Source organism: Bubalus kerabau, chromosome 2, assembly GCF_029407905.1.
Source record: "Bubalus kerabau isolate K-KA32 ecotype Philippines breed swamp buffalo chromosome 2, PCC_UOA_SB_1v2, whole genome shotgun sequence".
In the NCBI taxonomy this organism is placed as follows: Eukaryota; Metazoa; Chordata; class Mammalia; order Artiodactyla; family Bovidae; genus Bubalus; species Bubalus kerabau.
In genome coordinates this window covers 194,694,258-194,975,799 of record NC_073625.1, presented here as the reverse complement: position 1 = coordinate 194,975,799, position 281,542 = coordinate 194,694,258, and the positions used below count along the sequence as shown (strand labels likewise).

Here is a 281,542-nt window from a genome sequence, read left to right as displayed (position 1 = left end):
GTTTCCTGGAAGGAAAGGAAACATATATCCTGTGATGCAAAGCCCTGATGAAAGGAAATACAGGTTTATCTGAGGAGCCAACTCGTGCTTTTAAAAAACTTTTTCTTTTCTGGCATTTTTAGGCAAGAGTTATCATGGATTCTTACATAAATGCTGCTGCTGCTGCTAAGTCGCTTCAGTCATGTCCGCCTCTGTGCGACCCCACAGACGGCAGCCCACCAGGCTCCCCCGTCCCTGGGATTCTTCAGGCAAGAATACTGGAGTGGGTTGCCATTTCCCTCTCCAGTACATGAAAGTGAAAAATAAAAGTGAAGTCGCTCAGTCGTGTTCGACTCCTAGCGACCCCATGGACTGCAGCCTACCAGGCTCCTCCATCCATGGGATTTTCCAGGCAAGGGTACTGGAGTGGGGTGCCATTGCCTTCTCTGGATATAAATGCTAGTCAAACGCTTTTAGCCAGTTTTATGAAAGGTATACAAATTGTCTACAAACGATGTCTCATGTTGATGAATACGACTGGATGGTCCTTAAGTCTACAGGAAGCTAGGACAATGTAGTTTTTAGATGTTCTCTTGAGTTATGGCTAGAATTTAGAGAACTTGGGAGTGGGAATGACTAATATGTGTTGTAGATAATCTAGTTGTTTGAAAAGCACAGATAAGAGGAGGGGAAAAAAGGAAGATTCCACTCCTAGGTATGTACCCAAAAGAATTAAAAGCAAAGACACCAATAGATATTTATACAATAGTGTTCATAGCAGCATTATTAATAGCAAAAAGTGGAACCAACTTAAATGTCCACGGATGGATGAATGGATAAAATATGGTACATTCATACAATGGAGTATCATTCAGCCTTAAAAAGGAATGAAACTGATTTTGCAACAATATAGATGAACCTTAAAAATGTTATGCAAAGTGAAATAAGCCAGACACAAAAGATCAAATACGTTATGATTCCACTTAGATATCTAGAATAAGCAAATTTGTAGAGACAGAAAGCACAGGCGACCAGGGGACAGGTGGGAATGGGGAGTTATTGTTTACAGGATATAGTTTATTCGAAATGATGAAAAAGTTCTGGAAATGGATGGTGGAGGTAGTTGCCCAATGATATGAATGTACTTCATGCCTCTGAATCATACACTTAAAAATGGTATATACTTCCACAATAAAAAATTAGTCAATATTTACAATCACACACACAAATTATTACCAGAGGGATGTTAATGGGAATATAGGTAAAACAAGATTGACCATGAGTTGGAAACTGTTGAAGTGAAGTGATGGGTGCACATGAGTTCATTATAACAGTTTTTCTACTTTCCTTTTTATTGGAGTATAGTTAATTTACAATGTTTTTAGTTTCAGGTGTACAGAAAAGTGAATGTTACACATACATCCACTTTTTTAGATTCTTTTCCCCTATAGGCCATTACAGAGTACTGACGAGTTCCCCATGCTATACAGTAAGTCCTTGGTTATCTATTTTATATATAGTGGTGTGTATATATCAATCCCAATCTCACAATTTATCCTTCCCTCTTCCTTTTACCCCCTGGTAACCATAAATTTGTTTTCTACATCTATAAATCTATTTGTTCTGCAGGTAAGTTCATTTGTATCTTTTTTAGGTTCCACATATAACCAATATCATATATTTGTCTTTCTCTTAGTTCGCAATGACACTCTCTAGGTCCCATCCACATTGCTCTACATGGCATTATTTCATTCTTTTTTTATAGCTAAGTAATATCCCATTGGATTTATGTACCACGTCTTCTTTATCCATTCTTCTGTTGATGGACATTTAGGTTGCTTCCATGTCCTCGCTATTGTAAACAGTGCTGCAGCGAACAGTTTCTGTACTTTTGTATACATTTGAAAATTCCCATTATAGAGGGAATTCCCTGGCGGTCCAGTGGTTAGGACCCTGTGCTTCCACTGCTGGGGGCCCTGGTTCCATTGCTGGTTAGGAAACTAAGATCCCATAAGCCACCCAGTATGCACCCCCCCAAAAAAAACCCCAAAATTTCCATTATAGAGCTTAAAATATCTGATACTGAAAAAAAAAATTTAAGAACACAGTAAACTAGTAGAAAATGAGAAACTACCAGTTAAGTGATTACAGTGAATATTATCATATAGTTTACATACTGTTATTATAGATAATATGTAATGATATATACTAAGTTTTTATTATTGCCCTGCTGCTGCTAAGTCGCTTCAGTTGTGTCTGACTCTGTGAGACCCCATAGACGGCAGCCCACCAGGCTCCCCTGTACCTGGGATTCTCCAAGCAAGAACATTGGAGTGGGTTGCCATTTCCTTCTCCAATGCATGAAAGTGAAAAGTGAAAGTGAAGTCGCTCAGTCGTGTCTCTTAGCGACTCCATGGACCCTCAGTTCAGTCAGTTCAGTTCAGTAGCTCAGTCATGTCTGACTCTTTGTGACCCCATGAATCGCAGCACGCCAGGCCTCCCTGTCCATTACCAACTCCTGGAGTTCACTCAAACTCACGTCCATCAAGTCAGTGATGCCATCCAGCCATCTCATCCTCCGTTGTCCCCTTCTCCTCCTGCCCCCAATCCCTCCCAGCATCAGAGTCTTTTCCAATGAATCAACTCTTCTCAGGAGGTGGCCAAAGTATTGGAGTTTCAGCTTTAACATCAGTCCTTACAATGAACACCCAGGACTGATCTCCTTCAGAATGGACTGGTTGGATCTCTTTGCAGTCCAAGGGACTCTCAAGAGTCTCCTCCAACACCACAGTTCAAAAGCATCAATTCTTCTGCACTCAGCTTTCTTCACAGTCCAACTCTCACATCCATACATGACCACTGTAAAAACGAAAGCCTTGACTAGATGGACCTTTGTTGGCAAAGTAATGTCTCTGCTTTTCAATATGCTATCTAAGTTGGTCATAACTTTCCTTCCAAGGAGTAAACGTCTTTTAATTTCATGGCTGCAGTCACCATCTGCAGTGATTTTGGAGCCTAAAAAAATAAAGTCTGACACTGTTTCCACTGGGACCAGATGCCATGATCTTCGTTTTCTGAATGTTGAGCTTTAAGCCAAACTTTTCACTCTCCTCTTTCACTTTCATCAAGAGGCTTTTTAGTTCCTCTTCGCTTTCTGCCATAAGGGTGGTGTCATTTGCATATCTGAGGTTATTGATATTTCCCTCGGCAATCTTGATTCCAGCTTGTGCTTCTTCCAGCCCAGCGTTTCTCATGATGTACTCTGCATAGAAGTTAAATAAGCAGGGTGACAATATACAGCCTTGACGTACTCCTTTTCCTATTTGGAACCAGTCTGTTGTTCCATGTCCAGTTCTAACTGTTGCCTCCTGACCTGCATACAGGTTTCTCAAGAGGCAGGTCAAGTGGTCTGGTATTCCCATCTCTTTCAGAATTTTCCACAGTTTATTGTGATCCACACAGTCAAAGGCTTTGGCATAGTCAATAAAGCAGAAATAGATCTTTTTCTGGAACTCTCTTGCTTTTTCGATGATCCAGAGGATGTTGGCAATTTGATCTCTGGTTCCTCTGCCTTTTCTAAAACCAGCTTGGACATCTGGAAGTTCATGGTTCACGTATTGCTGAAGCCTGGCTTGGAGAATTTTGAGCATTACTTTCCTAGCATGTGAGATGAGTGCAACTGTGCGGTAGTTTGAGCATTCTTTGGCATTGCCTTTCTTTGGGATTGGAATGAAAACTGACCTTTTCCAGTCCTGTGGCCACTGCTGAGTTGGACCCTAGACCCCTCTAATTCTATGCCCAGGAAAAGGTCAGACTGTGAGCTACTCAGACAACTCACAAGTCACACAGCAAGTTGGGAAGAGCCCCCTCTAGTGTCTCAGCTGTCTGCACAGAGAGACACTCCACCAAGGGACTCGCAAAAACATGGGACAACTGTCTATTCAAAAAAAGAAAACAAAAAGCCCAAACTTACTTCCAGTCAGCCCTGCTTCAGATCATAGCAAACACTTTGAAAACCGGCCACAGAGTTGAAAACACAGGCCAAAATTTTCAACAGTATTTAACAAGAAACCCATAGGTAAGACTGTTGACTCATGTACTCAATACTTTGAGAATATAAAGCACCATTACACTGTTATGAGGATACGAGTTCTGGATAACACCTACCTATTGAAGACACTCAACCTAAGGATTAGCCAGGTTGGGGTACAAAGTTCTTTTGAGTCTATGTATCGTTACCATAATACTGAGTCCTGACAGCTTTGCAAGAAATTAACACTGAACCTTCAACTTGTTTTATCTGTTTGAAATAGGTAATTAAATTTACTCAGCCCATTCTTAGTAGAATGCTTGTGCAGGAAATTTAACTTGTGATTCACACATTATAATAGTTAATTCATTCTCTATGATTCCACTCACCTGAAAACTTCACCTACATTTGAATGGCTTGAATTTACCAGGACTGTCTTCTCTGGTCTTGAATTTCTCTCTAGAGGCCAGTATATGTAATTAACTTTGTGATCACAAAATTAATCCTGGAAAACAGTATATATTTTCCTCTATGCCAAATGGAAGGATATTAATGGCATTCTTTGTGAGCTGTGACCAATGTCCGAAAGACAAATACTGTTGACCTTTGAACACAGGCTTGAACTGCCTGGGTTCACTTATATGCGGATTTTTTTCAATATACTGAAAATTTGGGGGGGAGATTACAATTTAAAAATACGGTTGAGCTGCATGACCCAGAAATATCTAAAAATTTGAGAAAAAGTTGGAGGAGAGGGCTGAATTAGTTGGCTGGCATCAATATATACTCATTACTAACCAAAGAGACCTACTGTATAGCACAGGGAACTATACTCAATATTTTGTAATAACCTATAAGAGAAAAGAATCTAAAAATATACATATATAACTGAATCACTGTGCTGTACTCCTGAAATTAACATGTTGTAAATCTATACTTCAGAATTCATATATAACAGTGCATGATTTATTTAATAAGGAAAATTTAGGTATGTCATAAAAGTATAAAATATACATAGATACTATAGGGTGAGTGAAACTTAATATAAAATTAATGTGTTGTTTCCTATAACTTTGCTCTCAAAGAATTATATTACCATACAGTATGGTAGAACTGCGTATCATCACAGGTAAGTTTCAAAAAAAAAAAAAAAAAAAAAAATTGCAACATTTCCAATGCTGTATTAAGAATATGACTATAATACTGTATGCCATAAAAATTTGATAATAATTAGTGTACAGAATAGGCTACCATGAAGCAATTATATCAGTTACACTAGGCTGCCATAAAGCAATCATATTATTGCTTCATTATCGGTGCATGAATCATTATACCTGTAAATAAATATGAATTCTTCACATTACCTTCCCATTTTCAGTATCTATCACACAAGACAATACTAACGTACACACTGAGATGGTCCATCTTTTTGTAAACAAATGACAAGTTTTGTTAGTACAGTACTTTAAACATTTTCCTTATGACTCTGTCTCTAGCTTACTTTAAGAATACAGTAAATGATACACATAACATATGCTACTTGACTCTTCATCAGTAAGTCTTCTGATCAAGTTATTAGTAACTTTGGGTGGGTTAAAAGTATGTGGATTTTTTGACTAAATGGGGGTCAGCACCCATAAGGCCACATGCTATTCAAGGGCCAGAAAAACACGACTCCAGTGAGTTTCTCATTCCATCCCAATGAATCTATGTGACACTGTGCAAAGTAAGATTTAACCAACAGTAGGTTTTCTGAAAGCTTGGGAGCCGTTTGTGGCCACATTAACAGACACTCAGCTTCTTCAAAAAAATAAACCGAAGAATCCAAAAGAGGCGGCAGAGAGTTATGATGGAGAACACAGAAAAAGGAATTAAAGTGGCCAATAAAACATGAAAACATGTTCAACCTGGGACAAAGAAATGCAAGCTGCCATTTTCCAACATATTAGTAAGTTTGATGGAGATAGGAAGAAACACACTCGTACATTTATTTTTCATAGGAGTTTAAGTACAACGATTTCTGGATGGCAACATTTATTAAAATTAACATACCATATACTCTTTGACCAATCAGTATTCATGACAAGGAATTTACATTCTGGATACACTTGAAAAAGTATGTGTGGTGGGTATTTATTTTCACAGTAGTGTTTTTTCCAGAAAGAAAGAAAAGGAGCACTGAGAGCATATTCATGTCATTTTAAAATGCTACTAAAGCTGTTCAAAGAGTAATATGGAAATGTTACCAATTACATGGTATAATACCTGTGTAGATTTGATACAAATATATAATCAAATATAAAGATATAAAATTTAATAGAAACTGAATGCATATATATGAATGTGTGTGTATATGTATGCAGCTAATATTTTCTGGAAGGACATACAAAAAAATACTGGTCACCTTCAGGGAAGCAGTGGGGAAGTCTTTTCACAGTATACCATTCTGTTGTTATTTATGTTTCTAACTTGGGCACCAGCTCTGCTTCCCTTTCCCTGACCTCGTACCCCAGTGAGAGAGTGGCCATGCGGATTCTGGGTTGGTTTCAGGAACCACTTGACTTCAACACTCACACTCATCACTAGAGGGTGTAGATCAATGGCTCTTGGCTCTGATAGTGCACTGGGAGGCCTTAAAAAAAGTCTTGACAATTGGTTCAACCCTCAAAACTCTTATAGTATGGGGAGCATCCTCACATTGGGATTCCTAAGAACTCCACAAGTGATTCTAACACGCAGCCAGTGGAGAACCACCAGTACGTATCACCTTTGATTATTCCTCCATGTCAAATAATGACCTAATGGGTCATGCGATAACACAAGTCAAGTGTCTGAGACTATGGGCAGTCACCAGCGCCTCCTGCTCACAGTAGGAATTGAGGCCAAATAAAGGAAACATCGATATGCCACACTGGCCTTGCTGTGTGAACATTTAGCGTTCACTGAGTTTGTAGTCTCTGTTGAGGTCTTGTTTGTAGGGGCTGTGGACAATTCTAGTTTACGTCCTTATACTGTTTTTGTTTTAAAGCTTTAAACAATTGGTTTAAGCAGCACACTCCTCCCATACTAGCCTTTTAAAAAATTGAACAACAAAAAAAAAAGAGATAGAGGTACCTCAATATATGCGATGTGGGTCCATGTTGTTCTCTTAAATCTGCTAGCCACATTTTCAGTCTTATCTTGGCAATATTTTCTTAAAGAGTGAATATTAGGTTAAATATTTTCAAAGAATCAACTCAGCAAGCAAGTTTCTCTTACTAATTCTATGATTAATTTTCCCATTAAGCCAGTTAACAGCCGTATAATATGGATTTCTGCAAGAATATAGCTGACCAAAAGGAAAGGGAAAATTGCAAATTCCAGAAATAAGTGCTACATAAATATTCACAAACTTAGACATGCTATACACAGCTGCTCTCATTTAGGCAAGGTTTTTTAAAATGATTTATATAAAGAAAGTTTCTTTTTCAGTGTAAAATGCACGCACACACTCTCAAGGTGAGCCCAGTCTTAGAATCTTAATGGAAACAAACAGTATTAGTCTTCTAACTGTAGCTTCTAATGAATATAATGAGCTCAACTTGAGGGTCTTAACAGACACAATCTTAGTTTTCAAAATACAACTTGAATATAGAATTCCTTAAAAGTAATATCTGAAATGTTAGCCATCATATATATTTTTATTTTATTACAAGATTTTTAAATTCTGAGGAGATACAATTGTGACAGAAAACCAGCTTCATACCAAAAATACAGTTTCAATTACCTTATCAAGCAAATAAAATTTCACTTATTTGCTTTTTCTAGAAGTTAATGTACAATAAAAATTTAACATTGTACATGACAGACATGTAATTAAGCATATAAAAGGAACATGTATTCAATGTTCAGAAACAAAAGTAAAAATAAATAGCAATGATAAAACTTTGAAAAAAATAATGCACATTTTAGTTGTGGAAAATACGATTCTTAATTATATACACAGTTATACTTAATAGAAAGCCATCTTTTTATAATTGCACAAAACATGGGGCCAATAAAGCATAATTTTTAGGGCATGTAATACTATAATCCTAGGTTGTTTGCTGCTTAACTCCAGGATACAAAACACTTAGGTTTGCAATATAATAAAAAGTATGCAGTACTGCTGGAGAAAGATTGTCTTCCTCAACTCATATTAACCTGTAGTAATTCTACAAAAGGCTGTACAGGAAATTTCACAAAAAGAAATATTAAACAATTATTGTGCCCACTTCATGCGAACTAAGCAGCCAAAAATGGGCTTCAAGGTAAATGTGGTGGGACGTTTAATATTTTTGATACTTTTATACTAAAAATCGTCACTTTTTTCTGTAAAAAACACTTTGCGTTTGATCATGATTGGCAATCTCAACACACAAAACATCCCGGCAAAAATGGAGTTTCTGCTTTACTTTCTTTTCATGAATAAAATACTTCAGGAAATAAGAATTTATAAAAAAGAAACATTAATGCTCAATTCACTTCAAACTTATCAGGAATGTTATTCCATTTTAAAAAACCCTGTTTTAAACTTCTCTGTAAGAAAATCAAAGGTAACATTTCCATTTGTATTATGGCACAGCCCCCAAGTCAGAGAAAAATACACTTTAGGGAACCAGAAAAGATTGCACAAAGATTAGAGGCAACCTGAAAACCTCTTGGTGAAAAACACTTGAGTCCTTTAGGGTGATAAAAAAATATGTGCAGACTTAATTATAAGTATTTACATTTCAAAGCAGAATCATGAGTTAGCTGTGTAGCTGCTCAATATCAATGATTCACAGGCATTTCAAAAGGTGTGATAATGTGTACACAGTATTTGTGTCCACACTTGAATGCATAGAATACAGCAAAGAATATGGTTCTTCAGTCTGTTACCTATCATACTTATAACAAAATTGTTTACATTTTGAAAGCTGTACAAGCAGAAGACTGAGCAAATATTTTTCATTATCTCAAATACACTTTAAGTACTACTGATTTCACTCATTTGTTCCACAACTTGTCCTAAGATCTCATCAACTACATCAACATCGTAATTCACTTGCTGAAGATCGAGATCAGGTACAATCATGGCCAGGAGCTGTCCTACGTTAACTCGAAGAGATCGAAGTTTGAGGCTGAAAATACAAATATTACACCTATTAGACAAACATTATAATAATACAGCTTAATATTCACGTAGGGCTTAAAATTTAAGAGAAATATTAAAATGGAATCTCTAGAATGGCACACAAACTAAATGAAAAGCAAAACTTCCTCAAGAGAACTGGATTTAATAATTCACTTAATAATTTATAATTTAACAACTAAATATTTATCTGTTGGTAAATAGAATGTTTCATAAAACTAGTGGCTCTGTTTGGTTCCAACTAATACAATTTTAATTCGAGACTGGAAAAAATGTGGACTGGTAAATACATAAATAACAAGATGCTATTTACAACTGAAAATCTTGTTATTACCTGGAAAAAAGTACTGATATACTAGTGAGAACACTGGTCTAAGAATAAGACGTAGCTCTTTGAGTTTCAGCTTCCTTCTGAGGAAAGTAAACACAACTGTTCCCTAAACCATGTTCTGGTTACAGTATGAGATATCTGGTTATGAGATATCCATCGTTGTATAAATGGATTTGTGGTTAACTAAGCTTAATAAACTTTGGGTTAAATAATGTTAAACAAGATCTTTTTTAAATGCAGGATTTCTCTGAACCTATCACATACTAAAGTTCACTATCAATTGTACTATGAATTCATTATAAACACTGGGAAACCCTAGATTAAATGATCATTATCATTCCTTCCTGATTTCCATACATGTAGCTATCTGAATATCAACATTCTGGATTTTAGATACATACCTACAACTATTCAGCAAGTGGTCTTTCCTTGAAGATTGAGTGAAACACATGGATTAAGAGAATGTTACAGTTGTTTCTATTCTGTCCCCTCCAAAACGTAAGAAGCAAAGACTCTGATGCTGGGAGGGATTGGAGGCAGGAGGAGAAGGGGACGACAGAGGAGGAGATGGCTGGATGGCATCACTGACTCGATGGACGTGAGTCTCAGTGAACTCCTGGAGTTGGTGATGGACAGGGAGGCCTGGCGTGCTGCGATTCATGGGGTCGCAAAGAGTCGGACATGACTGAGTGACTGATCTGATCTGATCTTTAGTTTAGATACTGATCTTTCTAGGGTAGAAATCTCTGAAGGAGCAAGATGCTGATCTTTAGGTTGACAACACACAAAAATGAGATTTTACATTTGGTTTGTGAGTGTATCTTAGGATTCCATTGGATCTTGGATAAAATTTTACACCATTCCCATAACAGCTTTCTGTCCAAGCTTACCCACTCATCTTCAATCAGATGCCTAATTTCGATATAAAAAACAAAGTGCCAGGATGACCCTATGGCCATCTCTGACCTTCCTATCCTTTAAGTCTTTGGATTGTCCTGGCTAACTCCCCTTCTCTACAGGACACATCACAAGACCCTATTTCAGTGTATGTAACAGCACTGAGAGAAAGCACTGTGAGCTCCACATGCAATTTTAAAGAATGTAGCCACATTAAAAACTGAAATGAAGCAATAAATTTAAGTTACATATGAAATATCATTTCATCATATAATCAAAATATTGAGGTGTTTCCTTCTCCTTTTTTTGAATATGAGGGCATCAAAATCCAGCATGTATTTCATACTTACAGCACATCTCAACTCAGACTAGCTACATGTCAAGTGCCAGTGGCCGAATGTGGCTATACTGTCTTGGAAAGCACAAATCTAAGTGATCATCAATGACTCAAAGTTCAGTGTGCAAGTGGATCATCTGGAAAACTGTTTATAAGTTTCCAATTCAATAACCCGTACTTTGGCCCAAGGATCTGTATTTTACAAGTACTACAGATGTTTGTGGTTAATGTTTTCCGAAACACCAGTTGGGAGTTTATTTTCTGAACCTTTGGCCCCATAGTTATATGTACTATTCTATTCATTCTATTTCCATAAACAGGTTTAATGAAATCCTTCAAAAACTTAAATGTCAGGTAAGGATGGTAAACTATTTCCCAACAACAGTATGTTTTAGGTACCCAGTCTTATTACATTAGTAGGAAGAGTTATACAATTTTACCCCTTAACGACTTTTTTTTCCTGAATATTTTTGAATAACCACCCCCAATACTGTCAGAACCCCAAGTCCATTTAATACCTTACTGAGAGTAATCATTCATTTATTGTTTTCTTATTTTCACAGAACTTCTTCCTTATTATCACATGTAATGGCAATTTTCAGTAATTATGGATTTCCTAAGTTAAAACTGCAGAAGGCATGTAGTAAAATGAGATAGCAAACCATAAATAAGTATTGCCAAGTAAATACAGAAAGAAATCAAGGCAAAAAACTAAGTTTCATGAAATGGACCCTTATCCTCTAGTCACTGCCTAATTCTTTAACATCTGGGACAATTTTCAGTTTCTCACCCCAAAGTATTCCTAACCACTCTGACCAATCAAAGCTTTATTCCTTTGAAATTCCTATTTCACTTAGGTTCACTAAACTCTTAGTTCCCTGAAGGAAAGGATGATGACAAGTACTTCTTTTTGTATCTATCATAATGCTGGGATCACAGCAGTGAGCAACTTCTTTTGATAGAACAAGCTTTGAGGAGTACTAGGGAGAAGGCAATGGCACCCCATTCCAGTACTCTTGCCTGGAAAATCCCATGGATGGAGGAGCCTGGTAGGCTGCAGTCCATGGGGTCGCTAAGCGTCAGACGCGATTGAGCGACTTCACTTTCACTTTCATGTATTGGAGAAGGAAATGGCACCCCACTCCAGTGTTCTTGCCTGGAGAATCCCAGGGACGGGGGAGCCTGGTGGGCTGCTGCCTGTGGGGTCGCGCAGAGTTGGACACGACTGAAGAGACTTAGCAGCAGCAGCAGCAAGTATCATGCTAACCAGAACTGCAGCCCCAGCCAAACTGCCTCATCTCATATTACCTTTCCCCATCAGTGTAATTTACAGACTCCTCGATGTTACTTGAAGTTGATACATCAGCTCCTACTTGTCCACTTGCAGATTTTAATTGTTCAATTTCAGCTTTCAGTTCTTCACACTGCGAACGGATTTGTGATTTTTCCACTTCCAATAATTCAATCTGACAAAAAATTAATTTTATAACTGTAAAATTTTAAAATACTACTATCAAAGTGCAAATTTAAGCTAAGAAATGTATAAAACCCTGCTTGATGAAAATCTCCATCAAAAAATTAAGACACTACCCTAGTGGCTCAGACAGTAAAGAATCTGCCTGCAATCCAGGAGACCTGGTCTGGAAAGAACCCCTGGAGACAGGAATGGCAACCCACTCCAGTATTCTTGCCTGGAGAATTCTATGGACACAAGAGCCTGGCAAGCTACAGTCTACGGGATCGCAAAGAGTAGGATGCGACTGAGCGATTAACACTTTCACTTTACACTCCAAAAAGAAAACCAAGAAAACGTAGACAAAAAACAGCATGCTATAAATAAAGTTTCACTTGTTTAGTTTCACTTAAAGGAAGACCTACAAGACCTTTTAGAACTATCACCATAAAAGATGTCCTTTTCATCATAGGGCACTGGAATGCAAAAGTAGGAAGTCAAGAGCCTGGAGGAACAGGCCTTGGAGTATAAAATGAAGCAGGGCAAAGGCTAATAGAATCTTGCCAAGAGAATGCACTGGTCATAGCAAACACCCTCTTCCAACAACACAAGAGACAACTCTACACATGGACGTCACCAGATGGTCAACACCGAAATCAGATTGATTATCTTCTTTGCAGCCAAAGATGGAGAAGCTTTATACATTCAACAAAAACAAGACCAAAAGCTAATTGTGGCTCAAATCACGAACTCCTTATTGCAAAATTCAGACCTGAATTGAAGAAAGTAGGGTAAACCACTAAACCATTCAGATACAACCTAAATCAAATCCCTTATGAATATACAATGGAAGTGACAAATAGAGTCAAGGGATTAGATCTGATAGACAGAGTGCCTGAAGAACTATGGATGGAGGTTTGTGACATTCTACAGGAGGTGGTGATGAAAACCATCCCCAAGAAAAAGAAATGCAAGAAAGCAAAATGGCTGTCTGAGGAGGCCTTATAAATAGTTGGGAAAAGAGAAGCTACAGGCAAAGGAGAAAAGGAAAGATATACCCATCTGAATGCAGAGTTCCAAAGAATAGCAAGGAGAGATAAGAAAGCCTTCCTCGGTGAACAATGCAAAGAAACAGAGGAAAACAATAGAATGGGAAAGACTAGAGATCTTTTCAAGAAAATAAGAGATATCAAGGGAATATTTCAAGCAAAGATGGGTACAATAAAAGACAGAAACAGTATGGACCTAACAGAAGCAGAAGATATCATGAAGAGGTGGCAAGAAAACACAGAACCGTACAAAAAAAGATCCTCATGACCCAGATAATCACGATGTGTGATCACTGACCTAGAGCCAGACATCCTGGAATGTGAAGTCACGTGGGCCTCAGGAAGCATCACTACGAACAAAGCTAGTGGAGGTGACAGAATTCCAGTTGAGCTATTCCAAATCCTCAAAGATGATGCTGTGAAAGTGCTGCACTCAATATGCCAGCAAATTTGGAAAACTCAGCAGTGGCCACAGGACTGGAAAAGGTTAATTTTCATTCCGATCCCAAAGAAGGGCAATGCCAAAGAATGTTCAAACTACTGTACAATTGCACTAATTTCACATGCTAGCAAAGTAATGCTCGAAATCCTTCAAGCTAGGCTTCAAAAGTTTGTGAGCCAAGAACTTTCAGATGTACAAGCTGGATTTAGAAAAGGGAGAGGAACCAGAGATCAAATTGCCAACATCCACTGGACCAGAGAAAAAGCAAGAGAATTCCAGAAAAAGATTTACTTCTGCTTCACTGACTATGCTAAAGCCTTTGACTGTGTGAATCACAACAAACTGTGGAAAATTCTTAAAGAGGTGGGAATACCAGACAGACTACCTTACCTACCTCTTGAGAAACCTGTATGCAGGTCAAGAAGCAAAGAGTTAAAAACAGACATGAAACAATAGACTGGTTCAAAACTGGAAAAGAAGTACGTCAAGGGTGTATATTGTCACTCTGCTTATTTAACTTACATGCAGAGTAATGCAAAAATGCCAGGCTGGACGAAGCTCAAGATTGCGGGGAGAAATATCGCTAACCTCAGATATGCAGATGAAACCACCCTAATGGCAGAAAGCTAAACAGCCTCCTGATGACGGTGAAAAAGGAGAGAGAAAAAGCTGGTTTAAAACTCATCATTCAAAAAAAAGAAGATTATGGCATCTGGTCCCACTACTTCATGGCAAATAGATGGGGAAAAAGTGGAAACAGTGACAGATTTTATTTTCCTGGGCTCCAAAATCACCAGGGATGGTGACTGCAGCCATGAAATTAAAACACACTTTCTTCTTGGAAGAAAGTTATGACAAACCTAGACAGCCTATTAAAAAGCAGAGACATCACTTTGCCAACAAAGGTCCAAAGAGTCAGAGCTATGGTTTTTCTAGTAGTCATGTATGGATGTGAGAGTTGGCCCATAATGAAGGCTGAGTGCTAAAGAACTGATGCTTTTGAATTGTGGTGCCGGAGAAATCTCTAGAGAGTCCCTTGGACTGCAAGAAGATCCAACCAGTCCACCCTAAAGGAAATCAGTCCTGAATATTCATTGGAAGGACTGATGCTGAAGCTAAAACTCCAATCCTTTGGCTACCTGAAGCGAAGAACCGACTCGTTTGAAAACACCCTGATGCTGAGAAAGACTGAGGACAGGAGAAGGGGATGACAGAGGATGAGATGGTTGGATAACATCACCAACTTGATGGACATGAGTTTGAGCAAGGTCAGGAGTTGGTGATGGACAGGGAAGCCTGGTGTGCTGCAGTCCACGGGGTCACAAAGAGTCGGACACAACTTAGTGGCTGAACAACAATAACAAACATCTTCATCTACCTCATATGGTTATTTTCAGGCTTACAAATAACATAGAACTCCCAGCGTATTAGTAACTGACTGTCTCAGGGCCAATGAGCAGGATGATCCCTTGTGGTACAGCAGGGTCCTGTGTATACAGGACATTTACCAGACCTGGTCCCCACCCTTTCAATTCCATCACTGCCCATGCCTTCAAGATGCTGAAAGAACCACAATGACCTTATGCATTTCCAGATGCCCACATCAGGACCACTCCCAGTCGAGAACCAGTGGATTAGCAGGTAGTCGAGAAATGGAAATATTATGAAGTGATTTATTGCAATCTAGCAACTGGGGAGTTAAGGCTGGGATGCCCCTGGACACCTACACCTCTCTTTATGCTGAGGGATATAACTCACCTCACTTTTATACTGGTCCCTCTCAACACTGCATTTGTCCAGCTGTCTAAATACGTCATCAAGCTGCACAACCATTTCGTCCACCTCACTTTTACTCTCACTACTGGAACACTGACTGCATTCAGCCTTTACATGTTGCAAAGCACTACACTGCTTTTTCAGCCTTTCGATTTCTTCCAAGGCTTGACGATACTGAGATACCACATGGTCTGGACTTTCAGGTTTACCATTAATACTTTCCAGTAAAAATACAGCATCAGTTTCAGTAGACTGATGGCAAGTTTCCTTCTTCACGTATTTGTTATTCATTTCCAGTATCCTCTGCTGTAACACGTTGATTTGTTCAGTGAACATGTGGCACTGTCTTTTATAATTTTCTTTTTCTTGGGTGACGAGAAGCAGCTCATTTCTTAGTTCATTTAACTGGCGACTAGCGTCACTAGCAGATTTATCAAAGGTTCCCTGAGTTTCATGTGTCTTTCCTTCAGTTTCCACACAGGCTGGCAGTGCGGCTACGTCATTTCTTACATCTATCGCATCTTCAATAGTCTCTTCCTTTTTAACGACTAAACTTGGCACTTCAGTCTGGGTGGCTGTGGTAGTTCCCTGATCACACCGGGATGTCGAGGTACCTGTGGAGCCAGTCTGGCCACAAGGCTCACTGTCACCCACAAGCTCCACTGCCACACCACTCTGCTCCATGGGGCTCTGCTGCAATTTCACTTCAGTATCGTCATCTCCTGCAGGCTTGGGAGTGCTGTTTTCTTCTAAGATGATGACATCTTCATCATCATCATCATCATCTTGATGAGAATTTTCAAATACTTGATTACTCAATCTCCGATTCTTTGCATTCAAAATTGAGGAGCGGGTAGGGAGTCTTCGTTTCAGGCTGGAAAAAATTTCATATATGAAATATAGGATTATAAAATGTAGATATGGAAAAAAATAAGATGACCTTGAAGTAATCTATCTTGAATTCTAAGAAATGCCCACATTCATTTTTTTAAACAATATATTTACAGAATATTTTGAATATCAAAATATCAAAAGAAAAATATCAATGATTTAATAAAGCAGAGATTATTTTCTCCTTTTACAGATGAGGAAACAAGACTATTATGACCTCTTCAAAGTACCACATCCTTATACTGCCAATTTATCTCATTTGATGTCTTCTGGCATTTCAATTTAACATCTTGAAACAGAATACCACCACTCACCCCAGGGGTGCTGTCTGTAACCCAGAGGTCACTGAATGGCACTGCCATTCCCATCTGTCCATCGTAATTCCATCAACATTCAGGGATCAAAGGTGGGTTACAAGGTAAACCAGCATGCCCTACCCTTTCATGGAAAACAATTTCCCCTGCATTAAAAACTGCCTTGTTTTCTTAGTCTGATTAGTTTTCTGTGAATTTATCACCAATTGATCACTTTTTGTCCCACCTAAGAGGGATATTTGTACTGATTTGCCACTTGGGTCTTAGGTGTTAAGACCTCATTTCTCGAGAAAGATCTCCCCTTTCCTTAGGCTTACTCTCTCATATGGCGGGGAGGGGGGAGCATAATCTTCAATAAGAACTTGAGAAAGGGTACACATGACATAAAAAATATAAAATATTGCACAGTGAAAATATTCTTTTCACCTCTCAAGTTCACTAATGGTTTGTTTTTTATACAGACTTCCAGGTTGGGAATTACTTTCTCCAAACTCTAAAAGCATTATCCCATCATTATCTTCCAGTCACTGTTCCTGCCACTCTGATTGCTGATCATTTGAATATAGCCTCCATTCTCTCTTAAACAAAAAATTCTTTTCCCCAAGTGCTTTAAAACTTCATGATGATATTTCTTATCTTTCCCCAGACATTACGCTGTGGAAATTAAGCCTTTCTTCCATTATTTCCTCCCTTCTCTGATGTCCCGTTCTGGAATACCCTTATTCAGAGGTTGGTCCCTCCAGTACCCTGTCTTCTGTTTCCTGTCTTCCGTTTATCTCCTCCTTCTGGGAGAGTTATCTGTTAAACATCTGCCCAGCTCTCAGTTAGTTCCGCATGGTCTCTTCTGCTCCCTTTGTTTGAGCTATGTGCCTCTGGGGACCCTCAGCTATATCTCTATTTCGGACTGGAAGCAGTGAGGGCTGGGTGTGGGATGTGGGAGCCCAAGGATGCCATCACCACCACCTAGGGCCTTCCTCTTGGGAGCCAGGGAGGAGGGGAAGAGAGGTGACAGGCTCCTCACCATTCAGTATTCAAACATTCCCCAACTCCTGCTTCCAAAACAGTGGCAGTGAAAGCTGCTCCAGAGAGTAAGCTCCCTACCTTCTGACAGAGGAAGAGCAGCAGCACTTCTGGCCTTTGCAGGCTATGAAAAAGCCCAGGAAACTACCCTCCCCTGAACTCTCATAGTAGCCTCCTGGTCTTACCCCCAGTTTCCCACCTTCAGAAACGTCCAGTGCTTCCAAGTTCTGAGACAGTCTAGTGATCCAAGCAGTTAAGCATTTAATTAGAAGTTGCCCTGTTCTTTTTCTTACCAGGCTAATTCCTATTTGTTTGTCAAGACTTAGTTTAGGGACCATCTCCCCACAGACTTTGGCTCTATGAATTTAGGAACAGAGGTTTACAAATGAAAAATCTCGCTCTGTTCTCTTCTACCATTTTGGTGGCTACGTGTGTGCACTCAAGTCGCTTCAGTCCTGTCTGACTCTTTGCGACCCCATGGACTGTAGCCTGCCAGGCTCCTCTGTCCACCGGATTCTCCAGGCAAGAATACTGGAGTGGGTTGTCATACCCTCCTCTAGTGATGACAGTCACTTTCAAAGATAAATTCCATTACCTTGTCTGTAAACATTACAAAAAATTTACTTTTTTCTTACTTTGTCTGGAACCAGCTTCATGAAGAAAAGCCAAGAATATCATGGAGACTAGTTTAAAAAAATTCACACATGTTCTCAGTTAAGCAGCAATCCAGCCACAAAACAAGACCTCAAAATGCAGGCTATATATAAACAGCAAACTATTTCAAAACATGCCCTCCATGATGTACATATGCATAAAGGCAGTTATTTTGAATCTTTTCTCAACTTTCAAAAATTCTTTTGAAGGCCTTCCCTGGCAGCTCAGTGGTAAAGAATCCACCTGCGAGTACAGGAGACGTGGGTTCAATTCCTAACCCGGGAGGATCCCACATGTCTTGGGGCAGCAGGGCCCACACATCACAACTGCTGGGTCCACATGCTATGACTACCGAAGCCTGCCAGCCCTGGAGCCTGCTCCACAAGTAGAGGGGCCACTGCACGACGAGAGGCTCGTGCACCATAACTACAGAAAAAGCCCTCGTGGTGGCGAAGACCCAGCACAGACAAAAAGAAATTAACAAATTAAAGAAAAACCTCTCAGAACGTCTGGTCTCACTATTTCAGAGAATCTTGTTTCAGTGTTTCTCTTCAAACAACAAATCCATACGGAGTCTGATGTATTAGTTAACCAGCATCACAGTCTTCACTCTTCACCTGTGTTCCTTCTGTTCACTTTGTAAATGCAACCTGTGCAGAGCATTGCTTTTAGAATTTCAGGAACCCACCTAGCACCGCCTCATCATAAAGCATTCCCTGACCATTCCGGTCAAGAGTGCTAACTGTTCACTGCAGGTTATCATACATCTTTCTCTCCTTCTTCCATCCACTCATCCAAGTATATAACATGTCGCAGGCTATGCTGAGAATGTATGGGTCACAGCTGACATTATACTGTTGCACTGTGAGCTGCCATTGCTTCGTGTTCTTCTTTACTCAGATACTGATAATCTTAAAAGCAGGAATTTCCTCACTATACAGAACTGCAAAGAGGTGACAATACGATCAATTTCCACAATGAAAAAAAAATAGACTTTTAATTGATTTGAACAGTAACGTAAGTAGGGTAGAGATAAGTTTAGACAATAAAAGCAAAATACCTCATCCTTATGGCTTCCCTTGTGGCGCAGCAGTAAAGAATCCGCCTGCCCACTCAGGAGACATGGGTTTGATTCCTGGATCGGGAAGATCCCCTGGTGTAGGAAATGGCAACCCACTCCAGTATCCTTGCCTGAGAAATCCCATGAACAGAAGGAGCCTGGCGTGCTACAGTCCATGGGGTCGCAAAAGAGTCGGACATGACTTAGCAACTGAACAAAAAACAACCCATCCGTTAGACTTGTTTAATATGCGTATAAACTACACTTTCTTAGAAGTGCACTATCGCCATGTAAGTGCCAAGTAAAGGCTGTCTCATACTTGTTTCCCAAGTCGAGAAACACATTTTAGCCACTGACCTGTTATTCTCAGGTTCAGACTGGGGTGAACCCCGATGATGGTTTATAAGCCTTGTTGAGTAAGTATTTGCTACTTCTGAAAGATGTCCTCGTGGAACACTTTCCTTAATGGGAGTAAAGGTTTGACTTGACACAGGGGTTTTTGGAAACAGGAGTTCAGCATGAATCTGTTGGAGGAAAAAAAAATTGATCTTAAGAAGAGATTTTAAAATGTGTCCTGTCCCAAACACAAAGTACTCTTTCCCTGTCCCCTAAACCAGAGGCACTGAGAACTATCCTAACCACGTGAGCTTGTGCTGTGTACCCTGAACCAGGGAGCGACAAAGAGCCAAGTCCAGCCTGCGAGTGAGTCAAGACTGGTTTCGCATTTTTAAACGCATGAACAAAACAAAGAATGAATACGCAACGGGTCTACAGAGCCTAAAATACCACCTGGCCTTTTACAGAAAGATCTGTTGACCTTGGATTATATAGAGAGCTTACACAGATATGTAATAAAAACATTTTTCCAAGAGAAAGAAACATAAATATAAAGGAAGATAAAGTCACAAAGACACTGCCTTTAAAAAACCTAAGCCCACTATTCTTTTTCTTCCAGTTCTGTTCTCACTCTCAAACCCTCAGCCTTTATATAAGAAAACATTTCAATGTATCGATAAGCATACATATACCAATGCAGCAGCCCACAACTTCCTATACAAGAAGTACAACTACCTACTTAACACACCAAAAAAAAGCTCAACACCATTAAGCAAGATAGGGCTATGGGATTAAGAGAGGCAAATTACTATATATAAAAGAGACAAGCAATAAGGATATATTATTGAACAGCACAGAAAATTATAGCCATTGTTTTGTAGTCACTTTTATTGGAGTATTATCTATAAAAATTCTGAATCACATGCTGCACACCCGAAACTAGTATTACAAAATAAACTATACTTTCAATTAAAAAAAGAGAGAGAGAGAACAGGAGGGAGGGTCAATGATGTAGCTTTGGTCTAAGTCAGTACTAGAATGCAGCCCCCTGGGTGTTCCTATTAATTTTTCCTTGACTGTCTATCTAAAGAGAAGATTCTTAAAAGAACATCTGCCTTTCCCCAGATGCCCAACTTAAGAATAAAATTGAACCATCTGAGTGAAGTTGTTGGGTTAGGAAGTCAGGGTTGGGAAAGAGGGTAAAAAGTGGATACAAGAAGAGAGAGAATGTGAACTCAATGAACAAGATTGCTTCAATCTGCTATATAACTCCTAAGTTTAAAGTTGAGTACTAAGTTAATCACCACCCAATCCAGGACACAGCTGTAATATGGAAGGCCTCATTACCCGAGGGACTGTTTCCGGTTGTCTGATCCTGAACTTTTCCCTGTCTCTTAAAAAAAAAAGAGAGAGAGAAAAAAGAAAAAGAAAAATGAACAAATTTAAATGTACTTCATTTTTCAATTGTTTTCCAATGACATACTTGCCACTTCACTACTAAGTCACTAAGACAGGTAGGTACACTGAACTCCGCTTCAGTGTCCTTATAATCAGGGCTGAGCCCTAGGCAGGGAGATGCTTTCTACCTCTTTTCTCAGTAACACCCTAATGTCTTCCAATCTTGCTTCAAACTTTATCTTCAAGAATAGTGCACTATAAATCTTCATGAACTCGACCTTCCATGAGCAGTACATAAGCCTAATGTTCCCCGTGGCTCACTGCTGTTCCCAGCTTCTCTCTGCACCTCTACTCTCCATTAGGCCCATTCACATTATTTACTCTGGTTAAGCTGAACAAACCATTGCTCTCCACCCAACAAATCCCATTGCTCTCCACCCAACAAATTCCACCCATCAGGAATTTTCCTGATCCATGTCCCCAGCCAAAGGAATTTATCCTTATGGGCTTCCTCACAGGACAGAGTCAGGCCTTTTACAGGAGTCGTCAACTTCACACTGGTAACGCACACACGTTTCACCTTCTCTGTTAAAAGGGCTGTATTCACTTCTAACTCATTGGTGTTTAGCCCAAAAAGACAAAACTATACCGCATATGCAAAGTATCTTGTAGACAGGACAGCAATAACCAGCAGGTATCCACAGCATAAACTTAAAAAGCATTTGATGGTATACACTCCACATCTTGGAGTCATCTTTTGTGGCTATACTGCTGTCTCTCAGAGACGCACTGACTGACACTGCAGATGATCTGGGTTTTATCCTCCCACATACATTAATATAATACTCACTTCTTTTTGTAGGTTTTTTCATAAGTGGGATGCACCACATCTTCATCTTCAGGTTCTTCTGGAACGTCACAATTTCTAGTCAGAAAAATCACATGGGAATAACACGTCACCAGTGCCTATTCATACATCTTGAACAGTAGTTTCTGCCTTTCCAAAAAAGGGTGCTACCAACTATATGGTACCTGAACTGTGGGTCAGGGTTATTGGAGCAATACCATTTTTCTGGAAGTTTATCTATCCCATCTGGTAATTTTCGCCACTTTAGACAGGAATCACATTGAACCCATGTCTGATCAGGACGTTTCCTGTAACAAAATAACAACTCAATATTAACATGGAAATACCGACCTAAGTATTAGGGCTTCCTTAGTGGCTCAGACGGTAAAGTATCTGTCTGTAATGCAGGAGACCTGGGTTTGACCCCTGGGTTGGGAAGATCCGCTGGAGAAGGAAATTGCAGCCCACTTCAGTATTCTTGCCTGGAAAATCCCATGGACCAGGAGCCTGGTAGGTTATCGTCCATGGGGTCGCAAAGAGTCGGACACGACTGAGCGACTTCACTTTCACAGACCTAAGTACTTCACTGGACTTTCCACTGGACTTTCACCCACAAAATTCTCCTATTAATTCTGTCCCTGAAAATTCCGTAACATAACTACTTTGGTGGACAATTAGTTTTTAAAAACAATTCTGGCTACTACTGAAGTGACAGACTAATTTAAACAAAGTGATTTAAATGTCTTGTTTAATAGCACATTATTAATTTTTTTCTATAGTAAGAACTCAAAAACCTAAGAAAATACTAAAATGACTTGCTCTGAAATTTATATTAAGTTAGCATCTACACTGTCAAATCCAATATACTTCTTAGCATAATAACAACTCAAGTACAGAAAATAGGCAAGCTGTGTTACTGCAATTTAAGCAATTTTTATAACTGTATTACATTTTACCCTCTACTATAGCATATCTCTGAACAACTTAAATTTGCATATTTCTTTAGTTTATAAAGGCTTTCACATTTTTATCATTCAAAAATTACTATGATCCTGCAAAGAATTTACGTAGACTCATTTAACATACAAAGAATTCACCTTAACGCTAGTAACTTTTAAAATCTAGTTTTAAGAAATACATTTAAATGGTTTTATAGAAACTTCAAACAATCCAAACTTTTATAGAGTAAATATAAACCCCTTGTTTCAGGAGGTTACTATTGCTTACTTCTTTAATCCTGGTAGAAATTTTCTGGAGGTTACTATTGCTTACTTCTTTAATCCTGGTAGAAATTTTCTATGCTTATAAAAGTATGCATATGTATGTGGACAATAAAAAAGCCACACAATGGAAAAATTAAGACACTGAGTTGCATCCTTTTTGTTTTCCGTTATCTATCTTGGACATCCTTCCATCAGTACACAGAATTATTATTCATTCAGAGGGCTTATGTGTTTCACTGAGGAGCACTATTATCTTTTCATTCTTACAACTCTACGAGGTAAAGACTATTACTGTTCCCATTTTACAAATGATAAAATGGAAGCTTATAAGAGGTCAAATAACATGTTCAATGTCACACAGCTACTTAAGCAAGAACTACAATGTAATCTGAAATTTGGCTTTAGGCTCTCGATCCTATTACACAAGACCAGAGATTTTCAACCTATGAGATACAACCCATTAGTGGATCATGAAGTCACTTTAGTGGGTCAAGATGAGCATTTTTAAATAAAATAAGTGTTATCAACACTAATAATACAGGTAAATACTGTTTCAAGAATCTTTTGTGTATAAATGCATATGTTCATCTTACAGTATGCTGATTTGTGCTGTGGGACTTATTTCTTACTATGAATTAGATTCCAAAGTTTATGAACACTGTACAACCGCCAGCCCGCCAATACCATATCCTGATATTAAAGTCAATTATTTTTTAAATGTACTTACTGAATATCTTCAACTGGCAAGTTTAGAGGATATTCTGCATGTTTTTTCACTTTCATTTCATTCCAGTAATCATTCAGCTTATCTCCTAGTGCTGTTATTGTTAGCCTCAAAAAGAAGTCAATTATAAAATCAATTCAAGAAAAAAAAATGATAACGATTAAATCTCTGTCAAACACAAAGATAGCATAAGCAACCTAGTATTTATTGATCGTGTGAACACTAGGGAGTGGGGAGGGCAGGGTGGAAGGTTCTCCAAAATGTTCAGTTAAGTAAGAACACTCAGAGTCATGGCAATCTTCTAAGTATCTTTAAAAGTTCATAGAACAGAGCCAGGGTCACCAGGAATAAGACAGAAAATACTAGTACTTCAGGTCCTCTGCTGAGAAAGTATGCTGCCAACCAACCCACCAACTACTTTCTGAATCTCAACCCGGTGGCCCTTCCAGAGGAGCTCCAGCTGTGTGCTCAGGCCACACTCTTCCCTCCAGCAGCAGAGACTGTTCAGCCTACGCACGCCCCCGGGCAGAGACAGTTTTCCTCTAAGGACAACTCAGCCCTACATCCCCTGCCAACAGCAGGCCATGTCTACAGACGGAGACTGATCAGGCCTTCTGGCAAGCTCCCTGCCACGGCAGGTACTGTGTTCCTGTGTCGGTCACAACCTCTACTGGGATCTGAACCTCTGACTGCTGGGACTGGGAACCCTCTCCTAGTTCCTTTACTGTCTACTCTTTTTCAACCCAGAGGTAACAGTTGTATTTTTGCTCCTGACAGTTCTGGATAAGCTACTGTCCTTTTTAACCCTTTGAGCAATCACCTTCTACTACTGTGGTTAACAGCTCCTTATATTTTCTTTGTTTAAATAACAGAGGTAGCTGTAGTCTCAGGACTGCACTCTGAATGACATAGTTATTGATTTTCTCTATCATGTGTTTCCTAATTTGCTGATTCTGCTATTATTCCTTTCCTTCCACTTTATTTGTTCTTTATTTATAAGAAGTTTGCATTCTATTCTCTAATATATGCTCATTAGGACAGCTGTTGGTGCTTCCTAACTTTACAAGTAAAATTGATGATCATATTTATTTTATGGCTTCTAATCATTCTTAGAAGTATTTCTGTCTAAAGTACAGAGGACTAAACTTTCTTGATGTTCCCATCCAAGATGGAAATTTCTAGATTTTATATTACACAAAAAAATGTTACCAAGAAAGCATGAACTTCCTCTATTTAGTACAAATCTCAGAAATATTTCATTAGTAAAGACAGAGGAGAATATATTTCTATTTGCGATGGAGTAGAATATAATTCCTAGGGTGGAAAACAATGATTACATGTGTTTTCTAGGTAAGCCTCCCACAAAAGAAAAACAAATTCAGCTTAGAAAAAGTTAAGGAAGTATTTCCAAAATAAATTGTAAAAAGTCAGTCATCAATCATTTTAATAGGTAACATACCTGTATTCATTAGTATAATCGAAATCTTGTTTATTATGAGTTGGTTTTAGGAAATAGCAGTCTATAATTCCCACTACTCCAACACCCATGTTGTTTGCCTGAAAAAGAAAATGAAATTGGCATTTTAAACATTAGATATGATACTCCTGCACTGCAGGTGGATTCTTTACCACCTGAGCCACAAGGGAAGCCCTTCATGATGCTCAAAACAATTATTCCTTCACCAAAATTTAAGAACTTTATGAAACATTTTCCTATATTTTATCTCATGATTCTTATGACATTTAGATTGAATAACAGTATCTGGAATGTAACTTACTTCTGGGGGTGATAATTCCTAAAAATGTAATAGCTTTCCTCCAAAACCACTTCCACTGTCAAGCATTCACTTAAGACAAGTATTATCATTCCCAGTTTTCTACAAGGGAAAAAAACCCCTCTCTACTGGGATGCAATATCTTAGCAGGTAGAAACCACAACTAACTCCTTCCTGTATCAGGGCCTAGCAAAGGCTCTGGCACATTAATACTCCATAAGTTTGCTAGATAGAAATTAAAGCCATTTATCCAAAGTTACATATTCAGTTGCTAATTGTGATGAAATAAAAACTTTAAATTCAACTGACCTAATTTATTTTTTAAACCTGCTAGCTAAAATATTGAACAAAACATATCTGAATCATATTCTGATTATCTATATGTGATCAACATGTGTATTTTGTTTGTAATTATAGCTGAGTCTAAGTACAATGATAAAAAGTAAAATACTGACACATAAAAAGAAAATTTCCATAGATACAGCTATAGACAAAACCATAAAAACCTAATTACAATGTGACTCTACTAAAAGCCATCAGTGGTTCCTCATTTCATACAAGTTGTAAATCACAGCACCCTTCACTTACAGTTCTTTTCATGTTGTTTCTGGCCTTACCTTCCTCTCCCCTCATTATTGCATTCCCAATTACCATCTGGTCCAAAGTGAAGTGAAAGTCACTCAGTCGTGTCTGACTCTTTGCGACCCCATGGATTATACAGTCTATGGAATTCTCCAGGCCAGAATACTGGAGTGGGTAGCCGTTCCCTTCTCCAGCGGATCTTTCTAACCCAGGGATCGAACCCAGGTCTCCCACACTGCAGGAGATTCTTTACATTGCTGGGTAGATTCTTTAACAGCTGAACCACCAGGGAAGCCCATCTGGTCCAAATAATCCCTTTAAGGTTGCCATTCTCTCAGAAGCCTCTTTCTTTTCCTTTGCAGACCTTCTTTTCTGGACCTAGAAAACTCTTGTTAGACTTTCCAAAACAGTAAATTAACTCAGTCTCCTCTCAATCACCACTTTCTCCAAGAAGCCCATTCTGATGCTCCAAGTCAAAGTGAAAGTTGCTCAGTCATGTCCAACTCTTTGTGACCCCATGGACTATACAGTCCATGGAATTCTCCAGGCCAGAATACTGGAGTGGATAGCCTATCCCTTCTCCAACGGATCTTCCAGACCCAGGAATCAAACCGGGGTCTCCTGCACTGCAGGCGGATTCTTTACCAACTGAGCTATCAGGGAAGCCTGATGCTCCAAGGAGACACCATATTCCCCTCAGCAAAAAGAGCTCTGGGGGCATGTGTATCTTTTCCTCTTTTTCTGCTGACATCTAGCACAGCAAATCATACCAAATACTTAATAAATTGTTTACTGAATCCAAATACTGGACCAGTTCATCTTCTGGTACAGAAAAACATTAAAAGTTGGCTGTAAAAGCTTATTTTTTTATGAGGTCAAACTTAACCAAAAATAACACACAAATTTAGCTGGGTTGGAAAAATGAGCTACACATCTTACTTATGTCAAATTCATTAAAAGAAAAAAAATGTGTATTTTGTAGCAGACCCTATTGGTTTTTTTGAATCCCAATTTGAAAAACTGAAGTATAGCTGATTTACAATACTATGCTAGTTTCAGGTGTATGACACATCCAATATTTTTAATTATACTCCATTTAAAGTTACTATTAAATATTGGCTACATTTCCTCTGCTGTACAATACATCCTTATAGCTTATTTTATACATAGTAGCCTGTACCTCTTAAACCCCTGCCCCATCTCTCCCCGCCACCCTGTCCCCACTGGTAATCACTAGTTTCTTCTCCATATTTGAGTCTATTTCTGTTTTATTACATTTATTGAGTTGTTTATTTTTTTGATTCCACATGTAAATGATAATATACAGTCTTTTATCTTTTTCTAATATATTTCACTAAGCATAATACTCTTCAGGTCCATCTACACTGTTGCAAAGAATTCAGAGTAAAATAAAATGAGCAGAAAATGAAAATCATGGAACTGGAAAACAAAATATGCCTGGACTTAAAATCTTTTGAACAAAGCTGAATTTTAGAATTTAACACTAAATTCTTAACACACACACATCAAAAAAACCTTTCTGTGGAAACATGTAAAAGATAAACAGACTGACACAGTAGGCAATGTTCATCATCCTAAACTGAACTCTACAAAAATGAAAGTGGTTTAGGAGGAAAACTCTAACATATTTAGGAACTAACTCCAGAGTAAATCACCTATCAGATACTATTTTTTAGGCTACTGCAGCAACAATGAATTAAAATCGATCAATTTTATTCTCACATACAATAATCCGGGATCCTTATCCAAGTGTAGTGACAAGATCTGCATCTGTGTCTGAGAGCCACATTCATCTTTAGATCTAAGGCAAGCTACATATGAGCCCCAATTTCCTCATCTGTAAAACAGAGAAAATGCTCTGTCCTCCTTGTAAGATTATTCAAGACCAAATGAGAAAATAATATACAAGTGCTCTACGGTCAAGCCCCACACCAATGCTGTTAAAAACACTGATATTAGAAGTTGAGGCAAGGGCACGGGGCTTCCATGGTAGTCCAGTGGCTAAGACTCCACACTCTCAATGCATGGGGCCTGGGTTCGATCCCTGTTCAGGGACCTGGATCCCACGTGCTGCAACTAAAGATCCTATATGCCACAACGAAGAAATCCCACATCCCACAACTAAGAAATGGAGCAGCAAAATAAATACATATTTTAAGACAAATAAAAATCATTAGGCAAAAAGCACATTATTTCACGTTTGACCTGAAACATGTTATCCTAACTTTTACAAAAGATTCAGACATTTTCAGATATAAGCTTACCTTTAACTGACATCCAACTTTTTCATAAGCTTTGATGAGTCTATTTCTGTGATACATCATTATTCCGTAATGATCTTTATTTCTGCAATTGAATCCAAAAGTAATTCTCACAGTTTTATTAGTCTTAAATGTTAAGGAAAATTCTGAACACACCATCTCACTTCCTTTAATTCATCCTCTCTATTTCATAGAATTCAACGGTGCATAAAAAAGGGCAAAGTTGGACAGGATTAGAATCTGTTGTCAGGATAAAAAGAGAAATGAGGAAGGGAAATACACTTGCTCTCTCTCTCTCTCTATATATATATATACACACACACAGTATCGTAACAAAGTAAAGGATACTAAAAACTTGGGTCGATAAATATCACGTTCAATGTAGGCAAGACTCTTCGAAACTAGCTGGGTCTTTACTTTCTGTCCACGCAAGATGATCTGCATTCGTGGCTTTAGATATAATATACTGCAGTAAGCCTGCAAAGACACAACAACTGACTGTCGTTTCTGAATAATTACCAATGCATTTGTTCAACATTACTTAATATGTTTTTAAAAAGAAAGCTGCCACAATGCTTTGACAATAAAATACTAACTCTTTAATAAAATACTACAGACTATAAAGGTGCTTTAGTTAGTACTGGATTACTGTATTAAAAACAAGCTCAATATACTGGAGCCAGTAAAAAGGGTTTACAGAAAACAATCAACTGACCCACATAGATGCTGATAAGTTATGTGGAAAAAGGTTTAAAAAGAGCATGTATGGTATAATCTCATTTTACCAGATGACCAGTGCAAGTCCAATGCATGAAGCAGGGCACTCCAAGTCGGTGCTCTGGGACAACCGGGGGGGGATACATGTGCACCCGTGGCTGATTCATGTTGATATATGGCAAAAACCAATTAAAATAAATAAATAAATTTGTAAAAAATGTCTATATATACAAAAAAGGACCTATATTTTCTGACTCTGCTGTCAAAACATATACTGTTATTGTAATTTTAAAGCATCAATAAATTTTACTTGTGCAGAAATAAGCAAAAATCTAATATAAACAAAGGGGACTATTGTAAGTTTGAAAAGAAAAAGAAATGCAGCAGTATTTAACGGGAGTGGACAGACAACACTTTTTCCATATGGAACTGTAACAATCAGCAGTCATCCAAATGTGCTTTCAATTCTTTTATTTTTTAGTACCCTGACCGGGACCGAACCTGAACAATTACAGTTTGAAAGCGCCGAGTCCTAACCACTGCGCTGTGAGGGTACATGTGTTTTTAATTCTTAATGCATCAGAGCTTAGATACTTGAGAATCGTAACCAAACTTAGCATCCTAAAACATGTTAGAATGTGATCTCTTGTGCCTGCCTACAAGCTATCAGAAGTCTCTAAAGGAAATTAAGTGAACAACTCAGTAAGAATATATTAATATGAAAAATTCAATACGAAACTAAAATTTGAACATTTCTCTCACTTTTTTCCTCCTGACTCCTGATTTCAAAAGTAGTGTTTTGTCACTTATAAAATTTATTACCGATATTTTAAGCCATTTTACTTTGTGGTATACTAAAACTATTCCATCTGCTCTGGCTGTTTCTGGATATTCTTGAGCAAGGCTTTCTTAACCATTAAGATACTTCCCTATCACATTGGGGTAAGGCAAGAAATAGGAACATCTGCCATTGTAATTGCTGAAATCTCAGAACAAGTTACATAGTACAGCTGTCAATGCTAAATGTTAGCCTTAGCTTGGGCTGTGAGATAATTATAATGCAAAAAAAGGGAATGGGGCAAGTCTCTGGAGGTCTAGTAGTTAGCACTCTGCACTTCCACTGCAGGGGGCATGGAAGGCCTGTAGTTCCTGGCTGGGGAACTAAGATCTGACATGCCATGATGTGGTTGACCAAAAGGGAAAAAGGAGGGGGGCAGGGAGAGTCAGTATTGCATGTCTCATAGTGACTAAGAAACAGTAGTATTATCATATCAACATTGTTATATTGAGAGATTAATTCTTTCAATCTTAAAAGCATATTTCACTTTAAAGTCAAATCTGAGATATATTTACCACAAAATTATATTAATGCGCATTTTCTGTAGGCTCTTTGTAAAATTGCTTTAGAGTACCAATTAATGCATGTATTCTAGAATATTTTAATTTTTAAAAAGAACAATTTGGTATTTTGATTGAATTAACCAATATGGTCACCAGGGCATCTTGATTCAAGTATTCCCAATTCAAATAATTAATCACACAGTAAAAGAACTTTTACAACCACTGCAGACCTGATGACTTTGCAATTTAAAAACTTTTCTAAGAAAATAAAACAGCCAATGAGCATGACAAATTTAATACACTGTTTCATGTCTGAGACACTTTCATTTAGAGATTTCTGGCGGCATTTATAACACAAGTGGAAAATGTAATTTCCATCATTTGATGGTTTCCTCACTCCCACAGAGAGCAGAATACGCACCCTCAGGGAATAGTCACTCTCAGGGGCAATTTGGTCCATCCTTTCTTGCTTCTTGTACCCTTTCTTCCCTGCTGTCTCATCTAAATCTTCTGGGATTCTGATGTCATATTTATCCTTATCAAAATCAAACTCTGTTGCACTTTTGTAGCTGTAAAAAAACATTTTTAAAGAGCTAAATATTAACTTCACCATAAGAGAAGCAAGCAAGTAACCTTTGGTTAACAAAACAAAGCACAAACAAATACATGGTAAGAGTCAAGACCTGAGGAGTTGGAGGGAGGAAGGAAGACAAGGAGTCCAGGACGGTGCAGAAACTGTATTTACTCACATGTTACCAGTGGGAATGTCAAATGAGAGAGCCACATTCTGATAGCATCTTAAAAAACTAAACAAGCAACTGTCATATCATCCAGCAATTACACTCCTGGGCATTTATCCAATAAAATGACGACCATATTCCCACAAAAACCTCTCTGCACTTATTTCACAGTTTTGTTTGTAGTAACTGAAAATCGTAAACAACTAGACTGGTAAACACACCTTGGACATGCATACAATGCAATACTACTACTCAGCTAGAAAAAGGAAGCAAGCAGACACACATAAGAACCTGAATCTTCAGAAAATTAAGCTGAATGAAAAAAGCCAATCCCAAAAGGTTTCACACTATATGATTCCAGTTATATAGTAATATTCTTTAAAATGACAAAGACATAGAAATGGAAAAACATGTTAGCAGTTGCCAGGGATTAAGGAAGGAGTGGGTGTGGATATAAAAGGGATCTTGAGTTGATGAAAATGTCCTTACTGTATCAATGTCAGTATCAACAGTACTATCTTAGTACAGTGTTCCAAGATGTTACCACTGGGGGGATCCTGGGGAAGGAGTACCTGAGATTTCTTACAACTACACAGGAGTCTGCAAGTACTTCAAAATTAAGTTTAAAAAAAAAAAAAAATGGGGGTGAAGATGGGAGGGGCAGGGAAGAAAGGAAGAAAAAAGAAAAAGGGAATGCAAGAGGTCAGAAAAGCATAAGAATTAAAGGATTTTAAGATTATCACTCTTTCGGCTTAACTCCTATTGTTCAACAGATCAATTAGATCTCTCAATATTATACATTCACCCTAAAGTTCATAGCTTCATTTGGAAAGGATTTTATCCTCAGAAAGATATAGCAACACAGAAGTCTCATCTATATTACTTTTCTCAACAGATGCTGAATCATGCTTAGCTTTATGTAATGAACCAAAAGGATTTTTCTAACTTTACCAAGTTGGGACCTGTTGGCTGGGCTTTATCTTGTCATGTCTTTTTTTTTTGAGGAGAGGGATGGTATAACCAAAAGCAAAAAAAACAGTGCTATGTAGATAGAGTGGCAGGGCCAGGAAATTTATTTATAATAATATAAAATTATCTCAAATTGAAGCCAAAGAAGCCTCAATGAAACACTCCTGGGAAAAGGTAAATCATTAAATATGCCATAAAATGAGGACCTTTCAATACATTTCTACTCTGTGTAACAATGGATGAACATAATGAAATTACTCCATGCACTTTACTTTCCAAATGGTTAACCAGCTGAGGGTTACCGTTTCATTTACCTTCTGAGATTCCAAATGATGATCCTGGTTCCCTTCTTGCCTATGATAGCATCAAGTTCTGCCAGTAACTGCTGTTCCTTAGAAAATAGAGAATGTTCCAGAATTGCAGCAAGGCTTGCTTTTGATTCTGTTGAATTTAATACCTGTCGTATATCGTAAGTTAAAGACTTAGACCAATAACATTTTTCAATTACAATATGGAAATCAACTCAAACTGAAAAACTACTAAATTATCCTCTAAATTTTAAAATCACAGTGTGATTTCAAATGAACAACAAGCAGTATGAACAAGTATATTATGACTCCTAATGAATTTAATGATTTCAAATATTTGAATGTTTATACAGAAGACATTTTCCTAAAGATATCTTGTTTTCCATGGTTGTTGGTGAAAATTTCAAGCCAGACTGTAAGTCTTACTGACCACAGAAAGACTGAAATAAAAAGGTGAGCTCTGGGAAGCTTAATAAAAATGCAATCACCTTATGTTGAGTACTTCCATGGCACAATTCCAACCGAGACCAGAGAGGGACAAATATTTAGCCCAGATGCAGAGTAGAAGCAGTGGATAGGAACAAGAGCTAGAATGGAAGGTATGATTTAAAAACAAGAACCAGGGAGGCCAAAAGGATGGGATGGTCCAGACCACTTCCTCAGTTTCCATTTCAAAATCAAAAGGATATGTTGTTTGTTGAATGCCACGATTGGGACAACAACATGTTCTGCTTTTATGACTTCCAAGTACGTCTGAGACAAGAAACCCACGCTCATGCTTTCTCCATTTTTGGTAAAAACCATTGCATCTTTACCCAAACGCATAGATCCTGACTTGAAGCCATTTCCATACAATCCAACTGGGACATGATCATTCATGGTGACTTTCTCACTGAAGCCAAAGCTAAAAAGAAAAAAGTATAAATTTCATTTATTTTAACTCAAACATTGTTAATATCAAGTAAAATGCCTAAGTTTGAATGTTGGCCCTGTCCTTGCTTGCTGGAAGATCTGTACTGATGTGTTTCCCCATCTCTTAAGTGAAGGAAGCCAAATCCACACTATAGGGATGTAAGGATTGTTGCTGTTTTTAGTTGCTCAGTCGTGTCCCACTCTTTGTTACCCCATCAACTAGCCCACCAGGCTCCTCTGTCCATGGGATTTCCCAGGCAAGGATACTAGAGTGGTTGCCACACATACACTAAAACAGGAGCTCATTGCCTGGCACATCCTAGCTAAATGGATGAACTAATTTAGGCTTCTTGGACCTTGAGATTTCACCTCTTCCTCCTGATGCGGAGAACCTGCCTTTTCTGGTGGCATAAGGAGTGCTGGAGGACAGGAGAAGGGCCTCTGCTCCAAACCCTCCCTCTATCTCAATCCTGTACTACGTATTTTAGCTTCCATGTCAAGTACATCTGGCTTCATCCTGACATCCTATTCTTTGATCCTAGAGCCCAAGGCCTTACGGCTATGCTACTTCCTCATCTTTGAATCACTTTAAATTTACCAGTTCTCATTCCCCAAAGTGTTAAGTTTTATTGGATATGGTAGCTAAAACTATCTTTCTACGAAAGCACAAACAACAGAGGACACTGTGCCACAACTCTAAAGGGACGGTAGAATTTTAGGTAAGTTAAGGCATGGGAGGGATGATGAGAATGGCCGGGATTGCCTAATAACGTGACAGCAGTAAAAGATGATGGAAGACCTAGAGAACAGAGCACGCTATGGGTACAACATTTCATGTTTAAAAAGCAGGAACTACAGGCAGTAAGTATGGCACAGGAAACACTTCAACTAGTCAACAACAATGATTTTAAGGAGTGTGACGCTTTTACATACCTTAGCATTTTATGTAATTTGTCTGAAGTCATACCGTTCCCATTATCAGTGAATGTCAGGCATATACAGTCATTTATTACTGTTTTGTCAATCCATATCTGTTTAGCATTCACATCAGGATCATAAGCATTATCTGGGAAACAAAAGTTTGAAAAATTTTTATTTTGGATTTTAAAGAAGAGCAATCCATTTTGAACAAACCTTTATAACCAGCAACAGAATAATATATTTTAAGGAAAATTTAAAAGCTGAAATGTTTCCAAACTCCTAAGATTTGATGACATGAAACTAACCTGTACCATGCTGTATGCTGCTCACTGACTCTTAAAGAATTAACTCTATCTAAAGCCCTCCATTCGTTACATGAAGAATGGAGACGGGAACCCACTACACTAAAGAAGTGTAAAGCCAAAAGAATCACTGCAATGAAGAGATGATCAAGACAGGAAAGTCTCTGCCCAAAGAACTAGCCTAGCTATCATAAAGGAAACCGAGAGCTGAGTGTCAACAGCACTTCAAGTTGACATGGAAGGTCCACACAGGATTACTGAATGAATGAGAAAGCGGTATGCTAACGTACACACAGATGAAAGTTTACCTGCAACACATTTATTCAAATTTTAGCCCTTTTTAATCTAACATAAGCTTCTGACAACAGGTACATTTTTATCATCTTCGTGAAAGTGACAGTCGCCTAGTGGTATCTACTCTGCAACACCATGAACTGTAGCCCACCAGGCTCCTTTGTACATGGAGTTCTCCAGGCAAGAATACTGGAGTGGGTAGCCATTCCTTTCTCCAGGGAATTTTCCCAACCCAGAACTCAAAGCTGGGTCTCCAGAATTCCAGGCGGGTTCTTTACCATCTGAGCCACCAGGGAAGCCATTTCTGTACACCTCATCATTTAACACCCTTGTCTAGCATACTTGTTTCTATCAGAACACTTATTAAGTATTAAGGAATACAGCAAAGAAAAAGGAAAAAAATTTCAACAGTAGCAGTAATAAAATCAACTTATAAACTATCTAAAATCTATCTGAATATTTCTAACTGACTAAAAATACTTTTGAGGTATATTTTGAAGACTTTATTATAATATAAAAAGTGGCTCTCAAATTCCTGTAAGCCTTCAATTAAAACAAAATAATCTTTTTCATCAACCACTTCAGCATCATTAAAAAAAAACACACACACTTAAAATGTGACACACCACAAAGAGCATAATGGCTTTCAGTTGTCCTATCCCAAAACTAGATAAGTACTATGTACGAATGAACAATCCCAGCTGAGTAGTTCCTCTGGGTTGCCATAAAAAGGAAAAAGAGTGACCGTGAATAGCTGCAATGTTATCTCATTTACACTTCAGAGTTTACATCTCAACAGAATATGTTAGGGACTTTGGAAAATCTAACTACACCAAAGAAAAGAAGGAAGCGAAAGCCACTCAGTCATGTCTGACTCTTTGTGACCCCAGGGCCTATTATAGTCCATGGAATTCTCCAGGCCAGAATACTGGAGTGGGTAGCCTTTCCCTTCTTCAGGGGATTTTCCCAACCCAGGGATCAAACCCAGGTCTCCCACATTGCGGGCAGATTGTTTACCAGCTGAGCCACAGGGAAGCCCAAGAATACTGGAGTGGGTAGCCTATCCCTTCTCCAGAGGACCTTCCCAACCTAGGAATCAAACCTGGGTCTCCTGCATTGCAGACGGATTCTTTACCAACTGAACTATCAGGAATAAAGAAAAGAAGGGTCCTCAAATTTTCTTTCTTTCCTTATTCTTGGTGCATCCACTTTAGAACCTTTCCTTGACAAATAATCTAAAGTGTATCTAAGAATTCCCAAAAATATAGTTTTCCTTTATCTGTTTCTCAAACACGTTTAAATCAAACAATTCATGTGTATGAATTTTACCAAAGAAAAACCATAATGTAAATCCGATCAGGACCTTGCCTCTTTTCTCATGTTCACTAGAACACTTTTAGGACTTCCCTGGAGGTCCAGTGGTTAAGAATCCGCCTTGCAACGCAAGGCACACTGGTTCGATCCCTGGTCAAGGAAGACCCCACATGCCTCAGAGCAGCTAAGCCAGTAGACCACAACTACCGAGCGGATGGAACCTGAGAGCTGCAACTGCTGAGGCCCGTGCACCGAGATCCTGTGCTCTGCAACGAGAGAAGCCCACACACCACAAGGAAGAGTAGCCCCTGCTCGCCGCCTCTAGAGAAAGCCCACGTGCAGCAACAAAGACCCACCACAGCCAAATACATATATATATATAAAACCTAACTACTAATAGCAGAAAAGTACTATAAATAATTTCCAACTTTAAACATAATTCTCGTTTTTTGGCAACAGACCTATTTCTTTATGATGAGACAAAAAATATTTACAACATAAATGCTTCAGGAACTCTGCAAATTAAAATACTTTGCTCTGACAGTAGTATAGGGAAATACTTAAAACAATGGTACACAGGGAAAGCTGGGCAACAACCGATCGGAGACTAGTCTGAATGGTTGTGATGCTAGGTAACCTTTACTAATGTTATCACCGACACACTTGGTTTTTTAACAAAGCACATCTTCATGTTACTCTTCAATGAAAATCCTTCTAGAACTTCAATTGCCAACAACAGATTATATATGAAACATCAATTTACTTACCTATTAATTCAGCGACTGCACTAAATGGCCAAGTGTGACTTGTAGAATTTGTATGTAAAAACTTCGGGCAAAGCTGAAACAAATCAATGATTCATGTAAATTAATTAAGGTCTCACTTTTGCAAATAGAAGCCAAAATAATCTTCCACCACAATATTAACACCAAGATCAAGCAAAAATGACTTAACTGCTTGTGCCAGGAGATACCTGGAAGATAAAACCCAGATTAGATTCCTGGAAATGAGGCTGCAAATCAGCCAGTTTCTCATTAAGATGGGCGACAAACTCCTTGCCTCCTTGCGCCCACCAATCCAGAGTCGTATCAGCAAGGGCCAATTCCAAAGTGCTCCACCCTGCTGGACCTGCCTCAAAATTGAGAGCATTAGTTGCTCAGGTGTGTCCCACTCCCTGAGACCCCATGGGCCCTCCAGGCTCGTCTGTCTATGGGATTCTCAGGCAAGAATACTGGAGTAGATGGCCATGTCCTCCTCCAGGGGATCTTCTGGATCCAGGGATCGAACCTGCATCTCTAATGTCTCCTGCATTGACAGGTGGGTTCTTTACCACTAGAGCCACCTCAAATTTACCATGAGATAAAACTAAGACTTTGTCAAAGGGATATTTTCGCCTTTTGTGCATTAAGCTTAATAAACATATCTATAAAGTCCTCAAACAATGTCAAGTAACAGCTCAAATGCAACAAACATCCTTGACTTCCAGAGATTTTGTCTGATTCATCGTAATAAAGTATGGAAGAGTATGTTAATCATACAGGGCACTCTCTTAATCCTGACTAATGCAGATATCAAATGTGTAAAAATGTACAAATGGTTTAATAAGGCTGAGGCTTGGATATTTCAATATGCAGAGAATTTTCATGAAATGAGGACTTTTCTGTGTTCATTTTGAACAGATTATTTCATATTTAAGGAAGAAAAAAGAGGCAATTTAAGTGTTTCATGTGAAGAGCCTAGAGATATGACTATAACCAAACATTTGTAGTGTTCAGCTGCTGCCACAAGGTGTCAGGAAAAGCTCTGCTTTTCCTCTGTCCACCCTCGATTTTAGACAATCCTCAAGCATGTTTACCATCAGGTTGAAGTATACATGTGAGAAAAGGTATTCTGTACAAGAGTGGTTTGCAAACTGGAGTATATGGAATTCCGACTTTCTACAGCATTTATCTATGTAATAACGGAGTATAAGAATTCCAGAACTTTCTAAAACAAAGAGTATAAAGAAAATCAATTTCCAGACCTTCGTCTTCTACAAGAAACCTCCTGTCAATTAGTCCACCCGAGTCCTATCCCAGGCCTTCCTGTTGTGCAATCATCACTTCTCCATTTATAAAAGAACACTCCTCAGCCATTCTAGATCCTACTATGGGGTATGGTCTTGGGGTGTCGGCTACCAAAGGAGAGAATGACTAATCGACACCAGAACCCTTAGAAGAGTTTGTCTTTGTTCTCTATTTTATGAATTTGTTAGGTGTGAAGTCTGGAGTTAGAAATTGGGTATTCTGCAGCAGATGCAGGTTTGATCCCTAGGTTGGGAGGATCCCTTGGAGTAGGAAATGGCAAAAATTCCAGTACTATTGCCTAGAAAATTCCATGGACAGAGAAGCCCAGCAGGCTACAGTCCACAGGGTTCAGAGAGCCGGACACAACTGGGCACAAATGACACAGGGGTGAAGTCTGGAGTTAGAAACTGGGTATTTAGGTCCCTGTTACTTTGATTTTAGATATCTGGCAGACTGTGTGCAGATTGTCAACTTTCATTTAATGACTTCATTCTATACACCACCTCCAAATGACATGGTACACATTGTTTCCTGGGTAAGAGTCCCAGCGGAACAAAGCAAAGAAGGCATCAGTGAAAAAGGATGAACGCTCAACAGTGGCTTTTGGTGTATTTAAACACAAGCATTATGTATAGCTATTATTAATTCTCATCTCTAAAACAATTAGCTGGAAAGAAAAACTCCCTAGAACAGCCAACACACACACACACACACACAAACTCCCTAGAACAGCCAACACACACACACACACACAGCATTATGTATAGCTATTATTAATTCTCATCTCTAAAACAATTAGCTGGAAAGAAAAACTCCCTAGAACAGCCAACATACACACACACAAACTCCCTAGAACACACACACACACACACACACACAGCATTATGTATAGCTATTATTAATTCTCATCTCTAAAACAATTAGCTGTAAAGAAGAACTCCCTAGAACAGCCAACACACACACACACACACACACACAAGGCATTATGTAGAGCTATTATTAATTCTCATCTCTAAAACAATTAGCTGGAAAGAAAAACTCCCTAGAACAGCCAACACACACACACACACACACACACCAGACAGACTATGGAGTATCTGATCACACACACACACAGATCATACACACTGATCACACACACACAGAGCCCTATGGAGTATCTTTAACTAGACGCGTGATCCTGATCTCACACACACTGATCACACACACAGCCTCTGGAGTATCTTTTAACTAGATGTGTGATCCTGATCCCAGGTAAGCAACTGAACCTTCTGTGCCTCAGGTTTTATCGTCTGTGAAAACGAGGATGATAGTTAACAGCAGCTTACCAAGATGTTAGGAGAATTAAATAACTTAATATTTGTAAATACTCAGAAGAACACCTGGGACATAATAAGCATTTTAAGTGTGTGTTTTTTTTTTTGTTGTTTTTAAGGTAAGCATACCTTTAAAGTCTCAGGTGGCACAGTGGTAAAGAATCCCAATGCCAATGCAGGAGATGCAAGAGACATGGGTTCAATCCCTGGGTCAGGAAGATTCTCCTGGAGAAGGAAATGGCAACCCATTCCAGTACTCTTGCCTGGAAAATTCTATGGACTGAGGAGCCTGGTGGGCTACAGTCCATGGGGTCGCAAAGAGTCGGACATGACTGAGCGACTATGAATGAACTATGAACATACCTTTAAAGCCACAACTGAGCTCACATATAAATAAAGAAAATACTCAAGGGCCTCAAATCAAGAAGAAATTAAAAACAAAAATAAGATTTGAAAATAGGGATACCCTAGGGACTAGAGTGGGGTGCTTAACTGGAATATGAAGGTTTCCATTTTAATGGTGACTGTGGATTGGAAACATGGCAGAGAAGCATGTACTTGAAGGTAGCTGCCCCCTCCTACCTCAATACAAAGGGGGACAGGGGAAATATGCTCAATGAGAAGCTTGTCTGTTTCAGTCTGCAGTCAAGGTTAAAAAAAAAAGTGTACCATGAAGTTCTGTAAAGAGGCACGTCTTCACTCGGGTTAAGTGTTTCAATTTAACCTGCAGAACCACTGTGGAGATAGCCTCAACCAGACTGCACACGATCCTCTGGGGTCATTACTTGGGGAATATTTGAGTACACAATCTAAAATAACGTTTAAGGGAACAATCCACCAGGAGAAAATATTTGCAGACAAGACACAGTAGTCTTAGTGCACCCCCAACTTCAACATTGGGTAAAAGAAATATCAGCCTATAAAACTGCTGCTGCTGCTTGCTTCAGTTGTGTCCGACTCTGTGAGACCCCATGGACTGTAGCCTGCCAGGCTCCTCCGTCCATGGGATTTTCTAGACAGGAGTACTGGAGTGGGTTGCCATGCCCTCCTCCAGGGGATCTTCCCAACCCACGGATCAAACCTGGGTCTCCTGCATTGCAGGCAGATTCTTTACCACTGAGCCACCAGGGAAGCCGTATAAAATAAGAATCCCTTGAAATAGCTAGACCTTTAAAAAGTAAGACTCCCCTCCAAAAAACACACAAAAAGGAGATGCAATGAAGACCATATATTTTAAAGAATGAACAGAATTTTTAGAATCAACAAATGGTCCCAAATTTTAAAAATCCTTTAAATATAAGACTTTAAATGTGGACGCCTGAACACACAGACAGTGTTTACCTCGGCTCCTCTTGGAGCTGCTACCTAACGAAGGAAAAGGGGTGGGGGGCATAAACCCAGGAGAACAAAAAGAACCAAAGCAGTGATTGACAACAGTAGACAAAATGGCAGCTTGGAAACTGGAGAGTACAGAGCAGTGACAACTGCTTCAATATCCTGGAAAGAGCTAAACCCAAAGCCTGCAGGAGACAGGAAAACCAACAAGAAGTAGGTCAGAAGCCTTGGCAATCCCAGGAAGACTTAGGAAATAAGACTTTTGCTCCTTTGAAGTCAAAGATACTAGATGTCATATGAAAAATGGGAAAGGCTGAAAGTATTTAAAGAAGAAAGATTCCCGGATCCTTTTACCCTGAGCAAATCTTTCAACTACACTCAGCAAACCATGAAAAGACAAGAGGTCTGTTCTCTGGAGAAACTGATGGCCATGGACTCAGAGACAACCAAAAACAGGTGGATTAAAAGCAAGCCAGTCAACAGTTCAGAAATAAATAGTCAAATGACTTTCCACAAGGGTGTAAAGACCATTTAATGAGGAAAAGACAGTTTTGCAACAAACAGTGCTGGGAAAACTTGATATCCAGAAAAAGAATCAAGTTGTACCCTTGTTGTTACTCAGCCACTAAGTTGTCTCTGACTCTTTGCAACCCAATGGACTGTAGCACGCAAGGATTCTGATTCCCTATCCTCCACTATTTCCCAGAGTTTGCTCAAGTTCATGTCCCTTGTGCCTATGATGCCATCCAACTATCTCATCCTTTGCCACCCTCTTCTTTTGCCTTCAACCCCCTTCATGGATCATACCCCCGTCGTGGCGAAGGGGCTTACATAACTCAATGAAGCTACGAGTCATGCTGTGGAGGGTCACCCAAAACAGACGGGTCACAGAGGAGAGTTCTGACAAAACACAGTCCACTGGAGGAGGGAATGGCAAACCACTCCAGTATTCTTGCCACAAGAATCCCTTGAACAGTACAAAAAGTCATACCCTTCCCCTACACCATAAACAAAAATCAACTCAAAATGAATCAAAGACCTTACCTTCAGGGCTGAAACTCTAGAATCTTTAGAAGAAAACATAGAGGAAACATTTTATGACACTGGGTTTGGCAATGATTTTGACATGACACCAAAAGCACAAGAAACAAAAGAAAAAATAAATTGAATGGTACTAAAATTTAAAACTTCTCTACATCAAATGACACATTCTACAGAGTGAAAAGGCAACCTACAGAACAGGGGAAAAAACCCCAGCAAATCAAGTAATATGCAAAATATATAAAGAATTCTGACAACTTAATAACAAGAAGACAATAAACAGATTTAAAAATGGGCAAAGGACTCAAAATATTTCTCCAAAGATGCTCAATATCTCTAATCATTAAGGAAATGAAAATCAAAACTACAATGAGATACCACCTCACACTCAAAGGCATGACCATTATTAAAAACAACAACAAAAAACCCCACAACAACAAAAACAGAAAATAACAAGTATTGGAGAGGCTGTAAAGCAACTGGAATTCCTGTGCACCCGACCACAGGACTAGAAAAGGTCGGTTTTCATTCCAGTCCCAAAGAAAGGCAATGCCAGAGAATGTTCAAACTACTGCACAATTGCACTCATTTTACAAGCTAGCAAAGTAATACCCAAAATTCTCCAAGCCAGGTTTCAATAGTACATGAACTGTGAACTTCTAGATACTCAAGCTGGATTTAGAAAAGGCAGAAGAACCAGAGATCAAATGGCCAACATCCACTGGATCACAGAAAAACAAAGGAATTCCAGAAAAACACCTGCTTCATTGACTACGTGAAAGCCTTTGTGTGGGTCACAACAAACTATGGAAAATTCTTAAAGAGATGGGAATATCAGACAGACCATCTTACCTGCCTCCTGAGAAATCTGTATGCAGGTCAAGAAGCAACAGTTAGAACCGGACATAGAACAACAGACTGGTTATTGGGAAAAGAGTATGTCAAGACTGAAAATTGTCACCTTGGCTATTTAACTTATATGTAGAGTACATCATGTGAAATACCAGGCTGGATAACTCACAAGCTGGAATCACGATTGCTAGGAGATACATCAACAAACTCAAACATGCAGATGATACCATTCTAACACAGAAAGTGAGGAGAACTAAAGAGCCTCTTGCTGAGGGTGAAAGAGGAGAGCAAAAAAACTGGCTTAAAACTCAACATTCAAAAAACTAAAATCATGGCATGTAGTCACATCACTTCATGGCAGACAGGGAAACAATGGAAACAGAGACAAACTTTATTTTCTTGGGCTCCAAAATCACTGCAGGCAGTGACTGCAGCCATAAAATTAAAAGATGCTTGCTCCTTGGAAAAAAAGCTATGACAAACCTAGATAGCGTATTAAAAAGCAGAGACATCACTCTGCTGACAAAAGTCCATACAGTCAAAGCTATAGTTTTTCTAGTAGTCGTGTACAGATGTGAAAATTGGACCAAAAAGAAGGCTGAGTGTCAAAGAATTCATGCTTTTGAAGTGTGGTGTTGAGAAGACTCTTGAGAGTCCCTTGGAGAGCAAGGAGATCAAACCAGTCAATCCTAAAGAAAATCAACCCTGAATATTCATTGGAACGACTGAAGCTGAAACACCAACACTCTGGACACCTGATGCGCAGAGCTGACTCACTGGAAAAGACCCTGATGCCAGGAAAGATTGAGGGCAGGAGAAGGGGACGACAGAAGATTTAGATGGTTGGATGGCATTACCAACTCAGTGGACATGAATGTGAACCAACTCCGGGAGATAGTGAAGGACAGGGAAACCTGGTATGCTTCAGTCTATGGAGTCAAAAGGAGTCGGACACGACTTAGCGACTGAACAACAAAAATGGTGAAGCCAGTGTGGAAAACAATATGGAGGGTCCTCAAAAAATTAAATGTAGATTTACCATATGATCTAGGAATTCGACTTCTAGGTATAAACTGAAAAGAACTGGAAGCAGGGTCTTTTCCCCTTGACTGAAATACAGCTGATTTACAATGCTGTGATAGTCTCAGGTGTACAGCAAGGTGATTCCATCTTATATGTATTTCAAAGTGATTCTACATGTATACATATATATACACACACACACACACATATACACTTTTTCAGATTCTTCTCCAGTATAGGTTATTATAAGATATTAAATATAGCTCCGTGCTGCTATACAGTAGGTAGGTCCTTACTGTTTGTTTATTTTGTGTAAAGTAGTGAGAGGAGGGTCCTGAAGAGATATTTGCACACCTGTGATCAGAGCAGCATTATCCTAACAGCCAAAGTGAAAGCAACACAAATACCGATTGATGAACAAATGAACAAATGTGGCACACTTGAATATACAGCGGAATGTTATTCAGCCTTAAAAGGGAAGGAAACTTTAGCACACGCGACAACATGCATGAACCTCGAGGACGTTATGCTGAGTGGAATAAGTTAACCACAAAGAGACAAATAATGTATGATTCCACTTATATGATGTACCCATAGATGTCAAATTCACAAAAGGTAAAATGGTGGCTGCCAGGAGCTGGTGCAAAGTGGAACGAAGAGTTATTTTTTCATGGGTTCAGAGTTTTAGTTGTGCAAGATGAAGGGTTCTGGAGACTGGCTGTACAACAATGTGAATGTACAAAACACTACTGAGCTACATGCTTAAAATGGTTAGGACGGTAAATTTTATGTTATGTGTAGTTTACCACAATAATAAATAAAAACCAAGTGAGCAAACTGAACAACGTGACACTCCTATCTCCTGTCCCCTGCTGAGCTACCAGGAGAGCTAGCAGCCAGGATTATCTATGCCATGGCTGGAGACCAGATGTAGAATTCCCCTCTGGAAAAAAGGAATGATTTCTAAAATTTTTATTTGGTTCTTTTACAATTGTACCATGCTACTCTGAACGGCATTTTCCCCCCTCACTTAAAAAAAAATTATTTTAAAAGTTATTTTATTGTTGTTTAGTTGCTAAGTCGTGTCCGACATTTTTGCAACCCTGTAGACTGTAGCCTGCCAGGGTCCTGGGTCCATGGAATTTTCCATGCAAGACTACTGAAGTAGGTTGCCATTTCCCTCTCCATGGGATCTTCCTGACCCAGGGATCAAACCCAGGTCTCCTGCACTGGTGTGCAACTGCTCAGTCATATCCGAATCTCTGCAATACCATGGACCGTAGCCCACCAGGCTCCTGTGTCCATGGAATTTTCCAGGCAAGAATACTGGAGTGGGTTGCCATTTCCTTCTGCTGGGATCTTCCTGACCCAGGGATAGAACCCGAATCTCCTAAGCCACACAGGAAGACAGATTTGGGGAATGATAATTCCTTGCTTTTTGACTGCTTTTTTCCCCTGCCCCGTTGTCCTATTGAACTCCTGCATTGGTAGGTGGATTCATTATCACTGAGCCACCAGGGAAGCCCCAAAGTTATTCTGCTGCTACTGCTGCTGCTGCTAAGTCGCTTCAGTCGTGTCCGACTCTGTGCGACCCCATAGACAGCAGCCCACCAGGCTTCACCATCCCTGGGATTCTCCAGGCAAGAACACTGGAGTGGGTTGCCATTTCCTTCTCCAATGCATGAATGTGAAAAGTTAAAGTGAACTCTCTCAGTCATGTCTGACTCTTAGCGACCCCATGGACTGCAGCCTACCAGGCTACTCCGTCCATGAGATTTTCCAGGCAAGAGTATTGGAGTGGGGTGCCACTGCCTTCTCCAAAAGTTATTCGAAACATCCTTATTTTCTGGTCTAACATTTTTATTATCTAGGATCAACAGATTCTGACACAGAGTACTCCAACGACAAGCTGGCTCTTCCTACCTGATCACCCAATACCGAAACCCACCAAACGACAAGCTCTATTCAGGTATGAACATCCAGCTTTTAGTGTCTCATCTGGAAACATAAGCACACTTGAGAATGTTAAAATTAGAATAAAAAACAACACACAGTAAAAAACATAAAGAAGACAGAGGCAATGCAGTGAACAAAAGAAAACTTCAAAAATACTATGAATAATACAGCCAGTGACAAGAATAAATATTTTGTTGAGTTTTTTAAAGACATTCGGAGAATAAGACAATGTTTCTAATAATTAAATTCATGGTAAAAGGTAGGAGATCAAATGGAGAAAATGTTTTTAAAGATATTCGGAGAACAAGACAATGTTTCTAATAATTAAATTCATGGTAAAAGGTAGATCAAATGCAGAAAACGTTTTTAAAGATATTCGGAGAACAAGACAATGTTTCTAATAATTAAATTCATGGTAAAAGGTAGATCAAATGCAGAAAACGTTTTTAAAGATATTCGGAGAACAAGACAATGTTTCTAACATACATGGTATAAGGTAGGAAATCAAATGGAGAAAATCTCCCCAAAAGAAAAGAAAAAGCAGTGAGAAGGAAAACAGAATGAACAAAAACAGAAAGAGAGACAGGAAATTGCTGTCAAAAATGTGAGAAAATTTCCCTGGTATTATTACAGGTTTCTAGCCTAAGTACTAGAACAACGTATTGCATGCGTGCTTAGTCACACAGCTGTGTCCGACTCCTTGAGACCCCATGGACTGTAGCCCAGCCAGCTCCTCTGTCCATGGGGATTCTCCAGGCAAGAATACTGGAGTGGGTAGCCATGCCCTTTTCCAGGGGATCTCCCCAGCCCAGGGATAGAACCCAGGTCTCCCTCATTGCAGGTGGATTCTTTACCATCTCAGTCACCAGGGGAAGCCCAGTATAATGCATAGGACTCTATTAAACAATAAAGCATGCCTTGAAAATTCTGACAAGAAATCACTTCTAATCTAGAATTTCAAGCCCAGCCAAATTATATGTAAAGAAAGAGCAAGGGTAGCATAAACGTATTTCCAAGAAAAGACACATAAATGTTCTTCCCATGTACTCTGTTCTCAAGAAGCTACACCTCTTTTTTGAAATACAGATAAGCTTCACTGTTAACAGTAACAAAGACAGCAAATATTTACTGAGTATTTATGGCAATCAGAGGACCGTTATAAGACTTTTACGTGTATTGGCTCAGTTTTTAAAGCAGCCCTTTTAGGTGGTAAGATGATTATTCTCTCTTCAGGTCACATATCCAGTTATCTGTCAGACTTTGAACCCAGGCACGTGGGCTCCAGAACCCATGCTCTCAGTCACTAAGCTACTGGTGGCGGCCAAGAGTAAGCCCCGGAAGAGGAATATGTGATAGGAAGGAGAAACAAAGAAAAGGGGAGGAGATGTCCATAAAAATGATAAAGGGAAGTCCCCAACTCACAACTGAGCCAGCAAAAATGACAAAATGTAGGTGTGCTTGAACACATCTGGAAAAAATTTTCCAGTTGTCTGAAAGTTTGGATGAAAGAGTAATCAGTACAGAGAAAAACTAAGCAAACAAATACAAATCAATGTCTAACTTCAAGGAAAACACAAAGCTATACAGCAAAGAAAAAGCAATCACAGTTTTGGCTGACTCATTTCTGAATAATGCTAAGAGTGATAATAAATCATATGGTAATTCAACCAAAAGAAAAAGTGAACTGAAGAGTGTGCGTATGTGTCACTTAAATCTATAGCAGGATTTCTGGAAAACAACAAAATGGTATCAGCATTTACTTAGAATCATGGAGGCAAAAAGCAAAAATTTAAGTTTCTGTCACTCTGCATTCCATTTCAGAATTTACAGACCTAATGATTTTTTAAAATTTGCACACATTATGGGTGTCACTTTATGTTCTATGATTTTTGACAAACCCATAAACAACATCTGAGAGCTATACCAAAGGGATGATCAAACCTTCAAAAATGAAACTATTTATGGGAACCGAAATATCTATTTCACATAATTTTCATGTTATGAAACATTATTCTTTGATCTTTTTTTCCCCCAACCATTTAAGGATTTTGTAGCCATACAAAAACAGGTGGCAGGCTGGATTTGGCCCATAAACTGCAGTTTGCCAACTCCTGTCCTAAAGCAACAGACCACTTGGAATACAGTCCAGAAGCTGCAGATAGATTTCCAACAGTGAGCTTCAAAACAGTCCGTATTAGCCACAAAACAAAGACGTAGCACGTGGACAGCTGCTACACCCAGAGAACCAGCTAACCGCAGTGCCAGTCTCTCAAGATGGTACTGACCCTTATCTTTGCTCTCTGTCTTCTCAATCCTGAAGAGAGAGAGACAGCAACTTGGGAGGGGCTAGGGAGTGGGGAAGAGAATCAAAGTACAGAAATAGCAAGGGAAAGAAAACAAAAACAAAAACAACCTAGTTCACTTTTCCTCACCAGTTTCCTGGACCAAAATTTGGCCCAATCTGAGGGAAGGAGCGGGCTTTAAACTAAGAAGAGCTTCTCAAGTAATTTAACAATGCTAAAGTGCTTAGTTGCTCAGTCGTGTCCAGCTCTTTACGAACCTATAGACCATAGCCCCTCAGGCTATCTTGTCCACGGGGATTCTCCAGGCAAGAATAACTGGAATGGGTTGCCAAGCCCTCCTCCAGGGGCTCTTCCCAGCCCAGGGATCGAACCCAGGTCTCCAGCATTGCAGGTGGCTTCTTTACCATCTGAGCCACGGGGGAGCCTGGTGATTCAACAGTGAAGTGCAGGAAGCCTCTCAGTCGTGTCCGACTGCTGTCACCCCATGGACTGTAGCCTGCCAGGCTCCTCCGTCCATGCGATTTTCCAGGCAAGAGTACTGGCTGCTGCTGCTGCTGCTGCTAAGTCGCTTCAGAATACTGGAGTGGGTTGCCATTTCCTTCTCCAGGGGATCCTCCAGACCCAGGGATAGAACCCGGGTCTCCCACACTGCAGACAGACTCTTTACTGTCTGAGCCACCAGGGAAGCCCAGATTAAACAGTACCTGAGGCTAACTGGAAAGCAACAGGATGTGCCCAGATTCACTCAGGTGAATTAGCAACAATGTCTAAGGCCATCGGTAAGAAAGAATAAAATTGCTCTCTGTATTCCATCTACTAAATACAAGCTCATTCAATAAACCACTTAGGAACCAAGGAGCCTTTATTAAAGATATGTAAAGAATGCTCATAAACCAATTAAAAGTTCCCCTCAAAAGAAACAGAAAATAGAAAAACGGGCAAGGAATATGCAGGGCTTTTTTTTTTCTTTATACGAAGGTTTCTTTTAACCCAAAATCAAAAGGGTGAATGAAGTGTGACAAACTTTCAGCTTCTCAGTCAAATGTAAAGTAAAATTTCACACTCATCAGGAAAAAATGTTAAAAGTCAGAAGATAGCAGGGGTCTGTTAGGAATCTCGCCAAATGAAAGTCAAAAGGCAAAAATACCATTTTAAAGCAATGGTATTACCATTCGAATAATGAGACTGGCACAGCCATTCTCTGGCCTGAGCAAACACCCTGATGAGAAGAGGTATATTTTTGCATAACAAGGCCAACTTTTTCAGGAGAATCGGGTAGGGGTTCTCTGCCACACTCTTGAGGCAGAGAAATTTTCATTTATTGTGTGGCTGCCCCCTCCGGAAAAAACAAAAACAAAAAACGCACAAGTATAAAACACGCTCAAGGATTTCCAAGAGGCCGAGAAGCTCCGGAACGAGACACCGCCAGGAGACGAGACGGGCAAACCGGGAGAGCTCGGTGACCACCTAGGAGCAATCTGGGTTCTCGATGGATGAAGTGGAGGGAAAAGTGAAGTCGCTCAGTCGTGTCCGACTCTTGGCGACCCCGTGGGCTGTACAGCCTACGAGGCTCCTCCATCCATGGGATTTCCCAGGCGAGAGTACTGGACTGGGTTGCCATTCCCTTTCTCCAGGGGAAGCTTCCCACCCAGGGATCGAACCCGGGCCTCCTGCATTGCGAGCGGACGCTCCGACCGTCTCAGCCACCCAGGGACGCAGGAGGGAAGGCGGCAGGAATTGAAATGAATGAAGAAGACGAGTCCCAGCTCGCAGCACCCCGGGGCCAGCCGCCAGGAGGTCAAGGCCGCGGGGCATTTCTGGCCGCCGACGGCCACTCCCCCCGCAGTCCGGGACGCTCCGAGGGCCCGCAGAGGCCGGGAACGGGTCAGGGGCCCCCGAGGGCCGAGGGGCGGGCTGGCCGCCGAGGCCTCGCCCTCGGACGACAGCTGCGGGGCAAACCGGGGGAGGGAGCCACGGAGGAGGGGCCGCCCCGCCCCGAAGCCGCGGAGGCGAAACAGAAACCCAAAGCCGAGGAAACGAAACGAGACGCGGCCCGGCCCTGCCCCGCCGCCGCCGCCGCCGCCGAGCGTCTCAGCCGTCGGGTGCGAGATGGCCGCCGCCGCCTGCCCCGGCCCCGCCGCGGCCCCAAGCCGCCGCGCCGGGCCGCCGCGCCGCCCCCGCCCACCGCCGGCCTCTCCCCCCCCCGCGCCTCGCTTGCCCGCCTGCCCGCCCTCCTGGGACATGGCCCGCTCCACCCCTCGCGGCTGCTCACCGCGCTGAGGCGGATCCCGCTGGGTGGCTGCGTCGCCATCTTGAGCGAGTTACAAAGCCAGGACCGGCCTCAGCCGCAATCAGACTGGGAGGTGGCTGAGGAGCGCCCGCCTACTTCCGGGGCGGGGCGCGCGTGGCTGACCCCGCCCCCCGACTTCCGCCTCCCGGCGCCTTGTAGTTGGGAGCGTAGGGCAGGTAAATTCCCCCTGGGGTTTAAGGAAGCCGGGACCGCTAGAGAGGTGGGTGGGCTTCAGGCTCCGGGCGGGGTCCCTGCAGAGTAAGGCGCATGCGTAAGGCTCAACCTGGTGACTGTAGTAACTGAACCTACAGGCTTTGCCAAACAGTAATCGGTATTTTGTTGTTCACTCGCTCAGTCGTTATCCGACTCTTTACGACCCCATGGACTGCAGCACACCAGGCGTCCCTGTTCATCACCATCTCCTGGAGTTTGCTCAAACTCATGTCCATTGAGTCAGTGATGCCATCCAGCCATCTCATCCTCTGTCGTCCCCTTCTCCCGCCTTCAATCTTCCCCAACAACAGGGTCTTTTCCAATAAGTCGGCTCTTTGCATCAGGTGGCCAAAGGATTGGAGCTTCAGCTTCAGCATCAGTCCTTCCAATGAGTAGTCAGGATTGATTTTCTTTGGGATTGACCGGTTTGATTTCCTTGCAGTCCAGGGGACTCAAACATCTTCAGCAGCACAGTTCGAAAGCATCAGTTCTTTGGTGCTCAGCCTCTCACATCCGTACCTGACTACTGGAAAAACCGTAGCTTTGACTAGGACCTTTGTAGGCGCAGTAACGTCTCTTTTTTAATATGTTGTCTAGGTTTGTCATAGCTTTTCTTCCAAGGAGCAAGCATCTTTTAATTTCTTGGCTGCAGTCACCATCCACAGTGATTTTAGAGCCCAAGAAAATAAAGTCTGTCACTGTTTCCCCATCTATTTGCCACGAAGTGATGGGATTGGATGCATGATCTTAGTTTTCTGAATGCTGAGTTTTAAGCCAGCTTTCTCACTTTCTTCTTTCACCTTCATCAAGAGGCTCTTTAATTCCTCCTTGCTTTCTGCCATAAGGGTGGTGTCTTCTGCATATCTGAGGTTATTGATATTTCTCCTGATTAATTGATATTAATCAGTATGGAGGCTTTAAATAATAAAGAGCTCTGTCTGGGGTCTTGGGAATTACAGCTGGGGATACACAGGTTCTAGCAAAATAGAATGTTTGGGGAAGAGAAAGAGTCAGGGGGTTATAAAGGCAAAATCCACAAGTTTTGTTAAAGTTGTATTGCAGGAATTATGATTGACTTTGATAGTAAAAGGAAATATTCATCCTTAAGGGATGGATTTGTCACCAGTTATTTAGGGTATGGGCCAGATAAGTGTCTTGAATTTCTGGAACCCTGTGCAAATGTTCTGGATATCTTTGTTAGACGATAAGTGGTCAAAAGGTCAGATGCAGTCTGGGCAGAGACATAAGTCACTTCCTCAATGGCCTCTGGCTCCACTCTGGAGAGTTCTTTTAGCAGTACAAAACTGACTCCTTTTTGATTTTCCTTTTGCAGCTTGAGGTCCCCAAGTTTGAAGACAGGTGCCATGGGTGTTGGTGACCCAAAAAGGTGCACTTGAAGCGCTTGACTGGGCTGGACATGAATCACACTGAAGAAAGCCGTCACATGCCCGCCAGTGTCATCATGTTGTGAAACTTTAATGAGATGAGGTGACTCAGATGGTGAAGAATCTGCCTGCAAGACAGGAGACCTGGGTTCAAACCCTGGGTAGGGAAGATCCCCTGGAGAAGAGAATGGCAACACGCTCCAGTATTCTCGCCTGGAGAATCCCATGGACGGAGAAGCCTGGTGGGCTACAGTCTATGGGGTCGCAAAGAGTTGGATATGACTGAGTGACTAACACTTAATGAGATGAAGACTTGTACTTTGGGGATTTACCTAAAAAATTATCACCCTTCATCCTGATAAACAGAATCCTTTCTCATATGCAGTTTAGTCCTTTTGCTCCTGTACATGTATCTGTATCGACCTTGAGCTGGGTCCTGGGCTAATTAGTAGGATGTCGGACACGACTGAGCGTCTTCACTTTCACTTTTCACTTTGATGCATTGGAGAAGGAAATGGCAACCCACTCCAGTGTTCTTGCTTGGAGAATCCCAGGGACAGGGGAGCCTGGTGGGCTTCCGTCTATGGGGCCGCACAGAGTCGGACACGACTGAAGTTACTTAGCAGCAGAAATGAATAAGTTGGGACTTCCTTGGTGGTCCAGGGGTTAAGCCTCTGAGATTCTGCTGTAGGGGGAGATTCCTCTGTAGGGAGAGATTCCGCTGTAGGGGGCGGGAGTTCCATCCTGGGTGGGAAACTAAGATCCTGCTTGTCAAGCAGCCAAAGAAAAATGAAAGAAATGAATAAGTCAAGGGCTGTCAGATACTGCAGTTAAATAAAGAGTTAAAAGGTTTTTCTTAAAATATTCACTGCGTTTTTTAAAAAATACTTATTTGGCTGTGCCAGGGTCTGTCTTGTGGCATGTGGGATCTTTAGTCGCAGCATGTGGGATCTAGTTCCCTGACTGGGGATGAAACCCAGGCCTCTGCATTGGGATCGCAGGGTCCTAGCCACAGGACCACCAGGGAAGTCCTCATTGCATCTTTATAATTGTAAAGGAAATACATTTGCTTTGTAAAATTCAGATAATATGGAAATATAAAACAACATTTACCCTAATCCCTTTACGGGAACATATGAATTTGGTGTACATTACTCCATATTTACTATATGCTAAATACTATTTACAGTATGGAACTAGACCTTACATACTCCTCTGCAGCTCATGTTTTTGTTTTATTTAATTATTTCAATTTGAGATTTCTAAGTGCCCAAATAGTTTTGAATAAATGAACAAAGGAGGAAATGTTAAAAACAAACAGGACTTTCCCAGTGGTCCAGTGGTTAAGAATCTGCCTGTCAATGCAGGGGACGATCCCTGGTCCTGGAAGATCCCAAATGCCAAGAGACAGCTAGCCCACGTGGTGTCCTAATGCCCATGCTCTGAAATAAGAGAAGCCACTGCAATGAAAAGCCCAAGTACTGCAATTAGAGAGTAGCCCCTGCTCACCACAATGAGAGAAAGCCTGCACACAGCAACCAAGATCCAACACAGCCAAAAATAAATAAATACCGTCAAAAACAACAACCAAAAAACCCATGCTCTGTTGTCACCCTTACTATTGACCACTGGGTTCTCAACTGAAAAAAAAAAAATGCACAATCTAAAAGTTGAGAATTATGTTTTAATTCAGTGGACATACTGAGGACTGAGGCCAAGAAGACAGCCTCTCAGACAGCTCTGAGGGACTGTTCTGAAGATGTAACGGTGGAGCTAGGATAGGGGTTTTCGCAGAACACCTAGGTAGTCAGAGTGTCAAAAGATTACAGTTAATCGACAGAGGATGAGATGGTTGGATGGCATCGCCGACTTGATGGACATGAGTTTGAGCAAGCTCTGGGAATTAGTGATGGACAGGGAAGCCTGGCATGCTGCAGTCCTTGGGGTCGCAAAGAGTCAGACACGACTGAGCGACTGAACTGAAAGAAAACCAATCATCTCAAGTTAGTGAATTTAGTGCTTTTCTTGATATGAGACGAGGCAAGAGTCTGGGCTTATTGAAATCAACCCTTTGATGTGCACCTTAACTATTGAGGGCCAGTATCCTATTTTTCCCCATCCTGAATCCCCTCAAGGTGGGCAGTGGCTGATGATTTGATGGCTGCAACATCCTTCCTTTACTGATACAGCAGGTAACATTCTTTGTCCACAGGATAAACACCACCTAAGTAAGAATGCTAGTTAATACCATTTGCAATGCTCTGGACTGGGGAATTTCTCAGTTCCTTCCAAGTTTAAGATCATATTATTACATAAGAGGCTCTTTCATCCACTGTTTATTGAGAACCTACTTGGTGTCTATCAAAGTGAGGGGGCCTAGAACACAGTAATGAGTGAAACAGAGGTTTCCAATCCTGTGGAATCTACAGTCTCTTGGCTGTTTATTCAGTAAGTTGCAGCCCGTTCGTTGTGAGATCAATTTGGTGAGTCTCAACTAGCACTATGTTTTAAAAAAAAGAAAAACTAGAATAGCATACTACAGCATCTACCTGGGCCCAAATCCAAGTTATTCATTTATTAACCATGTGATGTTCAGCAACATGGATTTTGAAGTGAGATTAGCCTGGATTATCCGGATGTGCCCTAGATGCGATCACAAGTGTCTTTATAAGACAGAGGCAGAGAGAGACTTGGTCACAGAAGGCCACTTACCACTGAAGCATCTCTCTAGAGACTTGAAGATGCTATGTGGCTGGATTGGAAAGTGGAGAAGGGCCATGAACCAAAGAATGCAGGGACTGTAGCTTCAGAAGCTAGAAAGGCAAGGAAACCCCATTCTAGAGTCCCTAGAGTTTACAGAGAGAATGAGTCTCTGCAGACACCTTGGTTTCAGCTCGTTTTGGACCTCTGGCTTCCAGAACTCTAGGTTTTGAATACATTCCTGCAGTTTGAAGACACTAAATTACAGTAATTTGTTAGAACAGCAACAGGAATAGACAGTAGTCTATTCATGTAGAAGCAAATACTTACCTGTACATACAAATTGTTGCCTCCCCCCGCCAAAATTTTTTTAACCCAGTTGCGCATACTGCAGAGTTCTGCATTCTCAAGCCTTACTCATATGAAAGAAATGTGAGGCAGACATGTACGGACTAAACTTAAACAACATTGGTATAAAAGGGGCTTTTTCAGGAAAGTAAATGCTTTTGCTTATGTCAGATGAACTCAGCTGACATTTTAAAAAATGTCAAAGCTGAGGTTGATATGATTTTAATGGTTAAAAACTACCTTCTTTGGGGAGTGCTGAATGTTTGTATCCCCCATCCCCCCCCAAAAAATCCATGTTACCCAGCCCCCTCATGTGATGGCATTTGGAGGTGGGGCCTTTGGGAGGATAATTAGGTCAAGAGGGTGGGTCCCTCATTAATGGGATTGAAAGTGTGAAAGTGTTAGTCACTCAGTCAATCAGTCCAACTGAGTCCAACTCTTTGCAACCCCATAGACTGTAGCCCGCCAGGCTCCTCTGTCCATGGAATTCTCCAGGTGAGAATACTGGAGAGGATTGCCATTCCCTTCTCCAGGGGATCTTCCCGACCTAAGGATTGAACCTAGATCTCCTGCATTGCAGGTAGATTCTTTACCGCTGAGCCACCAGAGAAGCCCATGAATGGAATTAGAGTCTTTGTAAAAGGGACTCTATAGAGATGCCTCAACCAACCCTCTGTTATGTGAAGACACAGCAGGTAGAACCAAGAAAGTGCTGGGGTTTTTTGGCTGCACCACACAGCTTGTGGGATTTTAGTTCTGTGACCAGGGATTGAACCCAGAACCTGGGCAGATGAGTGTCAAGTCCTAACCACTGGACCACCAGGAAATTTCCAAGGTGCTTTGACCTTGGACTTCCCAATTCCAGAGTTGTGAGAAATTAGTTTATTGTTTAAGCCACCCAATCTGTGGTGTCAGCAGCCCAAACTAAGAAAAAATTTTAAATTCCATATAAGAGTAAGAATATCAGAATAGAGTAAAATTTCCCACTGACCTAAATCAAACACAATATGAAAATTGGTTGCTTTCAAAAACCTACACAGCTATGCATCTTGACTTCCATGGACTATCTCTCAGAGATCCTTTAGTGCTGTACATGAAAAATTTCATCACATTATTTTACTGTTTCCTAACATTATATTGTGTTGTCATTCATGTAGCCAATCTCCTACTGGTGGACACTGAGGTTGTTGCCAAACTTCCTGCTATTATCAATATTTACAATGAATAACTTGTACATAAGTCATTTTGCACATATGTACGTATATCGTAAATTCCTGGCAGTAGAATTGTGGAATCAAAAATATACACGTGGCTTGCGTGATCATAGTCCCCTGACCAGGGATTGAACCCGCCCGCTACAGTAGAAGCACAGAGTCTTAACCGCCGGACCGCCAGGGAAGTCTCCATCTGTTTTTATTTTTGGTAGAAATTGCCCCCACTTTCTCCACAGAAGTTGTACCAATCTATATTCTATAGCAGTGGAGGAGAGATGCTGTTCACCTATAATTGATGTTGGCTGCCATGGTCAGTGACTAATATCTCAGAGCAATGTTTTTCTCGTGTTGTAAGTATGGGTATCATTTTACATTTGTAAAAGCCAATTGTGTGTGTGTGTGTATACGTACCCTCTATTTATATCTTCTGCCCCTATTTCTATTCTATTTCTTTTCATTGTTCTTTCAGTACTGAAGAAATCAGTCCTTTGTAATATGTCTCAAATGTTTTTCTGTCTGCTGTCTTTTACATTGCTTCTGATGATTTTGTGTTGTGCAGTTTTAAAAAGGAAATTTACATAGCCAAAACTTACAGAACTTTCTCTTAGGCTCCTAGAATTTATGTTCATCTAAGAAAGATCATCTCCATTGTTGGCTTATTTTTTATAAATACCTTTTCTTCAGTTCTTCTAGCGTCTTCATGTTTTATTCATGGTTTCCAATCTTTGATCTGTTTGGGATTTATTTTGGTGAAAGATGTGAGAGATGAATACAACTTATTTTCCCCCTGTTGGGTACCCAGTTGTCCCAAAACTATTTGTTGAATAAGATACCTTTCTTTCCCACTACAGTTTGAAGTACTACTTTTATTACATGTTAAACTTCTGTATGTGTTTTGGTCCACTGATAGAATTGCTAGTTTAGTCCTATTGATCTCTTGTCCATTTCTGCACTGGTACCAATTATTTTAGCTTTATAATATAAAGATCTGAGGTTAGTTCTCTCAACTCTTCAATAAGTTAACATTTATAACTTGATGATGTTGAATTTTCCTCTCAAAGATCTAGTAAATCTTCCCTTTAGCTCCAAGTCTTCTTGTCTGCTTTCGTAGGGTTGTCTTCAAGGAGCTCTTATAAATTTTTTCCCCCCTGTTTTATTATTGTTGTTATTGGAAGATAGATTTTATCTATCTCATAACAGGTCACATATATATATTACATTGATATCAAAAAACTATATTGATGTGTACATATTAACTTTTTTTTTCTGGCTGTGCCACAGAGCATGTGAGATCTTCATTCTCTGACCAAGGATCGAACCCGTGCTCCCCGTAGTCCAGGTGTGGAGTCTTAACTACTGGACCACCAGGGAAGTCCCCATGTTAACTTTCTGTTGAATTTATCGCGTTTAGGCCATTCATACTGTTCATCTGGCCACAAGCTCTACCGCCGCCCCCCCACAACAGTTTTAAACAACTTGTCTTTTTCCTGATGGAATGTATATTGATAGCCTGGCTTAGCTTCAGAAACAAACAGAAAATAATTGGAAGGAAAATATGGGACAATATGCAATCAAGGGCTTGTCAGTTACAGTGGTGCCTTTACTACAACACAAAGCTCCCCGAGCATGCAGTTAGTGCCCAGTCACGTGCTCCCCCTCCATACGGAATGGAAGCGTTTGGTTGTCAACGGTCCAGAAAGAATTCAGCATGAGCCTGGTGAAGTCGGAGTGCGTGGTCCTCACAGAGATGCTGCAGCTGGGTTGGGCTGACATGTCATCGGGCAGTGCTGGGACCAGCAGGATGCGGTGGGAAATCCTGCCAAGCAGAGCACCCTCCTGTATCCACAGAGGGAAGTCACGGGAATCCCAGCAAGGGGATTCTTAGAGTGGAGAGGCCAAGATCGGGGCAGAAAACCCAGTTTCTGGAGCCCACACTCTCTATAGTCCCACAGGCTGATTCATTCAAACTTAGTTTTACTTCCCGTTCTTCTTCTTCCTTCCAGCAGCACCTTGGGCAGATAAGTCAACCTTTCTGTTCTTCATTTAGCTCTCTGCCGTCTGCCCGTAGATGCCAGACAGCAAAGGAACCGAAGAGACAGGCTCTGTCTTTTCCACAAAAGGGTGCTTGCCTTGGACCAATTATGGGCTCTGCGTTATTGGGTGTTTTCATAGGGTCCCTCTGGGAAGGTGCCTTGCTGAGCCTGAGGAGGTGTAGAAAGAACCAGGCCTGGGGAGTTTGGATTTCAAAGACAGGTTCCTCTATATCCGTTGAATAAACCAATAAATGACTTGAGCTGGTCTTTTCCAGGTGAAAAGAAGAAAACAGTATCGAGTGGATGAAACAACATATGTAAGAAATGCAGCAGATGAGAAATCCCGAGTGGTTGGAGGAGATAGGAGAGAGAGCTAAGGCCTTCAGGAGGCTAGAAACCCCATCAGGCATCAAGAGTCATTACTTTAAAACAAATTTTTTTTTTCAATGATGGCCATTTTTCAACTCATTATTGAATTTGTTACAATATTGCTTCTGTTTTATGTTTTTGTGTTTTTTTGGCCACAAGGCGTGTGGGATATCAGCTTCCCAACAGGGCCTGAACCTCCACGCCCTGTAGTAGAAGGCAAAGTCTTATCTATTAGGCCACCAGAGAAGTCCCAACAATCATTATTACAATTTCAATTTAGGGTAAAACGTGAAGCAACTTCTTTTTCTAAAGCTGAAACACTGAAGGGCAAGTTTGTTCTTATTATTCCCCCTCACACCTGCTTCTGGTTGACTCTGGGTTGGGGAAACTCGGGCTGGTACAAATGCTTGTTCACCAGATAAGGTGGGGCCCGGGCTATCGCCCCTGCTCTCACTTTAAATTCACAGTATTTTAAAATTTTTATTGTGGTATTAGATACAAAGCATAACATTGATCATTTTAGCCCTTGGGTGGACCATCCAGCAACATTAATTACATTCACGTTGTTATGCAACCTTCAATAGCATCTATCTCCAGGACTTTCTCAACCCTAACTGAAATTTTGTGCCCATTGAACACTAACTCCTCAGTCCTTTCTCCTCCAGCCCGTGGCAACCACCATTCTGCTTCCTTTTTCTATGAATTTGACTAGTTCAGGTAGCTCATGTACGTGGAATCATATTTGTCCTTTTGTGACTGGTTTATTTAACTTAGTATCATGGGCTCAAGGTTCATCCATGTTGTAGCTCGTGTCCGAATTTCACTCCTTTTTAAGGCTGAATAATCTTCCACTGTATGTCCATACTACATTTATCCATTCATCCACTGATGGACATGCAGGTTATTTCCACCTCAGCTGTTGTGGATAATGCTGCCACGGATGTGGGTGTACAAGTATCTGTGCGTGATGCTGCTTTCAGTTTTTACTGGAATTGCTGGATCACAGGGTAATTCTATCTTAAATTCTTTAAGGGACTCTCTTCCTAGACCCGATTTTAAAGTCCATTTCCCCCTTGGCTTGAAGGTAGGCATACTGATTTAGATAGAGTACCACTTGGAAAGAGCTACCAGTTTAGGATGAAAAGTAACCAGACAAGCTTCAGCCTTGCGGGCTTCTTCCTTGTTTCCATAACAGCCATCATCTCTGTGAACTCATTGCTCTGCAAACTAGTGTTTCTCCAAGAGTGGTCCAGGAAGCACTGGCATCAAAAATAACTTATAATACAGACTCCCCTGTGGTTCAGTGGATAGGAGTCTGCCTGCCAGTGCAGGGGTCCCTGGTTCAATCACTGGTCTAAGAAGATTCCACATGCTGTGGAGCATCTAAACCCGTGCACCACGACTCCTGAGCCTGTGTGTTGCAAATACTGAAGCCCATGTGCCTAGAGCCCGTGCTCTGCAACGAGAAGCCCCCGCAGTGAGAAGCCCTCACAGCACAACTAGAGAGGAGCCCCCGATGGCCAAGATACCACGGTAGTGATTGTCACAACGTGCAGTTGGCCCTTGGTGTAGAATGGACTCCTTTGCTGGTCCAGGTCCACATGACCAGTCTCTCCTTTGATGGTGCTGCTTGCCATGTTTGTGGGTTCATGTAGTCGAAGCTATGGTTTTTCCAGTAGTCATGTACAGATGTGAGAGTTGGACAATAAAGAAAAGCTGAGCACTGAAGAATTGATGCTTTTGAATTGTGATGCTAGAGAAAACTCTTGGAAGAATCCCTTGGACAGCAAGGAGATCAAGCTAGTCAATCCTAAAGGAAATCAACACTGAATGTTCATTGCAAGGACTGATGCTGAAGCTCCAGTACTTTGGTCACCTGATTCAAAGAGCTGACTCATTGGAAAAGAACTTGGTGCTGGGAAAGACTGAAGGCAGAGGAGGGGCAGGGGACGACAGAGGACGAGATGGTTGGATGGTATCACTGGCTCAATGGACATGAATTTGAGCAAACTCCAGGAGATAGTGAAGGACAGGGAAGCCTGGGATGCTGCAGTCCAGTGGGTCGCAAAGAGTTGGATACGACTTAGTGACTGAACAATTAAACTGCAAATAATACCTAGAAGGCATTGTCTTACATGAGAATTTTATTCTAAGGACCAGATTCTGTCTGGTCTCCCAGGTTGTTGTTCAAAGCTTTTAATTACAGGCTTCATCAACTGTCTGGACCTATCCAGCTCCTTCTAATTTTGCTGGGCATACACACATACTGGGAAATAAGGCTTGTTCTCCTTTAAGACACTCCTCACCACACCTTGGGAGCCACCCGCTGTGCCGTGACCCTAGGGTGGCCAGGTTTGGCAGGAAGCCCACTGGGCAGGGTGCCCTCAGAAGTGCTCTTCCATACCTCGCCACGCAGCAGCAGCCCTCCTGGGGTTTTCCTGTTGAACTCTTCTTGGCACTGGGCTTGAGTACATAGTGCTCTAGACCAAGACGAACATAGGCTCTGTTGACTTTGTAGAATTGGGTAACACTGCTTACCTCCTCCGCAGCTTAGGAAACAACCCAGATGACACGGTGCCACGCCCAGCCCCTGGAAAGCACCCCAGTGGTAACGACCGTGTCATTCCCATACATATGGGCTCTGTTCTCACCACACCCCCTGCAGCTGCGTGTGTTCCAAACCCTGCTTCCTTAGAACAGGGGTTCCAGCTCACTGCTTGCCCCCAGAGCAGTGGCACTTTGGTCCTTGGGCTGGACACCTCGTTTACCTTCTAGGAGGAACTGAGTCAGAACAGTCATCTTCAAAATGGGGTGGAGAAGAGCCTCCATGAGGAAGGAAAAAAAAAAAAAAAACTGGTAGTTTTGTTTTTCCTCATACTTAAACAAAAACAACAAATGCGGGGACTTCCCTGGCTGCCCAGGGATTAAGTTCCTATTCTTCCACTGCAGGGGCCACAGGTTTGATCCTTGGTTGGGGAGCTAAGATCCTACATATCGCATGATGTGGCCAAAAAAAAAAAATCTCCATTTTCTCTTTTATAAAATACACAATCTATGTGGATACTCAGGTCAATTAATGCAACACATAGGCTTGTGGATACTGAGAGTGAGCACAAGCTTTGCTTTCGCTGGTGGGGGCTTCCCAGGTGGCACAGTGGTGAAGAATCCACTTGCCAGTGCAGGAGATGCAAGAGATGTGGGTTCGATCCCTGGGACAAGAAGATCCCTGGAGTAGGAAATGGCAACCCACTCCAGTATTCTTGCCTGGAAAATTCCATGAACAGAGGAGCCTGGAGGGCTACAGTCCATGGAGCTGCAGAGAGTCAGATATGACTGAGCGCACACACACGCATGATTAAAACTATACAGACCACTGAAGCAACATGGGATGAGTCCAGAGATTGTCATACTTAGTGAAGTCAGATAAAGACATCATATGATATTGCTTATATGTGGTATAAAAAAAAAGATACAAAGGAACTTATAAAACAGAAACAGACTCATAGACTTATGAGAACAAACTTATGGTTACAGGTAGGGGCAAGGGTGGGGGTTGGGGGGAGGTATAGTTAGGGAGTTTGGGGTTGACATATACACCCTGGTATATTTAAAATGGATAATCAACAAGGATCTACTGTGTAGCATGTGGAACTCTGCTCAATATTATGCAACAACCTAAATGGGAAAAGAATTGGAGAGAGAATAGATACATGTATAACTGAATCACTTTGCTATACACCTGAAATTAACACAACATTGTTAATAGTATGCTCCAATATAAAATAAAAAGTCAAAAAAATAAGACACAAAAGATCCCCAAAAAAAGTGAAAAAAAAAAAAATATAGATCACCGAGGGAACACAGAGAGGATTAGTTCCTACAACTCTGAGGGGTAATTACCATTGATAATTCCACTTTGTAGTTGAGAAGACTGAGGCACAAAGTATATGGTCAGTCTAGCATGTGGGTAAAACTGAGTCCTCAAACTCATGTCCATCGAGTCAGTGATGCCATCCAACCATCTCATCTTCTGTTGTCCCCTTCTCCTTCTGCCTTCCATCTTTCCCAACATCAGGGTCTTTTCCAATGAGTTGCTTTTCACATCAGGTGGCCAAAGTATTGGAGCTTCAGCCATCCCATTTACAAGACTTCTTTTTTACTGTTTTATGCTAAACAGAGATGTATTATTAAATCCCTTTAAGATTTCTACTTAATAAAAAAGGATTAAATTACATATGGTATTGAGTTGTTTTAGACACTGGAGAGAAAAAAAAAGGAAAAAACAAAATTTGTAAATCTAAGTACAGATACAAGAACTATCTTTCATAGCATAATAGCTACTGGTGATATAAATAAGCTCTTAGATTTGTTGTCAATTTTGGGGGATGCTGTACCATGTGGCATGCGAGATCTTAGTTCCTCCACCAGGAATCCAAACTGGGATTCTTGCATTGGGAACACCGAGTCTTCACTGCTGGACCAACAGGGAAGTCCCTGTATGTAATTTTTAACACATATTTGTATGAATACCCATATATGTGATGGTGCTTTTCGACTCTTTTAGCACCCCACTCCAGTACTCTTGCCTGGAAAATCCCATGGACGGAGGAGCCTGGAAGGCTGCAGTCCATGGGGTTGCTAAGAGTCGGGCACGACAGAGTGACTTCACTTTCACTTTTCACTTTCATGAATTGGAGAAAGAAATGGCAACCCACTCCAGTGTTCTTGCCTGGAGAATCCCAGGGACGGGGGAGCCTGGTGGGCTGCCGTCTATGGGGTCGCACAGAGTCGGACACGACTGAAGTGACTTAGCAGCAGCAGCAGGGAACCAAGTGGTTCTGTGTTCCCCACATCCGCTCTTGGGGCCAGTGACACAAATTGCTTCTGCCCTGCTCACAGACTCATACATGGTAGGGTGTTACAAGAAACGAAACCAATAGTGTTTGTCAAGTCCCCAGACACCCTTGTCTGTAAGAAAGGATGTATCTGAGAGCCCAGATCAGAGCAGTCAGCATTGTCTGACCTGGAAAGTGATGTCATGGAATGCCCTGGTGGCTGAAAAGGGAACATGAGACGGGCAGGTCTGGGAGGCAAGCCCGGAGCACAGGCAGAGAGCGTGCAGGACGGGTGCCAAGTGGACTCTAAATAGGGAAGCTGGTGTAAGACAAAGAGGCTTGAAAAGAGTGAGACGGCATGCTGCCAGCCCCAAGGAGTCTGTGCCGAGGAACCTAGGAATTATTTTCACGAACAGTGATGTCTGCAGAGGTTCAGAGTTCCCAGAGAAGACAGAGGAATAAGAAGAGTCCAGAGTGAATTTCCCGACAGTAGTTTCAGGCATTAAAGCCTCTGTGACCATGATGATTGATTTATGTCAAGTGGAAAGTGCTGGTCAGGCACATTGCAGTGTATAACTGAGGTGACAGCTGTCGGAGGGTTGAAAACGGTGTATTTCTTACCCAGCAGAAGGTGCGAACGCGTGATTTTAATGCGGCAAGAGTTAAAATACACTGAGATTGTCTTCACGCTCACACCTCTGCTGAATAGTCAAAGGTAACGGGCTATTACTATTTTCAGAAAATAATGTATTTTCATTTTAAAATGTGGTACCAAAATAAACATTTAAAGGGACACATGTATGAAAGGTTAAAAATAATATTCAACGAGTTAAAAATGTTTAGAGAGATGTACTGACACATCTGCAACAAAAAAAAACCCAACTTTTCAATCTCTTCATGGTTTACTTTATATTACAAATTTTGTGCCACCATTAGATGATATATTAATTTCACTTCTTTACATACATTGAGGAAGAAACACAAAATCAGACCTAAATATATTACAAGGCATTTCAGGGAGGTGTGTTTTGTTGGCCACCAAAAAAAAAAAAAAAAAAGATCTGAAATTTACTTTCGAAATTGAGATAGACTTGTTTAGAACCACTATCCTGGCTCCTTTTCCGTTTTCAGTATATCCTGGCTTTTCTCAAGGTCTCAGTAAATGGCTTACAGAAATTCTCCAGTCCAAGGTTAACATTCCAGATGTTCCAAAAAGTCATGTTCAACACATTCTTCCAGTTGTTTCAAGACCCTTGGGTTATCTGCGACAGGAAACTCCATGAGTGGAGGAGGGCCTTGGGTGTCAGTGGACAGTCGACTCTGGGTTTTAAAAGCACAGTTTAGAGTCTCAAAGAAGGGCATCAGTTGCCTAATGCTGGAAAGAGAATGCTGGTGCAGCAGAGGGAACTCGCTCTTCAAGGCGATCTCATCTGAGCTGCTGATTTCCTGCAAAAAACCAACGACGACATGCTAAGGATTAGAGAGGCCCATGCAGGCGGTGAAAGCTAAGACATGAGTCCTCTAGGAAAACTCCCTGTCCGCCCTGACGGCTGCCAGTATCAACTCGAATCCCACGTCCCCACTGCCATCTTCCACCAGATTTCGCTGTGAGTCATCCCGCTGGGGCCCCTGCCACCCCTCCTGCAGGCCCTTCCTTTGAGTCACAGAGGGACTCTGCAGGCACGTCTCCTTCTACAGCAGGGGTCCCCAACCTGTGGTCTATTCAGGAACCGGGCTGCAAAGCAGAAGGTGAGTGGTTGAACAAGATGAGATTACAGAGTAGACTGGACATTAGCAACACACTTCGGGTGTCCCTGTCTCCCATGACTCCCAGCTGGGACCATTAGGTTGCAGGAAAACAAGCTCAGGGCTCCCAGTGATGCTGCATTATGGTGAGTTGAATTATTATTTCATTATCACAATGTAATGATAAAAGAAATAAAGTGCACAATAAAGGTAATGAAACCACCCTGAAACCACGCCCCCAACCCATCCCAGCTCCCTGGTCGGTGGAAAAAGTGCCTTCCACAAAACCGCCTCCTGATGCCGAGGAGGTTGGGGACCGCTGTTCTGTAGGACTGTGTCCACCCAGGAGGCTTTGCCTCTTAGCATCCAGGATGAGAAAGTGACATACATACGCTAAGACAAAGATGAAATGTATAACCCTCTCCAAGTCTGAACACTTAAGAGGCAATTTGAACACCGTTCAAAGTCATTGAAATCAAATGGCATATGAAGTACTTCACTCACCCCCTGAGCCCATCCCCCTCCACCACAGATATAAATTTTGTAAAAAGGAAAACAATTACCCCATATTTTAATTTTAGAAGTTCAAGAATCCTGACAGTGTGGGGCTTGCATTCTTGGTGATCCTCCTCTAAATCTGAGGAGAAGGCAGGGCTTTCTGTGTCCACTTCAGGAACAAATGCCCACCTGTAACTGGAGGAAGAGAATCTGAGGTCAGGCACATGGGCTCAGAGCCCACCCAGAGGTTTTCAAATAGCTTCTCTGAGATGTAATTCACGTACTACACAGTTCACTCATTTAAAGTGTACTATTCAGGACTCTCTGGTGGTTCAGTGGCTAAGAGTCCACGCTCTCAGTGTAGGGAATGTGGGTTCAATGCCCGGTCGGGGAACTAGATCCCACATGCCGCAACTTAAGAGTTCACTCGTTGCAACTAAACACTTCGCATGCTGCAACTAAGACCCAAGACAGCCCAAAATACAATAAAAAATAGATTGCACCATTCCATAGCTTTTGGTATATTCACAGAATTGTACGTCCATCACCATCCATCGTGATCAATTTTAGGGTATTTTAAAACCCCAAATAGAATTGCTGCTCCCTTTATGCTCACCCCTCAATCCACTCCAATCATCCCTCAATCTCATCCCTCAATCCACTCCTCAATCAAGGCCACCACTAAACTACTGTCTGTCTGTACAGGTCTTTTTTATTCTGGTCATTTCATATAAATTAGAATCATGGTTGTACATGATTACATTCCAACCATGTACTACATGGCTGTTTGTACCTGGCTTCTCTCAACCTACTATCGTCAAGGCTCGCCCATGCTGTACCACATGCCGACACTTCCATCTCTTTGTGTTGTAGGCTACTGCATTGTCTGGACACACCATATGTTATTTATCTGCTTGTCAATGGATGGACATTTAGGTTTTCTCTACTTTTTGCCTATTATGATTAGTGCTGCTATGCATATTCACGTACATTGGAACTCACTTAAAGAAGAAAAAAAAAACTTTCTTTTTTAGAGCAGTTTTAGGTTCATCCAAAATTGAGCAGCAAGTATGGAGGTTTCCCATTTGCCCCCTGCCCCTTCTCTACTAGGCTGAGCCTCCCTGTCAACACTCCCTCTGGAAGGGTACATGTTACAATCGATGAACCGACACTGGCTCACCACCATCACCCCAAGTCCAGAGTTAAGCTTAGGGTTCACTCTTGGAGCTGCATCTTCCATCGGCTTGGACAAGTGTGTAATGACATGTGTCCACAGTATAGTAGACACACAATCGCACACAGTCATCTCACTGCCCTGAAAATCCTGTGCCCCGCCTCCCTCTCCACTCCTGGGACACACTCATCTGTTTACTGCCTTTACAGTTTTGTCCTTTACAGATCATCATATAGTTGAAAACATATGGTATGTAGCCGTTTCAGACTGGCTTCTTTCATTCTGTGTTTCTAACCACAAACATTTCTACACAATTCCTCTCTTTAGGGCGACAGGACAGAGAGAAGTGGCATCTGGGGCCAGGCATGAAATGAAACATACGAGCGGCCGTGTTAAGCCCACAGGAATGTGAGCCAACAGGGGCAGAGTGAACTGGAGACAGCGTGTTCCATTTAGTTAATTAAAAACAAAGAGACCAAAAAAAGAAAATACGTAAATGCAGTGAGGATCACCAGCGGGGGACTCTGTTTTATAACCACCCAATAGCAAAACCCTCTGAAACACACACACGAACAGAAACCCATCTGTAAATACTACTGTGAGCCAAATTCACCAAACCACAGATGTTGCGAGTAATCTGAAACTCGGTACTCTGAGCAGGCTCCTCGGCCACTGGTAACCCACATGCTGTACAGGAAAGAACAAGTGAAAGTGCTGACAAGTAAAGAAAGTCATCTCCTTCAAAGAGGACACGTGGTCCCCTGTGACTTACATCTGAAATAGTGGCATCTTGTCAGGTGGAAAGGAAAGTGCTGTGTCTAGGAATTTGCAAGCTGATAAATAGAGGACCAGCTCGCTCTGGGGTATCTCCCCCACCAACGGCCCGTTTCCATCAGAGGCTGCAACTTTCATTCTGTTGATTTTGTTGCTGTTTCTATAAATTGGCAAAGAAACTCTTGTTAGAAATTCATTCACATCCACTGTAGTCCTTTTGCCTATGAAATGTCCATAAGAAGGTTTTTTCCTTTTGAAAAATGGTCAGAATAGCTGTAACTACTTCAAGAAAATGGTGTTTAGGATGAGCTAACCCTACATCATAAATTGATGTCCACAGTCTGGATCTAAAAAAAAAAAAAAAAATCAAAACAAAAAAAATACAGGGATGTCCATTAACCTTCACATATGTGCACAGACTCGTACACTACTTACCTCAATGATTCATTGTCCTTTTTCAGCTCTTCTTCAAGCTGTATGAATGCCTGAATCTTAAAAAAAGAAAGTGAATTCAAGTTACTATTTGAGAGAGGTTAAATCTAGCTTAATGTTTAAAACTTCTATGTCCATAAAAATTAGCAAATAAAACAAAAGGAATCAAAAATATGAAAAGACAATCTATGAAATGGGAAAAAAAAATGCAAACCAAATACGATAAGGGATAACATCCAAAATACATAAAGAACTCATACAACTCAATCACGAAAAAGCAAATAATCAAATAAAAAATGGGCAGAGGACTTGAATTGACATTTTCCCAAAGCTATAGGAATGGCCAACAGGCACATGAAAAGATGCTCAACATCACTAATCATCAAGGAAACGCAAATCAAAACCACGATGAGACATCACCTCACACCCATTAGAACCGCTGTCACCCAACGGGCGAGATTACAGATGTCGGTGAGGATGTGGAGAAAAGGGAGCCCTCGTGCACTGCTGGTGGGATTATAAACTGGTATAGTCACTACGGAAAACAGTATAACCGCTCCTCAAAAAGTTAAAAATAGAACTACCGTATGATCCACGAAACCTACTTCTGGGACTATACTCCAAGGAAATGAAAATATTCTCAAAGAGATATGTGCACCCCCATATTCAAGGCAGCATTATTTACTAGGCTGGCCAAAAAGTTTGTTCAGGTTTTTCTGTGACGTGGGAAGAACCTGAATGAACCTTTTGGTCAACCCAATACAGTAGCCAAGACATGGAAACATTCTAAGTGTCTATCAACAAATAAATGGATTAAGAAAGTTTCATATATATATATATGAATATATACATATATATACACACGCACATATATGTGTGTATGTACACACATACATGCATATGTATATGTTTACACACATACACATATGTATATGCATATGTGTGTATACACACATACATGCATATGTATGTATATGAGAATACACACACACAGTAGAATGTTATTCAGCATGAAAAGGAGGAATCTTGCCATTGGCACATCTGTAGTACTTTGGAAGGACTCGGAGGGCATTACAATATGTAAAATAAGTCAGGAGAGAAAAGACAAATACTGTATAATCTCACTTATAAGGGGAACCTAAGAAACAAAACAAAGCAAAACCAAACCAAACTCATAGAAGAGATCAGAGGCAGGGGGTGGGAGGAGGGAAGATTGAATGAAGGTGGTCAAAAGGTACAAACGTTGATTTATAAGACATATGTTATTACTAGGGATAATGCAGGATGTGAAAACTGCAATCAAAGCTGCTGTAAGTCACAGGTGAAAGTAAAGACAGTAAATCCTGAGTTGTCATCACAAGGAAGAAAATTCTTTTCTTTTGGATCTGTATGAGATGATGGGTGTTAACTGAATGTGATAAGAGTCTCATGATATATTTCAGTCAAATCATTATGTGGTGCACTTTAAACTTTTATGCCGCTGCATGACACTTATGTCTCATTAAAAGTGGGAAAAGGCCAGTTTAAAGAATAGCAAACAGGGCGCTCTATGGCGGTCCAGTGGTTAAGACTCAATGCTTTCACTGCTGGCTTCAATCTTTGGCTGGGGAAGTCAGATCCCAAAAGTCACATGGGGTGGCCAAAAAAAAAAAAAGGCAAATAATATTAAATTAATTTAAATAACTACAATTGAGAGGTCAACTATGATTAGAGGATAAAATATCACTACTTAACCAAGAGCTGACCATGCACTACCAACTTGATTGAAAATTTTACAGATCAAATTAGATATACACAAAAGGATACATTATTGCTGAAACCGCATTTTAAAAAGCTCCAATTTTACCTCAAGAATAAAGTACTTGCACTTACCAATTCAGAGACCATTATTGGCCACAGTGAAGTCAAATGTTGGGGAGATATTCTTAGCAGCAAAACTCTGAAAAAAAGAAACATCTGAGCAGCAACTGAGGATGTCTGTCCCACTCTGAGATTGTCTGTCAGGCGTTCTAAGGAAAGAAGATTTTCGAGATGTCACACAAATGAGGAGTTTGGAGCTTTTCACTAGACAAAGAGGAAAAACACAACTGCAATCGCTCTGACATTCGACAACAACTGTACGTGAGCTGGGTGTTGGGAGAATGGTACTGCCCTTCATGTTTGCCCACAGCCCTCTTCTTTGTGAGGCACAGCAGTTCCTGGCCTTTGCTAAAGAAGTGAGCCAAGGGCCTCTTATTCCCCTGCTACAGTTGAGTAGGGAGGAGGGCATCAACTTCCGGCTCAAGCCAGAAATCCACTGCATCATCAATGAGCATGTAAATGATGGTGGGTTTTTTTAATTCTCAATTTTTGGTCATGCTGTCTAGCTTGCAGGATCTTAGTTCCCTGACCCGGGGTCAAACCTGTGCCCCCTGCAGAAGCATGGAGTCCTAACCGCTGGACCTCCAGGGAAGTCCTGTAAATGTTCTTCTAAGAATATCAAGTACAAGACATCAAACTATAAGATCACATAGGTTGGTTGGCAGATGACACTGTATTTTGGGGGTGAGGAGTGACAAGTGAAGTGAGTGAATACAAGAATTATTCAGTTAAGTTTGGATTTGATGACTACGACAAAAACTTCAATTCCTGCAGGAAAAAAAAAGTTGAGTGAAACTCTCTAGCCCCTAAGTCTTCCCCATTTCTCCACTGAAATAATTGCTTATAGAATGTGATTCTTCTCATAATTTAAGGTTTCTGAGGAATATGACAAATTGCCATGGCAAACAGCTGAACTATGGTCATGCTGGTTAAGATTCACTGGAATACATTAGTAATAAACTTCTCTTAAAATCATACAATATTCTTTCTTCCTCAGTAGTTAACCTATGCTGGACAGTAAAAGCAAAAACTTTTATCTCTATCTCTTATGGTTCCAATATGAAAAGGTAGTATTTTCAGACACCTATACCACATGGGAGAACAGAAGAGCATCCCAAATGATGTAAAATGTTGATACAAGTATATACATTCTATGTTCACTGGAATCCCTATAGCCACCACTGCAAAAACTTTAAAAAGAGACACATCCCCAAACCCACTTTAAATAAATCAAAATGTAATGCTGAAAAAATGTTCAAGTAACCTCAGGAAAATAGAAAAAAGGCAAACAAAGGAATTAAAAACAAGGAACAAACAGAAAATAAATAAAAAGGCATAATATATCCTGACATGCCAGTAATTACATTAAAGATAAACTGTCTAAATCCACCAGTTAAAAGAGCGAGATTGGTTGAATGGATTAAAGAAATGATGCACTTGTATGTTGCTGCCGCTGCCAAGCCGCTTCAGTCGTGTCCGACTCTAGCGACCCCATGGACTGCAGCCCACCAGGCTCCTCTGTCCATGGGATTTTCCAGGCAAAAGTACTGGAGTGGGGTGCCATTGCCTTCTCCGGAAAGAAGAAGTATGCTATCTTATACAAAACTTGTATGCTATCTTACACAAAACTCACTTCAAATATAATTATATAAGTAGGTTAAAGGTAAACAGATGGGAAAAGACACACCATGCAAACATTTTAAGAAAGCTGGAGTGGCACTATTAACACGGAATGGATTTCAGAGCAGAGCAGAGCACCAGGGTCAAAGGGGGACACTGCAGAGCGAAAGGTCAGTTCAGCAGGAAGATGTAACATCCTAAATGCCTATGTACCAAACAACAGCGGTCTAAATTACAAGAAGAAAGAACTACCAGAACTCAAAGAAGAATAACTTCTGACAACTGTAGCTGAGGTTCACCATCCCTACCCCATGACGGATAGAAGCCCTAGGAAAAAAACAGTCAAGTAAGGATATACAAGAACCGAGCAATACCACCAGCCTGCAGGATCTAAACAACACTTGCAGAACACTCTGCTCAACACAGCAGAATTCATCTCATTAACTGCTCGTGGAACATTCACCAAGACTGCTTAATGACCCATGACAAAATCTAACTTCAACAAATTTAAATTCTATAAAGAATGTTCTCTGACCACGTGTGTGTGCTTAGTCGCTCAGTCGTGTTTGACTCTTTGTGACCCCATGGACTGTAGCCCACCAGATTCCTCTGTCCATGAGGATTCTCCAGGCAAGATTCTCCAGGGTTGCCATGCCCTCCTCCGGGGGATCTTCCCAACCCAGGGATCAAACCCAGGTCTCCCGCATTGCAGGGGGATTCTTTATCGTCTGAGCCATCAGGGAAGCCCACTCTGACCATAATGGACTCAAACTGGAAATTAATTACAGAAGAACAACTGGAAACACTTGGAAACTAACAAACTTCTATTAATAAATAAGATACGGGCTGAGAGGAAGCATCAAAGCAAATAAAAGATATAAAGCAATGAATGAAAATTAAAAGGTTATCAGATTTTGTGGGATATAGTTAAAGTAACGAGAGGGAAATCTATAGCACTAAGTGCTTACATTATAAAAGAAGAAAGCACTCAATTCTATAAATTAAGCCTCTGTCTTATGAGACTTGGAGAAGGAAATGGCAACCCACTCCAGTATTCTTGCCTGGACAATCCCATGGATAGAGAAGCCTGGCAGGCTACAGTCCATGGGGTTGCAAGAGTTGGACATGACTTAGCGACTAAACCATCACCACCACCACCACCTTACGAGACTAGAAAAAGAACAGACTAAACCCAAAACAAGGATAAAGAAGGGCATGATAAAGAGCAGAAAGAAATGAAATTACAAACAAAACAAAAATACACACAAAAAATCAAACTAAAGTTTGGTAATTTGAAAAGAACAATAAAACCGATAAACTTCTAGTCCCAAAAAAGAGAAGGTAAATTACCAATATCAAGAATGAAACAAAGGTTATCTCTATAGGCATCAAAAAGGATAATGACACTTGAAATTACTGTTTAACTGAGGATGCAAAATGGTACATCCACTCTGAAAAACAGTTTGGCAATTTCATAGAGAGTTTCTTAAGAGTTTCTTAGAGAGTTAGATGACAAAGGTCCGTCTAGTCAAAGCTATGGTTTTTCCAGTAGTCATGTTTGGATGTGAGAGTTGGACCATAAAGAAAGCTGAGCACCGAAGAATCAATGCTTTTGAACTGTGGGGTTGGAGAAGACTCTTGGACTGCAAGGAGATCAAACCAGTCTATCCTAAAGGAAATCAGTCCTGAATATTCATTGGAAGGTCTGACGCTGAAGCTGAAACTCCAATACTTTGGCCACCTGATTCAAAGAACTGACTCATTGGAAAAGACCCTGAAGCTGGGAAAGATTGAAGGTGGGAGGAGAAGGGGACGACAGAGGATGAGATGGTTGGATGGCATCACCAACTTGATGGACATGAGTTTGAGTAAGCTCCAGGAGTTGGTGAGGGACAGGGAAGCCTGGCGTGCTATAGTCCATGGGGTTGTAAAGAGTCAAACATGACTGAGTGACTGAACTGAACTAGAGAGTTAAACACATTTATCACAGGACCCTGTAATCAAACCCTTGTGTAGAGAAATGATAATTTACAACCACACAAAAATGGTACATGCATGCATCATAGAGGCTTTATTTCTAATAACCCCAAACTGGAACAACACAAATGTCCTCCAGTTAAATGGATAAATGAACTGTGAAACATCCATAAAATGGAGTATTATTACTCATTAAAAAAGAGCAAACTCTTGATACACCCATGAACCTACTTGCCTCTGGATGGATCTCAGAGGCATTGTACTGAATGAAAAAGCTATTCTCAAACGGTGACATGCTGCATGATTCCATTTATACAATATTCTCAAAGTGACAAATGAAAGTCATGGAGAACAGGTGAGCGGTTTCCAAGGGTTAGGCCTGGGTAGAGGGTGTGACTCTATAAAGAAGTGAGTGGCTTGATGCTGGGAAAGATTGAAGGCAGGAGGAGAAACGGACCACAGAGGATGAGATGGTTGGATGGCATCACGACTCAGTGGACATGAGTTTGGGTAAACTCCAGGAGTTGGTGAGAGACAGGGAGGCCTGGCATGCTGCAGTTCGTGGGGTTGCAGAGTCAGACATGACTGAGCGACTGAACTGAAATGAGTAGCTTGAGGGCATTGCTTAGTGGTGAGGGAAGAGTTCTATGTCCTGGTTGTGGTGCTGTCCACAGAATTTGTAGGAGATTCATTCACAGAACTGGACACACACACAAACATACACAAGAATGCATTGTAGAAACTGGTGAGCTCTGAACAAGTCTCTAGTTGAGTTGCCGTAACATTCCCATGTCAATTTTCGGTCTTGATGAGGGACTGTGCTTATGTGAGACGTTACCACGGGGAAAGCTGAACAAATGGTACCCAGGAACACTAGGTACTACTGGTGCAACTTCTTGTGAGTCTTAATCTACTTCAAGAAAAAACAGATTTAAAAAAAGTGGTTTGTACACATAGGGCATATTTCGTATTGATACTTCAAATCAAAACTAAACTCATGAGATTATTCTTCAGTCAAGATGATCTATTTTAGAATCTCTAATATGCCTTTCTTAGCTGAGTGATAAACCTCACAGGCTTAAGGAGTCCTTGTGAGCAGACAGAGGAGACAGCCCTGAGCCAGAACCATGCACCACGGCCAAGGTTGCGGAATCTCGTTTTAGGCTGGCCAGGTAATCTCGCCGAGCCGCTTCCTATCTGTGAAACTCACCTGCCTCAAAGGGTGCCGCCTGAAGACCACAGCCTACTGCTGGGAGCCAGAGAGCTCAGGCTTCAGTCCAGGTTTTGCCAGGTAGTGGCAATGCAACTTTACAGAGGTGCTAATCCCTCTGAGCATCGGTATCCTGATGTAAAAAATGGAGCTAACACAGGACAACGAGGCAGACTTAAAAGATGGGAGGGACTTCAGGAGACCAAGAAGGAGCCGCCCTCATCAATTAAAGGGCATGGAGTGTTGCGTCAGGGTTGCCTTTCTGATCCCTTCGTCAGGAGCCTTTGTAGGGGGTGATGACTGTCTTCCTTTAATTCTAGACAAGCAGCATTTGATCATCCTTCCCATTAAAAAATAATAATAATAATTGCTTTGAGCTCATTTATAGATTCTTTTGAGATCAATGTAAAATTTATGTCATGAGGAGCCAAGATATACAGCGTTATTTAGCTCCACACTCCACTCACAATGATCACCCTTCACTCAGGGCTGCTTGATGGTGGTGGTCAGTCAGGGGGAAAGGACCCCAGAGGGGACCCCAGAGGAGAAATACCAGGCCTTCCCTATTCCTACCTCTTCTGATCAGGCCTTGACTATCCACCATGGTGTACAATTATTTAGACCCTTCTGGATTGTCTACTCCCTTGACCTCATGGCTCCAGAGGCCACTCAGTGACCCAAGACTGTCAGAGAACACTCAGAAACCCACCACTCCAGCACCACCAGGGAGTTCCACTCTATTTTTTCAAACAGGTAGAATTAAAAAAACAAAAACAAAACCAAAAACAAACCATCCTTGAGTTATCCAAAGTGGAGGGTATTTATTTGGAGAAATTCCTCTTTCTCCAAGGGCTCCCAAACATTTCCTACTTAAAGTCAGCATGAAGGTGACCTCCATATACATATAAGAAAGTAAAAGTGAAGTCGCTCAGTCGTGTCAGACTTTGCGACCCCATGGACTGCAGCCTACCAGGCTCCTCCATCCATGGGATTTTCCAGGCAAGAGTACCGGAGTGGGTTGCCATTTCCTTCTCCAGGGGCATCTTCCCGACCCAGGGATTGAACTCAGGTCTCCCACATTGCAGGCAGACGCTTTACCCTCTGAGCCACTAGGGAAGCCCCCATATACATATATGCCATATATAAAAGTACCATATATAATGTATATACTATTCTGTGGCCCCCTACTTCCCTTCCCATTTCATGATCTCTCAGAAATTGAATGTTTACATCCTGCCATGGTCAGACCCTCCATGCCGCTGGTTAAGGAAGGCCACTGTCTGTGTTCTTCTTGCTCTGCACACTGAACAGTGTCTCTTCAGCCCTCTGGGGCTCACCCCAGGGTTTAGGAGAGCGTCTGATGGGCGAGAAGGTGGACTGCCCGGTGCACTGGCCACCGCGCTCTGCTTCTGGGACAGGGGGCTTGACGCTGCCCTTTCAGGCCCCTGTCCCGGGGCCAGGTGCGTAAAGCACCGTCCCAGATGCTGCCCAGGAACCACAGGAAATGTGGTTCCTGTCGCTCTTTCTCCCTCCCAAATCCTGTAAGGATGCCACGAAATTCAGCTCTGACTCTGCTCTGAGCTGAAGGCTTTGGGGGGCTGCCGCTGTCTTCATGGGCATTCCTGGTCACCCTCTGATCTCATCAGCCTGTTAATACTTCGAGTAAGGATCTGTCCTATCTGAACATTCGCTTTCACACCTCGTAGGCATTCAGGATGTTATGGCATGAACATCTCCATGATGCGCTTGCCGTTGCGGAAGTTAAGTCAGCTGAAGTATAAAATGGTATTTTTTATTATTGCCAACGTAAAACACTATCATAATTAATACCTGGGAAAGCTGTTAGTGTTTTGGCCTAAAATCATTAAGACCTTTCAATGGTTAATCAAGTAGGGACATGGGCTGAGAACTAGTAGTACCAATATTTAGGAAAAGCATATACTTCATGAACTGACAGATATGTATATGAAAATTTTTAGGAGGGCAGCATTAAGAGATCTATTGCATAATTCTACATGGAATAATCTGAATGCCCTTCCACTGGTGACCGGGCACACAACTCACAGAATGGAACACTGCAGATAAACAAAAAGGAGTAACTCCGGGTAAGTACAAGAGCATGAAGCCAGGCTCAAGGGCTCGACACTGTCTAATCACATTCACATTTATAAGAGATTCTGGAAAAAATGAAACTACGTGAGCAGAAAGCAGATTTAGCGGTTGATGGGGTCAGGGGAGGAGATGACTTCTGAGGGGCAGGAGCGAACCTTCAGGGGTGATGGAAATGTTCTGTATCTTGACTGCAGTGGTGGTTATGTGACTGTGTTTATCAAAACTCGCAGAACTGCACACCAGAAGGCTGCCTGCTACTGTACCTAAGGTGTCAGTCACTCAGCTGTTCTGACTCTGTGCGACCCCATAGACTGGAGCCCACCAGGCTCCCCCGTCCCTGGGATTCTCCAGACAAGAACACTGGAGTGGGTTGCCACTTCCTTCTCCAATGCATGAAAGTGAAAAGTGAAAGTGAAGTCGCTCAGTCGTGTCCGACTCTTAGCGACCCCGTGGACTGCAGCCCACCAGGCTCCTCCGTCCATTGGATTTTCCAGGCAAGAGTACTGGAGTGGGGTGCCGTTGCCTTCTCCGTCTGAGCCACTAGGGGAAGTCATCTTTACTGTATGTAAATTATACCTTAATAAACCTGACCCTCCCCCAAAATGACTGACATCATCATGATTCTAGTATTTATAAAACTGTTTTTATACTAGTACTCATGATATTTAACATGATCTTGAAAGATTTTTTTTTTTACTTCATTATATCTTGTTTAGGCTATGAGTAAAACACATTTCTATTTGAGAATTCTTTCATATCTTGGAGGAGGGTGAATTAGAATGTTCATCTTAACATTTCATGAGGAGGGGAAAAAAACCCTCCAAAGTCATGTGTAATATCCACATTCATTTTTTTAAAAAGGATTTTTGATGTTGACTGTTTTTAAAGTCTTTATTGAATCTCTTGGGCTTCCCAGGTGGCTCAGTAGGTAAAGAACCTGCCTGCAATGCAGGAGACGCCGGAGATGTGGGATTAATTCCTGGGTCAGGAAGATTTCCTGGAGGAGGGCATGGCAACCCACTCCAGTATTCTTGCCTGAAGAATCCCCGTGGACAGAGGAGCATGGTGGGCTGCAGTCCACGGGGTCACAAAGAGTCGGACATGACTGAAGCAATTGAGCATAGCACAGCACTGAATTTGTTACAGTATTGCTTCTGCTTTATGTTTCGTTTTTTTGGCCCAGAGAGAAGTGGGATCTTAGTTCCCCAACCAGGGACTGAACCCCCAACCCCTGCTCACCACTGGACCACAAGGGAAGCCCCAGTCATTCATTTTTGAGGCAGATAAGGGATAATAATAGGGTGAAGGAGAGGAAAAAAACTGCTAAGGAATAAAGGCACTCCTCCAGTCTTGCTCACTAGCCTCCGTTAGGACTGCACCCTCCAAGTATCTGAACTGCAGGAGGGATCTAGCAGGAGACAGTGCTGAAGAAGTATGGCCAGACTTTAAAAAATGACCTAATAGACTGACAGCATTATAGTAATAGATTTTTAAAACAAAGTTCCCGATTTACCAGAGTTCTTCTATGATTGCCCGTGTGGAACGCTCATCTAACACTGGCCCATTTTGCCAGAATGTGCTGTGGGCCCCCCTGGTCTCCAGCCGTTCTGGCCACTCTGGGCCTGTCTGTTCGGGGAGGGGGCTTGGGGGGGAGGGTGGGCCTTCTTACCTTGGATTAGAGGAAGGTAAAGGTGGTACTGATCAAGTTCTCCACTGAAGACAGCAAAAGCCTGGCGCTTTAGCAGCATGGCTTTCTGCTCAAAACTGGAGAACAGTTTTAAAGAACTGCTCTGCATGCCTGGAATAAATACAGCAAATAAGTTTCACTTAGTGAGAAACCTACAATGAGAGGTAAGTGATGAGAAATTCACACAAGTGTTCATTCCTATCTTCCCTGGTGGAATATGGTCTTGATTAAGGGCATGTAGCTATTATCCAAATATTTAAAATTTATGGAAGTATTTATTTCTTGAGTGATGCTTAACTATAGGGTATTTGAAGACGATATGCAGTATAGAAAAGTACTCCTAACAAATTACGGTCACTTTATCATTGCTTTCAAAAGTATTATCTCCATTATAAAAATGCAAAATGGTGGTGAAAGGCATTCTTGTCAACTGACTGGAACTAGAAAGTTTCATTCACGGAGTCCCAGCAAATCCTATGCATCACAGTATAGTTTGTGGCTGAAACTGCACCATAAAAAGTTTGAGCCACGTTCTGAAATATATGGTAAAAGCTCATTATGACCAAAAGGCGTCGGTCCTTTAAAGTATGACTTATGTGCACATTAACACAGAAAAACTTACTCATTAGATCTTTAAACATAGTTTTCTCATGAGTCAGAAGATGGTCAATAATGGACTTCCAACTGGATATTAAAAAAAAAAAAAAGCAAAGTTAAATATGCAAAGGGTGACAGCCCAGTCAAAAATATCAAGGAAAAATAACATGTCCCTTTAAGATTAAAGACTGCTTTCTGAAAAGTTAGTGAAAGGGATGAATAAGGAGAAACTAAGCAGAAGCTCTTTATTTATAACCTTAATATAGGGAATAAATAACAGGGAGTAATGAATAATTCCCAGACCACCATAAAAGAAAGCATTTGTGTCAAAGTCCTTTGGCTTCTGCAAAAAAAAAAAAAAAAAATGTTAGTCACTCCATTGTATCTGACTCTTTGCGACCCCATGGATCGTAGCCCATCAGGCTCCTCTGTCTATGGGATTCTCTAGGCAAGAAAACTGGAGTGGGTTGCCATTCCCTTCTCTGGGGATCTTTCCAACCCAGGGATTGAACCTGGGTCTCCTGCATTGCAGGCGGAATCCTTTACCGTCTGAATCAAAGGGCTTTTGCAAGGGTTGCCCTTAAATGTGTTTGCACAGATGATGTCCATACACTTGTGTCGAGGAAGGGCAGTTGGGGCCCTGAAGACAAATATCACTAGTTTTCATCAGACTCTCCCACGGTGCAACAGGATTACAGGGTGAAAGTGAAGTGAAAGTGAAAGTCGCTCAGTCGTGTCCGACTCTTTGCGACCCCATTAACTATACAGCCCACAGAATTCTCCAGGCCAGAATCCTAGAGTGGGTAGCCTATCCCGTCTGCAGCGGATCTTCCCAACCCAGGACTCAAACTGGGGTCTCCCCCATTGCAGGCAGATCCTTTACCAACTGAGCCACCAGGGAAGCCCAGGAACACTGGAGTGGGTAGCCTGTCCGTTTTCCAATGGATCTGACCAACCCAGGGTGAAAGCTGTGGTCAAAGAAGCTGACCAGTGTCTACCCTCGACCCCTGCTATTAATAAAGACATGTTCAGCCAAGCCACGGGCAGAATTATGAGTGGTTCTGCTGACCTCCGAGTAGAAAGCGCAGTCAGTTCATCCTGATTCTACGCATCTCTGCTGCCCGCGCAGAGGCAGGTGGCTGCACGGTCTCAGAGACGACTCGTGGAGTGTAAGCCCAGAAGTGGGGGGAAGGACCCAGGAGGGCCACCACAGAGCCCTGACGTCTCAGTGCTGGTCCATCATCTTGTGATTACAAGACAGAGCAGCACTAGGTCAAGTACAGCTGGAACCCCTTGTTATGCTCTTTAGGAATAATAACAATTCTCTTGATTATTAAAAAAAAAAAAGGGCACCTGTGTCATTTTCAGAAGACTTCAATTCCTTCCCCGGAAATACACCGTTAACCTGCGAGGGATGTCCTAAGATTTGGGATGATAATACCTAGTTCTGCTCACCATTTCAGGAATGGGAACTAATTATAGAAACCCACACACTTTGCTACTTGACGGTTCCCGGCCTGTTTTTTTAAATCAGGATGACGTTTCTTACTGCACACAAGCCGTGTCCATCTGGAAGAAGGCCGGATCCAAGAATAACTCCAGGGCTTCTTTCTTCCAGGCCCGTTTGGTATAGGCGTAACCGCTCAGGGAACTCAGCAGCTGGGCACCCGCCCGGAAGCTGGGGGCGTTGTAGGCGCTGCAAGGGGGTGGGAAGGGCAAAGGGTCAAGGTCAGAGGCCGTGAGAGGAGCCCTGTTGGATGCGTTTCCCATTAGCCATCTTCCCACACCTGGGCAGGAGTGGGCAGGTTTGGGGGGTTACAGAGAGGCGGCGGCAGCCGTACCTGTGATTGCGTAGGTAAGGGAAAACATAGTGGAGCAAACGTGAGATCAAGGGCACCGCTTTCTCCTTCTCGTCACTTCGGTAAACCATGTCCAGGAGCGACGCCAGGACCTAGGAGAACAGGAGTTGGAACACAGGACTCTCCTAAAGGAAGTGGCAATGTGGGGCACAGACAGCCTAGCAGGGCAACCCCATGAGGCAGCCGGAGGCCCAGGCTGGCTTACCGGCTCAGCCGGGACGGTGCAGCCGGAGCCCCCAGCCTCTAAGAATGGACGCGCCCCCGTGAAGCCTCATTCCCCCGGCGGGGATGACGAGGCAGACATGTACTTACCTCTGCCAGGAGGGACAAGGCCTGCACGCTGTACACTGAGGGTGCAGAGGCGGACACCATCGCTGAGGTGGCAGCGGCAGCATCTGCTGAGAGAGGCATTGGTGTTTTAACCGTGATGGATGGGGGATGTGCCCATTTGCCCAGTGGTTAGGACGCTGCGATCTCACTGCTGGGGCTGGGGGTCACTCCTTAGTTAGGGAGCTAAGATCTCGCAGGCTGAACAGCAAAAAAAAAACAAAAAACAAACTCAAGATGGATTGGTCACCATCCATCCATTTTATGCCCCCAAAGCCTCACGTGAACGTGAGTTCACAAGTCTCCACCTTTCACGCTGATTACGCGTGCAAGTATGTGTCACATATTCTTCTCTTCTCACGTGTTCAGTTTCAGCAACTGAAAACCTTTGCTTAGCACCAGCTCACCATCTTCCTCCCTGCTTCTCTTCCCATCATCATTCTTGCAACTTCAACATCCCCTTGGGTGGTGCCTGTCACCCTGGCCTCTGAGCTGCGCAAGTCTTTTCAGCGATCTTTTTATTTTGCTCCAGCTCAGCCAGCCACTGTCACCGTCACACACGTGGCTGTGCCAGCTTCCTAAATCTCCATCTCTGGCCTCCTGTCGTGACCGTGTCTTATTTCACCTGCTCGTTTATTCCTGGAACGCTGCTATGACAGCTTCCTCCAGCCCCTGCAATTCCCCACCTTAACTAGCCATCAACCCCCCAAGTCTTCGCGTCTCTTCCTCCCCACCCATACCTGTGGTCCATCAGCCACCTTGAGAGCATCCTTCATTCTTTTTCTCCTCTCTCCCTCCTGAAGCACTCACTCAGAGGCATGCAAAGCTTGGCTAAACCCAGCGATTGCCTAGATCCACACAGCAAAATGCTCTGGAGAAATCAAACCACTATGAACTAGATCTCACTCTATTTCATGACCATGAACCTCAAAAGACACGTGATACTACTATATACCTTCCCCGTGAATCTCAGCGCTATGCTGGCTTCCTCACGCTCCAACCTAATCCACCTCCTCCCTCCAGAGCCACCACCGTGTGCACCTTCTCAGCTCGCAGCCTCACTTCATATCTCATTCAGAAAATGAATGTAAACAAATGGGAACTCCCTTGGTTTGGCCCCACGCATTATTAATCTAGAACATTGATATCCGTGTTCTCTGCCTTGTCTGTTTGATAGACATGTTCCTGGCTCTTGTCAAAGAACAGTAATTCCATTTACCATGTTAACCCTGGCCCTTTGGCTGTAAAGAGCTGATGCTGGGAAAGACTGAAGGCGGGAGGAGAAGGGGACGACAGAGGATGAGATGGTTGGATGGCATCACCGACTCGATGGACATGAGTTTGAGTAAACTCCGAGAGTTGGTGATGGACCGGGAGGCCTGGTGTGCTGCGGTTCATGGGGTCTCAAAGAGTCGGACATGACCGAGCGACTGGACGGATGGCCGTGAAAAACGTCGCTTTCTAACTATCCTTTTACCTTCTGGTCTTGATTCCTACCACTCTGCTGCACTGTTCCATCACCATACAAATATGCTTCGACGAACTCCAACTGAAAAATAAGCCAAATAAACGATATTCTTTGGTCCTTAGTACTACTTCATTAGGGCTTCCCTGATGGCTCAAGTGGTACGGAATCTGCCTGCAGTGCAGGGAACGCAGGTTTGATCCCTGGGTCAGGATGATCCCTGGAGGAGGAAATGGCAACCCACTCCAGTATTCTTGCCTGGAGACTCCTGTGGACAGAGGAGCCTCTTGGAGAATTACGTTGGCAAGTGGGGAAGGCAGCATAGCACCAAGGGACATTGGAGGGGGTGGGGGCAGTTCTCTATGGGGCTTCCCTTGTAGCTCAGTTGGTAAAGAATCTGCCTGCTATGCAGGAGACCCGGGTTCGATTCCTGGGTTGGGAAGATCCCCTGGAGAAGGAAATGGCAACCCACTCCAGTATCCTTGCCTGGAGAATCCCCTGGACAGAGGAGCCTGGTGGACTATAGTCCATGGGGTCACAAAGGGTCAGACATGACTTAGCGACTAAACCACCACCACCGCTCTATAGGAGGGTTAGCGTATGGGCTGCAGTCCATAGGGTCTCAAAGAGCCGGACACCACTAAGCATGCATTCACTACTTCATTCCTGTCTCGCTGATGATTAAGCCTCAGTGGATTATTGACACCCACTGCCAGGTCCTTCTCATCTCAGTCCTTTATGCCTCCTGACCCCAGCGTGCCATGACCCCCAGCCTGGTCCAGAGAGCCTGTGTCCTTAGCTCACACTGCTTCTCAGCAGCCTTCTCACCAACCACGCATGCGCCTCCTCCCTCCTTCTGGAAACACTCTCCTTCATAGTTTCCATGACTTGAAGTTTTCTCAGTTTCTCAACCTACCCCAGTGACCTTTCCCGACTGTTTCCCAGACCATCTCAAGATTTAATATGGCCATGCACACCCAGGCTCCATTTCCCGCTCCCCAGATGTTCCTGCAAAACCCGCAGTCGCCCTTGAGTGCCTTTCGGTGACTCCCGCGTCCCAGTCCATCAGCGGGTCCCGGGGACCCCGCCCTCACACCGACCCACTGCATTCTAGCACCCGTGCCTCTGATTCAGTGTCAGCTGCGCCCGAAGCACCATGACAGCCTTCTGTCTGAACCTCTGGTTTCTGTTCTGGGTTGCTGCGGCCCATGTTGCTCCCAGCCGCCACACTGATGTTTTCTGAAATCTCAGTCTGATCCTGTCACTGCTCCAAAGGCTTGAATGGCTTCCTGCAGCAAGCGGGCAGACGGCCAAGCCCTGAGGCGAGCTCAGCCTCGAGCCCCATGGCCCTCCTCCCCCGCGCTCTCTCGGACCTCGCCTGACTGCTCGGTAGGCTCCCAGCGGGCTGGTCTTGAGGTTTCTTGGTCTCAGCCCACTCCCAGCCCAAGGGTTTGCCATCCCTGCCCCCCCACCAGGAAGCGCCTTCTTAGGTCTCTGCATGCTCGCCTTCTTATCTTTTATTTTTGGCTGTGCTGGGTCTTTGCTGCTGTGCACGGATTTTCTCTAGCTGCAGCAACTGGGGGTTCCTCTCTGTTGTGGTGGGCTTCCCTGGTGGCTCACATGATCCAACTGCCTGCCAGGGAGGAGACCTCGGTTCGATCCCTGGGTCGGGAAGATCCCCTGGAGGAGGGCATGGCAACCCACTCCAGTGTTCTTGCCTGGAGAAATCCATGGACAGAGGAGCCTGGCGGGCTACAATCCATGCGGTCACAAAGGGTCAGACGTGACTGAGACATTAACACTTCAGGCTTCGGCCGTTGTGGTGCACAGGCTTAGTTGTCCTGAGGCAGGTGGGCTCTTAAGCTCCCTGACCAGGGATGGAATCCCTGCCCCCTGCACTGGCAGATGGACATGCAACCACTGGACCACCAAGGAAGTCCCCGCCCACCCCCACTTTATCTTTCCTTTCTCCGCACAACTGTCAGTTCCGTGGGGGACATGTTCTGTAACATCTAAAGTGAACCCTGCCCCACTCCCATTAAAAAGAAAAAAAAAAAATATATATATATATATATATATATATATAAATTTGGAATGACTTTGCATTTCCAGAAGAACTTAAAGATACCTTTGTTAATTTACTCTGGACCATCACCTTCCATGTCACCCCCACAACAGCAGAGACCCTGTTCATTCTGTTTGCTGCTGGAGCACCAGCGTCTAGAACACGGTGCGTGGCACACACCAGACTCAAATATAGACCCTGCATGTCTGCTGCATGCATAAAGACTCCAAGCCGAAAAAAGCACATCATTTGAAGCCTCATTCTGTTTCATGCTTGATATGGCCACCATCCTTAGTTTGTTCAAGACTGAAATAAAAAATAGTTATGATCCAGAGACTCTCTTGATACTCTACAGTTTGCTAATTATAATTAGTTCAGTTCAGTCGCTCTGTCGTGTCCAACTCTTTGCGACCCCATGGACTGCAGCATGTCAGGCCTCCCTGTCCATTACCAACTCCCGGAGTTTACCCAAATTGCTCATTAAGAAGCCTCCGAGTCATTTCCCGCTTTGAAATTCTATGATTTTTTTTTTTTTTCTTTTTATGTTGCACTATAGGGTCTTGGTTGCCCAACCAGGCACCAGACCCATGCATCCTGCATTGGGAGCACTGAGTCTTAACCACTGAACCAACGGGAAGTCCTACGATTTCTTTTCTTACATAAAAAAATCAGATAATTATTTTACTACATTACTGTCTTGAGGTTAAATCTAACGACGGCACAAAAGTCAGGCCCAGTAACATTTGACACAGTTCAGCTGAGCTGTTGGTGGCTGTTCAGTCGCTCAGTCATGTCTGACTCTCTGCAGCCCCACGGACTGCAGCACGCCAGGATTAAAGAGGCAGTTTAACCCTTACACCGCAAACTACGGAAGAGTAACTGAGAGCAAAGGAGTCAAGGAGAGGCACAGACTCTCCTTCCCTGGAACCACACCTATAATCAGAGCCACAGCCTGAGAAAACATAATTGTTGGTTTACGTTAGCAAATGATAGTACACTAGCTACAGGATCTTCAATACAGAGTAAAGTGTAATTATTTTTCTTACGTAAACCGCAAAGCTAGCTGTCAAATAAATACGGTGGAAGTGATGGAACAGGGCACCACGGTTTAAATGTCTGTCCAACGCCATCCCTTCTCCTCCTGGGAAGAGATGCCCCTCTTGGGTGGGAGACCGTTTCTCGAGGCTCCAGGGCACGAGCCCTTCCTGCCCACTACTGGGCCAGCCACAGACCAGGAAGAACCAACCAGAATGCCCGCACAAGATTTGATGAACTGCATCTGAACACCTGGTTCCCACTCTGCTCTCAAAACCAGACACGGAGAGCACGTGTGGGCATTTCATGCGTGTGAGCCGGAACTCCCTGTGCTGCTGCGCTTCTGTCCTCCTGGAGTGGGTTTCTGCTACTTGCAAGAGAAAAGAGCTCAGATTTCTTGACACGCCGTCCTTTGTACATTAAAACCCACGGATTCAGTTTTGTTTCTGCTGCTATAACAACTGCTAATGATAATGATCGAGGTCACATCAAAATAGGAGGGAAAGAAAAGGTGAAAGTGAAGTGAAAGGTGCTCAGTCGTGTCCAGCTCTTTGCGACCCCATGACTATTCAGCCCAAGGAATTCTCCAGGCCGGAATACTGGAGTGGGTAGCCTTTCCCTTCTCCAGGGGATCCTCCCAACCCAGGGATCGAACCCAGGTCTCCCACATTGCAGGGGGATTCTTTACCAGCTGAGCCACCAGGGAAGCCCAAGAATACTGGAGTGGGTAGCCTATCCCTCCTCCAGCGGATCTTCCTGACCCAGGAATCGAACTGGGGTCTCCTGCATTGCAGGCGGATTCTTTGCCAGCTGAGCTCTCAGGGGAGCCCAATTTTCTTATCTAGTGCTGAGCAATGTTGGGACTGGGCGTAGTGTCTGTGTGTTAAATAATACTGAGAACTTGCAACAGTACTTATTAATACTTGCTCCAAGATATGCCTAATCCTGAAAGAAAGACTAAACCAACTAAAGCGGCTTACTTATCAAAACAAGCAGCGTGTTCATGAAGATTCACTTATGGGCCCCTGCCTAGCACTGTGCACACCAGTGCAGAGGTATCTGATCACTAACTCCACCCAGTACCCACCTTGAAACATCTGCTACAGACAACTCGACCTAAGACCTACAGCCCCCAACCATCTTCCCCAAGTGTCCCCTGCTGAGACACCCCTCTGACTCAGCCAAGCGTCTCCCTTGCTGCAGCGGATCTAATAACCTGAGATGTGCCTGACTGATAGATTCATCTGGTGGTCTTTAGGGCACCAGCAACTGACAGTCCACACTGTGGCATTTAATTCAGACCCCTCGGGGGTTTCTGGCTGGTCAGTGGTCCTCCAAATAAACAGATGAGTCTCCTTTGAGAGTCTCCCGACCATTTGCCTAGGAAGTTATAACTAATAATAAGGCTGGGGTGTGCCTACTGTGTGTGACTGCCGTGATAAAATCTTAATGACCTGGGCAATGACCAAATACAAGGATTTCTGGAAGGCAGGCCAGAAATGAAATACATCAACTGCTTGACAACGGTGAGCTGGTTTACTAAGTTTTCTTTCCACGGCTCCATAAAACAAAGAAACAACAAAAAAAACCCCACAGGCATTCTCCCTATTCTTTACCTCATAAAGATTTCTACCACTGAGTCCATGCAAATTATCTTGGGAAGTTATCTCCCAGGACCCTCATCTAGGCTCATGGAAGGCTGAACACGGTAGCATGGGTCGCTTGGGATGCTTCCAGTGGAACTCTACTGTTCATTTTACTACAACTTATGTTTATGGTACTACAACTTATTTTGTAAGAAGCAAAGCCAGATGACTTTTAACGCAGAGAGAGACCCGCAACCTGGCAGCAGGCATTACTTTCTGAGCCATATACACCCACCGTGCAAATCTTCCTCAGCGTCGGATTCTTCTAGAGAGATCTGAGGCTGGGCCTTCACTTCCAAGTTCCTGCTCAGCCAGCTGGTTTGTTCTAAGGAAGACCCAGCAATGTTCCCAACAGCTTCCAGAATTTTTTGAGTGACTTCCTGAGAGGAACCGAGAGAAAAGAGGAAAGGAAGTTAAGAGAGTCTTAAGTGCCTAAGGTAGCACCATCCGACAGAAATATAATGCAAATCACGGCTATGAAGCATACAGGTAATGAACTCTTCGAGTAACTACCTTAAAAGAAGAAACAAGTTCACAGTGTGTAACTCGATACATCCAAAGTAGTCTCAACATATAACCGATATAAAATTATTAGTGAGATTCGGCATGCTTCTTTGGTCTAAGTCTTTTAAACCTGATGTGTGTTTTATGCTTACGGCACGTTCAGTTCAGGCAAGCCACATTACAAGGGCTCAGCAGCCATACGTTGAGCTGTGGCTGCCCTACGGTCAGTAGGTAAAACGGATACACAGGAAGTCACGGTGGCACAACGCATTTGGCAGGTTGGATTTCTGGTTTCTTTAGGACCACGGTTCTTACTAGAAATGCACCTTCGACAAACACGGCCAGAAACAAAACTGAGTAAGTTCAAACTGACTTGAGGGTGAAGAGCATAGGAGTGCTCTCAGTACAGAATCTGGTCAAGAAGCCAGGACACAAGTGGAGACGCGGAGCGGGTATTATGGGGTATCGTCAGCTAAGAGGGGCTACACGTCCCTGACACGTGAGCAGTCCTGGCTTCTGCTGTGAGTGCAGCAGGTGTATTCGGGCACGAAGCAAGAGCGGGAGGGACGGGGGCAGCGCACCCGAGGGAACCATCCACAGTGCACCCAGGCAGAGGGGCAGGCATGGACGCTGGCAGCAAGGGAGATCGTGGAAGGAGGGATGGATCTGGGGATGATCGCGCTAAGCAAAGCCAGGCAGAGAAAGACACACGTCAGATGATAACACTGACATGTAGAAGCTATGATACGACACAACGGAACCTACCTAGGAAACAGAAAGCAGACTCACAGACACACAGGACAGACTTGTGGCTGCTAAGGGGGAAGGGGAGCAGGAGGGATAGAGCAGGAGGCTGGGATCAGCAGATGCAAACTATTATATACATAGGATGGAGAGACGACGAGGCTCTACTGTAGAGCAGAGGGGAGCTGTATTCAATATCCTGTGATGAACCATAATGGAAACTAAGAGGAGAAAGAATGCACATACGTGCAAACTGAGTCACTCTGCTGTACAGCAGACGTTAACACGGCACTGCTTACGCTTCAATAAAATAAATACGAAAAAAACATCAAGACAAGGGATTGAGCACTTAAGAGAAGCTGCCATTTCGAGGGCGGTGAGCAGATGGGGAAGTCAGGGTGCCTGGAAGCAGTAGGAAGGGGTCAGTGTCTGGAGGGCTGGGACCCTCTGGGGTGGACGCAAGGGCCCATCAAGCTCCTCCAGCCGCCTTACTGGCCACAGCCAAAGCTCGGCCTGGAGGACTGGAGGGGGCGGGGCCGCGGCAGGCCACTGGCCGCATGAGATGGAGGGCTTTCAGCTTGGCGTAGGAACTGCTGACCGCGGGCTGGGCTGCAGCACATGCGCTGGGATGGAGCTTTCCCCCTCCACCAGGGGAGCCAAAGGAGTCACTGGGCTTTACGCAGAGCTCCAGAGCTTCAGGGTCTCACAAACACCAGGGGTCACAACAGGGAGCGGCAGTATCTCCAAGGCCGTGAGACACACAGCACGGTTTAATGACCTTGACTCAAGGGAAGGAAATGCAGGGGACATATGTAAACGTGCAGCTGAATTCACCATGCTCTACAGCAGAAACTAACTCGATATGGTGAGGCAACCACACTTCAACAACAAAAATACATGAATAAAAGACACTGAAAAAGAAGTTAAGGCCTTGACTCGAAAAGCTCCTCACTCAATGATTATAAAGGTTGTAACATACTGATTTTTCTCACTCCATCCTACTTATTGGCTGGGTTTCTACTCAAAGGAGATTTTCCTTCTCTGGTGGCTGAGCTTTACTTTTGCTTTTCTGTGTTTTTGAAGTTTCCCATGAGTCTGAATTGCTTTAAAAAGAAGGGGGGGGAAGGTTCTAAGGAAGGGAATCTGTGTATAAAGACAGATTTACTGCTGCAGCCATGCTGAAGAGTGAGCCTGCACACATCGGGGTCCAGGAAGAAGCTAGCAGGCGCCTTGAAAATTGCAAGGTGGATGGCTCAAGGCTGACATGAGAACCGTCATCTGGAGACTCTATCAAGTCCTCTGAAGAGAGTGATGCAGGGAGTCAGATGTGGGAACACGTGCAAACCTAAGATCTGGTTCTGCCCCATGTTTACTGTTTATCATCTCCAGTGAGACTGTCTGAAGGCGGGGGCAGGGGGCCATGCTCTCCTGGGAGAGGAACCATCCTACTGGACGCGCACATACAGACCTGCAGGTCTTTTTGGTCCTTCTTGCTCTCCAGGTTTGGAGTTCTTGTCACAAAGTCATTCAGCATGCTGTTGAGAGACAATCAGCTTCAGAATGAGAATGCTAGCAGAAATGAAAACATATATGTTCCTGGAGAAAAAAAAACAACGCGGTAACGTTGAGTGGCTGGGAACACGGTACCTGAGAAGCAGAAAGTAACCAGGGGGAGCCAGATTCAACTGCACGGACTCCTTCAACACACCCAACAGTGAAGGGAAGTTCTCTTGCAAGGCTGTTGCTGGGAGCCTATTAATAAAAACAAACAGACAACAACAAAAAAACATAGGAGGGAAAAAAAACATCCAGCCATGAACAGGTCTAATGAAAATGTTTTCTTATAAGCACATTTTAGGCGCAGGCGGTTAGAAGGCACAGGACGATGCCTTATCTGCCTGACCTGTTTTGTTCTTCTTAAATTAAAATACATGTGCGTTAAATTGTGGTATTTTGGCAAGAACTTGGAGGTTTGGATACCAGCCATCTGTCTATAAAGTGAAAGCCTTGAACTGGATGACGGATCTCTGGGCCTGTCTGGATCCATTTAGCATTTGGCCTCCCTAACATCACTGGAAATGCAGAGTGAGCCATCGGGAGGTCGCAGAGGATGAGGCCAGGGGTCACCCAGCAGGAGGCTGATCTTCAGTAGCTCTCAGGTCAGGCCTCATGGGCAATGAGGACTCGGGGTTGTTGCCGTGGGGTGATGCTGCACTGCACAGGGAGGCAGCTGGGGCGCAGCCAGAGGGTCCCAGGGCCGAGTGCTGGTCCCTGACTCGCGGCATCCTGAGGGTCCTGGGTGGGGCCTCCTCCCTGAAAGGAGGCGGCCTCCCTGCGGCCGCTGGACGATGTCACTCAGGCCACTGCCGCAGGTGCTTGCTGGGATTATGACACGTATGAGTGAGCACTAGGAAGCACATGGGGAAAAGTGGAAGCAGTGATGGACTTTATTTTCTTGGGCTCCAAAATCACTGAGGATGGTGACTGCAGCCATGAAATTAAAAAGATGCCTGCTTCTTGCAAGAAAAGCTATGACCAACCTAGACAATGTATTAAAAAGCTGAGACATTACTTGAACAACAAAGGTCCACAGAGTCAAAGCTATGGTTTTTCTAGTAGTCATGTATGGATGTGAGAGTTGGACCATTAAAGAGGGCTGAGCGCCGAAGGATTGATGCTTTTGAACTGTGGTGTTGGAGAAGACTCTTGAGAGTCCCTTGGACATCACACCAGTCAATCCTAAAGGAGATCAATCCTGAATATTCATTGGAAGGACTGATGCTAAAGCTGAAGCTCCAATACTTTGGTCACCTGATGTGAAGAACTGACTCATTTGAAAAGATCCTGATGCTGGGAAAGATTGAAGGCAGGAGAGAAGGGGACAACGGAGGATGAGATGGCTGGATGGCATCACCGACTCAATGGACATGAGTTTGAGTAAACTCTGGGCGATAGTGAAGGACAGGGAGGCCTGGTGTGCTGCAGTCCATGGGGTCTCAAAGAGTTGGACATGACTGAGCGACAGAACAACAGCAAAGGACCAGCTCATCTTCCCCTCCTGGAGCAAAGCAGAGCAGTGATGCTCGTGTTGGAGGGTGAATGGCTGGCCTGAACTCAATCCTGGGCCAGGGGACTCCTGGGACTAGGACCCTCCATCTACCTTCCTATAACCCTAGGGTGTCATGGGTCAGAATAACCATGGAATGTGAACTTGTTAGCCAGGGAGTTTGGTCAAATTTACTAAAGGTGAATCCCCTGAGACACGTGAGGCTATTGAGGCATCCGTGAGATAGGGCTACACCCCCTTCACTCCCGTTACTGCAGCTCTAACCTCCCCGCACAGTGGACGCATCTGGGAGCTGTAACCAGGACCTGCCGTAAGAGCCGCAGGAGGCCAGCAAAGCGTCCTCTCTCCCTGTAGAGAGCCACCTGGGGAACCACTGCAGCTGAGACCCCTGCAGATGGGTGTTCAGCTCAGTAAACCCACACAGAAACCTCAGTTCAGTTCAGTCGCTCAGTCGTGTCTCTTTGCAACCCCATGGACTGCAGCACGCCAGGCTTCCCTGTCCATCACCAACCCCCGGAGCTTGCTCAAACTCTAGTCCATCGACATGAAGCTGCCCAGCAGAAAACACGGCAAAGCACTGAGGAGAGCATCCAAAACAGTCACTTCTTTTCCTAAAAGAAGTTCTTAAAATTCCCCTCCTTTTTTTTGGTTATCAAGGTAATACAAACTGTTTCTTCTGAAGTTTACCAGGTCTCACACAAAGCTGTGCTGACGAAGTGTTCAAGATACAGCACATAGACTTGAAGATGTCAGATTAGCTCTCTACAGAAGGAAAAAGTAAGACTGTCGGGGTGTTCCGATGGCTTGAGAGGGAATTAGGACACCTCTCAGATCCCCAGGTTGGCAAGATCCCCTGGAGGAGGAAAATGGCAACCCACTCCAGTATTCTTGCCTGGAGAATCCCACGGACAGAGGTGGTTGGCGGGCTACAGTCCATGGGGTCACACAGAGTCGGACACGGCTGGGTTAGTAACACACAGATACTTTCTGAACTAAGGCTCTCCAGTAATCAAGAAACACATGGGTGGAGGCAGGGAGGGATAAATGTGGAGTTGGGATTCACACAGACACACTACTGTATACAAAACAGGTAAACAATAAGGACCTACTGTAAAGCACAGGGAACTATACGCAACATCTTATAACTTGTAATGAAAAAGCATTTGAAAAGGCATACACACACACACAGACACACACACACACACCTATATCAAACTGAGTCACTGTGCCGTACACCTGAAACTAACACGACACTGTAAATCAACAGCACTTCAGTTAAAAGAAAAAAATGAGGACAATCCAGAGTAGTTACTTATAATCACTGCAACAGCATCTATAATTGAGAAATGCCTTTGAGGGGGCTGCGTTACCTTTGGATGAACGCATAGCAAAACTGCAACACGGGGACATCCACCAGGGGCGATTTCTGAAAATTAAAGCACAGCTAATTACTCCCAAGTGGGAGGAAATAAGGCTAAGACAAGAATTCAAATACAGAAACGAAACAGGTTCTATCTGCTAACAAAGCAAAGGTTTCCAGCTCCGGGAGTCTTCTGAATATAATAATATAAAGGATCTCAGTGAAATAAAAGCAAACGTACCCTGTGACGGCCCACATCCTTAGGTCCCTGTTCATCAGACTCCCAGTCCTTTCCCACATTTACCTACTTTCCACCCCAGACTTTTAGCAAGTATTTAAGCAATAGTTGGCATAACGACTGAACCTCCTCAGACATGAAGCTGGTGGCCTCAGGAGCCCGTGTCGAGCTACAGACAATGCCAAATGCGAATTCTTAGCTCCGGGAATTTCCCCCAGACAGCTCAGACAACTTCCCTACGTCCCAAATGGCTGGAATTACTTGGAAATAGGTTTTCAAAACACATATTTTTCCCCCTTCTATTTGTCAGTTATAGAAGTTAAGCCAATTAAACTAACCACAAAAGCAACTTTGTTATTCGAAAAGTCAAAAGCCGGTTGGCCAGATGACGTCTTTTGGATTTTTATTTTTAAGTCCAGGATTTGCAGACGCTTGTAGATCAAGTACTGAAGGAACAAAGCGGGAAACCACCTGCACCCTGCACGAAGCTGTCTGTCGCAGGGCCAGCTCCCTCATGGCTGTAGCCGGGATATCATTCGGGGGGACTGACCAGCCGTGGGGAAGGCCAGTCTCCGGCCACCTCAACCTGCTTGGAGTTATAAATGCCAATCCAAGGTCTGTTATGTGAACATTCACGTTCAAGAGTAAAAGGCAGGACCTTCCTGCCAGCCATGCAATGGTTAGGAACCCGCCTTCTAAGGCAAGGGACGCGGGTTCCGTCCCTGCTCAGGGAACCAAGATCCCACGTGCTGCAGGGTGCCAACGCCTCAGTGCTGCACCCAAGGTGCCTGTGTGCTGCAACGAAAGATCCCGCGTGCCGCAACTGAGACCCGATGCCCACAGGAAATAAATAAATAAATACTTTTTAGAAAAGGGTAAGAGGCAACCAGTGCTGTGTGTGCTAAGTCGCTTTGGTCGTGTCCGACTCTTTGCGACCCCGTGGACTGTAGCCCGCCTGGCTCCTCTGTCACAGGGATTTTCCAGGCAAGAATACTGGAGTGGGTTGCCGTGCCCTCCTCCAGGGGAATCTTTCCGAACCAGGGACCGAACCTGGGTCTCCTGTCTCTTGCATCGGCAGGCAGGCTCTTTACCACTAGCACCACCTGGGAAGCCCTAAGGCAACAAGAGTCCTAGGCCATGAAGAGATCTGAGGGCAGATGCCATGAAGCCTCCCGTGGCCATTTTACATCTGATTCCTTAAGCCGGTTCCATGATCTGGCCTCACGGGGTTAAGCTGTAGGCTGCCTCATCTTCTTCCCCCAACTAGAATACAGGCTGACTGTGGGCGGGGGCGGTGTCACTCTTCAGGGTTCCCCACTGTGGACGCACATACTTGATGTTCAATGAACACATGGAATGAAGGAAGGCGACCAGGGCCGAGAGTGTAACTGACTGGTTAGAGGCCCCTGGAGGCCTTCCTCCCAGCGCGGACATTCCTGCAGAGGGCGACCCTGAGCCACGGGTCCTTTCAGAGGAGGCGCCCCGAGTGGAGGGGTCTCCTGCAAGGCAGGCGGAGCTGTAAACACTGCTAAAGGTATTCCTGGTCAGTTTTCTCACTCTGCGGGGAAAATGGGTGAACGCTTCTCTGATTTCAAGGTTTAGCTTTTGTTCACCACCCTTTGTGCTATGACCTTAATATCCAAGAGCAAGATTTATTTGTTATAAAATTTTGGTAAAATGTATTTGACAAAATTTACCGTGTAAAACATGTTTAAGGGTACAGGACAAGGGCATTCAGGACATTCACAGCTACTGTTGGGCAACTATGATCACCATTCATCAGCACTATTTCATCTTCACAGAGTGAAACTCAGTCCCCATTACACACCAAGCCCATTCCCTCCTCCCCCAGCTTCTAGTAACTATCTCTTTTCTATCTCTGTGGACTGGACCACTCCTGGGTACCCCATATAAGTGGAATCATGCAATACTGTCCTTTTGGACTGACTTATTCCCCTTAGCATAATGCTGTTAAGGTTCATCCATGGTATAGCGTGTGTCAGAATTTCCTTCCTTTTCAAGGCTGAGTCATAATCCACTGCATGTGTATAGACCTCACTGTGCTTATCCATTCATCTGCTGACAGGTTAGTTCTACTTTTTGGCTGCTGCTGCTGCTAAGTCACTTCGGTTGTGTCCAACTCTGTGCGACTCCAGAGATGGCAGCCCACCAGGCTCCCCCGTCCCTGGGATTCTCCAGGCAAGAACACTCGAGTGGGTTGCCATTTCCTTCTCCAATGCATGAAAATGAAAAGTGAAAGTGAAGTCGCTCAGTCATGTCTGACTCTTAGTGACCCCATGGACGGAGGAGCCTGGTAGGCTGCAGTCCATGGGGTCTGATACAAACTGATACAAATATCAGTTTGAATTAAAACTATTTTTTAGTGATCGCTTGGCCCACTCCATTAATTTTCATTTAGGGAATTATTCTTAAGAGTGTTTCTGACGATATCATCTGAAATTACCTGAGAGAGGACAATTATTTCAAGGTCAGAACAAACCCCTGGTTTCTATCAAATTAATTCAGAACAACATAGCTCCAACACTTTCAATGAAGAGGTCTGCTTTGGTGGAATCAAAGACCTCTCAGGCGTAAAACCATAGAGTCTGTTCTATTGCAAAACCACTGTGCGTAAATGAAAAGGTGTCCGAGCAGTAGAAAAGCTCCCTCAACTGCTATGCAGAAATTGGGCAGAAAAACTATAGGAGCTTTGTGGTTCAATCACGTCACCCTTCAAAGACCACTGACCTCCCTGCAGCCAGGTGAGAGCTCTGCTTTCTCAGAATCTCCAGCATGACTTAAGTCCTCTGGTGTGAATTTTGTACTTTGACAAAAATTATGCAAACTTTTAACTTGCCCATGGACAAAGATGCTCTCCTTGACCTAGTCTAGTCGGGTCCCTCTGCTTTTTGTATTTTTAAAATATTTGTTTGTTTGGCTGCTCCAGGTCTTAGTTCTGACATGGGGAAGCTTTCATTGCATCCTACGGGATCTAGTTCCCTGTTACTGCTGTTGTTCAGTGGCTAAGTCACGTCTAACTCTTGGTGACCCCAAGGACTACAGCACGCCAGCTTTCCCTATCTCCTGGAGTTTGCCCAGGCTCATGTTGAATTCAGCTCCCTGACTAGGTATCAAACTTGGGTGCCCTGCATTGGACAGCAGGGAGTCTTAAGCTGGAGAAGTCTCTGGGTTTGTTTTTTTTTCAGCCACACAGCACAGCTTGTGAGATCTTAGTTCCCCAACCAGGCACTGAACTGGGACCCTCAGCAGTGAAAGTGGAGTCCTAAGCACTGGACTGCCAGGGAAGTCCTTAGCCAGGATCCTCTGGGCCCTCATCTTGACCAAGCCTCAACCTTCATCTACAAGGTTGTACCTTCGGCACAAACGATTCCATCCACACCACACGCTAAGACTTGAGCAAACACGGCTACGGTTCCCAGCAGCTCAAGGCTGTGTCCTCGGGAGATGACCTCGACCTCCTTAAAATGAGAAAGCTCGCGGCCTCAGAAGGAATCTGCTGTGTGTTCGGCCAAGTCCTGATACGTTCCTGAAGACCCCTCCTTCGAGCATTTATTAGGAAAAGCTTATGGTTACAAATCCTTCCTCTGTCCCTCTGGGATGTGAATGCCTCTTCTCCAACACAGGAATGTCTTTCCCAAGGACCTGGTAGCCATCCCTTTAAAATATCATCAAGAAAGATGGGGCCCCTATCTCCCAGTCTCCTGGGGAGCATAGGAACCAACCTTTCACAACACGGTCTGTAACTATGGTCTAATTACACTCACCAAGCCCTTTCCCGCTTGTTTGTAGCTTTCCACTCCCCTGACTCTGCTGAAGCCCTGCTCCTTCACCCTTTCTATTCATCCTCCCCATAAAATACCTACTCACCTCTGCACAAGCTGGAACTGATCACACCTCTTCCCCCTGCTGCTGGAGCTACTGAATGAAGTCGGTCTTTTCCACCTTTAACCAGCGTCCGGCTTTGCTTATCTTTGATGCTTTTTAGGCTGCAAGTTCCTGCAAGCCAAGTGCCATTTCCTCTTTCTAGATTTATTTGATTTGGTGCACAGCAGGCCCTTGATAAGAACCACTACCAGGGATTTCACTGGTGGTCCAGTAGTTGAGAATGCAAGAGACGTGGGTTCAATCCCTGGTCTGGGGAACTAAGATCCCACCTGCCTCGGAGCAACTAAGCCTGTGTGCTGCAACTGCTGAGCCCAAGTGCCACAACCAGAGGGCCCGTGTGCCTGCAATGAAAGATCCTGCAAGACGCAGCTAAGACCCAGTGCAGTCAAATAAACAAAATATGTTTCAGAAAACAGAACCACTACTGGGCAGAGTGCTCTGCGGTGGGCTGTAAGGATGGAAGTCCGTCCCCTCGGGTGGTTCGCACCTCAAGACGGGAGTCTGTGGAACACGTCTCGTGCATCACCACAAAGTCCGGCGAGAACACCTCCCTTTTACGGCCCCTTGAATCCCCAGGTGCTCCTGCAACCTCTGTTTCCCTCCCAGACGCCATCTATACGATGTGGACTGGAAGAGTCCTGCATTCATCCGAGGGCCCCCCAGGCTCCTGACCTCATCCCCGCGGATCTGCGGCGGGTGCTTCACCACCTCCTTCACCAGGTGCAGCACTGAGTCTGTCTGCAGGGTGCTCAGCGCACAGATCAGATCCACGAGGGTCAGCTGGGACGTGCTGGCCACCGGAACGATCTGCCAAGAAGAGGACTGTTTCTTGAGAGAGACAACAAAAATAAGCAGGACTTCCAGCAACCCTCTGTGATACTTGCTCCCGGAGGAAGAGACGTGTTTTCATCTTTGAAACAAATATTTAAAGGAATATTAGGTAAAGGACTGTATTGGTACGAAGAAGAGTGAGGTTAAAAAAAAAAAAAAGCTTTTAATCACAGGAATGTAATCAGTATATGATACAGATGAGGAATACTTTTAAAGGCATAGCCAGTGACAGGCAATTGCTCTGGTCTTTATGAGTTCAAGCTGAGAAAGAGTGTTGGAAACATAGTATTAACTTGAAGGAAACAGGCTGATTATCCAGAGCCAGCCCCCAGAGTAGGAGGACAGCAAGCGAAACAGGAAAACCAGGTTCACAGGAGCTGGCCAAGGAAGGAAAGTCCCGGCATGGGAGGTGGGTTTTGATGATCGACATGGGGGTGGGAGCCTGCCCTTGGAAGTACAAGGGTCCTCGCCAGGGAAGACTCCACAGGTGCTAAGCTGGGTGGCCTGGACCACCAGCCTATCCTGCCTCGTTGGGTAATGGGGTCCACACTGGGCGCCGAGCCAGTGCCCGGGGGTGGGGCAGACGCTCTGATGAGGTACCAGGCAGGAACCTACACGGACCACGGACGGAACCGAGGGTGAAGCCCGTGCTGGGTTTACAGAAACAGGAGACCAAGCTCCTGGCAGGACCTTGTGATGGACCAGTCGGTGGAGAACACTTAGGCAAAATGTAAACCAAAGTCTTGGCAGAGGAATGCGATGATTTCTTTACCATCACAAATGAGTATTATTCTCATAAATTAAAAAAAGCCAAATGTCAACTGTGACTGTGTCAGTGGAGGCTCAGCAACTGTGACAAGCATACCTCTCTGGGAGGGGGGTGGGGGGAATGTTGATGGGGGTGGGGAGGTGCATGTGTGGGGGCAGGGGACTAGGGAAACTCTCTATACCCTTCTCTCATTCTGCTGGGAACTTAAAACTGCCCTAGAAAGAGAAAGTCTTTAAAAAGATTGGTTTGGGAAAAAAAAAAAAAGAAAGCTTTTAGAAGGTACTATAACCAGGGAGGGGCCCCCAGGGGTCCTCACGGGTAGAATGAGGAACCACTTCTTAGGCTGGGGGGCAGGTCCCGCAGTGGTGTTGTTCTCTGAAATGTACATGTTAGACACATTCTTGGAGGTACACTCCTAGACAGTAGATTAAAATGTTAAATGAAAAGTACGATATACCCATCGTACAGTAGGAAGAGAAGAAAACAGAGGTTGGGTGGGCTCTACTCCCTCCCCCCAGCTCGCTGTAACAGGCACAGCTAGACGATGACGTCACGAGTTTAACACAGTGGGGGGGCCCTCCGCGGTCTCCCCTGGCGGCCTCTGGGTCACCTCTAGATCGCACGGGCCGTCCGCACGTGGCTTCGGTTTCGGGCTTTACCTTTGTCTTACTGTGGCGTTTCCCCTTCTTCCTGCTCCACACGGCTGCAACTGCGGCTGTCAGCTGAGCTCCAAGAGGCGCTGTCAAGGGGTTCAAGAAGTCTAAAATTTTTTGTCGTATGGTCTTAAAAAACAAAACAAAACAGAAAAACGATGAGTGAGAGCACAGTCAGGGCTCCAGTGGACTGTGCACTTCACCACTAGCACCTGTGACCTTGGGAGCTTTCATCTTAGCGTCGTGGGCACTATGCTGGGGTCTGGGGGCGGCGGGGTCGGGGGGTTGGGGAGATGGTGGTGGTGCAGAGCACCGCCTGGAGGAGCTGGACAGGACACATGGGGGGCGGTCCAGGTGCACCAACAGCAGAGCAGAGACTCCTGGGAAGTGATGGATACCACCTTCGAGCAGATAGGAGCGGGGCAGGGCTCGGAGCAAGTCACCTGAGGCTTTGCAGACCCAGCGAGAAAGCGGGGACCCTGCAGGGAAGCCCCCAGCCGTGCTGGCCTCAACCAGCTCAGGGAGGGCTTGTAAGTACCAGGAAGGATGTGCCTCAGTTTCCAGAAATATGTGCCATTTACCTAATTTTATTATGCAGCCAACAAAAACGGACCCACACCATGGCTGAGACGTCACTCGCCACCCTCCCCTTTGCTGTGCCTGGATTTCTCTGCATTCCCGAAACCTCTGTGTTCCCTCCTTCATGGATGCTGCGGGTCTCCCAGCCTCTAACACACACCTGGGAAGGCACATCCTCTCATCCTGGGTCTTGGCTCAGCCCCTCTGCCTCAGGAAGGCCTCCTTGACCCTCAGAGCAGGGGTCACAGGCTGGCAGAGTGCCCTGCGTTTCTTGGCAGCGCTTCTCATCATTATTTTAAAGTGGATGGTTAATGTCTGTGCCTGCCAGGAGAACAAGGACTTCCCTCTGTCTTGTCCACTCGTGGACAGGCAGGGCCAGGTACAGAGCAGCAGGCACACATGTGCCTGTGGAATGAATGGATTTACCTTGGGCTTCCCTTGCTCCTTGCAAGAAAAGCCATGACCAACCTAGACAGCATATTAAAAAGCAGAGACATTACTTTGCCAACAGAGGACCATCTAGTCAAAGCTATGGTTTTTCCAGGAGTCATATATGGATGTGAGAGTTGGACCATAAAGAAAGCTGAGCGTGGAAGAATTGATGCTTTTGAACTGTGGTGTTGGAGAAGACTCTTGAGAGTCCCTTGGACTGCAAGGAGATCCAACCAGTCCATCCTAAAGGAAATCAGTCCTGAATATTCATGGGAAGAATTGACGCTGAAGCTGAAGCTCCAATCCTTTGGCCACCTGATGAGAAGAGCCGACTCATTGGAAAAGGTCCTGATGCTGGGAAAGATTGAAGGTGGGAGGAGAAGGGGACCACAGAGGATGAGATGGTTGGATGGCATCACCGACTCAATGGACATGAGTTTGAGCAAGCTTTGGGAGTTGGTGATGGACAGGGAGGCCTGGCATGCTGCAGTCCATGGGGTCACAAAGAGTCGGAGACAACTGAGGGACTGAACTGAACGTCCCTATCCCCACTGCCTTTGTCTAGCATCACTTTAGATACAACTGAGCCGGGGATGGGGACTTCTTCTCCCTCCTACCATGGTTTCTGCTTGAGAGAGGTCACGCGGGCCCCGGCTCAGGACCTTGGGTCCTTCAGGGAGGGCTTGGGTTAAGTGCTCAGTAAATGCTGCATTGTCGTTGTTCAATCATGTCCAACTCGTCCGATCCCGTGGACTGTAGCCCGCCAGGCTCCTCTGCTATGGAATTCTCCAGGAAAGAATACTGGAGTGGGTTGCCATTCCCTTTGCCAGGGGATCTTCCGAACCCAGGGACTGAACCCATGTCTCCTGCACTGCAGGCATGTTTGTTTGTTTCTTTTTTTAACCACTGAGCCACCTGGGAAGCCCCTGGAAAGCCCCCAACAAATGTCAGCCATCACCACAATGAATTCTTCCATCAGTCCAGGGGGTAGACTACTAGTAACAGACTCATTTCACAGAGGAGGCAACGGAGGCTCAGGCTGAGTGAACCTTCTGAACCTTTTTAGAGATTAATTTTTAGGCCAAATTTAAGCAGGTTCCTGTGGCAGATTTCCCTTGAAGGTCATCCCTGGAACTGACAGAAAATTTCTGGAGGCCACCTGTGCCTCCCAGAACCTAAAAGCCCACTGGTCTGGGAGTCAGACTGCCAGACTGACCACAGAAAGAATCACATGCTCTCTCTACACCCCTCGCCTGTCACCTGGGAATAATAATAGCACCTGCCTTGCAGGTGAGGACTGAATAACGCCAGTAAATAGCGTGCTCAGATGACGCCCGGCACCCTGTTTGCAGCGGAGCAAACGACAGCACACAGAGGTTGGATGCACGTGCTCAGGTCCCGCAAAGCAGCTGAGCAGGGAGCCAAATCCAGGCGACCTGCGTCCCGGGCCCTGACCTGTGCCGCTGAACCCAGGCTGCCCGAGGCCGGCGTTAAGCCCTGAGGGCACGCGCCAGCGGTGCTCAGCGGACGGGAGACACGGCCAGACAACTGGGAGCCACGGGACATGGCGATCACACACTGAGTTACGTGCCTGGGTGCCTCCCAGGGAGAGTCAAGGGTTTAACGCAGCACGGGACCTTCTGGGGACTTCCTGGGACAGATCCCTCCCCGCTTGTCCTCTGCCGGCCTCTTGTTTGTGGAAAGCTTTCGCCTTTCAGGCCTCCCCTGAGTCACCAACGCCTGGCTCAAGAATTAATGACTGCGGGGCTTTCCTGATGGTTCAGCGGTCAGGCATCCAATGCAGGAGACACGGTTCCAAGCCCTGATCTGGGAAGATCCCATATGCAGTCAAGCAACTCATTCATTCCTTCTGCCACAACCACTGAGCCTGTGCTCCAGATCCCGGGAGCTGCACTGACTGAAGCCTGCGAGCCCAAGATTCCATGCTCCATGACAAGAGAAGCCACCGCAACGGGAGGCCCACACACTGTGATGAAGCATAGACTTTGCTCCCCGCAACTAGAGAATGCCCTTGCTGCAACGAACACCCAGCATGGCCAAAAACAATTTTTCTAAATAGCCAAAGGGAAAAAAAACTGAAAAGTACTCACAAAAGCCTTCTTCCCATGAATATAAGGCTTACTCATAAACAAACTGGAGATTTCTACTTCCAGTTTACTTATAACAGTACTTCTAACGTGGGTTTCTCTGGGCACGTTCTCTTTGACTATGTATGTATACATCCCTATGTATTTTTATTTCTGGCAGGACAATACAAGACAAAGGAAATCATAAGCCTGCAGAGGAAGCTCTCTCACTTTGGTGGTTTTAAAGTAAACAGAAGAGGATCCCTTCGTGGCTCCGAGGAGATCGACGGGTCTCTTCTGAGTCTCCTCCTTCCTGAGGACGTTCCAGAGAAGGGCCATGGTGTTAACAATTCGAGGGAGCTCTTCCAGAATAGCATTCTTGGCATTCTTCAGATTGGTAGGGTCAGTCACAGCAGCGGTCTGAAAAACAGAGACGAACACTTGAGACCCGGCTGTGTTTCCCTTTCCATGAGGACGCTGGGGCTGGTGAGATGGAGTCTGGGTTGGAGCACTCCCCAGGGCAAGGCCTACATGTGGTCTAGAAATAAGATGCCTCCCTGAGCATTTAAACCCATGACTTCCCTTCAGAGAGAGATGTCTGTGAGTCTGAGGCTCATTACAAACTCGTTACAAACTTTGCAAATCCCTCAAAGTACTAGCTCCGTTCTAAAATTTAATACCAGATAGGGTAGAGTGGGCTTCCCTGGTGGCTTAGGTCGTAAAGAAACTGCCTGCAATGTGGGAGACCAGGGTTTGATCCCTGGGTTGGGAAGAGGCCCTGGAGAAGGGAATGGCAACCCACTCCAGTATTCTGGCCTGGAGAATCCCATGGACAGAGGACCCTGGTGGGCTACAGTCCTTGATGTCGAAAAGTGTCAGACGTGACTGAGTTATTTTCACTTTCTAGGGCAGAGTAATCAAAACATAAAATGCCTTCAAACTCCATAAAGTCAAGTAAAAAAAAATACATGGAAAAAAGATCACATTCTATGCCACACTGGGCAAGGGCTGACGCTGTCCACAGAGTGGCCAATGAGAACAAAACCACATTGGCATTACTTACGTACGTACATTTGCACATAAACTTGCACACAGGCTTGTGTGTGTTATTTGCATGTGTGCCACTTGGCATTAATACTGGCACACATGTCTGTATTACATACATACATTTCTTATTTGAAACAGACATAATCCCAAAGAAGACAAAACAATATATGAAAACTGCCTCAAACTTGGGAAAAAAAAGCAATTTACCTTTTTGCTTTGGTTGGGTTGTTCCAAAAGACAGAAATGACTAATGGTTGTTAGGCCTTCCAACAGAGTGAGTGGATAATCCGGGGAGATGTTTTCCCTCTTGGAGGTTATGCTTTGGTGAAGAAACGAGAAACTGGTTTTGAAAATCTTTAAGAATGAGGCCAGAAAAGTTTTTAATCCTAAACATAGAAACCACAGACATATCACCATCTTAAAACAAACTGGGGCTCTCATAATGAAATACTGCTACAAAAATGACAAGCCTCTTTTGAGCTGTTTTACATTTATCTGGTCGCTTTGGAAAAATGTTTCCAGATGTTTTAGGATTTCTGTGCAGAGGATTCACACTTTTATTTCTGTTTTGCAAAAATAATGGAGACAGATTGACTTGTCCTACAACCCAGATCTGGCCTGGGTGGTCAGATGGAATTAAAAATAAAGGAATCCACATTCAGTTCCTTGTTACCCTCTCTTGACAATTCTAGCTAGGCTTCTGACTAGGTTGAAATGACCCTCCAACTGACGAAGGCCAATAAGCCATTCGTGACAAAAAGCTGTCATTAAACCAATAGGAATATGCCTCTTCCCAGGTGGCGCTAGTGGTAAAGAACCCGCCTGCCAAGGCAAGAGACATAGGAGACGCGGGTTCCATCTCTGGGTCGGGAAGATCTCCTGGAGGAGGAAATGGTAACCCACTCCAGAATCTTTGCCTGGAGGATCCCATGGACAGAGGAACCTGGCGGGCTACAGTCCACAGGGTCTCAGGAGAGTCGGACACGACTGAAGGGACTTAGCACCCAAGCACCAGTTGCCTCAAGGCTCACTGTACCTAATGGACAGCTTCGCTGACTCGCTCTCATACTGCTTGACCAGCTCATCCAAGTTTTTGCAGATCTGGACAAGGAAGGGTGTTACAGTCCAGCCCAGGGACCTTCCGAAGTACGGCAAGGAATGCGTGACCAGGCTGACCCAGGCCGGGTGCATGCCGTAGCCATAAGCTGGCTGCAGGCCCTTGACCACGGCGGCCACCAGCAGCCCCTGCGACGTGAGCGGGTGGGGCCACACGTACTGCAGGGCCCTGATGGCCTGCTGGAAGTTCAGGGTCCGCCGCCACTCCCGGGGCAGGTCAGGCAGCTGCTCCGCCTCCTCGGGCGCCTGGCCCAGGTGGTGCTCCAGCACGATGAGCACCTGCAGCAGCTTCAGCAGCTCGATCTGCAGTGGGTGCTCGCTCCAGATCTGGTCCTGGCCCAGGTTGATGACATGCTCCTCCAGCACGCCCTCCTCCCGCAGGGCTCCCGGCGCGGCCGTGGCCAGCCCATAGCGCTTCTGGCTTGTGTACATGGAGGCAGACAGCGAGAGCAGGACGAACTCCTGTACCCGGCATCTCTGCAGCAGGCCCTGGATGAACTCCACGTTCTTGCCATCGGCCACCTTGGCCACCGAGACCAGCTCCGTCATCACCCTGATCAGGACCTCCACGCTCTTGACCTGCACGTCCCGGTTGCCCAGGATGTCCCGGTGTGAGACCCTCAGGGAGCAAGGGTAATAGCTGCGGAGGAAACTGAGGCACAGGTAGGTGAGGAGCTCGATGAGCAGCGAGTCCGGGCACGCGCTGGGGGGCTGGCTCGGGAGCTTGCCGTAGAAGCTCTGGCCCCCCAGGGCCTCCTGGTGGCGGGCCAGGAGGTTGGAGATGAGGTTGAGGTGCGCTGTGGCGCTGGTGTCCACGCTGGTCCTGGACACGGCCTCGATGAACTCGCGCGGGTTGGTTTTGAGCACGGCCTCCAGCACTGAGAAGGCATAGAGCACCCGCCGCGAGTCATAGGGTTGCAGATAGAGCAGGATGTGCGCGAACAGGGCCTCCAGCCTCTCCTGCCTCTCGCGCTGCTGCTTCCGCAGCCGGGCCGCCGTCAGCGCCTGCAGCTCCGCGGCCGCCTCCTCGTCGCTGGACGGCGGCGACTCCGAGGCCTGGGTCCGGTCCGAATCCGCACGCACCAGGCACGTGGCGCTGCCTACCTGCGGGCTGGGGGCCCAGGCGGCCGCAGCCAGGGGCGCGCAGCACTGCTCGCCGCCGCTCAGCTCCTGCGGGTCGTGCGCCGGCGAGGAGACGGAGGACGTGTTCTCGCTGCTGTCCGTGGCGCCAGAGCTCGTGTCCGCCGACTCGGTGCGCTCGCTGCCGTCCTCGGCGGTGGCGCGGGCCGGCCCGTCCAGCAGGTCCTCGAGGCGTGTGGGGCGGTCATGCTCGCGGGGCTCACTGCCCGCCGGGTGCGCCTCGGGCTCCGTCTCCACCTCGGCCCAGATGGCCTCGCGGTCCACCGTGGTGAGCTGGCTCAGGGGCGCGCCGTCTTCACAGCCTCCCTCTGGCAGCTCGGGTGCGTCCCAAGCCTCCCTGAACGAGGCTTGCTTCCTGTTGAGCCAGCGGTGCCAGTCTTCTGCAAGGGACGGAATGACAGACAGCTTGAGAACAGAAGGGTTAGTTATGTCAGGCAGTTCCACGGTGATCTTGGTCTTAAAGGGAGGCAGCAAGATCAATATTAGTAAAACGCTCCATGGGGGCGGGGAAGGGGCAAGACAAATTCTTGCCAATATCTGGATGGGTTGGGATGATCCCCTGGAGGAGGAAATGGCAACCCCCTCCAGTGTTCTTGCCTGGAGAATTTCATGGAGGGCTGAGTAGCTTTCACTTTCACATAGAGAATATAACCAATATGATATAATAACTATAAATTGAGTATGTTCAGAGGCTCAGTCATGTCTGACTCTTCAAGATCCCATGGACTGTGGCCTACCAGGCTCCTCTGTCCCTAGAATTCTCCAGGCAAGAATACTGGAGTGGGCTGCCATTTCCTTCTCCAGGGGATGTTCCCCACCCAGGGATCCATCCTGGGTCTCCCGCATTGCAGGCGGATTCTTCACCAATTGAGCCACCAGGGAAGCCCATAAATGGAGTGTAACCTTTAAAAATCATGAATCACTATGCTGTGCACGCGAAACTTGTGTAGCACTGTAGATCAACGATACTGCAATAAAAAATAAAGCATGAAAAAACAACAAAATATAGTTCCTGCATGAAACGACAACACTAGAGTCTAGGTTACATTACAGATGGAAGTCAGACAAGCAAAGTGAACAGGTCCTTTAAAACGTTCAAGAAATTGGGTAATTTAGTTATATTATCATAGAAAATATAAATATACCAAGTTTAGGGGAAGGGTGATCTATAAAAATGCCTATGGTTTTCTCCCAGGACTTTCCTTTCAAAAAAAGGTACCCTATAGAAACGTCAACAGAAGGTTTTTCAAAACTGAAAGGGTATTGCTGAAATGTGCTGTATAAAGACAAGTGAAGTCGCTCAGTTGTGTTCGACCCCATAGACTGTAGCCTACCAGGCTCCTCTGTCCACGGGACTTTCCAGGCAATAGTACTGGAGTGGATTGCCATTTCCTTCTCCAGGGGATCTTCCCAACTCAGGGCTCGAACCCAGGTCTCCCGCATTGTAGACAGACGCTTTACCGTCTGAGCCACGAGGGACGTCCAAAGACAAACAAAGCATCCGCAAAGTAAGAGGACTGAAACCTCATGGTGCAGGCCTGCAGAGGGCTACTGCTGGGTTTTCTAAAGACACATCTACATGCACTGATATGGAGCGAAGTGCAGAGTACACTGAGTATTCAAAGAAAACAGCAAGCTGCAGAATCTTGCTGTTCAGAAAAAGTCCGCGTAGGGGAGAGTATCTGTAATACGCAACTATGGTAATGTCTAGAGGATATCTGCTGAGCCATTAACTGTAAGGTGCTCTACTGGCTGGATGGCAAGGGACTTTATTTGTGCTTTTATTTCCTGATTACTCCGATTTTTAAAATAAGCACTTGTCAGTACCTCTGAGATCAGAACACAGACAACGCTTTAAAGTGCTCAGGTCTCTTTTAAAAAGGAGTGAAAAGCCAGATGTCTTCAGCACTGCCAAACATTTTTAATAGGCAGCTTTCAACAAATCTATTCCATGAACATTAAGCCAGGTTAGGAAAGAAGGAAGGATAAGATATGAGAAATATGAACTTCCTGTTGTTCCACTTTAAACAGTATTTAAAAATGAGATTTCCGAAGGACTACTGCAGTAGTGAGGAGGGGAAGTAGAACCCTTCTGGTTGTTTTCATGGAGCGAACAGGGCAGAGAAGACACATTTTTTTCTTAACAGGCAGGTAGCATTAGACAGGAATTAGAAGACACAGCAGGAAGTGCCCCGAGACTTTTAACACCCGATGGGCTGTAGAGTTTCTTGTTAAAGCAAAGAAATGCTTCAAAATTGACCTGCCATAAATGAAGACCAAACTTTTAAGAAGGTGCTTAGTTTACAGTTCTTTGTATTTTACTTTCTTATAAGTGTGGAGTAATAAAATGCCTCCTAGTTTTTAGGCAGGGAACCTCATAAAGAGAGGAAGCCACCTGGGAACCTTTGCTTATTTGGGTGTTGGGCTGCATTCCTCTGTAAGATAAGACTGACGAACACTGAGTATTTACAACCCACTAAGCGGACATGACTGATCGACTTCACTTTCACTTTTCACTTTCATGCACTGGAGAAGGAAATGGCACTCCACTCCAGTGTTCTTGCCTGGAGAATCCCAGGGACGGGGGAGCCTGGTGGGCTGCCGTCTATGGGGTCGCACAGAGTCGGACACAACTGAAGTGACTTAGCAACTTAGCAAGCTAAACAAACTAGTCAAAGTCTGTAAAGCCATTGCTTAGAGAACTAACTGCAGGAAGTCATAAAATATACCTATTGTGGAAAGTGATGTTAGACCATAAACTGTGCTAGGTATTAATCAATGAAATTCAACGAAATCATCTGTTTCATTTCAGTCTTTCTTTTCTTTTTCCTATCTCTCTTCTATTCTTTAAAATTTAGTTAAAGATGTCTCTGAACATTCTCAGAGCCCAGAGGTCTGTTTCTTCTACTTCTCTGATTTTAGGTGAAAGCTTGAAAGAACCTTGGAGAGCAGATAGAAACCACTTACCTTGTTGACGGTTCTTGAGCAGAAGTGATTTTTATATAGCACAACTGATTAGCTTACATGCAGGTTTCGACATGCTCGATCATTCATACCTGGGGAAAACCTCTGCTCTCCCGTCCCAGGTCTGAGAAGAGCTAGCCTGGCCAGCCCAAAATGACCTTCTCACCAGACCTCAGACTTCCTTCCTAAGTGAAGAGGTGGCCTTGAAGACCTTCAGATGGATGGTCTGTTTTTCTCTTCTACTACCTTGGATGTGCTTAAAGTGCTTTCTCCAGCAAAAGAACCAAGAATCAGCTATATTTATTGGAACATGGGTTGCTAGTATTTTCCTTTTTAATATAAAAAAAAAATCATATATTTTTCAGTGAAAACAACAAACCTATGACTTAGCACTTCTAAGTGCTGGTTCGTCTGATCCGGAAATTTTAGGAGGCCCCACAAAGTACCTCCCCCACCTTTCGAATCTGGCGAAACCATCCTGTCGGTCTGAGTGCCTTGACTGTGGCCCCAGGGCAGCAGGGAGGTCCCAGCTGCCCCTTCCCTCCCCCTGGGCCCAGGGTCCCCAGGACGCAGGGCCGGCCTGGCCCCCGCGTGGTGTGCTCACCCGCCGAGTTCTCCTGCGTGAGGCAGTGGATGGTGGTCCGCTGGGTCTTGGGCTGCAGCAGCAGCAGGAGCACAGGCTCCAAGATGCGGGCCGCATCGCCCAGGGAGAGAGCCCGCACCAGCCAGCCCTGGGCGGCGGCCCCGATGGCCCCATCTGAGCTGCCCAGGCTGTCCAGCACCACGAAGAGGGACCTGCAGTGAGGAGGGGGCAGGGGTGTGGATGCGTACCGTCAGGACGGTCAGGACACCCTCAGGGAGTTCCACCCGGGGAGGCTGGACTTGCGGGCCCAGGCAGGCGAGGACCACGAGGCCAACCCTGCTTCCAGCTAGGGTCGCTGTTGCTGGTTTGTTGTTGAGTTGCTAAATCAGGGGAGCTTTTAAAAATGCTGATGCCTGGGCCTCCTCACAAATGGGGCGGCAGGTGCGGTACATTAGGACCAGCTGGAATCTCTCCAAGGCTGCGTGTCTGACCGCACATCTAGGGCTCCAGGAACAAGGTAAACACGAAAGTGAAGTCGCTCAGTCATGTCCGACTCCTTGTGACCCCACAGACTGTAGCCCACCAGGCTCCTTCGTCCATGGGATTCTCCAGGTAAGAATACTGGAGTGGATTGCCATTTCCTTCTCCAGGGGATCATCCCCTCCCAGGGATCGAACCCAGGTCTCCTGCCTTGCAGGCAGACACTTTACCCTCTGAGCCACCAGGGAAGCTTATAAGAAACAAGGTAGGGGATTTTTAAAAACCAATGTAGAACAGAACATGCCTGTGATAAAATGCATGGTTTTAGGCCTGGGATTGAGGACATTGCAGCTGCACACACCCAGTGTGGCAGCCACCCCAGTTAAGATCCGTGTGTGTGCATGCATGCGTGCTCTGTTGTGTCCTACTCTTTGCAACCCCACGGATGGTAGCCTGCCAGGCCCCTCTGTCTATGGCATTTCCCAGGCAAGAATACTGGAGTGGGTTGCCTTTTCCTTCTTCAGGGGATCTTCCTGACCCAGGGATCGAACCTGCATCTCCTGCACTGACTGGCAGGTGGGTTCTTTACCACTGAGCTGCCGGGGAAGCCCGGCCAAAATTTACCCCTCCTCATCTTCCTACCAAGCCCCCGTGGGGGGCTCGTTCTGCCAGTTCCTCAGGTGACTCTGAGGCATGCGGGGCTTCCTCCCTTCATGATCAAGGCAAGAAACCCCCCACGAGGTATTCACCTGTCTGGCCTGGATTCACTGAGAGGACCCCAGGAATCTCTCTGCATCAAGAACACGCGGCGGGGGTGGGGGTGGTTTCCGTTTCATGTGTCTCCCCAATCCTAGCCTGGCACGCTGACCCAGCCCCTCCCCAAAGTGTCCTTTTTCTTTAAGGGTTAAGGTATTAGGAAAAAAAAAAAAAAGTCCCCATCACCTGTCAAAGGAGCGATTGTGAGACGTCACTCTGCTGCCCTGGATCTCTCTGGTCAGGTGCCAGATGACAGAAAATCGAAACAGAGCTTCCAACCTGGTTCCCTTGAACAGGAGAGAAAACGGGAGTGAGGTGCCTGTTTCTTTCTTAACAGAACGGCGTTCTCAGTGGTCGCGAGCCCCATTTAAATGACAGACGAGAACTCAGCGAAAAGCGGGCAAGCAGGGTAGAGATGCCTGAGTTAAGGGGCCTGGTGTCTGGCAGGGCAGTCCGTGTTCCAGACTCCATGATGACCAGAGTCCAGGGCCACAGCTAGGCCTGCGGCTAGAGAAGAACATGGGGCAAGGCCTCCTCGTGGCCCTTGGCAGTGCCATCCCCAACCTCTTTGGCACCAGTTTCACGGAAGACAGCTTTTTTCCATGGACTGGGGTCAGGGCGGGGGATGGTTTCGGAAGGATTCCATGCTCACGACAGTTATCATGCTCTTCATTTCTCATTTAATACCACCGCTGATCCAACAGCAGGTTCCGCTCTGCAGCCCGGAGCCTGGGGACCCCCGGCTTAGCGGACAGGACCTGGCGGCAGTGCAGAGCCAGGGCTCCGGGGGTGACACATTCTCCGCAGCTGCCTGCTTCACGCAGAGCTCTGAGGGCCCTGCAAGCATCACGGGAGCCTGGGCAGATGTCCCTGGTGAGCTTTAATACAACACACGGGGTGGCTCATGCTTCTGTGGGACTTCTGGTCCTGAAATTACTGATGTATTAAAATGCTGCTGATGCAACATCCCTTCCCGTTAAAGACGATGTCCACTGAGCCCCAGAATGGCTCCTGTCGGATACAGTTGAGTCTGCCTGAGAGCTTCCCTGATAGCTCAGATGGTAAAGAATCCGCGGGCAATGTGAGAGACTTGGGTTCCATCCCTGGGTTGGGAAGATCCCCTGGAGGAAGGCATGGCAACCCACTCCAGTATTCTTGCCTGGAGAATCCCACGGACAGAGGAGCCTGGCGGGCTACAGTCTGTAGGGCTGCAGAGAGTTGGACATGACTGAATGACTAACACGTGCCACCACGTGACACCTGGGCCACAGGGGCGGGGTGGGGGGTGGTAGGTGTCAGGACCGGGGTCAGACGGAGGTCGCCGGCTGGAGACTCACCTTGTCAGGGTTCAGGAGGGCGTGGCAGATGATGTCCTCACAGATGTTGGCTGTGGGGGCCAGGCAGTGCAGCCGGTAGAACAACTCCACGCACGTGATGTGATGCTCCCGGGTCTCCTTGTTCAGCTGATTCCAAAGCACACGAGCCACCCTCTGGACAGAGGGGAGACTGGGTGAACACCGCCAAGTCCTGCCCCTTTCCTCCTTTGGCAGGCCAGTCTGGCCCCCAGCTGCTGGTTCCTGCCTACCTTTGCTATGTGAGCATCCTTAATACCCAAAGAACCACCACCGCCAGGCGAAAAGACCCACATCACAGTCCGCTCAGGAGCCACCGGGTGAGGGGAACAGCACAGGTGAAATGTGGGGGTCGGCCACCCAGGACACTGCAGCTCTAGCCCAGACCTCTGCTTTCAGAGGGGAGTCACCTGGCAGCAAGCACCTGTTGATGACGTAGACGTCCTCTCAATCAGCACACACCAAGGCTCGCTACGAGCTGGTGCTGGGGTGCCAGGGTTGTGCCCTCTAGGAAGTTTGGGGGCAGATCTGTGGTGGTCGCTGTCCTGGGGTAGACACCCTAGCACCCTAAAACCAGTGGTTGGCTCTAACTGGTGTTTAGCTTTAATCCCACAAACTTGCTTCTTCCCATTTCTATGCTCAATGCTGTAGCAGAGGCCGGGCTCATCTTCAGGGCCCAAACTGTATCCCAGGATCAAGTCCTTCATCTCCTCAACTCTGATCTCAGCTCTTTAAACGAATGATGTCTGCGAGTGACTTCAGCCCCTTCCCAAGTTCCCGGGGACACCAGTGGGACCAACCAGGGTGAGACTCAAAAAGAAGGCTGGTTCCCACTCCTAGGAAGGGGGAATTTCTGAAGGCATTTTTTTGGGGGGTCATGGAAAAACATGATGTCTGACAGATTATGTTTTAGAGACCTTGTAGATCAAAGAACTTCTTTTGACTCATGTATTTTTGAGCTTCCCTGGTGGCTCAGACGGTAAGGAAATTGCCTGCAGTGCAGGAGACACGGGTTCGATCCCTGGATTGGGAAGATGCCCTGGAGAAGGAAATGGTTACCCATGCCAGTGTCCTCACCTGGACAGAGGTGAGATTGTCATCAGTCTCAGATGACAGAGGGGAGACTCTGTCATCCCATGGACAGAGGAGCCTGGCAGGCTACAGTCCATGGGGTCGCAAAGAGTCGGACACCACTTGAGCGACTAACACATTTCTGTTTGACAAAACTCTTCTTTGCACAGATCAAATTAATCTCTGACTGGCCTGAGACCCTAACCATTATTTATTTTTTACTTAAGGAAATGTGATTTCCAATTATCAAGTTACACGTAAACGTCATACAAACATTCTGTCAACTACAAATTGACACTTGCCAAGAGCATCGCCAGAGACAGAACAACAAGGGCATTTGCCATCTGCCTCCCGGAGACTGAACCCTGTGCTGCTGCAGCTGCTGACCAGGGTGGAGGGAGGAACCCTGTGCTCCAGGGAATCTGATGATGGGACGGGTCTTTAGATAGTAAGATATTTTCAAGAACTGACTTGAACTGATCCCCACCTTTGCATCTCTTCATATCTAGAAAGGGCTTCCCTGGTAGCTCAGCTGGTAAAGAATCTGCCTGCAATGCAGGAGACCCCAGTTCGATCCCCGGGAAAAGGGATAGGCTACCTACTCCAGTATTCTGGCCTGAAGAATTCCATGGACTGTATAGTCCATGGGCTCACAAAGAGTTGGACGTGACTTTCACTTTCATATCTAGAAAAGCACTAAATCCCTTCATGGTGACATCAGCTCCTCCTGACTAGCAGAAAACCTTTTGTAAAGTGAGTGCTTCATTGCACTAAACTCCTCCTTCACCGAAATCTTATACATTGACCTTCTTGGAAGGACTGATGCTGAAGCTGAAACTCTAATACTTTGGCCACCTGATGCGAAGAACTGACTCATTTGAAAAGACCCTGATGCTGGGAAAGATTGAAGGTGGGAGGAGAAGGGGACGACAGAGGATGAGATGGTTGGATGGCATCATTGACTCGATGGACATGAGTTTGAGTAAGCTCCAGGAGTTGGTGATGGACAGGGAGGCCTGGTGTGCTGCAGTCCATGGGGTCGCAAAGAGTCAGACATGACTGAGTGACTGAACTGAACTGAAGGTTTAATATAAGTTAAATATTGTTATACATTTTACAAGTTTGTCAGCAAAGAAAGAACCTCAGGTGAGGAAACTTCTAAAAAATGTAAATGAGATATGAGCTTTTAGATAAACTTTATTAAGAAGAATTATGCTTCAGGAATGTCTGTCTAAAATAGTCTCTCCAGATCGGGGTAAGTTATACTTCTAGGGTTTGTGCTCAACAAAGTGATGAAAGTTTATTGAGTAGCGAAGTCATTTCCAAATAAAATAAAGTAGTCCCTTTACTGGCAGTCCCTAGGGCAAATTTATGTGTAAGATGCTCCATTTGGAAGGTTTAAAGATTTTTTGGAGGGTTTTTGAGACTTGACATTGATCACAAAAAAACACGCCTGCCCATTCATCATCTTTGCCTTCTCGGTCCCTATGCTCTGGACATTTTCTTCAGATCAGATCAGTCGCTCAGTTGTGTCCAACTCTTTGTGACCCCATGAATCGCAGCATGCCAGGCCTCCCTGTCCATCACCAACTCCCAGAGTTCACCCAGACTCACGTCCATCGAGTCGGTGATGCCATCCAGCCATCTCATCCTCTGTCGTCCCCTTCTCCTCTTGCCCCCAATCCCTCCCAGCATCAGAGTCTTTTCCAATGAGTCAACTCTTCGCATGAGGTGGCCAAAGTACTGGAGTTTCAGCTTTAGCATCATTCCTTCCAAAGAAATCCCAGGGCTGATCTCCTTCAGAATGGACTGGTTGGATCTCCTTGCAGTCCAAGGGACTCTCAAGAGTCTTCTCCAACACCACAGTTCAAAAGCATCAATTCTTCGTCACTCAGCCTTCTTCACACTCCAACTCTCACATCCATACATGACCACAGGAAAAACCATAGCCTTGACTAGACGAACCTTTGTTGGCAAAGTAATGTCTCTGCTTTTGAATATGCTATCTAAGTTGGTCATAACTTTCCTTCCAAGGAGTAAGCATCTTTTAATTTCATGGCTGCAGTCACCATCTGCAGTGATTTTGGAGCCCAGAAAAATAGTTTGACACTGTTTGCACTGTTTCCCCATCTATTTCCCATGAAGTGATGGGACCAGATGCCATGATCTTCGTTTTCTGAATGCTGACCTTTAAGCCAACTTTTTCACTCTCCTCTTTCACTTTCATCAAGAGGCTTTTTAGTTCCTTTTCACTTTCTGCCATAAGGGTGGTGTCATCTGCATATCTGAGGTTATTGATATTTCTCCTGGCAATCTTGATTCCAGCTTGTGCTTCTTCCAGTCCAGCGTTTCTCATGATGTACTCTGCATATAAGTTAAATAAACAGGGTGACAATATACAGCCTTGATGAACTCTTTTTCCTATTTGGAACCAGTCTGTTGTACCATGTCCAGTTCTAACTGTTGCTTCCTGACCTGCATACAAATTTCTCAAGAGGCAGATTAGGTGGTCTGGTATTCACATCTCTTTCAGAATTTTCCACAGTTTATTGTGATCCACACAGTCAAAGGCTTTGGCATAGTCAATAAAGCAGAAATAGATGCTTTTCTGGAACTCTCTTGCTTTTTCGATGATCTAGCGGATGTTGGCAATTTGATCTCTGGTTCCTCTGCCTTTTCTAAAACATTTTCTTAGTGGCTGGCAATCTGCCATTACTACTTAGAAAGGGCAGGGCACTCTTGGGACATCTGACCTTACCCTTGCTGGCACTATAGGCAGAATGAACACTGGTATGTAAGCTGTTCCACGGGAATGAGAAAAAGGCTAGAGGATCTGGGACCAGCCTGACGCCTGGAGTCTGAGAACCTGGGGCGCACCCTGGCTGAGTGTATAGGTTGCTTTACCGTCTCTAGTTCCAGCATCTCAATGTGGGCAGGCTCCAGCCTTGTCTCGTTCTTGAGAACCTGGTAACATTAAGATATAACGTATACTCCAGTGCTTGGCAAGTAGCACGTGCTCAGGGACGTACTAAATCTGAATCAAAATAAAAATCAAGGCTTCAGAAAGAACTCATAAAAGCATACCCAAACAAGAGGAAAGTACTGAGTGCTTTCCTATCATTCTTATTCTATTAATAGCCTTCCAAGACTTCATGGATGAAATTCTTCTCTTTTCCTCTCTGTGCCTATGATGTAGCTATGCCAAACTCTGTGATGTATGCGGGACCAGGGAAAAAGATCTGCCCAGTCACCACGGTTCCAAGTTCTACAGAGTCAAGATCTATACTGTGACTCAACTTTGGTAGCAAGGAAGACAGGGAGAATGAGGGGAAGAAGCTGAAGAGCAACTAAATCCAGAATCTGCCAGGACCCAACATCATGAATGGGGCTAGACTGAACATACCATGGACCCTCTCCCAGTGAAAATTATAGAAAAAGAAAACAGCCAGCCATTTAGAGTTGCTGGACAGTATCCTAGGGCATTCAAGAAATGAGGAAAAACTCCTTTTGTAGAGAATCTACGAAAATTCCAGCACAAGAAGCAAGTCTATGGCACTTCAACTACGACCCCGTCCACTTCTCAATCCAGGTTGACTTGATAGGGGGTGGCCAGGAAGATGGGACTCCTCTCCTCCCAGCTCCCCAGCTAATAATAAGGCTTTTGCATCTCCCTGGGAGGAACAGGCCGCCAGTATTTTACTCCTCTGCCCTGGCTCTTGGATGGAGGCTCTATCTAAGCATAGCAGGCTAAGAACACTCATCACTCATTAGCAGAGGAAAAGAGGCACACCCAGAAGACCAGAGGCTACCACCCCACCCAGCACCCTGCAAGGAAATCACACCAAGAGAAGCAGACAACTGACCCAGTTACAGCTCTTCCTGCACAACAGGATTCAGAGATTTTGCCTAGGGGGAGAGATGGGCCACAAAACAGAGTTGCTCAGCTCTCTATAAGGGAGTGTAGGATAAGGTCAAGCCTAGGAGTGCTCTCAGAAATAAGAAGAGATTTTAATGGTAAGTAATTAAGAGGAGGCTGCTAGCTCCATGACAGCAACAGGCTACACCAAAGGCCAGCTCATTTACCAGAAATAAACAGGGACACATCTTATCGTATTTTATTAAAGTTGCTCAGAGACCCCATGGACTCTACAGTCCATGGAATTCTCCAGGCTAGAATACTGGAGTGGGTAGCCTTTCCCTTCTCCAGGGGATCTTCCCAACCCAGGGATTGAACCCAGGTCTCCCACATTGCTTCCCTGGTGGCTCAGACGGTAAAGTGTCTGTCTACAATGCAGGAGACCGGGGTTCAATCCCTGGGTTGGGAAGATCCCCTGGAGAAGGAAATGGCAATCCACTCCAGTACTATTGCCTGGAAAATCCCATGGACAGAGGAGCCTGGTAGGTAGGTTACAGTCCATGGGGTTGCAAAGAGTCGGACACGACTGAGCGACTTCACTTTCACTCCCACATTGCAGGAGGATTCTTTACCAGCTGAGCCACAAGGGAAGCCCAAGAACACTGGAGTGGGTATCCTGTCACTTCCCCAGTGGGTCTTCCCGACCCAGGAATTGAACCAGGGTCTCCTGCATTGCAGGCGGTTTCTTTACCAACTGAGCTAACAGGGACACAGAGAGCTAGGAAAAATCCTCCTGTGTCAAAACAAATCTCTAAGACTGGCCTCAAAAAACTACTTGAGACAGGGACTTCCCTGGGGGCCCAGTGGTTAAGAATCTGCCTTCCAATGCAGGGGATATGGATTCATCCCAGGGTAGGGAAGTAAAAAGTCCTACATGCCACAGGGCAACTAAGCCTGCAGCTGCAACAAAGATCCTGCATGCCACAACTAAGACCCAACACAGCCAGAAAAATAATATATCTATATATACACACACACACACAAATAAACATTAAAAGAAAAAACCTACCTGAGTCAAGAGTATAAATTGGATCAGGCTGTGCAGTAATTTGTGCCCCAGGGCACTGTTAAAAATCATAGAGCCATCATCCAGTGATTAGTGGAGCCTAACATCTGGGTGTGATACCAACAGAGTTTAACAGAAATCAGGGAAAGTCAATGAAAATCTTGCTAAAATCACCATCATCTCAAGAGTGGCTGCACATTCCTAAGGCAGCAGCCTCCAAGGAGCAGCACCAAATGCCTCACCCTGCAGGGGAAACAAACTAAAACAGTCAAGTCACTAAACAAACAACAGAGACAACAATAGCATCAGGTCACTGGTGGGAGTTGGAGGGAGGTGCCAGAATACAAAGTCACAACAATATATTGTCTAAAATGTTGAGTCTTCAATAAAGGTTACAAGACATGGCAAAGATACAAGAAAATATGACCCACGCACAGGGATTAAAGAAGCAGACAGCAGAAGCCAAGAGAGGAACCAGATTTAACAAAGACTTCAAAGGAGCCATTACACATGTGTTTGAATAACTAAAGGAAACCATGTTCAAAGAAGAAAAAAAAAAGTATGATGACAATGCCTCATCAGATAGACGATAACAAGAAGTCAGAAATTATTATAAAAAGGAAACTCTGGAGTTGAAAGTACAATAACAAATGAAAAATTCCCTAAAGGGGGCTCAACAGTTTATTTGAACTAGCAGAACAGTCAGTGAAAAAAGACTGATAAAAATCATGAAATCTGAAGTATATAGGAAAAAAATAATGAAAAATGAATAGAGCTTTAGAGAAACGTTCAGAACACCAGTAAGGGCACCAGCATACACATATGTGGAGTGCCAGGCCAGGAGAAAGAAATGAGCCGGAAAAATATTTAAAGAAATAAGGGCTGAAAACTTCCCAAACTTGATGAAAAACCTCAATCTACATATCCAAGAAGCTCAATGTATTCCAAGAAGGATAAATTCAAAGAGATCCACACCCAGACACATCCTAGTGGAATGATAAAGGACAGAGAAAATCTTGAAAGCAACAAGAGAAAATTGATTTGATAATTTACAAGCAAACTCTAGTAAGGTAACAGCCAACTTTTCATCAGAAACAAGGGAAGCCAGAAGACTGATGGATGACATATTCAAACAATTAATTCAAATGCAGGTTCACTCAAACATTTAGCTGAGCATTTGTTATGGATTATTAAACAGGTGCTGCTTTAAATATTTTATAATCAAGTGTATGTGGAAAAGATTAAAGTGGGCTTATTCTTTGATTCAATGTGTTGAAAGACACACAAAAAAGAAACAAGATCTTATATCCCATAAATCTATCTTATATAAAAGAAAGAAAAATAAAGACATTTCTAGATAAAGAAAACCTAACAGATTTTGTTGCTAGCAGCTGTACTTTACAAGACTAATGGAAAAGTTCTTTAGGGTGAAAATAATTGACCCCAGACAGTTATCTGAATCCATACAAAAAGCAAAGAGCACCAGAAAAAGTAATTATGTAATTATAGAGAGACAGCATGAATGCATATTCCTTCTCTTTTCTTCTTACAAATAATTTTAAAAACCAGTTGTGTAAAACAATAGGTGCACACTGCACTGCTGTTCCCATCACTTGTGGAAAAGTATTTTACAACAGTACAAGCAAAGGTGGACTGGAGTAAAGAAACAGCACCAGAGGTAAACTTGAACCCACAAGTGAAGAGAGCCAGAATGGGGGACATGCAACAACAGACTGGTTCAAAATCTGGAAAGCAGTATGTCAAGGCTGTATATTGTCACCTTGCTTGTTTAACTTACATGCAGAGTGTGAAGGCATCAGTCGCTAGGCTGTGTCTGCCTCTGCAATCCCATGGACTGTAGCCTGCCAGGCTCCTTTGTCCACAAAATTCTCTAGGCGAGAATACTGGAGTGTGTTGTCATACCTTCCTCCAGGGGATCTTCCCAACTGAGGGATTGAACCTGGGTTTCCTGCATTTCAGGCAGATTCTTTACCATCTGAGCCATCAGAGAAGTCCTATATGCAGAGCACATCATATAAAATGCCGGGCTGGATGAACCTTAAGCTGGAATCAAGATTGCCAAGAGAAATATCAATAACCTCAGGTATGCGGATGACACCACCCTCATGGCAGAAAGAGAAGAGGAACTAAAGAGCCTCCTGATGAAGGTGAAAGAGAGTGAAAAAGATGGCTTAAAATTCAAAAAACGAAGATCATGGCATCCAGTCCTATCACTTCATGGCAAACAGATGGGGAAACAATGGAAACAGTGACAGACTTTCTTTTCTTGGGTTTCAAAATCATTGCCAATGGTGACTGCAGCCATGAAATTAAAAGATGTTTGTTCCTTGGAAGAAAAGCTAAGACCAACCTAGACAGCATATTAAAAAGCAGAGACAGAGGTCAGTTTGCTAACAAAGGTCCATCTAGTCAAAGTTATGGTTTTTCCAGTAGTCATGTATGGATATGACAGCTGGACTATAAAGAAAACTGAGCACTGAAGAATTGATGCTTTTGAACTGTGGGGTTGGAGAAGACTCTTGAGAGTCCCTTGGACAGCAAGGAGATCCAACCAGTCAATCCTAAAGGAGACCAGTCCTGAATATTCATTGGAAGGACTGATGCTAAAGCTGAAGCTCCACTACTTTGGCCACCTGATGAGAAGAGCCGACTCATTGGAAAAGACCCTGATGCTGGCAAAGATTGAAGGTGGGAGGAAAAGGGCATGACAGAGGATGAAATGGTTGAATGGCATCACCAATTCAGTGGACACAAGTTTGAGCAAATTCTGGGAGATTATGAAGGACAGGGAAGCCTGGCATGCTGCAGTCCATGGGATCACAAAGAGTCGGACACAACTAAGCAACTGAACAACCAAACTCTACGAATATATACTTGTTTTCCTTTCCTTTACCAAGTTCTTAAAATATCATAAGATTATACAGCCACATGTTGTTCAGTTTATAACATACCTAGATGTACTATGCATAATAACAACAGCACAAGAAAGGGAAGAGGAACAGAGCTATTCAAGAGGTGAAAAAGGGTCAGTCAGTCATGCCTGACTCTCTGCGACCCCATGGATTGTAGCCTGCCAGGAATGTTTCTGCAACTCACAGGAATTCAGAATGGAAATGAAGTCAATTCTGATAAGATGCATATGATATGGTAAGCCTTAGAGTAGTAACCACTAAAAAAAAACAACTCCAAAAATACATTGAAAAAAATCATTAAGGGGATTAAAACATTACGCTGGAAAAGAGCACTTAATGAAAAAGAAAATAAAAACGGGGAAACAGGTGGGAAAAAAAAGAAATCACATACAGAAAACAAGGAAAATGGTGTATTTCTATGAATATAGTAAAAACTTGAAATTGGTGAATTATATTTAAATAATGCTCTTAACAAAAAAAAGAACAGAACTTCCCTGGTGGTCCAGTAGCTAAGCCTCCACATTCCCAATGCAGGGGGACCCCAGGTTTGATCCGTGGTTAGGGAAGTAGATCCTATATGCTGCAACTAAGACCCGGCAGAGCCAAATAAATTTAAAAAAAAAAGGGCGGGGGGACAGAACCAAGCTGGAGATGGCTTCAGCTACATGACTTGCTTGAGGAGGGTTCAACCCAATAGATGAAAAGCCAGCCCACTTCAAAAGCTGTTCAGACGATGGGCTATCAAGACCTCAAAGGAGAGTTTACTTCCAGCACTTCACATAAAGCATCGAGAATCTCTCCTCCTCAGGGTATCCGGTATGCAGGGCATCTGGAGCCCCTCCTACCCTCAAGGGAAACGGGTTCCCCCTACAGGCCCTGGTGAGTGGTCCTGTCCCTGTCTACACTGCACGACCACTCCATCCTGGCCTGGGTCACTGCTGTGGTTGACTGGACAGCAGAAGCCGCCTGACCCAGGCGTGCTCCGCTGACTGCCCATTTAAGAGCCTTGACAGGCGAGCTCAGGACTGTGAAAAAGAGACGCCAGTGTCATTAGCTCTGACAACCAAGCTTGAGGGTCCTGAGGCTGACTGAAGGTTGAGTGACAAGCAGGTTAGGTCCTGGCTGGCAGGGAGACATGGAGAGGAAGCAGCCTTGGGCTCTGACAGCTCCCCAGGTGAGACCTGTGAGAGCCAGCGGCATTCCACTCCCAACCCTGGCCCTCCACAGGCTCCATCTTTATAATAAACCTCAGTTTGTTGTTGGTTTTTTTTTCATGAGCTAGCTGGAATAGCTTTCAGCTTCTTGCAGTTGATTGAGCCCTATAATACCTTATTTTCTTACTCTGTCCCCAAGAAAGATGGACAACACCTGCTCGCCATCTTCAGCAACAATCTTTCTCACATTTGACAAATACTAAGCTTTTCTAAGAGGAAGAGATGGTTGGAGGGCATCACCGACTCAATGGACATGAATTAGAACAAGCTCTTAGCAGAGACATTGCTTTGCCAACAAAAGTCTGTCTAGTCAAGGCTACGGTTTTTCCAGTAGTCATGTATGGATGTGAGAGCTAGACTATAAAGAAAGCTGAGCACTGAAGAACTGATGCTTTTGAACTGTGGTGTTGGAGAAGACTCTTGAGAGTCCCTTGGACTGCAAGGAGATCCAGCCAGTCCATCCTAAAGGAGATCAGTCCTGAATGTTCATTGGAAGAACTGATGTTGAAGCTGAAACTCCAATACTTTGGCCACCTAACATGAAGAACTGACTCATTTGAAAAGACCCTGATGCTGGGAAAGACTGAAGGCAGGAGGAGAAGGGGATGACAGAGGATGAGATGGTGGGAGGGCACCACCGACTCAATGAACATCAACTCTGGGAGTAAACTCCAGGAGTTGGTGATGGACAGGGAGGCCTGGCGTGCTGCAGTCCATGGGGTTGCAGAGTCAGCCATGGCTGAGAAACTGAAGTTTTCCTTGAGGCTGCTGCTGCTAAGTCACTTCAGTCGTGTCCAACTCTGTGTGACCCCATAGACGGCAGCCCACCAGGCTCCCCCGTCCCTGGGATTCTCCAGGCAAGAACACTGGAGTGGGTTGCCATTTCCTTCTCCAAAGCATGAAAGTGAAAAGTGAAAGTGAAGTTGCTCAGTTGTGTCCAACTCTTGGCGACCCCATGGACTGCAGCCTACCAGGCCCCTCCATCCATGGGATTTTCCAGGCAAGAGTACTGGAGTGGGATGCCATTGCCTTCTCCATCCTTGAGGCTAAATAACCTCAAAGCCTCAAATCTCACAAAGTGGGACAAAGTTTCTCTTTCTGTGTATTTGGGTAAGTTAACAATTCTTACTTATGGAGTCCAGTCAGCCTAACGCTGAACACAAATATCACTGAACACTTGCTGTGGGGCCAGAAACTGCCAGGAGCTGGGGTTAGAGACAGACAAAGCAGGCCCAGGTCTCCAGCCACGCTCTCTGGCTACTACCCAAGGCACCATACTCTGTCACCACTACCAAAACCTTAGGCCTTCCCAGGTGGCGCAGCGGTAGAGAATCTGCCTGTCAATGCTGGAGATGCAAGACACATGGTTTTGATCGCTGGGTTGGGAAGATCCCCTGGAGAAGGGAATGGCAACCCCCTCCAGTATTCTTGCCTGGAGAATTCCATGGACAGAGGAGCCTGGGTGGGTTACAGACCATGGGGTTGGCAAAGAGTTGGACATGACTGAGCAACTGACTGCATACACACACACACACACACACACACATCCACCCACCCCAACCCCAAAACCTCAGGGACAGCTTCAAAGAAAGAGTCTGGGAAGAAGGTCTCAGGGTCCCAGCTTTCCTCTTCCCGGTGGGAAATACCTGATAGAAGTCTGTTTTCTCTGCAATGACTTTCAGTATTCCTGGAGCGATGGGAGGAACCGTCACCATCTGCAGCTTGCCGAAAAATGGGTTGTGTCCGGAGCTTTTATAGCGTTTCATCTTGTCTTCGATGACGAGGGCGAGGGACTGGGAGTGGTTGATCACTTCGAGTAGGGTGGAGATGGCCACATTCTGGAGGTAGCAGTCAGTCACACAGCAGCAGATGGTCATCAGGGACTTCAGCCAAGGTGGAAAACTGGAATCGCCAGCTCCTGAAAGGAAGCCAACCAGAGGACGGAGACACACAAAAACCTCTCGAGACTGGCTCACCAGCCTGCGGACTCTAAGACCTTCAGGTCCGGGAGGCCACCTGCACAGCAGTGTGATCACCTTCTGGCAGTGACATGCTCCACTGTCCCCATTCAGGGCCGGGGGACCGATGAGACCAAAGTCATGTGCTAACAGACTGTTCAAGTTCTGCAAATGTCACTCTTGGGGCTTTGAGATGATTCAAAACACGTTTCTCTGGTTTAAAAAATTTTGTAAATGGGACTTTCCCTGTGGTCCAGTGGTTAAGGATCTGCCTACCAGGGCAAGGGACACGGGCTGGATCCCTGGTCTGGGAAGATCCCACACGCCTCGAGGCAACTAAATCTGTATGTACCCTACAACGACTGAAGCCTTCACGCCCTAGAGCCTGTGCTCTGCAACAAGAGATGCCACCGCAATGAGAAGCCTGCTCGCTGCAACTAGAGGGTAGCCCCTGCTCGCCGCAACTAGAGAGAGCCCTCTCGCGGCAATGAAGGGCCCATGCACCACAACAAAGACCCAGTACAGCCACACACACACACACACACACACACACACACACACACACACACAAAGTAAACACAGTAAAATCTGAATTAAAATACTTGTAAAATTTACATATAGTAAAAGTTACATTTGTTGGTGCAGAGCTCAAAACGTGTTTTCAAAGTTCTCTTGGTGGTAGGGCACATGGCATTAGCTTTACAAGAGGCTAAAAATATACCAAAGATATCAATGCTAAATGCATTTCTTCCAAGTATACTGTCATCTGCAGCTTGGGAGTCACAAGACACAATGCATGGGACGTTTAACAAAGGTGATGATGAGAGGGGAAATCTTTGCCCTCAGCTCCTACCAACTTGATCACTCTTCTCTTATACCTTCCCCTTGATCCTTTTTTCTTTAAAGTGTTCACTGCCTACAGTGAACATGTGAACTGAAATTGCATGTGCCTGAAATTCACATGTGAACGCCCCAAGCCCCCAGGGTAACAGTATTTGGGGGGAGGGGAGAGCCTATGGGAGTGACTGGGTCTAGATGAGGTCCTGAGGGGTGGCCGACATGATGGGATTGGAGCCTTTATTAGAAGACACCAGAGAGACCCCCTACACACCCCACACACGTCCCAGGATGTGAACACATAGTGAGAAGGTGGCAGTCTGTAACGCAGAGAAGAGCTCTCACCAGACGCTAACCATGCTGGCGCCCTGATTGCGAACTTCTGGACCCAGAACTGTGAGAAAATACCTTTCTGTGGTTTAAGCGCCCCCCAGCCTATGGTATTTTGTTATGGCAGCCCAGGCTTAACATGCTGCCAGTAACAGTTTGAACTACGCCCTCATAGAAATTCTTATGTTGAGGTTTATAAACCCGCAGGGCCTCAGAATGACCCTCTTGGGAAATTGGTCGTAGATGTAATTAGTTAAAATGAGGCCCTGGTAGAGAAGAGTGGGTGGGCCTCTAATCCAATATAACGGGTGCCCTGAGTGCGTTCGTGCTCAGTTGCTTCAGTCGTGTCCGACTCTTTGCAACTCTATGGACTGCAGTCTGCCAGGCTCCTCTGTCAATGGGATTCTCCAGGCAAGAAGACTGGAGTGGCCAGCCATATGCTTCTCCAGGGGATCTTTCCAACCCAGGGATTGAACCCATGTTTCTTATTGTCTCCTGTATTGGCAGGCGGGTTCTTTACCACTAGCACCACCTGGGAAGTCCAGTGGGTACCTTACCGAAGGGAAATTTCAACACAGACACGTACACGGGAAGAATGCTATGGAAAGATGAGGGCTAGGCTCCCACAAGCCTGGGAACCACCAGACGCTGGAGGAGAGGCTGGAACACACCCTTCTGAAGCACCTTCAGAGGGAGTACAGCCTTGCCAACACGCTGACCTCAGACTTCTGGCCTCCAGACCGTGCGACAACACATTTCTGTGGTTTAAGCCATTCAGTGGGTGGTACTTTGTTATGGGAGCCCTGGCACACTAATACATAAAGCTTTAGTAACAGGTCTCAGACTTTTTAACAGGCTGTGCTGGGCACCCGAAGGTTAAAAAATACAGACCCAGGGGTTTCCTTGGTGCTTCAGGGGTTAAGACTTTGTGCTTCCATTGCAGGGGGTGTGGGTTCAATACCTGGTCAGGGAACTAAGATCTCACATGCCCTGTAGTGAAGTGTTAGTTGCTCAGTCGTGCCCGACTCTTTGAGAACCCATGGACTGTGACCCGCCAGGCTCCTCTGTCCGTGGGGATTCTCCAGGCAAGACTACTGGAGTGGATTGCCATTCCCTTCTCCAGAGGATCGTCCTGACCCAAGGATTGAACCTGGGTCTTCTGCATTGGAGGCAGATTCTTTACAGTCTGAGCTACATACAGGGAAGATCCCGCATGCCAGGGGGTGCAGCCAAAAAAAAAAAAGAAGAAATTGTAAAGATACAGGTGGAGCTTCCTTAGGTTCCCGTCTGGTGAAGACAAACCCAAACTGTACACAGGAATTACGAAAAAAGGAAGGAAAATGGGGGTGGGCAGACAGCGCCCTCTAGGTGCCTGTGAAGTTAACTCGTCTATAACCCTCAGGGACCCAAGGCTCCCGACCCCTCCCAGCACATTCCCGGGGTGCCCCTCACCTGGAGGCTGGAAGAGGACCTCACAGAGCTGCTCCATCTCCTCCTCGGACAGGTACACAGGGAAGGTGGCGCAGTCCAGCAGCAGGTGGCAGGCGGCCGCAAAGGCCTCCCGGACGCCCTCCCGGGAGCCCCGCAGGTCGAGGACCACCTGGTCCACGGCCCACCCCTCGTCCTTCTTGCGGCCGGGGCTGCGGGGTGGGGGTGAGGGCGGCTCCACGCTCCTGGCCTTGAAGGGGGACCCTCGGGCCGTAAAGAGGTCGGAGAGCATCTGCTTGAACTGGGGCACGCCGCCCAGGTGCCGGGCCTCCCACGAGCCCTTCCCACCTTCATCCCGCGGACCCGCATGCTCCTCCACAGACTTGGTGTTTCCCCCGGACGCCGTCAGCTGCGCCCCGAAAACGTTCTTGTGGGCAAAGTTGGCGATCAGCTCCTGGATGCAAAGGAACGTCCTCTGCATGCTCCCGCCCTTCTTCCAGATGTCGTCTTTGTCCGGGGAAACCCGGGGCACCCGCAAGTGCTCCGAGAGCTCCGGCGACGAGGCGCTCAGCCCGATGCCGCTGTCTTCCGATTTCAGCGGGGGAAACGGCGCATCTTCATCGCCAGCGGGCATGGCATCTGTGTCGGAAATCACTTCGGTGTTTTCACCTCTGACTGGACTCTGCGAAAAAAAAAAAAAGGAATCTTGTATTGTGGATCTCGTAAGACCGAGGGGTTCAAACATCAAGTGAATCAGGCTACGAATGCATCCTCCCTATTTTTCGAGACCAGTTTTCTACGCCAAGAGGATCTCCATTTGTATCACGAGAGCCCTCTTCTTACTATTTATTTAGACCCTTCAGAATCTAGAAAGGTTATTTAAAAACAGTTTCTGCCAGCAGGGACCTACTGTATAGCACAGGGAACGCTGCTCAGTGTTGCGTGGCAGCCTGGACGAGAGGGAAGGGAGCTGGGGAGAAAGGACGCAACGTGTACGTACAGCTGAGTCACTCTGCTGTGTACCTGAAACTATGACAACAGCGTTCATCCGCTCTCCTCCAGCATGGGCTTCCCAGGGGGCGCTAGTAATCAAAAATCTGACTGCCAGTGCAGGAGACTCGGGTTCGATCCCTGGGTGGGGAAGATCCCCCGGAGGAGAAAACAGCACCCTCCTCCAGTATCGTTGCCTGGAGAATTCCGTGGGCAGAGGAGCCTGATGCTGCTAAGTCGCTTCAGTCATGTCTGACTCTGTGCGACCCCATAGACGGCAGCCCACCAGGCTCCCCAGTCCCTGGGATTCTCCAGGCAAGAACACTGGAGTGGGTTGCCATTTCCTTCCCCAGTGCATGAAAGTGAAAAGTGAAAGTGAAGTCGCTCAGTCCTGTCCGACTCTGTGTGACCCCATAGACTGCAGCCTACCAGGCTCCTCCGTCCATGGGATTTTCCAGGCAAGAGTACTGGAGTGGGGTGCCATCGCCTTCTCCGAGAGGAGCCTGGTGGGCCACAGTCCATGGGGTTGCAAAGAGTCAGACACGACTGAGCAACTAAGCACAATACTCCAACGTGAGATAGCCAAATTTTAAGAAAGCAAAATGAAATGAAAAAAGAAAAAGTTCCTGACATTTAAGAATATGAATAAGGAAATTGGGTTGAGCATAAAATACAGGCATAAAGGAATGAAATAAGAGGAGACAGCAAGAACAGAGTATTAACCACATACATGACTCACACGCGCACACACACGTGTACATACATTCTGTGGCTTTTTCAGAAGGATGACACTTCAATGAATCAACTTCTTATATACTGTTATTCAGGGAATACTACATTAAACTGAAAACTTTTCAGCACCTGACCCACTCTCTGGGGAAGAATGAGACAGTATCATGCAAATATTTGGAAACATTGTTATTTATATTTGTACACAACACATGCTTATACTTTATAGCTTACATCCTTTTGAGGATTTTTCCAACAGTTTTAACAGCTAGGGGGAAAAAAAAACTAGTTTTGAGAGTGAAGGAAGAACCAGTAACTAGTCTGCAAACTGAGCTTCAAGCCCCACGGGCAGCCCACCTGCCTCCCAGCACTAACCAACACGCACAGCTCTCCTTTCAGGAAAGGAATAAGGTGAAGTTACTCAGTCGTGTCCAACTCTTTGCGATCCCATGGACTGTAGCCTACCAGGCTCCTCCGTCCATGGAGTTTTCCAGGCAAGAGTACTGGAGTGGGTTGCCATTTCCTTCTCCAGGGGATCTTCCCGACCCAGGGATCAAACTCGGGTCTCCTGCATTGCAGGCAGACGCTTTACCCTCTGAGCCACCAGGGAAGCCACCCGCCTTTCAGGAAGGGTTCCCGTTTTTAGCCTGTTCCTGTCTGCCACTGGACCGAATGGATCTCAAGGGCAGAACTTTCAAATCCCTAAACAAAGCATAAAATTAAAAAATAATTCAAAGACCATGGGCCTCAAACTGCTCATGGAACCGTATTGTTATTGTCTTTTTGGAGGACAATTTGCCAGCATCTCTTCACATTAAGAAATGGGCTTGATTCCCATTTCTAGGAACTGATTCCTCAGAGACACTGGCAGCCTTGAGAGCAGGTTGCATGAAGATGTTGACAGTGGCACCGTAGCAGTAAAAAACTAGAAATAACTGGGGGAAAAGAAAAAAAACAACCTCGATAGGGGAGTAGTTGAAGAAACTGTAAAGCCACATCATAGACTCTCATGCAGAAATGAGAAACCAGCAAGATATCTCTGTCTGTACACAGATACAGATGCTCTCCAAGGAGTGTTTGGATGAAAACCAAAGCAAATCAGAGAAATAATGTCTGTTATGGGTTGAATTATGTTTCCTAAAAAAAAAATGCTGAAGCCTCCCCAACACCAGTATTTGTGACTGTGATCTTATTTGGAATTAGGGTCCTTGCAGATGATCAAGTGAAATGAGGTCATTAGGGTGGGTCCTAATCCAGTATGATGGGTGTCCTTATAAAAAGATGAAATCTGGACACACACAGATATGCACACAGGGAAGATATGGGAAGGGGGAGGCTGAGATTGGGCAGCGGGTCTACAAGTCAAGGAATGCCAGGAACGCTAGAAGACGGGGCAATGCACAGAACAGACGCTCCCTCACAGCCTACAAGGAACCACCCTGCTGACACCTTAGCCTCGGACATCTGCCCTCCAGAGCTGGGAGACGGGGACTTTCTGCTGTTCTGTCACCTTACTGCAGCCCCAGGGACTACTATCTCACTTGTAGTGAGTAAAAAATAAAAAAATAAAAAAGCGTAAAATTCCCCATATACAAACATATACATAGAAAGGTCAAGATGGTGAGCTATGTGTAAATCATTAGCTTAGTGGTGGGCTTCAGCAGAAAGACAGTAGGGCAGAGGGTGAAATGAACGGAGTTACTTCAACACGACAAGCTTCACAAAGCGTATGAGGGTCTTAGAAGCCTGCTTTGGATATTACCGACATGTCTTCTAGTCTTTATTCCTATCCAGGGGGGCCCAAGAGCCCGTTAGCCCGGAAAACCATGTCGGCTCTTCCCAACACGTACCAAGCTCCCACTCGTGGGCTCCGTGTCCAGGTAGGAAGGTGGCATTTGGAGCTTGCTGAGCACTTTGAAACAGGTCCTTAGGGCGTGTGTGAGCTCAGGTAAGCTCAGCATCTCCATCTCCTCGGCCAGAGGCTGCAGCAGGCAGCCAAGCACCTGTGGGAGGTACTGGGTTTGCACCTCCGAGTAAAGTTCCTGTGAAACACAGATGTGGGTTTAACTCGTGTGTGATCAGCAGAAAGCAGTGCCTTGGAAAACGCAAGCATTTTCTGGGCCTAAGTTTGTTCCACATTTGTTTCCAAGTCGGAAAACAAAATAGTATTTCTTCTTGATCTAAATACATTCATGGACATTTTTTCTCTCCTTTCAGGTGCCTTCCCTCTTTCTAGCAGAAAATGACTGCCACACTCACATTTCTCTATTAAGGGAATTTGTTTCCTTGGAGAAAATTAGCCAAGGATGTAACTTTTAAGAAATATATTTACTTTCTGGGACTTCCCTGGGGGTCCAGTGGTTAAAACTCCATGCTTCCAAATGCAGGGGGTGAGGGTTTGATCTCTGGTCAGAGAACCAAGGTGCTGGGGCAGCAGGACCAAAATTTTCTTTTAATAAATTAAAAAAAAGAAATAACATTCCTTCTCTGGTGGCTCAACTGGTAAAGAATCTGCCTGCAATGCGGGAGACCTGGATTGCATCCCTGGGTTGGGAAGATCTCCTGGAGAAGGGAAAGGCTACCCACTCCAGCATTCTTGCATGGAGAACCCCACGCACAGAGGAGCCTGGCAGGCTACAGTCCATGTGGTCGCAAAGAGTCAGACGTGACTGAGCGACTTTCATTCTATCTATCTATATATCACGATACTCATTTCTAAATAACTGCTGTCCAAGGATGCCACCCAGCTCCTTATCTGGTCTCCGTACCTTTGGCTCAGCCCACTTACCACTGGCTGAAGTGTTATAACTCCGTATATCACAAGGGCCTAAAAGATATGAGATCACATTCAGCTACATCTTCCACGCTGAAACAAACATTAAGTGGTGTCTATGCACAACCACTTTTTCAGTAAGATGCTGGCAGGGGTGGTGGTTTAGTCACTAAGTCGTGTCTGACTCTTTGCGACCCCAGGGACTGTAGCCCACCAGGCTCTTCTGTCCATGGGGATTCTCCAGGCAAGAATACTGGAGTAGGTTGCCAGTCCCTTCTCCAGGGGATCTTCCTGACCCAGGGATCGAAGCCAGATCTCCTGCATTGCAGGTAGATTCTTTACCAACTGAGCTACACAAGGGAAGCCTGTCGGTAAGATGAGGTTTAGAAAAAGACCAATACCACTAATAAGAATCCAGATGACAGCCAGCATAGAGCCACCTCTGGAGAGCAAAGGACCTACCAGGGGGATCACGTCCAGAAGGAACACGAGGAGGGTGCAGAGCTCTGAGACTGTCGGGGGAGGGCCAATGCTTCTCCCAACAGAGGGACTCCGCTTCACGGGTCTGCGTGAACCACAGGAAAGAAAAACTACTCTCTTGTAATACTATCAAGCAATTCCTATGATTTCCAATAAAGTAATTTATTCTATTTCAACCACAGTGAAAGACAGCTTCTGTAGTTCTAATAATTCAGCCTTGATGCCCAAAACGATCTAACACAGAGAAGCGTCAGTAAGTCTTGAATCCAATTATCTCCGAAACAGGTTGACTCTGACCTGAACTTTATCATAGCAGCTGAGGGTGGTCCATGCCCCCATGGGATTCCATACCTGGCTGATCTCAAAGTGTCAACAGCAACAATTCCAGGTCCCCAGCCCCAAACCAAAGGCATGTTCCCAGGGAAGGAGCCTGGCTCCAGAACGCAGTACAGCTGCTCGACTTGCTGTGGGAGCAACCGGAGATAGCTCCCCCTCCTGCTCCCACCCCACATCATCCCCATGAGCTTAGAATCCCTCAGCTCCCAGAGAGAACTGCTACTCCACTGGGGAACTCTACTGGTAGCTGCTTATCTTATTCTCAAACTCAACACTTCCTTTTCAATAAGTAGGCAACTGGATACCTAAGTTAAAAAGTCAATATACTGGTTCTCAAAACAGTAATTTTGGATTTATCCTGCTATCACAGTACAGTTCGACCTGAGTTAACTTTCTTCACTGTAAATGATCGCTTAGGTATCTCAGTGTTTATCTGGGTAAGAAATGGAAGAACTGCATTCACTACATCGAGGAGATTCTGCTCCTAGGTGCCTATTCTAAAGAGACCCCCCACGTCTGCATATAAAGAGACAGGATCAGTGCGGTCACCAGGGTACTATCAGCAGCGATGAAAAGACTGAAACTGGTTTATTCACACGCTGGCTGACTGTACCCAAGGTGAACGGACTAGGGGTGTATGTTACCATACAGATAAATCTCCAGAGGTCTTTGACCTGCACCTCCCAACCAAACACACATGGGTGAAAAGTTATATGCAATTTGATACCATTGATGTAAAACTTGAAGAGGCAAAACAGACTGTATTATTTCTGGATAGTTGTTTTTATACTGGATACTTTTTTTATATTTGTTATAAAAGCATAGACATCACTGGGACAGACATGCACTTCAGGACAGTGATTAAAGCTGGGATGAAAGAAGGGAAGCCGCTGGGAAGGTAAGGGGTTAGCTCTGGGTGGTAACGTTTTATTCCTTAAAAAAAAAAAATGTGAAAACCGAAGGTCAAATACTGTCCACAATTTTTAGCAATGGGTTCATGTGTGTCTGACATTATTTCCCATCTTTTCCTGTACCTGAAATGTTTCACAGTTAATTCTCTTTTTTAAAGAAAGTGTTCCTTGTAACTCTGAAATGGAACTAAGCTGACTAAAACACACTCCGGTCTCAGTATAACATGGCCTTACTGTCACCTGTGGATCCAATTGCAAGTAATTTATTCATCACAGATTGGAGCGCCTGCTGGGTCTGGCACCAGAGGCGGCAGAGGACACGGCAGGAACAGCTGGGATGTCAGGCAGGCAGGCCTGGTTCCAGTCTCAGCTACTGCTGATCTGCTGTGCTATATCACACGGGATCCATCGCATCTCTGCTCTCTGGCTCTCTTACATGATGGATGTGCCTGCTTTTCCTGGGGGTATGTGGAGGGGACGGCCTGAGACAAACTTTAGTAAGTTACACTTTGATTACAGCTGCAGGTACCGAAGGTGGAGTGACAACACAGAATGTTCCAAAGTAGGTGACGGGAGTTAAGTTTTATAGCATGAATCACAGGACACAATTGGATATGAGAGATTACACCCATCCTCCTTTACAGAAAATCTGAGAAAGGGCCCCGCGGGGAAGCTTGCAGTCCCCCCACTGCCCCCCAGTTTGGAGTCGGTGCAATCCACCAGATTGAAAGTGACGGGAAAGCTGATTACAGCAGCTCAGAACACAAACGCTTTCATCTGAACCCGTTATACACTGATTCCAGTACGAATTTAAGATGACTGATGATTTGAAAAACACTCTCTCTCCAGTCCCTGGGCCACAAAACCAAGCTTGTTGAATAGATCAGGCCTCTAAGGGCACAGTGGAAAGAAACCTGATTAAATTGACACCAACCAGAAAATGCATGGGTTTGTTACTAAAGTTTGACTTTAATTAGGAAGCATCAGCATCGTGTGAACCCTCTCAATGGCAGCGTTCTTAATTCTATTATGAGTTTAAGTGAATCCAATCATATACTCAGCAGAGATCATCCCAGTGTCAGCCGTTGAGTATAACCTGACCACAATGAGCAGCTACGAAAAACCATGACAGCCTCAATTCCTTCCCACATGTTTATAAAGCCTGAACTGGAGGCTTACCTGAAACAGTCCTCGAAACACCTTGTCATGTAATCCCAGAGGAAGTCTGAGCTCAGGGACGTGATCAGCAAATTCACTGTCTTAACAATCTCAGAGGCATTTCTGTTTTCTTTTATTGCACTGTAAAGGAAGAAGAATACTTATAAATATATCTATGAAAAATCCTGTATTACGGGAATACCACGTCTGAAAAACACAAATTCATTGTATCATTCATTCACCTGGGGTGCAGTGTGTGAATAAACCCGTTTCAATCTTTTATGACTTATTTCCGGAGAGGCTGACAAACTTCGTCATAGATAAAATATTACTGCTCTTATATACGGAAGAGCAAGCACGTGCCATCCTAAATAGTATGTATATTGATACATTCCCTCAGAAGTAAGCTTAAAAGCTACTGAAAAAAGAATGTGATATGGAAAACCAACTTAAGTCCAACTGTTGGTAATTACATATTCTACTGGTAAAATAACATAGTACAGCCATTTAGGAGAGAAATTTGGCTAACATTTAAATGCACATCTACAACTCAGGGAATTTATTCTAGGGACTTATGCTATAGAAATCCTTGTACAAGCACACAAAGATGTACACATAAGGGAATTATGAGAACATCATTATAAAATATTGAAAGAGTAGAGACCACCCAAAAGTCATTAAGAGATTGATCGATTAGTCAGGATTTCTTAAGTGACAGCTCTTTACTAAGGACTCTAAAGCAACCATTATCCTCCATAGGAGAAGACTGTAGATCATAACTTGCATTAAAAAAAAATACACAGGCAACTGAACAGCTACTGTAACTTCAGCTTAAAAATAAAAGATAGGCACCTATATACTTATGCATTGAAAGTCTGGAATGTTTTATGTTTTTCTCAGAAGGGCAGTGGGATTATGGATGGTATCTTTTTTTTCTCGATACTTTCAGATATTGGTACATTCTACCATGAACATGTATTACTTTCATATTCAGGAAAACAGTAAACTACTCTCATTCTGTGAGAAAAAAAACAAACACGAAAGACTCTTGGTATACTTACAGTTAATAACCAGAAAAATCCAGTAGATTTCAATTTTCAATACTTGTGTGTGTGTGTGCATTCAGTCGTGTCCAACTCTTTGCAACCCCATGGACTGTAGCCCGCCAGGTTCCTCTATCCCTGGGATTGTCCAGGCAAGAATACTGGAGTGGGTCATCATGCCCTCCTCCAGGGGACCTTCCCCACTCAGGGACTGAACCTGCATCTCCTGCATTGGCAGGCAGGTTCTTTACCACTGAGCCACCTGGGAAGTCCTAAATTTTCAGTAGACCAATGCCAAGTCAGGGAAAAAGGAAATTACATTAAGAATAAAGGAAAAAGGAAGAGGTGGGAGACAGGGGTTCAATTCCTGGGTCAGGAAGATCCCTTGGAGAAGGGCTCGACCACCAACTCCAGTATTCTTGCCTGAAGAACCCCAGGGACAGAGGAGCCTGGTGGGCTGCAGTCCATAGAGGTGCATAGAGTCGGACATGGCTGAAGCAACTTAGCACGCACCCTACCTTGAAAACAACAAAAACAGAACAAGACACAGGGCTGATGGATAACTACACACTGTGCAAGTTATTGACTTGCCTGCCGTCTCCCAAACCCCACTCGCTGTGCCTTCGGGTCCTAGAGCATGAGCCCCTGGGACCCCCCTTGCCCTCTGACTTGTCTCCTGAAGACTCACACCCACCGGCCCCACTTCCTGATCCCACCTCCTGCCTGCCCTCCTCCCGGTAATTCACACTTATACACTAGACCCAGCTGCCTTTGTTGAGCAACTTTTCACACTCTGCCAAAAACACAGTCTGTACGTCCCAGGCTGGGGCAGAGACAAGATCAAACTCCTTGTAACCTTCTCAGCATCCAACAGGGAAAAGTTGATTCAGGCTGACTGATTTAAGAGCAGAAGTTATCTTAAGGAGTGGCTTGTATGCAGCATTAGGGAGGGAGGAAGAGAGAATTTGAAAGCCACACCCCTACCTTATTACCGAACTTCCGCTCTGAGTGTAGCTAAGTTTAAGATCGGAGCCAAGAGCATCTCTGCAGTAAGAATAAAACGCCCGGATGACTTCGAGAAACAAATTCTCAACAACCTGAGGCCCTGCAATTAAAAAGAAAATGGCCAAACAAATGAATGAATGAGTAAATAAGAAATAAAATATCAATATTTTTTTAAAATTCATTTTTAAACCAACAAATGACAAGTGTGTAAAACATATCATGAATAACTCCATATACATAAATAATTTGTATAGTCTTAAATGTATAGAAACTTAACTTTGGTTGTGAAAATCACAACTTTAGTTGGGGGAATAACATCCATGAAGACAGTCATCATTTTTGTTGTTGTTCAGTCACTCAGTCATGTCCGACTCTTTGCGACCCCATGGACTACAGCACACCAGGCTACCCTGTCCTTCACTATCTTCCGGAGTTTACTCAAACTCATGTTCACTGAGTCACTGATGCCAAACAACCATCTCATCCTCTATCGTCCCCTTCTCCTCCTGCCCTCAATCCTTCTCAGCATCGGGGTCTTTTCCAATGAGTAACTGCTTTGCATCAGGTGGCCAAAGTATTGGAGCTTCAGTATCAGATCTTCCAATGAATATTCAGGGTTGATTTCCCTTAAGATTGACTGGTTTGATCTTGCTGTTCAAGAGAACATTTTTGTAGGGCTTACTATGTGCTGGCCACTATTCTGAGCATTCTGTAACTATTAACTTATTTAATCTTTACAACAGCCAAAGAACCAGATATGTAATGAGGTATGCTATCCTGATTATGGATGAGGCGACTGAGGCTGAGTAACTAGCCCAGGTGGATTCTCCCAGGTGGAGGCAAGGGATGAATATTAAGAGCACAGAAACTGCCCAGCCAGAGACAGTCCCTCTACATAAACCCCAACAGAGTAGGGCAATTTCCTATTCTGAGTACTTTTAATGATGAGCTAGAATGACACAAAAGAAATAATCACCAACCCAGAAAAGCTTAAGATGGCACAAGAGAACTGGACCCTGCCAGACAGGCAGGTGGGAAGTGACTGGATATTTCTGCTCCTCGAGCACCAACCAGCAGGCCTCATAGAAGGGCATGGCTTCCCACCCTTGTAACCAGAGGAATGGACACAGCATGAGGCAGAGAAAACACAAGCTCTGTCAACAAAGAATAAGCAAATAATCTGATCTCTTACGCTTCCAAAGGCAAAGGCCCCCTTTTCACAACAAGCCCCAGGTTGTATTTTATCTACAGCGTAAAACTGTGTGTGTGTGCTCAGTCTTGGTGGGTCTTTGTGACCCCCTGGCCTGCCAGGTTCCTCTGATCATGGAATTTTACAGGCACAGATACTGGAGTGGGTTGCCATTTCCTACTCCAGAGGATCTTCCCAACCCAAATGGTTTTTACTAGTGAAGGAAAGTGGTTGACATTCAAGGAGAAATGAGGAATTGGCTAAAGCCTGGTAGCCAAAGCACATATAAGACTGACTGTCTTATGCCTTCCAGTCTACAGTATCTATCCGCGCCTTTGGCCTTCACGTGTGCCTTTCATTGGGAAACTAAAGTATCAGAGAGACAAATTCGACTTCTACTATAACCTGGAGCCCAAGTTAGTTCAACACTCACTTGACCCAGGTCAAGGCCTTGACATAAAACACTCATCCCCAAGGCCGGAGCCTGGAGACACACAAGCCTTGTGCTTTGAATTTGATCAGGAGCAACCAGAGCTGCACCTGTCATGCACCCAAGTTCATCTGTGTTACAGGAGTTAACATCTTGGGGATGGGCCATCCGAGGGTCATCAAGGAGCAACGTTCGACAAACAGAGCTCAGGTTCTGCAGTCAGACAGACTCCAGAGTTTCAGTCCCAGCTCCTGGGTGGGCCCTGGAAAATGACTCAGACTTGCTCCACCCTAGTCTCCCTCTGCAGAATATGTGTAGTCAGAGAAGCTACTCAGGGTTTTTGGAGGTATGATGTATGCATGGATGTATATTAATGATGTGTGTGTTAGTCGCTCAGTCATGTCCAACTCTTTGAGTTGGTCTGTAGCCTGTCAGGCTCCTCTGTCCATGGAATTCTTCAGGCAAGAACACTGGAGTGGGTAGCCATTCCCTTCTTCAGGGGATTTTCCAGACTTAGGGGTCAAACCTGGGTCTTCCGCAGTGCAGGCAGATTCTTTACTGTCTAGCCACCAGGGATGTATGGATGTGAGAGCTGGACCATAAAGAAGGTTGAATGCTGAAGAATTGATGCTTTTGAACTGTGGTATTGGAAAAGACTCTTGAGAGTCCCTTGGACTGCAAGGAGATCCAACCAGTCCATCCTAAAGGAGATCAACCCTGGATATCCATTGGAAGGACTGATGTTGAAGCTCTCTAATACTTCAGCCACCTGATGCAAAGAGCCAACTCACTGGAAAAGACCCTGGTGCAGGGAAAGATTGAAGGCAGGGGGAGAAGGGGTCGACAGAGGATGAGATGGTTGGATGGCATCACTGACTTGGTGGACATGAGTTTGAGCAAGCTCCGGGAGATAGTGAAGGACAGGGAAGCCTGGCGTGCTGCAGTTCATGGGGTCACAAAGAGACACGACTGAGTGACTGAACAAATATTAATGATGCACAAAATGATTGCCCCTCAAATGTCACTGTTATTATTAACAACAAGTAGGACACATTAGGACCGCAGTCTCCCTTCTAACGTGACCAGAAGCCTACGTTTCCCTTTGTTTGCCTAGAGGTTAGCGCCTCCCCGGCTGCATAGATGCCTCACGCCTGTCTCTGAAAGCATCAAAGAAAGGTCCCCGTCCTGACGCCTGATGGAGAGGAACTTCGCTAACACTCTCCACTCCTGTTCTCTGCAAATAGCGCCCGAGCAGCAGGCCACCCTGAGCAGACGGCTCAGAGGATGCCATCTAGACTGAATCCAGGGGAGAAGAAGGGCTTTTCTGGCCGGTGACGCTGTTCAAGGCGTGAGGTGCTGATTTCTCAGGGTGAATGGACACTGGAGAAGTTTATCTTTTTTAAAGCAAGGGAAAGAGAAGGCCACTTTCCTCTTCGACACCCAGAGAACCACAGTGTGTAAAGGGGGAGCCTTCCCGACCCAGAGTCTAGTTTAACCTGAGGCCTGAGACAGCTGGGATCCAGGCGGGGTGTTTACAACCAGCCTCCTATTTACATTTCTTGAGGAAAGGAGGCAGGTGGGCTGGAGGCTGGATATTTACCATCAGCCTCCTGTTTGCATTTCAAAAAAGGAATAACAACAGAAATAGGGTAAAGAGCCAGGCTTCCTTCCTGTTTTAAGATACAGCCGTGGGCGGGGGTGGGGTGGGGGGGGCGGGGCTGATGCTGCACAGGCACAGGAAGCCTCCTTGGGGGGTCAAAAAAGGAGGGGAACCATCCCTTAATAGGTAATGCAAAGCAGCCCTCCTGTTGGCCTTTGGGCTGGAATCCATCTTGGGAAAAAGTTGCACACGCATGTTGGGGAGGGTCCTCGGGCTCTTCGGGTGTGGGAAAAGAAATCAGGTAACTGGCCAAAGGCAAAGACCTGGAGGAACTGCCCTATACAGATGATTTAACCGTCTCTCTGCTGGTCTCCTCACTAGATGGGACACTCACACCCTTTCTCTGCCTTACCAATGGACCTGCCGTGTGCATGCTGTCGTGCCCGATTCTTTATGACCTTCTGGACTGTGGCCCACCAGGCTCCTCTGTCCATGGGATTTCCAGGCAAGAATACTGGAGTGGATTGCCATTTCCTTCTCCAGAGGATCTTCCGGACCCAGGGATCGAACCTCGGTCTCCTGCATCTCCGGCACTGCAGGCGGATTCTTTACCACTGAGCCATTGGGGAGGCCCTATTTCTGCCTTCCTTCCATCTTAACAAACTATTTCTCTGTGTGCTCTCCTACTTGTTGTTCTGAGTCTCTAATAATAAACTTTGAACCTGTTTTTATAGCTTTTGCCTCTTAGACAAATGTATTTTTCAGTGGGGGCAAGGGCCAGTGGAATTTTGCTTCTCGCCTCTAGCCCTTGCTGGACTAGTGGCCAGGATTCCTGGCTTTCATCCAGGATCAGATCAGATCAGATCAGTTGCTCAGTCGTGTCCGACTCTTTGCGACCCCATGAATCGCAGCACACCAGGCCTCCCTGTCCACCACCAACTCCGGGAGTTCACTCAGACTCACGTCCATCGAGTCAGTGATGCCATCCAGCCATCTCATCCTCTGTCGTCCCCTTCTCCTCTTGCCCCCAATCCCTCCCAGCATCAGGGTCTTTTCCAATGAGTCAACTCTTCACATGAGGTGGGCAAAGTACTGGAGTTTCAGCTTCAGCATCATTCCTTCCAAAGAAATCCCAGGGCTGATCTCCTTCAGAATGGACTGGTTGGATCTCCTTGCAGTCCAAGGGACTCTCAAGAGTCTTCTCCAATACCACAGTTCAAGAGCATCAATTCTTCAGCGCTCAGCCTTCTTCACAGTCCAACTCTCACATCCATACATGACCACAGGAAAAACCATAGCCTTGACTAGACGAACCTTTGTTGGCAAAGTAATGTCTCTGCTTTTCAATATGCTATCTAGGTTGGTCATAACTTTCCTTCCAAGGAGTAAGCGTCTTTTAATTTCATGGCTGCAGTCACCATCTGTACCAGGTTCAATTCCTGGGCAGGGGGGTCTAAGATCTTGCTTCAAGTTACCACTCACTGCTGTCTCTCCAAAATCAGACCCTCCTTCATGTGACAGAGGAAAACACTGAGGCCTACACAGCAGAGGGAGCTTGTCTGTACTCCCAAGGCAAAAAGACGGAGGAGGGTCCCCTGTTTTCTTGAGAATACAACCAAAGCCATTTAACTGAAGACACGTTCTCATAAAGTCAGTACTTATGTGCCCTGCAGGCATGTGTGCCAATGAGCATAACAGCTCAAATGTATTTTCCTAAAATAAAAATTCAAGTAATTGTGCAAAAATTTAAGAAGAAACTGCCTGCAAAGGTGAGAGATCCGTGTTCGATCCCTGGGTTGGGAAGATCTCCTGGAGAAGGATATGGCAACCCACTCCAGTATTCTCGCCTGCAGAATCCCATGGACAAAGGAGCCTGGTGGGCTACAGTCCTACTGAACGTGGGATCGCAGAGAGTCGGACACGACCAAAGCGACTTAGCAGCAGCAGCAGTTAGTGAAAACTGAAGCACAGAGCATGACTGAAGTCCCTCAAGATTCTGAAATTCCAAAGAGCAAACTGTATTCTAAACGATGCGGTGGCTTCCCTTGTAGCTCAGTTGGCAAAGAATCCACCGGCAATGCAGGAGACTTGCTGGCAATGCAGGAGACCTGGGTTTGATACGTGGGTCAGGAAGATCCCCTGGAGAAGGCAATGGCAACCCACTCCACTGTTCTTGCCTGGAAAATCCCATGGATGGAGGGGCCTGGCGGGCTGCAGTCCACGGGGTCGCCAGAGTCGGACCGAGTTGGCAACTAAACCACTACCAAACAGTGGGGTGACTGCACCTCTCCGATATTTAACTCCCTCTCAGCAGGGGATCCGCCTTCGGCACGTGTCGGTAGAGCACGTCTAGTGTTACCTATTTCCGGCTTGTCGAGCAGACTGACGAGGATGCGGAAAGGCTTCAGGTACCCGTGGTGGCGCTCCTCTACGTCGGTGTCAGGGAACTTCTGGTGCAGGATCTCAGCCAGACCCTATTGTTTTTTTTTAAAAAAGCCACACATTAGGGTATTATATACAGTATAGTGTTGATGGCTTATGGTGAACGGTGTTGGATTTGGAATCTCCAAAGGAGAGGGTTTTGCTTTGGGACCAGAGACTTGGCTTCAGTCACTCAGAGCAAAAGTTTTATTACAGTGAAAAGTGGACAGAGAAACACTTCTGACATCAGAAGGCGGTGGAGTTTGGTTGGGGCTTTATATACTTTTTCAGTTGCTTACTAACAGTAGAAAGGTCTTACCAGACCCACTTCCACAACATCTTTCTTAAGAAAACAGGATGAGTCAGAAGGTTCTTAAGGAGAAGAAACATGTACTTGAGCAAGATACATTGTTGCTATATAATTATTAGCATCGAGTTTAAGCAAAGGAGAAAAGGAAAGATATTCCCATTTGAATGCAGAGTTCCAAAGGACAGCAAGGAGAGATAAGAAGGCCTTCCTCAGTGATCAATGCAAAGAAATAGAGGAAAACAATAGAATGGGAAAGACTAGAGATCTCTTCAAGAAAATTAGAGACACCAAGGGAACAAACATTTCATGCAAAGATGGGCTTGATAAAGGACAGAAATGATATGGACCTAACAGAAGCAGAAGATATTAAGAGGTGGCAAGAATACACAGAAGAACTGTATAAAAAAGGTCTTCATGACCCAGATAATCATGATGGTGTGATCACTCACTTAAAGCCAGACATCCTGGAATGTGAAGTCAAGTGGGCCTTAGAAAACATCACTATGAACAAAGCTAGTGGAGGTGATGGAATTCCAGTTGAGCTATTTCAAATTCTGAAAGATGATGCAGTGAACGTGCTGCACTCAATATGCCAGCAAATTTGGAAAAATTAGCAGTGGCCCACAGGACTGGAAAAGGTCAGTTTTCACTGCAATCCCAAAGAAAGGCAATGCCAAAGAATGCTCAAACTACTGCACAATTGCACTCATCTCACACGCTAGTAAAGTAATGCTCAAAATTCTCAAAGCCAGGCTTTAGCAATACGTGAACCATGAACTTCCAGATGTTCAAGCTGGTTTTAGAAAAGGCAGAGGAACCAGAGATCAAATTGCCAACATCTGCTGGATCATGGAAAAAGCAAGAGAGTTCCAGAGAAACATCTATTTCTGCTTTATTGACTATGCCAAAGCCTTTGACTGTGTGGATCACAATAAACTGGAAAATTCTGAAAGAGATGGGAATACCAGACCACCTGACCTGCCTCTTGAGAAATCTGTATGCAGGTCAGGAAGTAATAGTTAGAACTGGACATGGAACAACAGACTGGTTCCAAAAAGGAAAAGGAGTACGTCAAGGCTGTATATTGTCACCCTACTTATTTAACTTCTATGCAGAGTACATCATGAGAAATGCTGGGCTGGAAGAAGCACAAGCTGGAAGCAAGATTGCCGGGAGAAATATCAATAACCTCATATATGCAGATGACACCACCCTTATGGTAGAAAATGAAGAGGAACTAAGCCTCTTGATGAAAGTGAAAGAGGAGAGTGAAAAAGTTGGCTTAAAGCTCAACATTCAGAAAACGAAGATCATGGCATCTGGTCCCATCACTTCATGGGAAATAGATGGGGAAACAGTGGAAACAGTGTCAGACTTTATTTTGGGGGGCTCCAAAATCACTGCAGATGGTGACTGCAGCCATGAAATTAAAAGACACTTACTCCTTGGAAGGAAAGTTATGATCAACCTACATAGCATATTCAAAAGCAGAGACATTACTTTGCCAACAAAGGTCCGTCTAGTCAAAGCTATGGTTTTTCCAGTGGTCATGTATGGATGTGAGAGTTGGACTGTGAAGAAAGCTGAGCGCCGAAGAATTGATGTTTTTGAACTGCGGTGTTGGAGAAGACTCTTGAGAGTCCCTTGGACTGCAAGGAGATCCAACCAGTCCATCCTAAAGGAGATCAGTCCTGGGTGTTCATTGGAAGGACTGATGCTGAAGCTGAAAGTCCAATACTTTGGTCACCTGATGCGAAGAGTTGACTCATTGGAAGAGTCTGATGCTGGGAGGGATTGGGGGCAGGAGGAGAAGGGGACGACAGAGGATGAGATGGCTGGATGGCATCACCGACTCAATGGACATGAGTTTGGGTAAACTCCAGGAGTTGGTGATGGACAGGGAGGCCTGGTGTGCTGCAATTCATGGGGTTGCAATGAGTTGGACAGGACTGAGCCACTGAATTGAACTGATAGAGTTTAAGGAAAAACAGACCCTTGAGCAAGATGAGTTGTTTTGTTGTGTAATCATTAGCTCTGGGTTTAAAGAAAGTTAGTCTTAGAAGAGATAGATTGTTGTCATAACAACTCAGAGTTCAAGGGGAAAAAAAAATGTCTTATGTGACTAAGATGAAGGAAGGTAGGAAAAAAAAGGTTTGTCCCTCAAGGTCCTGGACTCCTTATCAGCCTACTTAAGAATCAGCTGTCTCTCAAAAGAGACACAGATGTAAACAACAGACTTTTGGACTCTGTGGGAGAAGGTGAGAGTAGGTGATTTGAGAATAGCATTGAAACATGTATATTACCATATGTGAAACAGATCACCAGTCCGGGTTTGATGCATGAGACAGGGTGCTCAGGGCTGGTGCATTGGGATGACCCAGAGGGATGGGGTGGATAGGGAGGTGGGAGGGGGGTTTAGGATGGGGGACACATGTACACCCGTGGCTGATTCATGTCAATGTATGGTAAAAACCACCACAATATTATAAAGTACTTAGCCTCCAATTAAAAAAAAAAAAGAATCAGCTGTCTCAGAGTGACATCACGGATTGTTCTAGTTGTTAAACATTCTGGGATAGAAGTAAAAGCAGTCACACGGCATGAGATGAGAACCTGTGGCCTTCCACACCATGGGTCTTGCATCCTTGGATTCAGTCGTCCACAGATTGCAAATATTTGGGGGGAAAAAATTCCAGAAAGTTCCCAAAGGCAAAACTTGAGCTTTCCATGCACTGGCAACTACTTATATAGCATATACACTGTGTTCTGCAACATATTTACACAGCATTTATGCCACAAACGGAGAAGGCAATGGCACCCCACTCCAGTACTTTTGCCTAGAAAATCCCATGGACGGAGGAGCCTGGTAGGCTGCAGTCCATGGGGTCACTAGAGTCGGACACGACTAAGCGACTTCACTTTCACTTTTCACTTTCATGCATTGGAGAAGGAAATGGCAACCCACTCCAGTGTTCTTGCCTGGAGAATCCCAGGGACAGGGAAGCCTGGTGGGCTGCCATCTATGGGGTCGCACAGAGTCAGACACGACTGAAGTGACTCAGCAGTAGCAGTATGTCACAAATCATCTAGAGGTGGTATCACAAGTAGAGATGAATTAAGGTACGAGAGAGGATGAGCATATGTTACATGCAAACACCAGGCTGTGTTATATACAAGGGACTTAAGCATCTGTGGATTTTGGTATCCACAGGGTGGGGGTGCGGCAAGGGCTGGAACCACTCCCTGTGGATTCCAGGAGATGACCACACATGGATTTTTCCCAACTTCGTATGAAGGAACGGGCCCCATGTCTACTTCGAGGTCCCAGAAGGAATCTCACTGAAAAACCACAATTAGGAAGGTCCTGATTGGGATCCCCTTTCCAGAAATGCTCCTTTACCTCAACTAAAAGATCCTTGGAGTATTTCTCAAAAAAATACATGGACTGGTCTTCATAAACATTTGAGACTTCAGATTCGGGCACGATGGTATTTCCTTTAATATCTGAACCTGTAAAAGAACAAGAAGCATGAGATGTAAAGAAATTTACACGTTCAGAGTACATCTTATCGTGCAAAGGTCTTATGCTCTGGTATTTCAAAAAATAGAATGCTTCCAACAGAAAATAAAAATCAGATTCAGCAAAAGCAAGTCCTGTCTTTCTGACAGTGGTGTGCCAGGGATCAGACAGGCAGAACTCCATCCCAACAGGCCTCAGTTGAGTTTACCCCAAGAATTCATCCTGACTGTCTTTGACAAGTATGATTATGAGAATCAAACAGAATGACTATCATTTGTGAAAACCGGTGCTTACTTGTACAGCAGTATGAGAAATCAAGGTATTCTCATCTGTACGCCCTCATTTTGAGCTGTGGCTAAGTCTCTAAGTCCTTAGGGCAAGGCACAGCATCTTTCTAAGCAGAGAGTCTGGACTCCTGGGGTCATGGCTTATACAAGTAGAAGCTGTTACTGAGCTTGGGTCCCTGGTCCTCCCTACAGACAAGGTGCTGAGCCCCCCTGGGAGGGAGCTGTGCATTTGACAAAATCATCCTTTTAACAAAAAAATGTTTAAAGAGCCTGTAAATATCCCTCTGGAGATCCTTTGTAAGCTTCCATGCTATGACTTCTGAAAGTTTTATAACTAGGGGAAGAAAGGGTTAAGAGGACTTTCTGACATTGATATGCCAGGTGGCACAGTGGTAAAGAATCCACCTGCCAAGCAGGAGACGTGGGTTTGATCCCTGGGTTGGGAAGATGCCCTGGAGAAGGAAATGGCAACCCACTCCAGTATTCAACCCACTCCAGAATCCCATGGACAGAGGAGGCTAGCGGGCTACAGTCCATGGGGTTGCAAAGAGTCAGACGCTACTGAGCAACTGGGCACCACGAGGGTTAAAAAGAAAAAAAGCTGAGAAGCAGAGGATTTTCAGGCCAGTGAAAACCCTCTAGGTGACACTCTAATGGGAGACGTGTATTGTTATAGACCTTTGTCTAAACCCACAGAATGCACAACACTGAGTGGGAATAAACGGGGAGGAGGGGGCGGGGCTGTGGTGACGACAACGTGTCGGTGTAGGTCCCTCAACTGTGATAAAAGTGCCGCTCTGCTGGGGGATGCTGGTTAGGGGGAGGCCGCGTGCATTTTGGGGAGGAGGCCTAGATGGGAACTCTCCATACCTTCCTCTTAGTTTTGCTGTGACCCTAAAACTGATCTAAAAAAATAAAGCCTTAAAAGAGAAGCTCTGGAGTCGTTTCACAATCACCCTGTTCACCATCTTCTCTTAGGGACATGAACTTGGGAATCTGCAACATTCAGAAAGTGCTACCTTTTAGGCCCTGTGATCTCCTGAACTTGTCCCCATGAAGCCTTTCAACTGACAGTCAAGGGCTCTTTTCCTGCAGGTGCAGAGTCTGTCCACAAAAGAAGTGCGCAGAAACATGAATCAGGGTTCTCGTGCGCTCCCAAAGCCACCCAAAGAAAGTCAAAGTGTGAGTCGCTCAGTCCTGTCTGACTCTTTGCGGCCCCATGGACTGTAGCCCTCCAGGCTCCTCTGTCCAGGGGATTCTCCAGGCAAGAAGCCTGGAGTGGGCAGCCATTCCCTTCTCCAGGGGAATCTTCCTGACCCAGGGATCAAATCCGAGTCATCTGCATTGCAGAAAGATTCCTTACCATCTGAGCCATCAGATGGTAAGTCATCCAAATACCTCCCCAAATGCATCAAAGCCACAGATGTTCCCATCCAGACAAAACCTTCCTTGACCATATTCCCATGTTTCTGGGTTTTCTCACACATACCCTTGTCCCATGAAACTTCTCCACAGCAACAAGCTTCTACCTGAAGAAGGCCTAGCCACCATTATTTTGTGGTCTTTCAAGTTTCTTAAAATTGAATTCAGTTAACATTTTACAAATCTCATTGCTCAGTTGCTTGGTCGTATCCAACTCTTTGCGACCCTATGGATGACTGTAGCCTGCCAGGCTCCTCTGTCCATGGGATTTCCCAGGCAAGAACACTGCAGTGGGTTGCCATTTCTTTCTCCAGAAAATCCCGTCACTTCCCTGTATTTTATGTACTGACTGCAAAATAACCAAAGCTGCGGGCTAGACAGCGGAACTCTGCTGACCAGTTGACAGTTTGGTCTGCGTGCTGTCTTACCACACTGATGACATTCAGAAATGCATCACCAAGATTAGAACTTATTCCCCAAATCAGCACCTTCCCTCTGGCTCTCTAGCCCCTACATACCAAGTAACCACGCGTAAAGCCTTCTGTTCAGAGACATATCCCGTCTCAGGAGGGTCTGAGTGGCAGCTGAGAGGATGCACACGATGTCGGATCTGAGCAGGGGGATGGCTCTCTCGTTGGAATCCTAGGAGGAGGACGGAGGAAACTTTACTGCAAGGTGATGACACGGTAAATTGCTGGCCTTCTGACACGTGGACCCTCTTTAGCAGCCTACAAAGCTTTACCTTAAAGAGGGGGTTCTCAAAAGGGGTGGATTCTTAACACGCTGCCCAGGGGAGAAGCTACTCGATTCTGCTATGGAAACACCACCCGCACAGAAATGAGCTGAACGTGTTTCAGTGGTCGCTGAGCGCCTGCCCTCCCCTCCTGACAAGACGGCTCGGGTCTCTCCCGCCTACCCCACGGCCTCAGGGAAGACCAGCACTGCCCCTGGAAGAACACAGACTGCTCACCAGACAGGTATAAAATGGGAAGAAGAACAGGACAATCTCCAGGTTATTTCTTTGCACCAGCACGTTTGAGTCCAACAGGCACGCACATAAGGACTTTATCTGCAAGGGACAAAACGCCGTGAACATTTCATGCCCAAGACACTGAGCATCATTTGCAGCCATTCTTTTTAATCGTAAAAATGAAAACAACTTTTCCTGGTCATCTTGAAACCACTGTGTTAACGTCACGTGGAACAGAACAACACGGTGTAAATATGGGAAATTTGGTTCTAGCTCCAGACGCTAGGGGGAGCTCTGTGTCATGGGAAAGACGGCACTGTTTGATTTCAGAAGTGGAGAGGCTTGGACCAGATGGCCAGGCTCTAAGACCTCAGATCCTACAATCCCAGAAAGAAACGTTTTTAAGTTCCAACAGGGACCTTTGACTATATTAAAACTCCAATGACATCCAGCCAAACGGACTCCAAACCAATTCAATGAGGATTTTGAGGGCCCTTTCTGAGTACAGATAGATGTTGTACAGCCGCAGCATAGAAAACCAGCCATAAGAAGAGTTTTAACAAAAAGCTGTGAGACGGGAAGAGGAGAGGGCAAGATCTTTCCACCGGGGGCAACAGCGAAGCTTTGTGGGGAAGCTGAGCTTGAAAGACAGGACAGATGCTGAGATGGGAGAGAAGAGATGGGCAGTGAGCACAGGATGAGGGAGGGACCAACTTGAGCAAAGACAGCATCACAGATGTGCCAGGCCAGGAGGGGCAGCAGCTCTGGGAGCGCAGACGGCCGGGAGGGGAGAGTCAGGCCTCTGGGCGACCGGGAGCAGACCGTCAGGACACTCCTGAGGATGGACTTTATCTGCTGGCAGCAGGTAATTTTTCAAAGACAGAAAAGATCTAAGCAAAGCTATGCCTCAGCAAAGTGAAGTCTTGCAGCAACCAAAAAAGCACTGGATGCGAGAGGGAAGAGGTGGGGAGAAATCAGTTAGAAAATTACATGGTGGTCCCAGAACAAGACCGAAGGAGCCGAAGCAGGGAGGTGAAAACGGAGGTAGAGACAAAGCGGTGCTGACGGGGCAGAGAAGGAGGGAGTGTGTCTGTGAGGGTCTCCTCTGTCCTAAGCATCGGACGATGTCCCTTCATCACTCTTTTCCTCGGAGAGCCCAACAGGGAGATCTATTACTTCCACGGTGCAAAGAGGAATGGATTCAGAGCGGTAAGGAATCGCTGCCCACTTTCTTAACGATGAAATCAGCTTTGAACGTTTTCAGTTTGAAGCGAGGTCCACCACTAGGTGGCGGTAGACTGCAAGCCATTAAACAAGTGTTAAGTTGGGGAGAGTTGGTTTGACGCCCCGCCCCAGCCCCGTGCCGCAATCTCCGCCCCCGCTCCGCCCCCACCGGCCGCCCCCTGCCAGGCCCGGGGCACCCACCGTGAGCTGGTAGTCAGTCCCCAGCATGTACTTCTGCTCCCGGCCGGGCGCGCCCCGGTTGATGTGGCCCACCACGAAGAGCGAGGCGGGCAGGCGGATGGACGGGCTGGCCAGGACACTCCCCCAGAGGGCGGCGTAGAAGACCTCCCTGCCGACCACCAGGGACAGCCTCAGGAGCAGCGCGTCCGTCCTAGGACGGGAGAGCACAGCGTCAGGGCGCTAACCAGGGAAATGCCACCTTCCTCATTCTGAGCCGCCGCCGTGCGCCCCTTCAGTGTCTGTCTGCCTGCCAGCTGTCACTGAAAACTGAATTTGCTAGGACAAACGTGTCACCGAGAGGGGCCGCGTCTTGGCCGAGGGACAGCGTCTGACCGGTCGTGTCCCCCTTGGGGCACAGAGATCGGTCTCCACCTCTGGCCTCACCACAGATGTCACCGTGCTTGTGGGAGGCGGGCCCACTCCCCCAAGGAGATAAGCAGACCTGTCTCCCTGTATAAAAGCATGAGGAGTCATTAACGTGTGGAAAAAAACACAACAAAAGCTGACACGACTGATTAAAGACCTAAGTAATGATAAAGACTTCCATAGTGGCTCAGATGGTGAAGAATCCGGCTGCAATGCAGGAGACTTGTGTTCAATCCCTGGGTGGGGAAGATCCCCTGGAGAAGGAAATGGCAACCCACTCCATATTCTTGCCTGGAGAATCCCATGGACACAGGAGCCTGGCAGGCTACAGTCCATGGGGTCACAGAGAGTCAGACACGACTTAGCGACTATCACTCACTCACTCAGTGATAAAGACGTCCCTGACCTGAGCACGGCCACTACGTGCCCAGGGACACTGGACTTCAGAAATACTGGGGACGGTTGTTGCCTGGGCCTCCCACACCATGGCACATTCTAGAAGGTCTGGGGCCATTTTCCTGACACTCTGCCTCCAGCATCTCCACACCCCAGCTCCCACTGCGGGAAGCCCTCCTGTGGACCACCTGCCTGGATTCAGGTCTTATCTTTACCCGGGATGCCGTGACACCGCATCGGCACTTGGACGGACCTCCTCAGAGAGAAGCAGCATTGAGGGGTGTAAGCTTGTTTTTCCACCAACACGGACCGAGGTGGGCCCCTCTCCGCTTGGGGAGCGCCTGTGGCTAGCGGGGCCCTTTCCCTCCAACTGTGAAAACACAGCTTCTGGGCCCAGTGACAGCACTTATCAGTACAGTGGAGGCAGCTCCCCCGTAGGGATTTCACTTGAGGAGGAGGTCTGACTTGAAATCTAAAATGATTCCATCTTTCATATGCTTCCTATTTGCATCCCGGGGGGGGGGGGGGAAAAGGACAAGCCCAGTATAAAGCAGTGGCGTTCTGGAATCAGCAATCCTCTGTCTACTTCTTGGCAGTGGAGCCTGGGACAAATGAAAGCCCTGTGCATGTCATCTCAGCCGTGGCAGAGAAAAGGGGTGAAAATAACGCAAGTTGTGTCTTGAGCAGACACTCATCACGGGTCTGTTCTGCTAGCTGACCCTCCCCAGTTCCCAGATGAGCATCTGACACGTGGCTGGGCCTCCAGAAAACTGTCAGATGAATGCCACTCTCTCCACTTCACTGTGACCCACGCTGTGTGCAGCTTGCTCTTGTTGTTCCACAGCTAAGTCACGTCCGACTCTTTGTGACCCCACTAACCGCAACACACCAGGCCTCCCTGTCCCTCACCGTCTCCCGGAGTTTGCCCAAGTTCAGCTTGCTCATGTATATTTAGACATTTTGTACAAGAAAAGTCTACTACCTTTCAACACCAAAAATTAATTCTGTTTTCCTTAACCCTAGCGCTTTTCGACTCATAAAATATCCGTAGCGAATGACACAGAGAAAAAAAAACAAAATGAAGAAGCATCAGTAACAGCCAAATACTTAGAAGGACACAGAATGGTTTAGTGGCTAAAGGTATTGATCAGCCTTCTATCAGGGCTGAGCCAACAAATAGAGCTTCTCTCTGCCCAGCTCTGAAAACCACCAAAAGCCCTAGTTTGGGGTAGAAGCAGCATTCAGCAGCTGCAGTTGCGGTAAGCTGGGTAGATGGGTCCCTGTGGACACAGTGGACACACAGGATGGTCCTGAGCTAGGAAGAGATTCCCACAGCAGCAGATTAATCCAGGAAGCCCCCGGAGAGCTCGTCTCTCCAGGGTCCCTATCACACAAGACCAATGCCAAGCTAAAACCCATCACAAACGCTACAGCATGGACACTGCTGTCTCCTGCCCCTTGCTTACAAAAGCGTATCTCCAAAGCACATTTCAGGGAACACTGGCCACGGTAGAGGGGGTTCCACCATCCGAGAGCCTGGGGAATGCCACTTATGCTATCCCTTCTTCAACATTCAGAGAACACTGCCCAGTTTTCTTTATTAAAGAAACGGGCTTCCCTTGTGGCTCAGCTGGTAAAGAACCCACCTGCAATGCAAGAGACCTGGGTTCAAACTCTGGGTTGGGAAGATCCCCTGGAGAAGGAAAGGCTACCCACTCCAGTATTCTGGCCTGGAGAATTCCATGGACTGTACAGTCTCTGGGCTCACCAAGAGTCAGACAAGACTGAAAGACTTTCACATTAAAGAAGCAGTTTAATATAAAAATAAAAATTTTACCTTAAAAATGAATGGATATTAAAAATTTAAATGATGTTACAGGTCAGAAAAACAAGCAGTTATGAAAAGACTCTGCCATGGAGGGGGGTTTCCTAGGTGGTGCTAGTGGTAAAGAATCTGCCTGCCAATGCAGGAGAGGCAGATTTGATTCCTGGGTCAGGAAGATCCCCTGGAGAAGGGAATGACAACCCACTCCAGTATTCTTGCCTGGAGGATCTCATGGACAGGAGCATAGAGAGCTATAGTCCACGGTGTCATAAAAGTGTTAGACATGACTGAGCAACTAAACAACAAAACTTCTATGGAGAGCAAAGTAAAGAGCAAGATAACTGGGGTTAAAAGCTCAAGTCAAAGTCACTCAGATAGTGAGGGACAGGAAGGCCTGGTGTGCTGCAGTCCGCGGGGTTGGAGTTGCAAAAAGTTGGACGCAACTTAGCAAATGAACAACAAGGGGGAGAAAACTCTAGGACCAGCAGGGCTTCCTCAGTGTGGTGCTGGCCTTGGCCAGAAGAGAGGCCAATGAAGATTTGCCCACTGCCATTTAAATCAGGGTTTCTCACCCTGTACCATGTGGATCCTGGGGCTGGGCCCTCCTTTGCAGTGGGGGCAATCGTGTGCATCTTGGGATGTTCAGGCACACCCCTCACCTCTACCCACTAGATGCCAGTAGCACTCGCCCCACCCTGGTGTAACACCCAAAAAATGTACTCAGGTACTGCCAAGGGTCCCCTGGGGGCTGGAGCCACCCTAGGCTGAGAACCACTGAGTTCAAGGGTCATGTCTGGGGAGCCAGGTTTTGCCTGCTTTCCGCCCACTGAAAACTTCCCACCTGTCTTCCATCTCCTCGGAGCAGGGGTTTAGCATCCACCCCCAACCACGAATCCTGTCTTCCTCGTATAGCAACTCACAGCAAGCCACGTGGGCACTTCCTGTGCACTTTACAAGGGGGATCCTGGGCGGGAGTGGTTTGCGGACATCAAAGGGTTATTAGAAAGCCAGGGTGAATAATGAGACCGAACGCCGGCCAAAATCTCCATTGCCTTATGGTTCACTGACAAGCAGAGACCAGGAACTGTCCCCGCCTCCACGAAACCCATGACTCAGCAGCCCCAATGCGCTCACTCACTCACCCCTCAGTATTTTCCACCGGCTCAGACATCGTGACTGGCCCACCCCCAGACCCCCTGCCGAGTATCTGCTGGGGGTGGGGGGTTGGGGGGGTGTCTGACTCAATTCCTGAGCAGGTTAGGAAGGAACCCTCTCAAACCGACCTGGATACATTCAGTCACCTGATCGCTGTGCCCATACGCCTGCGCTCAGAGACCATACAACCCTGCCCCAGCCTTCACCTCGGAAGGCTGGTCGCTCGTACCCCTGAGCGCCGAAGACGCCGGGTCGGGCTTTTGTCACAGCCACATGTACCCTGTGACTCACAGAGCTTTACTCAGCTCGCGGTTGAACATTGAGAAATCATAATATTAGGAGAAAACACTCGTGTTCATCGGCTGGAGCAACCGTTTAAATGAACATTCATTGATCAGCCGGGAGAATATATGACAACACCCTGACTGCTGACAGGTTTCTGGTGTGATTCATTCTTACAGGTTAAAAAAAATTGCCTTACACTGTGGGAGCTGAAGTGCTCATCTTTAGATGATGGGGGCACGGGGGAAGCATTTACAGTAAACATCTGTAAAACAGGAATGGACCCGAACTTCTAGAAAGAGCCTGGGGCTAGGAGTCAAGAGCAGAGTCGGGTAAAAGTTGGCTTGTTAACCCCGTGTGACCCTGACTCTTCCTGAACCCACAGGCCCACCTGGCTTCTCAGGGCATGGAGCTAGGTTTAAGATAGCAACGAGACGGACCCTGTCTCCAAGGGAAGTGGATGCTAGTGACTCAGCACGTCACAGAGGTGGATTCCCCACGGGGAGGTGGAGGGCCACCACCCGCTCTGAGTGGAAGCCTCAAACAGCCCAAGTGCACATCAAACGCCAGGATGGATGCGTGTGACTTTAACGCACCCTTGGGTCACCAGCCACCATCCTGCAAACATTCTGATTATTTGGTTTCCTTCAGGGGCATACTCTGAGTGGGCCCTGGATGGATTCCATGCTTCCACTCCATGCCCCCTGCCACTCCCTGCCACAGTTGACACCATAAGGCAAAGGTGGCACGGCTGGGGTCTCTGGTGTGGGGAAGATTCGAGCAGGGCTTTGGGTCATCACATGGAAACTTGTGCAAGCGTGCAGGTTTCTAGATCGCCGGCCAGCTGCACGTGGGCTCTGGAAACGGGTCCTGTGAACAGAGGCTCATCACCGTGACATCACTCAGAACAGTTCACACCCTGGAAGTTGAGTTTTCATACTATGATTCTCCAGAAATGATTCTCTGTGTATATGCCATGGTCCAAATGGATAAATCCTCTCTCCCATTCCTAGTGAAAGTGAAAGAGACTCAGTCATGTTTGACTCTTTGTGACTCCATGGATTATACAGTCCATGGAATTCTCCAGACCAGAATACTGGAGTGGGTAGCTGTTCCCTTCTCCAGGGGATCTTCCTAACCTAGGGATCGAACCCAGGTCTCCCACATTATTGGCGGATTCTTTACCATCCTAAGCAGTGACCAAAGCCACCACAATACTGTAATTAGCCTCCAATTAAAATAAATAAATAAAAGCAAACAAACACCATTGCATGAACTTCGGTGCCTGTGAGCTTGCCAAGTTTCTCCAAGTTGCTTGCAACTCATCAAGCCAAGCCCTACCCAGCAATGAAACACAGGCTTGCCTTTTTTATTTGGAAGCAGCCTAGTAAACAATGGGCTTCCCTGGTGGCTCAAACAGTAAAGAATCTGTCTGCAATGCTGGAGACCTGGGTTCGATCTCTGGGTCGGGAAGATCCCCTGGAGGAGGGCATAGCAAACCCCTCCAGTATTCTTGGCCTGGAGAATCCCCATGGACAGAGGAGCCAGCCAGGCTCCAGTCTGTAAGTTCCTGAAGAGTCGCACGTGACTGAGCGACGAATGCTTTCACGTTCACGAGTATATAGAAGGAGGGAGACCCTCAGAACCTGACACGTAAGAGGCAGAACCCCATCCCCACTGCCCACAGACCAAGAGACTCTGGGGAGCTTTCTCACCTCCCGACCCTCACCTGGAAACGTGGTAAAATTCAAAGGGGCACGCGGTACTTCGTCAGGCAGAGACACCACAGAAAGGTGAACGTCAGCCTGACGTTCTGCACCTACCCTGCTTCTGAGGTCTTCTCCGCACGTCTCCCCCCGTTTCTCACAAAGCAGAATAAACCACAAGCAGGCACCCCCCACCCTGGGGCGGGCGGCCATGGGCTCTGGCTGACACCCACCTGTCATAGATCTCCGAGCCCTCCTCCAGGCCGGGCAGCAGGCCGACGACAAAGGCCTGGAGGCTTGGGAGCAGCAGCTTTTGCAGCGGGAGGAAGTACTTCTCGTACAGGCCGAGCAGCACGGGTCTCACCGACATGGCTGCGTGCGCCAGAAGCGGGAACAGCCCGCAGCTTTGGGGACAGAGAAAAAAGGGAGAGGAGGGAAAATGAGAGGCCTGGTCAGAAGCTCCAAGGGATCAGCCAGCAGCAGGGGTTTCGAGAGCGGCCACGAGCCAGCAGTCTATGCTGGTGACGGAGGTGCCCAGCTGTCACGGGACGGCCACCACCCAGTGCGGGCAGGGGGCAGGCCATAGGCAGTGTGCACACAGTACGTTTCAGCTTAAGGAGAAAAGTCATGGAGGACCGACTCCGGAGGGCGGGCCCCGGGGGATCCTCCTGATGGACGGATTCATGGCGAACGGACACATCCCTTTGTATTTCGCCTTGTTCATCCTTTTCTTGGAGGAGGAAATGGCAACCCACTCCGGTATTCTTGCCTGGAGAATCCCGTGGACAGGGGAGCCTGGTAGGCTTCTGTCCATGGGGTTGCACAGAGTCAGACACAACTGACATGACTTAGCAGCAGCACCAGCATACTTTTCTGAGCTGGCAAACTGAAACGTGGATTCCTTGGGGAATAGAAGAGGGACGTGGTGGGTGAAGCTAGCATTACCTGTACAGGAACAAATCCTTGGCCAGCCATTTGGTCCCCACAATCTTAAAGATGATCTCATAGGTTTCTAGGGCTTTTAAATGCACGCCACTGGGCAAGGCGGGATGCAGGCACTGGGCTAATCTCTTGCTGATGACGAGTCGTCTTGGCAACAGGGAGTACCTCAGGTTACTCTGCAGAGCCTGGAAAACAAGAGGAGATGCACGTGAGGAAGAAGGCAGGGACACGGACAGAGGGGTACGCATCACCCGTCTGGAGGCCAGGAAGACCCCAGCAGGCCGCAGCATGGGTGTAAGAGGCAGGATGTGAGCGGACAGGAAGACACAGGGACGGCTTGGGAGGGCTCAGGGTCCAGGGTCACGAGCCAGCGTTGGGGGTGACAGGGTTGGGGAAGCCCCTAGCATTGCTGGAGTGGAGGCAGGGTGTGGTTTCGAGAGTGAGGGTGATCCTGCGTCCCTTCAACAGAGAAGGAAATCACAACCCACGCCAGTGTTCTTGCCTAGAAAATCCCACGGACAGAGGAGGCTGGTGGGCTTCAGTCCATGGGGTCGCAAAGAGTCGGACACAACTGACCACACCGTACATGTGTTCCCTTCAAAGGGCCTCTGTCTCCATCAGGCCAGCTTCCTGTGAAGCCGCGTGCTTCTGTCCGGGGAAGCCTCCAGTCTACACCTGCGACGGAGCAGAACACAGACCTCCCCGTCCCCGAGAAGAGCCTTGTGTGTGAGCCGCGGAAGGCCTGTGTTTCCCATCAACCTCTCAGCTGTGCTTCACGGCCGTGTGTTCTGAGTGCAGTTTGTGGGGGTCGGTGGGGGGCACCCAGCAGAGATGGGGAGCCGTGTGCTTCTAGGCCAGGATTCCCGGTGTATTCGTCAGGAAGTTCCACAGGAGAAGTCAGATCCCTGCTGGTGTGGAATGACAGTCCCCCCACCACCCTGCCCCGAGTGGGCCTCCTCCAGCAGGACAAGGGCCTGTGTGCGTGCTAAGTCGCTCAGTGTCCAAATCTTTGCAGCTCCACAGATTGTAGCCCACAAGGCTCCTCTGTCCGTGGGATTCTCCAGGCAAGAATACTGGAGCGGGATGCCACGCCTTCCTCCAGGGGATCTTCCCGACCCAGGGCTCGAACTCCTGTCTCTTGCAGCTCCTGCATTGGCAGGCAAGTTCTTTACCACTAGCGCCGCCTGGGAAGCCAGGACTGTGGGCCTGGTCTCTGTTAGGGCATTCCTGGGCGTTCGCTGCGCCTAAGAAATACGGTGGGTGGACTTCCTCCTAACAGGGCGCCTCCCTCCTGGAGCCAGGTCCATGCTGTTCTTCACAGCACCGAGTAGCCACTTCGAGAGCGCTGGGTGGGTCCTCGTGACTCATGTGGATTGTACACCAAATGTCTGTCCTTCCCGTGGAACAATCCACATGACTCACACAAATATTTACTGAAAGCTGACAGGGTGAAGTCCATGCTTCTCACAAAGCCGCTCAAGAAGGCCTCAAAGGCAGACTCATGCCCGATTTGCCAGACCCACATCTCAATGCTTTGGCTTCAAATTTTTTAATAACACAGGTCCACTGGAGGTCCCTGACTGCCCCCCGCTGCCCCACCACCAGCTCTGCCTGAATGTTCTCCTCACTGGACTCAGCTCAGCACCTACTCAGGGAGGCAGGAGCGTCCCCCGCCCAGGGCAGGGTGCCTGTGCAGCTGTGCTCCGTCGGGTTCCACGTGTCACTGACTGACAGCGTGGAGCTAAGCACCATCCTCTCCCGGGCTGAGCTGTGTGAGCCATATGGGGCTGGATCTGCCTTCTTCCTCTGCTGTTCTCGAAACCTCTCTGCACAGTGACCCCTCCCAAGGCAGACAGCTCATAGGAACATCACCTGATGTGTGTCAGAGCTGTGTGGTCTCAGGCCCGTGACAGCTTACTTTCTAGAAGCAAGGAAAATGATTTCACCTCTAAAACACACACTGAGGCTATGCAGGAGGTCAAGGGAAAAGAAGGAAAATGACATTTTCCACCAGAAGCACAGAGTAAACTGAACTCTCAAAATCAATAAAACTACCTCTAAAGGAAAAAAAAAAAACACACCCGAGATCATCAAGAATATTATTTGTAAGAGTTGGATGACTTAAAAGAAAGGGAAAGCCAACCAGTGCCTTTTAATGTGCTCGTGTCCAAAAAAAAATTGAGGCAGTGACCTGGCAAAACGCATTGTGACAGCAGGTGAGAGCTGAGTTATTGAGGCAGAGAGAAAACGACCGTGGGAAACACACAGGAAAGAGCTCATCTGATGACTTTCGAACACACAGAAAAGCAGGTAGCATCGGAACGCACAACCCAGGTTCAACACGTGTGAGCGGGCCAATCCCGACGACAAGGCTTTTAGGAAACCATGTCTGTGACCCACTCACTGGCTAGCCTCTCGATACCTGGGTCCTGGGCTTTCTCCCCAATCTCAGAGGAGGAGAACCAGCTCTGGCCTCACCTGTTACATCTGTCAGGTGGAGCTCCTGCTGTTTAAGTCAAAATCTCACTTCTGCTCAGCAGTCTCAGGACTTCTGCTACTTGAGGTGCAGAAGATGGGCTGCTGCTCCCAAGGGGATCCCCTGGGACCCATAAGTGTTTGTCCACCCCCTGCCGCGCCCTGGGGCTGTACATCAGCAGGATCTCATTTCTCCACCCTTCTGAACACTGGTGTGGGCACCATGACCTACCCTGGCCAGTGAGCTGAGTGGCATCATGTGTCACTCCCAGTACAGGCTTTAGAAGCCAACTTCAAGGCCCAATGGGTTTTCTTTCCCTGCTTCTAAGATTGTGGAGACCCTGCCACGAACTGCAGCCCCTCCCAGACTGGGCCCCTGAGAAATTACAGACAGCAGGAACCACCCGCTGACCCACAGAAGCAGAGCTCAACCATGCTGTGAAAACCACTGAGCTGTTTGTTTTGGGGAACTCTTCATTACCATGGCATAACCTCCCCTCTCCTGACTGACACAAATCTTCCTGGGTAAATGGAATTAAAAGGAAGCACAGCCATTCATTCCAAATGAACAAGGCTGGTTGCTATTGCTCTTAAAATTGTTACTCCGGTTAATTTTGTTAAAGAAACATAACTGAGAACTGCGACCTTACCAGAACTTCTATGTGGAATGGATCGTTCACTGTACTCTGCCCACGCAAATCCAAGCAAACACATCACACCCGAGTCAGGGAGTCAGGGCCTCTGAGTGACAGGTACGCAGAGATGAAGGAAGCTGTTTGATTTGAAGACCAGCAAGAACAAAGGGGACAACAGAGGACGAGATGGCTGGATGGCATCTTCGCCTCAACAGATATGAGTTTGAGCAAACTCCGGGAGATGGTGAGGGACAAGGAAGCCTGCATGCCACAATCCATGGGGTCGCAGAGAGTCAGAAATAAATGAGCAACTGAGCAACAAAGGACAAAGGACAGAATCGGAGAGTACTTAGAAAAACGAGAAGGTGTTCATCCTTTCTGATTAAAAAGAACACAAATCAAAACTTCTGGGAAGTGCTATTCTTTTCACCCATCCATCAGGTTGGCAAGTTAGACGAAAGCACACAGGTTCAGGAGCAGAGACGCCCAGAGATCATGAACTGGGTTCATCAAGCCCCCAGTCGGGATTTGGCCAGACAGTATTTGCAAGCTTGCTCCTTGGAGCAGCTATGATATAGATTGCCCTCTGTACCACTCTCATCACGACTAATGGGGCTAAAATAGTGCCTCAGTCATAGTGATTTTGTTAACACACTTCTCACAGAAGCTGGCATTTAATAAGTGCTTCAAAACTGAAGTTACACAAACAATGAGACAAAGGTTATTATAATGCCTGGTTTAAGTACGTAAGCTTAGGAGTCAGAGTCTGGAATTCCAGTTCCATCCTCTGTTAGATGAACCCCTTAACTTTCCTGGGCTGGACAGGAAGAAAGGGGTCTCACAAAGTTGCAAGCATCATGACATATCACACACAGGGTCTACCATGAGTAAGCAATCAACAAGCATCTCCTCTTATTATAATGACAGTTCAGTCAGTCTTATCCGACTCCTTGAGACCCCATGGACTGCAGCATGCCAGGCCTCCTGGTCCATCACCAACTCCCGGAGTTTACTCACACTCACGTCCATTGACTTGGTGATGCCATCCAACCATCTCATCCTCTATCGTCCCCTTCTCCTTTTGCCTTCAATCTTTCCCAGCATCAGGGTCTTTTCATATGAGTCAGTTCTTCGCATCAGTATTACAGTTTCAGCTTCAGCATCAGTCCTTCCAATGAATATTCAGGACTGGTTTCCTTTAGGATTGACTGGTTGGATCTCCTTGCAGTCCAGGGAACTCTTCAAGAGTCTCCTCCAACACCATAGTTCAAAAGCATCAATTCTTCAGCGCTCAGCTTTCTCTATAGTCCAACTCTCACATCTATACATGACTACTGGAAAAACCATAGCTTTGACTAGATGGACCTTTGTCGGCAAAGTAATGTCTCTGCTTTTTAATAAGCTGTCTAGGTTGGTCATAACTTTTCTTACAAGGACCAAGCATCTTTTAAGCTCATGGTTGCAGTCACCATCTGCAGTGATTTTGGAGCCCAAAAAATAAAGTCAGCCACTGTTTCCACTGTTTCCCCATCTATTTGCCATGAAGTGATGGGACCAGATGCCATGATCTTAGTTTTCTGAATGTTGAGTTTTAAGCCAGCTTTTTCACTCTCCTCTTTCACTTTCATCAAGAGGCTCTTTCTGCCATAAGGGTGGTGTCATATGCATATCTGAGGTTATTGATATTTCTCCAGGCAATCCTGATTCCAGCTTGTGCTTCATCCAGTCCAGCATTTCTCATGATGTACTCTGCATAAAAGTTAAACAAGCAGGGTGACAATACACAGCCTTGATGTATCCTTTCCCAATCTGAAAGCAGTCTGTTGTTCCATGTCCAGTTCTAACTGGTTCTTTTTGAACTGCATACAGATTTCTCAGGACGCAGGTCAGGTGATCTAGTATCAAAAGCTCTTCTGCTTATAAAAAACTCTCCTGCTTTTTCAATGATCTAATGGATGTTGGCAATTTGATCTCTGGTTCCTCTGCCTTTTCTAAAGCCACCTTGAACATCTGGAAGTTGACAGTTCACGTACTGTTGAAGCCTGGCTTGGAGAATTTTGAGACTTATTTTGCTAGTGTGTGAGATGAGTGCAATTGTGCGGTAGTTTGAGCATTCTTTGGCATTGCCTTTCTTTGGGATTGGAATGAAAACTGACCTTTTCCAGTCCTGTGGCCACTGCTGAGTTTTCCAAATTTGCTGGCATATTGAGTGCAGCACTTTCACAGCATCATCTTTCAGGATTTGAAATAGCTCCACTGGAATTCCATCACCTCCACTAGCTTTGTTCATAGTGATGCTTCCTAAGGCCCACTTGACTTCACAGTCCAGGAAGTTTGACTCTAGGTGAGTAATCACACCATCATGGTTATCTGGGTCGTGAAGATCTTTATTGTACAGTTCTTCTGTGTATTCTTGCCACCTCTTCTTAATATCTTCTGCTTCTGTTAGGTCCATACCATTTCTGTCCTTTATTGTGCCCATCTTTGCATGAAATGTTCCCTTGGTATCTCTAATTTTCTCGAAGAGATCTCTAGTCTTCCCCATTCTATTGTTTTCCTCTATTTCTTTGCATTGATCACTGAGGAAGGCTTTCTTATCTCTCCTTGCTATTCTTTGAAACTCTGCATTCAAATAGGTATATCTTTGCTTTTCTCCTTTGCCTTTCACTTTTCTTCTTTTCATAGTTATTTGTAAGGTCTTTTCAGACAACCATTTTGCCTTTTTGCAATTCTTTTTCTTGGGGATGGTCTTGATCACTGCCTCCTGTACAATGTCACGAACCTCTGCCCATAGTTCTTCAGGCACTCTATTAGATCTAATCCCTTGAATCTATTTCTCATTTCCACTGTATAGTTGTAAGGGATTTGATTTAGGTCATACCTGAATGGTCTAGTGGTTTTCCCTACTTTCTTCAATTTAAGTCTGAATTTGGCAATAAGGAGTTCATGATCTGAGCCATAGTCAGCTAGTATTAAAAATGGAGACAAAAATGCACTGCATTTTAAAAGAACTGACTGAAATCCAATCACTTACAAATAATGTCCTTTATTGTCACAAAAGCAAATAAGGACACTAGTTAAATGTCTTAAGAACGTTTGAGGAATTGTTGTTCAGTTACTCAGTCATGTCTGACTCTTTGTGAACCCATGGACTGCAGCAAACCAGGCTTTTCTGTTCTTCACTGTCTCCTGGAATTTGCTCAAACTCATGTCTGTTGAGTCAATGACGCCATCCAACCATCTCATCCTCTGTTGCCCCCTTCTCCTCCTTCCCTCAATGTTTCCCAGCATCAGGGTCTTTTTCAATGAGTAGGGTATTCCCATCAGGTGGCCAAAGTATTAGAGCTTCAACATCAGTCCTTCCAATGAATATTCAGTGTTGATTTCCTTTAGGATTGACTGATTTGATTTGCTGTCCAAGGGACTCTCAAGAGTCTTCTCCATCACCCCATTTTGAAAGCATCAATTCTTCAGCACTCAGCGCTCTTTATGGTTCAATTCTCACATCTGTACATGACTACTGGAAAAATCACCTTCCCAGGTGGCTCAGTGGTAAAGAGTCTGCCTGCCATGCAGGAAACCCAGTTTCGATCCCTGGGTTGGGAAGATCCCCTGGAGAAGGGAATGGCTACCCACTCCAGTATTCTTGCCTGGAGAATTCCATGGACAGAGGAGCCTGGCGGGCTATAGTCCATGGAGTCACATAGGCACACGCACCAGTGGCTAAGACTCTGCATTCCCAATGCAGGGGTCCTACGTTCAATCCTTGGATAGGGAGCTAGATCCTAGATGTTGCAACTAAAGATCCCAAACGCTGCAATGAAGACAGAAGAGCCCATGTGACGCCACTAAGACCTGGTGCAGCCAAATACATACGTACCTAATATATTAAAAATACAGATACCTATAGTCTCTACCTTCATGAGACTGTCCCGCTGTCTCACTGAGGACTAATGCGTGGAGAGAACCAGCTCCATGTTTTTAAGGCAAACTTAGGACAGGAGTTATCTAAAGATGTATTCCTCGCTCTGGCTATTACATATTCCAAGCACCGAGGGCTGGTTCAGCCCTGCTGGCTTTCTTCACCCAGACACCCTGGATCCAGGCGCATCTCTGCTTGTGGGCTGCTAACCCCAGCACCGGTGCTGCCACCCTGGGGCATGAGCTAAGCATCTGGCCAGCATGGCCGGCCCACTAAGATACTTCTCAGTGGCAAGTCGGGGCTGGGGGTAGGCATTCTGCTGCAGCTCCTCCGGAAGGAGCCTGGTGGGCTCCTGATGCCCTCAGCTTCTGCTGCTCTTGAAGGAGACCTTCTCCCCGGAGCAACTCTGTCCTAGGAGGTTTCAAAACAGTGCCGTGCACTTCTGCTGGGAATATAAGATGGGTCAGCTGCTGTGCTCCTCACAGTATTAAACACTTGATTTGTTTACCAAATTATTAATTCCATTTGATCCAGCAACTCCATTTTGGGGCACACACCCAGAAGAACTGAAAGCAGGGACTCAGACAGTTATGTGCACACCACGTTTACTGCATTACAATTCACAATAGCCCAAAGGTGGAAACCACCCAAGAGCCCATCAATGGATGAATAGATGAACAAAGGTGGTTTGTATGTACAATGGAATATTATTCAGCCTTAAAAAGGAAGGAAATCCTGACATGTGCTACAGCATGGATGAACCTTGAAGGCACAGCATGAAATAAGCCAGACACAAAAACACAAAGATATTAGCTGATCCCACTTACATGAGGTTTCTAGTGTAGTCAAGTGATAGACACAGAAAGTAATTGGTGGTAAGCAGGGGCCGGGGAGACGGGGGAATGGAGGTGAGTTTAATGGACAGGGCATTTCCAGCTCAGGAAGAGGCAAAAGTTCTGGGATGAATGGTGGTGATGGCCACACAGCAGTGAAGGACACTGCATGTCACTGGACTGCATACTCAGAAAGAGTTAAAATGGTGAATTTTACTCTATGTATATTTCACCACCAAAAACCAAGAAGGAAATGAATGCTGTGTTCACCCAGCTGCTCTTGCCAGACCGGTCTTGAGCTGCAAGGACCATGAACTCCTGAGTGACGTCCATGCCTTGGATTAAACTGAACACTCTTTCCTGACCAAAGAGCAAAGGGCCTCTTTTTTAACAGTCCTGAAGGGACCCAGGGACTTGGTCCAGCCCCTCGAGAGTGAGAGTTTCTTACCCTTTAATTAGCAAAATAGCTCCCCCTCACCCCAGAACCGAGTCCCACCAGCTAGAGCTTGAAAACACCTGATTCCCTCCTCCTGCCCCTCGAGCTGCTTAAGAGCTGCCAAGACTGAACCCGGTTCAGGTCAAGGAGGCCCACCCTGACTCTGCCTTGCTCTTTCCAGCCTCCATCCAGGCATTTCACTTTGGCAAGACACTTCTCCAGTGAGCTAAGCTCATGGAACATTTCCAGGGAAGCTTCAATGTTTGGGTTGTGTTCTTTAGGAAAACAGAAACCCAAAGTGACTGGCCAGTAAGCTTAATACACACACACACGCACACACACACACACACACACACGAACACTGAGTAAACAATGTATACTTAGAGTGACATGCTCTTCTACAGCTGTAGAATAAATATCTCAGGGAAATAGATGAATTGGGAAGGAAAACACGGCCATGTTTTCAAAATTGCTTTTTAACATGCTAACCAAAAAGGAAAAATATGATTAGACAGGAAATTAAACTTCCTTATTTGTTTCACCCAGGCACTGTATTGTTTTACAGTATTCCTTGAGCTATAATTAAGATATAATTACAATAGTTTTAAACTCATTGTATTCATAGGCTCAGCAGACTGATCTTAGAACAAAATAATAAACTACAAAATATAAGTTGTAAAGGAAAGGTCTGAACCGCATCTGAGCTCCATTAACAGAGACCAGGAAGTCTCACTTCACTCCACCCAAGGCAATGTCTATGTTTCCCTTTTGTTTCTCTGACATTATCCAGTCTGACACTCTGATATTCTCCAGGACTCCCAGCGTGATTAAAACAGCTCTACGTAAGAAACATGATTAAAAATTCCAAAGGGGTAAGTCGTGCACTTGAAAAGTAACTCAATATACTTGGAAATGGTTAAGATGATAAATTTTATGTTATGTGCATTTTAATCACAATTTTAAAAAATGTTAGGGTAATTTAACAACATGGGTGAGGGGAGAGTTAAATTACATTTTAAAAATGCTCTAGCCTTTAAAATAAAAATTTTAAATGTTTCCTTTAAAAATTTCTAGAAGAAAACATGTCCACACTGCTATATATAAAACAGATAACTAACAAGGACCTACTGTATAGCACGGGGAACTCTGCTCAATACTCTAATGAGCTATATGGGAAAAGGATCTAAAAGAGAGTGGATCCACGTATGTGTGTAACTGATTCACTTTGCAGTTCAGTGGATACTAACACGATGTTGAAAAGCAACTATCCTCTAATACTTCTGTGTTAGTTGCTTAGTTGCGTCCGACTCTTTGTGACCCCATGGACTGCAGCCCACCAGGCTCCTCCGTCCATGGGACTCTCCAGGCAAGAACACTGGAGTGGGTTGCCACTTCCTTCTCCATACTCTAATATGAATTAATCTGAAAATAAACAAACAGAACTTCCCAAAGGAGACAGCCCAGACCTGCCCTCCCAGTGTTAGTGCTGACCTCGGAACGCCTGACGCTTGTCTATAAAGGGATGCTAAGGAAGCCAATTTAAAACCCCGGCTCTTGTCAAGCAGATGGTGAGGCCTGCATGTTTCCCTTCTGGAAGTCCATCACCTTTATAAGGATGTTTGTTTCACGCCACAAAAATGAAGCTGCAGGGTGAGTCACACTGGCCAGGCAGCACAGGCTTGAACACTCACTAAATACTTGCCAGGTTACAGCAACAGCCCTCCAGATGGAATGAAAGCAGGACAGCCCTGAGTAGGGACGAACCGCCAGGACTTCCCGTGTTAAAGCAGGCCTCGGCGGAGAGCATCCGGCCTGCCCTCAGATGGCAGCGACCTGGCCACCGCACCAGCTTGGGAGGGGGCAGGAGACAGGTGGGGAACCTGGCATGTCACCACGGCCTCCGAGAGCCGGGGCGGGGGGCCAGGATCCCAGGTAGCCAGCGAGGCCAGCTTCAGTCTTCATGGGCAGCAGGGGAGTGACACGGGTCCAACTCCATACAGGACAAGCTTCCTGCTGACAGAGGTCCTTGACTCGCGTGTCGCTGTACTGCTTTCTGATCAACGCTGAGAGCAAGCCTGCAGAGCTGCACCCTTAGGGAGTCAGTTCTCATCCACGCTGCATGGTCCAAGCAATAAAGCTGCCCGCAGAGCCTGGGATGCGGAAGTTCACTCAGCTGCCTGCATCCGTTAGAGACCCAATAGGACACTTTTTTTTTTCTTTTAAAATTGTCTTAAAGATTATTTCTTTTGCATCTGGTTTACCTTATTGCTGGAGCTTGCATTCATTGGTACTTTCTGAACAAATAGCACGCTGGTGGCACAGGAAGAACGGACTGAAGGCTGAGCCTCTCCACACCTGGAGAGACCTTACGGTGCCCAGAGAGGGGCATGATCCAACTGTGTGTGCCAAGAACCGCCAGATCAAGCCCTGGGCCTGGGCTCCGCTCTGCGAGTCTCAGAAGCTCATTTCCATCAGCTTGTGCAGCGGCTCAGCCGCGGAGGGAGGACCAGGCGGGCCTCACACACAGGAAAGACCAGGAAGCCAAGGGCAGGGCCGACGCGACGGGGAACCCGGGCTCCGATGGGGGCACCAGGCGGGAGCTCTCGGACCCTCCTCTCCAGCCGTCCAGCCTGTCCCGGGCTGCCTCCCGTCATCTCACATTATTAACAGAAAACGCACCATCACCTGCCCTCACACTGGTTCCGCGGACCAGACTCCAAAGGGAGCCGAGGCCTCCGGGGCGTTGAGTCCACTCCCGCCCCCCAGGGCATCAGGATCTCATGCGTGTGCACGCACACGGCACACAGCACTGGGGGGCCACCCAGGCTCCTGGCTGACGGGACTCGGGAGTCTGACACTAGGCCAGAAAACTCTTCTTGAAACATCCCAACGAACGCTTCGCTGCCTCACGGAGGGGCAGGCTACGACACATGGGCTCACACGCGGCTCTTTGCTTCCTCTCCTCTGAATTTACGACGGGGGGGCTACAAGAGCCACTGCACTCATCACTACACCTCCTTTCCCTGTCCCCCCCCCCCCCGTTTAGGAACTTCAGGGGCTACTGTGATGCTTTCCAGAGCTTTCCTGGTTTCCAGACTTGATTCTTTGCTGACTGCGAGACAGGTCCTGGGCCCTCCCTCATGTCCACATGCCAACCACCCCCCCAGCCCCATTCCGTGGACTTGGATGGGCCGCTGGGGCTGAAACACCATGTGCAGAACAGCCTGGGCTTCATTCGATGTCTTTATCAGTAACAGGAGTGGAGAATTTTGGAGGATTCTAGGTTTGAAAAATAATGGGTGAGAAGCATACAACAGGGGGTTAAAGGGAATCACCACACTGTAGGGGGGCGGCTAGTGACAGAAAATCATGAAGGTCAAGGCACCTGAGCTCTACAGTAAACCACATGAAAGGCAAAGGAACACGAGGGGCAAACACACCCTTCCGAGTGCTGTCCAAACCCTGAGACATACACGACGCAGAGACGGCTGAAATAATTAACCGCCATGCATATGCGCATTCAGTAATAAATGCAAGCCTACCGTTTAGACACACAGATGGTGAAACGTCTGGAAACATCTTGTTTTTCTGCTCTTTAAATGTATTTTAACCCACATGCAAGTGACAGGTCTAACAGACAAACCAAAAGCCTAATAACCAACTTGTCAAAAGTTTAAGAGCCGGGAGGAAAGAAAGAAAGATGTGGCAGGTAAGAGTCTCGTTATAAATTCCAAAGAGGCTTCAGACACAGACGCTTTACTGGTAGAACTCAATGTTCTTCAAACTTCACAACACCAGGGAGAACAGAACTGGGGTGCTCAAGTGAGACTCAGTGTTGGGACTGAAGTCCTAGGGGCACCTCCCGACCACCCCCCACCTGCTGGAGCAGAATGGGACGCGTCCTCCCCGGTGCTTGGGCTGCCCTGGCCCACAAGGGCCTCACGCGCCGGGAGGCACCAGGGGCGGGTGGCCAGCAGGGGCAGCCACAGCGCCGGGGACGGTAGTTCAGCCTCAGGTCAGGGCTGAAACTCTCCACCACGCACCGGCTGGCTGGAAGCCCACCCAGCGGGGCTCATCCTGGGGTGTGCTCCTGCGTGGAAGCAGGCGATGCTGAACAAGGCCGCTGTGGGTGGGTGATGGGGCTGCCAGTGGCCAAGCCCAGCAGTGGTGGCCGAGGCCTGAGGGCCTGGCTCACTCTCTCCAGGTTGGCTCGAGCCCGATGCTGTCTCCTTCCTCCAAACCCAGCATCTACAAAGCTGCCGGGGACACTCAGGACCGAGAGGCAGAGCGTGCGGCGGGCATAGGGCAGGTCCTGGAGGAACACAGTCTCCTCGGAGATGTGAGGGGGTCCGTACGCAGGATGAAGTCCGTGCGGGCACGGAGATAAAATCCTCGCCAGTTACTCGGTAAAGACTGATTCAGGCCAGAACCAAGCCAACGCCAGCGGCGGGGGAAAAGGTCACCACAGGACACTCTGCATCCATGAAGGACACACACACGCACACACACACAGGACACTTTGCATCCATGAAGGGGACACACACACACACACACACACACAGGACACTGCATCCACGAAGGACACACACACAGGACACTCTGCATCCATGAAGGACACACACACGCGTGCACACACACACACACACACACACACACACACAGGACACTCTGCATCCATGAAGGACACATACACACCCTACTGTCAAGAAGCAACACACACACACACACACACACAGTTATGCCATAAAGACTGATTCTGGCCAGAACCATGCCAAGGCCAGTGGCGGGGAAAAGACCACCACAGGACACACTGCATCCATCAAGGACACACACACACACAGGACACTCTGCATCTATGAAGGACACACACACACCCCTACTGTCAAGAAGCGAGTGTGCCTGCATCAGCCCACAGAGGAAACAGGCTCCCATGGGTTACGGATGGTCCAAGGTTGCAGATCAGATAGGGAGCTTTCGGAATGTAAGGAGTAGGGTATCTGACTCTCCCCATCTCAGGGAAGAGATGCGGGGCTACCTTGCTGATGTAGGAATCACAGAAGGTTAACAACTCTGGGCCGAGAAACCCTGGTCAGATGCTTTTGCGTTTGGTCAATGCAAGAGCTCAGTGACATCCTAAAGGGACCCAAATGCTTTCGTGCTTATATACTCCCAACAGTAAACTGACTTCTCTTCAGTTTTCCCGCCATAACCTCAGAGGTCCGCCGCATATCAGGCATTAAATTGTCACATGACTACAGAGAAAAGCAAGGGAAAAAAAAAAAAGGTCTCTTCCTTTCTTGTCTGTCTGTATTAGAGGAAATCCTCTCCCAAAACTGCCCGGCCACATCTCACAGTCAGAGAAGGTCACGTACCCGTGTCTGAATTAATCCCTGCCAAGTGCCAAGGATAATGGAACTACTAGGATTAAGTCCTCTGACAATAATACCCCACTGGTGCCGGAAGGCGGGGGCTACCATCCTGTAGCACATCACCACCTGATCCCTAGACGTGCCTTGACGAGGTTCTCTCGTCAAGAGTCTCCTAGGGTTCTCTCGACGAGGAGGAAGTGGGGTGGCTGGGTGGGTGACCAGCACGTTGGCCCCAAGCTGCAAAGTGCAGGGCCTGCCCCTGAGCCCCAGGGCTCCGCTCCTAAGCTCCGTGTTCTGTCCTTCACCCCACAACGTCAGACTCAGCACACCTTAGCACAACATGTTCATTTCTGAGGCGTATCTCAGGTGCTGGGAGGATGTGACTTAAGCCAGACAATAAGCACCAAAAGCACGTGGAGTAAAACAGAAGGCAGAACTGTGTTCCTTGGATGAAAGCAATCAATACCTTACAAACTGATCAGGTAATGAAATGAACATATTAATACATTTCTTGCCATATGGAAATAAGAAGTTCTTAAGGTTAGTGAATAAGGAACAAACCGGCCCTTGATGAGGCAAGCAATACAATGGACCTGCCCACCTGAGGTACTCCCTTTAACGCTGGTGCACCCTGGGGCGTGGGGTGGGGAGGTGGGCAGGGGCAGGGACTGCCCACCTGAATCAAGTCCCCTTCTGTGGTAAGGGGTATAAGCTGGGCCAGGGACGCTGCACCAGCTGAGCACTTTTCTCCCTTGAAGATATGAGTGGAAGTAGCATGTGCCATGGGGTCACAGAGGGTCAGACGTGACTGAGCCCACACAGTGCAGCTTGTGCCATTACAGTCCGAGCACACACCTAGATGCTCCTCCCACTTCCAGTGGGACAGAATGTCAGCAAATGTTGGAAGCCACGTGTTAAGGACAGCAGGGTCCCTGGCTTGAGCCTGTGGAATGATCATGTGAACGTCAGTCGCCCAATCTGGACCCACCATTGCAGAACTGATTCATGAGAAAGAAACTTCAGTTGTAGGATGGCACTGAAGTTTTCAACTTCCTTGCGACAGCAGCTCACGGTACTGTTACTGAAGCACTGACAGTATCATCAGTGTTCAACCCAGACCCAGAAGACGCTGACAAAAAACACAAACAGGACTGGTTGATGGCATGACGGTATGTACACCTGTCTATCCGAAGAACACAATACGATTGGCTGAAAAAAACTAAGAAATAAATTCACCAAGTTGGCTAGTTTCCAAATTCTGCAAATTGATAGTTTCCGATGTGGCAACAGTCATTAAAACAGTGTAAAATAATCCCATTGAAAATAGCAAGAAAAATTAAAAAATACATGTATAAAATATCTAATATATTTAAGATACAGTAAGGATTTATGTAAGAAACACAATCCAATGCTTAGGAACCTAAGTGAATGCTTTTCAGTCACTGAAGAAACCACCACATTTTCAGACTGGAGGAAGCCCGATTGTGTGAAGATGTCACTTCCCCTGAAATATACAATAAATGAGACCTAATACCAACAGCCCCTGTAAGAGTTTCTTTAAACTTTGTAAATGATTCTGAAGTTCACCTGGAAGAAAACCACCTGGGAAAGGTAGAAAAATTCTGGAATCGAAGAGTGGTTATGAGGCTAGGGTGGAAAACATGGTCCTGCCAGATAAAGGCATAAAGCACAGGAGCTGGAAGGTGTGGCCCTGGCACCATGCACACAATTAGTGGAGCACAATAAAGTCCACATGGACTCGTGTGTCCAAAGGTTTAACTCTACGTTCACTGACACAGCAGCTCCGCCACAGGAGATGCACCTTACACAGCCACAGGAAGAAAGACACCTGTTAGAACCTGCTTTAGAACTACGAAAAACCGGAAGTGAACTAGTCTAACAATAAAGGGTTTCAAGATCTTGTCCATCCCTATACAGTGCCCCCTCACTCCCTTTTTTCCTTACACACACACACACACACATACAGGAGACACAGCTATACGTGAACTGTTCAACCCACCTTTTTTGCCCCTCTACTTTATCTTGAGTATTTTTCACGTTAGTAACTACAAGTCCACCTCAGGTGAACGCTGCTGGTCATCACACTGTTGCATCATCCCCTACTGAGGGCGGTCATTCCCAATGATTCACTATTACATATATCGAAATGATGTAGAGTCTTAGAGTTCTCTTTGTGTTGTATTTTTATTAGGTTAAAACAAATATACAGTGATCACACACTAACCATCTGATCATTAATCACTTGGGAAATGCAAAAGATAAAGGGAGATATGACCACACTCCTACCGATAAGCCAAAAACAAAAAGACTGCCATATCCTGTGCTCTTAAATTGGGAGAATTAATATTGTTAAAATGGCCATCCTACCCAAAGCAACCTACAGATTTCATGCAATTGCTATTAAGATATCCATGACATTTTTTTTTCATAGAACTAGAACAAACAATCCTAAAATTCACATGGAACCATAAAAGACCCTGAATTGCCAAAGCAATAGGGGAAAAAGAACAAAGCTAGAGGTTATCAGCCCCTCAAGACCTCAGGTTATACTACAAAGCTATCGTAATCAAAACAGTATGGTACTGGCACAAAAACAGACACAAAGGTCGCATAGATCATAGACACATAGATCAATGGAACAGACTAGCAAGCCTAGACGTAAATCCTATGCCTGTATGGTTAATTAATCTAAAAATATAGAGGAGGCAAGAGCATACAATGGAAAAAAGTCTCTTCAACAACTGATGCTGGGAAAATGAGACAGGCACATGTAAAACAATGAGATTAGAAGATCACCTCACACCATATAAAAATAAACTAAAAGGGGGTTAAAGACCAAAATGGAGTAAATGTAAGACCGGAAACCATAAAACTCCTATGAAAGAACATAGGCAGAACTCTAGGACATAAACCATAGCAATATTTTTTTCTGGATCTAAGGAAATAAAAACAAAAACAAACAAATGGGACCTAATTAAAAGATTTTGCAAAGCAAAGGAAACCATGGACAAAACAAAAAGAAAACCTATGGAATAGGAGAAAATATTTGGAAATGATAGATTGACAAGGTGTTAATATTCAAAATATACAAAGAACTCAAGACAACTCAATATCAAAAAGAAAAAAAAAAACTCAATCAGAAATGGGCAGAAGACCTCAACCGACGTTTTTCCAAAGAGCACATACAGGCAGCTAACAGGCACATGGAAAAATGTTCAACATCACCAATTATTAAAGAAATGCAATCAAAAGAACAATGATATCCCCTCACAACTGTCAGAATGGCTATCATCAGTCGGATATCAATTGTTGGAGATGATGGGAATAAAAGGGAACACTCATGCACTGTTGGTGGGAAAGTAAACTGGTGCAGACACTACGGAAAACAGTATGGAGGTCCCTAAATTAAAACTAAAAGTAGAATGACCATATGATCCAGTCATGTCTACTCCTGAATAGTCAGAAAAAATAAAAGCGTTAATTTAAAAAGATACAGGCACCCCACTGTTCGCAGCAGCACTGTCTACAGCAGCCAAGACACAGAAGCAGCCTGACTGCCTATCAACAGATGAATGGATAAGGAAGGTGTGGCGTGTGTGTGTGTGCTCACATGTGCACACACACAATGCAATATTTACTCAACCATAAAAGAGAATGAAATTCTGCATCTGCAGCCATGTGGATGGACTGAGAGAATATCATGCTTAGTGAAATAAATCAGAGAGACATCATATAATACAAATATTTTATGATATCGCTTATATGTGGAATCTAAAAAATAATACAATGAATGTATACGCAAAACAGAAAGTGAAAGTCACTCAGTTGTGTCCAACTCTTTGCAAGCCCATGGACTATACAGTCCATGGAATTGTCCAGGCCAGAATACTGGACTGGGTAGCCTTTCCCTTCTCTGGGGGATCTTCCCAACCCAGGGACTGAACCCAGGTCTCCCACTTTGTGGGCGGATTCTTTACCAGCTGAGCCACCAGGGAAGCCCCAAACAGAAACAGACTCACAGATATAGACAACAAATCATTGAAGGGATTAGGGAAGGTGTGAGGGACAAAGTAGGGGTATTAGATTAAGAGATACAAACTATTATGCATAAAATAGATAAGCAACAAGGATATATTATATAATATAGCACAGGGAATTATAGCCATTATTGTATAATAACTTTTAATACAGTATAACCTGCAAAAATACTGAATCTCTATCCTGTACACCTGAAACTAATACTATAAATCAACTATACTTCAATTTAAAAAAGAAAGACTGCCCATACCAAGTGTTGGTAAGAATATGGAAGAACTGGAGTTATTATAACTGCCGGTGGTGTGTAAAATGATATAGCCACTTTGGAAAACAATTTGGCAGTTTTTTAAAATATTTACCTGCCTACTGGAAGCAACCCAGTGTCCATTCATAGGCAAATGACCAAATAAATGGTGTATATCCATAAAACTGTACTCAGCAGTAAAAAGGAATAAACTATCAATACGCAGGCCTTGGATGACTCTCAGGAGTTTTGCTGAGTAAAAGCAGACAGACTGTGGAGTGGGGGGAGGCAAGGCGAGGGTGAAAAAGAACATATGCTGTATGAGTCTGTTTATATAAAATTTTAGAAAACGCAAACTAGTTGAATTGTAAAGGAAAGCAGCCCAGCCGCTATCTAGGGATGGGGAGAGGGGATGGAGAAGGGACCACAGAAGGCTGTGGGGAAACTTCCAGGGATGGATGCACGCTCGTTATCTTATGTGGGGAAGGTTCCGTGTGCACACGCTCAGTCCTGCCCCACTCTTTGCGGCCCCACAGACTGTAGCCCGCCAGGCTCCTCTGTCCATGAAATTTTCCAAGCAAGAAGACTGGAGCGGGTTGCCATTTCCTCCTCAGGGGATCTTCCTGACCCAGGGATTGAACCTGGGTCTCCTGCACTGCAGGCAGATTCTTTACTGTCTGAAACACTAGAGAAGCCCTCGTACTGAACTGAAGATCAGAACTCATCAATTAAGCACTTCATAAACGTATAGCTTATTGTACAACAAAGCTATTTTTTTTTTTTTTAAAAAAGACCATTAAAAAAGATAAATAAATGGGAACGCTTGTATTTGGCTCAAACACAAGCTTGAGTGCTGGTGTTCATGTTCCATCGGTCATCCTTTTCGAAAAATAGCCCGGCTTAACTCATTTCCTTCTGTATTAGTTTGCCATAACAAAATGCCACAGTCTGGGGGGCTTCAACAACGAAGTTTCTCACTGTTCTGGAGGCTGGAGGTCCAAGATCAAGGTGCCAGCTGATTCAGTTCTCCTTCAGGTTTGCAGAGGTGTCTTCTCACTGGATCCTCGTGTGGAGGGAAGAGAGCTTGCTCTTCTGGGAAGGCCACGGTCCTACTGGATTGGGGCCCCACCCTTATGACCTCATTGAACTTTACTTATCTCCTGAAAATGCCAACTCCAGGTACAGCCACACTGGGGGTTGTGTTGACATGAATTTGGTGGCGGGAGTCAGGGTCGGGGGTGGGGGAGACACAATTCAGTCCTGGTTTCTTAGCTTTCATGACAGTATTTAGAACATGTAAGTGAATCACAGGCCCCTTGCTTGTCCATACATTCCATTCTGCTAGATGAGCCTTTTCTTTTTTTCAGATGAGCTTTCATCATTAGCTTACTGGAAGAATAATTCACCTGCCCAAATCTGGACTATTTCCATCCCTTCAGTATATCTAAAAAGAAGACTAGCCAGAAAAAGAAAAAAAAATCCTTTGCTCAGATGTAAAAGAGAGTACCTCAGCTATAAATTATTGCAAGTGCATCAGACTCCTTTCAGCAAAGAGAAACGCTCCTTTCAGAAGGACTATGTTGTTGGCCTTATGGTGTCTGAGCGGCTCACAGCGAGGCCACGCTTTCGACCCCGAGCAGCAACATTCCTGCCAGTTCTCAGCTCCCCAGGGATACCCTGGGGTGGGAAGGAGTCAGTGATGCCACCTGGGCCCCAGGACCTCCCCCACCAGTGAAAAATGACAGAGCAGTGGCATCATCTTCATGACCAGGGACGGGAGCTCTATCAGCTGTGTCTCCTAAACCCCAGCGCTGAGACCATGAGAACACTGCCAGAAGCAAACGGGCCCTCTGCTCACCACTCTCCTGCAGAGGATCCACTCTGTCAACAAGCGAAGTGTCAATAATTGCCAACATCATCAAATGCGGTCTCTTCTCAGGAGGCATTTGGGCTCAGTCTTTCCAGTATGACCTGGATACCCCACTTGCCTGACCCCGTCCACCCTCAAGGTCACCCCTCCGGACAACAGCACAGGTTGCTGGAAGATGACTAAAACAAACACCCAAAACCGAGACGCCATTTCTCTACAAGATGGGGTCCCAAAGGTGAGTTCACATGATGGAACCAGGCATCACAGGGCTGAGGGGGGGGCTCCTGGCCCTACTTCCAGCTCACGTGCTAAGCAGAGTCTGGTGCAGTAGGGATCACGGGCAGCAATGCCAACTGTGTCTTAGTGGAGAGAGGACAGGTTGGGGAGGAGGACTGGGAGGGCCCTCTTGGGGGAGACACATTGGGAAGCCCAACCTGGAGGGCTGACCTTCCCTAAAAGACACCCTACAAACAGTGCCCACTAACTGGCTGGTGCAGAGCTGGTGAGGTGCTATTGGGTGGGCACAGGTTATCAGGCCCATCAGTGGTCTGAAAGTGTGTTCCCCAGTATGATGGTCTTAGGAGTGGCCTTTGGGAGGTGATGAGGTCATGAGGGTGGGGCCTTTGGGAGGTGATGAGGTCATGAGGGTGGGGCCTTTGGGAGGTGATGAGGTCATGAGGGTGGAGCCCTTGTGAGTGGGATTAGTGCCCTTTTATTATGAAAAAGGCCCTGCAGGGCTCACTGCCCCCTACCATGTGACGACAGAACCAAAGACGGCTGACTGTGAACCAGGAAGAGGGCACTGGCCAGACACTGAGTCTGCCTGCACCGTGACCTTGACTCCAGCCTCCAGAACAGTGAGAAATAAAATGTGTGTTGTCGATTAGCCCCCGGGCTGTGGGATGGTTACAGCTGTGTCCTGAATGGACAAAGGCGGTCAGGAAGGCTGAGACCCAGAAGTTCCGGGCATATCTTGGATCACCACACACACAGGAGAACTGCAGGTCTTCACGGTACTCCAGGGCAGGAGAAGAGATGAAATAAAGAACACTACCCTTCCATGAGGCATATGACGAAAGCCATCTGAGCTTCCATGAGAAGCTTTCATGGAAGCTTTTTTAAAATGTTGATCTGTGGAGAGACGATCTGTATTTCACTATTACACCCTGTTACATGCTGAACTGTGTTCCTAAAATTCATGTATTGAAGCCCTGACCCCTGGTACCTCAGAATGCAGATGTGCTGGAGACGGGGCCCTTAAAGGGGTGACCAGGGTAAAATGAAGTCATGTAGGTGGTGTCCAATGTGACTGGTGGCCTTATAAGAAGAGGAGATTAGGACACATAAACCACAGGGAGGAGGACATAGTGAGAAGCAGCCAGCTGAGTCAAGGAGAGATGCCTCAGAGGAAGCCAAATCTGCTGACACCCTGATCCTGGACATCTGCCTCCAGACCTGCAAGATGCTTCACCTGAACTAATACTGTTTAATAGAGAAGTAATTCATCAGGGTGCAGGTAAATATCAGGATCCAGGTGACCTCATCAAGTTTTCAGGTAGAAGAGGTCTTGGAGCTCATCTATAAAGAGTCAGAACGGTTCACCTGGCCTCTGAGTTCCAGCCACCTTCCTCTCATCACAACAAAGAGGCTCTGCTTTAAAAAGCAGGTACTTGTCATTAAGCAGTAAGACTTTAGAAGCTGAAACATGGAACACCCAAGACCTACATCCCTTGCTATTCATGCCACCCACTTTCAGGCCATTTTGTGAAACAGTAGGATATTGCATAAAAGCAGCCAAAAGAGGGTGGCTCATTTAGGAGCATTACAACATTTTTTTTTTTTTTTTTGTAAAAGGTCTTAGTTTATTCTCTCTTTCATGAAAAATCTGCACAATCACCACAGATACAGTCACTGCAGAATCTCTATTCCTTCTGTTGTCCAATCTCCAGCTCACTTTTTCTTGCCAGCACCAACGTTGGCCTTTGCAGTCCCCCTGACTTTCTTCATTCTGTTCTTGCGTTCCTTTCGCTGTTTTCTTGAGGTATTTTTCTTCTCATATAGGCCATGTCTCGCAAGCCTGTGTTTGGGCTCATTCTTCTTTGCGTAATCCAAGGAATTGTAAATCATGCCGAAGCCAGTTGTCTTGCCACCGCCAAAATGCGTTCTGAATCCAAATACAAAGATGACATCTGGTGTGGTCTTGTACATTTTGGCCAGTTTTTCCCAAATTTCTGTTTTAGGTACTGTTGCCTTTCCAGGGTGAAGAACATCGATGACCATTTGTTTCCGCTGAAGCAGTTGGTTGGTCATGAACTTCCTAGTCTGGATAGTTACCGCGTTGTTCATGATGGCGGCTGATCGTCAAGCAGCCAGGGAGGAAAACAGGACTTTTTTTTTTTTAAAGAAGTTTTACCGCAAAGGTTTTTTCAATGTACAGAGTTTAAATAAACTAACCTTCATTTCCATAATTAAATTTACAATCCAGGCTTGGTATGGTGATTGGGTTCCTAAGGGTTCAAAATGAACTTGATTAAAATTCACCTTAAAATGATCAGTGAAAGGTGACAGCTTGTAGTCTCAGACAAACTATGAAGCAAAAATTACTCTATTCAGGTTGATATACATAACAACTACAAAAGATAAACTTTTCCCTAACAGAAAAAAATTTAAAAATTGGTACTGAAAGCTTAGCAAGTTTTAGAAATGATACACTTAGAACCTGTCTGTAGTCTGACAAACAAGAGACCTCTTGGGGCTCGGTTTTCTCTTGTCAAGAGTTGAGCCAGAGGCACTTCTGCTGTGAGACCATGGTTTATGTTTTAGAACCTGCGATCATCTGCTTTCATTAGAACACAACCTGACCTAACTTTGCAACCTAAAGACCACGATACTGCTGCTTCTTGCATCATAAAGATTTTTTTTTAATTAACTCCTCACTAATTTACTCACTGAATTTCTGTATCCATGCAAGAGTCCATGCAAGAAATTTGACCGTCACTAAAGCCCTAAGAAAATTCTTTATTCACATCAACTCCTACTCCTTGAATGCAGTAGTTGTGGGTCTCCCAGAAGTGAGTGATTGCTAAGCTGCAGGAGGCTTGTTCCCTCCAGCCCCTTCCCAAACCCTCTGTGTCCAGTAACTCCAATCCACCCAGTGCTGAAGCTGCCCCCTCCCTCCTGCAGGCTCCCATGATCAGGCTCCCTCCCCGCACATCAGCCAGAGGCATTCCTCTCTGGGGAAAAGGCAGTGATGGGTCACCCTGCTCAAAGCCTTCCTGGGAGCTCAGTGGCACCCCTCACTGCAGGATAAAGCCCCGAGACCTGCCCTGGAAGGAGGGCTCCCTCTCCTCCTCATCTCCTATCACCTCTCCTTATCCAGCCATGCCTGTCCCCTCCTGGACCTTGGACTCAGGCCCGAGCCCCAGATGGCATCCCTGCCAGCCAGCGCGACACTTCCGGGCCTCTGCTCAAAATTCAAATGTCACGTTATCAAAGAGCCGTCTCTGTCTGAGCGAGTGCCCTGTCCTCCCTCCTTGCTACCCACTCTCACGGTTGATTTCTCTTCTTAGCATTCAGCACCTGACGTCACGTGTTTATTTGCTGTTTTGTCTGCTGCCAGCAAAGCCTTATGTTCCATGGGAGCAGGAATCAGGTGTTCAACGTCAGGTCCTTAGCACCTAAGTGTTCAGTATATACCTTGGTTCTACTGCTCTATCAGTTTGCCGGAGGGCTTCTGTAACAAAGCGCCAGCCACAGGGAGGCTACGGCCACGGAACTGGGAGGCCAGGAGGCTGAGATCAAGGAGCCGGGCTGAGATCAAGATGTCGGCAAGTGTCAGCAGGGCTGGTTCCCTCCAAGGCTGTGAGCGGGAAACCGCTCCAGGCTGCGCCACGGCTTCCAGCAATCTCAGCATTCCTTGGCTTCTATCCGCATCAGCCTGGTCTCTGCCTTCACCCTCGCAGGGCGCCTTCCCTCTCGGCATCTCTGTGTCTGCGTCCAACTTGTCCCCTCTTACAAGGATATAGCTATCATGTTGGATAAGGACTTCGTTTTAACCTGGCTGTCTCTGTAAAGACTGGATCTCCAAATAAGGCCACACTCTGAAATACAGGGGGTGAGGACACGTCAATTTCCAAGGACACAATTCAACCCGTAAAAGCCACTTCACTGCCACCGGACATGGCGTGAGTTAGGTAATTTCACCAGCAAAAGGGGGCTGATCATCAGGTCTCCCTCATCTGGCTAACAAAGAAAGCAGAGGGGCATCCCTGTCTTCTCTGTGAGCCACAGACTCAGACGTGAGAGGAGCCAAGGAGGCTTGGGGGCTGGGCCGCCCTCTACCACCTGCCGGCTCTGATCAGGCACAGGCTGTTTAGTCTGGGTCCGGCCTCAGGCCATGCTGTGCGCCTGGACGAGGATGCACGCCAGGCCCCTGGCCCATAGTGGGCTCTCTCCAGATGTCCACTGTCATCGGCAGGGCTGCAGGGGGGACAGACAGCGTCACCCTCATCTCCCCAACACTGAGCAAGTTCGTGCAGCGGGCAGCTCACCCTCATCACCCCATCATGGCAACAGAGAACAGGAAGCAGGAGTGAAGAGGACCTGAGAGTGGGGTTACACGGAATTGGGGGGACAACTTTTAACAACGAGCTGTCTTTTCAAACTCGCATCCTCACGGCCCACGGAGGTCACACAGGGACATCTGATGGATGCTCAAATGCACGCTTTCCAGTGGGAACCCGTGGTCTCCCCGCCTGACCCAAGGGGCTGGCTGCTCCCCAGTCTCTCTATCACAGCCTTTCAGCTCCTCGAGCCCCCAACCCGGGAGAACCTGCAAGTCATACTCGACTCTTCTTTTTCCCTCGCCTTTCCCATTTGCTCTAAGAACAAAGCCTCTTGGCCATACCTCCAAAGTATATTCAGAATCCAAGCCCTTCCCCATGGGCCTCCTAACTGGTCTCCCTGTTTCTGCCTGACCCCACCCAGTAGAGCAGCTGGAGATGGTTCCAGGACCTAAAAGGGAAGACAGGCCATGCCCACTGCTGGGCAGCCTCCCCAACTCAGGGGCCACCCTCAGATGCCAGCTCCAAAGGACTGGCAAGATGAGATGCCCTCCCTACCCCTCTCCTCTGCAGCCTCCTTTCCTATCCTCTCCCCATCCCTGCTCGGTGACAACCTCCCCAGCCTCGGACACACTAGAGCCTCTGTGCTTGATCCAATGGCACCATCTCATCTATGCTCACCATGCACTGCCTTCCTTACCATTCCCACCACACTCATCACCCACCAACAAGGTGTATCTTTCATTCCCCATCCAGCTTCCCCACCCCCACCAGAATGAGGGCAGGGTCTTGTCAGTTTGGCTCTCTGCTGCACCCTGGCGCCTGCTGTCACTTTCTAGGCACTCAGACGGCCACTGAAAGAAGGAATGGCTAACACGTCCAAAGCTCCTTAAAGAAAGACACAACTGTACTCAATATCCTGCATTTAAAAGGCAGGTTACAATGATTCAACATTTTTGAAAGCTTTTCTGGCACACTGAAACAAAGCCTGGTTCATAGGATAACTCACTGCTCAAGAACTGCATTTTTCAAGTTCATAATTTTACCTACCTCAAAATAAACATGTTCTGAGCTTGCCTGGTGGCCCAGTGGTAAAGAATCTGCCTGCTTATGCCGGACACATGGGTTTGTCGATCCCTGCTCCGGGAAGATCTCACATGTCTTGGAGCCACTAAGCCCATGCACCACAACTATTGAGCCTGTGTTCTAGAACCCAGGAACTGCAACTACTGACGCCTGCGTGCCCTAGAGCCTGTGCTCTGCAACAAGAGAAGCCACCACTACACGAAGCCTGCACACTGCAACTAGAGAAGAGCTCCCGTTCACTGCAACCAAAGAAAAGCCCATGCAGCAAGGAAGACGCAGCACAGCCAAAAGTAAATAAATATATGTGTGTGTGTGTGTGTGTTCCTAAATAAATGGAAAAATACTCTTGTGTTCATGGATTAGAAGACAATATTGTGCACATGGCAATACTTCCCAAAGCGATCTACAGAGTCCGTGTAATCCCTATCAAAATCCCACTTGGCTTTTTTGCAGAAATTGACATGCTGATCCTAAAATTCATACAGAATGTCAAGGAATCCCGAACAACTCTGAAAAAGAACAACCAAGTTCAAGGACTCTTACTTCCCCATTTCAAAACTTACTACAAAACTACAATAAACAAAGTGGCATAAGGATAAACATATAGATCAATGGAAAAAGAGGAAAGTCAAGAATTAAACATCTCTCTATAGATAACTGATTTTCAACAAGGATTCCAACGCCCTTCAAAAGAACAGTCTCGTCAACAGATGGCTTTCCACATGTAAAACAACTAGATTTCCACGTGAGAAGGAATGAAGTTGGAGCCTCCTCAAGCCATGTAAAAAAATTAACTTGGTCAGCATGGCTATCATCAAAGAGTATAAACAATAAATGCCGGAAAGGGTGTGGAGAAAAGGGAATCCTCCTACGCTCTTGGTGGGAATGTAAATTGGTACAGCCACTACGGAGAACACTATAGAGGTTCCTTAAAAAACTAAAAACAAACTACCATATGATCCAGCAATCGCATTCCTGGGCATATATCCAGAGACAAACATAATTTGAAAAGAAACATGCACCCCAACGTTCATTGCAGCACTATTTACAACAGCCAAGACATGGAAGCAACTTAAATGTCCATCAACAGATGAATGGATAGAGATAATGTGGTACAAGTATACAGTGGAGTATTACCCAGCTGTGAAAAAGAATGAACTGATGCCATCTGCAGCAACATGGATGGACCTGGAGCTTATACTAACTGAAGTACATAAAAGACAAGTATCACATAATATCACTTACAAGTGGAATCTAAAAAATAATACAAATGAACTCATTTACAAAACAGAAACAGATTCCCAGATTTCACAAACAAAGATATGGTTACTAAAGGGCAAAGGTAGGGGGAAAGATAAATTAGGGTTAGATAATTAGGGAAAGAAATTAGGATTTGGGGATTAACAGATACATGCTACTATCTAGATACTAAATAGATGATGAACAAGGACCTACTATACGGCACAGGAAACTCTACTCAATAATCTGTAATAACCTACATGGGGAAAGAATCTGAAAAAGAATGGAATACGTAGATGTATAATGGACACACTTTGCTGTACACCTGAAACAAATATTGTAAATCGACTGTACTCTGATATAAAATACAAAATTAGATTTAAAGAAAAAAAATATTTCCAGAACATTAGAATGCTTGCACATGCCCAAACCTACACTCCTTCCATCTGAAACATTTAATGTCTCTGGTTATATACCATAATATGGTCAATGTGTTTATTATATACTTTTTAATTGCATTTATCATGTATTTATTTCATATCATGTATTTGTTTATCATATTGTTTGCATTTCCCAACCATAGATTGCTTAATTTTTAATGTCTGAATTGCATATGTGCTATGAGGTAATTTTATTCTTACTACAAACTCAATATTCATCTATGAAAAACAACAACAACAAAAAACACAAATTAACTCAAAATGAATCAAAGATCTAATTGCAAAAACAAAAATTAAAAACTCTTAGAAGAAGAAAACACAGGGGTAAATCTTCTTGATCGTGGAATTGGCAATGGTTTCTCAGATATGCACCAAGAGCATAATCAACAAAAGAAAAAACAAATGAGACTTCATCAAAAATTTTAAAATGATGTGCATCAAAAGACACGATCAAAAACTGAAATGACAGCCTAAAGAATGGGGAAAAAACACAATCTGCAAATCATAAATCCTGTAAGGGACCAGAATCCAGGATATAAAAGAAACTGTTACAAATCACAACAAAAAGACAAGTAGCATAGTTAAAAAAATAAAAATACTTGAATAGAAATTTCTCCAAGAAAGATATACAAATGGCCAACAAGCAAGTGAAAAGATACTCAAAATTTTAGTCATTAGGGGAATGCAAATCAAAACCCTAAGGTATGTAAGATATACCGCTTCACATCCACTAGAATGGCTATTGTCAAAAAAGAAAACCACCCTGAAAACTGAGAAGGAGAAGAAATTGGAGCCCTAATACGTAGCTGGTGGGCATGTGAAATGGGGTAGCTACTGCGGAAAACATCTCGATGGTTCCTCAATAACTTCAATATAGAGTAACCACGTGACTAATCCCACTCCTAGGTATACTCCTGAAAGAAACAAAGAGAGGTGTTCAAACAAAAACTTGTACACAAATATTCATACGGGACTACTCAGAAGAGCCAACTGAAGAATGGTTAAACAAAATGGGGTCTGTTCATACCCCGGAACATTATTCAGCCATAAATCAATGAAGTACTGATACAGGCTACAACGTGGATGAACCTTGGAAACACAATAAGTGAAAGAAGCCCGACACAAAAGTGCCACATTATCGTACGATTCCTTTTATATGAAATATCCACAGATACAGAAAGTAGATTAGTGACTACCAGGGCCTGGGTAAAGACAGAAATGGGGAGGGTTTCCCTTGGGGTGGTGAAAATGCCTGGGAAGTAGACAGTGGTGACGGTCATACATCATGAATGCACTAAAAGCCATGTATTTTAAGATGGTTGATCGGGGCTTGGTGGCTCAGTGGTAAAGAATCCACTGCCAAGGCAGGATACAGGTTCGATCCCTGGTCTGGGAAGATCCCACACACCACAGAGCAACTTAAGCCTGTGCGCGGCAACTCCTGAGGCTGTGCTCTAGAGTCTGGGAGCCACAACTACTGAAACCCTTGGGTCCTAGACCCCGTGTTCTGCAACAAGAGAAGCCATCACCATGAGGGCCTGTGCAACTACAGAGTATCCCCTGCTCGCCGTGATTAGAGAAAAGCCCACCCGCAACAAACACCCAACACAAACAACAAAAATAAAAAAATAAAATGGTAAAAAAAAAAAAAAGTAAATTTTATGTTGCATGAATTTTAACTTACCTCTCCCCAAAAGTATGGTATTATTAGATTCCAGGAGAGTCAAGTACTAAAATAGTAAAATACGTAGAAGAACTGGACCATGTCCAAGTCCCACTCCAGGGCATCTCGCTTTCCCCTAAAAAAGCAGCTTACCTCTGTGCAACACAGTGAATATTACCTTCAGCCAGAAAAGTCCTAAGTCAGAGCTCTGCCACCAAATCATTCTCAAGCTCTTATTTGCTGTTTTATTATATGTCTCCATCCCAGCCCTGGGGGTTCAGACAATAAAGAATCTGCCTGTGATACAGAAGATGAGGGTTCAATCTCTGTGTTAGAAAGATTCCCTAAAGAAGGGATTGGCAACCACTCCAGTATTCAAGGGGAATTCCATGGACAGAGGAGCCTGGTGGGCTACATTTCATGGCGTCACAAAAAGTCAGACACAACTGAGTGACTTACACTACCACTTTCCTCCCAGCCAGCACCAGCCACGGGGTTCACATGTTGTAAATACACTTTGCAGAGACTACGCAGCTTCCTGGGCACTATCTGCAATAACCGCCCATCTCCTCTCTGCCATCTGTGGGTGCTGAGAGCTGCTTTCGGGCGGTTGGTGCTGGACAGCTGCCCAGGTGCCGCCCCTGTGGTCAGGCTGCCCACCTTCTCTCTCCCCCTGGCTCCCTGAAACAGTAAGTGGACAAATTCTCTCCAGCGAGGTTTGTTTGAGCCCCCCTGGTGTGTGTGACCTGGGGAGTGGGGACCCCCCCGACTCGGCTAGCCACCTCCCAGCACCCATACGTCACTCGGGCTCCAAAGTCAGGTGTCACACCCAGGAGCCCAGGTAACCGGCAATAGAACCGGGCACAGCCTCTCGGAGCCCAGGTTATCGTCTTCCTAAAGGTCACAGTAATCACCCTCCTTCTGGGCAGGACGGAAATAAACAAAGGTCCCCATCCATGGCACACGAGCTCAAGCCCACAAGTGATCGGTTTTGGTCTCCTTAGACCCAACCCACTTTCCCTTGTCCAAACACACACACACACAATTTCTGGGCAGATTTCCATAACTGCTTCATCCTTTATTCTCCTAGGAGTTACCAGTTAGCAGTAAAATGGTGGAAAAGATTAGAGAAGGAAAAAAAAAAAAAGCCATAAAAATCCTGAGCAGTACAGGAAGGACAATTCATCTTTGAATAAATGGATCATTTATAAATTTATCTTGTTTAGAACTAAATATTGAACTCTAAAAAAAAAGTTCAGCTGTTCTGTGGACTCTATCCACACTATACTGTGTGCTCAGAAAGAAAGGGCTGGAAGAGGAGGTTCATACGCTGATAGGTTAATAGCAGGTGTAATTCGGGTGACAAATTAGCGGCGGTTCTTCTTATCTGATGGCTGTAATCTGCATGCAGTGTAATATTAAAAAGACAAGTCCTTGAAACAATAAAAGGACAGCTGTGTGCCCGCCCCCTGCCCCCACACTGCAAACACTCCCAGCCCCACATACCTTGTTGAGCTTGCCCAAGGAAGATATGAGATCCGCCCATTCACTCGAGGACTCGAAATTTCTTAATGCCTTTTCTATCACGGAAGAGTAGTTTCTGTATCTGTAATCATTCAACAGCTCCTGCTCCTCTGGATCCATCTTTCATTCTCGCAGCAGAAAAGGTATCTAAGAGGGAATCAGAGGACAAACAGATGCGGCAGCTCTTCGAGGATGTAGTGTCCCCAGCCCACTGCCCCGGAGGCCACGTGGCTGCAAACACTCTTGTACCCAGATGGGCTGGGCGATCCAACTCAAATATTTACAAGGCCGCTGAGCCAGGCACTAGGGGACATAAAAGATAAATGGTTCTGGCGCCTCCTGGACTCTGAGGGAGACAAATGGATGAAGCTGAAAGAAGGAACACGCTAGGGTTCCACTTAATGGACAAAGTGAACTCTAGGAGCGAAACTCACCAAGTAGCTAACTGCGTGTTGTTGCCAACTGCTAATTCTGAATGCACGTGGTTCCTGCCAGCATGGGGCATCTACTAGCCCTAAGGAAAAGCAGATCTGTGTCCTAACTGAACAGTTGGTTTAGCACCCAATCCTTTACAGATAGACTCCAAGAGAGGACTGTAAGTATTCTACAAGAAAATCAGGTGGGGGAAAAAAAAGTTAAAAAGCCCAAGGATCTAAGCGTGACGTGTCTGACGGCAGTGGTGTCCGAAATCCACCACATGACCGTTCATTTGCGTGTGGGTGTGCTCAGTCATTGTCTGACTCCCCACGGACTGTAGCCCACCAGGCTCCCTTGTCTGTGGGATTTTCCAGGCAAGAATACTGGAGCAGGGTCTTGGTGCAGGGGATCTTCCCCAATCCAGGGATCAAACCCACATCTCCCACATCGAAGGTGCATTCTTTACTACTGCACCACCTGGGAAGCCTTGACTGTTTATTTTCTAAGTAGTGGTTACCTGCCTGGCCCCCGACAGGGTGCTGCCCCCACGGCGCTATGTCTCCAGGCGAGGAGGCTGGATGGAGGCGTTACACCAGGGCCCAGGTGGTTGCCCTTTTCTTCTGGCCCTTGTATATTCTTTTTCTCCCCTGTGGCTAGATGCATTCATTATACATCAGCCACTGCAGCCGCTGCAAAGCCTGAGGCAGCGGTGGTAGAGTGGACTCCTCTGGCCTTTTGCCTTCCACCTTTCCCCTATTTTATGCCTCAAAACAAAGGTTTGATGTTGGAGCTGAAGCCTCACCTTGCAACCCAGGGGAAAGAGCCATCTTTAGGGCATGACTTCCATGCATTAAGTGGAAGGAAAGCATCACACCAACCTTGGACACTCTGCCCCTGGACTTACTGCTTTCTGCATGTTAAGAGTTGAGTTTAAGCTGTTAAATCAAGTGTTCTGTTACTCACAGCCAAACATGATCCTGACTTATGAGCCTACGTGGTATCTCAATAGCTCACGCTCTAAAAGGAGAGAGAAGCATGGAGTAATGGTGACGTGAGTAAATTCCCCCGAGGTAGCGTCAGTTTGCTAACCAAACTGCGTGTCATCAATCAGATAAAAAGGCAAATATTACTTCACAGAAGAAACTGAGCTGCAGGGACAACGTGATCTTTAAGACTCAATTTTTCGTTTCATAGCTATGGGGAAGTTTTAAGACCCTCCAGATCTTATCCTCTTCGCTTTCTGATTGCTCCGGGCCCCCTGTGATAAGGCCAACACAACTGACTTTCAAATCATCAACGCCAGTGGACTCGGCTTCCTCATTCCCCTCCCAGGAGGACGGTGTGGCAGGCCACTTCCTCCTCCTGCAGACAGCCTCCTCTGGGCCGTCCGCCCTGTGCTGGCTCCCACCCACCTCTCTGCAGACCCACCCTCATCTACACGCCTGCCAGATGCTGGCATTCCCGGGCAACATGCTTGGGCCCCTCCCACCCTCTCTGTCTCCCCTCAATGATCTATTCCTTTAAGTAATTAATACCAGCTTCATGTTCATGACTCACAGGTTTATAGCCCTCCAAACCTTCCCCTCGAAGACCCAAATTCATGCCAATGCTTCCTTGACTTCTCTACACATCTGAAACTTCGCATGTCCGAAACCAGACTCTCGAGTGTCCATCAACAACATGAGGTCTAGCCATATGATGGCACGCTCCTCAGTGATAAGAACAAAGGGCTGAACATGTTACATGTGGATGCACCTGGAAGATACAAGCTTAGTGGAAGAAGCCGGTCATAAAAGGCCACATATCGTATGACTCCATTTATATGAAATGCCCAGAAGAGGCCAGTCTGTAGAGATGGCAAGTGGATGCATCAGTGGTTGTTTAGGGTGGGGAGTAGGAACAGGGAGTAACTGCAAATGGGCACAAGGGATCTTTTTTATTGGGGGTGGAGGGGGGGCCGGATGGGTAATGGAAATGTGCTAAAAACTGGATTATGGCCATGGCTGCATATCTCCGTAAGTTTACTAAAAATCATTGAATGATATACTGAAATGAAATAATTTTATGGTCTGTAAATTATAACTCAACAATACTGTTTTTAAAAAACCCTCCACTCCTTTTTTCTTTTCCAGCAAATTTACTATAGAATATTGACTATAGCTCCCCGTGCTATACAGTAGGACCTTGCTGTTTATCCATTCTATATACAATAGTTCGCATCTGCTAACCCCAAACTCCCAATCCCTCCCTCCCCCTCCTCCCCTCTCCCTCAGCAACCACAAATCTGTTCTCTATGTTTGTCTGTTTCCGTTTTATAGATAAGTTCATTCGTGTCACATTTTAGATTCCATACAGAAGTGATATCATACAATATTTGTCCTTCCCTGTCTTTCTAACTTACTTCACTTAGTATGATAATCTCCAGTTGCATCCATGTTGCTGCGAATGGTATTATTCCCTTTGTTTTTTATGGCTGAGCAGTATTCTACTGTGCATATACACCTTATCTTCCTTATCCATTCATCGGTCAGTGGGCACTTAAGTTGCTTGTGCAATAAAACCCTCCACTCTTGGAGGGGATATGTGTACACTTTCGACTGACTCAATCGTTGTACAGCAGAAACCAACACAACACTGCAAAGCAATTACCCTCCAATTAAAAATAAACTTAAAAAAAGCCCTCCACTCTTAGAGGGGTATATGTACACTTTCGACTGACTCAATCGTTGTACAGCAGAAACCAACACAACACTGTAAAGCAATTATCCTCCAATTAAACTTAAATAAACTTAAACTTAAAAAACAAATAAACTTTAAAAAAAAAAGCCCTCCACTCTGGATTCTACCTGCACAGCACATTCCCTCTCCAGTCTTCCTTTCCTCAGAAAGCGGCCCCTCCACCTATGAGACCTCTGACGTTGTCCTGAACTCTTCCTTCTTTTTACCAGCCACACTGAGCCCAAGTCCTGTTAGCTCATTTTCCAAAACACCCGTGGATTCTCCACTGAGTGAGTCATCTTTCTCCTGCAAGCTTGAAGAAACCTAAGGCTTCTCCTTCAGACTCTTGTCTCTCTGCTCCTGTGCGTACTTTCACACACAGCGCTCCAAGTCCTCTTAAAACATAAAACACTTCCCCACCATGTTTAAACTCTTCCCAGTGGGCTTCTCTGGTGGCTCAGAGGGTAAAGTGGCTGCCTGCAATGCAGGAGACACGGGTTCGATCCCTGGGTCAGGAAGATCCTCTGGAGAAGGAAATGGCAACCCACTCCAGTACTCTTGCCTAGAAAATCCCATGGACGGAGGAGCCTGGTAGGTTACAGATCATGGGGTTGCAAACAGTCGAGCAATTTCACTTCATTGAGTCTATATATAGTAAGCTCTCACTCCCTTCATGCCCAGCCCACTTCTGGACCTGCAAGGCTCTACCTGCCTCTCTCCTTGCAGCACTCTGCTTGTCCTAATTCATCCTTTCACAGGGCTTTTGCACATGCTGGACCTCCCTGCAAAAATACACTGCACTACGCATAGGTACACAATAGGACTGTTGGCTCATTCCTGGAAAAGCCTGTCTTTTTTTCTGAAAAAATGTTTCATAGTCTTTGAAAAGAATAAGGATGGTAATGAGAGTTGTAGTTTGTTTTGCTGAGTCAAGACATAAGAATTTAGTACATCACAATGGTCTAAGTGTTTTTTTTTAATTCCAGGAGATTTATAAGTCTGATATCCCATATTTCTGAACCACTGTAATACTCCATGCAGCCTGTTCTCTATCAGGTGTCAAAGCACTGGGGAAAGAAACAAGAACAAGGCAGGGTTCGACTCTCACAGTTCAGAGCCTAATACAAGAGGAAATGCCTAAACATGTAATTTCAATTTAACGTGGCATGGAACTTCCCTGGCGGTCCAGTAATTAAGACTCCTTGATGCCAATGCAGGCGGCATGGGTTCCATCCCTAGATGGGGAACAAAGAGCCCACATGCCTCAAAGTACTGCCAAAAAACTGAAAATACAATAAAAACTAAAGGATACATTTAAAAAAATTAATGTGCACACAGAGTGATGGAGGGTGGGCTGATGTATCAGAGTGATGCTGGCAAGAAGGGCAGAGGGAGCCCAACGAACAGCAGAGAAGTCCTCAAAGTCCACAGGTGTGGGCGCTTGCTAGAAGGAAGAGAGCCTTGTCAGTGACAGCATGCGTGTTTAGGAGGTGGGACAGCCAAGGGGCACCACTGCTCATGGGAAGCAAGGTGTGAGCCCAGTAAAAGCGGGTAACTGGAACAGTTCAATGTTATGGTTGGTTGTAAGAAGAAAGCCTCCTTGATGTCACTAACAGCACAGGTGAGAAGTTTGGAAACAGTCAAGCAAGCTCTTTTATTTCAAAATATGGGGCACCTGCTGCTATGCTTGTAAGCAAGACTCCTGGGTGGGCTTGGTAAACCCATCATTTCTGCATGTATTTCTCTCATGCCACACACAAGAGTCCTAATAGATGGGTATCATCAACTTCCAGATGAGGATGCTGGGATTGAGGCCTTCCAAAAAAGGTGCCAGGGTCCCAAGGCAAGCAACTGGCAGAATCAGGATTCCAGTTCAGGCCAGCCAGATGCCACAGAGCCTTGACCACATTACGCCACAGGTAAAACTCAAGAGTACAACCTTTATAGAGCTCTCCTGATAATGATTTTGCAATCTCCTCCGGATACCTTTTCTGTGAGAGACTCAATAACTCAGTAAGACTGAGTATGACAGCCTAGTAACAATTACACTCAAAGGAGCAGTCCTATAAACAAGGACATGGGGCCAGATGAATCCGCCGGAAAAAAATGGAAAACTCTCAGCTGGGAATCTCTCACCTTAACCACGCTTAATTTCTTAGAAAAGCAAGCTGAAGTGAAAAATCAAACACCTAGATCCAAAAGAAGTTAGTTTTAGAAATGTTGACATGAAAGACCTGTTTCTGAGATGAAAACATAAAAGTGAAAAAAATGTCAAAAAGTCACACCTCTCATGAGAGAGACCCATTTATCGATAAATAATGATCCTCTGCCACAGCACAGAAAAAACACTCATCTGCAAGCCGTTTAATCGACTCTAGGCCACACATGATTTTGAATGGGGTCTTTCAGAGTGGTAATTAGATTGTAGTGGAAAAACATGAGGCGTACAATGGGAGCCAGCTTTGGCGGGGAAAAGGCGCCTCCACTTTCTTACCAAAAAAAAAAATCCTACCAGGGTTCTCCCGAGGGTAGGGCAGCTGTCCCAGATCAGGGGAAACACCTGAGGGTAACAGCCTCCATAAGCAGGGCACAGAGATGCTTTAAGGACCATTCAGGGCGTCAGCAGCCGGCGGCGAGACTGCAAGACGACGCAGGCGGGCCGAGCGCGCACTGCGGCTCAGATTCCCTTCTCCAGAGGGCAGTCTGGAAGGCTTGGGGTGGTGGCGGGGGGTGGTCTTTCTTCCACGGGGAAAACCTTCATCTCACAAAAGATTTCAATTCCTAGCCCAGCTTCCCGAGTAGGAATGGGAACCAAAACAAAGCCGCGCGCGGCTCCAGCATCCGCCGGCGGGCTGGCGGGCCGTGACCCACCTGACCTCCACCTGCCGGACTAGAAGGCCGCGCGCGCGGGCCGGACCTGACTGCCTTCGCCGCCGGGAGCCGGGGGAGACCTGGGAGTGGGGGTTGGCGGCCCCTGGGGGTAGGGTCGGAGGGTCCCGGGCCGGCGCCCCCACGCTCACTGGCGGGGGCTCGTTAGGGCCGCCCCCGCGCTGCTGCAGTGCGCGCTCGGCCGAGCCACCTGCATGCAGCCCATGCGCGCCCTCGAGGCACCGCCCAAACCCCTGGGCACCGGGCGAGGACGCCCCCGCCGCTCGCGGGTCCGCGGGAAGAGACGCCGCCCGGCTCCCTCGGCTTCCATCTGGCAGACGAGCGCGCGGGCCCCACTTACCAGCGGCGGCGGCTTCTTCCACGGCGGGCACGCCCACGAGAGAGGCGCGGAGGAACCGGCCTGGACGCCACGGGTCGAGCGGGTCCGCCGGTACCGGGGAGGAAACGCCGCGCCCGAACCCCAGCTGCAGCGGCTCCGGGATACTGGGGCCGGCCGAGAGGCGGGTCTTTGGCGGCGCCTGGGGAGGGCGTGGTTTGTGAGGGCGTGGTCTATGGGGGCGTGTCTAGGGGCGGGTCCTCGACGCCTAGGGGTGGGGCTACGGGCGGAGATCCTCTGAGGACGGGACGGGGCCAGCGTCGGGAGGTGGGGCCCTCGAGGAGTGTGGGCGGGGCCAAGGGAAGAGCCCTCGGCGCGTGAGGGCAGGGCCGAAGGCGTGTCCTCGACGCTAGGGGCGGGGTTGCAGGGCGGTCCCTGGACTCGGGGCGGGGCCAGAAGGCGGTCCCGGTGGGTGGGGCGGGCTCAGGGAGGAGGGTCCTCTGCGCGCGGGGGCGGGGCCTGAGCCCGGGCCTGGCAAGCGCCGCGCTTCCACCCGGTTTTCCCCAGGGTCAGGGAATCAGCCCGGGCCAGGTGGAGTTTGGAGTGACAGGCAAGGAGAAACTGTTGCACCCGAGACCGGTGGGGGTCCGTGGCACCTGGCCATTGGGACCACACCCCAGAGCCTCGGGGAGGAAGCGGAGCAAATCCTTCCATACATGCTCGGGCCGCAGGAGGTTTGGGGGACCCTGGCTAAGGTGCCCCACCCCAGCCCACAGGCTTCACTTTTCCCATCCTTGGCATCAGAGGAGGTGAGGGAGATAATTCCTACAATTAGCTTCTTTACGTAGCTCTGGCTCAGGAAGGAGACCTCACATCAAGCCTAAAGTGCATTAATATTTTCAGATTTCAGAACCCCTAACCGCTTTCGGGGGCCTTCGGGACCCACACAGTCCAGACCTACCCGGCCTGGCCTGACAGCCTCAGGGCAAGAGGCGCCTGATGACCGGGCTCAGGCAGAGTTCACCTGAGCACCTAATGACACCAGCTTGGGGCTCCCAGCCAACCAGAGCAGTGCCACCTGTTGATTGAGGTTGTGGTTTTTGCAGAATCAAATCTAATCTGGGGCTCATAAATACTAGGCCATCCGTGAAAGAGTCTGAGGGGATGGGAGTGGGGGGGTCTATGAACACGCTGTAATTGGGTAGAACATGTTGTGTTTATCTGTGTTTCTGGAGAAAAGGTATAGAATTTGTATCACATTCCCAGGGGCTCTATCTCCTCACCCAAAATACCAATAATATTTTAATAGTTTGAGATGCTGGACCTCTGGCCCAGCCAGGCTTATGGTTCTGATCTTCCATCTCCATTCCATCCATACCAAGTGTCCCAGATGTAAGCCCTCTAATAGTCAGTTCTAGAAATGGTCTTAAAGTGAAAATAGAAGAAAACTAAAGGATTGAGCATTTGGCAAGACAAAGAATGAATGAAAATTGATTTCCTAATGAAGATGTGATAAACTCCATTTTTACAGAAACAAAGTTGACAAACATATGAATTTCTTTTCTTTTTTCCTTTTTTTTTTTTAGGATCCTCAAATCCTACCACTTTCCACGTTACGTTGAACTAACAGAGATAAGGTGGCTTCCCCAGTGGCTCAGTGGTAAAGAATCCGCCTGCAGTGCAGGTGACATGGGTTCAATCCATAGGAAGATCTCCTGGAGAAAGAAATGGCAACCCACTCCGGTATTCTTGCCTGGGAAATCTCATGGACAGAAGGAGCCTGGCTGACCCTAGTCCATGGGCTCGAAAAAGAGTTGGACCAAACTTGGCGACTAAACAATAGCAATAAAGATAGAAGAATTGCTTGTATCCACTGTTAAGAATAATCAGTCTGTCAGTGCCAAGACCACCTTGTACAATTTTGTTTTAATGCATTTATATAAAATAATACATGTGTCTTGTAGTTCAGTCACCTAGCACTGAAGAATGCCAGGGGTGTGGAAACTTAATTTAAATGAACGGTAACAAATCAGGATAGTATAAACCCTTAAAAGAAGAACTCCATTTATAATCAGGTTGGATGGTAAATGTACAGCATTAAGATTTGAACCTTTCTTCTTTTAAGGATCTGTTTACCTGGTTCCAGTTGTCTTGTCACCCTTGATCTACTACTGAGCTATGTTCATCTGTTTCAGTTCAGTTCAGTTCAGTCTCTCAGTCGTGTCTGATTCTTTTCGGAATCGCAGCACGAATCTCAGCACGCCAGGCCTCCCTATCCATCACCAACTCCCGGAGTTCACTCAGACTCACGTCCATCGAGTCGGTGATGCCATCCAGCCATTTTATCCTCTGTCATCCCCTTTTCCTCCTGCCCCCAATCCCTCCCAGCATCAGAGTCTTTTCCAATGAGTTAACTCTTTGCATGAGGTGGCCAAAGTCCTGGAGTTTCAGCTTTAGCATCATTCCTTCCAAAGAAATCCCAGGGCTGATCTCCTTTAGAATGGACTGGTTGGATCTCCTTGCAGTCCAAGGGACTGTCAAGAGTCTTCTCCAACACTGCAGTTCAAAAGCATGAATTCTTCGGTGCTCAGCTTTCTTCACAGTCCAACTCTCACATCCATACATGACTACTACAAAAACCATAGCCTTGACTAGATGGACCTTTGTTGGCAAAGTAATGTCTCTGCTTTTCAATATGCTATCTAGGTTGGTCATAACTTTTCTTCCAAGGAGTAAGCGTCTTTTAATTTCATGGCTGCAGTCACCATCTGCAGTGATTTTGAAGCCCCCCAAAATAAAGTCTGACACTGTTTCCCCATCTATTTGCCATGAAGTGATGGGACCAGATGCCATGTTGAGTTCATCTGTTTAAGATATGTAAATAGCCTAGGTACCTTGCATAATAATACTTTAATTAGGGCACTTCAGATTCAATTTAAATCAGAACTGTAAGCCTTTTGACAATAAAAAGCGCTCTATAAATCAGAGGAAATGACATTTTCTGGCTCAGGCTTAGTGTTTAGTGTTAGTCGCTCAGTCCTATCTGACTCTTTTCGACCCTGTGGACTGTAGCCTGCCAGGCTCCTCTGTCCATGGGATTCTCCCGGTAAGAATACTGGAGTGGGTAGCCATTCCCTTCTCCAGGGGATCTACCTGACCGCAGGCTCAGGCTGGTCCCCCCTATTAGGGAGATCGGCCAGGGAAACACATTCTGAGTCTCCAGGAGCAGATACTGGTGACTCCCTAAGCCAGTTTCTTCTCCACCCACCTGGGTAGGAGTCTTGCATAGTTCTGTAGTTGATGCTGTGCCCACGTTGTGTTGACTTGCAGGAACAAGTAAACCTTTGTCGGGATCATCATTATCACCTGTTTCATCTCCGCTGCGTCACTGTTCGGGCTCTTGACCTGTCACAGTCCTGTCGCAGTTCAGTAGGTGAGGGTAAAGGTGATGCTGTGTTTGGGTTCCCCACACAGGTGTCAACCTGGAAAACTGAAAACGTGTGACAACCTGAAAAGTGTGTCACAGAGCAGCCGATGTGGATGGGATCTCTGGCTCCATTTGGTGCCTAAAAACACATTGTATGAGATAGTTCATTTAAAATATGCCACTTCAGGGAATTCCCTAGTGGTCCTGTGGTTAGTTTGCCACAGGGGAACAGATTGCTCTTTAGTTGGAGAACTAAGATCCTGCAGCATGCCCAAATAAATAAAAAATATAATATGCCACTTTGTTTTCCTGCCTTTTATTTCTATTCTATGCATTTCTTTTTTCCCCCCCTTTTTTAAGAAAAAAAGCTTTTTATTTTGTATTTGTTGGGGGGGGTCTTCCCTGGTGACTCAGCAGTAAAGAATCCACTTACAATGTAGGAGACACAGGTTCAGTCCCTGGATCAGGAAGATCCCCTGGAGGAGGGCATGGCAACCCACTCCAGTATTCTTGCTTAGAGGATCCCATGGACAGAGGAGCCTGGTGGGCTACAGTCCCTGGGGTGGCAAAGAGTCAGACATGACTGAAGCAACTCAGCACTCATGCAGGCACATAGCCTATTAACAATGCTGGGATAGTTCCAGGTGAACAGCGAAGGGACTCAGCCATACATTCACATGTATCCATTCTCCCCTAAACTCTCCTCCCATCCAGGCTGCCACATAACATTGAGAAAATTTCCCTGTGCTATACAGCAGGCCCTTGTTAGTTATCCATTTTAAATACAGCTGTCCATCCCAAACTTCCTAACTATCCCTTCCCGCTATCCTCCCGCTCAGCAACCACAATCTCATTCTGAAGTCTGTGAGTGTGTTTCTGTTTTGTAAGTAAGTTCATTCATATCATTTCTTTTTAGATTCCACATATAAGGGACGTCATACAGTATTTCTCCTTCTCTGTCTGACTTAGTTCACTCAGTATGACAATCTCTAGGTCCATCCATTTTGCTAAAAATATGCCAATTTAAAACCATATTTCATTTGTCTAGTTCATGGAAAAGTTCACATAGAGGCTGGATTGGGGATCTAATAATCATATAGCTTACAAATCCTTTAGATTTGATGTATCATTTCCTCTAATTTTTACACCAAAGGAATTGCCTGTGATCTTTAGACTCATAGTAGTGAAGTTTGATGTACCAAGTGCTAGGCATCAAGGAATTTTGTGGTCAAACAGTCCTGGATACAATTCTGACTTTTGGCTCTTGCGATCTTGGAAAGTTAATCAGCCTCTCCAAACCTTTATTTATTTGAAAAATGACATTAAGAGCTACCTCAGGGACTTCCCTGGTGGTCGAGTGGTTAAGACTCTCCAATCCCAATGCAGGGTGCCTGGGTTCCATCGCTGGTCAGGGATCTAGATCCCACATGCCACGGCTAAGAGTCAAATGCCACAGCAAAGATCGAGGATCCTGTGTACTTCAACTAAGACCTGGTGCAGCCCAATAAATAAAATATTTAAAAAGAAAATCTACCTCAAAGGACTGTGGTGAGAATTATATGAAACAATGTTGGGAAAGCATTAAGCATGACTTATGGCCTAGCATCAGAGAAGGCAATGGCGCCCCACTCCAGTACTCTTGCCCAGAAAATCCCATGGACAGAGGAGCCTGGTAGGCTGCAGTCCATGGGGTCACGAAGACTCGGACATGACTGAACAACTTCACTTTCACTTTTCACTTTCATGCATTGGAGAAGGAAATGGCACCCCATGGGGGAGCCTGGTGGGCTGCCGTCTCTGGGGTCGCACAGAGTCGGACATGACTGAAGCGACTTAGCAGCAGCAGCAGCAGCAGCATGGCCTAGCATGCCATGGGTTCTCAATTCATGATTTTTTCCCCTTTCTGATTCCAAGCCTAAATATTGTTCTTTTTCCTTTACAGCATACTATGAAACGTTTTCATGCACTACTATTCGTTAGATTCCTTTTGGTTGTAAGCAACAATAAGCCACTTCAAACTATCTTAAGGAAAAGGGCAGCTTCTTTTAAGGGTACAAGAGTTTCTTAGGGCATCTCTTAGAATCCAGAATATCAGGGATGATCTGAAGCTGGGGAATGGATGCCCCTGTGAGGAGAGGGGACTTTTTTAGGGGGAGGGGCAGTCTGTAGCTGCTTTTTAAAGTTTATTTGTGCTGGGTCTTCGTTGTAGCATGCGGGCTCCAGAGCACACGTGCTCAGTATCCCCATGGGATTTTAGTTCCCCAACCAGAGGTTGAACACATGTCCCCTGCTTGAAAAGCAGATTCTTAACCACTGGACCACAAGGGAAGTTCCTGTAGCTGCTTAATTTTATTTTTTTTAACTGAAGTATTGTTTTTTAATAGAAGGATAATTGCTTTACAATATTATGTTGGTTTCTGCCTTACAGCATGAATCAGCTGTAAGTATACATATGTTCCCTCCCTCTTGGTGGCGCTAGAATCTGTCTGCCAATGCGGGATATGCAAGAAACTGAGTTTGATCCCCGGGTGGGGAGGAGCCCCTGGAGGAGGAAAAGGCAATCCACTCCAGTATTCTTGCTTGGAGAATCCGTGGACAGAGGAGCCTGGAGAGCTCGAGTTCATGGGGGTCCCAAAGAGTCGAACATGACTGAGCACGCACACAGCCTCCCTCTGGAACCCCTCTCCCACCCCTCACCGCATCCCATCCATGTCTGTTGCGCGGGTTGGGCTCCCTGTGTTACGCAGCAGCCTCCCAGCAGCCGGTTATTTCACACATGGTAGTGCAGGTGTTTCAGCGGTACTCTCTCTGTCCCACCTCTCCTTCCCACCCTGTGTCCACAAGTCTGCTCCCTGAAGCTGCTTTCCTTCGCTGCGTCCTTCTCTGACTGTGCCTGGCTCCCCAGGCTCCTCAGGCAACAGGAGGTGGGGCGCGGTCACTCACAGGAGCAGCTGCGCTCACTCCCTGATCCAGCCCAGCTGGTCAGGCTCTTCAGAGGAAGGGCCTGCAACTGGCGCAGTAAACAGAGGCTGGCAGGACAGTCACCTTGCAGCTGCTGCAGCTACTCACATGGGAACAAACAGGGCAAATGGGGCCAGGAGAGATTTCTCAGGAAGAGGCTGCTGGGAAGATGGTTCAGTAAGAGCCCCCTCTGACCTTTCCATGAGAATGAGGAATGCCACTTTGATCAGCAGCTTACAATTAGGGGTCTTCTGAGTGGGCTACATGCTGATCCAAAAAATACCAAGTCAGGACATGGCCAGAGATCAAAAAAAAAAAAAAAAAAAAAGGAGAAGAAAGGGATTGGCCTGTTTAGGCATGCTTTTCCTGTCTAACCCCATCAGGCAGAGCCTAAAAGTGCTCCATGGTTCCTGTGCTTCTGCCCATCATTGGCAGGAGTCTGGAGGCTGGCTGCAGAAAGGCCAGAGTAGGAAAGGTATTCAGGAAACTTATTGAAAGCCATTAGAATGTTTTTAGAACCAGGCAAGCTGTCATTAAAATGTCTTAGGAGCTATGGTCTGAGACGAATATTTAATCATGCAGTGTAGGGAAGGTTAGAGGAAGTGATTCAGACTTCCCTCTACACAAAGTGGATGGAAAAGTGACGTGAGGGTTGTGAGAAGCCAGGCTGCCATTGCAAGTCATAGAATCGAGAATCATAAATACCTTGCCCCCTGTCATGGACCAGAAAGACCAGTGTCACCTGGTTAGTCCTGGTCCTCCGCGTACACGAAAGCTTGAACATTTCCATGCTTCACGATTTCCCCAAATGGAAAGCAGGGTCTCGCCTTCCGTCTGCAGTGCTATTGTCAGGAACTGAGACATGATCCTCGTGGTCATAAGCAAGGAGAACGTTGCTGTTTCTTACTGTGCACAGTCCATCACAAACTTGAGGTAAATCTGTGGTTACTTTCCTTTGTATTTTGTCCATCCTGTACATGTTGGGTTTTTCTTGTTTGGCTAGCCATTCTTTCTAAAGTCTTGACTCTCTGGCAGGCTTTCATTTTTTAAAAATATTAACTTATTTTTGGCTGCATTGGGTCTTAGTTGAGACACTAAGGATCTTCGTTGTGGCGCTTGGGCTTAGTCGCCCCACGGCACGTGGGATCTTAGTTCCCTGACCAGGGATCGAACCTGCGTCCCCTGCATTACAAGGCAGATTCTTAACCACTGAACCACCAGGGAAGTCATGAAAAGTGACTTCTGAGTGGGCTACATGCTGATCCAAAAAATACCAAGTTGGGACATGGCCAGAGACCAAAAAAAAAAAAAAAGAAGAAGAACCAGATTGGGCTACTTTGCAAAGTCACTACTTTCTTTGCAAGTATATTTCTTGTCTTTTGTAACATCCTTTAGTCACCAAGGCTTTTTTTTTTTAAATCTACAGGGTATAACCAGAACTGAGGAGGCTGGTTGCAAAACCAATTCTGTTTGAAAGTGGTGGAGTTGCCTGTTGTCAGAGATGATGATAGAGGCTCAGGGAGGCCTCTGAAGCATCACCCTGGGCTGGAGCTCACAGGGGAGCGGAACAGGTTAAGGAGACAGTATCCGCATCTGTCAGAGCAAAGAAATGGCCTGGACAAAGTTGCTCAGGATGAATGAGATGAGGGGAGTGGCACATATCCTGGGAAGAACAGAGAATGCAAAATCTGGATGGGAAACCCGCTGTGGAGGAAACCAGAACCCAACAAGTAAGGACATCCCTCCCAAGTCCTTCAAGCCGTACTTCATATGTGTTGGAACGAGTTTCAGTGTACTCAAATACAGGAAACCAGAATGAGTTATAAAGCTGTGTGGCAGAACTAAGGAAACACATTTATAGAAACAGCCAGGGAGGGACTTTCGTGGTGGTCCGGTGGTTAAGACTCTGCGCTTCCCATGCAGGAGGTCCGGGTTTGATCTGCGGTCGGGGAAACTAGATCCCACATGCTGCAGCTAAGACCTGGTGCAGCCAAATAAATTAAAAAGAAAAAAAAAAGAGCCTGATAAAAAAGAAAGAAATAGGAAGTGACAGCTGAACACGGATGGGACCCGCTCTGCAGCCCTGGGGCCACTCGGGAGACTTGTGGTTCTCTCAGTGCCATCCCCACACCCGCAGCCCCTGGGAACTTGTTAGAAATGCACGCCCTTGGGCCCCGATGCTGGGCAGTGCTTTATCACACCCTCGGGGTGGCTCTGCTGCCCTCTAATATTTGGTGACCACTGGGCTAGGTTGTACGTCAAGGCTGTATATTGTCACGCTGCTTATTTAACTTATATGCAGAGTACATCATGAGAAATGCTGGGCTGGATGAAGCACAAGCTGGAATCAAGATTGCCAGGAGAAATATCAATAACCTCAGATATGCAGATGACACCACCCTTATGGCAGAAAGTGAAGAACTAAAGAGCCTCTTGATGAAAGTGAAAGAGGAGAGTGAAAAAGTTGGCTTAAAGGTCAACATTCAGAAAACTAAGATCCTGGCATCTGGTCCCATGACTTCATGACAAATAGATGGGGAAACCGTGGAAACAGTGGCAGACTTTTATTTTTCTGGGCTCCAAAATCACTGCAGATGGTAACTGCAGCCATGAAATTAAAAGACACTTGCTCCTTGGAGGAAAAGCTATGACCAACCTAGACAGCATATTAAAAAGCAGAGACATTACTTTGCCAACAAAGGTCCATCTAGTCAAGGCTATGGTTTTTGTAGTAGTCATGTATGGATGTGAGATTTGAACTATAAAGAAAGCTGAGCGCCAAAGAATTGATGCTTTTGAACTGTGGTGTTGGAGAAGACTCTTGAGAGTCCCTTGGATTGCAAAGAGATTCAACCAGTCAATTCTCAAGGAAATCAGTCCTGGATAGTCATTTTAAGGACTGATGCTGAAGTGAAATTCCAATACTTTGGCCACCTGATGCAAAGAACTGACACAATTGAAAAGACCCTGATGCTGGGAAAGATTGAAGGCAGGAGGAGAAGAGGATGACAGAGGATGAGATGGTTGGATGCCATTACCGACTCAACGGACATGAGTTTGAACAAGGTCAGGAGTTGGTGATGGACAAGGAAGCCTGGTGTGCTGCAGTCCATGGGGTCGCAAAGAGTCAGATGTGACTGAGCAACTGAACTGAACTGGACTGGACTGGACTAGGTTTGTCTCCCGCTCAGGGCTAGAGTTTGGGCAGAACAAAATTGCTCAGCTCCCTTCCAGAACCAGACGCTTTCTCACGAGGAGACTGTCATCGAGGCTCCCCAAGGACAGAAACAGAATCAAACTACCATGCCACAACTCCTTCACTCACTCCCCAGACATTTATTAAGCCTCGAGGGCCGCAGCAGACATTCACCAGTTTTGGACAACTTTGTCCCGAACTAGCTGACCATGGGGCTCGGTGGCATCTGGCGGCAGCAGGGCCAGGTAGACGGGAGTCTCAGCCCCCTCCTCCACTGTCCTGGAGGCACAAGCGCCCCCCAAGTCCGTCTTCACCCACCCGGGGCAGCATGCGTTCAGCAGAATCCTGTCGGCTTTCCTCTTCTCCTCCAGGCGCCGGGCCAGGATTCTCGATAAGACTGTGACCCCCAGTTTGGACACCCCATAAGCCGAGTTGGGCCAGCCCTCCCTCTCATGCACCTCGTTTTTCGTATCCTCCACAAACTTCTTCATGAGGTCCACCAGGTCCTCCTCTGTGAGTGTCTCGCACCGGAACTTCTCTTGCAGATCTTCGCTGCAGTTTTCAAGGGCTTGGGAGCCCTGTGAACTACTGACGTTCACCACTCTGCCTGAAACAGGATAACGAAACATACAGAAGCGTGTCACAAATATACCATCGCTGGTTGATTGCTGACAAACATGTGGTTCAGTCACGGGGCAGGTTTAATTTCTGATTTAAGAAATGATTCTAGCAGTCATTACAAAAAGCTCCAAAAGGCATTTGAAAAAGATGCAAGAAGGCACCTGTGGATTTTAACTTTTTGCGCTTTGTTCTCCCAAAAAGAACATAATGAGAACATAATTCCATTCATAACATGTGCTAAAGAGCAGTGATTTTCCATTAGGTGAACAGGAGGCAGGTCTACAGTAGGATCACCAGGCAGTTTGGTAAAACACACCCCCTACATACACACACACAATTCCAGATGTTTATGAACTTGCTTTCCTGGAGACAGCACCCTGACCTTTAGATTATTTCCTAGGGCCAAGGGGCCACCTCGGCATACCTGAGTGCCAAAGTCAGAATCAAGCCATCCCTTGCCGATGACCCTTGTCTGTCCTTAATGATGGATACTCTCACATGCGGAAGGGGTTGCGTCTCCAACCCGGATTTGATTTTCATCGCTATTTTTTTAGCCCATAGTTAACAAATAATTAAATATAGTTTAATGAGTTCATCTTCATATTAGCAATGATTCACAGCTACTAAACAGACAGTTCTGTCCATAACATAAAATAGGCCAAAAACTAGAAAGCAATCTGAAGCATTGGTGGAAATCCCCAAACCAGTAAATGTGTGACTTTACACATTTTGTCCAACATCAAGAAACACCAGATTTGGGGAGTTCTTTTCTCCCATGTTATCCTGGATCCATGTTCACTGCATCCAACAGAATAACTGGATTTTATTTCATTTTGTAAGCGGCATTCGCCAGAGGTGCACATTTGTGGGGTGGGATGTGAGCTTGCTGGGGTGTCCTTGCGGGCCCAGCCCCATATGGAGACGCCCTCACTCTGGCCTTGTGCCTGAGCATCCCGTGTCATCCCCAGAACCTAAGACTCTTCAGTGTTTTCTTTTCTTTTCCTTCATTCCTTCCTTCCTTTTCTCTCTCTCTTGTAATACCTATTTCTTTCCAAACTTTTAACTTTGAAAAACTTTGTAGCCTACACAGAATTTGCAAGAATAGTTAGTAGACATCCATATAACCTGTAGGCTTCCCTGGTGGCTCAGATGGTAAAGCGTCTGCCTACAATGCAGGAGACCTGGGTTCAATCCCTGGGTTGGGAAGATCCCCTGGAGAAGGAAATGGCAACCCACTCCAGCACTCTTGCCTGGAAAATCCCATAGATGGCGGAGCCTGGTAGGCTACAGTCCATGTGGTCGCAAAAAGTCGGACACGACTGAGCGACTTCACTTCCACTTCCATATAACCTGCATCTGAGTTGACTAACTGTTAAGCATTTTGCCACATTCTCTTTCACTCTTTCTCTTAATTGTAGACAGGTAGCATAAAGTAGGGCTTCCCTGGTGTCTCAGATGGTAAAGCATCTACCTGCAATGAGGAAGACCCAGGTTCGATCCCTGGGTCGGGAAGATCCCCTGGAGAAGGAAATGGCAACCCACTCCAGTACTCTTGCCTGGAAAATTCCATGGACGGAGGAGTGTGGTAGGCTACAGTCCATGGGGTTGCAAAGAGTTGGACACGACTTAGCGACTTCACTTCACCCTGCATAAAGTGAAAGTCAGTCATTCATGTCTGACTCTTTGTGACTTCATGGACTATAGAGTCCATGGAATTCTCCAGACCAGAATACTGGAGTGGGTAGCCTTTCTTTCCCTTCTCCAGAGGTAGCGTAAGGCTTCACCTTAAACACTTTAGTATCCATAAGTAAGGACGCTCCCTTCCATAACCACAAAGGTGGTCACACTCAAGCTATTTATCAGGGTACAACAGTATTATCTAAAGTATAGTCCATATTCAAGTCTCCCAGATTGTCTCAATAATCTTCCTTGACAAGTTTTTTTTTTTTTTCATCCAGGGTCCAATGTGGAATCACCGATTGCGTTTAGTTGTCCTTTTTAGTCTGTTTTAGTCTAGAGCAGTTGACAGTGAGCTTGAAGCCTCTAAGCCATTGTTTTATAGTATTTCCCCCAGTTTGGATTGGCAAGATTCTTTTTTTATTTTAATGATTATATTTGTCTCAATATTTTGATCAGGAATTCTGCTTTGCTGAAGTTACATTCTTCATTACTTGCTAAGCAGCTTTGTTCTCAAATGCTTGGCTGCTACAAGGAATTAAATTCAAACAGGAAAGCAGGAAAGAAAAGAAAAAAAATTACAGGAGCTACTCTGTGCCTTTGGCGGAAATAAGCTTCTAAGAGGGAGAGGCATCTTCTTTGATCTCAAGGCACACCTCTGGGAGAGGGGCCAAGGGGTGACAGTGGCAGCAGTTAAGTTGGTCCAATCAGCCCTGAGAAGGGCTGAGACACACCCTCATCACCACCACCCTTTGCTGAGGGTCAGGTGGACCCACCTGCCTGCAAACAACGCTATAGCATCCTGGAAAGAGTGGGCATATAGCTCCCCCTAGTGGCTCAACATATTAAAAAGCAGAGACATGCCAACAATGTCTTGAGAGTCCCTTGGACTGCAAGGAGATCCAACCGGTCCATCCTGAAGGAAATTTAAAAGTAATAACAAGTCCTGAATATCTATTGGAAGGACTGATGCTGAAGCTGAAACTCCAGTACTTTGGCCACATGATGCGAAGAACTGACTCATTTGAAAAGACCTTGCTGCTGGGAAAGACTAAAGGCTGGGAGGAGAAGGGGACCACAGAGGATGAGATGGTTGGATGGCATCACCGACTCAACGGACATGAGTTTGAGCAAGCTTTGGGAGTTGGTGATGGACAGGGAAGCCTGGCGTGCTGCAGTCCACGGGGTCGCAAAGAGTTGGACACGACTGAGCGACTGAGCTGTACTGAAGTGGCTCTACAGTTGCTTAACCTATTCACTCAATCTGGAACCAACAAGCGAGCTGGGTAACTTTCTTTAAAGCGACATTATATATGCGTTAGTATACTGTATTGGTGTTTTTCTTTCTGGCTTACTTCCTAAAAAAAGAGTGGCTTTTAAATCACTTTTGAATGGGGAGAAAGTGATTCCCTATAAACCAAGGGGCTATGATGTTCAGTGTTTTGCCCTCCAGGTAAACAGGAAGTTTGTCAAAAAGTCACAATTATTCTCAATGTGTTACAAACTGAAGATTCCTGCTTTGGTAATTACTGTTACAGAAAACTGGTTGAAGACCATGATTGACCAGCTTTGGGTTGATCCCTGGGCCCCACCCTCCATGAAGCTTCCTTTTATCTTTCAAAATGGCTTGTTCACAGTCGTTTCACATACTGTGATCCTTCCTTCACTAGAACTAATTATCCTGATGTGATTGAAATCAGGAAATGGGGATACTGTTTCCAGTTCTATTACTACCTGACTGTATTTGCTTTTCTGGGCCTCAATATCCTTTTCTATAAACTGAAGGTGTAGGAACATAAATGTTCGCCAGTACCTTCCAGCTTTCAAATTCTATGATTCTGAAGTCTGTAGGGAGAGGACTTCCTGATACTTGGTAAAAGACACAACTGCAGTGAAGTACTACACAGCTATAAAAAAGATTAAGAAAGCTTTCTGTCCTGACCCGGAATGAGTCCCAGATATAGTAAGTGAAGAAAGCCAGGTGGCAAACATAATGTCTTTTTTTTTTTTTAAAGGGAGAGCAAAAATTTATATACATTTATTTTTGCTTAGAAAATAAATAAATGCTTGCATTTATTTAATTTTGTTTTTGGCCATGCCCCACGGCTGTGGGATCTTGGTTCCCCACCAGAGATTGAATCCTGGCCCTTGGCAGTGAGAGCAGTCTTAGCCACTGGACCACCAGGGAATTCCCTAGATTTGCCTTTAAAAACTTCATCCCCAGGCTTTCCCTGCTGGCTCAGTGACATAGAATCCGCCTGCCAATGCAGGAGACACCGGTTCAATCCCTGGTCCAGGCAGATCCCACATGCCTTGGAACAATGAAGCCCATTGCCACAAATACTGAGCTGTGCTCCAGAGCCCAGGAATAACAACCACTGAAGCTCTTGCCCTAGAACCCACGTTCCACAACAAGAGACATCAGTGCAAGGAGAAGACTGCACACCACAACGAAATCCTCTCCTCAGTGTGACTCCAGAAGACCCCGAGCAATAGCCAGCACAGCCAGAAATCAACCAACCAATCAATCAAATTATAAAAACTCCATCCCCCTGGCCCTGGGCACTCACCAACTCCATGCCTCTGGCCCCAAAGCTTCCTTCAACCGGCACTTGCAACTCTTACCTGTGAGCTTTCTATGATCCCATCCCATTAAAGAAACCAGTAAAGAGAATTACCTGTGGAAACTGAGGATGGGCAGGCAGGTGGATCTCTTACCATGCATCTTTTTAGATTTAAATAGCTGCACCTGAGAACATCTTTATTCAAAACGTTCAGTTAAGGAAAGCACATTTCCAAGAAAAAAAACTACAGAGCTCTTCTTTTCCTAAGAATCATGATTGATTTCTTGGAAAGAAAGTCCTCGGGGAAGCCAGCCTCTGTCCCCATCTTGCAGCACAATTGTAATTTACACAGTTAGTGTTCTTTGTCAGTGACAGTCTCCCCGACTGGACTCTGTGCTCCATGAACAGGACTGTCTGTGCCCACAACGCTCACCACTGTAACCCAGGCACCAGAGTAATGTTCAAGCTGGTTCTAGAAAAGGCAGAGGAACCAGAGATCAAATTGCCAACGTCTGCTGGATCATGGAAAAAGCAAGAGAGTTCCACAAAAACATCTATTTCTGCTTTATTGACTATGCCAAAGCCTTTGACTGTGTGGATCACAATAAACTGTGGAAAATTCTGAAAGGGATGGGAATACCAGAACACCTGATCTGCCTCTTGAGAAATTTGTATGCAGGTCAGGAAGCAACAGTTACAACTGGACATTGAACAACAGACTGGTTCCAAATACGAAAAGGAGTACGTGAAGGCTGTATATTGTCACCCTGTTTATTTAACTTATATGCAGAGTACATCATGAGAAACGCTGGACTGGAAGAAACACAAGCTGGAATCAAGATTGCCGGGAGAAATATCAATAACCTCAGATATGCAGATGACACCACCCTTATGGCAGAAAGTGAAGAGGAACTCAAAAGCCTCTTGATGAAAGTGAAAGTGGAGAGTGGAAAATGTTGGCTTAAAGCTCAACATTCAGAAAACGAAGATCATGGCATCCGGTCCCATCACTTCATGGGAAATAGATGGGGAAAGAGTGGAAACAGTATCAGACTTTATTTTTCTGGGCTCCAAAATCACTACAGATGGTGACTGCAGCCATGAAATTAAAAGACGCTTACTCCTTGGAAGGAAAGTTATGACCTAGATAGCATATTCAAAAGCAGAGACATTACTTTGCCAACAAAGGTTCATCTAGTCAAGGCTATGTTTTTTCCTGTGGTCATGTATGGATGTGAGAGTTGGACTGTGAAGAAGGCTGAGTGCCCAAGAATTGATGCTTTTGAACTGTGGTGTTGGAGAAGACTCTTGAGAGTCCCTTGGACTGCAAGGAGATCCAACTAGTCCATTCTGAAGGAGATCAGCCCTGGGATTTCTTTGGAAAGAAGGATGCTAAAGCTGAAAGTCCAGTACTTTGGCCACCTCATGCGAAGAGTTGACTCATTGGAAAAGACTCTGATGCTGGGAGGGATTGGGGGCAGGAGGAGAAGGGGACGACAGAGGATGAGATGGCTGGATGGCATCACTGACTCAATGGACGTGAGTCTGGGTGAACTCCGGGAGTTGGTGATGGACAGGGAGGCCTGGCGTGCTGGGATTCATGGGGTCGCAAAGAGTCGGACACGACTGAGCGACTGATCTGATCTGATCTGATGGTAGGTGCTCAATACATGCTTGTGGAAACAGTAATAAATGTGATTTAGTGAATATGTGAAGGTGTGGGTAAGATATTTCCTAATAAAGAAAAGTTTCCTCTGGATGTTCTGAATCAGCTTGGCAAAGGTTGGTACAAGAAGAAAAGAATACAGACAAATTCATAATCATGCAAGAAGAGACCCTTTCCCCAGGCCCCAGGTGAGCTGGGTGAGGATGGTCACCTTGGGGAGTTGAGAAGGACTCACTGAGGTTGCTCAAAGGCAAGATGCTTTATGGGACTTGCAACACCTTCTCCTTCTAGGGTTGAGTTAATGACTTGGGACCCAAGATTGCTATGGATCATACATACCTTTTATTGTTGTTGTTTTGCAGGAGGTGGGAGTTGAGCCTTTAATAAACGGTGATGGGACAACGGGGTAGCCATTTGCAAAATGGTACATTTAGATCCCCTCTCCTTCCTTCAGTTCAGTTGCTCAGTCATGTCCGACTCTCTGTGACCCCATGGACTGCAGGACGCCAGGCTTCCCTGTCCATCACCAACTCCCAGAACTTACTCAAACTCAAGTCCATTGCGTCAGTGATGCCATCCAACCATCTCATCCTCTGTTGTCCCCTTCTCCTCAATGGATCGGGTATCTAAACATACACATATCTAGACATGGCTAAGGGAATTCATGCCTACCAACACACAAGTTAGGGAGGAAAAGTGAAATAATTCTTCCATAAATTTGGTATGGGATGAGACGGTTGGATAGCACCACCGATTCAATGGGCATGAACTTGGGCAAACTCCGGGAGATGGTGAGGGACATGGAAACCTGGCTGTCTGCAGTCCATGGAGTCTCAAAGAGTCGGACACAACTTGGCAACTGAACAGCAAAGTACCTGTCTTTCAATAAGGCTGAAATGTTCAGATGAGAAGCCAGGTACTGTGAGAAGATAACACAGCTTTCTATTTTTTTCCCCTACAGAGAAATAGCCCGCCTGGAAGACTCCTGGGGGACGGGTCCCTGCGGCTCACTCCTTGCTAAGAGAGACAACCTGACGGTCAGCAAAGCTGGACTCACCATGAGGTTTGACTATAGGCAGTAATTCGGTGCAGACGTTTCTCGTGGCAAAGAAGTTTGTCTTCAGCGTCATCTCAGCTTGAATGTCAAAGGGTGTTGGATCATCAGCTTTTCAAAAAGAGAAGGAAACAAAGTCACACATTTCCCCCCTGAAATTCTCAAGACAAAGTGGATCTTACCTCTGATTAAAAGCAAAGCAAGGTAACTTTAAAACAATTTCAAGGACTCCCCTGGTGACTCAGTGGTAAGGAATCTGCCTGCCAATGCAGGGGACATGTATTCCATCCCTGATCTGGGAAGATCCCACGTGCTGCAGAACAGCTAAGCCCGTGGGCCACAACCATTGAGCCTGTGCTCTAGGGCCCTGGAGCCGCAACTACTGAGCCCCTGTGCCACAACTACTGAAGCCCGAGCACCCTAGAGCTCTTGCTCTGTGACAAGAGAAACCACTGCAATGAGAAGCCTGCATACAACTAGAGAGCCGTCCCGACTTGCCACAGCTAGAGAAAAGCCGGCACAACAACGGAGATCCAGCCCAGCCAAAGATGTTTAAATAAATTAAAAGCAGGAGGCTGATGGTTCTCAGACGTCCAGGCTCTATCTGAAGCATCCGCAGGGCCTGTTAGAACACAGCTTTCTGGGACCTGCCCCCAGAGTTTGGGATTTAGGAGTTCCGGGTTGGGGCTTCATAATTTGCATTTCTAATTCAGTTCCCAGGTGACGCTCCAACTACCGGTTTGTGAGCTACACTTGGAGCAGCAGTGGTCAAACCCATCTTGAAAGGGCATAGGAGGAGGCACCTGGCGATTCTGCTAAAATGCAGATTACAGTTCAGCAGGTGTCGGTCTGAGGCTGGCAATTCTGCGATTCCCGCAGTTCCCAGGGTTGCAGGTACTGCTGGTCGAGGGTCCAAACGCTGAGGGGCCAGGGTTGCCAGATGAGGTCAGTATGCCCCCCATGTGTTGTCCACCCATCCCTCAGCTGTGGGCTCCGAGGGGGTGTCCGCCAACTCTCCGCCTGAGAGCGCAGAAAGCCCGGCAGACTGAGTTGCCCCAACGGGTGGGTGCCCCGGGCGGTCCAACGCCCAAGGCCGAGGGAAATGAAGACAGGCTTCACAATGCTTCGTTTTCCTCCGCTCGGCCTCTTAGATTTCTCTTTCCCATTAGGTTGTAAGTGAGGCCGGCCTTTTATTTCTACCCGCAGCACAAGGCAGATCAATAACTTTCTTATTCGAGTCATGGAGCAAGTAATCTCCATCTCCCTGCCCCTCTCCAAAGAAAGATGCTACTTAAAACCACCCTTAAAAAAGAAAAACCCAGAACAAACCCTCTATGTTTGATAACAAGCGGAGCTTCCCTGGGGGTGGGAACCACACTCGCTTCCTTTTTGCCAGAGCCTATCAAAGCCCTGCGTTAAAGAGACCCAAGTCCACTAGCGTACATTTGCGCGCTAATCCGTGTCTCCGAGACTCACTTCCTGTCCCGAGCAGATGCCTCCTGGTGTCTATGAATGCGCCCTTTGAGGGAAAGCGAAAGCCCAAAGAGAGCTTGGAGACCCTTCGCAGAGCAAATGTTTCTGGCATTAGAAAGCTGATGAGCTTAGCAGGGCGTGGTCCCCTCCCCGGAGACCGACTCTCTTGCAAAACTCAGCAGCTGATTGTTCTGGGAGGGTCCCGGGTGGAGCACTGTGGCGCACAGGCCCGCACAGGCCGGCGGGCAGGCGGGGCACGCTGTGCCCGGCACCGCGGCTGCTCTCGAGCGAAACGAACCGCTCCCGCGACTCCGTGGGAAGCGAGAACCAGCGGTGGGAGGCGAGAGCTGAGCGCATCCCGAGGGGCGGGCGCTGCCTTTCAGATCACTCCAGTGGACGGGGGTGGGTGGGGGGGGGGTGCGGGGGGCGCGTGCAATTCGTCTCGGGGCGCCCTCGGAGAGCCGGAGACCTCCCACCAATCCCTTCACCTACTCTTGAAGGCTATGCCCGCGTTGTTGACCAGCACGTTGAGCCCCCCGTACTCCTTGCGCAGGAAGTCACGCAGGGCGCGGATGCTCTGCAGGTCGTCGATGTCCAGCTGGTGGAAACGGGGGCTCAGGCCCTCCGCCTGCAGCTGCTGCACGGCTGCCCGACCCCGCGCCTTGTCCCGCGCCGTGAGCACCACGTCCCCCGGGAACTCCCGGCACAGGTCGCGCGCGATGGCAAAGCCGATCCCCTTGTTGGCCCCGGTGACCAGCGCCACGCGGGTGTAGGACGACATGGCCGGTGTGGAGGGAGCGCGGGGCCCTTGGGTGGAGAGCGATCCGGGCCGTGGGCCACCGGCGGCGCGCGCTGCGGAGGCCGGTCCACAGTCTGAGAAGCCAGGAAGAACTGGGTTCTAGGCTCCAGCGCTGTGACTTGTAGATAAAGAGGCTCCGGTCCTCGATCCCTCCCCTCCTAGGAGGGGCGGTCTGTTCCTGAATGTTTTGTAACGCCCCATTCCCGGGTCTGCCCCTCCCCGCGAAGCGCCCACTGTTGATCCCGCCTCTGAGCCACAACTGAGCCAAGCAGTGGTCTACGGGGGTGGAGAGGGGCTTCCCCTAAAGCATAAACCAGACAGTGGTGAGTCGAAAGGGTCTGAAGATTTACTGCAGTTTGAATGAAGAAACTAGTGCAGGAGAAACCCCAAAGAAGAAAAACAAGTGTTGACAATTTTCTTGGGCATGCGCCTGTCATCCTCTGCGAAATGAGGATGCTTGCTTTTTTCTTGAATACAGTGAAATGATTTCGACACGGTACCTGCTTCTCAGGACCTCGATCCCGTTCCTTGCTTCAGAGAAACTCAAAAGAGGGAATGAGAGAAAAAAAGGTCCCAAGAACATATTTCCAGGTGTGGGCCGGGTACCCAGCTCTGTGGGATCCCAATGCGCCCCAACGTGGGCAAGAGTGTTTATGAAACTCCCATTGTGTGTCAAGCGTCTTGCCGGAATGTTTTTATTCATCTTGCATAACTCCTGTGGGTGCGAAGTGTCTCCCCTGGAGAAGGAAATGGCAACCCACTCCAATATTCTTGCTAGGAAATCCCGCGGACAAAGGAGCCCGGCGGGCTACAGTCCCGTGGACTCTCAAAGAGTCAGACAAGGCTTAGCAACTAAACAAGTAGAATATACATTTGTGTGTATATATATGTTAATGGGAGAAGGCAATGGCACCCCACTCCAGTACTGTTGCCCGGAAAATCCCATGGATGGAGGAGCCTGGTGGGCTGCAGTCCATGGGGTCGCTAAGAGTCAGACGCGACTGAGCGACTTCACTTTCACTTTCCACCTTCATGCATTGGAGAAGGAAATGGCAACCCACTCCAGTGTTCTTGCCTGGAGAATCCCAGGGACAGGGACGGAGAGGCCTGGTAGGCTGCAGTCCATGGGGTCGCACAGAGTCGGACACGACTGAAGTGACTTAGCAGCAGCAGCATATATATAATTTCTCCCAGTGAAATCTCTGTGCCCACAAAATTTAACTGAAAATGAATCCCTAAAGATGTGTCACAGTGTGGACAAGCAATTAGAACTCCTCAGCCCACTCTTTTTAGTGTGATCCGAGTGCGTTTGATTGGTGACTTTCAGGTTTATGGAGAGCAGTGATTTCATGACTGAGCTTTTCCCAAGCACAGCTTGGCTGAGCTACCCAAGCCTGTCGCCTTGACAGCACTTTCTTCGTCAAATCAACAAGTGAGGTCAGGAAGGTGGGCACCTGCTGTGGCTCAGCAATTATTTTCTTTTTTCCCCTAAAGATTATTTGGATCTCTCTTTTCAAAAGGTAGGGCTACTCAGGTTTTCTACTTCTTCTTGAGAGCTTAATTCATGTTTTCCAAAACATTTGTATATTTTATCTAGGTTATTGATTCTGTCATGAAGTCATTCATAATATGCCTTTATTAATCTTGTAATATCCATAGCAATGCCACTTCTCTCACTCCTGATATTGGCAATTTCTGTCTTTCGTTTTTTTTTTTTTTTTCCTGATCTATCTGGTTAGAAGTATTCATTTACTTAAGGAAGAAGCTTTTGATTTCATTGATATTTTTCTCTATTTTTTCTGGTTATATTTCTTTTCTAATGTCTATTTCTTCTCTTCTCATTTGGAGTTTTATTGGCTCATTTTCCTAGTTGGTTTGTGTTGTGCTTCTTTCTGTTTATTTTGTTTTTTGAGTTTTAACTATGGAAGCTGAGATCATGGATTTGAAATCTTTCTTCTTTTATAATATAGACATTAAGGGTTATTAATTTCCCTTTTAATACTGTTAGTGCCATCCCATAAACACAGATACATTGTGCTTTCAGTTTCAACCAGTTTAAAATAATTCTAGAATTCCCTGGCAGTCCAGTGGTTAGGACTCTGTGCTTTCACTACCAAGGGCCCAGGTTCAATCCCTGGTTGGGGAACCAAGATTCCATAAACTATGCAGTGCAGCCAAAAAAATAAAAATAAAATAGGTAACTTCTAATTTACTTTTTGATATATTCTTTGATCAAGGGTATTTAGAAGCATTTTTTTTAGCTTCCAACTACTTGGGGATTTTCCAGATAACTTGCTGTTACTGATTTCTTAATTCTGTTGTAGATGGAGAACATGTTTTGTATGACTTGAATTCTTTTAAAGGAGTTTTTTTTAAGCTAGGAGAGAGAGAGAAAAGCATTTTTATGCAATAGGAATTATCTCAAAAAGAGGTAAAAATAGGTGACGGAGACAAAGCGAATAATTCAAGAACAAACTGTGTGGGAAGGTGAGTGCAGATGGGTCCTAGGGCTCAGACGGGGGCTTGGCCTTGGAATCAGGACACCTCCTGTGACAGGGAAGGCCGTGTGTGTGGGTCTAGTTGTAGGATGTTGGGTGGCTCTCCTGGGGGCACTATTTTCCCTTTGAAGGATGAACGATTTGAGGTCGTTAACAAGAAAAATTCTTTCAGGAGACTTGAGGAAACTGTAGCCATCTTGCAGAACAGGAAAGTAAATTTATTAGGGAATTAGGCAGCGTTGGTGAGCAGAGTTGGGGGCCCATTTGAGACCTGCGGTCATAAATGTCAAGACAGCCCAACCAGCCCCTTCCAATTTCCTCCCAGCATCATCCACCCACTAGTGCTGCTGCAAAGTTGGAGAGTGGTGTTTTGTCAGGCTCACATAACACAGGGAGAGATGTTTGCAAGGCAAGGAGCATAGTGTAGGGCTATGGCCTCCGAGGACAGAGGAGAGGAAATCAGAGGTTTGGAGACTCATAGTAAGTGAAAAACAGTAGGGCTGACGAAACAGAGGCCTCTGAGGACAGGACCTCCCTGGAGGCAAGCTTGTAGACTGGAGCCAAGTTGGGTCCTGGGGGTCAGCGTGGGATGCTTTGAGATCAAGATCTCAGGGGTTGTACAGATGAACCAGGTGAAGAGGGCAGGGGGACTTGTGTTGGTGTTTAGAAGTCAAGGAACTGAGAAGCCAGATACTGGATGGAACCGTCACATGTCTACTGAGCTCCTCAGAGAGAAGTGTGGAGGGAAGAAAATACTCAATAATGTGCTGGCCTCAAGGTCTGTGCCTTTGGCTGTTTCTGTCCTAAGACTTTTTTTTTTTTTAAAGAAACAAGAGTTCCCACATCTTCATTTCGCACTAGGCCTCAAATTATGTAGCAGGTCAAGGAAAGGGGGTCTGGGGTGGTTTGGGGAGAGTTTGTTGCTCATAGTAGGGGGCTTCCCAGGTGGCACAGTGGTAAGGAAGCTGCCTGCCAGTGCAGGAGATGTAAGATGAGGGGGTTCGATCCCTGGGTCAGGAAGATCCCATGGAATAAGAAATGGCATGCCACTCCTGTATTCAGCCTGGAAAATTCCATGGAGAGAGGAGCCTGGTGGGCTACAGTCCATGGAGTCACAAAGAGTCAGACACTTCTGAGCACGCATACACACATACACACACGTTACTTACAGCAGTCATTTCCAATTTTTCATGTTAGAATTCCCTGGGGATATTATTTAAAAAAAAAAAATCTCATGTCTGGCTCTTTTCCCATTGTGATTTAATTGTGCTTGGGTGTAACCCAAGCACTGGGAGTTTCAAAAGCTGATTCCAATGTGTAGCAAACTTTAGGAATCACTGGGTTACATAATAAGGAGTTTTAGTTGGTTAAAAGTGACACAATCTTCGAAAAAGAGCTGAAAATTTTGAGAAAAAAGAGGAGACAGGGTTTGGAAATGGCACAGGTGATTGTCCCCTCCCCCTTCCTAGACATCAGGTCCTAATCACAGAACCTGTGGATGTCCCTTTGTATGGAAAAAGGGACTTTGCAAATGTGATTACATTGAGGATCTTGAGATGAGATGATATCCCTGAAACTTCTTGGTGGGCCCAATATAATCCCAAATCTCTTTATGAGAGGTAAGCAGGAAGGTCAGAGGCACAATGAGATGTGAGATAAAAGCCAAGAGAGGCATGGAGGAAGACTGAGACTGATTCGATGATGCTTGCACTGCGGACACGACTGTAGTGACTTAGCAGCAGCAGCAGCATTGCTGACTTTGAAGATGGTGAAGACCCAGGGACGCAGGTCCAGAACTTGGAAAAAGCAAGGAGATGGGTTCTCCTCTAGAGCCTTCAGATAGAACACAGCTCTGTTGACATGTTGATTTTTAGGGCTACCAACCTCCAAAATTGTAAGTTGATTAGTTTGTGTTGCTTTAAAACATTAAATGTGTGGTCATTTGTTATAGCGGCAATCAGAAAATATACACTTAAAATGGATGATTCTTCCCTTATCTTCTGGATGGAGTGAAAACACCCTTCACTTACACCTAGTGAAGGATTTGACTTGTGAACAAATCTTAAGAAAAAGCCTGGTTTGAAAAAAAAAAAAAAACTTGGATACCTTCCTAAGGGTGGAGGAGAAATGAATTAAAGGGAAAAAGCTGCAGGACACCCTCTGACTCATGACCTGGTTGGCGGATCTGAGCAAAAGTGATGCGTAGGCTATTGTGCCAGATCCAAATTCCCACCATCTAAACCACCCTGCACACCTGGTCAGAAGTTATAGGTTCTGGGTTTTTTTTTTATGTATAATTGTGATTCCATTTAAACTGATTTTGCTCTTGCTTGGTGGGTTCTTCTGTATTTCCTAAATCATTAGGGTTCAAGCCAAAGTGGCATGATACGCCAGCAGCGTGATGTGCTCAGGGTTCTTGTCCTTTGCAAGGTGTGTCGTCACCTGGGCACTGACTGTCTGCAGCATTCATTCATCCGCATCCGCCAGTGAATATGCGAGCACCTGTTAGGTCCCAGACATGTGAACTGGAGTCAACAGGCAGGGGGAGCCTGCATGGAGCTGCTCCTGGTTCAGCTCCTTAGTGGCTCCTTGGGGTAGGCTCTCTATGTCTTCATGCCTCAGTTTGCTCGTTTGTAAAATGGGAATAATTATCGTGCTTTCCTCTTGTAACTGTGGTGAGGATGACATGAGTTAATACTACAAAAGTGCTTAGAGCAGTCGTGGCAAGTGGGGACACTGAATGTCTGCTGTTATTATATTCTCTACCAGGGGAGACAGATGGTCATCTTACACCATTATTGAGGTCCTCCTGTATGACAAGATTGGAGCCAGATAGTCATGTCTAAACCAACGTTTCTTTACGGGAGGCAGATGATCTCATAGGCAGAGATGGAGACAGGAAACCCAGTCTCTCATCCTTCCTTAGAGGAAGTGCTATTGACCCTGTAATGCTCAGAGTATCTGGCTTGCTGAAAGCCAACCCTGGGCAGGAACGGGGCCCATTTTCTTTTTAGAAGCAAGAATGAGTTGCTACTTCAAGCAACCTGTACTGCAGGTTCTGCAATACAGCGTGGCGGACCATAGGCAGCCCTTAGATGTGGCCATAGTTGCACGCCATTAAGCCCCCAAACCTGTTACCAGGTTAGGTGACCCTGAGACCCTTAATAGTCGCTCCCCATTGGTTGGCTGCCACAGTGGGCCCCTCCCCCAAGTGAGCAACCGTCAGTGGGCAACAGTTAGTGGGCCTACTCAGCCGTTGGTGCCCCCACACTGGACCCCCTCCCCCAACAAGCAACGGCCAATGGGTGACCGTTAGTGGGCCTGCTCAGCCTTTGGTTGGCTGCCACGGTGGGCCCCTCCCCCAAGTGAGCAACCGTCGATGGGTGACCGTTAGTGGGCCTGCTCAGCCTTTGGTTGGCTGCCACAGTGGGCCACTCGCTCCAAGCAAGCAACCGTCAAGAAAGCACCTGTTGCGTGCCTTCAGCCAAAAGTCTGTGGTTTTCCCAGCGGCGGTCCTCAGGTGGAGAGTGAGGTAAGAGGGGAATCCCGGTCTTCTCTCCAGGACCCACCAGCTCACCTGGCCAGTGGGTGAGCTGGGGGGCCCAGGGAACAGGCTAGGGGCTGTTTCCTGCAGGGTTCCAGGGCCCTCGCCAAGGCCACTCTCTGGCCGGGCCCAGACCTTGAGTGGTTCATAAACCTCTTCCTCATTGCCCCCTTGTGATGTAATGGCAGCAGCAGGGCTCATAGGATGCAGTTTGCGGGGCTTGGCCTGAGGAGCCTGAGGGCCAGTTGGGTCCTGGGCTCTTGGCTCCCTCAGAGATGATGGCTGAGCAGGGTTGGGAACCTGGCCCTGACGGAGCTGCCCACGGAGCTCTGCCTCCTTTTAGCCAGGACCGGGACTTCAGAGGGTGACGGTTGTGTGGTGGGACCTGGTCCTTTCTTGTCAGGACAGAGGCAGGTCTGGGCTTTCTCCCCGGGGCTCTCCAGGCCCCCCACGGGGCCAGTGGGGACAGCCTTAGGGCTGTGTCCTACAGAGCTCACTGGCTGGGCACAGACCTTGAAGAAGCAGAGAACCTCTCCCCCATCTCCACATCTGTGACCTCATGGGGGGCTGTCTCCGCGGGTCACAGTCATGGAGACCTCACAACTGGAGTAAATGCCATGGCCAAGAAGGTGACAGCTTCAAACAGTTTCAGTCTCTCCATTCAGTTTCAAAACCTGTGACAGTTTAGCTCAGTGTCTACCCCAGGAGGCCAGAGGTCAGGGTTAAGTTGCAAGGACTTTGCACATCATTACTTCAGGTCCACCTCTGTGGTTGGGGCTGTTCTCTAGGAAGGGCAGTTGTGAGCAGGAAACCAACCTGACTGGTATTTGCTGCAACATGTGTTTGTTCCTATTGATCTTGTACAATTGATTCTCTCCAGTTTCAGTGAACAGCTGAGGGCACCTGTCCCTTCCGTGATGACAGCTGTACAGGGCCTGGGGACCCATTCTGAGGGCACTGCCATCTGAGATCTGCCTCCTAGCTGGGCCTGGGCACTGGTAGGAAGACCCAGACTGGGTGCTGGGCCAGGGACCCCCTCCTTTTAGCCAGGCCTATACCCAGGAGGGCAAAGGTTGAGCCTTGAGGCCTTGCCCCTTCTTGTCAGGACAGAGAATGACATTTGTTTTGGTGGAGGTTTACAGCTACATTGTGACCTGACCCTTACCTGACCTCAAGGACAAAGATCCAAGAAGTTTGCAATCAGGCCCCTCCCTCAACTTTCCTATAAAAGGCCTTTGCTGAAACCTTTCAGAAGTTCAGAGATATTAGGATGTGAGGCACCCATCTCCTTGCATGGCCCTGCAGTTATCCTTTCTTGGCTCCAGACTCTGATGTTTTGGTGCTGTTTTGTGTCACTGTGTGTTGGGCACGCACACTTGGGCTGGATAACGCAGGCAATGCTCCTGGACTTCACTGCAACCTCACCCTCCTCTCCCCTGTGCTAGGTGTCTGAGTGCTGAGCCATCCCAGGTCCCTGCAGGGCTTGACCAGCAGGGAGAAGGCAAGCAAGCAGGTATGGGACGCCTATTCTTTATGGCGGTGAGGAACACAGAGCATAAAATATACCATCTTCACTATTTAAAAGTCCAGTACAGCAGTGTTAACTATATGCCGATTACTGTGGAACAGATTACTGTGGAGCAGATTCTAACACTTTTTCAAGGTGCGTAACTGGAAGAAATCTATACCCCTTAGCCAACAACTTCCTATTTCCCTTCTTTCCAGACTCTGGTAACAACATTCTACTTGGTTTTTATGAATCTGACCACTTTAGATACTTCACAAAGTGGAATCTAAGTATTTCTTTGTATGACTGGCTTATTTCATTTAACTTAATGCCCTCAAGGATCACCCAGGTTTTAGTGTATGATAGGATTTCCTTTTTAAGGCTGAGTAATATTCCACAGTATGTAGAGACCACACTTTCTTTATCTGTTTAACTGTCAATGGATACTTAGGTTGATTCCAGCTCTTGGTTTTTGTGAATAACCCTGCAATGAACATGGATGTGCTCATTATATTTCATTCTTGAAGTAGAATACTTGCTAGGATCTAGAATCATCTGGTCCAAACCAGTTTTTTGCACATGAGGAAATTAAGGCCTCTGAATGTTCTCACTGCTTGTATCTCCCTGAACTGGAAGCAAGTCTTCAGATGACCAGTTTAATGATTTCCCCACTACATTACTGTCTTGACTGGTACCAATGTCAGAGCCACCGGCAGGTCCATTCCTCTCATATTCCTATTAAACCATTTTGGAGGGTCATGATTTTTTCCCAGCTGTATTGAGATATAATGGAGATATAGTGTAAGTTTAAGGTTTCCTGCAAGATTTGATATATGTATATTGAAAATGATCACCACACTAAATATGGTTACCAGCTTATCACTTTATATAGCTACAAAATTTTTCTATTGATGAGAACTTTTAAGATGTACTCTCCTAGCAACTTTCAGATGAATAGCACAATGTTGACTGTGGTCATCAATGCTATACATTCCATGACTTACTTATCTTTTAACTGGAGCTTTGTACCTTTTTGACCCTCCTCACCTTTCCCCCCAACCATCGGGCAACCTCCAGTCTCTATTCTGAGTCTGTATTTTTAGATCCCACATGTGAGATCCTATAGTATTTTTCTTTCTCCTTGTGATTTATTTCACTTAGCCTAACTCCCTCAAGTTCATCCATGTTGTCACAAATCACAGGATTTCCTTCTTTTTTTGTGGCTGAATGGTCTTCCACAATATATGCACCACATCTTTATCCGTTCATCTATTAGTGGACACTTAGGTTGTTTCCATGCCTTTGCTATTATACACAGTGCTGCTATGAACATGGGAGTGCACATATCTATTTGAGATTGTGTTTTCATTTCCTTTGGATGAATACCAAGAAGTAGAATTGCTGAATCATATGGTAGAGCTATTTTTAATTTAAAGGAAACTTTATACTTTTTTCCATAGTTGTACCAATAGGGTATGAGTTCCCTCTTCTCCACAGCCTCTCTGGCTTTTGTTATCTCTTGTCTTTTTGATAACAGTCATCCTAACAGGTGAGAGGCAATATTTCACGATTTTGAGTTGTAGTTTCCTGGTAATTCATGTTGTTGAGCACCTCCCATGAACCTGTTGGTTATTTGTATGTCTTAACAACAACAACAACAAAAAAAGGGTCCATTCAGGTCTTTTAACCATTTAAACCTTGAATTGTTTTTTGCTATTGAGTTGTATGAATTCTTTATATATTTTTGGATATTAATCCCTTATAAGCTACATGATTTCCAAATTTTTTTTTTTCTATTTAGTAGGTTTTCCTTTTACTTTGTTGATGGTTTATTTTGCTGTGCAAAAGCTTTTCAGTTTGAAACAAGTCCACTTGTTTTTTTCTTTTTTTGGTTGTTGTTGCTTTGTGATTTTGGTTTCAAATCCAACAAAATCATTGTCAAGACCCATTTTAAGGAGGTTTTTCCTGTGTTTTGTCCTAGCAGTTTTATGGTTACTAGTCTAACATTTAAGTCTTTAATTCATTTGAGTTAATGTTTGAGTGGTAGAAGATAAGAGTGTAGTTTCATTTCTTTAAACATGTGATAATCAATTTTCCCAGCACCATATATTGAAGAGACTGTTTTCTCTGGTGCAGATTCCTGTCAAGTATTAGTCAAATGCATGTGCATGGTGAGAGGGCTGTTCTTGAGTCACCACCGTGGTGCCTGTCCCTTTGGTGCCCTGGCATTCGTTTCTGGCCTCTGTGTTCACAGTGAACCAGGGAGAAGGGTGATGTTTATTGTAAACATCGTTAATTTGGAGCAACACCATCTCCCCGGGGAGGTGTGTGAGCCAGTCCTGTGTGGTGTTGGAAAGGCTGAGCTCTAGGCCTTTCTCCAAAAGAAATCAGTGTGCCAATGCCTGGCTGGAGAAGCATTTAGGGGAGGCTGGGGATCTTTAGTACCATCAGGCTGGTGAAGTACCAGAGCTGAGAAATGTGGGTCTCAGGCCCTTAGTCCTGTTCTTGGGGTGCATGTCACTGCTGGTTCTAGATCAGTATTGCCGAGGAAATACTGGAAAATATTGGAAATACTGGAAAACCAGCCAATTTTGTGCATTTCTAGTGAGTATGTAATTTAGTGTTACTTTCTTGGAGAGGAATTAGACCCTGTCTATGGAAATTTAAAATACGCATCTCTTCCTGAAAGGGAAATTGTTGGTGAAATTTGTCCTACAGAGAACCTCCTGGGGACATGAAATGACTGCCAAACAAGGATGTTCTTGAAAAGCAGCTCCCAGTCAAGTTCTTGGAAAGGTCACAGGCTATCCAGAAAGTTGGTTAAAGTTTAAATTATTTAAGGGATACATTTTAACTTGCTTACCATTATTGAAAAGTGTAACTTGAACACTATGTGTGTTTCTCTATAAACCTGATGAAGTATAGTGGCTACTGGGTCCACGTTTGGTGGTAGACAGTGCCCTCTGGTGGTCTGGTGGCTACACTTCATGGCAAGTGTATCTGTTCCCTGTGGTCTCATAATGAAGCACCACCAACTGCCAGGCTTTAAACAACAGGAATTGATTTTATCACATTTATGGAGGCCAGAAGACCTGTCTCAAGGTGTTGTCAGGGCCCTAGTCCCTCCCAAAGCTGTAGTAAAGAATCCTTTCTGTTCTCTTCCAGCTTCTGGTAGTTGGCAGCGCTCCTTAGAATTCCTTGGCTTGTGGCCTGATCTCTCTCATTCCTGTCCCCATCCTCACATGGCCTTCTTTCCCACGTATCTCTGTGTGTCCTGTCCTCTTCTTCTGAGGACTCCACTCATTGGATTTAGGACATGCCCTAACCCAGTCTGACCTCACTGGAACTAATTTCATCTGTAAAGACACTGGTTCCAAATAGAGTCGCATTCTGAAGTGGAGGGCAGACATGAGTTTTGTGCAGCCACCAGCCAACCTACTACAGTATCTTTAACCTTTCTGTGGATTCATTTCAATTAGTCTAATCAATGACTTAGTTCTGATCAACCCTTATCACAAATAAGGATTCTTGCCTACAATTTTAACATTTAGTTTTGCTGTAATTTGCTTTTATAGTCATACTTTTTTCTATCATAGAAAGTGTATGTAATATCTTTTCTGTTATTTATTATCTGATACTAAATGTCTCAAACTAGAGCTTTATTGGTTTGTTAAAACTTTTTTTCCTTCCCTCCCTTCTTGGCTTTTAAAAAAATGATAGCTAATCTTTAATGGAGTTCCTGCTCTCAGCATTTAACAATGCAGCTGATTGTTTTATAACAGGAGGTTTGCTGTATTGTAGAGCTATGCTTGGGGACCCCTTTTGAAAGATGACTTGAAAGCATCTTGGGAGCCACACTGATGTGCGTTCACAGCTGTCTCACTGCTTTCTGCTCCTCTCTGTTTTAGTTGATGATGGGTATTCCCAGTTACCAGAGGTCTACAGAAGAGAAGATTCTTTAGCAATCATTTTCCAGAGACTTTATATTCCTTGAGAAAGAATCTTTGTGCTGCTGTCAAAAGATATATTTATCTTCTGCTATTTAGCATCTCATCTTTGAATCTTCCCTTTAAAAAACCCCCAGCTTTATTAAGTGGTAATTCACATACTGAACAATGCACCCATATAAAGCATACAGTTCAATGGTTTTAATGTGTTCAAGGAATTGTGCAACCATCACCACAGGTTTGTAACAGCTTCATGAACCCCCCAATATCCCATACCCATTAGGAATTACATCCTTTCCCCCAAGCCCTAGGCAACCACTGACCTATTTTCTGTCTGTAGTTGTGCTTATGTGGAACATTTCATATGAATGGAATAATAAGATATGTGCTCTTTTGTGAGTAACTTCTTCCACTTAACATTATGTTTCAAGGTTTATTTGTATTGTAGTATCTTATCGGGTTTTGAACTTTACATTTAGCAAGTGTGATTTTTGATGGGATTTTATAATGAATTTTTTGTTCATAGAAATGTTTATTCCTAAAGGCATTGAGCATAATAAAATTGATGCAATAGGCATTATAGACTATGACTTTAGAAGTCAGTTTTTAAAAATTATAAACAATTATAAAAATTGTCAAACTTTCAGAATTTTAACCAAGTAAAACATTTCAACATTCTATTTTTTCATATGTTTAATTTAAAAATTTGTTTTACAGCGCTAAGAAATGATTGATGTGAACTATGTTTTGAAATATCCAATTTGTGAAGCTGTGAAAATCTTCAATACCTCAAGTAATTTATTTTTGTTGTTATTTAGTCACTAAGTCGTGTCCAACTCTTTTGCAACCCCATGGACTGTAGCCCGCCAGTGTCCTCTGTTCATAAGATTTCCCAGGCAAGAATGCTGAAGTGGGTTGCCATTTTATTTTCCAGGGGATCTTCCCGACTCGGGGATCGAACCCAGGTCTCTTGCTTGGCAGGTGGATTCTTTAATACTAAGCCACCTGTGAAGCTTATCTAAACAGATGTCTTCAGATACAGATCCCCGTAGCCAATTTCGTTTTTAAAATTAAAGCTGTGTATTAGTAACTTTTTGCTCTGTAACAAATTACTCAAACCTAGTGATTAAATCAAGAAACATTTGTTTTCCCATAGTTTCCATAGTTGAGGAATTTGGTAATGGCTTAGCTGGGTAGTTCTGGCTCAAGGCTCATGAGGTTGCAGTCAAGATGCCAGCTGGGGTGCATCTTCTAAAGGCCCGACCTCAGCTGGAGGATCCCTTCCAAGGTTGTTGGCTCATATGGTTCTTAGTTGGAGGCTTCACTTCTTAGCCAAGTAGACCTTTCTGTAGGCTCCTTGGGCATCCTCAAGATGTAACTGCTGGCTTCCTCCAGAGTGACTGATCCAGGGGACAGTGAGAAAGACAGAAGCTTAAGTATCTTTTGTTGTTGTTGTTCAGCTGCTCAGTTGTGTCCAACTCTTTGCAACCCCATGGACTACAGCTCACCAGGCTTCCTTGGTCCTTCACCATCTCCCGGAGTTTGCACACACTCGTCCATTTTGTTGGTCATGCCATCCAACCATCTCATCCTCTGCTGTCCCCAACTCCTGCCTTCATTCTTTCCCAGCATCAGGGTCTTATCCAGTGAGTCAGTTCTTCACATTAGGTGGCCAGAGTTTTGGAGCTTCAGCTTCAGCCTTAGTCCTTCCAATGAATATTCAAGTTTAATTTCCTTTAGGATTGACTGGTTTGATCTTCTTGCTGTCCAAGGGACTCTCAAGAGTCTTCTCCAGCACCACTGTTCAAAAGCATCAGTTCTTTGGTGCCCAACCTTCTTTATGGTCCAAATCTCACATCCATACATGACTACTGAAAAAACCATAGCTTTGACTATACAAACCTTTGTTGGCAAAGTTATGTCTCTGCTTTTTAATATGCTGCCTAGATTTGTCATAGCTTTTCTTCCAAGGAGCAATCATCTTTTAATTTTGTGGCTGTAGTCACTGTCCGTAGGGATTTTGGAGCCCAAGAAAATAAAATCTGTCACTGTTTCCATTGTTTTTCCCCCATTTATTTGCTATGAAATAAGGTCTTTTATGACCTAGTTTCATAAATTACATACATTTACTTTCCATGGCTATTGGTCACACAGATTAGATCTGGTCCTGTGTGGGAGGAGACTACAAAGAGTATGAATAGGGGTCAGGGATCATGGAACAGGCTTGGCTCAGTACTACTGGGGGAAAGTTGTCTGACTCCCCAGACTGACAGTCCCAAAATAATTTGAGTCAATCATTAGTTAAAGATTAGGTGAACTCTGCTCCCCCTGCACCTTTTTAAATTTTTGAACACTAAACCTGAAGAATTTTTTTTTTTCTCCTGCGTGGCATGTGGAACTTCCTCAACAAGGGATTGAACCCATGCCCTCCACATGGGAAGCTTGGAGTCCTCACTGCTGGACCACCAGGGAAGCACTGAAAATACATTCTCTATCTATTTGTTGATGACAGACGGGAGTCATAGTGGAGAAATCACAGTTCACGCAACCAAAATGGGGTTGGGCAACCACTGAGCATCTGGGCTCAAACATATCACTGCAACACTGAGAAATGAAACTTTCTGAACAGCATCAAATCACAGATACATCTGCTAGCTGCAGTTTTGTCTCAAGGTTTCCCCTTGCATTTTTGTAACCATTTCAGACCCAAACCAATCCTTGATTAACAAGCACCTTTATTTTTTTTTTCCCCAGCTCCAATCATAATTCTTAATGAATGACTTATGTAACTGCAGCCTTACAATTTTTGCCTTTATAAGCACACAAGTCAAGTACTTCTTGAGTCTATATCTCCTGGCTGCAGTCCTAACAAATCCCAAATTAATGCCTCTTCCTTTCAATCAGATCTTTGTTTTGGAGATTTTGGTTTACTTTGCATGTATACATATATTTTAAAAGTTTGTGCATTTAAGGCAAAAAACTCAACTTTTGAAAACGAGTTTAGCAACTGTATACTAGCAATCACTAGTCAGTCTTATAATTTGAATCCTGAAGAATTATACAGTTACAGGGTAATATCTACACATGCTTTAAGAATGACTGCATCATTATTTTGAAATAAAATTATACTGACTAGTATGGAAGAAGCTGTATAGAAGTTCTATACTGTCAGCAAAAACAAGACTAGGAGCTGACTGTGGCTCAGATCATGAACTCCTTATTGCCAAATTTAGACTTAAATTGAAGAAAGTAGGGAAAACCACTAAGACCATTCAGGTATGACCTAAATCAAATCCCTTAATGATTATACAGTAGAAGTGACAAATAGATTCAAGGGATTAGATCTGATAGACAGAGTGCCTGAAGAACTATGGATGGAGGTTTGTGACATTGTACAGGAGGCAGTGATCAAAACCATCCCCAAGAAAAAGAAATGCAAAAAGGCAAAATGGTTGTCTGAGGAGGCCTTACAAATAGCTGAGAAAAGAAGAGAATCGAAAGGCAAAGGCGAAAAGGAACGATATACCCATCTGAATGCAGAGTTCCAAAGAATAGCAAGAAGAAATAAGAAAGCCTTCCTCCGTGATCAACACAAAGAAATAGAGGAAAACAATAGAATGGGAAAGACTAGAGATCTCGAGAAGAAAATTAGAGATACCAAGGGAACATTTCATGCAAAGATGGGCTCAATAAAGGACAGAAATGGTATGGACCTAACAGAAGCAGAAGATATTAAGAAGAGGTGGCAAGAATACACAGAAGAACTGTACAAAAAAGATCTTTATGACCCAGATAGTTGTGATGGTGTGATCACTCACCTAGAGCCAGACATCCTGGAATGTGAAGTCAAGTGGGCCTCAGGGAAACAATGGAAACAGTGACAGACTTTAGTTTTTGCGGCTCCAAAATCACTGCAGATGGTGACTGCAGCCATTAAATGAAAAGACGCTTGTTCCTTGGAAGAAAAGCTATGACCAACTTAGACAACATATTGAAAAGCAGAGACATTACTTTGCTGACGAATGTCCATCAAGTCAAAACTGTGGTTTTTCCAGTAGTCATGTATGGATGTGAGAGTTGGACTCTAAAGAAATCTGAGTTCTGAAGAATTGATGCTTTTGAACTGTGGTGTTGGAGGAGACTCTTGACAGTCCCTTGGACTGCAAGGAAATCCAACCAGTCCATCCAAAAGGAGATCAGTCCTGGGTTTTCATTGGAAGGAAGGACTGATGTTGAAGCTAAAGCTCCAATACTTTGGTCACCTAATGGGAAGAACAGACTCATTGAAAACAACCCTGATTCTGGGAAAGATTGAAGGCAGGAGGAGAAGGGGACGGCAGAGGGGATAAGATGGTTGGATGGTATCACCGGCTCTATGGACATGAGTTTGAGCAAGCTCCAGGAGTTAGTGATGGACAGAGAGGCCTGGTGTACTGCAGTCCATGGGGTCACAAAGAGTCAGACACGACCAAGCAACTGAACTGAACTGAAAAAGAAATATGTGGAATTCTCCAGGCAAGAATACTGAAATGGTTTGTCATTTTTTTCTCCAGGGGATCTTCCTGACCCAGGGATAGAACCTGGATCTCCTGTGTTACAGGCAGATTCCTTACCATCTGAGTCACCAGGGAATGTCTCAAAAAGAATACAGCAGCTCTAAAGGTAGTAAAAGAGAAGAGACTTCAATATATATTAAACGAGAAAAGTAATTCTGGCAATGAAAAGCTGGAAGAAGGACTCAGTTCTTGTCTCCTCTGAAGAAGGAATTCAGCAAAGAGACCAAGATTGTGAAAAAGATAAAAGTGTTTGTTACAAGAAAAATACATGTAGAAAAAACAAAATCCATGTGAAAGAGCACACAGACAAACTTAGAATGAGTTGTGTCGCATAGGGGTGGCTTAGGTTGCTTACTTTAGGGCAGATCAGATCAGATCAGATCAGTGGCTCAGTCGTGTCCGACTCTTTGCGACCCCATGAATCCCAGCACGCCAGGCCTCCCTGTCCATCACCAACTCCCGGAGTTCACCCAGACTCACGTCCATTGAGTCAGTGATGCCATCCAGCCATCTCATCCTCTGTCATCCCCTTCTCCTCTTGCCCCCAATCCCTCCCAGCATCAGAGTCTTTTCCAATGAGTCAACTCTTCGCATGAGGTGGCCAAAAAGTACTGGAGTTTCAGCTTTAGCATTGTTCCTTCCAAAGAAATCTCAGGGCTGATCTCCTTCAGAATGGACTGGTTGGATCTCCTTGCAGTCCAAGGGACTCTCAAGAGTCTTCTCCAACACCACAGTTCAAAAGCATCAATTCTTGGGCGCTCAGCCTTCTTCACAGTCCAACTCTCACATCCATACATGACCACAGGAAAAACCATAGCCTTGACTAGACGGACCTTTGTTGGCAAAATAATGTCTCTGCTTTTGAATATGCTATCTAGGTTGGTCATAACTTTCCTTCCAAGGAGTAAGCGTCTTTTAATTTCATGGCTGCAGTCACCATCTGCAGTGATTTTGGAGCCCAGAAAAATAAAGTCTGACACTGTTTCCACTGTTTCCCCATCTATTTCCCATGAAGTGATGGGACCGGATGCCATGATCTTAGTTTTCTGAATGTTGAGCTTTAAGCCAACTTTTTCACTCTCCACTTTCACTTTCATCAAGAGGCTTTTGAGTTCCTCTTCACTTTCTGCCATAAGGGTGGTGTCATCTGCATATCTGAGGTTATTGATATTTCACCCGGCAATCTTGATTCCAGCTTGTGTTTCTTCCAGTCCAGCGTTTCTCATGATGTATTCTGCATATAAGTTAAATAAGCAGGGTTACAATATATAGCCTTGACGTATTCCTTTTCCTATTTGGAACCAGTCTGTTGTTCCATGTCCAGTTCTAACTGTTGCTTCCTGACCTGCATACAAATTTCTCAAGAGGCAGATCAGGTGGTCTGGTATTCCCATCTCTTTCAGAATTTTCCACAGTTTATTGTGATCCACACAGTCAAAGGCTTTGGCATAGTCAATAAAGCAGAAATAGATGTTTTTCTGGAACTCTCTTGCTTTTTTGATGATCCAGCGGATGTTGGCAATTTGGTCTCCAGTTCCTCTGCCTTTTCTAAAACCAGCTTGAACATCTGGAAGTTCATGGTTCACATATTGCTGAAGCCTGGCTTGGAGAATTTTGAGCATTACTTTACTAGCGTGTGAGATGAGTGCAATTGTGCAGTAGTTTGAGCATTCTTTGGCATTGCCTTTCTTTGGGATTGGAATGAAAACTGACCTTTTCCAGTCCTGTGGCCACTGCTGAGTTTTCCAGATTTGCTGGCATATTGAGTGCAGCACTTTCACAGCATCATCTTTCAGGATTTGAAATAGCTCAACTGGAATTCCATCACCTCCACTAGCTTTGTTCGTAGTGATGCTTTCTAAGGCCCACTTGACTTCACATTCCAGGATGTCTGGCTCTAGGTCAGTGATGACACCATGATGATTATCTGGGTCGTGAAGACCATTTTTGTACAGTTCTTCTGTGTATTCTTGCCACCTCTTCTTAATATCTTCTGCTTCTGTTAGGTCCATACCATTTCTGTCCTTTATCGAGCCCATCTTTGCATGAAATGTTCCTTTGGTATCTCTGATTTTCTTCTCGAGATCTCTAGTCTTTCCCATTCTGTTGTTTTCCTCTATTTCTTTGCATTGATCGCTGAAGAAGGCTTTCTTGTCTCTTCTTGCTATTCTTTGGAACTCTGCATTCAGATGTTTATATCTTTCCTTTTCTCCTTTGCTTTTCGCTTCTCTTCTTTTCACAGCTCTTTGTAAGGCCTCCCCAGACAGCCATTTTGCTTTTTTGCATTTCTTTTCCATGGGGATGGTCTTGACCCCTGTCTCCTGTACAATGTCACGAACCTCATTCCATAGTTCATCAGGCACTCTATCTATCAGATCTAGGCCTTTAAATCTATTTCTCACTTCCACTGTATAATCATAAGGGATTTGATTTAGGTCATACCTGAATGGTCTAGTGGTTTTCCCTACTTTCTTCAATTTAAGTCTGATTTTGGCAATAAGGAGTTCATGGTCTGAGCCACAGTCAGCTCCTGGTCTTGTTTTTGTTGACTGTATAGAGCTTCTCCATCTTTGGCTGCAAAGAATATAATCAATCTGATTTCGGTGTTGACCATCTGGTGATGTCCATGTATAGAGTCTTCTCTTGTGTTGGAAGAGGGTGTTTGTTATGACCAGTGCATTTTCTTGGCAAAACTCTATTAGTCTTTGCTGTGCTTCATTCCATATTCCAAGGCCAAATTTGCCTGTTACTCCAGGTGTTTCTTGACTTCCTACTTTTGCATTCCAGTCCCCTATAATGAAAAGGACATCTTTTTTGGGTGTTAGTTCTAAAAGGTCTTGTAGGTCTTCATAGAACCATTTAACTTCAGCTTCTTCAGCGTTACTGGTTGGGGCATAGGCTTGGATTATTGTGATATTGAATGGTTTGCCTTGGAAATGAACAGAGATCATTCTGTCATTTTTGAGATTGCATCCAAGTACTGCATTTCAGACTCTTCTGTTGACCATGATGGCTACTCCATTTCTTCTGAGGGATTCCTGCCCGCAGTAGTAGATGTAATGGTCATCTGAGTTAAATTCACCAATTCCAGTCCATTTGAGTTCGCTGATTCCTAGAATGTCGACATTCACTCTTGCCATCTCTTGTTTGACCACTTCCAATTTGCCTTGATTCATGGACCTGACATTCTAGGTTCCAGAGAAGGCAATGGCACCCTACTCCAGTACTCTTGCCTGGAAAGTCCCATGGATGGAGGAGCCTGGTGGGCTGCAGTCCATGGGGTCGCGAAGAGTCGGACATGACTGAGCGACTTTACTTTCACTTTTCACTTTCATGCATTGGAGAAGGAAATGGCAACCCACTCCAGTGTTCTTGCCTGGAGAATCCCAGGGACGGGGGAGCCTGGTAGGCTACCGTCTATGGGGTCACACAGAGTCGAACACGACTGAAGTGACTTAGCGTAGCATATACAATATTGCTCTTTACAGCATCGGACCTTGCTTCTATCACCAATCACATCCACAGCTGGGTATTCTTTTTGCTTTGGCTCCATCCCTTCATTCTTTCTGGAGTTATTTCTCCACTGATCTCCAGTAGCATATTGGGCACCTACTGACCTGGGAAGTTTCTCTTTCAGTATCCTATCATTTTGCCTTTTCATACTGTTCATGGGGTTCTGAAGGCAAGAATACTAAAGTGGTTTGCCATTCCCTTCTCCAGTGGACCACATTCTGTCAGATCTCTCCACCATGACCTGCCCGTCTTGGGTTGCCCCACAGGCGTGGCTTAGTTTCATTGAGTTAGACAAGGCTGTGGTCCTAGTGTGATTAGATTGACTAGTTTTCTGTGAGTATGGTTTCAGTGTGTTTGCCCTCTGATGCCCTCTTGCAACACCTACCGTCTTACTTGGGTTTCTCTTACCTTGGGCATGGGGTATCTCTTCATGGCTGCTCCAGCAAAGCGCAGCCACTGCTCCTTACCTTGGATGAGGGGTATCTCCTCACCGCCGCCTTTCCTGACCTTCAACGTGGGATAGCTCCTCTAGGCCCTCCTGCGCCCACGCAGTTTTCCAGATTTTTTTCCGGTCAATCATTCCCTATTTGGTCCTGATGTGGGTGCACATCTCTCAGCCAAGATGGATTCCAGCTGGTGTCTTTTCCTCCTTTTGTCCTTCCCCTAGACTGAGGGCCTTCTCTGCGCATGTGTCTGACCAGAAAACCCACAGGAAAGCACCCAGTCAGGGCTCAGTGCTCCTGCTGGCATGCATCTCACAGCATCAGCAGGAGACCAACTGCAGCTGCTCAGTCCAGGGCCTGTACATCTCTTACCTCAAAAGCATAGTATCATATAGAGTGTATGTTAGTTTCTGTTGCTGCTGCAGAAGTTTATTGCAAACTTAGTGGCTTAATACAAAACAAATTTATTATCTTACAGTTCTGATGCAAGTCTGAGTTCAGTCACTCAGTTGTGTCCAACTCTTTGTTACCACATGAACCACAGCACGCCAGGTCTCCCTGTCTATCACCAACTCCCGGAGTTTACCCAAACTCATGTCCATTGAGTCACTGATGCCATCTGATTATTTCATCCTCTTTCATCCCCTTCTCCTCCTGCCCTCAATCTTTCCCAGTATCAGGGTCTTTTCAAATGAGTCAGCTCTTCGCAGCAGGTGGCCAAAGTATTGGAGTTTCAGCTTCAGCATCAGTCCTTCCAATGAACACCCAGGACTGGTCTCCTTTAGGATGGACTGGTTGGATCTCATTGCAGTCCAAGGGACTGTCAAGAGTCTTCTCCAAAACCACAGTTCAAAAGCATCAATTCTTCGGTGCTCAGCTTGCTTTATAGTCCAACTCTCACATCCATCCATACATGACTACTGGAAAAACCATAGCCTTGACCAGACAGACCTTTGTTGACAAAGTAATGTCTCTGCTTTTTAATATGCTGTCTAGGTTGGTCATAACTTTCCTTCCATGAGGTAAGTGTCTTAATTTCATGGCTGCAATCACCATCTGCAATGATTTTGGAGCCCAGAAAAATAAAGTCTGACACTGTTTCCACTGTTTCCCCATCTATTTGCCATGAAGAGATGGGACTTGATGCCATGATCTTAGTTTTCTGAATGTTGAGCTTTAAGTCAATTTTTTCACTCTCCTCTTTCACTTTCATCAAAAGGCTCTTTAGTTCTTCTTCACTTTCTGCCATAAGCGTGGTGTCATCTGGATATCTGAGGTTATTGATATTTCTCCCGGCAATCTTGATTCCAGCTTGTGTTTCTTCCAGTCCAGCATTTCTCATGATGTACTCTGCATATAAGTTAAATAAGCAGGGTGACAACATACAGCCTTGACATCCTCCTTTCCCAATTTGGAACCAGTCTGTTGTTCCATGTCCAGTTCTAACTGTTGCTTCCTGACCTGCATACAGGTTTCTCAAGAGGCAGGTCAGGTGATCTGGTATTCCCATCTCTTTCAGAATTTTCCACAGTTTATTGTGATCCACACAGTCAAAGGCTTTGGCATAGTCAATAAAGCAGAAATAGATCTTTTTCTGGAACTCTCTTGCTTTTTTGATGATCCAGCGGATGTTGGCAATTTGATCTCTGGTTCCTCTGCCTTTTCTAAAACCAGCTTGAACATCTGGAAATTCACTGTTCATGTATTGCTGAAGCCTGGCTTGGAGAATTTTGAGCATTTTGAACATTTTAACATCCAGGATGTCTGGCTCTAGGTGAGTGATCACACCATCGTGATTATCTGGGTTGTGAAGTTCTTTTTTGCACAGTTCTTCTGTGTATTCTTGCTACCTCTTCTTAATATCTTCTGCTTCTGTTAGGTCCATACCATTTCTGTCCTTTATTGTGCCCATCTTTGCATGAACGGCAACCCACTCCAGTATTCATGCCTGGAAAATCCCATGGACCCAGGAGCCTGGTGGGCTACAATCCATGGGGTTGCAAAGAGTCGGACATGACTGAGAGACTTCTCTGTGTGTGTGTGTTGCATGAAATGTTCCCTTGGTATCTCTAATTTTCTTGAAGAGATCTCTAGTCTTTCCCATTCTATGGTTTTCCTTGATTTTTTTGCATTGATTGCTGAGGAAGAGTTTCTTATCTCTCCTTGCTATTCTTTGGAACTCTGCATTCAGATGCTTACATCTTTCCTTTTCTCCTTTGCTTTTCACTTCTCTTTTCTCAGCTATTTGTAAGGCCTCCTCAGACAGCCATTTTGCCTTTTTGCATTTATTTTTCTTGGGGATGGTCTTGATCCAAGTCAAGATGCAAGTCTTGATTGGGCTAAAATCCAAGTGTCAGCCAGGCTACATTCCATTTTGGAGGGTTTAAGAAGAAATTTTTTATTTTTATTTTTTGCCTTTTTCCAGCTTCTAGGGGCGGACTGCATTCCTTGGCTTCCTGCATCTTCAATGCAAGCAACATTGCATCTCTGACTATCCTTCCATAGTCACGTTTTCTTCTGACTACAGCCTAAGAAGGTTCTCATCTTTAAGGATTAATATGATGACACTGGCCTACCCGAATAATTCAGGATAATCTCCCCATCTTAAAATGCTTATTAACATTAATGACATCTGCAGAATCGTTTGTTGTCATGTAATATAACCTGTTCTTAGGTTCTGGGCATTAGGGAGTGGGCCTCTTGGGGAGGAGGTGTTATACTACTGTATTACTCTACCATTTTGTGTAAAAAATGTTGAAACATACTGTGTCTGAAAGGGCACATAACAAACTGGTGTGTTTGGGGAGAACTGGATAGCCGGGGGATAGGAAGGCTGACATTTCACTGTATATATACCCTTCTGATCATTTTGATTTTTAATCAATGTGCTTGTATTTATTTAAAATAAGTGAAAATTTTAAGGCTCTTAAGCTGTGTGGTGGTTCATCAGTGTTGTATTGTTTGTCTGTGTGTCTTTAATTTGTTGGTCAGTTGCCCAGTCGTGTTTGACTCTTTGAGACCCCATGTACTGCAGCACACCAGGTCTCCCTGATCTCTCACCATCTCCTGGAGTTTTCCCATGTTCATGTTCATTGCATCGGTGATGCCATCCAGCCATCTCATCCTCTGACTCCTTTCCCCTTCTGCTCTCAATCTTTCTCAGCATCAGGGACTTTTACAATGAATCAGTTCAGTTCAGTTCTCTTACTAAAAACAAACATACTTTCAACCAGAGGGTCACTAGATGGTGCCCTTTCACTCTTTCTGATAAGTCCTAGCACATGGTTTTCACCTTGCCTGCTGTTTACTCTTGTGGGAACTTAGTTCCTCCAAGAGGGATGGAACCCCCAGGCCCCTGCAATGGACCACAAGTGTTAAACTGTGGATCACCAAAACATGAATAATGGTAGGCATCAGCACGCAGACCCCTTGCATTTAGTTTCATAAATTTCTTTACCTTCCTATTACATTTGAAGCCTGTTTCCTCCTCTGTAAAATAGGGGTTATAATAGTGCCAGCTCATAGAAGTGATATTAGGAAGACCAAACAAGAATCTGCATAGACATGTCTAAAAAGACACACCTAGTAAGCGCTGGGTAAATGTTAACTATTGAGATTAACATCCACTTCCCTGGTTAGGCTGTTTTCCCACTAACTCTCCTATTTGTGTCCTAGTTTTCTAGCCTTTCAGTTCAATTCAGTCGCTCAGTTGTGTCTGACTCTTTGTGAGCCCATGGACTGCAGCACACAAGGCCTCTCCCTGTCTGTCACCATCTTCCCGGAGTTTACTCAAACTTGTGTCCATTGAGTCAGTGATGCTATCCAACCATGTCATTCTCTGTCATCCCCTTCTCCTCCTGCCTTCAATCTTTTCCAGCATCAGTGTCTTTTCCAATGAGTCAGTTCTTTGCATCAGGTGGCCAAAGTATTGGAGTTTCAGCTTCAGCACCAGTCCTTCCAATGAATATTCAGGGTTGATTTCCTTTAGGATGGACTGGTTGGATCTCCTTGCAGTCCAAGGGACTCTCAAGAGTCTTCTCCAACACCACAGTTCAAAAGCATCAATTCTTCGGCGCTCAGCTTTCTTTATAGTCCAACTCTCACATCCATGCATGACTACTGGAAAAACCATAGCTTTGACTAGATGGACATTTGTCAGCAAAGTAATGTCTCTGTTTTTTAATATGCTGTCTAGGTTTGTCATCCTGGAGGATGGCATGGCAACCCACTCCAGTATTCTTGCCTGGAGAATCCCTGTGGACAGAAGGGCCTGGTGGGCCCATGGGGTTGCAAAGAATTGGACACGACTGAGCGACTAAGCGCAGGTTTGTCATAGCTTTTCTTCCAAGGAGCAGGCGTCTTTTAATTTCATGGCTGCAGTCACCATCTACAGTGATTTTCGAGCCCAAGGAAATAACGTCTGTCACTGTTTCTATTGTTTCCCCATCTGTTTGCCATGAAGTGATGGGGCTGGATGCCATGATCTTAGTTTTCTGAATGTTGAGTTTTAAGCCAGCTTTTTCACTCCCCTCTTTCCCTTTCATCAAGAGGCTTTTCAGTTCCTCTTTGCTTTCTGCCATAAATGTGGTGTCATCTGCATATCTGAGGTTGTTGATCTTTCTCCCAGCAGTCTTGATTCTAGTTTGTGCTTCATCCAGCCCAGCATGTCACATGATGGACTCTGCATAGAAGTTAAGTAAGCAGGGTAACAGTATACAGCCTTGATGTACTGCTTTCCCAATTTGGAACCAGTCTGTTGTTCCATGTCCAGTTCTACCTGTTGCTTCTTGACCTGCATACAGATTCTCAGGAGACAGGTCAGATGGTCTGGTATTTCCATCTCTTGAAGAATTTCCCAAAGTTTGTTGTGATCCATACAATCAAAGGCTTCAGTGTAGTCAGTGAAGCAGAAGTAGATGTTTTTCTCTGGAATTCTTCTGCTTTTTCTGTGATCCAACAGATGTTGGCAATTTGATCTCTGGTTCCTCTGCCTTTTCTAAAACCAGCTTGAACATCTGGAAGTTCACTGTTCATGTATTGCTGAAGCCTGGCTTGGAGAATTTTGAGCATTACTTTACTAGCGTGTGAGATGAGTGCAATTGTGCAGTAGAACATTGAACATAGAACATTGAACTTTCTTTGGCATTGCCTTTCTTTGGAATGAAAACTGTCTGTTATAGGTTTTTCATTTGTGATAATCATGGGGTTCATATATGTTGTCCTATAACTACATCCTACTCATTTTAAGCTGGTAGTCATTTAAGTTCAAATTTTTACTTCCCTTCCCCACATTTTTTTTTTTTGATGCCATATTTTACATCTTCATGCTTATCCCTTAATATGTGTAGTATTTATAATTCCTTTTACAATTTTTTGTTTTCTCATCTTCACACTAGCTTATTTCAGTGGTTGATCCCCAGTGTTTACTATGTATTTGCCTTTTCTGGTGGTATTTTCTCTTTCCTAAATATTCTTACTTCCATCCCACTTAGGGAAGTCCCTTTAACATTTCTTAAAGAGTGGTACTCTTGATGAACTTCCTTAGTTTTTGCTTATCTGAGAAGTTCTTTATCTCTCCTACTCTAAATGATTATCTTGCTGAGTATCCTAGGTTGCAGATTTTTCCACTTTTAGCACTTGGAAGATATCATGCTACTCCCTTATGACCTGCAGAGTTTCTACTGAGAAATCAGCTGATAGCCCTACGGAGGTTCTCTTGTATATGACTCTTTTTATTCTCTTGCTGACTTTAGAAATTCTTATCTTTACTACTGCTATCATAATTCTGATATGTTCTGGTATGGGGTTGTTTGTCTTATATGGAACCTTCTATACTTCCTGTACTTGGATATCTGTTTCCTTCCTCAGATTCAAGATGTTTTAAAAAATAACTTTGTCAAAAACCGTTGCCATCCCCTTCTCTGTCTCTTGTCCTTCTGCGATCCTTATAATGTGAATGTTTGTATTCTTAATGTTACCCCCAAAACCCCTTAAGCTGTTTTCATTTTTTAAAATTTGTGTTTCTTTCTTCTTCTTTCTCTTTTGACTGTACTTTGAGGCAAGCAGGATCAAACCCATGCCCTCTGCAGTGGATGTGTGGAATCCTAACCATCGGACTGCTAGGGAATTCCCTAAAATTTGTGTCTCTTTTTACTGTTCTGATTGGGTGATTTCCATTATCTATCTTCCAGATAAGTTATATTTTCTTCTGTATCACATAGTCTTCTAATCATTCCTTTACTGTATTTTTATTTCATTTCTGATTGGGTCTTTTTATATGCCAAACTCGAGTCTCCTGCATTGCAGGCAGATGCTTTACTGTCTGAGCCACTAGGGAAGCCCTTATTTTCTACTTGCATGTGACATCTTTTCAGCAGATCTTTTCTTTCCCTAATTCAGTTAACATTTTTATAACCAATGCCTTGAACTCTGTATCTGGAAAATTGTTTGTTTATGCTTCATTATTTTTTTCTAGGATTTCTCTTGCTGTTTCAGTTGAGAGTATTTATTCTGCCTTTTTCATGTTGGTTAACTTTCTCTGTCAATCAGGTTATACAGTTATGTACTATAGTCTTGAAGTAACGTTCTTATGTGGGAGTATCCCTGTGTGGGCTGTGTGTGCCCAATGCCTTAAATGGGAGGGCTGGAATTAGGTGAACGTAAGTCACATTTTTAGAGTATGCTGGCATCTCTCACCTTGGTATTGAGTGTGGCTGGAGATGAAGAGTCTAGAGGTACAGCTGGAGTGAGGTGGACTTTCCACTCTGCTCAGTGACCATCACTGCTCTACTGGGAGCAGGTTCTGATCCCAAGTTCCTGCGACAGAAGCCTTGAGGGTCTGGCCCAAGCTGGCTCTTTTCCCTTTGAGTGTATGTATTCCCTTCTCCCCACACCAGAATCCTGGCCCAGAGGGACGAAGCGCTGAAGCCCACGGCCTGTGCGGTCCTCGTGTCGTGTGGACTGCAGACAGAGGCCCCTCGCTGTCTTCAGTGTGCTGCCTGTGCAGGTGCCTGCGATTGTTTCCTTCAGTCTGCTCAGACTCAGCCTTGGGTATAAGTTCACTCCGTCCCTCACGGGTAATCCCTGACACTAGACTTTCCGCCTGACCCCCTGCACTTTCATGGAGCCACAGAGCAGGGCAGTTGGGACCCACAGAGATTCTTGTATAGTGAGTGACTGCCATCGGAGTTCTGGGATGCTTTGGTGTGCTGCTTGAATAAGGGCCAACAATGGCTACTGGCACCTCACCCAGGCTCTGCCCTGGAACTGGGTCACCTGTGTCCCACCATAGGTTCTTTTCCCTGGTTATGATTGCTCCAGACCCCATCTGCTACCTCCTTCTTTCCCTGCAAGGAAAGGCCAAATGTACCAGAAGGCTTCTAATGATCAGTTACTGCATCCAGCCCGTTCCTGATGCTGCTCTGTGAGCCAAGTCTGGACATAGCCCTCTTTTGATACCATCTCTGAGAAACACAATGGTTTACAAGGCAAAGAGGTTTGCTTCCTTCAAGGAAAACTGCTATTGAAGGGTCGGGGTGGAGGGTGGGATGGTGGTTAGGGGTTCCTGGTAGATGAGCAAAAACCATTTTCTTGCATGGAAAGGAAAAAAAAAAAGAACCCTGAACAGATAAAAAGGAAGTAGTAATTGTTATCTGCTGGGACCATTATCCACGGCAGAATGGCAATGGTTGCTATTTCCTGAGATGGAATGAAATTACTTAGATTAATTGCTTCTGAAGACATAGCTCTCATTGCTCACTTAAAAGACTCATGACAGAGTTAGAAAAAGGTGATCCTATGGTTAGACTTTCAGAATGGGCAGGGTTCCTAACTGTGTGGCATTTCCAGTATGCTTCCAGGCGGGACATTTGTTTATGAAGCTTCTATTGAGTGCAAAGTCATTAAACAGAACTTATGATTTAATGGTTACCTCATCCTTGCTGCTGCTGCTGCTGCTAAGTCGCTTCAGTCGTGTCTGACTCTGTGTGACCCCAGATACGGCAGCTCATCAGGCTCCCCCGTCCCTGGGATTCTCCAGGCAAGAACACTGGAGAGGGTTGCCATTTCCTTCTCCTATGCATGACAGTGAAAAATGAAACTGAAGTCTGTCAGTCATGTCTGACTCTTAGCGACCCCATGGACTGCAGCCTACCAGGCTCCTCCGTCCATGGGATTTTCCAGGCAAGGGTACTGGAGTGGGGTGCCATGGCCTTCTCCGACCTCATCCTTAGGATTGCTAAATGTGCCTTTGTTCTGGTGTTGTCCTGTATCATAGTTATGAAGTGGTGTATATAGTTAGGTATTATTTTACAGAATTAAGAAAGAAAAGATCTTTGTGATATTCCAGTGTATACTTCAAAACTAGCTAATAAGATGCTGTGATGTTGATGTAGGCATTGATAGTCCTCTGGTGTATGTTTAGAAGAACATAATCATAGGGGGCAAAGTAACAGCTTAGTTGAGGGGTAACAATTGTAAAGTAGACCTTACTCTTCATATAAGGGTTCCATACTTGCTTTCAGGGGCTGTCACTTTCCACTTCCCTGGGGTTGGAAATCTTACATGGGAAGTGACAAATAAATGTGAAAGTATAGGCATCTATACAGCATGGAGTGCTTTGTGAGGGGAAGGTGTGTGGTGAGCAATTCCTGGAGCCTTGGGGGAGCTGGGTGTGGTTCTGAGCAGCACAAAGCTTCTCGTCACCGCCCCAGGTGCAGCTGAGCCCCTCTTACAGAGACTCATGATATAGGACACTTGGCGCTTCTAACTTCTTTTCAGCACTATCACTTATATCCAGAAAATTAATCTGTACATCTATCCTATTACCCCCATTTTACAGTTGAAGGACACATTTGGCTCAAGGTCATGCAGGAAGGTGGTAGAGCCTGGACTCTACCAGGTGTTTGTCTTGTAAAATTTCTAACAGAAAAGTTGAGAGAATAGCTGGCAGGCCCAATCTGGCCATGGTTGTTGACTTATATATTGTCTCTGGCTACTTTCATGGTATAAGAGTGGATCTGAGCAGTTCCCACAGAGACCATTTCAACCTGAAAAGCTGAAAATATTTCCTACTGGTCCTGTCTATAAAGGTTGTACACCCGAGTTTTACTCTCTTTTCTCTTGACCTACCTTTTGATATATTACATGTAATATATTACACCAGGGAAGATGGGGATTTCCCTGGTGGTCCAGTGGCTAAGACTCCAGACTCCCAAGGCAGTGGGGCCCAGGTTCGATCCTTGATTAGGGAACTAGATCCCACATGCCCCGACCAAAGAGTACATGTGCCACAGCTAAAGATCTCGCACGTGGCAAAGAAGATCCCACGTGTTGCAACTAAGACCAGGTGCCACCAAATGAATAAATATTAAAAAAAAAACCAAACTTCTGAACTGGTTCAGCATATAAACAGTCTGCACAAATGGACATTTATAAAGAACTATTTATTCATTTATTGATTTCTCTTTATTATTTATCACCCATTCCACTTTTCCTCCCCTGAGATCACAGAAGACACCACAGAAGGCTTCACAAAATTAGCAGCCATTTTCCAGTGAGAACTTGAAAGGGATACTTTGATTCTTTTTTCTTTCTTTTGTCTGTGTAGGGAGATTTGTGACAGTGTAATTGTCTGTTTGGTGAATCTGGGATAGCGATATAAATGGACCCATGGGTGAGCTGTGAGTGAGCTCACCATTGCACAATTTTTTCTCGGAAACAAACTCTCCATGACGGCCCTTAGCATCTGAGGGCAGAAGGGCCAAGTACACGGGAGTCTCTGTTCCTTCTTCTGAGCTTTTGAGGGCTTTGAGTCTTGCCATGTCGGTTCTCACCCACCCTGGGCAGCAGGCATTCAGGAGGATTTTGTCCCCTCCTCTCTGCTCACTCAGTTTCCTGGCTTGGATTCTGGACAGGGCTGTGATGCCGATTTTCACCACTCCATATATATTATTATCCGGCCGTCCCTCCTTCCTGTGCACCCCGTTCTTTGTGTCTTCCACAAATTTGTTCATGAGCCCCACCAGCTCCTCCTCTGTGGTGGTCTCACTCCTCAGTTTCTGCTGCAGTTTTTGATGTGCAGGTTTTAAAAGCTGCAAAGCTCACTCTGCTTGACACATTCACCACTCTGCCTAAAACACAATACAGATCATTGCCTAGAAGGGTGAGCACAAACATGATGAGTACCCAATTTGCTGGGGTGTTGGACCTCAAACTTCCATTTGATGGCCAATTACCAGTTTCTTTGAGATTAGTTAAGACTGCTTATACAATAGAAGTGCATGAAACAGCCTGTTGGCCTGTCAGAGCCATGATGTCTAGGATGATAACAGAAAGAAATGCTCCAATGGGGAGGTCAGTGTCCAGATTTACTGGTGCCTGGAGGGTCTGAGTACAGCAGTGACATCGTCTCTTAGCTCCCTTATCCCAGATGCCTGTAAGGTGAAGCTACATGCTGTCAAGACCACTCCTGCTTGAAACTTGACAAGGTCAAGCAGAAGCCTTGGGAACATCTATGGGATATGGACATAGGACGTGGTGATGAACTGAACCTGTTGAACATGGCCAGGTGCGGGCTGTGCAGGGCCTTTTCAAGCAGAGCTGACCAGGCTGGGGGCCAGCAGTGGTGGGATAGCATGGGATGGGGGGGTCTGTCACAGTCAGAAAAGCCAAGTACTGTGTTCCCAGCCGGAGAAGGCAATGGCACCCCACTCCAGTACTCTTGCCAGGAAAACCCCATGGATGGAGGAGCCTGGTAGGCTGCAGTCCATGGGGTCGCTAAGTCGGACACGACTGAGCAACTTCACTTTCACTTTTCACTTCCATGCATTGGAGAAGGAAATGGCAACCCACTCCAGTGTTCTTGCCTGGAGAATCCCAGGGACGGGGGAGCCTGGTGGGCTGCCATCTATGGGGTCACACAGAGTCGGACACGACTGAAGTGACTTAGCAGCAGCAGCAGTGTTCCCAGGTCCAGTGCTGTGAGTACTTGAGAAAGAGGCCCTGCCCCTTTCCCTCCCTCCTAGGAGGGGCCAGATGTTCCAGAAGGTTCCTAATGACCACTCCTGACTGCACCCCTTCCTGGTGCAGCATCCTGAGCCAAACCAGGACACAGCCCTCTTTTGATTCACCTCTGAGATACACTGTGGTTTGCAGGGTGGAGTGGTGAGTGTCCTCCAAACAAAACTGCTTGGTGAATGGTCATTAGGGGACTAGGGATTCCTGGCAGAGGAATAAAAATCATTAGAGGTGCTGCATGCATGCACATGTAGGTCTCCAAAAAGAGGAAGGAGTACAGTTACTATCTTTTGCTGGGTCCATCAAACCCACAGAATTGGAATGGTTGCTTCTTCCTAAGATGCAATGAAATTACTTAGGGTAACTGCCTTGAACTGTGGTGTTGGAGAAGACTCTTGAGAGTTCCTTGGACAACAAGGAGATCCAACCAATCAATCCTAAAGGAAAACAATCCTGAATATTCATTGGAAGGACTGATGCTGAAGCTGAAGCTCCAATACTTTGGCCACCTGATGTGAAGAACTGACTCACTGAAAAAGACCCTGATGCTGGGAAAGACTGAAGGCAGGAGGAGAAGGGGACGACAGAGGGTGAGATGGTTGGACGGCATTGCTGACTCAATGGACATGAGTCTGAGCAAGCTCCAGGAGATGGTGGACAGGGAAGCCTGGCGTGCTGCAGTCCATGGGGTCGCAAAGAGTTGGACACAGGTGAGCAACTGAAAAACAACAACTACTACTTCTGAGGACATAGCTCTGCTTGCTCTCTTGATAGAAACTCAGCTTGTTAAAGAGTTTGGTCCTGTGATTAGACTTTCAGTGTGGGCAGGCTACCTGACTGTGAAATTTAATGTGTCCCATAAAGAAGGGTTGTTTATGAAACTTTTACTGTGTTCAGGGCCATTGACAGGAACGTTGTATTTAAAAGTTACATATCCCTAGGTTTGTTGAAAATGTGTATGTTTTGATTTGTCTTAGGTCATAGTTAACAACTGGTTTATCATGTGGGCTTTGTTTTTCTGGAACTAAGGGTGCATGATCATTGCGATTCCACTATCCATTTCCAAACTAGCAGGTGTGATGCTGACTGTTGATCTAAACATTGGTGATCCTCTGCTGTCATATGGTGTGGGTGTGGGGGGAGGAGGAAAATAACAGACTAGTTGAAGGCCTACAGTTGTGAAGTCAACCTGACTCTTCAGGGAAGGGCCCTGCCTTTGTCTTCAGGAGCTGTTGCTTTACCAGGGCTGACAATCAGAGGTGGACAGTGACAGCTAACCATGACAGTAGGGGCATCTGTACCACATGGAGCTTCTGTGAAGAGCCGATGTGGTGACAGTCTTTGGGGCCCTGGGGAGCCGGATATGGTGTTGGGAAGTGTCAGGGGATGTTCAGCTTTAAGGGATCCAATATGTTATTCTCTTCTTTTGTGTGCGGTTTCTCAAGGACTCTATTCCTTATCAGTTCCTGGAAAACAGGAATGAGCGGAGCTGCACGAAGTTCTCAGGACTGAGATCATGAGAAAAGGCACCTGCTTGGATTCCTTTCAGTGACTCCCTTCAGTGACTCCCTTCAGTGACCTTTTACTTAAAGGTAGTCTATTCAGTTATGCCCCTCTTACTCAGGATGTGGAATGCTTTCTGGCCCTTTTAAGATTGTTATTTGCTTGGCTTTGTTTTTGCTCTATTTTGTTACTGCCTAAAGCTGCCTTGTATGAAGATATATTAACGTGCATTTCTGCAAATAAAGCACCCTTGTTTCACTTGAGACTTGGATCCCCTGCGTCCCTCTTCTCGTCGACTCCAGTCCCTAGGTCCCGGTCTACAAAGACTGTGACAGGGAAGCAGGAAGCTGCCCTGGGTGCAGCTGGGCCCCTCTTTCAGGGACTCATGATAAAGGATACTTGGCACTTCGGATGTATTTTCAGCACTGTCACCCATATCCAGACAGTTAACCTTTACAGTACCACAACCCTATGACAGTTCTCATTTTACAATTGAGGGGATACAGCACATGTGGAATTTTGGTCAAGGTCACACAGGAAAGTTGCAGAGCCAGGCTTTTTTGGTTCAAGATGTTTATCTTGAAAGATTTTAAGTAGAAAGTTTAAAGCATAATAGTGGATACCCATGTGTCCTCCCAACTAGGTTCAACTGTTATGAATATGTTACTCTAGTTATGTGTTCCACTTCTGTGTGTATTTTGCAGAACCATGCTAATGTTGTAGACTTCCTGACACCTCATCCCACAAAAATGACACATTCACCCTGGAGAGATTTGACAGTGATCTCTCATACCCACTCATTCCCACCCATTCTCAGTTTTCCCCATTGTCTCAGATTCTTGTAGGATGTTATCTTTCATACCAGCACCCCCTCACATTTCACATTTACATTGTTTTTTTTCCCAATGAGTTTGGTGTTTACAGGCACCAGAGCAGATGTTTTCCCTCACGGTATGGTCCATGTTATATTAGAGGCTTGTCAGCTAAAGCTGGCAGACCCAACATGGCCATGCTTATATATTGTCTCTGGCCACTTTCTTGGTAAAAGAGAGCCGGTGAACAGTTCTCACAGAGACCACTTGAACCTGAAAACTAAAAGTATTTCCCACCTGGCCCTATTGATGATAATTCTTTCCCCAAGTACTCTCACTTTCCTTGACCTACATTTTGGTCTATTAGACTTCTGAGCTGGATCTGCATATAATCAGTTGGAACAAACAGACATTTATAAAGAACCATGTATTCATCTATTGATGTTTATTCATTATTTGTCATCCATTCTTCTTTTATTCCCTGGGATCACAAAAGAAATCACAAAAGATCTCACAGAATAGTAGCCATTTCAAAGTGGCTTTGAAATTTACATAGAGGTAGGCATGTTTGGTTTTTTTCATGGGGAGATATTTTGAACACTGTGTTTTCTTAGTCTAATCAGGACAGGTAACCAAGTGGGGCCTATGGGTAGAACTCAGGCAAGAATTGCCATTTTGCAACTTTTTTCTCATGGACAAACTGTCCATGAGGCCCCTCGGCATCTGAGGGCAGAAGGGCCAAGTACATGGGGGTCTCTATTCCTTCTTCTAAGCTTTTGGGGGCTTTGGATCCCCCCATGTCGGTTCTCACCCACCCTGGGCAGCAGGCATTCAGGAGGATCTTGTCTGCTCCTCTCTGCTCACTCAGTTTCCTGGCTTGGATTCTGGACAGGGCCGTGATGCCGATTTTCACCACTCCATATATATTATTATCTGGCCAGCCCTCCTTCCTGTGCACCCCGTTCTTTGTGTCTTCCACAAACTTGTTCATGAGCCCCACCAGCTCCTCCTCTGTGATGGTCTCACTTCTCAATTTCTGCTGCAGTTCAGGGCTGCAGCTTTCAAGAGCTTTGAAGCCCCATCCGCTAGACACGTTCACCACTCTGCCTAAAATGCAACACAAACCATTACTTGGGAAGGTATGTATGAGAATAATGAACACCCAATTTGCTGAGATGTTGGACTTGATTCCCACTGGAGAGCCAGTTATCAATTTCCTATGGGATGTAGGGGGTCTGGGAATTAGAGGCAGGTGGGCCTAGATCTTGTCAGAAACACTGCAGTTTGGGCTCAGTCAGACTCACCTTGGGGTTTCATTAGAGGCAGGAGTTCTGTGCATATATCCCGGGTCCCAAAAAAATTTGTTTTCATGGTCATTTCTGCCTTAATTGGAGTTGGCGTGGGATCACTAGCTTTTAGGGCAAAAAACAAAACAGGATAGATAAATATAAGCCATACGGTAAAAATGCTTACTTGATACAGTATTTTTTCCTGTGAAGTGTTTTAGTCTAAGAGGTGGGTGGAGTTAGTGAACAGTATTGTGCCAGTGGGAATTTTGCGGTTTGATGTGTGCTCAGTCACTTAGTCTTGTCTGATTCTTTGCAACCCCATGAACTACAGCACTCCAGGCTCCTCTGCCCATGGGATTTTCCAGGCAAGAATACTGGAGTGGGTTGCCATTTCCTTCTCCAGGGAAGAAATCGGTTACAGTTTGATAATGCCGTGTATTTGTGTACGATGGCATCATCAGGGGAGGCTGAATGAAGACAGCTCACACAATCTCTCACTGTACCACTCTTTACAACTTTCTATTGGTTTCAAAGCAAGCTAAAGATTTACCCAACTGGTCCAAAGTTCAATGAAATCAAGACTGCAAAAATCCTAGGCATTGTCCTTAACACTGATATCAAAGCTATTGCAAGGCCTTGCTGGAAAAACTTGTGATCTCGGAGGACTTGCTCTCCCTGTGACCTCCAGCCTAAGGCGGAGGTTCAGGCAGTAGCCCCGCCCCGCCCCATCTGGCTCCCCTCACAGTAGCTGTAACCCCCCAGCTCCCACTCACTTACACTGGAAGATGATGGCCGCGTTGTTGACCAGCACGTCGAGGCCCCCGTACTCCTTGCGCAGGAAGTCGCGCACGGCGCGGATGCTCTGCAGGTCAGTGATGTCCAGCTGGTGGAAACGGGGGCTCAGGCCCTCAGCCTGCAGCTGCTGCACGGCCGCCCGACCCCGCGCCTCGTCCCGCGCCGTGAGCACCACGTCCCCCGGGAACCGCCGACACAGGTCGCGCACGATGGCAAAACCGAGGCCTCTGTTGGCCCCGGTGACCAGCGCTACGCGGGTGGAGGACGACATGGCCGGTGGGTAGGGCCCTTTGGATTAGAGCTGACAAGGCTGGAGACCGACGGGGTGGCGCAGCGTGGGACGTGGAGACCCGCCACACTCCAGAAGGCAAAGAACTGTGTCCTGGGATCCAGTGCAGTGACTGCTTGAGAAGGAGGAGGCCCTGCCTTCTACCCGCTTAAGGAGGGATCAAACATTCCCTCAGGTTACTGAACACCACTTCTGGCTCCACCTCTTTCTGCGTGTACAGTATTCTCAGTCAAGGCAGGGCACAGCCCTGTTTTTTTCTTTAAAGTTTTTCTTCTATGTTGGAGCATAGGGCTTCCCTGGTGGCTCAAACGGTAGAGAATCTGCCTGCAGTGCTGGAGACCCTGGTTTGATCCCTGGCTTCGGAAGATCCCCTGGAGAGGGGAGTGGCTACCCATCCAGTGTGCTTGCCTGTGGAATCCCATGGACAGAGAAGCCTCCTGTGCTACCATCCACAAGGTGGCAAAAACTCTTCACAGAATTAGCAGCCACCTCCCAGTGACAACCTGATGGGATACTTTGATTCTTTTTCCTTTCTTTTGTCTGTGTAGGGATATTTGCGGCAGTGTAAGTGTCTGATTGGTAAACCTGGGATAGGAACATAATCAGACCCATGGGTACAGCTGTCAGTGAGCGCACACACAACTTTTCTCTCGAAAACAAACTGACTGGAGCCCCTCAGCATCCGAAGGCAAAAGAGCCAAGGAGTCTCTGCTCCTTCTTTTGGGGCTCTTAAGGCTTTGTGTCCGCCGCAACCCTTGTTGGTTCTCACCCATCCTGGGCAGCAGGCATTCAGGAGGATCTTGTCCCCTTCTCTCTGCTCACTCAGTTTCCTGGCGTGGATTCTGGACAGGACTGTGACTCCGATTTTCAACACTCCATATGCGGTATCGGGCCAGCCCTCCTTCCTGTGCACCCCGTTCTTTGTGTCTTCCACAAACTTGTTCATGAGCCCCACCAGCTCCTCCTCCGTGATGGTCTCACTTCGAAACTTCTGCTGCAGTTCAGGGCTGCATTTCTTTAGAGAGTTGACACTGACAAAGCTGGATACATTCACCACTCTGCCTAAAATAGAGCACAAATCAGCACATAGAAAGGCGAGCACGAGAAGGATGATACCCCAATTGGGGACAGGACTGACCTCTTGAAAGAGGACATTAGGGAAGGAAGGGAATGTATTTTGGGAGGGGGTTCCTCAATGAGTTTTATCTTTTTTATTATTATAAGTAACAACATGTTACTTCTAATGTTTTTAAAAATTAAGCTACATCTAATTATTTTAGAAATTACCAGAATGAACTATTTCACTCAAACTCAATAAATAAGTCATGACCAGAGGAAAAAGTCTGTGAACCTATTACCCAGCATGACTTGTGAAAAGTATTTTCAAAACTGAACTATTTAAAATCTCTGGAAATGGTCCTGAGTGTGTGCAGCAAATGAAGAAACATTTTTTTCCAGACTATCTCCAAAAACTCAGGTGAGAACAGAAAGAATCTATTTCAACCATGACTGCTCCTTCCTTTCCTCCTTTCTGACCGTAGCAATGGAAACTTCACTCTGGGATGGTGCATCTGAGACGCAGGACTCCCTCCCTGCCAAGGGGCTGTGGCATCTTCCCACCATGCGGATGACATCACGTTTCTCATCCTGTTCCTCAGCTACCTGCTGCAGAGGTTCAGTTCCTGGTAAGTGTACCTAGGAGGTTAGGACTTCCTTCTCCAACCCAGCCCTCACTTGTGGGACCAAGGCTCTACCTTGGGCTGGGCATCCTGAGAATGCTGGAGCCTGGACTACCCTTGTTTGTGAGGCAGAAGTAGCATGCAAAGGGAAGTAACATGCTGGGAAGACCAGGGGCTACAGCGCCCTCTCCCAGCTCCTAACACAGGAGTGTCATTGAAAGAAAAGTGAGAGGGTAACAGGTAGGAGGGTAAGGATAAAGGAAAGAAATGGTATGGACCTAACAAAAGCAGAAGATATTAAGAAGAGATGGCAAGAACACACAGAAGAACTGTACAAAAAAGATCTTCACAACTCAGATAATCACGATGGTGTGATCACTCACCTAAAGCCAGACATTCTGGAATGTGAAGTCAAGTGGGCCTTAAGAATAATCACTAGCAACAAAGCTAGTGGAGGTGACGGCATTCCAGTTGAGCTATTTCAAATCCTAATAGATGATGCTGTGAAAGTGCTGCACTCAATATGCCAGCAAATTTGGAAAACTCAGCCGTGGCCACATGACTGGAAAAAGGTCAGTTTTCACTGCAGTCCCAAAGAAAGGCAATGCCAAATGTTCAAACTACCACACAATTGCACTCATCTCACATGCTAGCAAAGTAATGCTCAAAAATCTCCAAGCCAGGCTTCAACAGTATGTGAACCCTGAACCTCCAGATGTTCCAGCTGGTTTTAGAAAAGGCAGAGGAACCAGAGATCAAATTGCCAACATCTGCTGGATCATCAAAAAAGCAAGAGAATTCCAGAAAAATATCTATCTCTGCTTTATTGATTTTGCCAAAGCCTTTGACTGTGTGGATCACAACAAACTGGAAAATTCTGAAAGAGATGGGAATACCAGACCCCCTGAACTGCCCCTTGAGAAATCTGTATGCAGGTCAGGAAGCAACAGTTAGAACTGGGCATGGAACAACAGACTGGTTCCAATTGGGAAAAGAGTATGTCAAGGCTCTATATTGTTACCCTTTGTATTTAATTTCTATGCAGAGTACATCATGAGAAATCCTGGGCTGGATGAAGCACAAGCTGGAATCAAGGACGTTGGGAGAAATATCAATAACCTTAGATATGCAGATGACACCATCATTATGGCAGAAAGTGAAGATGAAAGAGCCTCTTGATGAAAGTGAAAGAGGAGAGTGAAAAAGTTGGCTTAAAGCTCAACATTAAGAAAATTAAGATCACGGCATCCGGTCCCATCACTTCATGGCAAATAGATGGAGAAACAGTGGAAACAGTGGAAACAGTGGTGGTTTAGTCGCTAAGTCGTGTCAGACTCTTGGGATCCCATGGACTGTAGCCTGCAGGTTCCTCATGGGATTCTCCAGGCAAGAATACTGGAGTGGGTTGCCATTTTCTTCTCCAGGGCATCTTCCCCACCCAGGAATTGAACCTGAATCTCCTGTACTACAGGCAGATGATTTACCTAGTGAGCTATGAGGGAAGTCCCACTGCAGAAACAGTGGCACACTTTATTTTCTTGGGTTCCAAAATCACTGCAGATGGTGACTGCAGCCATGAAATTAAAAGACGCTTACTCCTTGGAAGAAAAGTTATGACCAACCTAGACAGAATATTAAAAAGCAGAGACATTACTTTGCCAACAAATGTCCTTCTACTCAAGGCTATGGTTTTTCCGGTAGTCATGTATGGATGTGAGAGTTCGACTGTAAAGAAAGCTGAGTGCAGAATTGATGCTTTTGAACTGTGGTGTTGGAGAAGACTCTTGAGAGTCCCTTGCACTGCAAGGAGATCCAACCAGTCCATCCTAAAGGAGATCAGTCCTGAATTTTCATTGGTAGGACTGATGCTGAAGCTGAAATTCTAATACTTTGGCCACCCGAAGCGAAAAACTGACTCACTGAAAAAGACCCTGATGCTGGGAAAGATTGAAGGGAGGAGGAGAAGGGATGACGGAGGATGAGATGGTTAGATGACATCACCAACTCAATGGACATGAGTTTGAGCAAGCTCTGGGAGTTGGTGATGGACAGGGAGGCCTGGTGTACTGCAGTTCTTGGGGTCAGAGAGTCGGACACGACCGAGTGACTGAACTGAGGTGGGATTGTGGTCCCTTCCTGGTATTTCTTTTGGCCTGAGGTGACCCAGACCTTAGGTTTACAGGCTGTGTCATCAATGGTGACTGCCAAGAGGGTTTATGCCAAAGGGGACCTTCCCAGACTGGTCCCCCATCCCAGTGGTGAACCCCTGCCAAGCCGTGCCTCCACAGGAGACCCTACAACACCAGCAGGTATTTTGGTTCACTCTCCTGCTCTTTTCCTCCGAGTCTTGGTTCAGGCAAGGTTTTGTTGAGCCCTCCAAGACTGGAATCTCTGTTTCCCCCAGTCCTGTGAAAGTCTTGTAATCAAATCCTTTGGTCTTCAAGGGCAGATTCTCAGGGGGTTCCCAGGCCCTTTGTTGGATCTCCAGGCTGGGAAACCTGATATGGGGTTCAGAACCTTCACGACAGTGGGATAATTTCTTTGGTATTATCGTTCTCCAGTTTGTTGCCTACCTGATGAGTATGGGACTTGATTTTATCATAATTGTTCCCCTCCGACCATTTTGCTATGGCTTCTGCTTTGTCTCTGGACACGGGGTATCCTTTTTTTGGTAGGTTCCAGCACTCCAGAACTCTTGCCTGGAGAATCCCAGGGATGGAGGAGCCTGGTGAGCTGCAGTCCATGGGGTCGCAAAAAGTCAGACAGGGCTGAGCGACTTCACTTTCACTTTTCACTTTCACACATTGGAGAAGGAAATGGCAACCCACTCCAGTGTTCTTGCCTGGAGAATCCCAGGGACGGGGGAGCCTGGTGGGCTGCTGTCTCTGGGGTCACACAGAGTCGGACACGACTGAAGCGACTTGGCAGCAGCAGCAGCATCCTTCTGGGCTTCCCTGCTGCCTCAGCTGGTAAAGAATCTGCCTGCAATGTGGGAGACCTGGGTTCGATCCCTGGGTTGGGAAGATCCCCTGGAAAAGGGAAAGGCTACCCACTCCAGTATTCTGGCCAGGAGAATTCCATGGACTATAATTCCATGGACTCTATAGTCCATGGGGTGGCAAAGAGTCAGACACGACTGAATGGCTTTCACTTCACTTCACTTTAGCATCCGCCTGTCGTTGGTTGTTCAACAGCTAGTTGTGATTTTGGTTCACAGTTAAGGATTCTTGCCTACATATATAGCGTTTGGTTTTCTTTTTCTATCATTTGCTCTTACATGTTTTCTATCATCATAGAAATTATATATGATAACTTTATGTTTTTTGTTATGTGATATTAGTAAGTGTCTCTAAAGAAACTTGATTGGATTGTTAGCTTTCTTTCCTTTCCCTCCCTTCCTGGCTTTTAAAAAAATGGTAGATAATCTTTATTGAGTTCCTGCTCTCAGCATTTAATGTGTGTATGCTGAGTTGTGTAGTTGTGTCCAACTCTTTGAGACACTTTGGACTTCCCCTCTGTCCATGGGTTTCTCCAGGTAAGAATACTGAAGTAGGCTGCCATGCCCTCCTCCAGGGGGTCTTCCTGGCCCAGAGATCGAACCCATGTCTCATGTGTCTCCTGCATTGCAGGTGGATTCTTGACCAGCATTTAATACTGCAGCTCAACTTATTATGACAGGAGGCTTTCTAATGGAGCCAAACTTGAGGGACCCCTTTTGGAAGCAGACTTGAAAGCATCTTGGTAGCCACACTGATGTTCTTTCACAGCTTTCTCGCTGTTCTCCACTGATGGGTACTCCCAGTTATCAGTGGTCTATCAAAGAGAAGATTGTTTGAGCAGTTTCCAGAGACGTTATATTCCTTGGGGAAGAATCTTTGTGCTGCTGTCAAAAGATGTATTTGTCCCCTGCTTTTTAGCAACTGTTATTCTTTGAACCTGTCCTTTATTATGAGGTAATACTGAATAATACACCCATTTAAAGCATACATTTCAATGGTTTTGATATGTTCACGTAATTGTGCAACCATCACCACAGGTTTAGGACAGTTTCATGGCCCCGCCTGTGCCCCGCTCCCCAAAGATATCCCATACCTATTGGTGGTTGCATCCTTTCCCCCAGCCCTAGGCAACCCCTGATCTAATTTCTGTCTGTTGTTATGCCTATATGGAACACTTCACATGGATGGAGTCATAAGTTATGTGCTCTTTGTGACTAAATGATTTCTTTCACATTGTGTTTTAAGGTTTACTTGTTTTGTAGCATCTCACTGGCTTTTGAACTTCACATTTAGCAAGTCTGATTTTTGGTGGTATTTTATATTGAACAGGTATTAATTGAACATAATGAAATTGATAGAATATTGGCTTTAGAAGTCACTTTTAAAGATTATAAGTAATTATAATTATTGTCAAAATTTCAGAATTTTAACTAGGTAAAACATTTCAGTGTTTGGAATTTTTACTTAGTAAAACATTTCAGTGTTCTATTTTGCTCATCAATACTTAATATAAAAATTTTGTTTTAAAGTGCTAAGAAATGGTTGGTATAAAATATATACTCATGAGAGTCCCTTGAACTGCCAGGAGATCCAACCAGTCCATTCTAAAGGAGATCAGTCCTGGGTGTTCATTGGAAGGACTAATGTTGAAACTGAAACTGCAATACTTTGGCCACCTAATGCGAAGAGCTGACTCATTTGAAAAGACCCTGAGGCTGGGCAAGATTGAGGGCAGGAGGAGAAGGGGACGACAGATGATGAGATGGTTGGATGGCATCACTGACTCAATGGACATGGGTTTGGGTGAACCCCGGGAGTTGGTGATGGACAGGGAGGCCTGGTGTGCTGCAGTTCATGGGGTTGCAAAGAGTTGGACACGACTGAGTTACTGAACTGAACTGAAAAAATATGTAATCTGTAATACCAAATTTGTGACGCTATAAAAGTCTTCAATACCTTAAGTAAATTATATCTAAACAAAATTTTACAGATATAGATTCCCCATTGACAATTTTAATTTTAAAATTAAAGCTGTGTATTGGTAACTTTTCATTCTATTACAAAGTAATGAAACTTAGTGATTAAATCGGAGAAGGCAATGGCACCGCACTCCAGTACTCTTGCCTGGAAAATCCCGGGGATGGAGGAGCCTGGTAGGCTGCAGTCCATGGGGTCGCTAAGAGTCAGACACGACTGAGTGACTTCACTTTCAGTTTTCACTTTCATGCATTGGAGAAGGAAATGGCAACCCGCTCCAGTGTTCTTGCCTGGAGAATCCTAGGGATGGTGGAGCCTGATGGGTTGCCGTCTGTGGGGTCACACAGAGTTGGACACGACTGAAGCGACTTAGCAGCAGCAGCAGTGATTAAATCAAGAAACATTTGTTTTCCCAGTTTCCATAGATGAGGAATTTGGTATTGGCTTAGCTGGGCAGTTCTGGCTCAAGGCTTGTGAGGTTGTAATCAAGATGTCAGTTGGAGTGTATCTTCTAAAGGCCCGACCTCAGCTGGAGGATCCCTTCCAAGTTTATTGGCTCATGTGGCTCTTGGTTGGAGGCTTCACTTCTTAGCCAAGTGGACCTTTCTGTAGGCTCTTTGGGCATCTTCAAGATGTTGCTGCTGGCTTCCTCCAGAGTGACTGATCCAGGGAACAGTGATAAAGACAGAAGGCAAAAAGGGTCTTTTATGACCTAGTTTCATAAATTACATACCACTACTCTGCCATGGCTGTTGGTCACACAGGCCAATTCTGGTCTAATGTGGGAGGGGACTGCAAAGGGTTTGAATAGGCGGTGGGGGTCAAGGGACCATCTTGGCTGGCTACTGTGAGTTGGAAAGTCGTCTGACTCTCCAGACTGACAGTCCCAACATAATATGACGTCAATCATCAGGTAAGGATTAGGTCAACTCTGGTCTTATATGTATTTTTAATATTTGCATGTGTGAACTTAAAGAATATGGCACAGACCATATGAAAATACAGTTTTTGGGTGTGTGCCATGTGGAACTTCATCAACTGGGGATGGAACTCATGTTCCCTTCATTGACAGCTTGAAGTCTTAAGCACTGGACCACCAGGGAAGACCTGGCAATACGTTTTATATCTGTGTGTGGATGACAGATTTGAGTCCTGGTGGAATAATCATAGTTCACACAAACGTAATGGGGTTGGGCAGCCATTGAGGATCTGGGCTCTGACATGTCCCTGTATCACTAAGAACTGAATCTTTCTGAACTGTATCAAATCCAGGGGAACACCTGCTACCCTCAACCTCGTTTTCTCAGATTCCCACTTGCACCTTTGTAAACATTGCGGAACTCAACCAATCCTTGTTTAATGAAAAAAACAAAAAACAAAACCCTTAGTTTTTTGCCAGCTCCAATCATAATTCTTGGCAAACAACTTCTGTAACTGTGACCTTACTTTTTTTTTTTTTTGCCTTTATATGCTTCCTTCTATTTTGTAGTCTGAGTGAGTGAAGTCGTTCAGTCGTGTCCGACTCTTTGTGACCCCGTGGACTGTAGCTCCCCAGGCTTCTCCATCCATGGGATTCTCCAGGCAAAAATACTGGAGTGGGTTGCCATTTCCTCCTCCAGGGGATCTTCCCGACCCAGGGATCGGAACCCAGGTCTCCCGCATTGCAGACAGACGCTTTACCATCTGAACTGAAGGGTTTAGAGGCCGTCAAATGGACATGACCTATAAAGGCAATTTTGATGGTTTTACATAGAAATGACCTCTAATGGAAGAGAACACAAATGGGAACTATTTGAGATACATTTCTATGTAAAATGTAGTTTGCACATAATTCAGCATTTAAATGAGCACTCTGCAACCGAGACCAAGTATCAATCATCTCTTGAGGTTTTCTACTATGTACCAACATCAAATCTGCATAGGCACAAATGAGCCAGAGCCGGGAGCCAGGCAGCGGCCGAGGCGGCAAGTGCTGGCGCTGAGCCGAGGCTGGGGCCGAGCCGAGCCGAGGCGGAGCCACCCCGCCGCCGACGCCGCCGGGCTGCCCTCTAGCGGGCGCACTCATAGAACAAGAGCGGCGGTGGTCGCCGGGCTGAGCCGCACGGAGCGGCCCCGACGTGGATGCAGCCGCGATCTCCCGCCCCCGCCCCGCCGAGCAGGAGCTGCTCCCGGACAAGATATGAGAAATGAGTGTTGGACGTCGAAGAATAAAGTTGTTGGGAATCCTGATGATGGTAAATGTCTGCATTTATTTGATCGTGGAAGTCTGCAAAAGCAATAGCCAAGAAAAAAAATGGAAAGGGGGAAGTAATAATACCTAAAGAAAGGTTCTGGAAGATATCTGACCCTCCTCGGGCATGTTGGAACAAGGAACAAGAACGCTGAACAGGAGGTTCAATCCCATTTTGAACACGTTAGCCAACGAGACAGAAGCATACGGATTCTCCAATATAAGCCATCTGAATTACCGTGAACCTGACCTGAGGGTTATGTCAGTGATTTCAGGGTTCGACAATTTGCCAGACAGATTCATAGTCTAGTGGCACACAATTAAAGTACTTCTTGAATCTATGTCTCCTGGATGCAGTCCTAACAAACCCCAAATATTAATCAATCTTTCCTTATTTCAGGTTTTGCTTCTGAGATTTTGGTTTACAATGTACAGTGTATGTGTGTTTATGAAAGTGAAAGTCAGTCGTATCCGACTCTTTGCCACCCCATGGACTATATAGTCGATGGAATTCTCCAGGCCAGAATACTGGAGTGGGTAGCTTTTCCCTTCTGCAGGGGATCTGCCCGGCCCAGGAATCGAACTGGGGTCTCTGCATTGCAAGCAGATTTTTTACCAACTGAGCTATGTTTTAAAAGTTTGTGCATTTAAGGCAAAAATTCAACTTTTGAAAAAAAAATTAGAAATTGTATACTAGCAGTCACTGCTGCTGCTGCTAAGTCACTTCAGTCGTGTCCGACTCTGTGCCACCCCATAGATGGCAGCCCACCAGGGCTCCCCCGTCCCTGGGATTCTTCAGGCAAGAACACTGGAGTGAGTTGCCATTTCCTTCTCCAATGCATGAAAGTGACAAGTGAAAGTGAAGTCGCTCAGTCGTGTCTGACTCTTCGCGACCCCATGGACTGCAGCTTACTAGGCTCCTCCGTCCATGGGATTTCCCAGGCAAGAGTACTGGAGTGGGGTGCCATTGCCTTCTCCAGAGCAGTCACTAGTCAGTCTTAAAAATTGAATCCTGAAGGAGAATTGTAATTAGTCGAGTAACATCTTCACATACTTGAGGAAAGACTGCATCATTATTTTGAAGAAAAAAACAAAAAGCCATGCTGCCTAGTTTGGAAGTCACCAAGCACTTGACAGGTAAACAGTCTAAACTGTGATGTGCTGTAACTCTTAAAATGTCAAGACTGGACTTCCTTTGTGGTCCAGTGGTTGAGAATCTGCCTGCCAATGGAGGGGACATGGGTTTGATCCCCGGTGTGGGAAGATCCCACATGCTGAGGGACGACTAAGTCCATGCACCACAACTACTGAGCCTGTGCTCAGGAGCCTGTGCTCTGCAACAAGAGAAGCCACCGCCGTGAGAAACCTGAGCTCCGCAGCGAGAGACAGCCTGTGCAGCAAGGAACACACAGCACAACTGAAAATGATAAATTATCTCACTAACTTCCATTCTCAGTACATATTACAGGGATGATGTTCTGGTTGTGGTGGGTTAAATAAAATATGTGAACAGTAATTTCACCACTTACTTTTCACTTTAAAGCACTTCATGTACATGGCTGAAATATCAGAGAGGAAACGCTTCCACAACCAGAAGAGGCAGAAAATGCTTTCCAAGAGTTCACTGAATCCTGAAGCATGGAATTATGCTACAGGAATGAACAAACTTATTTCTCATTGGCAGAAACGTATTGATTGTAGCGGTTCCTATTTTGATGAATAAAGATGTGTTTGAACCTGTCAACTAAAAAAGATGCCCAATGTGAGAGTTGCGAGTTAAGTTTTATTTGGGGCAAAACGAGGACTGCAGCCCGGGCGACAGCGTGTCAGGTAGCATGCCAGGATCTGCCAGCAGAGGTCACGCACGACGGCAAGGCTGATGCCCTTGTTGGCTCTGGTGACCAGCGCCATGGGGGTACTGGACATAGACATGGCAGGGTGCACGGGACCCTTTCCAGTTAGTAGAGCTTACCAGGCTGGGGGCCACCCGTAGTGGGGCAGAGTGGGATGTGGAGGCCCATCACAGGCAGAAAAGCCAAGGACTGTGTTCCCGGGTCCAGTGTTGTGACTTGAGAAGGAGAACCCGCCCCTTTCCCTCCCTCCTAGGAGGGGCCAGATGTTCCAGAAGGTTCCTAATGACCACTCCTGACTGCACCCCTTCCTGGTGCAGCATCCTGAGCCAAACCAGGACACAGCCCTCTCTTGATTCCCCTCTGAGATACACTGTGGTTTGCAGGGTGGAGTGGTGAACGTCCTCCAAACAAAACTGCTTGGTGAATGGTCATTAGGGGACTAGGGATTCCTGGCAGAGGAATAAAAATCATTAGAGGTGCTGCATGCATGCACATGTAGGTCTCCAAAAAGAGGAAGGAGTAGTTACTATCTTTTGCTGGGTCCTTCAAACCCGCAGAATTGGAATGGTTGCTTCTTCCTAAGATGCAATAAAATTACTTAGGGTAACTGCTTTGAATTGCGGTGTTGGAGAAGACTCTTGAGAGTCCCTTGGATAACAAGGAGGTTAAATCCATTTAGGTCCATTCAAAAGAAAATCAACCCTGAATATTCATTGGAGGGACTGATGCGGAAGCTGTAGCTCCAATACTTTGGTCACCTGATGCAAAGAGCTGACTCATTGGAACAGACTCTGATGCTGGGAAAGACTGAAGGCAAGAGAAGGGGGCGACAGAAGATGAAATGTTGGATGGCATCACCGACTCAATGGACACGAGTCTGAGCAAGCTCCAGGAGGTGGTGGAGGACAGGAAGCCTGGCGTGCTGCAGTCCATGGGGTCGCAAAGAGTTGGACATGACTGAGTGACTGAGCAACAATACAACTACTTCTAAGGACACAGCTCTGCCTGCTCTCTTGATAGAAACTCAGCTTTTGACAATAGGTCCTGTGATTAGACTTTCTGTGTGGGCAGGCTATCTGACTCTGGAATTCAGTGTGTCCCATATTGAGGGGTTGTTTATGAACCTCTAACTGTGCAGGGTCATAATTGGAATGTTGCATTTAAAAGTTACATATCCCTAGGTTTGTTGAAAGTGCATACATTTTGATTTGTCTTAGGTCACAGTTAACAACTGGTTTATCACATGGGCTTTATTTTTCTGGAACTAAGGGTGCATGATCATTGTGATTCCACTGTCCATTTCCAAACTAGCAGGTGTGATGCTGACTGTTGGTCTAGACATTGATGATCCTCTGCTGTCATATGGTGTGGGGTGTGGGGGAGGAAAATAACAGACTAGTTGAAGGCCTACAGTTGTGAAGTCAACCTGACTCTTCAGGAAGGGCCCTGCCTTTGCCTTCAGGGGCTGTCCCTTTTTACTTCCCCAGGGCTGACAATGAGAGGTGGACAGTGTCAGGTAACCATGACAGAAGGGGCATCTGTGCAACACGGAGCTTCTGTGAAGAGGCGATGTGGCAGACTGTCTTTGGGGCCTTGGGGACCCAGACGTAGTTCTGGGCAGCAGGAAGCTTCTCATCAAGGCCCTGGGTGCAGCTGCGCCCCTCTTACAGGGAGGGACTCATGACATAGGACACTTGGCACCTCCAATGTATTTTCAGCACTATCACCGATATCTGGACAATTTACAGCAATCCTATGACTGTTCTCTTCATTCTACAATTTAGGGGATAGAGTAGATGCGGGATTTTGCTCAAGGTTGCACAGGAAAGGGCAGAGCCAGGCTGTTTCAGTTCAAAGATTTTAAACAGAAAACTTAAAGCATAGTAAGGTGGTCACCCAGGTGTCCTCCCATCTAGGTTCAACTGTTATGAATATGTTACTCTAGTTATGTGTTCCACGTCTGTGTGTATTTTGCAGAACCATGCTAATGTTGCAGACCTCCTGACACCTCATCCCACAAAAATGACACATTCACCCTGAAGAGGTTTGACAGAGATCTCTAATACCCACCCATTCTCAGTTTTCCCCATTGTCTCAGATTCTTGTAGGATGTTATCTTTCATACCAGCACCCCCTCACATTTCACATCTACATTGCTTTTTTTCCCAATGAGTTTGGTGTTTACAGGCACCAGAGCAGATGTTTTCCCTCACGGTGTGGTCCATGTTATACTAGAGGCTGGTCAGCTAAAGCTGGCAGACCCAACATGGCCATGCTTGTTGGCTTATATATTGTCTCTGGCTACTTTCTTGGTAAAAGAGAGGAGGTGAACAGTTCTCACAGAGACCACTTGAACCTGAAAACTAAAAGTATTTCCCATCTGGCCCTATTGATGATAATTCTTTCCCCAAGTAGTACTCTCACTTTCCTTGACCTACATTTTGGTCTGTTAGACTTCTGAGCTGGTTCTGCATATAATCAGTTGGAACAAACAGACATTTATAAAGAACCATGTATTCATCTATTGATGTTTATTCATTATTTGTCATCCATTCTTCTTTTATTCCCTGGGATCACATAAGAAATCACAAAAGATCTCACAGAATAGTAGCCATTTCAAAGTGGCTTTGAAATTTACATAGAGGTAGGCACACTTGATTTTTTTCATGGGGAGATATTTTGAACACTGTATTTTCTTAGTCTTATCAGGACAGGTAACCAAGTGGGGCCTATGGGTAGAACTCAGGCATGCATTGCCATTTTGCAACTTTTTTCTCATGGATAAACTGTCCATGAGGCCCCTCGGCATCCGAGGGCAGAAGGGCCAAGTACACGGGGGTCTCTATTCCTTCTTCTGGGCTTTTGGGGGCTTTGGATCCCCCCATGTCGGTTCTCACCCACCCTGGGCAGCAGGCATTCAGGAGGATCTTGTTTCCTCATCTCTGCTCACTCAGTTTCCTGGCTTGGATTCTGGACAGGGCCATGATGCCAATTTTTGCCACTCCATATATATTACTATCCGGCCAGCCCTCCTTCCTTGCACCCTGTTCTTTGTGTCTTCCACAAACTTGTTCATGAGCCCCACCAGCTCCTCCTCTGTGATGGTCTCACTTCTCAATTTCTGCTGCAGTTCAGGGCTGCAGCTTTCAAGAGCTTTGAAGGCCCATCCGCTAGACATGTTCACCACTCTGCCTAAAATGCAACACAAACCATTACTTGGGAAGGTATGTATGAGAATAATGAACACCCAATTTGCTGAGATGTTGGACTCGATTACCACTGGAGAGCCAGGTACCAGTTTCCTACAAGATGAATTTAGACTGCATCTGTGAGTGAAGCATCCACCTGCAATGCGGAAGACCTGGATTTGATCCCTGGGTTGGGAAGATCCCCTGGAGAAGGGAACGGCCACCCACTCCAGTATTCTGGTCTGGAGAATTTCATGGACTGTATAGTCCATGGGGTTGCAAAGAGTCGGACACAGCTGAGTGACTTTCACTTCACTTCACTATGAGTGAAGGGCATTAGACAATCTTGTAACCTGCCCTAACCATGATCCTAGGGTAACTAAAGAGAAAGACATGGTATAATGGGGAGGGCAGTCCCCAGATTTCCATAAGAAAATGAAAATGGTATATCAAGGAAAGAGCTCCAAAGGTTGGAGGACTCCTTGCTGCACTCAGGAGCAGACAGCATCTTTTTCTCAAAGGCCTCCTCTGGAACCAGCTGAGGACCTTAGGTCACTTGGGCAGGGCTCTATGCCAGGCCTCTGTTGACCAGCAAAGGGCTGATGGGTTTGTGGATGGCAGTTCCAAGTTGACCAGAGAGCATCAGGTTGAAGGACAGTGAAATTAACTCAGTTCACAGGGCTGAACTGATGCTTGTTTCTTTGGGTTCGGGTTTATATCAGCTCGGGAGTGGTGAATCAAGTCCTGGCTGTATGATGACAGAGGCAGGCAGCAGAAACTAGACTATTTAAGGGATGGCCACATGAGCATGATACTCTGGGAGTCAAATGGGAAGTTAGGAGGAATTAAAAGTACAACTACTTAAGACTCATTAGAAGAACCACTTCCAAAATTGGAAGGCAATTGGAACCACTGAGTGTTTTCAGGTGTGCTCATTTGAAGGGCTTCCTGGCCCTATGAAAGTGAAAGTTGCTCAGTCGTGTCTGACTCTTTGCAACCCCATGGACTATACAGTTCATGGAATTCTCCAGGCCAGAATACTGGAGTGGGTAGCCTTCCCCTTCTCCAGGGGATCTTTCCAGCCTAGGGATCCAACCCAGGTCTCCTGCATTGCAGGCAGATCTTTACCAGCTGAGTCACAAGGGAAGCCCAAGAATACTGGAGTGGGTAGCCTATCCCTTCTCCAGTGGCTCTTCCCAACCCAGGAATTGAACTGGAGCCTGGCCCCATGAGATGAGTGCAAATGGGGGTGCTGCAGGAATGGAGAGACGGGATCCTTGTTCATCCATGCCTCTCCCATTCCTGCTGTATCTGACAGCATGAGAGAAGAAGTCTTTGCCTGGTATGAGTCATATTCTTTGAGCCAAAGGATTGGCACAGAGCAGGTGAGTTGCAGGTAGTAGCCCTGGGAAGGTAGAAAATGTCCTGATGAGGTGGGATGCTGTCTGTGGGCGCGGCTCCATGTACCCAGCAGTAGATCCTTGTGCCCAAGTTGTATTATGGTACTGGAGCAGAAGACACTGCATGATTTGGACTGATGAGGTATATTCCTCAGGCCAGGGAACACACTTTCATGCTCAGAGTAGAGGTTTGATACAGAACTGGGACAGGAAATGAAACTCTGGTTGTCTCAAACATTGGCTTACAGAAATTTGTGAGCTTATGCCCACAACCAGCATGATGGGAGCCTTGGAAGAAGCCCCCGGATAGATTCCTCTCTCCTCTGGGGAAGAAGGGGTGTGGAGGATGCCAGGGTGACTCTACAATCTTTTCCCTACTTAATTTCAACCTTCGTTTTTCTGGCTATACTATAGTTCTGGGACCCATCTGCAATTTATGATCTGGAAGTCAGGGGATAACTGATATGCAAGAAAGTTAAGTATAAATTTAACTTTTTTGGTTAGAATTCCGAAAGGCCCGATGAAATAGACTGTGTCTTCACCTATCTGGCCAATTTGCAGGAACAGCAACCGCAGCTGTATTGTCTAGTCAGCAGCTGAGAGAGGCCACCAGTCTGGGCCTGTGTAACCCGACCTGTGTGATGGGGGTGGACTAAGGGGAGGCACTTGTTAGGCGAGTATTGCTGAGGGCAGTCAGCATGAGCAGTGACGGAACTTAACATCCCTCTGAAGGATGAGAAAGTATGGGTAAAAGTCACGGCTGCCCATAGCAACCTTCAGCTAAATGAAAGCACTCTTTTGGTCTCTGGGGAACCAGCTGCTGACAGATGAGCTTCTAGAATTTAGAATTTCCTGGGTTTGTTACTTGCCTAACGAAATAGAAAAATCTATTCTGAATGCAATTAGACCATTTTTTGGGGTGGGCGAGGTCTTCTCCCCTTCTCTTACCTTAGAAATAGAAGAAGAAATGTGGAGGACAGGCATTTTCCACTGTCACTGATATTCTTAAGCCCATTGTGGGTGAGATAATATCTGATGACAAATAAAAGATTTGTATGTGTCCTTTTAGCTCTCTGAAAAGCTGTAATTCCGGGAGTACAATTTGAATAAGAGGGACATTCTCAATATATTCAAATAAAGCAAAGGATTCTTATTTTAGTATGATGCAATGCACTAAGGCTTCTGTGCAGAGCTGCTGCTGCTGCTGCTGCTAAGTCGCTTCAGTCATGTCCGACTCTGTGCCACCCCATAGACGGCAGCCCACCAGGCTCCCCCGTCACTGGGATTCTCCAGGCAAGAACACTGGAGTGGGTTGCCATTTCCTTCTCCAGCGCATGAAAGTGAAAAGTGAAAGTGAAGGCGCTCAGTCGTGTCCGACTCTTAGCGACCCCATGAGCTGCAGCCCACCAGGCTCCTCTGTCCATGGGATTTTCCAGGCAAGCGTACTGGAGTGGGTTGCCATTGCCTTCTCCCTGTGCAAAGCTAGAAGCTCCCAAAGGAAAGCAGTTTCAAAGCAACTAGCACAGATTGGGAAGGGCATGTTGACCCTAAGGGTTGTAGCAGAAGGATCACATATTCTTGTTATTCAGAACCATAGATAGGGTGCTGTGCCCACCCGTGTTTAGTAATCAATTGTAACATATGTCATTCTGATTTTGTTACTACTAATAAACACTGTTATAGTGATAACTCCAAAAAAAAAAAAAAGTTGATGAAATGTGGAGAGTGGGGGGAAGTGAATTGAGGATGTTTAAATGGGTTATGCAATAAGAGACATCAATATTACGCTGAGAGCAGGAGGTGATAGCCCCTTTTAGCTCACTTATCCCAGATGCCTGACAGAGTGAAGCTCCCTGCAGTCAAGGTCACTCCTGCTTTAGGACCTGCCAGAGTCAAGCATGGATGTAAGAGGTGGAGTATAAAGAAAGCTGAACACCGAAGAATTGATGCTCTTAAACTGTGGTGTTGGAGAAGACTCTTGAGAATCCCTTGGACTGCAAGGAGATCCAACCAGTTCATCCTAAAGGAGATCAGTCCTGAATATTCATCGGTAGGACTGATGTTGAAGCTGAAACCCCAATACTTTGGCCACTTGATGCGACGAACTGACTCATTTGAAAAGACCCTGATGCCGGGAAAGATTGAGGGCAGGAGGAGAAGGGGACGTCAGAGGATGAGATGGTTGGATGGCATCACCGACTCAATGGACGTGAGTGTGAGTAAACTCTGGGAGTTGGTGATGGACAGGGAGGCCTGGCGTGCTGCCGTCCATGGGGTGGCAGAGTGGGACACGACTGAGAGACTAAACTGAACAGGTAGAAAGGCCGGAAGTCCCCAAGTGCAAGTGGCAGACATTTTTTTTTCCTTCTCTACAGAAAATTAAAAGAGGCATATTTTAATTCTGTGCTGAGGACACCTGGTTCTGCCTTGAGGTAACCAACGTGTTTTTCTTATGGAAATGTTTTTCTTAAGCTGTATTAATAAAACTATGTATTTGCTTTGGAATTTACCTTTCTTCAAATGGTGCCGCCTGTTGCCGGTTTGGGGGGGAGCAGGGGGTCGGGGATGACGCACCTCCTGCCATGCTATCTCAAAAGTCATACTGTGGGGTAGGGGCCTGGTGAAACTCCCGCAGCCTTGAGGCGTCTCTCTTATCTGATTAATAGTTTGCTAAGAGACAAAACACCTTGTGAAAAACTAGCAAGAGAGCACTCTTTCTGTCCCCTTCTGCGTCTATGTCAAAAGCTTGCACTATCTCTATTATACTTTAATAAGACTTTGCTACATAAGAAGCTCCAGGTGTCAAGCCTCCTCTCTGACCTGAATTGAAATCCTCTCCTGGGGAGGTCAGGAATCCAGGCATAACATGGGGCTCGCAGCAGCAACCTTTCAGAAGGGTCACCATCCCTGCCTCCACCTTCAGACCTGTGGCTTAGAGATTTAGCACAAGAAAGGGGAAAAGGTAGAACATAAAAACCAAGAGGTCCAAAGTTCCTCCAAAAGGATGGGGTTTCTTTGAACCAGAGTGTAGAGGCTTCTCAGGTGGCTCTAGTGGTAAAGAACAGGCCTGCCAAAGCAGGAGACATTGGAGTCTTGCGTTGGATCCATGAGTGGGGAAGGTCCCCTGGAGGAGGGCACGGCAACCCACTTTAGTATTCTAGCCTGGAGCATCCTGTGGATGGTGGTTAACAAAAAAGACCTAAATGCAGGGACACATTGCTTTCATGAGTTGACAGACTCAGGTAAAATGTCAGTTGTTCTCATATTGCTGTATGATTTAATGCAATTTCAATCAAAATCTTAGTAAGTTTTTTTTTTGTACATACAGACTAACATTCGAAAATTTATGTGCAATTGTAAAAGAACTAATATAGCCAAAATATTTTTGGAAAAGAGAAATACGCAAGAATTATTATGATGCTAGAATAATCTTGACGTGGTACACAATCAAGAGAGAGGCACACCTCTGTAAAATATCAATTGCCCATAATTTTGTGGTCAATTTTACTTTAAAAAGTCTTTTTAACAAATGGAGTTGAAAAAATTGGACATTAGGACATCTATCTTAGATAAATGAAATTTTATTGTTACATGAAAACCCATGCACAGATGTTTATAGCAGCTCTGTTAATAATTTCCAAAAGTTAGAAGTAACTTAGATGTTGAACATAGTCCTGTTACAGCCTGGCTAATGGCTGAGAGCTCAGAATTCAAAAAAAGCGGGGACCACAATGATATGAGAAGGGGACGACAGAGGATGAGATGGTTGGATGGCATCACGGACTCAATGGACATGAGTTTGAGCAGACTCCGGGAGCTGGTGAAGGACAGAGAAGCCTGGCGTGCTGCAGTCCATGGGGTCACAAAGAGTCAGACAGGACTGAGTGACTGAACAACAACAGTTTTTGATATCAAAAACTGGGTCTATTCATGAGGAAAGGGAGGAGAAGATTAGGAAGAGGGGTGGGAGGGTGATGAAACCTAAACCATTACTTTTATTTCTGAACACTTAATGATATCATTTTTATATTCACTGAAAATGTACATAAATGGCTTCATACTCTTAACTGTACTACTGTACTTTCTGTCCAAGGCCCATTTTCTTCCTTCTTTGAGTAAAAAACAAAAAGTGAAACCTGTGCTAAAAAGCAATTAGGAAGAGACTGGCAGCTTTGACTAAATCGTTTGCCTCAGTAAGTTTGCTAGAGAAAGTTAAGGATAAGAGCCCTTTTTGGTTCAGAACAGGCCACAAAAAGTACCCTTCAAATGACCTGAATTAACTTGGATCAAGGTCAATCTGTGGACCAATTTATGCTGTGCATGTGTGTGTTAAGGGGCTTCAGTAATGTCCAACTCTGTGTGACCCTATGGACTATAGCCTGCCAGGCTCCTTTGTCCATGGGATTCTCCAGGCAAGAATATTGGAGTGGGTTGCCATTTCCTTCTCCAGGGGATCTTCCCCACCCAGGAATCGAACCCAGGTCTCCCCCATTGCAGGCAGACGCAGGCAGAGGCTTTAACCTCTGAGCCACCAGGAAGCCCAGGAACCCACCTGGCCCCTACTTCAATGTAAACATTACAGTAGTTTAACCCAAAGGAATATGAATTTGTTTTGTCCAGAACACTGAGCACACTGAAAGGCAGTTATCGGATTACAGAGATGTCTACTAGCCATGCTAAGGGCTTGGACTTCACTTCAGGATTTTTGGGAGGGGCAGTGAGCTTGCTCAGAAAGCAAGAGACTCAGGAAGGGCAGGGGTTCCCTTAGAAGGGTTTACAGTTGTCTAGAAATGACAGCTGAAGGCCTGTGTGTAAAGCTGGGATGGAGGAGAAGGCTGGAAAGAAACTCAATCAGACAACTCTTCAGTTCAGTTCAGTCGCTCAGTCGTGTCCAACTCTTTGTGACCCCGTGAATCTCAGCACGCCAGGCCTCCCTGTCCATCACCAACTCCCGGAGTTCACTGAGACTCATGTCCATCGAGTCAGTGATGCCATCCAGCCATCTCATCCTCTGTCGTCCCATTCTCCTCCTGCCCCCAATCCTTCCCAGCATCAGAGTCTTTTCCAATGAGTCAACTCTTCGCATGAGGTGGCCAAAGTACTGGACTTTCAGCTTTAGCATCATTCCTTCCAAAGAAATCCCAGGGCTGATCTCCTTCAGAATGGACTGGTTGGATCTCCTTGCAGTCCAAGAAACTCTCAAGAGGCTTCTCCAACACCACAGTTCAAAAGCATCAATTGTTCGGTGCTCAGCCTTCTTCACAGTCCAACTCTCACATCCATACATGACCACAGGAAAAACCATAGCCTTGACCAGATGGACCTTTGTTGGCAAAGGGTCTCTGCTTTTGAATATGCTATCTAGGTTGGTCATAACTTTCCTTCCAAGGAGTAAGCATCTTTTAATTTCATGGCTGCAGTCATTATCAGCAGTGATTTTGGAGCCCCCCAAAAATAAAGTCTGACACTGTTTGCACTGTTTCCCCATCTATTTCCCAGGAAGTGATGGGACCAGATGCCATGATCTTCTCTTTCCGAATGTTGAGCTTTAAGCCAACTTTTTCACTCTCCTCTTACACTTTCATCAAGAGGCTCTTTAGTTCCTCTTCACTTTCTGCCATAAGGGTGGTGTCATCTGCATATCTGAGGTTATTGATATTTCTCCCAGCAATCTTGATTCCAGCTTGTGTTTCTTCCATCCAGTGTTTCTCATGATGTACTCTGCATATAGGTTAAATAAGCAGGGTGACAATATACAGCCTTGACGTACTCCTTTAGGACCTGTTAAATGACAACAAGTGGGCAGGCAAGGTGACCTCCGGGTGCCTGGTGGGTGAATGAGGTTATCAGTGACCAAGATGACTCAGGGAAAGGATGAGTCTTAGGAAATATGTGTTTTCGATGGGGCAATTCAGGGGAGGAAGGGGGAAATCTGGAGAGGACAGAGAAGTAAGAAGACAGAATGTGTGCCTGGATCTGGGGATTTTCTAGGCGGTGGGCAGACTGTGGTGGGGGTGGGGGTGTGCTGACGCACTGGTGGTGCAGCCCCACTAGGCTGCGCAAGAGGCGGGCAGGGGGCAGGGGAGGTCGGGGAAGGACTCCTGAGGGAACTCCCCCTGTGCTGGGCACAGAGCAGCTCAAGGGCCTCTTGAGATGGAAACCTCTGAGCTAAGATGGGAAAGAGAAGAAAGAGCCAGATGTGCAAATAGCAGGTGGACAGACAGCACCAAGGACCTGGGCAGTGTGTGGAGGGACCTCAGGGTGCAGGACACCCGGCTGGGTGGAGACACGGTGGAGGCCAGGGAAGCTGAGCAGGAGCGGCAGGGGACCTGTAGATGAGGCCAGAGCCAGGTGGGCCCAGATCTTGCCAGAAGCACTGCAGTCTGGGCTCCAATCAGACTCACCTTGGGGCTTTATCAGAGGCAGGAGCTCTGTGCACACAACTCTGGTGCCAAAGAAGTTTGTTTTCAGAGTCACCTCTGCTTGAATGTGAAATGGTGTGGTGTCAGCAACCTTCAGGAGAAAAGGAAAGTGGCGTGAATAAATAGTACTCATGTGGTGGTATTCCATAAGAAGATACAAACAATAGTAAAATTGGTAGTATTATGCCAGCGTGAAGTTCCCAGTTTGAGAATGCCTTATAGTTTTGTAATAAGATGGCACCACTGGGGGAGGCTGCACCATGGGTGAAGATATGGGACCTCTGGATCATTTTGCAATCTTGTGGTTTATGTAAGATTGTATTAAAATATAACCCAGCTGCCCAAAGTTCAATCAGAAAGAGGCTGCGGAACTACCAGGAAAAGGGGCCCAGGATTCTGAGCCAAAGAAACACAAAGTTCCCTCTGGCTAGAGCGCATATTCCCAGATCCTTACCTTTGAAGGCGATGCCCTTGTGGGCCCTGGTGACCAGTGTCATGCGGGTGTTGGATGACATAGCTGAGGGCAGGGGCGCTCCAGGTGCTTGGGTGGAGTGCGGAACTGACCCAAAGTCACCGGCGGCACGCACTGTGGAGGCCGGTCCACGGGCAGAGAAGCCAGCAAGAACTGGCTTCTAGGCTCCGGCACTGTGATTTGCAGAGAAAGAGGCTCCGGTCCCCAGTTTTCCCTTCGTAGGAGGGGCAGTCTGCTTCTGAAGGTTGAGAAACACCGCATCCCGAGCGTACCCCTCCCCGTGTTGTGCCCACTGTAGTTGATGCCACCTCTGAGCCATATATGAGCCAAGCGGTGGTCTTCGGGGATGGAGAGGGGGTTTCCCCAGAGCAAAACCAGACGGTGGTGAGTCGAAATGGTCTGAAGATTTACTGCAGTTTGAATGAAGAAACTAGTGCAGGAGAAACCCCAAAGGAGAAAAGCAAGTGCTGACAATTTTGTTGGGCATGCGCCTGTCATCCTCCGCAAAATGAGGATGCTTGCTTTTTTCTTGAATACAGTGAAATGATTTCGACATAGTACCTGCTTCTCAGGACCTAGATTCACTTCCTTGCTTCAGAGAAACTCAAGAGAGGGATTGAGAGAGCAAAGGTCCCAAGAGCAGGTTTCCAGGTGTGGGCCGGGTACCCAGCTGTGTGGGATCCCAGTGTGCCCCAACGTGGGCGAGAGTGTTTATGAAACTCTCCTTGTGTGCCAAGCCTCTTGCCTCAATGTTTTTAATTTATCTTGCATAACTCCTGTGGGTGCTAAGTGTGTAATTTTAGGTTTGTCCAAGGAGGATACATGTATGTTCTTTTTTGCTCTCAGTGAAATCTGTGCTCACAAAGGTCAACTGAAAAAGAACCAGTCTCCAAAGTGTGTAAGGGGTGGACAAACAGAACTCTCCCACCCACCTTCTTTAGTGCAATTTCAGTGCGTTTAATCCAAGTGTGTTTGATTAACGACTTTCAGATTTATGCAGAGCTGCGATCTCACCATGACTCAGCCTTTCCCAAGCACAGCTTGGCTGAGCTGCCAAGGATGGAGGCAAAGGTTCAGAAGATGCAAGGAATGTTTACTAAAGACTTAGAAGAATTACAGAACAGACAAGCAGAGATGAATTAATACACTAGAAGGAATAAGTAGCAGAATAACAGAGGCAGAAAAATGAATAAATGACCTACAGGATAGATTGGTGGAAATCCCACTGCCTCAGAACAGAAGATAGAGGAAAGAATGAAAAGAAATGAAGACAGCCTAAGAGACCTCTGAGACAACAGTAAACACATCAACATTCGCATTATAGGGGTCCCAGAAGGAGAAGAGAGAGAGAAAGGACCTGAGAAAATATTTGCAGAGCTAATAACTGAAAACTTCCTGAACAAGAGAAAGCAAATAGTCAACCAAACCTAGGAAGCACAGTGTCCCAGGAAGGAGGAGACCTTGAGACGCATAGTAATCAAACCAACAAAAATTAAAGAGAGAGATAAAATATTAAAGCAGCAAGAGAAAAATGACAAAAACCATACAAGGGACTCCCATCAGGCTATCAACTGATTTCTTAATAGAAACTCTACAAGCCAGAAGAGAATGGCATGATATATTTAAAGTGATGAAAGGGAAAGAACTTACAACCAAGAATATTCTACTCAGCAAGACCCTCCTTCACATTTGATGGAGAAATCAAAAGCTTTCCAGACAAGCAAAAGTTAAGAGAATTCAGCACCACCAAACCAGCTTTACAACAAATGCTAAAGGAACTTCTCTAGCCAGGAAACAAGAGAAGGATAAGACCTACCTACTGAAAATAAACCCAAAACAATTAAGAAAATGGTAATAGGAACACCCCAAAAAGATGTCCTTTTCATCATAGGAGACTGGAATGCAAAAGTAGGAGTCAAGAGATACCTGGATTAACAGGCAAATTAGCCCTTGGAATATAAAACAAAGCAGGTCAAAGGCTAAAAGAGTTTTGCCAAGTGAATGCACTGGCTGTAGCAAACACCCTCTTCTAACAACAGAGAAGACTCTACACATGGACGTCACCAGACGGTCAATACCAAAATCTGATTGATTGTGCTCTTTGCAGCCAGAGATGGAGAAGCTCTATAGAGTCAGCAAAAACAAGACCGGGAGCTGACTGTGGCTCAGATCATGAACTCCTTATTGCCAAATTCAGACTTAAATTGAAGAAAGTAGGGAAAACCACTAGACCATTCAGGTATGACCTAAATCAAATGCCTTAATGATTATACAGTGAAAGTGACAAATAGATTCAAGGGATTAGATCTGATAGACAGAGGGCCTGAAGAACTATAGATGGAGGTTCATGACATTGTACAGGAGGCAGTGATCAAAACCATCCCCAAGAAAAAGAAATGCAAAAAGGCAAAATGGTTGTCTAAGGAGGTCTTAACAAATAGCTGAGAAAAGAAGAGAAGCAAAAGATAAAGGAGAAAAGGAAAGATATAAGCATCTGAATGCAGAGTTCTAAAGAATAGCAAGGAGAGATAAGGAAGCCTTTCTCAGTGATCAACCCAAAGAAATAGAGGAAAACAATAGAATGGGGAAGACTAGAGATCTCTTCAAGAAAACTAGAGATACCAAGGGAACATTTCATGCAAAGATGGGCTCAATAAAGGACAGAAATGGTAGGGACCTAACAGAAGCAGAAGATATTAAGAAGAGGTGGCAAGAATACACAGAAGAACTATGCAAAAAAATCTGCATGACCCAGATAACCATGATGGTGTGCTCACTCACCTTGAGCCAGACATCCTGGAATGTGAAGTCAAGTGGGCCTTAGGAAGCATCACTACGAACAAAGCTAGTGGAGGTGATGGAATTCCAGTTGAGCTATTTCAAATCCTGAAAGATGATGCTGTGAAAGTGCTGCACTCAATATGCCAGCAAATCTGGAAAACTCAGCAGTGGCCACAGGACTGGAAAAGGTCAGTTTTCATTCCAATCCCAAAGAAAGGCAATGCCAAAGAATGTTCAAACTACCGCACAATTGCACTCATCTCACATGCTAGCAAAGTAACGCTCAAAATTCTCCAAGCCAGGCTTCAACCGTATGTGAACCATAAACTTCCAGATGTTCAAGGTGGATTTAGAAAAGGCAGAGGAGCCAGAGATCAAACTGCCAACATCCACTGGATGATCGAAAAAGCTAGAGAATTCTAGAAAAACATCTACTTCTGCTTTATTGACTACACCAAAGCCTTTGTCTGTATGGATTACAACAAACTGTGGAAAATTCTGAAAGAGATGAGAATTCCAGACCACCTGACCCACCTCCTGAGAAATCTGTATGCAGGTCAAGCAGCAACTGTTAAAACTGATCATGGACAACAGACTGGCTCCAAATTGGGAAAGAAGTACATCAGGGCCGTATATTGTCACCTTGCTTATTTAACTTATATGCAGAGTACATCAAGCGAAATGCCGGACTGGATGAAGCACAAGCTGGAATCAAGATTGCTGGGAGAAACATCAAGAACCTCAGATATGCAGACGACACCACCCATACGGCAGAAAGCAAAGAGGAACTAAAGAGCCTCTTATTGAAAGTGAAAGGGGAGAGTGAAAAAAGTTGGCTTAAAGCTCAACATTCAGAAAACAAAGATCATAATATCGGGGCCCATCACTTCATGGCAAATAGATGGGCAAACAATGGAAACACTGAGAGACTATTTTTTTGGGCTCCAAAATCACTGCAGATGGTGACTGCAGCCATGAAATTAAAGGATGCTTGCTCCTTTGAAGAAAAGTCATGAGCAACCTAGACAGCATATTAAAAAGCAGAGACATGACTTTGGCAACAAAGGTCCATCTAATTAAGGCTATGGTTTTTCCAGTAGTCATGTATGGATGTGAGAGTTGGACTATAAAGAAAGCTGAGCGCCAAAGAATTGATGCTTTTGAACTATGGTGTTAGAGAAGACTCTTGAGAGTCCCTTGGACTGCAAGAAGATCCAACCCATCAGTCCTAAAGGAAATCAGTCTTGAATATTCATTGGTAGGACTGATGCTGAAGCTGAAATTCTAATACTTTGGCCACCCGAAGCGAAAAACTGACTCACTGAGAAAGACCCTGATGCTGGGAAAGATTGAAGGGAGGAGGAGAAGGGATGACAGAGGATGAGATGGTTAGATGGCATCACCAACTCAATGGACATGAGTTTGAGCAAGCTCTGGGAGTTGGTGATGGACAGGGAGGCCTGGTGTACTGCAGTTCTTGGGGTCAGAGAGTCGGACACGACCGAGCGACTGAACTGAGGTGGGATTGTGGTCCCTTCCTGGTATTTCTTTTGGCCTGAGGTGACCCAGACCTTAGGTTTACAGGCTGTGTCATCAATGGTGACTGCCAAGAGGGTTTATGCCAAAGGGGACCTTCCCAGACTGGTTCCCCCATCCCAGTGGTGAACCCCTGCCAAGCCGTGCCTCCACAGGAGACCCTACAACACCAGCAGGTATTTTGGTTCACTCTCCTGCTCTTTTCCTCCGAGTCTTGGTTCAGGCAAGGTTTTGTTGAGCCCTCCAAGACTGGAATCTCTGTTTCCCCCAGTCCTGTGAAAGTCTTGTAATCAAATCCTTTGGTCTTCAAGGGCAGATTCTCAGGGGGTTCCCAGGCCCTTTGTTGGATCCCCAGGCTGGGAAACCTGATATGGGGTTCAGAACTTTCACGACAGTGGGAGAATTTCTTTGGTATTATCGTTCTCCAGTTTGTTGCCTACCTGATGAGTATGGGACTTGATTTTATCATAATTGTTCCCCTCCTACCATCTTGCTGTGGCTTCTTCTTTGTCTCTGGACACGGGGTATCCTTTTTTTGGTAGGTTCCAGCACTCCAGAACTCTTGCCTGGAGAATCCCAGGGATGGAGGAGCCTGGTGAGCTGCAGTCCATGGGGTCGCAAAAAGTCAGACAGGACTGAGCGACTTCACTTTCACTTTTCACTTTCACGCATTGGAGAAGGAAATGGCAAGCCACTCCAGTGTTCTTGCCTGGAGAATCCCAGGGACGGGGGAGCCTGGTGGGCTGCTGTCTCTGGGGTCACACAGAGTCGGACACGACTGAAGCGACTTGGCAGCAGCAGCAGCATCCTTCTGGGCTTCCCTGCTGCCTCAGCTGGTAAAGAATCTGCCTGCAATGTGGGAGACCTGGGTTCGATCCCTGGGTTGGGAAGATCCCCTGGAAAAGGGAAAGGCTACCCACTCCAGTATTCTGGCCGGGAGAATTCCATGGTCTATAGTCCATGGGGTGGCAAAGAGTCGGACACGACTGAATGGCTTTCACTTCACTTCACTTTAGCATCCGCCTGTCGTTGGTTGTTCAACAGCTAGTTGTGATTTTGGTTCACAGTTAAGGATTCTTGCTTACATATATAGCGTTTGGTTTTCTTTTTTTATCATTTGCTCTTACATGTTTTCTATCATCATAGAAATTATATATGATAACTTTATGTTTTTTGTTATGTGATATTAGTAAGTGTCTCTAAAGAAACTTGATTGGATTGTTAGCTTTCTTTCCTTTCCCTCCCTTCCTGGCTTTTAAAAAAATGGTAGATAATCTTTATTGAGTTCCTGCTCTCAGCATTTAATGTGTGTATGCTGAGTTGTGTAGTTGTGTCCAACTCTTTGAGACACTTTGGACTTCCCCTCTGTCCATGGGTTTCTCCAGGTAAGAATACTGAAGTAGGCTGCCATGCCCTCCTCCAGGGGGTCTTCCTGGCCCAGAGATCGAACCCATGTCTCATGTGTCTCCTGCATTGCAGGTGGATTCTTGACCAGCATTTAATACTGCAGCTCAACTTATTATGACAGGAGGCTTTCTAATGGAGCCAAACTTGAGGGACCCCTTTTGGAAGCAGACTTGAAAGCATCTTGGTAGCCACACTAATGTTCTTTCACAGCTTTCTCGCTGTTCTCCACTGATGGGTACTCCCAGTTATCAGTGGTCTATCAAAGAGAAGATTGTTTGAGCAGTTTCCAGAGACATTATATTCCTTGGGGAAGAATCTTTGTGCTGCTGTCAAAAGATGTATTTGTCCCCTGCTTTTTAGCAACTGTTATTCTTTGAACCTGTCCTTTATTATGAGGTAATACTGAATAATACACCCATTTAAAGCATACATTTCAATGGTTTTGATATGTTCACGTAATTGTGCAACCATCACCACAGGTTTAGGACAGTTTCATGGCCCCGCCTGTGCCCCGCTCCCCGAAGATATCCCATACCTATTGGTGGTTGCATCCTTTCCCCCAGCCCTAGGCAACCCCTGATCTAATTTCTGTCTATTGTTATGCCTATATGGAACACTTCACATGGATGGAGTCATAAGATATGTGCTCTTTGTGACTAAATGATTTCTTTCACATTGTGTTTTAAGGTTTACTTGTTTTGTAGCATCTCATTGGCTTTTGAACTTCACATTTAGCAAGTCTGATTTTTGGTGGTATTTTATATTGAACTTTTCGGAGAAAGCAATGGCACCCCACTCCAGTACTCTTGCTTGGAAAATCCCACGGATGGAGAAGCCTGGTAGGCTGCAGTCCGTGGGGTCTCTAAGAGTCGGACACGACTGAGCGACTTCACTTTCATGCATTGGAGAAGGAAATGGCAACCCACTCGAGTGTTCTTGCCTGGAGAATCCCAGGGATGGGGGAGCCTGGTGGGCTGCCGTCTATGGGCTCGCACAGAGTCGGACACGACTGAAGCGACTTAACAGCAGCATATTGAACTTTTAGCTTGCAGGAATATTAATTTCTACAGGTATTAATTGAACAAAATGAAATTGATAGAATATTGGCTTTAGAAGTCACTTTTAAAGATTATAAGTAATTATAACTATTGTCAAAATTTCAGAATTTTAACTAGGTAAAACATTTCAGTATTCAGAATTTTTACTTAGTAAAACATTTCAGTGTTCTATTTTGCTCATCAATACTTAATATAAAAATTTTGTTTTAAAGTGCCAAAAAATGGTTGGTGTAAAATATATACTCATGAGAGTCCCTTGGACTGCAAGGAGGTCCAACCAGTCCATTCTAAAGGAGATCAGTCCTGGGTGTTCATTGGAAGGACTAATGTTGAAAGTGAAACTCCAATACTTTGGCCACCTGATACGAAGAGCTGACTCATTTGAAAAGACCCTGAGGCTGGGCAAGATTGAGGGCAGGAGGAGAAGGGGACGACAGATGATGAGATGGTTGGATGGCATCACTGACTCAATGGACATGGGTTTGGGTGGACTCCGGGAGTTGGTGATGGTCAGGGAGGCCTGGCGTGCTGCAGTTCATGGGGTTGCAAAGAGTCGGACACGACTGAGCGACTGAACTGAACTGAAAAATATGTAATCTGTAATACCAAATTTGTGAAGCTATAAAAGTCTTCAATACCTTAACTAAGTTATATCTAAACAAAATTTTACAGATATAGATTCCCCATTGCCAATTTTAATTTTAAAATTAAAGCTGTGTATTGGTAACTTTTGTTCTATTACAAATTAGTGAAACTTAGTGATTAAATCAAGAAGCATTTGTTTTCCCAGTTTCCATAGATGAGGAATTTGGTATTGGCTTAGCTGGGCAGTTCTGGCTCAAGGCTTGTGAGGTTGTAATCAAGATGTCAGTTGGAGTGTATCTTCTAAAGGCCCGACCTCAGCTGGAGGACCCCTTCCAAGTTTATTGGCTCATGTGGCTCTTGGTTGGAGGCTTCACTTCTTAGCCAAGTGGACCTCTCTGTAGGCTCTTTGGGCATCTTCAAGATGTTGCTGCTGGCTCCATCCAGGGAACAGTGATAAAGACAGAAGGCAAAAAGGGTCTTTTATGACCTAGTTTCATAAATTACCTACCACTACTCTGCCATGGCTGTTGGTCACACAGGCCAATTCTGGTCTAATGTGGGAGGGGACTACAAAGGGTTTGAATAGGCGATGGGGGTCAAGGGAACATCTTGGCTGGCTACTGTGAGTTGGAAAGTCATCTGACTCCCCAGACTGACAGTCCCAACATAATATGACGTCAATCATCAGGTAAGGTTTAGGTCAACTCTGGTCTTATATGTATTTTTAATATTTGCATGTGTGAACTTAAAGAATATGGCACGGACCATATGAAAATACAGTTTTTGGGTGTGTGCCATGTGGAACTTCATCAACTGGGGATGGAACTCATGTTCCCTTCATTGACAGCTTGAAGTCTTAAGCACTGGACCACCAGGGAAGACCTGACAATACGTTTTATATCTGTGTGTGGATGACAGATTTGAGTCCTGGTGGAATAATCATAGTTCACACAAACATAATGGGGTTGGGCAGCCATTGAGGATCTGGGCTCTGACATGTCCCTGTATCACTAAGAACTGAATCTTTCTGAACTGTATCAAATCCAGGGGAACACCTGCTACCCTCAACCTCGTTTTCTCAGATTCCCACTTGCACCTTTGTAAACATTGCGGAACTCAACCAATCCTTGTTTAATGAAAAACAAAACAAAACCCTTAATTTTTTGCCAGCTCCAATCATAATTCTTGGCAAACAACTTCTGTAACTGTGACTTTACTTTTCTTTTTTGCCTTTATATGCTTCCTTCTATTTTGTAGTCTAGTGGCACACAATTGAAGTACTTCTTGAATCTACGTCTCCTGGATGCAGTCCTAACAAACCCCAAATATTAATAAATCTTTCCTTATTTCAGGTCTTTGTTTCTGAGATTTTGGTTTACAATGTGTGTATGTGTGTGTATGAAAGTGAAAGTCACTCAGTCGTGTCCGACTCTTTGCCACCCCATGGAGTATATAGTTGATGGAATTCTCCAGGCCAGAATACTGGAGTGGGTAGCCTTTCCCTTCTCCAGGGGATCTGCCCGACCCAGGAATCGAACTGGGGTCTCCTGCATTGCAGGCAGATTCTTTACCAACTGAGCTATGTTTTAAAAGTTTGTGCATTTACGATACTGGATGCTTGGGGCTGGTGCAGTGGGACGACCCAGAGGGATGGAATGGGGAGGGAGGAGGGAGGAGGGTTCAGGATGGGGAACACATGTATACCTGTGGCGGATTCATTTTGATATTTGGCAAAACGAATACAATTATGTAAAGTTTAAAAATAAAATAAAATTAAATAATAAATAAATAAATAAATCCACCAAAAAAAAAAAATAAAAAATAAAAGTTTGTGCATTTAAGGCAAAAATTCAACTTTTGAAAAAAAATTAGAAATTGTACACTAGCCATCACTAGTCAGTCTTATAAATTGAATCCTGAAGGAGAATTGTAATTAGTAGAGTAACATCTTCACATACTTGAGGAAAGACTGCATCATTATATTGAAGGAAAAAAACCCTTGTTGCCTAGTTTGGTAGTCACTCTTGCCTAGAGAATCCCATGGAGGGAGGAGCCTGGTAGGCTACAGTCCATGGGGTCACAAAGAGTCGGACACGACTGAGTGGCTTCTCTTTCACTTTTACAAGCACTCAACATTGTAAACAGTCTAAACTGTGATGTGCTGTAACTCTTAAAATGTCAAGACTGGACTTCCTTTGTGGTCCAGTGGTTGAGAATCTGCCTGCCAATGGAGGGGACATGGGTTTGATCCCCGGTGTGGGAAGATCCCACATGCTGAGGGACGACTAAGTCCATGCACCACAACTACTGAGCCTGTGCTCAGGAGCCTGTGCTCTGCAACAAGAGAAGCCACCGCCGTGAGAAACCTGAGCGCGGCCGCGAGAGACAGCCTGTGCAGCAAGGAACACACAGCACAACTGAAAATGATAAATTATCTCACTAATTTCCATCCTCAGTACATATTACAGGGATGATGTTCTGGTTGTGGTGGGTTAAATAAAATATGTGAGCAGTAATTTCACCAATTTCTTTTCACCTTAATGCACTTCATGTACATGGCTGAAATATCAGAGAGGAAACGCTTCCACAACCAGAAGAGGCAAAAAATGCTTTCCAAGAGTTCACTGAATCCTGAAGCACGGAATTATGCTACAGGAATGAACAAACTTATTTCTCATTGGCAGAAACGTATTGATTGTAGCGGTTCCTATTTTGATGAATAAAGATGTGTTTGAACCTGTCAACTAAAAAAGATGCCCAATGTGAGAGTTGCGAGTTAAGTTTTATTTGGGGCAAAACGAGGACTGCAGCCTGGGAGACAGCGTGTCAGGTAGCATGCCAATATCTGCCAGCAGAGGTCACGCACGACGGCAAGGCTGATGCCCTTGTTGGCTCCGGTGACCAGTGCCATGGGGGTACAGGACATAGACATGGCAGGGCGCACGGGACCCTTTCCAGTTAGTAGAGCTTACCAGGCTGGGGGCCACCCGTAGTGGGGCAGAGTGGGATGTGGAGGCCCATCACAGGCAGAAAAGCCAAGGACTGTGTTCCCGGGTCCAGTGTTGTGACTTGAGAAGGAGAACCCGCCCCTTTCCCTCCCTCCGAGGAGGGGCCAGATGTTCCAGAAGGTTCCTAATGACCACTCCTGACTGCACCCCTTCCTGGTGCAGCATCCTGAGCCAAACCAGGACACAGCCCTCTCTTGATTCCCCTCTGAGATACACTGTGGTTTGCAGGGTGGAGTGGTGAACGTCCTCCAAACAAAACTGCTTGGTGAATGGTCATTAGGGGACTAGGGATTCCTGGCAGAGGAATAAAAATCATTACAGGTGCTGCATGCACGCACATGTAGGTCTCCAAAAAG

The 281,542-nt window shown here is 45.4% G+C and overlaps 5 protein-coding genes, 2 long non-coding RNA genes and 2 pseudogenes across 14 annotated transcripts; 2 read left to right on the top strand and 7 right to left on the bottom strand.

Moving 5' to 3' along the window:
• Positions 1 to 5,973: 5,973 nt before the first annotated feature.
• On the bottom strand, positions 5,974 to 50,672 carry MORC3 (MORC family CW-type zinc finger 3). Of its 2 annotated transcripts, XM_055569916.1 has the most exons (18): positions 50,535 to 50,672; positions 37,138 to 37,210; positions 34,473 to 34,605; positions 33,319 to 33,531; positions 32,634 to 32,783; positions 31,840 to 31,959; positions 31,032 to 31,179; positions 28,901 to 29,029; positions 28,556 to 28,678; positions 25,373 to 25,470; positions 23,917 to 24,021; positions 22,152 to 22,274; positions 21,970 to 22,044; positions 21,069 to 21,114; positions 19,743 to 19,909; positions 15,429 to 16,320; positions 12,035 to 12,192; positions 5,974 to 9,150 (listed from the first exon to the last, which is right to left on the bottom strand). In XM_055569916.1, exons 1-18 carry the CDS (start codon positions 50,571 to 50,573, stop codon positions 8,997 to 8,999), a joined length of 2,946 nt encoding a protein of 981 aa, XP_055425891.1. In that variant the 5' UTR covers positions 50,574 to 50,672; the 3' UTR covers positions 5,974 to 8,996. The 2 variants fall into 2 exon arrangements, with proteins under 2 accessions (XP_055425891.1, XP_055425892.1); XM_055569917.1 differs by lacking the exon at positions 31,840 to 31,959.
• Positions 50,673 to 64,390: 13,718 nt separating this feature from the next.
• DOP1B (DOP1 leucine zipper like protein B) lies at positions 64,391 to 235,917 on the bottom strand. Of its 4 annotated transcripts, XM_055569915.1 has the most exons (36): positions 187,084 to 187,221; positions 156,748 to 156,929; positions 156,036 to 156,206; positions 150,034 to 150,223; positions 148,609 to 148,707; positions 148,157 to 148,280; positions 145,810 to 145,919; positions 142,038 to 142,152; positions 136,439 to 136,559; positions 134,433 to 134,552; positions 131,989 to 132,091; positions 130,604 to 130,795; positions 127,059 to 127,716; positions 124,128 to 124,399; positions 112,327 to 112,479; positions 111,176 to 111,276; positions 109,775 to 109,965; positions 104,987 to 106,586; positions 104,158 to 104,269; positions 103,135 to 103,323; positions 99,812 to 99,934; positions 98,225 to 98,359; positions 93,419 to 93,474; positions 90,629 to 90,733; positions 90,450 to 90,516; positions 87,969 to 88,113; positions 81,508 to 81,590; positions 81,178 to 81,287; positions 80,886 to 81,032; positions 79,362 to 79,423; positions 78,722 to 78,850; positions 70,146 to 70,282; positions 68,277 to 68,332; positions 67,840 to 68,001; positions 65,959 to 66,088; positions 64,391 to 65,095 (listed from the first exon to the last, which is right to left on the bottom strand). In XM_055569915.1, exons 1-36 carry the CDS (start codon positions 187,219 to 187,221, stop codon positions 64,841 to 64,843), a joined length of 6,843 nt encoding a protein of 2,280 aa, XP_055425890.1. In that variant the 3' UTR covers positions 64,391 to 64,840. The 4 variants fall into 4 exon arrangements, 1 of the variants encoding a protein (XP_055425890.1); XR_008710794.1 differs by lacking the exons at positions 64,391 to 65,095; positions 65,959 to 66,088; positions 67,840 to 68,001; ... (30 more) ...; positions 156,036 to 156,206; positions 156,748 to 156,929 and adding exons at positions 184,814 to 184,828; positions 185,731 to 185,846; positions 193,466 to 193,608; positions 235,908 to 235,917 and having other exon boundaries at positions 187,084 to 187,248; XR_008710795.1 differs by lacking the exons at positions 64,391 to 65,095; positions 65,959 to 66,088; positions 67,840 to 68,001; ... (30 more) ...; positions 156,036 to 156,206; positions 156,748 to 156,929 and adding exons at positions 185,463 to 185,477; positions 185,756 to 185,846; positions 193,466 to 193,608; positions 235,908 to 235,917 and having other exon boundaries at positions 187,084 to 187,248.
• LOC129644309 (40S ribosomal protein S24-like) lies at positions 178,473 to 187,223 on the bottom strand. The gene is made up of 3 exons (XM_055569914.1): positions 187,084 to 187,223; positions 179,042 to 179,094; positions 178,473 to 178,941 (listed from the first exon to the last, which is right to left on the bottom strand). Exon 3 carries the CDS (start codon positions 178,931 to 178,933, stop codon positions 178,538 to 178,540), a length of 396 nt encoding a protein of 131 aa, XP_055425889.1. The 5' UTR covers positions 178,934 to 178,941; positions 179,042 to 179,094; positions 187,084 to 187,223; the 3' UTR covers positions 178,473 to 178,537.
• LOC129644311 (uncharacterized) lies at positions 193,962 to 195,310 on the top strand. Of its 2 annotated transcripts, none has more exons than XR_008710797.1 (2): positions 193,962 to 194,250; positions 195,028 to 195,310. It is a non-coding gene; the product is annotated as an uncharacterized LOC129644311 (long non-coding RNA). The 2 variants fall into 2 exon arrangements; XR_008710798.1 differs by lacking the exon at positions 193,962 to 194,250 and adding an exon at positions 194,350 to 194,531.
• On the bottom strand, positions 203,143 to 213,005 carry CBR3 (carbonyl reductase 3). 3 transcript variants are annotated; one of them, XM_055569910.1, is made up of 3 exons: positions 212,573 to 213,005; positions 210,611 to 210,718; positions 203,143 to 203,632 (listed from the first exon to the last, which is right to left on the bottom strand). In XM_055569910.1, exons 1-3 carry the CDS (start codon positions 212,859 to 212,861, stop codon positions 203,196 to 203,198), a joined length of 834 nt encoding a protein of 277 aa, XP_055425885.1. In that variant the 5' UTR covers positions 212,862 to 213,005; the 3' UTR covers positions 203,143 to 203,195. The 3 variants fall into 3 exon arrangements, with proteins under 3 accessions (XP_055425885.1, XP_055425886.1, XP_055425887.1); XM_055569911.1 differs by lacking the exon at positions 212,573 to 213,005 and adding an exon at positions 212,051 to 212,285; XM_055569912.1 differs by lacking the exon at positions 212,573 to 213,005 and adding an exon at positions 211,082 to 211,282.
• LOC129644312 (uncharacterized) lies at positions 211,420 to 235,738 on the top strand. The gene is made up of 4 exons (XR_008710799.1): positions 211,420 to 211,552; positions 225,093 to 225,168; positions 228,929 to 229,037; positions 235,313 to 235,738. It is a non-coding gene; the product is annotated as an uncharacterized LOC129644312 (long non-coding RNA).
• Positions 235,918 to 246,656: 10,739 nt separating the features above from the next.
• On the bottom strand, positions 246,657 to 248,709 carry LOC129644307 (carbonyl reductase [NADPH] 1-like). Its single transcript, XM_055569909.1, has 3 exons — positions 248,285 to 248,709; positions 247,523 to 247,630; positions 246,657 to 247,325 (listed from the first exon to the last, which is right to left on the bottom strand). The coding sequence occupies exons 1-3, from the start codon at positions 248,571 to 248,573 to the stop codon at positions 246,862 to 246,864; spliced, it is 861 nt and encodes a 286-aa protein (XP_055425884.1). The 5' UTR covers positions 248,574 to 248,709; the 3' UTR covers positions 246,657 to 246,861.
• Positions 248,710 to 249,214: 505 nt separating this feature from the next.
• Positions 249,215 to 251,832, bottom strand: LOC129644555 (carbonyl reductase [NADPH] 1-like; annotated as a pseudogene).
• Positions 251,833 to 262,058: 10,226 nt separating this feature from the next.
• Positions 262,059 to 271,072, bottom strand: LOC129644554 (carbonyl reductase [NADPH] 1-like; annotated as a pseudogene).
• Between the last annotated feature and the right edge of the window lie 10,470 nt (positions 271,073 to 281,542).

What these genes read in the sequence shown, in the direction of transcription:
- CBR3 (XM_055569910.1), bottom strand. Translation starts at nt 212,861, where the DNA reads ATGTCGTCCTACACCCGCGTGGCGCTGGTCACCGGGGCCAACAAGGGG. An exon ending in CGCGGGCATAGCCTTCAAGA is followed by an intron (nt 210,719 to 212,572) that starts GTAGGTGAAGGG and finishes CTTTTTGAAAAG; the next exon opens with CTGATGATCCAACACCCTTT. An exon ending in GCCTATAGTCAAACCTCATG is followed by an intron (nt 203,633 to 210,610) that starts GTGAGTCCAGCT and finishes ATCCTGTTTCAG; the next exon opens with GCAGAGTGGTGAACGTCAGT.
- MORC3 (XM_055569916.1), bottom strand. Translation starts at nt 50,573, where the DNA reads ATGGCGACGCAGCCACCCAGCGGGATCCGCCTCAGCGCG. An exon ending in AAATTACATAAAATGCTAAG is followed by an intron (nt 33,532 to 34,472) that starts GTATGTAAAAGC and finishes TTTTCTTTTTAG; the next exon opens with CTTTGGCTTCAGTGAGAAAG. An exon ending in TTGATACTGACATTGATACA is followed by an intron (nt 31,180 to 31,839) that starts GTAAGGACATTT and finishes GTTTTTTTACAG; the next exon opens with CTACAAAAGTGCAACAGAGT.
- DOP1B (XM_055569915.1), bottom strand. Translation starts at nt 187,221, where the DNA reads ATGGATCCAGAGGAGCAGGAGCTGTTGAATGATTACAGATACAGAAAC. An exon ending in GGACTGACTACCAGCTCACG is followed by an intron (nt 148,708 to 150,033) that starts GTGGGTGCCCCG and finishes TGTCCCTTGCAG; the next exon opens with ATAAAGTCCTTATGTGCGTG. An exon ending in ATGGACACGGCTTGTGTGCA is followed by an intron (nt 79,424 to 80,885) that starts GTAAGAAACGTC and finishes TTTAATATCCAG; the next exon opens with TTGGAAGTCCATTATTGACC.
- LOC129644307 (XM_055569909.1), bottom strand. Translation starts at nt 248,573, where the DNA reads ATGTCGTCCTCCACCCGCGTAGCGCTGGTCACCGGGGCCAACAGAGGC. An exon ending in CGCGGCCATCATCTTCCAGT is followed by an intron (nt 247,631 to 248,284) that starts GTAAGTGAGTGG and finishes TTGCCCTAAAAG; the next exon opens with CTAGTGATCCCACGCCAACT. An exon ending in GCCTCTAATGAAACCCCAAG is followed by an intron (nt 247,326 to 247,522) that starts GTGAGTCTGACT and finishes GTTGCATTTTAG; the next exon opens with GCAGAGTGGTGAACGTGTCT.
- LOC129644309 (XM_055569914.1), bottom strand. Translation starts at nt 178,933, where the DNA reads ATGAACAACGCGGTAACTATCCAGACTAGGAAGTTCATGACCAACCAA.